Raw genomic sequence first — 287,714 nt, 5'->3', positions numbered from 1 at the left:
GATTCAATTCCCTCCCTACTCTATACTATTACTTTAAACCTTTTTGCAAATTTACACACTTCTCTCCCTCTACCGCATTTCCTCCTCTTCCAGCACCTTCCCCGGTAGAGGCAGCTGTGAGGCATTAATTGTCTCCTTGAGTCCTGTCAGGAAATGTCACACCGGCCAGATCCTCTCTCTGCCGAGGGACGGGGGTGGAGACAGGGATTCTGAGGAGGCTGTGCGCCAGAAACAACTGTCCCCCTCCCAACTCAGAGACGGACAGCGACATGGACAACAAACACCCCCGCCCTCCCCACCCCACCCCATCTGAAGAATTTAGGGCAGGCTCCCTCTGTCACTCTGCCACCCCATGGCTTGAGCTGGAGATGGGGGGAGTGTGGCAGGTGGGGTGGATTTATCTAGAGTGGGGAAGAGGGTCCACCGGAAGTCCCTACATTTGAGCAGAACGACCCTGTTCGCCAGTAGGGCCTCAAATGAGAGAGGGAGGAGATAAAAAACATGAGAATGGAGAGGGAGACAGCCAGAAAATACCAAGGGACCAGGAGAAAGGGCAAATGGAATAAAGATGGAATAAAGGAGAAGTAGAGAAGTCTAGGACAAGAGGTCATCATTTCTGCTTTCAGGATGGGTGGGCATCTCTTATGATCTGGGAGTCTCTGTTCCCTTACTCACTGCTTCCAAAGGTGCTGGCCTCCAGATAAGTGGGCACCTTCCTAGGGCATCCCCCAACTTTGTGTTAGGTGCTCCAGGTACACAGGGTCCAAATGAATAGCAGAGACCTTTCACCTGTGTATTGTGCTTCACAAAACACTTCACAATTGCCTGCTAGATTGTGGACCAGCTTTGGCTAGGCCTCTCCAAATAGGTGGCCTGGGGGAGAGGGTGCCACGGACTGAATTGTGGTCACCCAGGGCCACTTCCCTTGTCTGGGAATTGGTGGATGCAGAAGGGCTCTCCACAGGTGTTCCAGTCTTTGCCTTTAGACTTCAAGCTCTTTACACAAATGACACCCATTACTCCTGGAGAGAGTTTGAGGATGGCTATAACCAAGGTTTCCTAGAACATGTCCCTGGGAGCACTAATGGTGCTTGAACTATTTTGGGGGCTCTGCAGTTAAATAAATTTGGAAGGTTCTGGGCTAACAAAGTTAAACCATGTCATTTCCTCTGTTTTACATTTGTTATTTTTTGCTTTTTTTCTCTTCTCTACTCTGGATGATTTTTCTCCATTTCTTTCTGTTTTTTCCTCTTGCTCTCTATATTACAAAGCACTGATTGTGGGTTTGATGCATTCCCAGGGAAATTATAAATACTAACTCATTTTAGCTTCATGCTTTCCTTTTTAAAATACATGATTAAGTTCTGCATATATATTTTTTCAATTGACAATTATTATTTTAAAAGAGAAACAAATTAGTGACTCTGACCCTAGGGTCCTGAAAGCTCGGAGGTAATATCATTCCATTTCCATTTACTAATTTTAATAAAAATCACTGCAACATAAACTGTAAAGTAATGGTATGTAAATTATTTAGAGAAACCAACAAATCACTTAATTTTTATCCCCTTAAATGTCGTAATTAATACTGGATGAACATCTAAGGTTTGGAGGGTTAGTTTTAATAGGTATAAGTTTGGGTGATAAAATGAAATTTTTTACTTATTCTGTTTCTAAGAGTCCCAAAGTGCTTCAACCAATTAACTTATTACTGTCTAAAGAGGCAGATTTTGTGCCTTTTTAGTAGGGAAAACTGTTTCCTCATTCTGGCACTGTATTTTCATAAAGTGACAAACCCGAATCGGTCCTCCACATACTGTCCAAAGATCATGGCTGTATTTTTTTTTAATTGGCAAAACCCCACATTAGACATCCTTAGAAGGTACAGGAAAAGGGGGGACTTCTACTCTTGCCCTTAAAAAGACAACAGTGTAAGAAAACATGTCCCTCCTAAAGATGTCGTTAAGAACTTCACAAAAAAAGCCAGCTGGTTAAGGAAAAAAAATAAAAATAAAAAGGTGAAGTGAAAGAGCACTGGAGAATGAAGAACTGAGTTTTGTATGTGTCACGTCTCATGTTTGCTTACAATGTCCCCTTTATCTAGACTGCCTCTCCCACACTCTGTATACCTGCTTAAGTCCATTCCTGGCATCTCCTTCCCTCCACTAACTTGGTAGAATTGATTCCTCCTCTTTTGGGCCTTCACTGTATGTGGTCCATACTTATATTCACATTTTATTGAATTTTAATTTTATTCCATGTTGGCAGATTCAAGAGTCAAGAAGCTTAATAAACCCTAAATAGGCTAAACTCAAAGAAAACCACACCTAGACTCATCATAATAAAAATGGTGAAAATTAAAGCAAAGAAAAACCTTTAAAAGCATTTAGAGGAAAAATAACACTTTACATATAGGGGAACAAAAGTTCTAATGATTTGAGATTTCTCATTAGAAACCCTGAAGGTTAGAAGACAGTAATACCTCATCTTTCAAGGGCTGAAAGAAAAGAATTGTCAACACAGAATTCTATATCCAGTAAAAATATACTTCAGGTATGAAGTCAAAATTAAGCTATTCTCAGATGAAGGAAAATAAAAGAGATTTTGTCACTAGATTACCTGTTCTGTGAGAAGTGTTAAAGAAAATTTATCAGGTTGCAGAAAAATGATAACAAAAGAATATTTGGTCTTGAGGAATGAAGGGAACAAAGCATAAGTGGTAAAAATGAGACCATATTTCCCCCTAGTTCTTTAAAACACATGTGACTATAGTAAGCAGAGGTTATAACACTATCTGGTGGAATTTTCAATGTATAAGAATATAATACAAATGACAATGATAACATAAAGGTTAGCTGAGGAGAATAGTAAAGGAGTTGATATGATTACAAAGCTTCTACATTTTACTTGAATATGAAAGTGTATATACTGTAATCTCTACAGCAAACACTACAAAATAATACAAAGAGATTTATCCAAAAAAAACAATGCAAAATAAAAATAGAATATTAAAAATTATTTAAGTAATCCCAAAGAAGGCTGGAAAGGGGGATATAGGTACAAATATACAGGGGAAAAATAGAAAACAAATTGTAAGATGGTAGAACTAATTTCAACAATATTAATAATTACATTAAATGCTAATGGTCTAAACCCTTCAATTAAGACCTAGAGTTTGTCAAAGTGGATAAAAAAACAAGTTCCTACTTTGTTTCCTTCAACTGACAAACTTTAAATACAAAAACACAGATAGTTTTAAAGCAAATAGATACCATTCAACTAATAAGCAGAAGAAGCCTAGAATGGCTATTTCTAAATCAGATAAAATAGGCTTCAACATAAAGAGTATCACTTTTCAAGAAAAAGGTGGACAATTCAAATGATAAAAGGGACAATTCATCAGAAAGACATAACAATTATAAACATATATGAACCCAGTAACAGAGCCATTCCAGTTTTATGAATAAAAACAACAAAAAGGAATACACAACATTGATGAATCTCAAATTATTACACTTAGTGAAAGAAGCCTGGCTAAAACAGTACACATCATATACTCCTATTTATGTAAAGTTCCAGAAATTACATCCTAATCTATAATGACAGGAAAGAGATGGAGGATGGAGGTGGAAGGAGGGATGGATGTTAAGAGCAGAAAGAACCTTCTGGGAATGATGGAAATATTTGTCATCTTTATTGTAGTGATGGTTTTATTTGTGCATACATTTGTCATAACTGAACAAATTGCATACTTTATATATGTGTGGCTTCATGTCCTTCAGTTATATCTCAATAAGGCTGGAGAAAAGTGAATGCTTAAGAAAATCATGTATTAACACCTCTAATTCCAATCCAATACTACAGGATTCTTCCTCTCCTTTTCCCATTCTTTATTTGTATCTCATTCCTCCACAATGATTCTCTCAAATAGGTTCTTAACCTCCCTGGTTCTCAACAGCATCAATATATTTACTCATTTGCTCATTGCCATAACACATGCAAATAATTTTGAAATTGCTGTACCCATACCACTACCAAAACAATACTATACTATTAGAAAAGGTTAAAATTCCTTTACAGTTCTAATTTTTAGAATATGTCTCACTGAGAATGTACAGTCCAGATACTAACCAAAAGTTAGTTGGATTAAATTTTTTCCTTTCTATATAGTTATCTTACCAATTTAATATGTAGATATGTTCATTTGTTTCTATTTACATTCAGTTTTAGGGTCTTCCCCCACGTTTGATGATTTAATTTAATTTAATTAAAAAAAATTTTTTTTTATTTGCGGTACGCGGACCTCTCACTGCCGTGGCCTCTCCCACCGTGGAGCACAGGCTCCGGATGCGCAGGACCAGCGGCCATGGCTCACGGGCCCAGCCGCCCTGCGGCATGTGGGATCCTCCCGGACTGGGGCACGAACCCAATCCCCAGACCGGGGCACGAACCCACGTCCCCCTCATCGGCAGGCGGACTCCCAACCACCGTGCCACCAGGGAAGCCCCTAATTTTATTTTTTGTATGGTAAAATATTTACATGGGTCAAAAATTCAAAACTATACAAATAATACATTTGAGAGACATTTGTGTCTCTTTCTTAGCATTTCTTCCTTATTTCAACTCATTCCCTGTGGGTGACCAATTTCATTGGCTTCTTTTTTTTTGTTTTATCCAATGGCTTCTGATTTATCCTTCCTATGTTTCTTTTGCAAAATGGGTATATATTCTTTTTTTAAAAGAAATTTATTTATTTTATTTATTTATTTTTGGCTGCATTGGATCTTCGCTGCTGAGCGTGGGCTTTCTCTAGTTGTGGCCCGCAGGGGCTACTCTTCGTTGCAGTGCGCGGGCTTCTCATTGTGGTGGCTTCTCTTGTTGCAGAGCGCGGGCTCTAGGCACTCAGGCTTCAGTAGTTGTGGCACATGGGCTTAGTTGCTCCACAACATGCAGGATCTTCCCAGACCAGGGCTCGAACCCGTGTCCCCTGCGTTGGCAGGTGGATTCTTAACCACTGTGCCACCAGGGAAGTCCCCTGGGTATATATTCTTATTTCACCTTCTTTCTTACAAAAATATAGCATAGTATCTGTGTCTTCTACTTAAAAATACCCTGGAAATCACTTCATACCAATTTATAGAGATATTTCTCATTTTTATAGCTTCATAGTATGCCATTGTATGGATATACAATGACTTATTCTACCAATCTGCTCTGCATATATGCATGTAGATTGTTCTCAGTATTTTGCTATTATAAATAATACTACAATGAATAACCTTGTGCATATTTTATTTCATTTTTTTTTTTTTTTTTTGCGGTACGCGGGCCTCTCACTGTTGTGGCCTCTCCCGTTGTGGAGCACAGGCTCCGGACGCGCAGGCTCAGCGGCCATGGCTCACGGACTCAGCTGCTCCGTGGCACGTGGGATCTTCCCGGACCGGGGCACGAACCCGTATCCCCTGCATCGGCAGGCGGACTCTCAACCACTGCGCCACCAGGGAAGCCCTATTTCATATTTTTGAAGATGGATCTTCAAAGTAAATTAATATAAATAGGATTATTGGGTGAAAACTTATATGCATATGCAATTGTGTGAGATATGGCCAAATCCCTCTTGTGGGGTTGTACCATTTTGCATTTTCACCAGAATTGATTTTGAGTGCCTATTTCCCCATATCCTTGTCAACAGAATGCCTTATGAAGCTTTTGAAATTTTGCCTATTTTGTAGTTGCAAAATGGTATCAGTGCAGTTTTAATTGGCATTTCTCTTATTCTGATTATCTTTTTAATATCTCTCTCTCTTTGCTTTTTTCCCCATTAATCTCTATTTGGGCTTTTTCCTCTTCATTTTTTTGAGTTGTTTACATACTAGGAATATTAGCCCTTTATCTGTGATATGCATTGCAAATATTTTCCCAGTATATAATGTGCCTTTTGACTTTGTTTATGGTGATTTTAGCCCTGCAGAAGATATTTTCATGTAGTTGAATTATCTTTTATTGATTTTGGATTTTGAGTCATAATGAGAAAGCCTTTCATAATTCCAAATTATCAGGTACATCACCTGTTTTCCTCTAATACTTGTGTCGTTTCCTTGTTGTATCATATGTCTCTGATGCATTTGCAGTTTATTCTTGGGTAGGCTGAGAGGTATGAATCCAATTTTATCTTTTTCCAAATGGTTATTCAGTAGTCTCAACATCATTTATTTCAAATTCTATCTTTTCGTCAGTGATTTGAGATGTTGCCTTTATCATATAAAAAATTTCCTTATGCACTTGGGCCTGTTTCTGTACCTACTAATTTATTTTAATTGTCTGTCTACTAGTACAGCAATACCACACTGTTTTATTTTAGAGTGAGTCTCAGTGTTTTAATTGGTAAGCTAAATCACCTTATGTCTTGTAATATTACAAAATAAGGAGTTATTTCTGCCATATTATTTCATATTTTCCATTTACTATACATTCCTTTTGTTTTTATTTTGTCTTATTTTCATTGCATAGATAAATTGTCTTATGCTTATTCAAAAGTTATATCTTCTATTTTTATTATTATGGTGGTTTCCTTTAAGACCTATGCTTACATTTATTTGCTTGAGAGTGTCTAAAATCTTAGCTTTGAGAGCTATAAATATGTTTTTTCTTTTTAAATCCTTTATTTGATCCTTACTTTTTTAGAGAACAGCAAGATTTATTAGGGTATTTGATCATTCTTCCATTGAATTTCTCTTGAAGCACTTTCCTGGATTTATTTCTCTTTATTTGAGTGCTCTTCCAAGAGTTATCAAAATGGGATTTTGTGATGTAAACCTCATATGTCTGGAAATATATTATTTACACTCTTGCATATAAATGGCGATTTGTCTATATGTAAAATTCTAGGTTCAGTGTTCTTTTCTTTTAATATTTTAAAAATATTTCTCAGGGCTTCCCTGGTGGTGCAGTGGTTGAGAGTCCACCTGCCGATGCAGGGGACACAGGTTTGTGCCCTGGTCCGGGAGGATCCCACATGCTGCGGAGCGGCTAGGCCCGTGGGCCATGGCTGCTGAACCTGCGCGTCCGGAGCCTGTGCTCCGCAACGGGAGAGGCCACAACAGTGAGAGGCCCGCGTACTGCAAAAAATAAAAAATAAATTAAAAAAAAAATATATATATATATATATTTCTCTGCGTTTTCCTATACCCAATGTACCGTTAAGAAATCTGATAAAATCAGAGTCTTTACCTCTTTAGATGACTTGTTTTTCTTTCTGGAAACTTTTAGAATTTTTTTGCATCTTTGATTTCTGAATTTCACTAAAATATTTCTAGATGTGAGTTTCTCTTTATTATCCTACTTGGCACTCTATAAATCCTGTCAATCTGAGTCCTTTCATCTTTTAATTTCTTCAAATATTTTCTTCCCTCTGTTGTTTCCTTTCTTTCTTGTAATTCCATTATTTGAATATTAGTATCTCTATTTACTTACTGCATGTCTTAGTCTTTCTTTAATTTCTTTCTTTTTATCTTCTTTCACTGACTTCCAGGAGAATTTCTCAACATGATCTTCTTGTTTATATATTCTGTCTTCAGGGTTATCCATCCAGCCATTCATCTCTCTTATTTATTTCAATTACTATTCAAATACAAGATTTCTATTTGTTTTTTTAAAACTTATTTCATATTTATTTATTTAAGCATATTTATTATGCTTCTTTATAAATCTTGGTGCAGCTGTCCCAATTATCTTGCTTCATGGGATGCATGATGTTAAGTTTGTTATCTTTCTTTTAAAGTGGTTTTATTTCTCAAGGTCAAATTATTTTGACCTGTAAACATACTTTCCCTTGGGAATACAGTTATGCTGTCTGTAATGTGTAGTGGGAGAGGTTCTAAAATCCTAGTTTGTTACCTCTTGGTGAATTTAAAGAAGAGAGGTGAGGATGAGCTCCAAGGCAGAGAACCTTTGGCTCTGCAGAAACCCTATTGATTTGTCCCAGTAACCTGCTGCCCCTTCACAATTTAGGATCCCTTTTAGATACTGTTCCCTTACTGTGCAACTCCTCTCTGTCTGGCATTCTCCTTTGAAAGAAGCTGAACTTGAGAGGTAGCTATATCCTTAGTAGATACACCAACCTTGACCGTTGGGGGATGGGGAGGAGTGTTGGATGGATGCGTGAACATTCAAGGGCAGCTGGAAGCACACTTCTGGCCCCATTAGCTCTCATCTCAGCAGAGTTTCAGGATTTCTCTAATACTCTTGGAATTCTGAAGGTCTAGGTTGTGATGCTGCTTATTCTGCATAGACAACGGTCATCTCAGGGTAGCTCTGTATGTGTGTGTGTGTACATGTGTTGGGGGAGAGGAGGGTGGTACAAGATCAGACCTTCAGAGCCAACATGGTCTCCCACTAGGGCTTCTCCCCCTCTATTCCCATTCACCCACCAGCCATCCCCTTCACAAACACAACTATTCTCAGTTTTGGGGAGCCTTCTCTCTCCCAGGGGTTTCTCTTAGTTTTATGTTTAGATCCTCAGATCCATGACTTATTTTCTCGTCTGTAGTTTCTCCAAAATTAATTTTGGGGGAAGGTGCCAGCAGCTTATGCTAGCTTGCCATCTTGTTAGGAACTGGTGTTTCATTCCTTTTGGGTAAATGCTCAGTCTTATGGATGTCTTCTCCCTTTCTCTGGTCCCTGTCACTGTGGTAGAGGGTTTAAAAGACGTTATGCTGCTGTGGGGAGAAGGATGTCTTGGATTCACATGACATCATTTCAAGTTGCCTGGTCTCTCCTGCATATATGACTGATCTGGGCTGGTGCCTAACCTGGCGACCCCTGAGGTCCTGTCTGGCTGTTTGGAGCATTCACTCTGGCACCCACCTGTAGTGTCTATGGTCCAGTTCTGGGACTCTGATTGGAAAGGACCTGCAGCTTTTTCATCAAACCTCGAGCCTCTGCTGGTCCACTGGCCACCAGGCCATTCTGAGTTTCTTCACCAGGGCACAGGGAGGTCCTACATCATCCCTACAAGCCATTAGCAGACAGAGCAAGGACTCAAGGGCATTGCCTCAAGCTCACTGATGTAGCGAGCTCCCTCCCCAATGGCTGCTCTTATGCTCTGTGCCATGTTGGCTGCCTGTGTGCTGAGCATCTCTTAGACTGAGGCTTCCAGCCTTCCTAAACCTACTCCCTGAGAGGGTACTGCTGTCCTTCTAATGGTCTTGATCTCCCCTCATCTATCTAGATGTTTTCATAGTGCTTCCCTTAACCAAACTATAGAATTTTGTGTAAACTTCTGTTATGACCTCTTTCCCTTTGCATCATAAGTATTTATGTTTCTGTCTCTCCAGCGAGAGCATGAGCTCGCCTGGGGCAGGTACAGTCTAATATTTTTTCCTGCACTGCTCAGTGTCTGGCTTAGGGCTTGGCATAAAAGAAGCACTGGGTAAACATGTGTTGAATCAAATTGAATAATACAAGTTAAAATGAGATAAGTGCTTGAAAAGAGGTGTTTGGGTGAGAAAGACATTATTTATTGTTGGGGAATATGGGAAGGTTTCTTAAGAAGGTGACACCTGAGGGTTTTGACTGATGGAAGGAGAAGAATGCTTGGATTGCAGGTAACATCAGGAGGAAAGGCACAAAGATGGGAAAGCACAGGGTGTTTGCTCCTTTTCTTGAGCTTCTTTGTGAATCCCTTGCACAGTGCCTTGGACATAAGTGGTGCTGAGAATAAACTGCATTGAGTGGAATTAAATCCCCATCTTCTCCTGCCTCACTAGGAGGGGGAGTGAGGAGCTGGGGATGCCCTGTGGTCATAGAAGACTTTAGGTTAGAAAGAAAAGGACTTTTCTTTGGTGCAGACACATCCAGGTTTACAGTGTTTCACATACTGTATCAATCATGGTCCCTGCAGAAACGAAATGGCATACCCAGACAATGTGACTGAGGAGAATTTAAAGGAGGAGCTATTCACAGAGGTGTGGGCTGTTAAAGGAAACCAACAAGGGGGGCGGTCAGGCACCTTGGGGCCAAAAAAGATCATTCCGAGTCCTGAGGGGGTGTCCAAAAGCAGCTCTGTCTCCTCTAGAGGCACTGCCAAACTCTGGGGTGTACACGTGTGTCCCTGTCAGAGAGTGATGAGCCTTCCAACCTCTTTCTCCTCCTGCACTCTGGAGTTCCCCACCAGTGCCTCCCATTGGGCCAACTGGAAGCCTCCAAGGCCACAGAGCAGGGTGGGGGAAGGTGAGGGTGGGTCTGCAGATGGGGAATATCTAGTATCACCCATTGTCTCATTCGATACTCACAACAGCCCCATTAGGATGGTTGTAGCTATTGACATCTGTGTATTATTGTTGAAGAAAATAAAGCCTGAGAGTTTGACTTTTCCAGGATCAAAAAGGTACTCCAAGGAAGACTTGGGTCTTTACTGTCTATAGTAATTGTTGTGTGTGTGTGTGTGTTGTGTGTGTGAGTGTGTGAGCAGATACAGGTGCTGAGGACAGGGGACACATGGCAGGCTGGAGCCCTCATAGACCACCCTGAAATGGAATCCCTGGAAGGATCTGGAGAGGCATTATGGATCTGGGGTTGATGTTCTGAATTAGAAACTGGACCCTGGGTCTTGGATGCAGGAGGAACACCAGGGCCCCAGGTCCAAAGAGAGGTGTTATGGCGATGGGGACAGTGAGCTAGAGAGGGATTCTCAAACTTTTTGGTCTCAGGAGTCCTTTACACTCTTAACAATTATTGAGGGCTCCAAAGAGCATTTGTTTATGTGGGTTGTATTTCTAACACAATAGTTCCTGTATAAGACATTAAAATGGAAATTTAAAAAAAAACTTATTTTCAATTTATTTAAAAATAACAGTAGAACATAAAAATAATAGTAATAGAGCTATTCCATGTTAATATAGATAACATATTTTTATGAAAAATATTTTCCAAAACAAAAAATATTTGTGAGAAGAGCAGCATTGTTTTGCATTAAAAAAAATCTTTTTCGTGTTTGACTGGATCCCAGTGGCTTCTGCATCAATCTGTTGGGATTTGTTGTTTTGGTTGAAAATGTGAAGAAAATCCAGCCTCATCCAAATATGTAGTTAGAAAAGGTAGGAGTTTTTTGTAATTTCTTTAGATAATTGTGGCTAATCATCTTTGATCCTACACTAAAACTCAAAATATGACAGTTTCTTAAAGGTTATTTGCAATTGAGAATTTGAAACCCTATCAACGAACCTTTTATACCCTGTTGTATGTATTGTATAAAAATACATGGGTGATTCTTCTAATTCCAATGGCTCTTTTATCCAGGCATGGTCTTGTAGACTCATGCCTTGGGCATTTGGAAAATATTATTTCACTGAGTTATGTAGATTTCCAAAAGTTGACACATTTCATTACATAAGATAAAAAACAAAAACAAAAACAAAAAATAGATTTGTTGCTATCATCACTGACCTCATCAAGAAAGATTTTAAGTATTAGGAAGCTATCACTTCATGGTGGTGAATACAAGTTTTCCAAAATTTCCACATGAAAGTCAAATTTTATCATTAGCCACATATCTGTCAATTGTTTTCCTTAAAATGACAGGTTCACTTTGTTCATTTTCGAGAAAATTCTACCCAAAACATAAGTCTAAATTACCATAGCTTGTTAGTTGTTCTTTCAAATAAAAATGGTGTTCTGTGAAAGGAGTAACTTGTTCAGTTCACAGCTCACCCGCTTGAATGCTTTTCATTTGGGGCGGGGACTGGGTTTCAGTGTCTGCAGAGATGCTCTATGTGTACTTCTCATTTACTCACACGGAAATTTAAAAGATGTGACTCAAGGGTTGAGATTTAATATAATTAGTGATTTCTGCTGCTTCACGAAGAACATTCATAAAACTGTGGTATGAGATGAGGAAAACATAAAATGACTATTAGTTCAATCTGGTGCCATTACTGTGGTTCATGTGGGTGTCGGCAGTTTTACCCGCCGATGTCTTTGCACCATTGTGCAAATGTCAACATAGAGAAAAAAAGATAAATAATCTCTTAATATTATTATAAAATTTTTTGACTTTGTGGACCCCTGAAAGTGTCTTGGGGAACCCCAGGGCTCTGTGGACCATACTTTAAGAAGTGCTGAGCTACAGAACCAGGCATAGGTGGTACTGAGGAAGGGGAAGGCATGGCCCCACTTGTTGGAGAAGCAGCTTCTAGCCACTTCTGCACTCCCTTCACAGGGGCTGGGCCTTTGCCACCCACACAGACTGTGGCAGCCACAGATGGGGGAAATGTCTGGGGTGGGGGGTGTATGTGTCAGGGGTTGAGCCACTCCAATCTGAAGCTTAAGTAGCTTTTCCAGGTTAGACAATGCAGCCTTCGAGAGTGGATGCTGAAAATTAAGCAGAGGCTGTGTGGGCAGCAGCTTCTAAAACAGGAAGACCCATAAGGGCCATTGGGTGGGCTCTCCATTTAGGACACCCTCCAAGGAGACAGCTGGCTAGAGGGCTGAGATGGCTCTGGGCTCTGGTGCTGGTCCTTGCCTGCCCGGTCCCACACCCCATGGCCTTTTGGAGCCTTTTAATTTCAAAGTTTTTTCTCCTTTATGTACCTAGAAGGAGACAGTCGCCAAATGGAGGGAAAAAATCTCCCAGTCTAGGCTCACAGATCTGAAGAGGAGTCAGGAATTTGTTTTGAGGATCTGGATTTAGTTCTATTTTAATTTAAAATCCTACATATGTCTTATCCGTATATTAGGCAGAATCCTCCTGTGTGCAACCCTAACTGATTCTTAAGTCCTGTGACTCACAGTTCCCACCTCCAAACCTCCCACCAGAAACCCCTGACGCCCTCCTTCTCCATCCCCATGTCAATCCACTTCCCTCCTCTGCTTTAAACTTGGCTCGAAATTCACCTCCTCCAGAAGCTTTTCTCCATTACTCCTGCCCTCCTCTGTAGAAATGTCACTTGGATTCAGTTATTCTTGTTCCCTCAGTGCTCAGAATCCGTACAGCGCCAGTGTGTGCTAGGCACTCTGCCAAGTATCTGGTTGTTTCTAACTCTTATTACAGGAGTCACTCTCTTCTCCCCTATCTTTCTTCTGGTTCTACCATCTAACCTATCAGCAAGTCCTGTTAATTTTACCTCTAGCACTTAACTTGCATCCATTCTCTTCTCTCCGCCTCCACACCACCGCCCAATTCAAAGCTCTGTTGTCCCCTGGCTGCGCTACAGCAGAGCTTCTTTTTGGTCTCCATCCCAGACCTCACACCACCAGAACATAAGTTCCTTGAGGGCAGATGCTGTGTGTTCTGTTCTATCTCCAGTGCCTAGCACAATGCCTGACTCAGACTATCTGTTCAACATTTACTTTTGAATAAATGGATGTAGGAGTGAATAAATGAAGAAATGGTAGCCCTTGACTAGCGAAGATATTGATGCTTTTTAAGTAATGCACCCATGATCTCATGATCTCACGATCTCACCAAGGGAAGATGAGATTCCAGCCATGTGTCTGGGTCCCTAACGTTCATGCTCTCTCTACTCCCCCACCTGCCTTGCTATAAACTCATTTCACACTGGCGTCAGATATACGCTATCCTTTTTACCTACATGCATTTTTGATGAGCTGTAATTGATTGTAAACTTCTCAAGAGAAGGGAATGATGGCAAATGATCTCATAAGTCCCTGCACACAAGAGTTGCTCCAATTTTGAGTTAGGCGACCCAGGTTCCTGAATAGGATCCATCAATATAAGTTTTGCAGTTCTTTTAACAAGTAATTCCACCATACAGAATCTAGCTTCCTAATCGGTATATTGGGGTCAATATTATGTCTATGACTTAGCGAAGCCACAGGAAAGCAGACGGCGCTGCCTTGGACTGGGGTGGTGGCAAAAAAAAATGTTGGGGAGACGCAAATGGGATCTAGATTTGTATTGGATGTGGAATAGGCAAGGCTGGTAGCACCAGGGATGAGTATTACCATTCCTGAGTAGGGACTGCACTGCAGGCCAGGATGAAACGCACCTTCCGTCATTTACTCTCCTTCCCAAGTGGGCTGTGCTCCTCCTCGCAAGGCGTTAGGGTCCCTGATGCTGCCACACTCCTGTTTCTCCATCAGTAAAGCCAGAGGTCACCTTTCATCCACCTGTTTGTTCTCTCATGCAGTGCATCCCCCAAGGGCAGTGGCTTCTTCCTGGGTGAGGCTCTGTCTTCTCTCATTCGCTGCTTCTTAACTGTGTTTCTGACCATCTTCTCCTCCATCTCTGTCTGAATAATCTCTTCAAGCCCCAAGGTCCCCCTGCCATGCCCCCCTCAGCCCTCCCAAGGCTCCCCATTGTCGGGTGGACATTCAAACTCCTCTGCTCGGCCTCAGGCCCCCTGTCCGAGTCTCCTATCTGGTCCTAGAGGCCTCTTACCTCCTCAGGCCCCTACACTTCAGCCAGACTCATCTCCCATTCCCTTCTTTAGTGGGGACTTTGTTGTCCTTGGAAAGTTTAAAATCTTCACTCTGGAATCCAGAGTGCTGAATGGCATCCAATCCAACTGGCCGCTCAGGTATCCCTTCTAGAGTCATCTCTAATAAAATGGTTTCCTCTGCATTGAAGTGGTCTCCGCAGGTCTCCTCCTTCATGGAGTCACCAACTTCTCATGTGCATTTTGTCTGTTATTTTGCCAACTTTCACACCCTAACCCCTGCCATTCGAGTCCTCCCCTCCTTTCAAGGCCCCATTCAAATCTCACTCCTCCACACCCTTGCTCTGGCCACCAAGCCCACAGTGATCTTTCTTCCTTCTCTACTCCCTTGGCATGGTCCTTAACAATGCCAGTTGGTTTTGTTTTGTTTTTTAAATTGTGGTAAAAACATATAACATAAAATTTACCATCACAGCCATCTTTAAGTTTACGATTCAGTGGCGTTAAGTACTTTCACATTGTTGTACAACCATCACTACCATCCATCTCCAGAATGTTTTCGTCCTCCCCAAGTGAAACTCTGTACTCAGTAAACACCAATTCCCCATTCCCCCCTCTCCCAGCCCCTGGCAACCACCATTCTATTTTCTGTCTCTATGGATTTGACTACTCTAGGTCACTCATATAAGAATCATACAGTAGTTTTTTGTGAATGGCTTATTTCAATCAGCCGAATGTCCTCGAGGCTCATCCACGTTGTAGCATGTGTCAGAATCTCCCTTTTTAAGGCTGAATATATTCCATTGTATATATATTCCATAACGTTTATCCATTTATCCGTGGACCGACACTTGGGTGGCTTTGACCTTTCGGCTATTGTGAATAGGTCACATGAGTTTGACATCAGACAGAAGAGCTTAAATCTCAGCTTGGGTAAAATGCCTAACCTCCAGGAGTCTCAGATTTCTTGTATGTAAAATGCAATGCTGTCCTGTGTCTTTTATGATTTTTATAGGCAGTGAAGGAGAGAAGGGATGTGAAGCGGCTGGTGAGTGTACCTGACCACTAGCAAGTGCTCAGAGCAGGCTAGGGTGCCACTCATATCTCGCAAGTATTACTTACCAGTCATGGCTTTGTAGCGTACTTCCTTTTTTTGTTTTTAAATCCACAATTGTTCTACCTCCATAACTCATGCTGGAATCTCAGGGGGCAGGAACTTGAACATAATAAATGGTCACTAACTCTTTGCTGATTGTTTGACTTGGGAATGGTTGTGTGTGTGAGTATGTAAAAGCATGAATGTGAGTGTGTGTGTGTGTGTGTGTGTGTGTGTACACGTGTGTGGGCTCCCTGGGGAGCACCAGAGAGGATGTGAGGATGCGTGTCTGTGGTGGGCAGGGTTGACATATAAATAATGCCCCTGCGGGCAGCATATGAATCTGTGGGACTCGGGGGGGTGGGGTGGGCACAGATGAACGTTTTGTGCCCACTTCTGTATTTGTCCCCTCCCCACCTGTCATGTCACCCTCTCCGTGGGGAGGAAATGTGTGTGGAGTGAGCCAGGAGATGGGTACCAGAGGAGGAGAACAGCTCAAGAGTAGATGCAACTGGCGGATTCTTTGTTCTGCCCAGTGCTCCCCCTATAAACACCCGCCCCTCCATACACACCCGAAAGAGTTGTTTTCTGTGCCAGCTTGGCCTGCCCATTCCCGCAGCCCAACAGAAGGACTGTCCCCACTTGGCTTTTGCACACCCTGGCCTTGTGACAATACGGTCGCCTTCCCAGCCTCTCCCCCTCCCCTGGCCACGCCGCTTTGGCAGGTGTGAAATATTAATTGCCTCGCTGGGGACTGGGCTCTTTCTGTCTGTCGCATCTGACCAGAATATCATTCTCTCCCGCAGATATAATTACCGGGGTTGGGGAGGGGGTCGGCAAGGTAGGGAGGGAGAGCGAGTTGGGGAGGGGTGTGGAGAGGGGCTGTGGCTTTTTTTCTTAATCGCCTCTCGCCTGTCTGTTAATTAGGAGCCGTGCCTTGCTACATGCTGAGATATTTTGGTTAATTATGAAAGAGAAAAGGACAAATTTGTCACGTCTTTTGTTTTCGTTCCACCACGTCTGGTGGTGACAGCGGTGTGAAGGCTGATGGACTGCTCAGGCGGTGGCGCCAGATGCTCTCCCTGCCACCCCCCTCCTCTGGAGGCGGGGCCCGGGGGGGAGGCGGGCAGGGGGCGACCTGGCAGACCTGGGCCTGGGGCCTGGCTGGGTTGCATCCTCGGGGGGGTCAAATGGAGAGATTCACATTCTTGGATGAGAGCGCGAAGCAGATGCCAGGAGCGAGTGTTTCTGCAGGAGCCCGGAGCCTCCTGGAGGAGGGGGAGGGGAGACACTCATTCCTGAGCCGGCCAGTCTGGGTTATTGGCCTTAGGTGAACACCCACCTGGGCCAAGGTTGCCCTTGGCAACCCGAGCAGACAGAAGGCTGGCCACCCCCCTAGGGTGTTGAGGAAGTGCGGGCATGTGCATGTTGGAGGGTAGGGGTGCGCAGAAGGCAGTGTAATACTTTTGAGTCTGTCATGGAATAGACCACCCAGGGGGTGTGGAGGGATGCGTTGGTTCTCTCTGCCAAAGGTTCACCTGGCTAAGCCCTGTTTCAGGTCTCAGCTTGTACCTCCTCACCCTAGACTCAGATAGATAGGAGCAGTACCTTTGGGCGCTACGGCTCCCTGAGCTTTTACAGTGTGATGGTTCACCCTAGACTCAGATAGATAGGAGCAGTACCTTTGGGCGCTACGGCTCCCTGAGCTTTTACAGTGTGATGGTTCATTCTGTGTGTCGACTCAGTGAGGCTATGGTGGCCAGTTGTTTGCTCAAACACCAGTCTAGATGTTGCTGCAAAGACATATTTTAGATGCTCTCAACATTTACAACCAGACTTTGAATGAAGCAGATTGTCTGCCATAATTGGGGGCGTGGGGCTCCTCTGATCCCCTGAAGGCCTTAAGAGCAAAGACAGGTTTCCTGAATGAGAAGAAATTCGACCACAAGTCTTCAACATAGAACCCTCTCTTGAGTTTCTTGCCTTCTAGCTGCCCTACAAATTTCAGACTCAAGACTGTATCAACTTTTACCTGAATTTCCAGCCTGCCAGCATGCCCTACAGATTTCAGACTTCCCAGCCCCCATCATAACAGGAGCCAATTCCTTAAAATAAATCTCTCTCTTTATATGTATATGTTGCATATTGAATGAGTTCATTTGGGAAACAAGAAAGACCTATATCTCCCAAACCAATCAAATAACCATCCACTGCAGCCCAGGCAGTTCCTGACTTATGAATGGGTTGAGTTCCGAAAATTCCTTTGAGTTAGTTGTCTGAAGTTTTTTCCCACAACAACAAGGGTGTCGGTGCTGGCGAGGCTCCCGGGCTGGCTGCCAAAAACCTATTTAACCCATAGTACGGATTAAGTACTGTGCATTTGCCATGAAAAATAGCAGAAAGCAATACTCTTGCAAAGCTAGTAATTAAAAGAGAAATATGATAGCATCGAATAAAATAGGTAAACATTTTTTTTATTTTGAATATTGGAGTCTGAGGAAAAATGATTAGAAAGGGATGAGAAAGTAGAGAGAGACTTATGGAAAAACCTAAATGGACTTTTGGAGTATTTTCAAGGGTTTTAGAACTCGATGGGACTGAATCTTTAGTTCACCTAATTTCTGTGCAAAACTCAGGGTTGTCCCTCCCCCTCCCTGATTGCTGTATAATGAGGCCAGCTCTTTTACTGGTCTCAATTAAGGTCATTAGTTTGTTCACAAATGTAACAAAAAGAGGTAGTAAAGGAATCCTGGGGCGCTTCAGCAAGAGTTAGAGAGAGAGAAAGGGGAAAAAACCCAGCACAGAACCGGAAAAGCATGTGTGCCTACACGGGGAACGAGATTGCTTGTGCTGAAATGCACTGAGCCTGGAGAGGTGGTGAAAGAGAAAGAAGGCAGGATGGAGCAGTGGGTGCCCAAGCTCTGAAGAGCTGTAGGGATGTGGGGAAGTGGTGTGGAGTCAGCAGTTCCTCGTACCAGTCCCCAGGAGGCACTGTTGTCCTGTTCTCGAAAGGGCTGAGGGTCTGAGCCTTGAAGAGTCGGTAGGGAAAGTAGGGGGTGGGGAGGTGGCATTTCCGAGTTGGGTGTTACTCCTGGAAAGCTACTCTCTGCTTATAAGGAGCGAAACGAGTGATGTGGACAGCAAATACCCTAAGATCCAAAAGAGGGAGTGTGCCAGTGGGAGAGTCACAGAGAAGGTGAGCTTGGGGCTGACTCTTTAAGGCTGCTGTGGTGGGACCAGCAGGAAGGCAGGGGGCAGGCCAGTGTGAGCAAAGCTCATGAGGCAAGAGGGAGCTTCGTGTGTTCAGGGAAGTGAAATAACCCCAAGGTACTGACTTTGTGACATAAAGCAACACAAGTGGACTTTTTTTTTTAAGGGAACGCTATTTATTTATTTATTTATTTATTTATGGCTGTGTTGGGTCTCTGTTTCTGTGCGAGGGCTTTCTCTAGTTGCGGCGAGCGGGGGCCACTCTTCATCGCGGTGCGCGGGCCTCTCACTGTCGCGGCCTCTCTTGTTGCGGAGCACGGGCTCCAGATGTGCAGGCTCAGTAGTTGTGGCTCACGGGCCCAGCCGCTCCGCACCATGTGGGATCTTCCCAGACCAGGGCTCGAACCCGCGTCTCCTGCACTGGCAGGTGGATTCTCAACCACTGCGCCACCAGGGAAGCCCACACAAGTGGACTTTTAGGAATAATACCACCGAGGTGGAGTGCCTCTCTCATCCAGCGATATCACAAGGATCACGATCTTAACATGACTTAAACTGGGGAAGTAAGCCCTTCTAAGCACTCTCCAAAAGGGTAGCATCAGCCTGGTTTTCCAGAATAATCTAGCATTCCTGCCTATGTGTTCCTTATTATCCAGATGAGCTAGAAAAGGCTTCCTGCTCTGGAGAAGCTGCACACTTTACCTCCTCTGGGTAATTGCTCATCAGCATGCGCTACTGAAAATCACTATTTTTCCCTTCCTGTACTCTATTTCTTAGAAGGAACTCACTAAGTGCAACCCACAGTCAAGGGGATTTAAGTTAAGCTGCACCTTCTGGAGGACAGTAACAAAGAATTTATGGAGAGGTGCTAAAACCACCAGGTAGACAGTACATGTTTTGGGGAGATGCTTTGAAGCTATGCAGATATCCTGTTTCTGTGAGTTCATTAGTGGGTTAGTTGATTTTGCCAAAGCTATAGTGCAGAGGACATAGGAGGGAGATAGAGACACAGGACGAGAGATCGGAGGGTCCCTAGGACTCGGGATTTGTGTGTGGGAACCAGAGAGATTCATTCTTTTGCCTGTGGTCAGTCACCCAGCAACTTGTTGCCAGAACCAGGACTAGTTGAGTGTTGAGAACCAGGCCAGGACCTCTGCACACGTGGTCATGGTGGTAGAGGAAGTGATTGGGGGTGAGGTGTGGGAGGAGAAAGTGCAATTAGCATGGGTTCCTAGTAATGAATTCTTGGCCATCTTTTGCAGGAGAGGGCTCAGGGACTGAGCTGTAAGAATTCAGTCTGTCTTGTCTCCCTGCTTGGCTGCTTGGCCCTGGGACTGACAGGAGTGGAGGAGATGCCCTTCAGCTTCTTTGAGGGTCTTACTTCTGATCTGTGATAGCAGCCTGCTTCTCAGCCCACTAGGAACTGTCAGCAGCCTCCTTCGTAGGGCTGCAGCCTGACACAGCCCAGCTTGCTGGCCCACTGATTGGTGGTCTATTCTTGATCAACTTCATCTACCTCTCCTCCTCCCCAGATTCGGGGAGTCAGTCTACAGTGACTCACTAGCTCTGTTGGTGTGTAAGTTACACTGATGCACCATTATAGGAGCTGATGTCCCAGCATCAGGACCCTTGAGGTTTTGCCCCTTCTGTTTCCCCTCCACATCTCAGTTTTATAGAGAGTTGCCTGAGTTGGGAGCTGTCTGTTTCTGCAGAGCTGGGGTTTGTATTGGCTGCGGGGCTGCTTAGGACCTCCTTCCTCTACTCAGAGTTACCTCTGCCACTGTCCAGCCTTTGAAAGACAGACTGACTTGGTGGGATGCAAAGGGCGTTATCCCAAAATATCTCCTAGGGTTGACCAAGCCCGGTTCCTGATGTCCTGGCTTGAACCACAGCTGGTGCTTACTGTGTGCATGAGGGGACACACACACACACAGAGAAGTGCATTAAATACACTGTGCATTGTCTCTTTCAGCATCCTCAGCCTGTCTTTGATTTATTTGATTCCATCGATCTATGACTTGGCTCTGTTTCACTTCTTCCAAAAAACCTCCCTGATTTACTTCATGTCAACTGAATTTTACTTTAGCTGATTTAACCTCAGCTCTATGCTGTCTGTGTTACTGAGTAGTTTCAAATGTGAACATTCAGGCTCCCTATCCAGAGTGTAAGCTTCTTGAGGGGATCTCCTGCCTCCCTAAGTCTGTATTAATTGACAGGCAAACTGAAGGATGGAAACTGAAGGTTTTTTATCTTATATGGTCCCTAGTGACCTATAACTCAATTCGTCCTTTGGAGTGGTTCAAGATCTGGATCAAACTTCTAAGAACCTAGGGATGTCCTCCCTATGTATGTGTGTGTGGGAGTTGGGGGTGGGTGGGGAAAAGTGTTTCTTATTCTAACTGGATGGTCAGACCTCTGTACTACAGCTTCTCCATTTCTCAAAAGAAATTAGCAGGAGGCAGAATTACTTTTCCTCAAAGGGGTTCACAATTCCTCCCTTCCCTGAGGCTACACTCCCCTGCTCCCCAGTCCCTGCAGAGAGAAAGCCAGGTGCGTAGACTAATGGTACCCTGGACAGACATCTTCCGTCTGTCAGGAAGGGGGAAAAGTGCACTGGTTCTACTCAGGGCTTTAATTTTTTTTCCTTGCCTCCTTATTTGCATTCAGTAAGGAGGTGACATATTCTCGAACATAACCTCCCTTTTCCATTACAGGAATCTAATTGTTATTTCTGTGTTTGTGAAAGATAAAGGATTAGCAAGAATGCTTTGCATTAAGGTGCCATTTGTAAATGCTTTGTAATTATTTATGAAATCGTCCTGCATTTTATAGCATGGGAGATAATAACTTAAATTGATGTATTAAACATGCATAATCATTATTTTAACAATATTAAATGCACCTCTATAGAATAATCATTTCATAAATACGAAGAAAGCATTCAAAAGTGGCAGCTTAATTTAAGATATTACAGGATTCGTGACACCCAAACCCACGACCCTTTTTCTTGAAGACAGATGGAGTTTCTTATCAGGCTGCCGTGTTCCTCTTTCTTGAAGTGAAAATGAATTCTTAAATTTAAAAAAATATATCATCGAGGTAATTTTGGCAATGTGATGAAGCAATGGGAGGGGAGATAAGAAGCAGAATTTCCAGGGACCCGAACAAATTGGGCACACCTTACCTTTGCTCGTCTCCATCCCCATCCTTCCCACACCTTCCCACACTCGGAGAGTCATCTGGTCTCCTTCAGGGTTCTGGGGAGGAGGTAAGAACCGACTGATGGTGGAGGTCGGTACATTATTCTCTTCTAATGCCAGGGCTTTGGGGCTGTTTTGAGCAAGGGGAACCCGAAAATAGAAGATCCATTTCACACAGCAGTGGGTTTCTGTAATGAGGGGGAGAATCCGGGGAAATGTAAAATTTGGCAAAAAGGTGTAGGGAGAAAGAAGAGAGAAGAAAAATATAATCCCAATGTATTATTTATGCGGAGCTAGTTTGTTTATTTATTTATATTTACGTTTAGTTTATTTTTTCACCAGATTAGTGGACCCAAGGCAGGTATGCCAGTCTCCCTAGCAGCACAACCCCATCGTCTCCTGCTGGTGATGCCCTCTGCTGGTCACTGTCAGAATTTCAACACCGTTCAAAGAGTGTTCAACGTCTCTACCAGTAAAGAAGGACTTTCCGGGGTCTAGGTCCTGTGTTACGTATTTTATGAACATAATCTTACTCAATTCTCACAATAATCGTTGTGATGAGAAAATCGTTGGATGAGAAAACGTACCTCAGAGAGTTCAAGCGCAAATCTAACCTCTTAACCGCTGGACTATACTGAGTCAGCCAGTAGGCTAGAGAGCTGACCTTGGGTAGGTGGCCCTGTTATTTAGCCCCAGGCCCCGGGATGAATGTAATTCTATTCTGCATTAAAGACCATACTCCAGAGTCTTAATGATTCTATTTGGAAGTGCGTCTTAGTCTCTAACTTAAATCCAGCAATATCTCAAGTGCATGTTTTTGGGAGTAGCCTGTCTTTGAAATATGTATTATTTATTCTATGATCTAATATGGCCCCTGTGCATTTAAATACTGGAAGTCATGCTGATTCTTTTGCTTTCACACCTCATGCCCAATCTCCATCAGGAAACTCTATCAACTTCACCTTCAAAATATATCCAGAATCCAGCTCCTTTTTACCAAGTCCACTATTACCATCTTGGTCTAAGGCACAGTCATTGCTTGTTCATGTTACTGTGACAGCCTCCTAACTTGTCTTCCACGGTCTTCTGCAGCAGTCAGAGTGAGTCCATGAAAACATAAACCAAACTGTGTCCTTTCCTCCACCTCCTCCAGGTAAAAGCCAAACGGTCTCATCATGATCTATAGAACCCTACCAAGCCTGGCCCCTCTGGTCACATTCGCCACTTCTCTCTCCTTCCCTTTCCCTTTGCTCACTCTGCTCCAGCCCCAAGGGCCTCCATGGAATTCCTTGAAGATGGAAGTCAAGCTCTGCCTCTGATCCTCTGCACTGGCTTATCCCTCTGTCTGGAATGCCCTTCCCTCAGATATCTTTATAACTTGCTCCCTTACCTCCTTCAAACTTTTGCTCAAATGACACTTTCTTAATGAGTCCTACCCCGATCACCCTACTTACAATTACAACCCTCCGCCCCTCATTGTCAGTCTTCCTTTCCTGTTTTATTATTCTCCATGGCATTTTCTAGTACATTATGTCATGCACTTATTTATCATGTTTATTGTTTGTCTCCTTGACTAGGATGTAAACTCCCTGAGGGCAAGTTTTCATCGGCTTTGTACACTGCTTGCTTCCCAGCAATCTGGAAAAGTGGCTGGCACATTGTAAGTTCTTAACAAATACTTGTTAAATGCACAGTGCAGCTCCCTTGTCCCCAGGTGGAGGCAGGTAGGGTGACCAGCTGTCCTGATTTGCCCAGTACCGACCTGGTTTTGGTGCTGAAAGTCCAGCATCTTGGAAAACCCTTTAATCCTGGCAACTTGGGGATAGACAGTCATCTGAGTGATGGGTAAGAAGAGCATGGTGAAGTGGGGACAGCCATTCTAAGGAGCTGCTGAGACCTTTGCCCCAGCCTGGGAGTTTGGAGCAGGCACCTGTTTTTATATCACCGGAAGATGGAGAACGGCTCCATCTCAGAAAAAGCCTTTTGAGTTATTGAAATTGCAGTTTATTATGAAGAAGAAAGTGAGTTTCTATTTCCCCGTAAGTGGCACAGGAGTAGAAAAATGATGTAATGATGTTCCAGTGGAAAAAATTCTTTTCCTCAGGTGGACCAACATAAAGTATCGCTTTGATTACACTCTGCCTTCTTTTTCCACCCACTCCGGCTGAGCTTAGTGGCCAATAAATCTTCCTTGAGCCTCCCTGACCTGCGGCTGCTGCCTCTGCAGGTCCTCACTGGCTGGCTGAGCCCTGCTTCTCCTAACTGCCCTTCAGGTGGTTCATCGGGGGCAGAGGTGAAAGGAGACTGAGGCAGAGGGAGAGAAGGCCGCTTGGAGGCTCAGGGTGGGACCTTGAACCAGAGATGAAGGCCTGCACTGGGGCTGGGCAGGGGCTGTTAGTGGAGGGATGGAGAAGGAGGGCTCAGGAAGAGAGTTTAAAGGAAGTTCCATAGGGTTGTTTGGGAATGAAAGCAAAGGACAAGGATCACTCAGAAGGTGAGGATGGGTCTGAAACTGCAGAAGACCACAGACGGGTTCATCTGTGCTGCCAGCTGAGGGGGATACATGGAAAGCTTTCTCTCACTCTCTTTGATTAAATCTGCTGATATACTCAGGTTGTTTGGTCCCTGAGTCTGCCTTAAACTGCTTAGGCTGCCATAACAAACCACCACAGGCTGGGTGGCTTAAACAATAGCAATTTGTTTCTCACGGTTCTGGAGGCTGGAGGTCTAAGATCAAGGTGCTGGCTGATATGGTTTCTGGTGAGACCTCTCTTCCTGGCTTCTAGACGGCCTTCTTGCTGAGTCCTCACAAGGAAGAGAGAGAGAAAGCACTCTGGTGTCTCTTCCTCTTCTTATAAAGGTACGAGCTCTCTCAGATTTAAGGCCCCCCTCTGACCTTGTTTAACTTTTATCACTTCCTTATAGGTCCAATTTCCAAATACACTGGGCTTCAACATATGAATTTGGAAGGGGGAACACAAACATTCAGCCCATCACATTGCCTACCTGGAACTGGTGCTTCTTCTTGGGCCCTGGGATTGCCCCAGAGATACAGTCTTGGAAAAGCTCACTTCCAGCTGGAGGATTATATCCTGTCCCCAGGTATTTAAATCAGTGATTCTCAGAGTGTGGTCCCTGGACCAGCAGCAACAGCATCAGCTATGAACTAGTCAGAAATGCAAATTCTCAGGCCCCGCCCCATCTCCCTGAGTCAGGGACTCCAGCATTCTGTGTTTTAACAAACCTTCTAGGCAATTCCGATATACGGTAGAGTTTGAGAACAACTGTGAACAAATGAATGTCTTCCCTGAGAACCTTGCTTGGAGATTTTCAACCTTTAGAATTAGAATCATCGGGAGAGCTGATAAAAACAGAGATTGTCCAGCCCCACCGGCAGAGTTTTTGATACCGGGGAATGAGGTGAGGCTAGAGAGTCTGCATTTCTAGTGAGTTCCCAGGGAGACTGCTGCTCTTGGAACCACTGCCTTCAGTGAGCTCTTCGGGGCACTTTCCTGGAAAGTTACTCACTGTGAACCGAGTTCCAAAGCGTTCTCTGCCCCTTCCCTCCAGACCTGACTGGCCTCTGCTTCCCAAGGTCACATGCCCCTGGGCTGCTGCTCAGTCCCCCGTTGTTTTGTGGTGTTGGAGGTTGGGTGCCAGCCACTCCCAGGCCAGAGATCCACCAAAGCACCTTCTGCCTCTCAATTCAGGCTCAAACTGGAGGTGGGGAATAGGGCCACCTGACTGATGTCAGCAAGCTGGCTCTCTGTCCCTGACCAGGCCTCTTTTGCCATCTCTATTTCAGGACCTAAGTGGGACCCTGGTCAGGGTGTCCGAGCCCAGCATCTGATCTGGATCCCGTTTCCCCACTGCTGGTGGAGCCTGGCCTTAACTGTGCTTTGCTCTCCTTCCATAGCACCCAGCTCTTGTACATCACTGCATCCCTGTTCTTTTTGTTTTTTTTTTTTTGCGGTATGTGGGCCTCTCACTGTTGTGACCTCTCCCGTTGCGGAGCACAGGCTCCGGACGTGCAGGCCTAACGGCCATGGCTCACGGGCCCAGCCGCTCCATGGCACGTGGGATCTTCCCGGACCGGGGCATGAACCCGCGTCCCCTGCATCGGCAGGCGGACTCTCAACCACTGCGCCACCAGGGAAGCCCCATCCCTGTTTTAATTTCTGTTCCTGAACCTGGATGCCGGAGCCCGGGTCCTCCTACTGACTGCCAGACTTTACTGATCCCTTCCCCCTGCTTCCCCAATTTTCTGAATTTGACCTGCCGGGAGGTGATTCCCAGCCACTGGGTTGTCCACTTGTGCATCCTGAGGCTCCGGGCCACCCACTGCTGCCATTCCCTCCACACGCCCCTGTGTCCCCACCATCGCCAGCATCAGCAGCAGTCCTCACAGGTCTGGTCCACCACCATGGACAGTCGTGGCCTCAAGTCCTCCCACCTCTTAGCCTGTTCACCCAGCTGCAGTCCTTTTTCCAGGCTGGACCATGTCCAGGGATATGACAGATCCCAGTTGTCCTATGCCAGGACATGGTCCAGCCTGGAAGAAGTGATGCTGGCACTTGGAGATGCAGTATCGTTAAGTCCCATGTTGCTGTGGCCATAGAGGGCTGTGCTGTGCTGTTGGCTGGGCTCCCAAGTCCTTAGGATTAAGCACAGGTGGTGGGTTTTTATTTCATTGTTATCAATTATAGGGGTGCTTCAGCAATTGCTGGCTGGGAATGAGAGGAATGAAGAAGGCTATGGTTTTTGTCCTAATTTGTTTGGTTCGGGGCTGGACCCCAAGCTCGGGAACCACAGTAATTAGCCCAGCTGCGGAATTGGGCAAACATAGCACATGATGGCTGTCACTGCTCCAAGGGGCTGGGCTGGCACCAGAGCCACTGGATCTAATGAGGCCTTTTGTCAGCTGGGGGGTGGGTGTGATTGCAGCAGCAGATGTGGAGGGGACCAGGGTTTTCAGTTCCCAGCCTCCCCTCCCCATTCCCTCTCCCTCCCCTTTTTGGCTTTTTGAGCTGCCCCATTGCTGAGTCTGAGGGTGGGAGGATTAGGGAGGCAGGGAGCCCTGGGATTAGGAGGGCAAAGTAGAGGGAATGGCACAGTGTCTGATCCGCATGGAGGCTCGTTTGATGGAGAAGTTGGGGTCTGGCGTTCACTGAGCAGGGGAGAGCAGAGAGGAGCATCGCAGCTACATGCAAATGGAAGTTGTACATAGGCCCAGAGCTCTGGGGACAGAGCAGCTGCAATTTGCTAAACCAACCAGAAAATTAAAAAGATGGCTCAACATGCATGCTGGAGCTCTGGGTGGGAGAAGCGTAGGCAAGAGTCAGAGAAGTGAGGGGGCACTGGGCTACTGAGAAGGCCTATGTGTCAACCACTGACAGGGCCCAGGCTGGGGGGCATCTTCCCACGTGGGGCTTGTCTGTTTCGCCTGGAAGTGCATCCCAAGGCCTGTCACTGGAGCTACAAGCTGTGCCAGAGGTGGGCACTGGTGTACATCCCACAGCTTTCAGGGGGCTCCACGGCCTCTGGGGGAGCCTTCCCCACCCTGGCTTTCCTTCCGTCCTTCTCAAGCCCTATTTGAGACGCCCCGTCCTCAGCTTACCTGTGTGAACAGTTAAGCACCTTCAAGCACTTGACTTCTGTGTGCTGCAGTGTCCAGAATCTGACATTTTGCTGACTCTAACTCTTTGCTTTTAATTATAGAAGGAAATACTAACAGGAGAGATACAGGGCAGACATCAGGAAGAAATTCATACTCATAAAAGTAGGTGAAGAGTGGGAGAAAAAGGACTGAGGGTTACCCCAACAGTTCATTTCAGAACTCTGACTAGAGAGTCAAATGGGATCTAGCTGACCGCTGACCCCTGGAGGCTGGGGAGGAATCCACCAACCAGAGACTTTCAGGGTTCTCTGAGTAGACTGAGGCTGGTTACATACCTTGGAGCTAACATCTCGCCACCTATTATTTTCTTCCTTAGTTGAATTGTCTTCCTTGTAGTGTGCCCAGAGGGTCAGCCATCTTGATACCACAAGGGACACAGTGCCATTCAGAGAGGGATGCTGGGCCTCTGCCCCTTTCCCTCTGCCATGTGGAGTCTGTTGGACATCCTTCCTTTCTCTTCCTGTCAGCAAGACTGGAGGACGTGCTCTTTCCCAAACCCACGGCAAACGGCAGCCACTGGCTTTTTTTCTTGCCCTCGCCATTCCCAATGAGTCTGAATGGACAGAGGAAGAGGCAGGGAAAGGATAAAACCCCCAGATCCCGAGAGGTGGTCAAAGCCCTGAGACACCAAGAGAGAAGGGGGTGTGAGAGTTAAACACTGGACTCTTGGGCTGAGGTTTGGGGAGAAGAATGTTGGAAGGGTCATTTCCCTCAGGCTGGGTCCAAGCCAGAAGGATGCAGATTCTGCTGTGCTGGGGTGTGTATGTGTGGGGGGGTGTGGGTGCACAACATCTGTGGACATAACAGTTTCATCCTCATGTCCTGCCATCCCCCTCGTGAGCCTCATTGCACGGCCTCATTTCTGTCCCCACCTCTGATTGAATAGCAGTGATGTCTGTTTTGTTCATCCTTGTGTCCTCTGGGTCTAGAACGTAGTAGAAACTCACTAAAGTTGGTGAAATGAATTTACCCAAGAGGGAGATATGGCTGCCGGCCCCAGAGCTGGGCATGGGAGCCTCCTGCTGTTTCTACTGTGGGTTCTTCCATCTCGTTTCTTTCTCTTCTCATATCCCCTCCTTTCTCCATATGCTACTGCTGTCATTTTTGCTTTCCTCATTTTCCCCATTTCCTCTCCATAGACCTGGCCTGGTCCCTGGTTGTTCTGAAGCATACAGGCAGATGCATTTGTAGCGTGCTTTCTCAATGGGGTCCTCCCCAAACCCCCAGTCCCATTATGAAAATATGCAGCTGGGGTCCCACTGGGCACTCCCTTCGTGAACCTTCCTGGATTCCACCTGCTCACACCCCTCTCCAGGCATCTGAAAGGACCAAGCCAACCGGCATCCCGGCAGGTGGAGCTGGCCCCAGATGCGACTTGATCATGTCACTCTGACCACATATCACCCTGTCTTCTCACTCCACCTGCTGATGCTTGACACTCCTTTAAAAAAGTAGAGGCCTTGGGACTTCCCTGGTGGCACAGTGGTTAAGACTCTGCGCTCCCAATGCAGGGGGCCTGGGTTCGATCCCTGCTCAGGGAACTAGATGCCACATACATGCCACAACTAAGAGTTCGCATGCCGCAACTAAGGAGCCCACGAGCTGCAACTAAGACCAGGCACAACCCCCCCCCAAAAAAAATAGTAGAGTCCTGTCGTATACCATCACAAGAAAGAAATCGTATTTTCCTAATGTGACGGACTAGATATTGGAGCTCTGTTCCCAGAAGATTTATCAATCAAGGTAACATTGTGAGAAAAGTACAGGCAGAGCTTGGTGCCTTTTATTTAAGAGACTAATTTGTAACACAGAAAATAATTTCAGAGGAATTTTTGAGAAGGAGAGATCAGCGGGACGGAGGGAACAAACGTTAGGATGTCATCAGTGATTTGGTCAAAAAGTCAGCTTGTAGAAATTATCAGAAAATCAGTACATAGTTACTTGAGCTGTCTAAGCCTTCTATTTCAACGTCTGCTGCCATGGAAAATAATAACTAATGAAGACAACGAATGAGCCAGAAATTCCGCAAGATTCTCATCTGCCAAAGAACTTGTTTATCCCTCATGCTGGTTTCCAGCCTGTAATGGCCCTTTAAATGAACTTGGCTTGGCCACACATGCAGTCCCACCTTTGGAACTAAAAAAGCAACCGCAATGTGGTAGGTAGCCTTTAAGATGGCTTCCAGTGATCCCTGCTTCTTGGTATTCACTCACTTGTGTAATCCCTTCCCCTTTAAGGTGGGCTGGATTCACTGATTTGCTTCTAATGAATAGAATATGATAGAAGTGATGATATGTCACTTCCAAGATAGGGTTATAAAAAGACTGTGGCTTCCATCTTGGGTGTTACTCTCTCTCAGTTTCTCCCTCACTTTCTGTTCTTGTCTCTTTCTTTCTCCAATTACCAGCTGCCATGTTGTGAAGACCTTTAGATAGCCTATGGAGAGGCCCATGAGATGCCAGCAACCACATGAGTAAACTTAGAAGTGGATCCTTCCTCCTGCCTCACCCCTGAGTCAAGCCTTCAGAGGAGGCCTCAGCTCTGGCCTTCAGCTTGACTTCAGCCTCATGAGAGACTGAACCAGAGGCATTTGGCTAAGACATGCTCAGATTCTTGATCCACAGACACTGTGAGATAGTAAATATTTGTTTTAGGCCATTAAGTTTTGGAATAATTTGTTACACCCAGATGCCACCAATTCCTAACCTCTGGGACCCCTTCAGAACACTTCCATTCACCACTGTCCCTACTTACTGTTCTCCAGCTTCCCAATTCTATCTCCCAACCCCTAACCTTTGACTCCATCTTTATCTCCTTCTCCAGCTGCTTGGGTTGATGGTCAGGTCTTGGCCTTATCATGTGGCTTTGACCTTTCCAGACACAATGTTGGGAGTCTTCCTTCTGATTTCACACTTTATAATCTTGTGTAAGAAACTGCTACCTCTGGGACTCTACTGGTCAGGCTTGCCTCCCACCTACCCCAGGTCTACCCAAAAGCAGGATCAGAAAATCAGCTGACATACTAGAGCAGGAAAGCTTAACCAGACCCCTGGAAAGATTTTCAATGAAAGCTGAAACAACTTCCTTATTATGAGAAAATTCATTGCTTTGTAGCCCTTCACCATTCTCTTAGCATTCCTATCAATCTGGACTTTCCTGCATTTGTTAGCTGATGGATGGCAAATGGTTAGCCCATTACTTTGTAAAAACAAAGATGCTGTTTTCAGATATTTTTCTTCTTCCCTCTTCCCCCCACTCCTGCCTCACTTAAAAGCTTTCATTTTTTAAGTTTAGTCAGTATTTCATTCTTTATTATCATTATTTTTAGAATTTAGACATTAAAATGATTGGGTCTGGGTTCCATTATGGGGCTCTGGTGACTTAGAACAAATATTCTCTGAGACTGAGAGAGTGTTTGGCTACTTTTTCTCAGTCGTCCTGGTCTCATGATAGTTCTGGCCTCGGAGTGAATCAGAGGCCAACCTAAGGGGGGCATAGAATTGGAATTTGATTCATGGTCACCGGATTGCCAACAGATTCTGATGACTCAAATAAAATCTGATGTTTCTGTGTGGGTCTAGGGAAATTGCATATGACATTCCTCATCTCTTGTCACCAAGGAAATAATATCCTAATAGAAGAAATGCTTGGTAACAAGAGATGAGTGCCTTGCCTGTAGGAGATGCATGCTAAGTGTTTGCTGCAAAGATGAATAAAATTGTGGAGGTCCACTGAGGACCTGTCTGGCCACCCACCTGCCCTTGACCTCATCTGTGATCACACTGAAGTCATTGTCTATGACCTGGTCATTCCCAAAGCATTATCTCCAGGCCATTATCTCTCTTGAGCTCCAGACCCCTGTACCTAGCAGCTCACTAGACAACTGCCCTTGAATGTCCCTCAAGAACTGAAAGCTCTTTATGGCCCAAATTGAACTTGTTTTCTTTTTACTTAAGTAAAGTTGATTTACAATGTTGTGTTAGTTTCTGGTGTACAGCAAAGTGATTCAGTTATGCATATATATATTCATATATATTCTTTTTCAGATTCTTTTCCATTATTGGTTTTTACAAGGTATTGAATATCGTTCCTTTTGCTATACAGTAGGTCCTTGTTGTTTATCTACTTTATATATAGTAGTGTGTATCTGTTAATCCCAAACTCCTAATTAATCGCCCCCCGCCATATCTCCTGTGGTAACCATAAGTTTGTTTTCTATGTCGGTGAGTCTATTTCTATTTTTTAAATAAGTTAATTTGCATCTTTTGTTTTGAGTCCATGTATAGGTAATATCCTATGATATTTGTCTTTCTCTATCTGACTTCACTTAGTATGATAATCTCTGGGTCCATCCATGTTGCTACAAATGGTATTATTTCATTTTAATGGCTGAGCAATATTTCACTGTATATATGTACCACATCTTCTTTAGCTGTGCAACTGTCGATGGACATTTAGGTTGCTTCCATGTCTTGGCTATTGTAAATAGTGCTGCTATGGACATTGGGGTGCAGGTATCTTTTGAAATTAGAGTTTTCTCCAGATATATGCCCAGGAGTGGGATTGTAGAATCATATGGGAGCTTTATTTTTAGTTTTTAAAGGAAACTCCACACTGTTCTCCATAGTGACTACACCAATTCACATCCCCACCAACAGTGTGGGAGGGTTCCCTTTTCTCCACACCCTCTCCAGCATTTATTATTTGTAGCCCAAACTGAACTTCTTATCTTTCACCCAAAGCTGCTCCTCATCCATTCTCTCTTCCCCGTGTTCTGAAATCCCTTCATTTTTGTTCAAGCTAGAAACCTGGGATCAAATGTGACTCTTGTTTCTCTCTCACATGTGCCTGTTGCCAGTCACTGAGTTGGGTGGATTCTATGTCTTCTATGTCTCTTGAATGGGGCCACTTCTCTCCACCTCCATTGTCACCCTCATGTCTCCCCTGCATTACTCCTAACTGGTCCTCTGCTTCCAGTGGCCAGTTCATCCCCACATTCCTGCCACAGAGACAAGAACTTTAAAATCATTCAGACTTTTTATCACCCTTGGGTAAGCTGCCCAAGCTGTGAGTGTAGGCAGCAAGATCCCACCTGATGTGACCTGGCCATGCTTCCTTCTGCAGCCTTATAATTTTTTCCTAATGCACCTTGAATTTTATGTTTCAGGCACAGTGAACACTGTCCAGCTACTCTCTCAGGCCTTTGCACGCAGGGTTTCCTTGCCTGGGAATCTCCTCCCCACCATCTTGACCCACCATAGCGCCTGGGTTTCTTCTCTTCGCCCTTCCAAACTCAGCTTAGCTGCCACCTCCCCTGAGAAGTCTTCCCCATCGCCAGGTCTGTGTTGGCTATTTCCCAGCGGGCTCCGATGGTGCCCTGTGCTTGCTCTGCCATTGTAAATACCCGCTTGCCCCTTGAGAGTGGGGATGGCCATGTGTCCAGTGTCTCAGACAGTGCCTGGCCCACAGGAGGAGATTTGTAAATAAGTCACCGGGAACAAAGGAATGTACCAAATCCACTGAGGGGGAGTTTTCCACCTTCTAGGACCCGATACATAGTAAAACCCATACCTGCCCCACTCACCCAGTGAGGAAACCTTAGCTGATATAATGTGATAAGTCCTAGACTCAGGGTCTTGAGGCTGCAGGTTTGAACCCCACTTTCCCTCTTATTAGGGAACATGGAAGCCTCAGCTTGCTGAACCGCGAAGCAGGAACCGTAAGACATCCCAGACAGGGTTACTGTGAGGAACAGGCAAGGCAGCATAGGCAAAGGTGTCCATCTCTGTAAACTCCAGGCTAGGAGGGGGTCATTCCCTCTGCTCCCATAGAAGCCTGCACCCAGGGCAATGAACTTGTGCTTTCAAGAGCAAAGCTGACAGAGCAGACTTGATAAGGGCCCTGGTTGTCGGATATGATAATAATAGTCTCATTTATTAATATAAAGGCCCGCTAATAGAGGCGGCACTTTTAATTAGCCAACACGGCCACGATATTAATTTTTATCCAGAGTTATTTAAGCCCGAGAGCTTTCCTCCTCTCTTCTGTTAGCACTTAGCTGGAGGGCGATTGAGAACATCTGTAATTGGATTTCTGTGCAGGACTTAATTATAAGGAGACAATAAAGCCCCTGAAATGCGGCAGGTTCTACCCTGCTAACTATTATTTTCCAGAGACGCGCGCAGGCCAATGAATGCACAGATTTATCTAAATTATAATTTTTAAACTTAACAAAGCTTTCCTTCCCCCGCCCCCCAGGGCTGAGAGGAATCTGCCGGGAGGGTAGCTTTGCAGGGAGGAGGGCACAGAGGCGGAATGCTTCATTCCTGTAATCAAGTCTTTCGATCCACGGGCCACCAGGCAGCTTCCCCAGGCCCCTCAGGATCTCGGAAGAGTATTTTCTTCCCTTGGCCAAATGGCTTATTAATAGAATCGGCTTATTTATATCTCACCCAGAAAATCCCAAAGTGATACAGCAACAGGGAGGTATTGAGCCAATTAGTTGTTGGGCTTGTTGTCATGGGGGGAAATCTAGTTATTAATTTACTGCCCTTCACCAGTGGCAGAATCAATTCAGAGGAAACCAAAAGGAAAAGAAGAAGAAGAAGAAAGCCACGTGTTTCAGACCATCTGGGAAAACTCAGAGGCCAAGCTAAACCATTTATACCTTCAGCGAAGCTGCCTAACCGTAGGAGAGCAGGGAGGTAAAGGCCTCGTCGGTGGTCAGCTAGGTGTGGCATGGGCACCGGCATTCACTGAGCATCTACAATGGACCTGTTTGCGTACATGATTGCATTTGGTTTTCACAGCCACTCTGTCGAGTGGGCTTATTTCACCCACTTCACGGAAGAAGTGTTGTTCATTCATTCATTCAATATTTATTGAACCCCTTTGGGGAGACAATGGTGGCCATGACAGAGCCTGCCCTCCTGCAGCATACTTGGCTCAGATGGAGAGCTTCCCAAGGTCATTAGCCAGCATGCATACTTACTCGAGCAGGACTAAGATATAAACCCAGGAAGGGTGTACCAACACCAAAGCCTGGGGAATCGCTTTTTCTTCCTCCAGGGTGCTGGGTCCTGTGGGTGGTGTGGCCTTGACAAAGCATACTATGTGAGGGCCCACCTACTTCCCAACTGGGCAACCTCAGAGGAGTAAAAGAGGTCACCTATGGGGACAATTTAGTTTAGGACTGAGAAGAAGAGGGTCCACTGAGACAAGAGCATGGGAGAGTATTTTGGCTCTACCACAAGAGTGACTGTGGAAGAGAAGTTCAGGGGTACAAGTATTTTTAAAAATTACAATCATTATTACACTTGTAGAAATTGGGGGCTGGGGTGGGAAACAGAATAAGTACGAAATAAAATAAAATTCACCCATGGGGCTTCCCTGGTGGGGCAGTGGTTGAGAGTCCGCCTGCCGATGCAGGGGACCCGGGTTCGTGCCCCGGTCTGGGAAGATCCCACATGCCATGGAGCGGCTGGGCCCGTGAGCCATGGCCGCTGAGCCTGCACATCCGGAGCCTGTGCTTTGCAACGGGAGAGGCCACAACAGTGAGAGGCCCGCATACCACAAAAAAAAAAAAAAAAAAAAAATTCACCCATGATCCCACTGTCTTGTTCAGATCATGATGTCACACATTATGAACAGTTTTCCAAATTGTGAAAGATTCGATGTGGGCATAATTTTAAATGATAGTATAATAGTCCATCTTGTGGATATACTACAATTTATTTAACTTTCCAAAACTTGGTGGATGTTCAAAAACTTGGTGGATACTTATTTCTACTTATCATTATAAATAAAAGAGATGAATGTATGCTTGTCCTTATTTTTACTTGCTTGAAATCGAAGTGGGATTACTGCAACAAAGAGAATGAATATTTTAGAGACTCTGGAGGCTTGCTGCAGCATTGTATTCTAGAAATACTGTACAAATTTTATCATGCTAGCAGGGTGTGCTGTGCTAGCATCATTGCATCATACCTTCATCAATACTTTACATTGACTTTTACAAGTATTTGCTAATTTGATAGGCAAAAAATGTATTTCATTACTGTGTCTTGTTCACAGATATTGATTGCTAGTGGGGTTTAACAGTCCTTTGCCTGTTTAAACTGTTATTTGTATTTCTTCTGCAAATAGCCTCTTCTTGTTCTTTGCACATTTTTCTTTTGGGTTTGTGGTTTCTGTTACATATAAATGCCATTTTATATTTTAAGAACATTAATTTTTTTGATGTTTTTGTTGCAGATATTTTGCTGTTTATTTTTACTTTCAATGATTTTTTTCTAGAGATGGTTTGACTTTTTATGCAGCCAAATATACCTATTTTTTCTTTGTGATTTCTCCAGTTGCTTTTATGCTTAGAAATTCCATTTCCACACTGAGATAGAAATAATCTATATTTTATTTTAAGTATTTTATGGTTTCTTTTTTTTACATTTAACTCTTTAATTCATCTGAACTTTATTGTGTTCTCTGCTCTGTGGTAAGTATTTAAATAGATTTTTCCCCTAAATACTTAACATTTATCCCAGCATCATTTTTTAAAGAATGTTTTTTTCCCCCATTGGCTTGAACGCCACCTTTATCACATGCTAAATTTTTTTTAATATACAGTAGTCTATTCTGAGCTGTCTTATTCTGTTCAGTTAGTTCTTCTATTATCATCACACTGTTTTAATTATTGTATCTTTATACATTCACATATTTTAAAATGTGACATATTTGTGTATGAAATGTAGCATTTTGTTTTCTGGTAGAAAAAATCTCCCACAATTACCCAGTTTTACAAAAAAAAATTGGCTATTCCTGCTCTTTTTCCAGATGAATTTTAGAATCATGCTGTTTAGCTCCAGAAAAAAAAAAAATCCCATTTGTGACTTTGAAAGGGACTGGATTCAACATATATCTTAATTCATGAGCCAGTTGCATCTTTATACTGTTCAGTTTTACCATTTGGGAAAAATGACATGTTCTGTTTTTACCCCCCCTTTCTTTGTTTTTACAGGTTTAACCCTTTAATATAAGTAAAATTTTAGTGTAGACTGTGAGATGAGGACCAGAGTCGATTCCTTTTCAAATAGCCAATTTTTCCTGATTCCAGTTTTGGCATAACTCACACCTTCTCCAATAATTGATGATGCATCTTTTATCATTTATTAAGTCCTTAAATATACATTAGGGTCTGTTTTTAAGCTGTCTAGTCCCACTGATCTGTCTATTCTTGTGCTATTGCCACACTGCTCTGATCATTGTCTGGTCTTCCCCAGTACCAGTTGGAAACGCCACCCCTTCCAGATGGCTCTTGGCGTCACTGTCTGCTTTCTCCCAAACCGGGGTTCATTTCCTGAATAGAGTCAACCTTTTGGCCAGAGCTTTTCCGTGACACAAGAGATGATCCAATTGATCTAAGAGATGAAGCAGCTTGATGCCAGGTTTCAATTTTCAGTTAAGAAAACACCAAGGTGGGTGGAGGCTGAGACCCGTCCTGGTTCCTTCCCCTTCTCTCAACATCTCAGCACAACCAGGTGCCGAAGGAGGTGGTGCAAGATAGTTAACGCTAGACTAGAAAGTTCCTCACTTCTGAAGTGCCTGCTAGGTACCTGCCACGCCTGGGCTAAGGACATTACATTATGTTCGTCTAATTTTCCCCAGAGCCATCTGAGCTAATACCACATTTTACACATTAGAAGACCCGCTCAGAGAGAGAGTAAGAAACACCTAATATCGCCCAACTACTAAGAGGCAGAACCTGTTTTTCACCCCAGTTGCCTCTGATTCCAAATCCCATGCTTATCACTTCTGTGCCTGGGTGACTCAGACAGAACAGGAACTGCAGCCCCTCCCCCAAGGGCTCTTGTGACAGGGAATTTGTCATCTGGAGAAAATGCTTTCACCTCCTTGAGCTCTGAGGGGTCTCTCATTCCAGCCCCTATCCACCCAAGCTAGTGGGGTCACCTTAGAATCCACACCATCCTCAGCCCTGGTGGAAGCTCTGCCTGCAGGTCCTTCTCCCTCCCCCTCTCCCCAGCCTGCAGCTGCCCTGTCTTTCCAGCCTGCCAGGTAAGTTGGCCTTTTAGCTGCTGACTCGCAAGGTTGGGTGTGTGTGTGGTGGAGCCTGTGTGCCTGGTGAGGGTGGGAGCAAAGGTGCAGGACCTACAGGGAGAAGGAAGAGGAGGAAACCCATTGCTTGAAAAAGGATTCTGTGGACCTGGTCACATTCTGTCCCAAACAGTGGCTGAGATGGCTAAGACAGCCAGAATTTTAAAATAGGGCTTCCCTGGTGGCGCAGTGGTTGACAGTCCGCCTGCCGATGCAGGGGACGCGGGTTCGTGCCCTGGTCTGGGAAGATCCCACATGCTGCGGAGCGGCCGGGCCCGTGAGCCATGGCCGCTGAGCCTGCGCGTCTGGAGCCTGTGCTCCGCAATGGGAGAGGCCACAATGGTGAGAGGCCCGCGTACCGCAAAAAATAAATAAATAAATAAATAAATAAATAAATAAAATAATAATAATAAGCACACATTTATTTAATCTGGGCATATATCTGGAGAAAACTCTAATTCAAGAAGATACATGCACCCCAATGTTCATAGAAGCACTATTCTCAATAACTAAGACATGGAAGTAACCTAAGTGTCCATCAACAGATGAATAAAGAAGATGTGGTACATATATACAATAGAATATTACTCAGCCATACAAGAATGAAATATTGCCATTTGCAGCAACAAGGATGGACCTAGAGATTATCATACTAAGTGAAGTAAGTCAGACAGAGAAAGACAAATATCATATGATATCACTTATATGTGGAATCTAAAATGTGATACAAATGAATCTATATACAAAACAGAAATAGACTCACCAACATAGAAAACAAACCTATGGTTACCAAAGGGAAAGGGGGTGGGGGAGGGGTAAATTAGGAGTTTGGGATTAACAGATACAAACTACTATGTATAAAATAGATAAACAACAGGGTCCTACTGCATAGCACAGGGAACTACATTCAACATCCTGTAGTAAGTCATAATGGAAAAGAATATGAAAAAGAATATATATATACATATATAGATAACTGAATCCCTTTGCTGTACACCAGCAACTAACACAACATTGTAAATCAACTATACTTAAATAAAATAACTTAAAAAAAGGACACAATCGGGCTTCCCTGGTGGCGCAGTGGTTGAGAGTCCGCCTGCTGATGCAGGGGACACGGGTTCGTGCCCTGGTCTGGGAAGATCCCACGTGCCGCGGAGCGGCTGGGCCTGTGAGCCATGGCTGCTGAGCCTGCACATCCAGAACCTGTGCTCCACAATGGGAGAGGCCACAACAGTGAGAGGCCCGCGTACCAAAAAAAAAAAAAAAAAAAAGAAAAAAGGACACAATCTAAATTTGCATCTAATCTTGGTCAATAAACAAACGATGAGCACATGGTTACCTTCCCACCCATGTAATCAGCGTGTACTTGTCCCCGCAGTATACACTGTCCTCCTTTCCATGTGAAGTTAGTCCATGTTCACACATCCACATATTGACATAGTTCCCACGTTTAGTTTTTCGTGGTCTATAGCATTCCATCCTGTCAATAATCCATAATTAAAGAAAATATATTTCGAATGCTGTCTGGAAGAGGCAATGCATGGACAGTCTGATAACAAAGGATCTGGTCTGGGGAAGATAAAAGCTCATTTGCTTGGTGGGGAGATTTTACTTTTGGGAGGAGGAGGCATAGAAAATGTAATAGTGCAAATTGTTATTCTGAAGATATTCCACTGATGCAGGTAGAGCCCTAGGCTAGGAATCTAGGCACCTGGGTTTTGAGCTTGACTTTTTCTTTTATTTTCTTTGTGTGTCTTTGTAAGATACTTTCTTCCCTTGGTTCTCAGATTTTTCTTGTTTTGTTCTGATAGTCATAGAATTCATAACATCACAGGGATGGAGGGACGTCAGAGTTGACTTCATCTAACCCTCTTATTTTATAGATGAGAAAAAATGAGGCCTGGAGGTCAAATGACCGGCCCAAGGTCACATAGTCAGCCATTACCTTTGCAGATGGCTCCCCCAGCAGCCTTGTGGTTCTGGGAATCATGTCAGAGATGGAGGGCTTGGCATTCCCTTGAAGAAAGGTGTGGTGAGACCCTTCATTATTATTCATGCCAGCCCAGCTTTGAACCTTTGGAGTGTTTTTCCATCTAAGCCTCCTGGACTACTGCTTCTCCTTCTGGATTCCCAGTAGAGCTGATTTAACTAGGCTCTGTAGAAAGAAAGAAAAAAAGGCCAGAAGGTTTCCACCTGAGCCCTGAGGCCATCTTTTTTCTTTCCAGGATGCCTGCCCCACGTCTCTTGTCTTTTCCATTTGTATGAGCCATCTTTCAAGTTGCTCTTGGAACAGACCAAAGCAGCCACAGTGCTGTTATTCTGCGTTGGCAGAGTCTATGCACTGTTTGGCTTGTCATAATTATCTCACCATCTTGCTGTATTTCTGTCTTAGTTTGTAGAAAGCTCAAAGGGAACAAAGACATAGGCACAGGGTCTAGGATAACGGGGGCTGGGTGGGGCTTTGCATCCCCGGAGATCTGGTCTGGTCTGATCAGAGAATCTACAGCTAGGAAGTCCAGTGGAACCTCCCACAGGGAAACTGTCTTGCTGTGTGGTAGGGACTGGAATGAGACCCTGGGAGCAGGTTTTGTCCATTTAATGTTATCATAGAATGATAACAAGTCAGCAATGTCACTAACACAGAGGTGGAGGAGATTCAGAAAGGGATGAGACCAGCTCAGGGGCAAGGAGGAGGGATGTATGGCCATTTGTGTTATGTGGGTCCCTGTCCTTTCTCCTCCCCTACAAGGACCCGGGGAAGGAGCCTTGAAAGGAGAGGTGGGCAGCCTGGGGGGAGTGGGATGGAGCACAGAGAGAAGAGAGAATCACATCACAGTTTTTCCAAGTTCAAAATTTTCTAAAGACCAAGATCAGAGCACATCAGAGGAAGGTTTCTCAAAGCTGATGTTTTAGACCGGTGTGAGCTGCGTGCTTTGCTCGTGTCTCCCTGGCTCTTTCTTGTGTCTCTGATAAAATACAACTTTAATTCAGTGCAAAGAAGCAGAGAAGGAGGAGGAAAATGGTAATGGAAGTGTAGGGATAGGGAGAGGGCAGGCTGGGCTGGTGGGAAGGGGCTGGCCTCCAGCCTACCTAACATCCGGAGTCTAGGGCCGTGTTCTGAGTCCCTCCTGCCCAGGGCTTCTTGAGACAGTGAAGTGGAATCATTGCTCCTGGAAGTTTCTCCATGGCCTGCATGGACAGAGAGGGGGAAGGGGTAAAAAGAATAGGAAATGGGCCAAGTTTAGTCCCTTCTGTCCTCTTGCCATCCCCCGAAGTTCCTGTATGTCTCTTTCCCTTTCCTTTCTCTCTTCATTTTAGAGCAGGAGGTTGGCCTACTTACCTCTCTTCCTATCAGCTGCCCTGGGTCCAGGTCGCTCTTAAACAGGAGCCTGGTTCTTTTTTTTTTTTTTTTTGCCGTACGTGGGCCTCTCACTGTTGTGGCCTCTCCCGTTGCGGAGCACAGGCTCCGGACGCGCAGGCTCAGCGGCCATGGCTCACGGGCCCAGCCGCTCCGTGGCATGTGGGATCTTCCTGGACTGGGACATGAACCCGTGTCCCCTGCATCGGCAGGCGGACTCTCAACCACTGCGCCACCAAGGAAGCCCAGGAGCCTGGTTCTTGAGTCAGCACAATCCCTTTCCATTTTTGAGAGCCTCTCAACTGTTTACCACATGAAACCAGAGTTTACAATATAACCAATCCTGGGGCAGATAAAGGCTAAATAAATCTCAAATCCATAGGTATTGGGTAATCCTGGTCTCCGTTCAAGTATAAAAGGATCGGTTCACCAATCCCATATGGCGCTTTTCTCCCTCGTCCTCCTCGGGTGGTGCCTCGGGATCTCTTTCTCTTCACTCTGTCATATTCTACTCTGGGGTCGGGGCTCCGCAGCCCTCTCAACCTCTGGACATGCAGAACCACCTCCAGGCTCCCCCTTGTTCTGCTTCCTAGTCTAGCAAAAGTCTTGTTGGTTCTCTGTAGGTAGAAAAGCAAGCACCTCAAGACTCAGATGACCTTTGTTATGTTCCTTGGGAACGCTTCAGAAACTCTCTGCCCCCTGCTCTGTAGATCATTTCCTGATCCGAGAATATTAATGAGGAATTTAGAGAAAAAAGCTATGGCTAGGTCTGGGGGAACGGACGTTTGCCCATGGTGACCCCTTAAAGGAACCTAGAATGCCCTCTCCTGCTGGGCTGGACCTCTGTAAAAGCAGCTGCATCCTTCACTATCAACTCTGGAATTGCTCAGGCCCCTTGTACTGTTGCCTTTTTGCTACTCCAGCGTTACCCTCTCTGATTTCATTATTCTTAGGTTGGCTCCATATTTGGCCCTTGCTCTCTCCATAGTTCCTTGGATTTGAAGCTGAGTTTTTTTTTTTTTTTTTCTTAAGCAGTGTGGATCCGAGGGTATCATTAAACCATCCAATGGGTAATATGTAAAGGGCAGGGACTTAATCATGGCAAACTTATGACCTGCACTCACTGGGAATTCCTTGTTCGTGGGCAGTCATTGCAATCCCCGGTCCCCATCACGAATGGGGTTCCATGGGTTACCGGAGCCTGCTGGCGTATGGTAGGCACACGCTGAGCCCCCCAGTGTATCTTGCGTGCAGCCCCGAACAGCTAAGGGCATCACAGACCTGTTATTGCTCGATCTCGGGTGGCTGAATGCCACTTGTCCTTCTAAGAAGTTGGGGGTGAAGCTGAGTTTTGAACTTGGATTGCAATTTGACTTTTGGCACTTCTCTCTACCTGGTCTACAACACAGCTGTGGGCTGGAGGCACCCGTCTGATAGGAAGGGTGTCTTCTTGGTGGGACCATAGGGGATCATAGGTATTCCATGGAGCCCTAGGGGTGTACAGAGGTGCTTTAGGGGGCAACACAGAGGAGTGGTAGGGGAAGACCTGGAGTGGGAAGGCGGGACCGAGTGGGCTGGGGCTTGGCTTCCTGTCTCTGTCTCCACTGGGGCAACTTCACTTGGAGCTGGATTCTGTATGAGCCTTTCTCCGATAAGAAGTTGAAAACTATGGATCTTTTCTAAGCCCTTTCAATTCATAAGGGAGAAAGCTGAAATTGAACAAAGAGAAAAGGTTTGTCAAGGCCACCTAAGTGGTTTAGTGACAGATTAGGGCTTTAGGAAGAGACCGTCTCAATGGCTGGGGCAGATTCCTGAGGACACTGACCCAGTAGCATGACCCACCTCTCCAAGAGTCTTGTGGATTGCTATATCTTGCCCAAGCTCAGGCTGGGAGCGGCCTGAGGGTCCAGGAGCCTTGAGGGCTGCTGTCACAGACTGGCTCTGAGCAGTAAGGGCCATCTACCCCTCCTGCTATGAGCATTGTGTCCTGGAACAGGTGAGGCTCCTTCCTTGAGTCCTAAAGAGCAATGGGCCTTTCTCCATGGCCATTGATGTCACAGCTTGTGACTGTGTGTGATTTGTTATGTAATCCCTCTGAGCCTCAGTTTCCTTATCTCTAAAATGGGAGTAAATAGTATTTGCTTCTTCCGGCTTTTTTTTTTCCTTTTTTTTTTTTTCTTTTCCTTTCCTTTCCTTTTGGACACGCGGGCTTCTCACTGCCACGGCCTCCCCCGCCGCGGAGCACAGGCCCCGGACACGCAGGCTCAGCGGCCACGGCTCACGGGCCCAGCCGCTCCGCGGCATGCGGGATCCTCCCAGACCGGGGCACGAACCCGCGTCCCCTGCATCGGCAGGTGGACTCCCAACCACTGCGCCACCAGGGAAGCCCCCTTTTTCCGGCTTTTATAGGAGCCAATCAGATCATGTATGTGTAGCCCCCAATGACAGTAAGTGCACAGCGGACTCACAGAAATCATTGCTACCAGATGAACATAACAGCCAGGAAAACTCACAAGATTAGGTTGTCAGCTGCCAGGTCCTGGGCTTTCCTGGTGCTTAGCACAGAGCAGAGCATATAGATGGCTCTCAATAAATACCTGATTAAATAAACAAATGAACAGGGACTGGCTGTCCTAGAGAGGAATCCCTCTACGGCTTTCCCATGTCTGTGCACTCTCCCCACATCCTACCTTACTCCTCAAGTTTGAAGAAGAACTTGCGGGAGGAGGACGGAAAATGCCTGTTCCTGTTTCCTCGGCATCCTCACACTTCTAACAAGGAAATGGAGTTGAAATAAAAACTAAGGGCTGCCTCTAACACAGACAGAGGAGGTGGGCTCACTGCAATTACCCAGGACTTCACTCTGAAGACGGTTTTGTGGCTTTTAAATTCACCGAGGGTTGTCAGATGGAGGTGGAACGAGGCGCTGTGAGGATGGACTTGGGGCTCTTCTCCTGCGTGGCTGGGGGCAATTTGCGATGCTACATCGAATTCCAAGTTGAGATTTTCCAAAATGCGCATCATCAGAGTTAGAAATGGAGCCAAATGAAGATGGGAGAATGAAGGACGGGTGAGACTGGGGAGATGGATCAGGAATGTTGGAAATCTGCATGATTCTTGGAGACTAAACAACTAAACATGTTTTTGTTTGTTTTGAGCAGCTTCTAGTGTATGCTCCTTAGGTGGGGCTTTTATAAATGGGCTAGGACAATACAGACATCTATGAGTTCAGGAGAAAAACCAGAGGATGGGATGGTGTCCATTTCTTCCCACTCCCTCTTGTTTATGATGAGTCCAAGAATCAGTCCCTCTTCCCTGATCTGCAGCTGGAACCCTCTCCGCTTCTCTCTCATTTCCAGCATCAAGGGCTCCATACCTTGTTGATATTTGTCTCTTTTCTTCTCTAGTTAGCTAACAAAGGTTGGGATTTTTCAGAAGCATTTTCTACTAGGAAACTAAGGGTTTCTTGGTTAGTTTGTGGGGAGGGAAGAAAGGGGAGTTATTATTGTTTAATGGGTATAGAGTTTCAGTTTTACAAAATGAAAAGAGTTATGAGGATGGGTGGTGGTGACGGTTGCAAAACAATGTGAATGTACTGAATACAACTAAACTGTACATTTAAAAATGGATAAGATGGTAAATTTTATGTTATGTGTATTTTACTGCAGTAAAAAAAAAAAAACACATCGAAGTGGATGGATTTACAGATCATTTGCACTGAGTTTAGCTTCAGTGTTTGTTAGTAGGTGACTTGTCTTTTCTTCACTGTGATGGTAAATGTTTTGTGTCAGCTTAGCTAGGCTGTGGTGCCCAGGTGTTTGGTCAAACACCAGTCTGGATGTTGCTGCAAAGGTATATTTTAGGTGTGGTTAACATTTACAATCGCAGACTTTGAGAAAGCAGATTACCCTCCATGGGTGGGCCTCATCTAACAGCTGAAGAGCAACTCTGAGGTTTCCCAAAGAAGAAGAAATTCTGCCTCCTGACTGCCTTTGTACCCGAAACTGCACATCAGCTCTTGCTGGAGTTGCTAGCCTGCCAGCCTGCCCTGCAGATTTCAGACTTGGCAGCCTCCACAGTTGTGTGAGCTGGTTCCTTAAAATCTCTCCGTCTCTATCTACCACCCTATACACACACAGACACACACACTTCCTATCCGTCTTTTGGTTCTATTTCTCTGGAAAACCTTGAATAATATATTCACCTGAAATGAGTTAGAGATGGAGGTGCTCAGACTTCCCAGAGGGGAGACAGGAGAGGCCCCCTCCCAGGTCTGGTGAACACCCTGTTCCCTCTCCTCCTCTGCTTCCCTGGGGACTTGGCCCCTGGAGTCAGTGCCCTCTGCCTCCAGCCTACTTGCCTTTCTCTGTTGCCCCTGCCCTGGGCCTGAGGTCCTGCCCTGCCCCCTGGCTCTCTAAGCGAAGGAGTGTCTTTCCTATGAGGCCCCACCATGTTTTGGACCCAGGTCCTGGTCAGGCCTTCCGGAAGCCATCTCCTGACCTTGCGGCCAACCGGGCTGTGCCCGTGGTTTTAGCACATGCAGATTTGGCTTGCTCCACTCCCGTCTGCTCCTTTGCATTTACCTGTACCATATTTACCAGCTGGTTCATAGCTGGTTCTGCCATTGGGTAAAGCCTTGATTCACCTCCTGTTTTCCTTGGCCAGCATCCATGCCTAGTCTCCTAAGGGTTTAACTCTCAGGCACCAACTTTTTTTTTTTTTTACATCTTTATTGGAGTATAATTGCTTTACAATGGTGTGTTAGTTTCTGCTTTATAACAAAGTGAATCAGTTATACATATACATATAGCCCTATATCTCCTCCCTCTTGCATCTCCCTCCCTCCCGCCCTCCCTATCCCACCCCTCTAGGTGGTCACAAAGCACCAAGCTGATCTCCCTGTGCTATGCGGCTACTTTCCACTAGCTAACTATTTTACATGTGGTAGTGTATATATGTCCATGTCACTATCTCACTTTGTCACAGCTTACCCTTCCCCCTCCCCATATCCTCAAGTCCATTCTCTAGTAGGTCTGTGCCTTTATTCCTGTCTTACCCCTAGGTTCTTCATGACATTTTCTTTTCTTCAATTCCATATATATGTGTTAGCATACAGTATTTGTCTTTCTCTTTCTGACTTACTTCACTCTGTATGACAGACTCTAGGTCCATCCACCTCATTACAAATAGCTCAATTTCGTTTCTTTTTATGGCTGAGTAATATTCCATTGTATATATGTGCCACATTTTCTTTATCCATTCATCCAATGATGGACACTTAGGTTGCTTCCATCTCCTGGCTATTGTGAATAGAGCTGCAATGAATATTTTGGTACATGACTCTTTTTGAATTATGGTTTTCTCAGGGTATATGCCCATTAGTGGGATTACTGGGTCATATGGTAATTCTATTTGTAGTATTTTAAGGAACCTCCATACTGTTCTCCATAGTGGCTGTACCAATTCACATTCCCACCAGCAGTGCAAGAGTGTTCCCTTTTCTCCACACCCTCTCCAGCATTTATTGTTTCTAGATTTTTTGATGATGGCCATTCTGACTGAGGCACCAACTTTTATTGCTGAAATCTGTGGGCATTAATTCAGCTTCTTCCCACAGCCAGTTAGAGATCCTTATCTCCTCCTGTAGGTCCTGCCGGACTGCCTGTAAAAGGAGGATGTATGGTTAATTCCCTCTCTCTCTCATTTACCTATTGTAATATTTAGGGAGTTCATTATATACACTATCTTATTTAACCTCTACAAAACCCATTATTTAATATACAGTAAACCCATTTTATAGATTTGAAAATTGTTACACAGAGAGGTTATGGAACTTGCCCCAGGCCATACAGTTTGGGAATGGAATTTAACCCCAGGCAATCTGAATCCAAGGCCTGTGCTCTTAGCCAAGGATACATGAAAATTTGCAAATAGGAAAGAGGAGGGAGTGAGGAATAAAAGTAAATGAATTAGAGACATAAAGCGAAACCAGGAATAAGATAAATATTATAAGAGTAGACTGCAGAAAGTCCTGCACATGTGCTACTGGTGGGCCACAGATTTAGCTCCCAGTTCCTAGCAGCCGACACACACCCAGGCAGGGGCCTCCTCTGCCTTTCAGCTCACCTGCTGAGCAGGGAGGTTTGACAGTGCATGGTGTCATCGTGATCGAGCACAGATCACCAGCAGCACCCACTTCCCTAAAATCTCTTGTGTGGCTTATCATGCAGGTTTTCCCTCAAACTGAAGAGCCCAGCTCTCTGAGAATCCTACTGCTGCAGTTTGGCAAAATTATTTTGTACTTGGGCTTCCCTGGTGGCGCAGTGGTTGAGAATCTGCCTGCTAATGCAGGGGACACGGGTTCGAGCCCTGGTCTGGGAAGATCCGATCCCACATGCCCCGGAGCGGCTAGGCCCGTGAGCCATGGCCGCTGAGCCTGCGCGTCCAGAGTCTTTGCTCCACAATGGAAGAGGCCACAACAGTGAGAGGCCCGCGTACCGCGATGAAGAGTGGCCCCCGCTCGCCGCAACTAGGGAAAGCCCTTGCACAGAAACGAAGACCCAACACAGCCAAAAATAAATATAAATAAATAAATTTAAGAAAAACATTAAAAAAAATTATTTTGCACGTGTAGTAAAAATGATATCTAATTCCCACTAAGAAAAAGGTTGAGTCTTTCTCTCTTAGTATAATGAATAGTGTTGATATTAGATCATAAAGTCTGAGAAAGCTGCAACTTTAAGACTTATCTTTTTTCCCCTTTGTATGTCTAACAGTGCCTAGTCTAGTGTCATTCTCAGTGCAATTAATGGATTGACAGTGATTGTATTGAGAAAATGTGAATAGTAATGGATGCTGAAGAGTGCTCTCATAGCACTTGCTTTTTACAAGAGGAAGGATCACTTCCTGGGAAGACTTTCAAGTATTAAATTGTTCTAGAGCTAATGGAAGGCAGTGTTGTGCAGTGGAAAGAGCAGAGTATCTGTGTGACCTTAAGCAAATCCCTTAACCTCTCTGATCTCAGACTATAAAAATGGAACAGGTCTATCACATGAGACTGAGAGGCCTAAAAGAGAGGATGTTCCAGTGTTTTCAGTATGGAGGTGGTTCACAACATCCATTCATTCAATCATTCTTTCATTCTGAACATTCTCTTTGGCACCTGCTATAGGCCTGCCCAGTGCTCAGTGTGCTCTGTCTTGGGACTACAACAGTGACCAGGATAGACAGACACCTCCTCCCCAATTTCTTCCTTCCCTGAGGATAGTAGTTCCTGCAACAGATATTTAATAACAGAGGTGCCCCAAGATCAAGTTACTGAGGGGAGAGATGGTGGGGTGGGAAGAAAATTGGGGAAACTCTGGGGTACAAGGACTACATGCAGAGAAATGGCCTTTTCCATGCAGTCCATATGGCCCTGTGGGCCAGCCCAGCTGACCCCAGGGTCCCCAGCAGGCAGTGGCAGAGGCCGGTCTCATCTAACTGCTCCTGCCCCACACTGCCAACCCTCCAGGAGCTTGCCAGGGTCACGTTAGTGCTTCTGCTGAGGAATGATTATACCTTCATCACTGTGGTGGAACCGAGTGCCTCCAGTGCTCAAGGCCTGCATTTATAAGAGAAGCGGAGGATGGTTTAATGTTAGCAAAACAGCCCAGTGCACTCACAACAAAACCTCCGTGCAATGGAAAACGATGTACTAATTACACACAGGCCTCGGCAACATGCTCTTCTCCTGGCTCTTCAGGGTGTTGTGTTTGCATTTTTCTCACCCTCAAGACCAGCATTTGCATCTCTCCAGTCTCTCCGCAAATGAGTGTGTGTGTGTGTGTGTGTGTGTGTGTGTGTGTGTACGCACAAACACCATTAACTCAGAGGCTGCAGAATAGGCCCTGAAATATCTTCACAGGAATTATTTCTCTGAATCTACAATAATTCTACAACTCTAGTGTGCACTAGATTTATCAATATGCAGTTGTTTACATGACTGTGGTTTTCAAGTCCCAGGCCCCATTCTTACATGTGTTGGCTGCCTGTATAAGACATGTAAGATTGGGCTGTCCTTGAAAGCAGGGTCTGTGTCTCCCCTGTCGGGCTAGAGGCACCCTGAAGGCAGGGGCTATCTCTGCGTCAGATTGGAGGCCCTCTGAGGGTGAGGGCTGTACCTCATCCTTAAGGATCCTCCACTGAGTGCTGGGTCTGAGTCTGTGGGCCCAGACACAGTTCTGACGTCATGGAGGTAGATCGGTGGTTTTCTGGCACGCTCCTTTGAGACGTCAGATTGACAGGTTATCCTCAACTGCTCCTTTAGCGGCCGAGAGTGGAAGTGTCACCCACACACTTTGGGACATGGGAAAGAAAAATAGAAAAAAGGAGGTACAGCAAGGGGAAAGGGATATGGCATCCTCAGGACAAACATCAATTCCCTACCTCTAGGATGCAGTTGCCTCTGGACTCCATGTCAGCCCTGAACTGCTTTTATCCCCCAGGCCACAGCCCAACACTTTTTTCTCCCCTGGGCTGGATCTAAAAGCACACAGTATCTGGCATCTTTCCCTTGATTCACCCTTAATCCCTCAACTGAGAATAAAAGAAAAACAACCAAAAAACCCTTCCATGGCACAGCTGAGACATTCCTTTTTCAGAATCCTTATGATTTTCATACCCTAAAAGGCTGATGAGGGCAAAGTTTGTGTCTTTCTCATTTATTATTTCATCCCCCAGCACTTACCACAATGCCATTCCATGGTAGGTGCTTGAAATTTTTAATACAAATAAATGAATGTAATTTTCAGGAAGGACTGCAGGTGAATCTCCTCCTTCTGAGACCTAATTCACCCCTAGGAAAGCACCTCAACCCAAAGTCTGCACTATCAGCCTGTTGTTGGAGAAAAGCGATGTTCTGGGTCTTGGGGCCAGGGGGCAGTGTTCACCTATTGGTAGAGCCAGAGCATGTGCATGTGTGAGTGTGTGTGTGTGTGTGTGTGTGTGTGTGTGTGTGAGTGCTGGTGTGTTGACGCTGATAATTGGACACTAATAAGCTCCGGCTCCAGAGAGAATTCTAGAAGTCCTTCAAAACAACTTAGCTCATCTTCCCATGAGTACCCTCCTTCTTAAATATGCCCAGGAAATGTTTTTCTGCATATATGCTACTGAACAACCAGGTTTATTTGAAGATTTAAGGTTTTTTTAATCCAGTAAACTTTATTTATATATAACAACAGTACAAATTGTGTCCTTGGCTTGCAAAATAGGAGTGTTTCATATTTACAGTAGGTACACAATAATATATTAGAATGACCAAAAAAACCCAGTTTATTGGAACATTTTAAATACATAATTTTCTTACAGTTTTTATTCCACAACACCTGTAAAAACAACAAAACTGGACAGCTATCTTTCTATTTTCTTAAAAAAATATATAATACAGATTCCAGTGTGTCAAGAAGAGTGGGTTTGCGTAGGAGAAGTTGAGGGGAGAGGCAGGTGGGCTCAGGTCCTTAGTCTCGTGGTACAAAGAGCTTGTCCCTCCCTCCCTGACACACTTGGGAACAAATGCTCTGTAGGGGGAACTACATTCCATTATGTTCTCCACCTGTAATGCCAACGCAGGGAGCACACGAGGCCTGAGTCGGGGCCTTGACTGAAATCCAGACGATGCGTCCCATCTCCTTGAGGTGAGGACAGGAGGCACGGGCTGCACTGCAGAAAGGATAGAGGGGAGAGTCCCTTTAGGGTGAGGGGAATGCGATGGGCATGTCCATGAAAGGCCCAGAATCTCCAGTTTGCTGACAGGGCTGAGGCCCTGTCCCCCAGGTCCTCCCTAATACCAAGGGTGAAACTTTATCTTTTATCCCTGGCATCACGGAGCCCCCACATGCTAAAACTTCACTCTTGAGGAAACCAGAAGAATGGAAAGAGACAGGGAAGAGAGACTGGGGTGATGAAGAGGAGGCCGCCATCTTCTCAAAGCGTGTTCCTGAGACAAGGCACCAGAAGGCCCTGAACTTCACCTCCCCAGTCCCCCCAGAGGACCTGCTCCCACAGCCCTGTGTCCACTAAACTCCTCTGCGTTTTCTCACCCACAGAGCCCCCACCACTGAGGCTCAGTTCTTTCCTGCCCATGGCCAGGGCCCAGGAACCTCAGGCAGGACAGCATGGCCTCCCTGAGGGCAGCTGCCCGCTCAGTATCTACTGGCTGCAGGTTAATGGGGGCAGTGTGGCAACTGGGATGCACCTGGAGACTGATCAGCCAGAGGCTTTCAAACACTCTCCATTTGTGCTGCCCAGACCATCGTAGTCCAGCTCACCCATCCATCGCTTCTGCTTCATGCTCAGCAGGGCCAGGGGCCTCGACTGCTATTTCTTGTCCCCGTTTGGTAGAAATAAAGGAAGGCCAGGAGCTCAAGCAGCAGGGGACGTGCCACCAGAAGAGACAGCAGCAGTGGGAACGAGAAAGGCTCTCATGGCTCTCAGGACTGTCCCCAGAACAAGGTAAGGCAGCTGGGTTGGTCGGCTTTCTTCCTTCTTCTGGCTCCCTTTTCTACAAAACGTGTGCCCTCTGCAGGTCTGGGAGGTGAGCTATGCAGGCTAAGTTGGTAGCAGGAACCAGCAGCCTGAAGAATGTCAGTTTGCCAGAAGAAGGCCCTTCTTGGTCTCATTCGTTGCTGTTTCTTAGCACCTGGAGCAGGGCCTAGCAAGCAGTGTTAGCGCAGGAACGTTCTCTGAATGAATGAATACAGGAAACAGCTCCCTCCTGCGAGTGAGGTTCCCAGTGGATCCGTGCTTCTACTGACTGAACTTCTCAAGGAGGGGGAACTCTCTGTCAGTAGTGGATCAGGAATGGTTCTGAGAGATGGGCTGTGGAGAGCTGTAGGAGGGCAAGCACAGAAGCACCTGAGCCCCTGCTGGGGGGGAAGGCAGCAGCAGACCAGCCGGAAGGACTCACTCCACCAAGATGGACAGCTTGTCCATCTCCGTCTTGTGTATGAGCACCCTCTGTCTTGCCAAGCACATTTCTGGGGTGCTTTTCCTTTCCCTTTTCCAGAGGATTGTCTCTTGTGCAGACCAGTGAAACAAAACGGAGCTGGATCAACCTTCCAGAGAGAAGTCCCTCTCTGCCTCCCTCCAAGATAGATGACTTCATGTGGGGGAGGGAACGTGACTTTAATACTTATCCCTTACACAAGGTCAAAATATGTTCACATCACATCGGATAACAGTGAGGACAGAGGCCAATTAACTCCTTCTCCTCCCATCCCACAGGCCATGCACTCTTGGCGACCCAAAGCCAAGCAAGGCTCTCCATCCTTTCACCCTCACGGCCTGACTTGAGTCCAGTCGAGTTTTCCTTTATCTTAATTCGTTCCTTAGGGACACCCCTGTGCCACAGCCTTTGCCAGCCCACATTCCCCAGCTCTCTCATGGAATCCTGAGAAGCGTGGTCAAGCTTCTCAGGCCAGCTCTGGTACCTCTCTTCTCCACTGTCCAAGCGGCCATCCCCCCATCATTCTCCCACTCCTCCAAAACCTTCAAGGAAGCATCCCCAGGGGTGGTGAATGGTCACCCGAAGTAGCTGCTGGGAGACACCCGGGTAGATGCCTACAGGTCGCAGTTGAGATGTCTAACTTTTACTTCTTGGTGGGGCAAAGCCCAGGATGCCAGTCTGAGCAGAGGTGTGATCAGAAAACCTTCCTTCAGAGCTCAGAAGTAAAATGAGGGTGGGTTGCACTTCTCTGTGGGCAGCACAAAGTCCCCTGCTCACGTGCCTCTTGCCGTATCTCCTCGCCTTTCATCTCCATAAATCATGGGCTCTGAGCTGATCAGCTTTGGGTATATGAAGGGCAAACACTTTGGCTTAGTGCAGAAGGCCAGTCATTAGTATTTCTTTCAGGCTATTAATAAGGCCCAGAGAAACTTTAACAGAAGTGGATTATCAGAAGAAAGTGGCCTTCCCATGGCTGGTTGTGAATTATAATGAAAACAGCGAGTTTCCTGAGTATTTTGCTGAATGCTTTTCTCCTCCCATTTGTCGGCTGCATTCAGGCAAGAAACTGGAGCTGAGGCGACCAGGCAAGGTCTGCTGTGTGGTTAGCACAGTGATCCAAAGCCACACCCCAGCGATGGAAGCCAGCCCTCAGAGCTACCCCTCCCCCGGCCCTTTCCCGGCAATCCAATGTGGTCAGCAGAGCTTTTGCAAACTGGAAGTTTTGGAGGTAAATCAGGGCACAGAGAAGCCAGGGCCCAGAGTTAATTACAGAGGAAATGACCCTGGTCTGGTATCCGCTGGGGGTGGCTGGTCCCGATTCCCAGCCTCGCAGCCCCTTGTGAAGTAGAAGGTGGGAAGGGTAGGCGGGTCCTCTCCTGCTGCCCCTCTTCCCACCCCTTTGCCTTTCTCTTGTCCTCTTTCCCACTCACTCCGATGCTGCCTGCGGAGAAGTTGGAGCTGGCTGCTTGGATTCTTGCCAGGGTGGGAAGCCCGGAAACTCCGGTGGCTGTCCGGTCACTAGGGTCCTGCACCAGCGGAGGTGCCTTCCTCTGGATGCCTCCCACTGCCTTCCATGGGGCCTCAGGACCAGGGTGTGGAACTTTGGTCTCTTTATTTGGAAACTACACTTAGGACGGATGGTCATCCATGGATTTAGGTGTCAGCAGGAGAGAGAGAAGCCGCCCACTTGTCCTTCAAACTCATAAGGACGTGAGAGGCAGAAAGAGAGGCCGGAGAAGACATAACATGGGGATGCTACAGTCATCTCTACCGAGGACAGTGCTCAGACGACCAGGAGCTTCCACACACGAGCGAAGGGCTGTCTCCCCTTTCTAGGCATGAGAGAATAAAAGACAGAAAGCACAACAATAAATACTGCAGCTTCTTGAACCTATGCTCTTCAAGTATTGCTTGCTGTAAACAGTGTTTGATTTTTGTTTTAATTGCAAGAAACCACTGGCGGATTGGAGCAGAATCCAAAGCCAAACACCCATATCCCCAGGTCAGCTCCCAAATGGAATCTCCTGGAGGCCTGGCCCACGCACCTCCAAGGCCTTTCCCCAGGGTGCCTGGTTTATGACAGTGACGGACGTAAGGCAGAGCTGCCCAGCATCCTCGGGGAGGCCAGGCCTCTGGTCTCGGAGAGGCTCACCTCTCCCCCACTTCTGGTAGTAACTTCAGGGAAACCCAAAGGAAAAGTACCAAAATCAGCTCCTCATCTGTTGAGGTTTAGGATTAAATAAAACAAAACAACCAAACAGTAGCAAAAAGCATTGGTACTCTACAGACACACGTCCTCTGGAGATGAGAATACACAGGTGTGCGTATGTAAAGCTGTTTCCAGTCAGCCAGGTGGAGCCGCTCGATGGCTTTGCCATTTGTGCAAAGGCTGGTTAGTCCTTCCCCACCTCTTACGGCTGCCAGGATAATTTCAGGTTTCACTGGCCTCTCTTTTTGCGAAGTGTTTGGTGCCAACTTGTGCTATTCTTCAGCTCCTCACTTTAAAAAAAAAAAAAAACAATCCCAAAGGCAAGGAAACAATCCTTTTTCCCTCTGCTTTCTCTCAGCATCTCTCTGTAGGCGTTTTCCGGCATTGGGAACCAGGAATTATACGAGGAAGGAGGGACAGGGGTAAAAGAAGGAAAGGGGGACAGAAATCAGAATTAAACGAAAGTTGGACGGGATGAACAGGGAAGCTTTTTGTTTTGTTTTATTTCTGGTTTTCCTTTTTCTTAAAAAAAATTAAATAAAGTTCTCATTATTTCCCCAATATACACTGAATGAGTTTTCATGCAAAGCAGCAGTCACAGAGGCAGAACCGCGCCCAGTCGTGCCTCTCAGCTTGAAGAGCCACCTTCTCTGGGTCCTGGCGTCCCTCTCGTCCTCGCCGCGGGGGTATGGGGTGGATGACACCCCTGGTCTCTCCCTGCAGGAACAGGCTGTGACGCAACTTGGCTGGCGTGGGGAGAGGGGTCCTCCCCTCTCCCCGGGAGGGAGTCTCAGGGGACAGCAAGCGCTGGGGCCTGATCCCCGTCACTTGTCCTTCCTTCTGAGATGCCCAGTGTGACAGCTTTCACGGGTCCCTCTTCCCAGGAACAGGAGGCTCCATCTCTCAGCTCTCAATGGACATGGCGTTTATAAGCTGTTCCACCTTGTATGCCAGCCGCTGTCGCCGGGCCTGCTCGTCCTGCTCGAGTGCCCCAATGAGCTGAGGAACAGAAGCAAAGGGGGTGGGGGGGGGCAGACTTAGCACTCAGCATGGAAGAGGCCATTTTCCAGAATCCTATATCCTTCTATCTGCCTTTCCATTCTGCCTTAATGAATATAACCTTAAATAATGTAAATGATTCATTGAATATATGTATGACATACATATGTGTGTGTGTGTATGTATGTGTGTGTATGTACATATCTAAAGTATTTTAAATGACATTTAGCATATAGCAAGTGCTATGTGTTAGCTATTATTATTGCTACTACGATTACATTCAGGTACAATGCTAATGCGTGACTTGTGAATTCTCTGGAGCTGTCCTCTTCAGGATCCAGTCATGTCCACCTGTCTGTCTGAAATGTAACTGACAGCACCTGCCCAACTGCAAAGAATAGTCTGATTCATTGTTTAAGAATGGATGAAATTAATCGTACACTTTGAACTGGAAAACAATTACATTATTCAATAAAGGTGTTATGGATTGCATGAACAATGAGGGCAAGACAATGGAAGGCGTAAGAAAGCACTGAATGAATCAGGAGAGGATAGGCTGCTTCTAAAAGCATGGTGATGACTTTTTGACTCCGTGAATGTGTTTTCTGAATTACCCTCCGTTGCTCTTTTTAAAGGATGGAGCCCTGCTTTTTGTTTAACCTGCTTTGCCCCCTGAGTGCATTCTTCCCAGGGCCCTGACTCACCTCTTCACTGTACTTGCTGACGTAGGAGTAGATCTCATTGAGGGCACTCAGCATGTTGAACTCCACGGCGTGCAGGCGGGATTGCTCGGCGAGGTAGGCGTTCATGTCCTGGTCACTGATGGCGGGGAGCTTGGCGATGTCTGCGTAGTATCTGCCATAGAGAGGACAGGCTCCTTGGTGGGGACTCAGCAAATACTGCCTATACCTACCCTGGCCCCAGAACCCCTGAGACCACAGTTGTCCCCAGCTGCTCCTGCATCCCTATTTCTCTTCTGACGAAGCTTCCTCTGGCCTCTTCCCTCAAGCTGAGGTTGGGGCCTGGAGGCTGGTTTTCCCTAAGGTTGGGGCCTGGAGACTGGTTTTCCCTAACTACTAACTTTCCAGGGTAGTTAAAAGCCCAGACTCTGACCAGACTCCTTGTATTCAAATTCCAGCTCTGCTACCTGCTAGCTGTGTGACCTTGGGTAAGTTATTTTGCCTCTCTGTGCTTCAGTTTCCTCCTCAGTAAAATGGGGATGATAATAATACCTACTTCACAACTCTGCTGGATATTTTAGTGAGGTGATACATACAACATCTTTATCACAGTGCTGGGTGCTTAGCATGTGCTCAATAAATGGTAATTAGAATGCTAATGATCTGACTTGAAGGGTACAAAGCTTCCCTTTCTTCCCCCAGCAGGAACTTTGGACAAGAGAGAAAAAGGTGAGCATCAGGTCCCGAAGGCACCACAAACGTGGTTTTGAGTCCTTGGTCAGTGAAGCCCAGAGGAGGGAATGCAGCAGGCGTTCAGGGCCACGGGCCTGTCCTGAGGGCGCTACCGACCTTTCCACCCAGCTCTTGTAGCTGGGGATGTCCTTGGCATAGAGCAGCTTGTTGGAAGGGGAGTCCTTGCCCAGCCGGTGCTCCGATGTTGAACAAGAGTCCATGAAGGTCTGGGCCACCACAGAGAGGCAGGCGTCCGTGATGCTGCCCTTGTGGATGTCAAATACAAACTGGGGGTTCTTGATCACGTTCACCCAGAAGCGCAGAGGGAGGCTGTAGGAAACAGCAGAGCAGAGTCTGAGGGCCGTACCTTGGCCGTGCCCCATGCTGTTCACCAACATTCCTCCCTCCCCCACAAATGCCAAATTCTCTCAAACGAAGTCACAGAAAACGGGTCCGGCCAGGGCTGCCAATTTAGGCTAAGCTGTTACTGATGCTGGGAGAAAAGGAGAGGCACCATTGTGTCCTAATGGGGTGCTGACCCTGTTCTCTGACAACTGAGAGGTGGGTGTGGGTGGCTTCGTTCCCTCCTGGAGGTCTTTTCCAAACGCCTCTGTGTCCCCAGGGAAGCCCAAGTACAGAGGGCTGCACAGTCTTCTCAGAGCTTCAAACAAGGCCCCCAGGCTCCCCGAGCCCCTTCCCAATGCCCGTGGCCATTGTCCAGAAGGATGCAGTGGCAGCCCCAGCACGGGCTCCGAGTGGGCGCAAAGGGCGCCACCTTGCTCCCCACCCAGCCCGGCTGCCCAGCTGCTTCCCAGGGCTGGCCTGGCCTGGCTGGGCTGCGGAATGGGCTCCCCTGGGGGCAGCTCTTTCACGACTCTCCCCAGGGGCTTTCTCGGATCTGGTCGGGGGCAGAGGAAGAAGAGGAGGCCATTGCTGGCACGCTGGGAATGACTCACTACAGGACTCCGCGTTTCTCCCACCCCAAGAGGAACTGATCAGTCGTTAGGAGAGTTCTTTCTGCAACTTGGGAATTTATAATCGGAGGAGAATGCTTTTTCTCTGCTCCTTAGGCCATAAGGAGGATAAGCCCATTTACTCCCCTTCAAAACCAGAACAGCTGCTGTTTCTGCTGCCTTTTCCAACTTGGCCGTCTCCTCCAGCTGCCTGCAGGCCCTTAACTCTTTTGGATCCTCTGTGGAATGAGCCCTGTCCCCGGCTTGTCCTTCGGGCCTGAGATGTTTCAGCCATCCAAACTACCTCCCCCCCTCCTTCATTTTCTCTTGATTCTCCTGGACCCCAAACTTTCCCAAATGTCTCAGTTCATGCCAAGTTTTGCGAAAGATCAGCTGTGCCCACTCCAAGTCCTTCCATCATGATTTCGGCTTATCTTTCCAAATGCAACGGGATCACTCACTTTCCTTAACCTGGAGGGAGTGGCCTGGGCTGAGAGGTGACTCCTCTCTTCTACCTCCCCTTCCCCCGGCAGCTTTGGAAGCTTCTAATAGTCTTTCCTTGGACATTAGGGACCTGAGGTCTGGCTAAGGGGACTCTCCCCACCACAACTCCAGGGCAGAGTATTTCTATGACTTGGGCCTGGCCGGAAGCAGAGGGCACGGAGATGGGGATAATCCAGAACTTTCTCTTGATTCCCTTGAAATTGCCACTCCCGGCGCTGGACTGAGGATCCGCCAAAGCAAAGGGAACAGCCATGGCCCCGGCCCTGGGAATGCAGATGAATGAAAGGCCTGTCCCAGTGACGTGCACTGGAGCCTCCTCACCCCACGACCACCAGAGCCTCTTCATTTCACTCCACTGTGATCAAAGCTGCAGACTTCGGAGCGCTTGGCAGCCACGACACCCCGGAAAAGAAGGAATATATGGGGTTTGGGGGTGGGTTTTTCCAAAGTGTTTTGCTGGTTGCTAGGACTTTTGATTCCCAAATAACAGCCGGGACCCATCTGTGCCGGCTCTGTTTTCTGAGGAGATGGCTGACTCCAGACAGCTGTGTGGGCTGCCTGCCCAACCCAAATGCCTGGATCCCCTCTCTCCCCTCTCTGTGCTCTTTTCCTGAAGGAAGGCTTTTACTCCGGCTCTTGGCCAGGCCCTTTGTGACCTGAAAGTCAGTCTTCAGCGTGGTCTGTGGTCCAGGTTCAAAACCCAGGAGAGAAAAGTCTTGCGTAAAGAGCCCGCAGGAGCTGTTTCTCCCACTGCTGGGTTTGGCTGCGGAGGTTACCTTAGGGGAGACAGTCACGCCTGCAGGACGTCCTGCCTGCTGCTTCCTGAAAGCCATGGCGCCGGGGTAATCACTTGGCCTTAAGGGATCACGTTTGCAATGACAACCTCGTAGTTGGTGGGCTCAAGTCTACAGCAGGTGCAAGCTCTCTCCCAGCACGGGTCAACTTCCCCAGGGTCTAAGTTTAATTCAGGGCTTCCCCATTTCAGGAAGTGCCTTAGGTTCTGCTGTGCTCAGAATGCCCCACAATGCCTGTCTGTGAAGTTCTGCTGCTAGGTCTCAGACGTGGCTCTTTGTGTAGGTTCTTCCAGCCCCCTTTCCTAAGAACCAGAAGTTAGGGAGGACGAGGCACGTCCTGGAGAAGGCTCTGAGCCTGGAAGGACAGAGCTCAAGGGTGCGTCTGTCCTGGTGCCAGGCTCTATGCCGGGCAGGGCTCACTTGGCGCCTGGGGACCATGTTTGCTCTGCAGAGCATATGTTTGTCCCAGGAGCCTTGGATTACTCAGCCACAGCAGAGAACAGGCTCCGCCCATCTCCCTGGTCCCTGCTAGTCCTCATCCCCCGCAGCTTGCAGCCTCGCCAGGCTGCAGCTCTCCCTGGGCTCCCCAGGGGTTTACCAGTTGCTCTTCCAGGTGTGCCGCACATCTGTGTCGTGGATGCTGTGTCTGTCTGCCTGCTCATCCAGGAAATCAAACATGTACTTGATGGCCAGGGGGAGAGCGCTGCCCCGGTGCACGGTGCTGAACAAGGTCTCAAACAAGTCGTCCACGAACTTCTGCAGGGTGCCCTGGAGGAGGGGTGGTGGGAAAGTATGAGGTGGGGGAGGGGGACGGGCAGCAGGCGGGCAGACCAGATGGTGCCTTGGACCGATCCTGCCTTGGAAATGTGTCTGCAATGCCAGGCTGTGCACAGAGTGTGGTGGGAGTGGGGGTGGGGTGGGTGTTGGGGAGGTGGGAAGGACTGAATGGGCTGCAGATTCCTGGCAAGAACCTCCTCCAACCTGCGGCCACATGCCACATTTCTGCATGTGTCCATGGCAGGCGGGTGTGGGCGTGGGGAGTCTGACTGAAGACAGCAAGTGCTCCGAGCCCAGGCTTCCCACGGGGAATGACGGGCAGAGGCTGGTACGAGAGGGTGTCTAAAGAACAAGATGGAGGGCTGGACCTTTCCAGCGGGAGCAGGGCAGGACTGCAGAGGGTCTCACAGGAAGGTGTGAAAGGCTCACCATGTTAGTGGCCTGGGATAAGTGGTGTCTGGAGTGGGGACTGGGTGAAGGGTCCAGATCCAAGAACACTGAGACACAGCCCTGATCACAGGGCCTTGGAGGGTACCTGGGGCAGGGACAAGGCTGGGCCTGGGGCCCACAGTCTGCACGTTCGAAAAACCCCTCTGAAGGTCAGGAAAATGTCCAACCTTTTGGTGTCTCTTTGTTGGTCTCTTATTAGCATATTAGACAAAGCAAAATTTGAGACGCATGGTCTGATGGTGTATTTCTGAGGCACTTCAGGGGGCAAGTCTGAGATGCCACTGTATTAGAATTTCAGCCACATTTTTGTGGGGTCAGTGGGGGACAGTCCTGGCAAATAGGGGCTGGATGATTGCTATGCATATAGGCAAACTTTTCTCTGCTAGGGAGGCTAGAAGACAGCTTTAGAACATAGCTTCCAGCACGGCCGCTGCCTCGCTTCCATCAGCATTTGGGGGTAGATGAGATGGGACGGGGAAGGGGAAGCCTTCTCTTGGATACCAGAAGGACCAGGCCTTCACGCTTTTCCTCCCACTGTGGCCAGAAAGTGGGTAGAAAAGGCACTGATGGAGGAAGCTGGCATATCTGTCCATCTAATACCCATAAAAACCCCCAATGATTTCCTAAGGGGTGTAGGGGCCCGAGGTGAGAGCGTCAATCCTCTGAGGAGTAATGGCGGTCCTATAGGGTGAGCTAGGAGGAAAGATGCCATTGTGATTTTTGCCAAAGGGTAGAGAACAGCAGTGGCCTGATCTCCTGGGAAACCTGTCCCAGACCTGGACCTGCTTGTCCAAATGCGTTACCTTGAAGGACAGACTCCATGCTGTCCTTCCTATGCTGTGGGCTGGGTGGGAGGTAGGACACACCTCTCTGAGGAGCCTTCCCTGGGCTGGGCAGGGCAGGAATTACCTTGGTGGCCAATAGCCGGGTCAGGTAGATCTCGGAGACCATTTTGCTGCCCCGGTCACCCTCCTTCTGGTCCCCATGGTCGTGGTTCTTCACCAGATGCCACACCTTGACCCCACTCTCCAGGTCTGGGGTGATCATGGGGGCCCGAGACCGCAGGCTGTCGGGACTGCCTGTGTACCTGAAGGAGGAGTCTGAGGAGAAGGGGGCAGCGGAGGCCTGTGAGCGACTAATTGCATCATCCTGGCTTGTAGAATCCTTCTAGAATCCCTGCCCACCTGCTGCACTCACTCAGAACAAACCAATTTCAATTGGAAGGGGACCCTTGGGGTTTCATATTTGGTGGGTTATTTTATCGATCCTTGGTTGGCATGAGAACAGCCTGAAATCTTTTTGTAAAAAGAGGACCTAGAAATTCTGTGAGCTAGAGTGGCCCTTGGGAATTTGGGAGTCCCTCATTCCCTGATGCTTCCGGCAAAGAACAATCGATAGGTAAAATGTCAACCAGATATTCTCATAGGGGCTTTAATAAAAGTCTGGATACTAAGGGCTGTGAGTGGAAATGCTCCCTCTCGGGAGCTGATGAGTTCCTTCTTACTTGGGGCCCAGAACATAGAATTGTCTGAGCCCCTTTTGGAGCTGCCAGCTTCAGTCCTGAGGTGTCCTTTAGCTGGACAGCCCAAAGCCTAGTGCTATACAGAACCAGAGGAAACAGAGTCAGAGAGACTGAAACACCACAACCTCATTGCCCAGAGGGCACTGGGGGCCCTAGCACGCCTCAGGGGTGGAAGGGCTAGGATGGCCCATTGATTGCCCACATTGGGACACGACTGAGAGCTAAAGGGGGCACTGTTAATAATTCAGTCAGGACAATAAGCATAAACTGGGACTGGGTTATGTGAACCTCCCATCCAAGAGCCTCCTTGGGTCTGGGCCCTTCAAACTCCTTCATCAGACCTGGGCTATCAAAGGAAAGGTGCCGGGTACCACCTGCTGCCACAGCTCTGAGGAGACAGGCTGCTCCGAGGATGACTGGTCCAGGGAGAAAGGGAAGCCTTTGACGGCAGGCTGGCAGCAGCACAGGGCTCCTGCTGTCAGAAGGGATGGTGAGTAGCCCCTGGGGGTCACAGAAGACTCCACTGGCTGCCCAGGCTACCTTTCTGGTCCTCACCGTATCTGCTGATGGACGTCCGGGAGATGCTGGCAGAGGCAGGGATGTTGTAGGAGGAGGTCTGTTTGGGGACCAGAGCCACCACCGATCTGTCTGATACCTGAGAAGGGTATGAGAGATACAGTTCAGGTGAATGTTGGTATCTTGGGGACTAAAATTGTCAAGTACTTCTAGAAAGTTATGGAATAGGTTTAGGTAGAGCATAAGGAGATCAGGAATGCTAGAAATAACAATTCCTGCTTTTCAATATGGTAGCTACTTGCCACCTGTGGCTATTGGGCTCTTGCAATCCAATCAGTCCAAAGGGAGATGCCCTGTAAGTGTCTGAGCTCAGGTACGCTATAAATGTACAGTACACGCTGGATTTCAATGACTTAGGATGAATAAAAGTATACAAACGGTCTCATTGATCATGTTTATATTGATTACATATTCAAATGACAATTATTTTAGATCAGTTGTGTTAAATAAAACATTAGCATTACATTCATCTGCTTATTTTTACTTTTTAAATGTGACTAGTAAAAAATGTAAAGTTATACGTGTGGCTTGCATTGTATTTCTATTAGAGGGAGCTAGTGTAGCCCAGCCTGCCTTGAGCTTTGTGAGTTACAGACAACTATCCCCATTTTAGAGATGAGGAACTGAAGCACTGAGAAGCTAAACAACACCTTCAAGTTCGCACACCTAACACACGATAGAGCCAAAATTTGTCGCCCGGACTGTCAGGCTCCAGAGCACATGTTCTCCTCATTGCATCCTAATTTGGGATTTTATTTCAAGACACACTGGTCTGAAGCCCATTTTCCCTTTTGGTTCTGATTTCTTTCTGGCCTGGGTCCTATAATGGTCCAGTCACCTTGAGGAGCTTCACCACAAGGCTCTTGGGGAGTCAGCGAGAAAGAAGGTGTCTTGCCTGTCCTCTGTGAGGGTGCCCAGGCTCAGCACCCAGCCTGTAGGGAAAGGGCTGATAAATGAGGAGCCATACTGAAGACATTTGGGGCCATTTTGATTTAAGGTTACCCTCCATCCAATAAAAAACAGAGAATCCCCAGAATTGTGGCGATCCAATTAAACCCCTAACGCAGAGGGAATAAAACAGCTATAATAATGTTATGGGCCATAAAACATTCCTATTAAACCATTTTTTACTTTAACAATTTTTATGAACTTTATAAGTTTGATTTATGGCTGCACCAGTCGTAAAACCATCTTTCTGGGTCTTAAATTGTCAGTCCCTCTCTCCCACCAAAAAAAAAAAATTAAACGTTGGGAAGTCAAACTATAAGTGAACATTAGCGCTAACGAGATTCCCTGATAGCCAGTTTTAGTAGTGGTGTTTAATTTCACCCTCCCTATAAATCTGCGGGAACCCGGGAAGTTTTTAAAAATCTCTTTGTCAATTAAGATTATGCAGATTTTTCTCCTGTAGGGGCTCCAAGGACCTTTGACTCCTGGGAGGGTAACAAGAGGTCGATGCTTTGACTTGATGGCATAAAGGTGCAGGGTCCAGGGCCCTTCACAGTGGTCTGGAAGATGCCAATGCGTAGTTACTTCCCAGCTGGGGCGGCTCCCCAGACTGCAGGCAGCTTGTACAATCAGCACTAGGTCTGAAAAGGAGGGGGAACTCCCCACCTCGGACTTTCAGGAACTCTCTTTGCAACTGAAATGATACACAGAAGCCCGGCAGGAGCACGGGTTTATTCTCCCAGGGAGAACAGATTATGTTATCATTTATGGCTTGTTGTCACCTAAAGGGAGATTCACAAGGTGACTGGAATGACCACAGTTCAACTGAATTCCAGGTCTCATCACTAAATCTCCCTTGTCCTTAGTCTCCAGTCGTTCTCTTGACCAACAGGTGATACAAACCCATGGGCAAGATGCCTGGCTGGGTCTGACCTTGCCTCTGCACTTAGTAGCTACATGGTTTCGGGAAAGTCACTTAACCTCTCTGCGCCTCAGTTGTCTCATGTGTCAAAGGGGATAATAATCGTGTCTAGGTTTGTTGTGAGGATTAAAGGCGTTAGGACACGTAGAGGCTGGGGGCAGTGGTGCCTGGCACCCAGTGACACTCAGTAAATGCTGGTATTACTATTGCTATTATGAAGATCATCATCATCATTATCGTCTCCCAAAGGGAAGAAAATAATCCCTCTTGTCCCCTGTCACTCAGGGCTAGCGTGCGGGAAGAGCCTTGCACAAAGTAAAGCTCGGTAAATATTTGAGGAATGAATGAATACATGAATGATAAATGACATCGGGGAATTCAAAGTGCTTTGTAAGATGAGCACTGTTAGAACAGAATATTCCATTCTTCTGATTGGGAGTCATAGGACAGACAGACCAGTAACAAGCATTAGGGCACCAAAGACAGAGAAGAGCGGCCCCGTTCCTGCCCTGGAGAAACTTACAAGTTGAGGGCATAATGCTCATTTCTTTTGCACTTTCTTCTTCGATTCTAATTGGTTCATTAAAACTGCTCTACGAAGCCCAGTGTGAAGTGGGGTTGGGGGCTGGGGTGGAATCAACAGAGTGTTATAGCTACTATGGAGTGGTATATACATCTGGTATACCTCACCTGTGGTTTCTCATACTTCCCACCACCTTCACAATTTGGGGTCATATCTCCATTTACTGATGAGGATCCCAAGGTTTAGGGAGATTAAAGTCACATCACCCGTGAGTGGGGAAGCAGGGGTTTAAATAGAGCTCACAAATCCTTCTCTCTGCCCACTATACCACACTTACTCCATTTAGGGAGGGGCTCCAGGCAGAGTGTCAGCATGGGAAATGCAGGCCAGTAAGGGGGATGGAGCCTGGAAGGAAGCATTTTGGGGTTTCCCCAGTGCCCCTCTCTTTCCTCTGTGCCCCAAGAGGCTCCCAGCAGGTCCTGCTGGCTGTTAGGACCCCCAGCCTCCTGGTCATTGGCAACTCAGTGCTTAAGAATTCAGCCTGCCAGCCCCTCCACACCCTCCCCGTATGAGGCAGAGACAGAGGATGATGTTATTAAACAGGAAATCCCACAGGGTCCTGCTGCCCAAGGCACTTCCTCTGTTTGGTTTAATTTCCCTCACTGTCTCTCACCTCCAGCTTCTATTTTAGTATGTTTTTCAAATCCCAAGCAGCCTACCTGTGCTAAATCTTACAGAGACCCCCAGCTGTGAGTGGTTACCATGAGAAGCAAGGGGGGTGAGAGTAGATACCTCTCGGGATCTTTTGTTCTTTTGCTGAGATTTTTTTTTTTTTTTGACTGTTCCATTCAATGTGTCTGCCGGTGTGCTAAACACTCTACCTACTATATTCAATCTATGCCTCACAACTTTATGGGGCAGGGATCACCATTAACTCCATTTTACAGATGAGAAGAATGAGAGCTTAAGCAACTTCCCCAGGGACACCAGCTAGTAAGTGGCAGAATATAAGACCCAATTCCCTGCTTCGTTGCAGGTGGGACGTGGAAGCTGCATTAGTAAGAAAGCAAAGAGAAAGCAGCAGGAGACTATGCAGCTGTCTGTGAAAGATGCCATTTTTCTGCAGGCGAAGAGCTACACTCAGTACAGAATAGGAATGTCCAGCCCAACCCCACACCAGTTCAGTCAGTTTCTCAGGGTGAGTCTGGACACTCGTGTTTTCGACAGCTTCCCCCAGTTAATTCTAATCGGCAGCTGTGGCTGAGAATCACTGCTCTAGACTCAGGGAGGATGTGGAGAGGGGGGATAAGAGAACCCTTTTAGGGCTTTGAGGGCCTTAGAGCAAACCTTAGAAGGAGGGGGCATTCTGGGAGGGCAGGGGTCCCTGACGCAAAGCCCTGCCCTCACCTGATAGTGCATCAGTGTGTTGAGCCGCTTCCAGTCACCCTCGATCTTGGTGGTGATGTCCTCGTCCTGCAGCACGACCCGGGCAATCCGGCCTTGACGCCACTCTGGGTGGAGGGGTGGTGCAGGAGCAGTGTGAGGGGCGGGGGCCGGGACTGCCCAGTCGTGCCGTCCTCTAGGGGCCTGGCAACCCCGGCTCCCTCAAGCTGGTGCAATGACAGTGTTTCAGGCGTCTGGGGCTCCGGGGGGTCAATGCTGGCAAAAGCATGGGCCTCCCCAGAGGTGGCCACCTCTGAGCGGGCAGTGTTTCAGGCAAGCATTTCACCTGGCCCCTTACCTGGACGGGACCCAGTCATGCCCTGACGAGGGGCTGTCTGCGGGGCAGGGCTTCCCCCCACCAACCCCATAGCCCAAATGCCTTCTTGGAAGTTGCCCTCACACCTCAAGGCCAGGTTTCCTACCCAAGTCCATGTCAACAGCCCTCGGCCGCTGGGAGTAGGGCACGTTCTTGTAGACGGCATCGAGAATCTTCTCTTTGACCTGCGTGATGGTGTCACAGTTCAACACCTTCACTGGGATCTCCGGACTGTTCTCGTTGTCAGGGTTGACGCAGTTCAGGATCTACGGGTGGCGATAGAAGGGGGGCAGGATGCGAGTTGAAGGAGCCATTTGGGGGAGAGGGCGTGAGGCCCTGGAGCCTTCTCTTACCCAGGCTCCCCCTGCTCACAGGAGAAACAGGTGTCCCTCTGTCTGTGTCTCAGTTTCTCTCACCTTCCAGCCATCTGCCAATGGCAGCTTGAGTCCTTCTCCCCACCTCTCTTTCTCAGAGAACCAGGACTCTACTTTCTAGCCCGATGGCTTAGGGGAGGCTGTCATCCTGGGTGGAGACGTCCTGGGTGATTACGGGTGGCTCCAGGAGTTTCAAGGGCTGGCCTCCCACTTCCCCAAAGCCTCTGTATTAGAAATCAGCAGACTTCTTCCCCGTAATGCTAATTTCCCCATAGCTAATGCTGAGTGATCTAGGGTAAATGCAGGCAATGCAAGCTCCTTAGGCCCACCCAATGAGATAGGGGAGGAGGGGCCCAGGCCTGTGTGTCCGCCCTTGGGACACTTGGCATGCCCCCTGGACTGGCCCCCAGGCCGGCCTCCCAGCCTCTATATTGACCCCTCAAACTGGCTTTGTGGTGAGAAGGCAGAGCACGGATCAGAGGCAGGAGGTCCGTGCTGTCCCCTGGGCTTCCTGCCTCCTCACCAGGGTCTTGTACTCGATCTGCTGCCGGATGAGCTTGTCCTCGCTCAGGGAGTAGCGGGCCTCGCCTGTGATGGCATCGATGGGGCCCTTCTCCATCTGCTGCTTGATGGCGCAGTACAGCATGAAGAGCGGCTCCCCCGCACACTCCTGTGGGCAGAGGCAGGGCGTGGGGGGCGGGGTACCAGCCTCCTTCCCTCCCTCTCCTAACCCTATTTCTAGGCCCGCTTGGCTTTGGGGCACCCAGCCAGGTAGGTTTCTGTTCCTAAGGGAGGTCCCCATGCAGCCCTGATGGCCAGGCTCAGAGGGGCAGTCCCCCATCTTGCTCTCAACTCCCAGTTCCTGTCTCACTCCCAGTCTCACCTTCAGGAACTTGTGCAGGAGGAAGGCAAACCAATTGGTCAGCATCTTCTCAGCCACGGACTCTGTCCTGGGGAGGCAGAAGGGATGAAGGCTCCCCTTTATGGAGGGGTCTAAGGGCGGGGGTGTGCCTAGCTTGCTGTGTGGACCAGGGCTCAAGAGAACAAGGGCATGAAAGAAGCCAGGGCTGGGGGCCAGGACACTGTGTCCTGTCCCAACTCTACCAGTAATGAGAAGTGAGACCTTGGGCTAGAAGCTTCTTTCTGGACCTCAATTTCCAGCAAAAATGGAGCGGTACTATGGGTCTGCAGACACAGGGACCAAGAATACCATCCTCTTACCCTGTTCCAGCCTCAGGGTGATGGAGTTTCTATGTCCCTTTGGGATTTCCTGCATGTCTGAATATTTGCATGTCCACAAGGTCCCTGGTACCTTCCCCTCCAAACAGAGTCAGACTGCCTGGGTTCAAATCCTGACTCTTCTGCGTACTGGCCTGTGTGATCTTGAGTAAGTCATTTCCTCTCTCTGGGTTCAGTTTCCCCATCTCTCAGTGGGGATGATAATAATAATAATAATAACCATCATCATCATCATCATCTATCCTACAGGGTTTTTGTCAAGTTTGAATGAATTAATGTATGTAAAGTGCTAAGAATAGTGCATATACCTGCTCGCTGTCATCACTGCTGTCCTGCGGGGTCGTGGATCCCAGCCCCTCAGGTAAAGAGCAGTGTGTGCAAGTGTTTAGCTGACAGGGGATCTGCCTCTGTAAGCACTGTCCCTTTGCCCTGCCCCACCCCCATCATCCCAGGCTGCAGATCTGGGGACCTGCGAAGGAACGAAGTGGCTGTGACAGACCCTCAGTGATGGGGATGCTGGAGGGGTATTTTAACTCGCTGCACGTGGTGCAAATTATACCCTCTGGTTGCCGTAAATCCCGGGCATTTGCCAGGGCTGCTCAGCAATGCGGGCCTGGGAGAGAGTGACAATGGCAGGAGAGATTGTGGCTTTCTCCCTGGCCCCTCGCAGCACCCTCTCCCTGCGTTGTGCCTGAAATTAGCTCTAATTTAAATACAACAATTCTTAATGAGAGTTTCTAATGCTCAGATTGGCAGAATGGGGGCTCTGTACTCATAAAACAAAGCTATTCTTTCTCCCTCCTCACCCCACATGGGGTCTGGAAGCCTGAGACCTTGCAAGGAGAAGGCTGCCGAGAAGGCAGTGAAATGGAGGTGGCACATTCCAAGCCCTGCTGCCAGCTGAGCTCCAAAGCTGTGCTGGGGTCCCCAGGGCCCCCAGAGAGGAGGGGCTCGGGGATGGATGCCAAGGTCTCTGGCCCTCTTCCCTGCCAGGAAAATGGCAACCGAGGAGGGCGTGGTGGTGGATGCTGGTGATTCAGATCCAGGAAGCTGGGCACTGATGGGACAGGCCACACCGTATCTCCAGCCAGGTGCTGTCCAACAGAGCTCCTGCTATGATAGGAATGGCCTCTATCTGCGCGTCCAATATGGCGGCCACTGAGCACTTGGGATGCAGTTAGTGTAATGGAGGAACTGAATTTTACATTTTCTTTTTAATTAATGGTCACATGTGCTACTGTGTTGGACAGTGAAACTCAGGATGCACGGGGAGGGAGACTTCAAGACAGGTATTATTAGTGTCATTTTGTTCACGAGGAAACTAAACAGCAGAGAGGCCACATCACTGGCCCAAGATCACACGACTAGCAGGTAGCAGAGCTGGGGTTCAAGCTCAGATGCTCTGGGGTCTGTGCTCCTGCATCACGCTCAGCACCCACAGACATGGCACAGCCACCCGGAGTGAAGGAAGATGAGACTCTGCACTGGGAGCTGCGGGGACACAGGCCTTCCTGGGGAGGGGCGCCTTCTCGTGGGACCCACACTAACCAGCCCTGTCCCCCCCCGCCCCCCCCCCCCACCGCCCCGGACGTCCCTGTTCTGATGCCTCCCCGCCCCTGGCGCAGGTCAGACCTCCGGAGAAGCAGCTTGGGGTGGTTCTTGTTCTCCAGGTTCTTATCGATGAGGTCAGAGAGCAGCTGCTTGAGGACATCGGTGGCGTACTCCAGGCGGCCCTGCAGGCCGGTCATGATGAGCGAGGCCACGTTGCCGCGGTCCCGCATGGAGAAGCTGCGCTGCAGCTCCAGGGTGCGGATGAAGGTCAGCAGGAACACCTTGTTGTTGATGAGCTGGGCAAAGAGCTTCAGGGCCTTCTCCACGTGCTGCTGCCCATTGCCCTGCACCTGGGACGGGTGTGATGGGCGTGGCCTCAGAGGACGAGCTTCCGGCTCTCCGGGAGGGTGTTAGCTGATGACGATGCCAGCTATAGGACCCTCTCCATGACGCCTGTAACCGCCCCACCCTCGGTGATGTAGGAATACCTGGTCTCTGAGGTCTGCAGTCTGCTCTGACTTCCCCCTGGGTTGAGAGGGTTGGGCTCCAGGTAGAGACCTCAGAGAGGATGCTATTCATCTGATTTTCCCAAGGATGCAACACAATAGGAGATACCACAGCAGACTAGCTTGGTTTACTAGTCTCCCCTTAATCTCCTCTGCCCTGATTTATTATCTTTAGTAAAACAAACTGAGAAATGAACAAACAAACCTCACAGAATCATAGGTCTTTCCTTAAGCCAGCTTAAATCCATTCGGAAATGAGGCAGAATCTTAGTTAATTAATTCAGTCATTAATTAAAAATGACAAACAATCAGCCTTCCCCTGGAATCATCCCAAAGAGCCTGGGTGGCCCCCCTGGCTGTGATTTTCCTTGTTGGAAATATCCCCGTTGCGGTGATGCTTCTACAAGCTATTTCTCCTCCTCACTCCTGACCTTCTTCTGAGCACTGGGCCCCATTGGCATTTCCTAGGAAACCCAGGCCCCACGTCCCTGCTGGACAGCTGGGCGAGGGAGGCGGGTGTTACCTCCAGCTCACGCAGGACGGGATGGTCCTCAATGCCGGGGAACAGGACTCGCATAGCGTAGGTGCGATAGTCCAGGTAGGGGATTCCTGAGCGGTCCAGGTCACTGGTCAGCTCGTTGATGTCTGTCTGGAGCTCGGCAAAAGCTATGAAAGTGCAGTGGAGACAGGGAAGCTCAGGAGGGGAACGCAGGCCGGGGAGGGGAAAGGCGGGAGAAGTTTGTGGAGGAGGGAAGGTCCAGGTGTAGAAACAGGGAGGGTTATAGGGGTGCGTCTCCAGGGGCGGTGAGATATCTCCAGTCTTCCTTTCTTAGGTGGTGGGACTATGGGTGATTTTTATATTATTTCCTCCTCTATGCTTACCTATAATTTTGAATTTTCTTTCTATGTATTATACGTGTAGTTAAAACAAAGGAAGCACACAACTTGGGTCATGCAGGTGATACAGGTGCTAGAAGCAGGTGAGAGACAGTGGTCGAACAGATCAAACAAAGACCAGAATAGGTAGCTTTGCTCCCCTTTTCCAAGCAAGAGAATAAACCAAGATGCAAAAACCTTGGGGGAAAATGAAAATCAAAACCACCATGAGATACCACTTCATACCCATTAGGATGGCTATTATAAAAAAAGTGAAAACAACATGTGTTGGCTAGGATGTGGAAAAACTAGAACCCTCATATCTTTTTTTTTTCCTTCCTTTTTTTTTTTTTTTTTGCGGTACGCGGGCCTCTCACCGCTGTGGCCTCTTCCCGTTGCGGAGCACAGGCTCCGGACGCACAGGCTCAGCGGCCATGGCTCATGGGCCCAGCCACTCCACGGCATGTGGGATCCTCCCAGACTGGGGCACGAACCCACGTCCCCTGCATCGGCAGGCAGACTCTCAGCCACTGCGCCTCCAGGGAAGCCCAGAACCCTCATATCTTGCTGGAGGGAATGTAAATTGGTACAGCTGCTCTGGAAACCAATTTGGCGATTCCTCAAAAAATTAAACATAGAATTACCAAATGACCCAGCAATTCCTCTCTTACATATATACCCAAAAGAACTGAAAGCAGGGACTTGAACAGATACTTGTACCCTCACGTTCACAGCAGCATTATTCATGATACCAAAAGGTGGAAACAACCCAAATGTCTATTGACAGATAAATTGATAAGTAAAATGTGGTCTATATACCCAGTGGACTATTATTTAGCCTTAAAAGGGAATGAAGTTCTCTCAAATGCTACAACATGGATGAACCTTAAAGACATGATGCTAAGTGAAATAAACCAAACACAAAGGGACAAATACTGTGTGATGTCATTTATATGAGTTTCCTAGAGTAGTCAAATTCATAGAGACAGAAAGTGGGAGGGGAGGATGAGGGATTATTGTTTCACGAGTACAGAGTTTCAGTTGGGGAAAATGTGGAAGTTCTGGAGATGGATGGTGGTGATGGTCACACGGTATTGTGAATGTACTTAATGCCTCTGGACTGGAGGAGGGGAGAGCACTAGGGTGCAGAGATAAGAAAGTTAAAATGGTAAATTTTATGTTATATATATTTAACACTCACACTCACACACAGACGAAACTGAGAACACCACCAAATCCAGACTTAGGGAGCCCTGACCACCAGGCCCTTGGCCAAACAGGGGCTTCCCCTTGGTGGCAGTCCTGTCTCCTGACACCCCCCTTTCTCCTCCCCAGCCCTGGCACTGGGAGGAGCCTGGCCCACTGTGCCCCAGCCCAGCTCTTCCCTTTCATCTAGCAGAGGGCTTGTTCTGATCTTGAAGTTTGCAGCAAAAGGAGAAGTCTTTTGATTCCTAATTGAGATGTTTACCCGGGGAGTCTTCCAGGTCCTCAGCCCAAGGGGACACCAGGTAGCTGCAGTTGCTTGGGAGACAGAAGAAACACTGTCTCCACCACCACAGCCTGGGATGCCCTGCAAGTGGCCTTCAGAGGCTCAGCCTGCAGTGCTGGCTGAAGACACACGCTGAGGGAGGGGATGGAGTGGAAGGGAGGGCATGTGCTCTCACCTTTCCTGCTGCTCCAGACAGCCAGGCAAAAGGAGCTGTCACTCCTATGTGGGGATCTAGAGACTGAGGCAACAGGACCCAGGAGGCTCTGACTGTGGGGAGACTGAGGTCCCGGGAAGGAGAGTAGACTGGGCCAGACTGTGGGATGAGTCAGGGCACAAGGGTACAGAATACTGGGATCAGGTCTGGAGATTTACTGTGGGCATTTTAAGGGCAAGGGAAGTTTAAGAGAAAATAGAGGTCAAAGTGGAGCAGGATGGCTTGTGGTAGAAGAGATGGGAGCAAAGATGAGAGCTGTTTTAAGGAGGGGGGTAATAAGGCTGGTGAGGAAAGAGGGTCCCGGAAGTGAGGGAGTGCCTCCACTTACCTTCCTTACACTCCAAGGCCACACGGGACTCCAGGTTGTCCATCTGCATTTGGAGCCGCTTGAGAGTGAGGTCATTTTCTCGAGACTTGCGCTTGTAGGCGATGAGCACAATGATGACAATGATGAGCAGGAGGCTGCCACCCGCCGCGATGCTGACGATGGCCGGCAGGGTCAGCAAGCTGTCTGAGATGACACTCACCAAGCCGGGCGAGAATACCATGCCACCCACGTGGACCTGCGCATGGCACACACACAGTCGCTGTAGAGCCCTGGCATCCAATCCTTCTCGATTCAGAAAGGGCATGAGAGACCACAACCACACAGTGCAGTCTGGATACAAAATGACTTCCTGCTTATCATCTGCCTTTCTTTTCTTCTGTTCTTAGCTCCTACCCATTTTAATATAGGACTTTGTGATGAGGAGATATGGAGGAGGTTGAAGACCCTTTCTTTATGACAGATTATACATGAAAGGTGAGGAGGGGAGGAATAAGAAGAGGGTTCACTCACCATGACCTTGTGCTGCCCGGTGAGGTTGGGAGGCTCGCAGAGCAGTTGCGTCTCAGACACAGTGACAGCGCATGGGGTCTCTCCAATCAGCACGGTGTAGTTGAGTTTGGCACCTCCAGAAGCAGGAGGGCAGAGGTTTTTGCCCTGTAGGTAAGAGCAATCTTAATAGGAATAATTGACACGTGCACAGAAGTCAACTGGTTATTTAAAAAGAGATTAAAACCAGTCCCTCCCACCAGGAAACTTCCACAAGCCTCTTAGATAGCCTCATCCACCAGAAAGCAGACAGCAGAAGCAAGAAGAACAACAATCCTGCAGCCTGTGGAACAAAAACCACATTCACAGAAAAATAGACAAGATGAAAAGGCAGAGGCCTATGTACCAGATGAAGGAACAAGATAAAACCCCAGAAAAACAACTTAATTAAGTGGAAATAGGCAACCTTCCAGAAAAAGAACTCAGAATAATGATAGTGAAGATGATCCAGGACCTCGGAAAAAGAATGGAGGCAAAGATCGAGAAGATGCAAGAAATGTTTAACAAAGACCTAGAAGAAATAAAGAACAAACAAACAGAGATGAACAATACAATAACTGAAATGAAAACTACACTAGAAGGAATCAATAGCAGAATAACTGAGGCAGAAGAACAGATAAGTGACCTGGAAGACAGAATGGTGGAATTCACTGCTGTGGAACAATGAATGAAAAAGAAATGAAGAAGAATGAAAAGAATGAAGAATGAAAAGAAATGAAGACAGCCTAAGAGACCTCTGGGAAAACATTAAACGCAACAACATTCACATTATAAGGGTCGCAGAAGTAGAAGAGAGAGAGAAAGGACCCGAGAAAATATTTGAAGAGATTATAGTCAAGAACTTCCCTAACATGGGAAACGAAATAGCCACCCAAGTCCAGGAAGTGCAGAGAGTCCCATACAGGATAAACCCAAGGAGAAACATGCTGAGACACATAGTAATCAAATTGGCAAAAATTAAAGGCAAAGAAAAATTATTGAAAGCAGCAAGGGAAAAACGACAAATAACATACAAGGGAACTCCCATAAGGTTAACAGCTGATATCTCAGCAGAAACTCTACAAGCCAGAAGGGAGTGGCATGATATACTTAGAGTGATGAAAGGGAAGAACCTACAACCAAGATTACTCTACCCAGCAAGGATCTCATTCAGATTCAATGGAGAAATCAAAAGCTTTACAATGAGCAAAAGCTAAGAGAATTCAGCACCACCTAACCAACAAATGCTAAAGGAACTTCTCTAACTGGGAAACACAAGAGAAGAAAAGGACCTACATAAACAAACCCAGAACAATTAAGAAAATGGTAATAGGAACATACATATCGATAAATACCTTAAACATGAATGGATTAAATGCTCCAACCAAAACACACAGGCTTGCTGAATGGATACAGAAACAAGACCCATATATATGCTGTTTACAAGAGACCCACTGCAGACCTAGGGACACATACAGACTGAAAGTGAGGGGATGGAAAAAGATATTCCATGCAAATGGAAATCAAAAGAAAGCTGGCGTAGCAATAATAATATCAGATAAAATAGACTTTTAAATAAAGAATGTTACAAATGACAAGGAAGGACACTACATAATGATCAAGGGATCAATCCAAGAAGAAGATATAACAATTATATATGCACCCAACATAAGAGCACCTCAATACATAAGGCAACTGCTAACAGCTCTAAAAGAGGAAATCGACAGTAACACAATAATAGTGGGGGACATTAACACCTCACGTACACCAATGGACAGATCATCCAGACAGAAAATTAATAAGGAAACACAAGCTTTAAATGACACAATAGACCAGATAGATTTAATTGATATTTATAGGACATTCCATTCCAAAACAGCAGATTACACTTTCTTCTCAAGTGCACACAGATCATTCTCCAGGATAGATCACATCTTGGATCACAAATCAAGCCTCAGTAAATTTAAGAAAATTGAAATCATGTCAACCATCTTTTCTGACAATAACACTATGAGATTAGAAATCAATTACAGGGAAAAAAACGTAAAATACACAAAAACACGGAGGCTAGACAATACGTTACTAAATTACCAAGAGATCACTGAAGAAATCAAAGAGGAAATCAAAAAATACCTAGAGACAAATGACAATGAAAACACGATGATCCAAAACCTATGGGCTGCAGCAAAAGCCGTTCTAAGAGGGAAGTTTATGGCTATACAAGCCCACCTCAAGAAACAAGAAAAATCTCAAATAAACAATCTAACGTTACACCTAAAGGAACTAGAGAAAGAAGAACAAACAAAACCCAAAGTTAGCAGAAGGAAAGAAATCATCAAGATCAGAGCAGAAATAAATAGAAACAAAGAAAACAATAGCAAAGATCAATAAAAGTAAAATCTGGTTCTTTGAGAAGATAAAAAACATTGATAAACCATTAGCCAGACACATCAAGAAAAAGAGGGAGAGGACTCAAATCAATAAAATTAGAAATGAAAAAGAAGAAGTTACAACAGACACCACAGAAATACAAAGCATCCTGAGACTATTACAAGCAACTCTATGCCGATAAAACGGACAACCTGGAAGAAATGGACAAATTCTTAGAAAGGTATAACCTTCCAAGACTGAACCAGGAAGAAATAGAAAATATGAACAGACCAATCACAAGTAATGAAATTGAAACTGTGATTAAAAATTTTCCAACAAACAAAAGTCCAGGACCAGATGGCTTCACAGGTGAATTCTATCAAACATTTAGAGAAGAGCTAACACCCATCGTTCTCAAACTCTTCCAAAAAATTGCAGAGGAAGGAACACTCCCAAACTCATTCTATGAGGCCATCATCACCCTGATACCATAACCAGACAAAGATACTACAAAACAAAGAAAATTACAGACCAATATCACTGATAAATATAGATGCAAAAATCCTCAACAAAATACTAGCAAACAGAATCCAACAACACATTAAAAGGATCATAGACCATGATCAAGTGGGATTTATGCCAGAGATGCAAGGATTCTTCAATATACACAAATCAGTGAATGTGATACACCATATCAACAAATTGAAGAATAAAAACCATATGATCATCTCAAAAGATGCAGAAAAAGCTTTTGACAAAATTCAACACCGATTTATGGTAAAAAAACTCTCCAGAAAGTGGGCATAGAGGGAACCTACTTCAACATAATAAAGGCCATATACGACAAAGCCACAGCAAACATCATTCTCAATGGTGAAAAACTGAAAGCATTTCCTCTAAGATCAGGAACAAGACAAGGATGTCCACTCTCACCACTATTATTCAACATAGTTTTGGAAGTCCTAGCCACGGCAATCAGAGAAGAAAAATAAATAAAAGGAATACAAATTGGAAAAGAAGAAGTAAAACTGTCACTGTTTGCATATGACATGATAATATACATAGAGAATCCTAAAGATGCCACCAGAAAACTACTAGACCTAGTCAATGAATTTGGTAATATTGCAGGAAACAAAATTAATGCACAGAAATCTCTTGCATTCCTATACACTAATGATGAAAAATCTGAAAGAGAAATTAAGGAAAGTCTCCCATTTGCTATTGCAACAAAAAGAATAAAATAGCTAGGAATAAACCTACCTAGGAAGACAAAAGACCTGTATGCAGAAAACTATAAGACACTGATGAAAGAAATTAAAGATGATATCAACAGATGGAGAGATATACCATGTTCTTGGATTGGACGAATCAATATTGTGAAAATGACTATACTACCCAAAGCAATCTACAGATTCAATGCAATCCCTATCAAATTACCAATGGCATTTTTTACAGAAGTAGAACAAAATGTCTTAAAATTTGTATGGAGACACAGAAGACCCTGAATAGCCAAAGCAGTCTTGAGAGAAAAAAACGGAGCTGGAGGAATCAGACTCCCTGACTTCAGACTATACTACAAAGCTACAGTAATCAAGACAATATGGTACTGGCACAAAAACAGAAATATAGATCAATGGAACAGGATAGAAAGCCCAGAGATAAACCCACACACCTATGGTCTACTAATCTCTGACAATGGAGGCAAGGATATACAATGGAGAAAAGACAGTCTCTTCAATAAGTGGTGCTGGGAAAACTGGACAGCTATATGTAAAAGAATGATATTAGAACACTCCCTAACACCATACACAAAAATAAACTCAAAATGGATTACACATCTAAATGTAAGTCTGGGCACTATAAAACTCTTAGAGGAAAACATAGGAAGAACACTCTTTGACATAAATCACAGCAAGATATTTTTTGATCCACCTCCTAGAGTAATGGAAATAAAAACAAAAATAAACAAATCGGACCTAATGAAACTTAGAAGCTTTTGCACAGCAAAGGAAACCATAAAGAAGATGAAAAGACAACCCTCAGAATGGGAGAAAATATTTGCAAATGAATCATCGGACAAAGGATTAATCTCCAAAATATATAAACAGCTCATGCAGCTCAATATTAAAAAAACAAACAACCCAATCCAAAAATGGGCAGAAGACCTAAACAGACATTTCTCCAAAGAAGACACATAGATGGCCAAGAAGCACATGAAAAGCTGCTCAACATCACTAATTATTAGAGAAATGCAAATGAAAACTACAATGAGGTATCACTTCACACCAGTTAGAATGGGCAGCATCAGAAAATCTACAAACAACAAATGCTAGAGAGGGTGTGGAGAAAAGGGAACCCTCTTGCACTGTTGGTGGGAATGTAAATTGATACAGCCGCTATGGAGAACAATATGGAGGTTCCTTAGATAAGTAAAAATAGAATTACCATATGACCCAGCAATCCCACTAGTGGACATATACCCAGAGAAAACCATAGTTCAAAAAGACACATGCACCCCAATGTTTAATGAAACACTATTTACTATAGCCAGGTCATGGAAGCAACCTAAATGCCCATGAACAGATGAATGGATAAAGACGATGTGGCACATATATACAATGGAATATTACTCAGCCATAAAAAGGAACGAAATTGGGTCATTTGTAGAGACGTGGATGGATCTAGAGATTGTCATACAGAGTGAAGTAAGTCAGAAAGAGGAAAACAAATATTGTATATTAACGCATATATGTGGAACCTTGAAAGTGGTACAGATGAACCGGTTTGCCAAGCAGAAATTGAGACACAGAAGTAGAGAAAAAACAGATGGACACCAAGGGGGGAAAGCGGTGGGTGGTGGTGGTGGTGGTGTGCTGAATTGGGAGATTGGGATTGACATTTATTCACTGATGTGTATAAAATGGATGACTAATAGGAAAAAAAATTTGATAGTGGAATGGACTTGGAATCTTTGATCACCTAACATGGTTCCTTGAACTTTGTAGGTGTCTAAAATAATATTCAATAATTCTTTGCCAGCTGTTGATCTTAATGAACTAAATAAGGCTTTTGTCTTAGCTTTCTTAATAAGTTATAACACAGAGAAAAGTGCATAAGTCATAAGTTTAACTATAAACTTATGACTTGAGTTATCTGAACTCCCACTAGTATTACCACTACTCAGATCAAGAAACAGAATTTTCCCAGGACCTCGGAAGCCTTCCTTATACCATTTCCTCGTCATGACCCCTGCTTTCGGCCCCCAAAGTAACCATTATCTTCACCATAAATTTGTTTTGCCCAGTTTTGAATTTTTTAAAAAGAAACCATACAATGTATATCATTTTATGTCTGCATTGTTTTGCTGAATATTGCCCATGAGTTTTATTTCTGTTGTTGCGAAGCTCACTTATTTTTATTGTCTTCTATATTTTATTATATAAATGCAAAATATATTCTAATGTTGATGAACAAAATAAATAAATAAATAAATAAATAAAAATAAAAAGAGATTAAAGAGGTGGGTTAAGGGCAGGAATGCAAAAAACAATGAGTGACTCCATGGTAAGTTTTTGGATAGGACTTCTAACAGCCACAATTTAGACAGAAAAAGAGAAAACAAAGGAAGAGAGAATGAAAGGGAGAAAGAGAGTGGTAAAGAGAAAGGAAGGGGAGACCAAACAGTAAACAAGTGAAAGTTTGGGGGAGGATGCAGGGGATACAAGTGAAAGTGGTGGAGTAAAACACACACCTGGAAGGGTGGTACCAGGGGACCGTGACCTCTTCACATTTGAGGGCAGTTACTGTGGTCACGGATGGGGTCAACAAAGGACATGGTTGTTTCCAGTGCACTGCAGGACTTTTAGGTCCCAAAGCTCACAAGGACACACAGAAATACTCTACGGTGTTCCTTGAGAATCCCAAGTGCAAGATATGTCACTCAATGGGTCGATATCTATAACCAAGCTCCCTTCACAGGGAGATGACAGCCACGTGAGCCCGTGTGCATCGAAGGGAGGCCAAGCCAGGAGAGGGGTGCTCCGGCCACCCCTGCGCGTGGCAGGCAGCCACCCACCCTCCTACCTTCAGAATGATGGGGGATCCTGGCTTTTGATCCAAGACCCCAGTGGGGCTGAGCAGTTCAAAGGTCGGGTTGGGGTAGTAGATGAACTTGGTGTCGTTGTAAATCAGCAAGGACTGGACATTGTTAAAGACGAATCCAAACTCGTCCGGCCGTTCCACGGTGTCCAGGCCGGGCCGGTAGTCCGTGGTCAGGGAGGGTGCCAGGCAGGTCAGGGTGGTGGTGTTCACAACTTTGCACACCTAAAGGGTCCAAGAGCACGGCGTTCAAACACCCAGCAGGTGATGGTGGGGGTCACACTGCTGCCCTCCCACCCTTTGCTTATTTTGGCCGATCTCCAGTGGGCTATTTGCTTGAGGAAAAGGGCTGTGAAATTATTATTTTTTTCTTTTTTGGCAGGGAGGGGTGTGTTTTAACTGCATTTATTCATTCACCGACACTGTGCCAGGAATGGTGCCAGTAGTTGGGCCATCCGTGAAACAGTCACAGTCTACGGGGGAGACAAATGATTCGACAAGCATTTCAGTGCAGTCCTGGCAGAGGGCCTGGAGCACAGGAGGGCACCAGCACTGTTAAATGCATGGATGGAGGCGAGAAACACCCGGGTGGGGAAGTACCAGGCACTCTGCGGGTGTCCGTGTGTGTGCAAAAGCCTGTGTTTGTGCGTGAGCGTGCATGGCCTAAGGCAGGGTGAGGGTGGCTCATGGGAGCTTTCCTTTGGAAGAGATGAATGAAATTTAACCTGAAGAATGTGTAGGACTTATCCAGACAGGGGGGATGGTAAGGGAGCAAGTCCCTGACAGAGAGAACAGCAGCAAAGGTCTGGGGATGAGGGAGCATGGATGTTTGCGGAAAAAGTAGGACAGAAGCAGTCTCCCACGCGCGCACGCGCATGTGTGTGTGTGTGTGTGATAGAAAGAAGGAAGTTGTGTGAGATGAGCACATAGTAGGTGTTCAGTTAACGTTTATTGAAAACACTGATGGATGAAAAGCATCCTTCACCTCCTTAAATGTTCTAGTCAGGATCTCTCTCTTCTCCAACCGAGTGCCCCCTAACTCTCCATGGGGGGTATAACCTTGGTATTGAAATGTCCTTTCTTCCTTGGTGGACCCTCATCTCCCAAATAACATCCTAGCATGTGTTGTGCCATTCTCTCCTCTGGTGGTTTAGTTTGAGGGCATCCCAAGGCAGCAGCCAGATTGAAGAAAGTGCTCTAGGACCCACGTGTGGTCTGGGAAGAAAACCTGGACCCCTCCCCACCTCCTCCTGTCTCATGCTGCGCGGCTCAGTTTTGGCTCTGGGAGTCACGGTGTCCCAGCAACAGCCAAGGGCATCTGTGAGAACCCTGCTCAAGTACACGCTGTCCTGGCAGGTCCACACATGTTGCGTGTCTGGCCAACACACACATACCCAGGCTTCATGTTCGGAAAACAAGACCGTGTGTGAAATTGCAAAAAAAGCTGACGCTTGCATAGAAATTATGTCAGAGCTCCAAGTCTTAACCCTCCCTTTCCAGAGGGAGTTGAAGAGTTTAAACCAACAGCTCGCTGACGTGTTGGAGGTCAGTACCCATCCCCGCCCTTTTCACCTCACCCTTCAGTAGCCCCTTGTGAACCTAACGTCCCTTTCACGTTCCAGCTGGGGACACCCTGGCATGAGGAAAATGGTGGTGCGGTCAAACAGGTAGAGTTGAGCTGGGAGTCCCCTCCCTGGGCTCTGCAGGGCAGACCCCCAGCCCAAGAACCGCTTCTCTGCCCCCCGCCATCTTCCATCCTGCTCACTCCAGTGCCCCTGGATGGGACTCCTCTGTGAATGAGCAAATCACCCCCAGACAAATGGCCTCCGTTTGCTCTCTGCCTAGCGCTGCATCGGCACTTTGCCAAACATTCCTTTGGGTTTTGCGGCCTTCACTTTGGCCCTTCTCACTGGGGCTGCTTCCGAACCCAAAGGTAGTGGGTAGCCCCCGGGGACTGAGGATGACGTGGAGCCCAGGTAGGGCTTCAGGGGCAACATGGCTCTTTCTCACCACTCCAGAAAGAGAGGGCATCGGGCGGAGTTTACGGGCTTCCCATGCTGGGGCCCGGCTTGGTGGAAACCTGCACACCCAGGCCTTTCCTCCAGGCTGCCTGCCAGCCTGCAGACTCCAGGCAGGTCCCTGTTGGAGCTCAGGGCCCCCAAAGCTTGAGAGGCAGGAGCTGTCTCTTAACTCCTTGAAGCACTGAGGTCCTGGTGGGTGGGCTGGGAGAACTGCTGGGGAGATTCCTGCCTGGGGCTGCCAACGTGTCCTGGCGGGCGCACAGGACGCCCGGGACCCAAGCCTTCTCAGAAGGCTGCCAGGTGTGGGGAGGCCTGCCCAGCCCAGTCTTCTCTTCAAATAGCTTCCCAGGGACGAATGCTGCAGCCTTTGGAGGTTAATCTTATCAGTCATGCACTCATCCTCCAAAATTCCCTCTGTACTAGATTAACCATGTCTTTTATTTTCTGTGTTCTGAGGCTTTAACCTCTGGGGCCTTGCTGGTCCTGGAGGGCTGCCCCTCCCCAGGCTGGCCAACTCCTAGAGACAGCAAACAGATGGAGGCGGCCTGGGGACACTGAGCCTCTGTCTGGAAGTGGGGTGGGGGCACAGCTCTTTCACTCATGGATCAGGCTCTACGTTGGGATCTGGAGTTGCGTGCTCTTCTAGCCCAAAGAGCTGTGGACGCAATGGGTCACTGGAGGTGTGATACAGGTGTCTCCACGTCTCTGGCATGATGGAATGTCAAGCCCGCCATCATCTCACGTGGTCTAGTTAGAAAAGTCAGATGTTTGGGATCTAGCTTGGTCCTGCCACCAGCCACCTTCATGATTGGGGGCAAGTCATTACTCCTTCCTGGCCTTAGTTTTCTAAGCTATACAGTGAGAAGTTTGGACCAGATCATCCCTGAGACCTTTCCAGATCTAGCCTTCTGGCAGCCTGTCACTTTCTGTATTTCTCTGTTTCCTAGGGAAGCCTCAAGCATGCTGGGAACGTGTCAGGGATAAGAGGGTAGATCCAATACCATCCTGCCCAACTCCGTCTCCATCTCAGCCTCGTCAATCCCCAGAAGGTCAAAGCAGTAATTCATATGAAAAATAATGGCCATAATAGCATCTCCTGGACTATAATTTTGAATACAATAACGTTTCAGAAAATATTGACTGAAAAGAGTAAGATGGAGCCAGTAGAACGAACTAAAAAATTTATAACAACATAGCAGACATTCTGCTCTTATGACAGAGAACTTTTTTAACATCACAAAAATCCATAGTGGAAAAAAATTAAATTACATGGGTCTGCACAGAGGAATAAAGTGAAATGTTCAGCTTGATCATCTTAGCAACCAGGATGGAATTATCTGCATGCAGTGACTAATGTTTATCAGGTGCCAGCCTAGCTGCAGGTTACAAATCTGTGAAGCAAGTCTTATCATCAGCATTTCTAGCCAGGGAAGGGAGGATCAGAGACGTTAAATGACTTGATCTTGGTTGTAGAGCTAATAGATGGCAGTGTTTTGTTTCCAATTCACAGATGTCTGCATCTGGATCCAGAATTTCTTCCCCCTCTCACCCTACCTCTTATCAGATCTCAAAGTGAACATGGCAGAAAACTGGAGCCCTTTTGCACCATATCTTAAGCTCAGAAGCCAGTATGTTTATACACTCATGACATCACCTTCTGACAAGAAATGATTACACTGTAATTATAAAAATCATTGTGAGGCCCAGGTGTTTGGGGCCATGCTTCTGGACTCTTCTCTGGCGGTCGAATGTCCCAGTGCCTAACACAGACCTTATCATACTGCAAAACACAGACACAGCCGTGTTTCCTGCAGATCAGGGGGACCCATGGTTACTCACATTGACAGATTCTTTGCCATTAAACTTGACTCGGATCCTTGGCTCCTGAATGACATCCAGGTTGAAGCCTGTGACGGTCAGGGGTGTGTGGCCACTGGGAACAAGCAGAGTCTGGGTTAGGTGACAAACCCTCTCAAACGGCTCCCACGTGTCCCCCTAGGATCCTCACAGGAGCTGCGCTTTGGCAGAAGGGATTAGGGGTGTATCCCCGCCCACTCTGCCTCACCTGGCGATACTCCACTCAGGCTCAATGCGCTGCACCCGGGGGTCATCTATGTACTCGAACTGCAGGTTGTTGTCCACACGGGCTCGGTCGACACTCACAGAGACAGGGACGGGCCCCAGCCCATTGGATGACGGGGGTGAGACACACACGATCTCATTCATTGATCGCCTACGGGGAGACCGTAGGAGGGTTGTGAGCAAAGCCATGGGCAAGAGGGGCAGCCTCTGGCCTGAGAAGGGGTTTTCCCCGGTTGGGGGGTATGGTCCAGTAATGTTCTTCTGTCCTTTTATACTCTAGACTGGGGAACATCCCTTAGCAGTGTGTATCAGTGCTTCTTTTTACCTGAGATCCCACTCCAGTTGGATTAGGGAGGGAGCCAATTGGAGAAGGGGATTAGAGAAGGTGGGGCAGGGGCAGGGCTCCTTGGGCTTTGGGGGAACTCCTCCTTTCTGGATTTTTCTAGACCATGACTTTTTAGCCAGTGCTTAGTGTCTGGTCAGTCAGTTAATAAATTGAGCACCTACTATGCAGAGAAGCTAATATATGGTCCTTGCCCTCAGGCAGTTTATGGTCCAGGGAGATTTACTGGGCAAGTTGGGTTCTCATCCAGGGATCCTTTCAGAATTCTCTCTAGGTTCTCTACATCCCCAGGGCTTCATCGGAATATCTGACAAATAGTAGGTATTCAATGTTTAGCACATAAGAAATGCCCTGAGGATGAGTCTGTGCTTGCAGAGGACAGAGGCCATGCAATCTCCATGTTTCTCAAGTCACCATGGTGGGGACATAATGAATGCTTGATCCTGGTGGTGACTGAGAGCTCCTGGGAACCTCCCTCATCAGCAGTTCTTATGGTCCTCACTTCTAAATATATGTAGAAGTATTTAGCCCCTATGATACTCATGATACAAATTGACTAGTGGTATATATTTCTTACAGTGACTGGAATGGTGTTTGGGCCCAGGACATGACACATAACATGGAGATGATGGGGCAGGCACATATGTGAACACGCACAGGAACATGCGTGCACAGGCCTCACGTGTACAGTCTCCTAGGGAGAGCTCATCTCACCCATAGAACTCGCAGGTCTGGTTGCCCAGGTAAACGGCCACGCGGCTCCCAGCCCCGAGGTAATGGCCCGTGATGGTCACCATGGTGCCTCCGGACTCTGGCCCTCGGATGGGGTTGAGTGACAACACGGAAGGGTTCTTTGGGAGGAAGCAGAGAAATGATCACAGCTCAGGTTTTACCCAAAGGGAGAAACCCAGGCTAGACTTAAAGACAGAAGGAAGGACTGTGTCCACGCTCAGAGCAAACCATTTCTAATCACAAACACTCTTTGCCTACCCTGGAGCTGAGACCTTTTCTAAGAAGAGGCTCCAGGCATATCCAGGGAAGGCAGAAGGGCCGTGTTTTGCCATTAATTAACTCCCCTGGGAGTCTTATGCTCATAACACTGTTGGGAAGGCAGAGATGACATGGACTAATCTATCAATTAGTTTGCAAATTGAGAACAATTTGAAAATGCTTCTCTATCTGGAGCGCATACTGATTTTTTTGGCACAAAATCGATAGGGCTGAATAAAGGATCCCTGCCTGGATTGGGCCACCAAGAGGATCCATTAATGGCCCAGGCTCGTGTCCTTCCGTTCCTCCCTAAGCAAGAGAAGGGCACAACAGGGTGCCTGGTGCAGAGACCTGTCAGTAAATGTTAGATGTGTCTTCCCTGACCTTCAGCAGGAGGATGGCCCATCCGTGGCTGGGATTTTCTAGAAAGCTCACTAAATTGTAAAATTAAGCCTGAAGCCTAAAAGAAATGTCATCTGGCCTAAAATGCATCGGGAAGAAATTGCTCCTGCCTAGTGGGCAGTGGAGTGGGGTGGAAAGTGCATTTAACTGAGCACCTACACAGGCATGAACTCTAGTCCGCATTAGCCACTCACTAGTGATGGGCCTTGAAGCAAGTTTCTGGATCACTCTGGGCTTTTGTTCCCTCCTCTGTCAAGACAGGAGAGTGGGCTACATGATCTCTAAAGCCCTCCCAGCTCTGACACTCTACAGCTCTCTCCATCCAGTCTTTCTGGGTTTGCTTCTCACACAAGACCCTGTCTGTCCTGCACAGGAGATGGGGTAGGTGGGCTGCAGATATAGGCCATGGTACCCTCCCATCTGAGAGAAGACTGGTACAAGGAAAGGTGGAGATGCTGAGATAAGAAGGCAGAGACTGGAAAACCTAAAACAAGCAGCCAAGTGCTTTAGAGAGAAGAGAATTTTGTGGTCAAATAATTTTTCAATACTTTGAGCAAGGCTGGTTTGACCCCCTCCGCTGGTGTTAACACTTTTCAATGAAGAACTCGATGTGGCAATGTTGGCTAGGTGTCAGAAAAGGGACTTTGGAGCCCCAGAAGCAGGTTGTTCGGCATGAGAAAATAAAGCCTTTGTAATTCCACCATCTGTTGCTTGGGTGGGAAGAAGTGTTTCCAGGGCTGAGTGTGTGCATATGTGTGTGTAACCACACCAACACACAGAGCAGCTCACTCGTACATCCCACTCCCATGGTCCTGCACACAGACATGCGTTCCTGCAGGATTCCAAATGGCTCCTCTAAACTCCCACTTACAATATCCTTGGCAGAAAACAAAGCGTGTGGATAAATACAGACCTTTTTAATTAGGTCCCTCAGATGATCTGTCCTCATTAGGCTGGAATTAGACAGAGGTATCACATTGGCGGGACAAAAGGCAGCCCCTCCTCACCCTGCGTCTAGGATCCACTTTCTAAGAAAGGCCTGATTTTGCTTATTTAGAACTCTGACCTGTGGCTCTCTGGGACGCCAAAGTCTCCAAAGTGTTGTTGGTCATGCACTTGACCCACCCAGACCCTTTTCTGGTCTCCTACTCCATCTGCGAGAAGGCTGGAGGTGCCGGCTTGGGAGAGGGGTGGGTGGGACTTTCCTGGGAGAAGCCTGGAGCAGAAATGTGCCCTTGCTAGAAGCCTGTAGCTCAGCAGTAGACCCAATACTCACCACAAACGTGTACTGTTGATGGGATTTGGTCATGAACTCTGGCTTACACTCGCCAATGCACAGGCGCACGGGCCCAGAGGTGGTCCCCACAAGGGCATGGCCCATCTCACAAACGATCCTGAGGAGAGAGCAAACCTTTCCATGAGAGACTTGGGGAGAGCTGCATCCCTGCCCCAGCTTGCTCACGCCCGTCGTAGTCACAGTGAATGACTCATCACAGTCTTACAATAGTGCTGGACCAAGACTCAGCTTGCTCAACCATGTGGCTGTGTGACTTTGGGTAAAGTACCTTCCCTCTCTGGGCTTTAGTCTCTCATTGGTACAGTGAGAGGTTGGATGAGCTCAACTCTAAAGCCCTCGAAACGCTATGCTGCCTATTTCTATGAGCAAGCCTGTAGTCCCTGGCGCCTAGTGCAGGGCTTGGCATTGGGTATCAATCCAATATTTGTGGAATAAACCTAATGTTCAACAGAGACATCTAGGGGAAGCAATTTAGTGCTCTTCCCTGTGTGACAAGCCAACACTGCAACACTCCCGAGAAGAGGGAGTGAGGACTCATTTGCCAAGCTGATTCAATTGTGGTTTGTTTCCTGCAGTGAGGGAACAGATAATCTGGTGAGATAGTGAGTTCCCCAAACCAGAGCTCCCAGCTGAACGGGAGGAGCGGCATCCAGTGGCAGCAGGCAAGGGGGTGAGAGGTGGAAGAGTTCATTAGGACAGCAACCGACACTGGACTCCCACTTAATCAAGGGCTGAGCTCATGGAGCTGGTGGGGGAGGCAGTGAACCAGCCCTGGGGTTGGAAATCATGACTCACATCAACAGGAGAGCTGGAGAAAGGGGAGGGAGGGGTGAGGCACTCTCTCTCGTGATGTGCAGCTTGATACCCCCAGTGAGGGCTTCCCTGGTGCCTGAGATAAGTTAAAACATGCACATTTACAGACGGGTTGCCTTAGCCACAGCAGACTCTAGAAAGAGTGGGCAGTTGGAGGATAGGGGAGGAACTGAAGAAATCAGATTCTTGGGGGGAATCTCTTGCCTGGAATTTTAAGGCATGGGATGGGTGGGAAAGGGCTCCACCAGGCTCAGCAAAAAGGAACCCAGGGGACAGATGGAAGGCTTTTCTTTTCTTCCCAATGCCATTTAAGAGTTCAGTCTGAGCAGTCTGGTGCCCTTGGTAGGTTGGTTTAGTGGGGAGTCAGAAAAACAGACCCCTCTCAACTAATCCCCAGCATTATCCGGGCACGGTGGGGAAGATCCGTGTTTAACGGAGGATGCTTATCTCAACAGCTTCTCTAGGAAGGAAGGTAACTAAACAGAGATTTCATTTTGATGTAATAAGACTTGCATTAAACAAATACATGGCGTGCTCACACACACGGCATGCCACCGATCTCCAGCCCCTTCCTAACAGTTAATCCCAAAGAAGTACTTTCACTCCTGGTGAATATTTACTTAACATACAATGACTGTCTTATTACGTTTAGCATATTAGGTTCGACAAGAAAGTACTGAGTGCATGTCAAAGGATGTTCTCCTTTCCCTTTCTCTGTGAATAAATTAATTATGAACCCACAGTAAAGATGACAGTGATGATCAGTTAGTATTTTACACGTGAACCGTCTCCTTAAACCTCATTAGCGGAGCACTTGAGAAGCTTAATTTAAGGTACTACGTGGGGTTATTTCCATGCTGCTACCTGCTTGGAGTAACAACTCTCCCATCCTGCTTCCTGGGCCCCAGCGCCTGATCCCTGTCATCCTGTCACATTGCTCCGGGCTCTCAAGGAGCATCAGAGGATTATCGACTCTCTACTGGGGGTATGGGGAGTGAAGAAGAGGAGACAGCAGGTAAGTCTCTTTCTCTCTCTTCTAATCAGTGCTTTCTTGTCCCTCACTCACCCCCCTTGGCCACTGTGCTGGAGCCACCCTCGAGAAGAAAAGCAGGAGCAAATCATGGCAGGCTTGAAGTCATGGAAAGAGGAAACATGAGAACACGTGAAGGTCACAGGCATGTTTGCTCCTCCTGGGGCCTGTCTAGGAGAGGAGAAGGCTAGAATGGCCTGTTCAGCTGTCTGGGGCGTCTTGGCACACTGTCTTTTCTAGAACATTTTCTTGCTCAGGGTTTGTGGCCCAAAAGATGAGCTTTGCATGTCAAGCACATGGGAGAAGAGGGTGGATGGGAGATGGCACTGCCCAAGTGTTCAAGGCTGAATGCCTGCAGTTGGCTCTCAATGTCCCGCCTGGAAGGGTATGATACAGGGGCCCAGGAGCTAGGCTGCAGGGAGGGCCTAGAGCTGGACCATGGGTTCCCTTCCTTGGCACTGCAGCTGACTCCTTTCCCTGCTGGTGGAATGAGGCTCTACTTCATCCAGTGAGTGGGAGACGAGCAGCAGTCAGCAGTGGACTGTAGAATGGTCTGGGTTGCTAAGTCTAAGAGCTGGGTGAGAGTCCTGAGGACTCAGACCACATTGTGGAAGAACTCTAATGACCTCTAACTCTTCTTCCTTTTTATTCCTGGGACCCAGTGCTCGCAGCGAAGGATGGAGAGGCCTCCTTGAGTGTATTTGTTATTGGCGTTTGTTCTCTGAGCTCAAGGAGATAGAGGGTTAAAGGAAGAAGCAAGGGCAGCTGTAGGGAGTGGAGAGGGTTATACTGAGGAATGAGGGTCAGGCCAAAGCAGATTCTGTACCTCAACCATAACAAGAGCTACAATGTGTTGAGCTGTGTGTGGCAGGCCCTGGCCCAGATAGGATCTCGTGTCATCCTCAGGCATCCTACAGGGTGGGTCTTACTGTCTCCATTTTTATAGACAAGGAAGCCAAGGCTCAGAGGTGCTAAGGGACTCATCTGTGGCCATAGTGCTGGGAAGTGGCAGAGCCACGATTCAAATCCAGGTCGGCCTGGCTGCAACGCTCATGCCTTTGACCGTTCCACTCTACTGCCCCTAGAATCAGTGGAATCTTCTCTGTGTCTTTTGTGGAAGGGACAGGGTGGACATGGTGGCTGTGCTGGGGTGGAGGTGACGTGGCTGTTGGGGGGTTGGGGCTGGAGGAGGGGGAGGTGGGGTAGACCTGCCTGGCTGGGTTCCTAAGGCTCTGAGGAAACTGCGCCCCCTCCCTCCCTGGTTGGAGATGACCACAGGCAGCGGTGTGGCCACCACTTCCTCCTTCAGGCCTTACAGGTCAGCAAAGTTCCTGTGGTTTGACTTCTGGGGGCCTCCTGCCTCTTCTCGGTGTCCCTGGTAGCTTTAGGCTCCCTGTGTATTAACAGGAGACAACAGCTGGGGATGCCTAAAGTTCCTCCTTGTAAAATGAGAAGTTAGACTAAATAACTCCCTAATAGTTATTTAGCTTCAACATTGGGATGCTTCTGGTTTCATATTAGTGCCACCGATAAGCTTTCTAACGGTGGGAGTTGCAGATTCCATAGGGCATAGAAGTTATTGCTTCTGACATCCTAGGGCCACAGTAGTGATTGTAGAGGTCCATTTCTACATACCCATTTCCAGATGAGACATTTGAGGATCAGGGAGCAAAGAGACTTGCCCAAAGTCACATAGCTCATCAATAGCTGAGCTCCTGGCACCCAGCCCAGTGCCCTCACCTCACACCACACCACCTCCCATAGATTGGCAAAGATGGTGCCTTTCTCCCCATGAGTGTGCATCCTTGGGGTGGGGAGCACAAGCATTTAACATCCGTCAAGACGTGGCTGACTACGTAGGTGCAGCCGATGAGAGGGAGGGGGTCTGAGGACCCACGCTGAGTCCATCTCACACAGAGCCCCTGTCCCAGGCAGGGCTGAGCTGCAGCCTCAACCTGCATCTCATCACCCAGGAAACGCCCTGTGATGGAATCATCCGGCCCTCCACAGACCTGGGGGGCACTGATTGCAGGAGACTAAGCGGGGCCCTTTAACCAACATTAACCTAATTGCTGAGTGATAGACGGCACGGCACAAGCATATGGTGAGTCATTACTGTGCCCGCTAATCCTGCCCGTGCCCGGGACTCTGCACTGGGTCCATTTAGCCAAATTCATCTCTCACAGATATCTATAAGGATTGTGCCTGTTGCTCACTGCCCAGGATGGAGGCTTTAATGATGTTAACAAACTCTCGATAATGAGCCTGGCACGGCTGGAAACCAGGGCTCCGTGCAGGCAAGGTGAGGAATGTGCCTGCTGCTTCCTGCCTGCCCCGCGCCTGAGGAGATGATGGGGCTGGTTTTCTAGGGTGACCACTGGCTCTGGTAGGGACCCCTGGCAACCATTCACCTCCCCAGGCTCCTTTTGTATCCTTACTTCCAGTTTTTCTTGGAACTTTCTTCCCTAGGGCCCTGGGTGAGTGTGATGCATTTGATTTCTAAGATATTGAATTGAAGATATTCCTTACGTTCCTATGGCACGTTACAGTCTTCACGTTTTCATCTCACTGAATTCTCTCCCAAAACCCATGCAGTAGGAATCATGATTTCCATTGGGCCAATGAAGATTAGAGACCAAACAGTTTGCTAAGGTCTCCGGGCTGGCAGGTAGAGGAGGCAGGATTTAGAAGACCCTTGGATCCCAATTCTCATGCGATTTCCATGTCCAGCTGCCGAAGAATTTACACTTCTCTATTCAAAACCTTACCCTTCAGTCCCCCGCGAACCCTTTCCTTTGGAGTCCTGTGGCATCTCACCAAGTTGGAGACTTGACCTGTGTCCAGGGGCCCAAGGCAGCTCCTTGAGGCCAAGGTGGGTCTGGGGTCAGTGTGACTGAGAGTCTAGCTGGGTGTGGCAGGGTGCTGGGCTCTGTAAAGCCATCTGATCTTGACGAGCCCCACAGCTCTCCCCTTCTCTTCTGGCTCAGAAGCACTACTTATATCATTTCCCCCTTTCCTCTTCCTCATGTCTTTCCTGTAGACCCAGCCAGTCTTCCCTCCATGATTCACTCCCTGAAGGGACAAGGCTGTCAGTGAAGGGTCAGGTCTGCAGGATCTGAATGTCTGCAGGGTCAGGCAGCTCCTTCTTCTCCCCTGCTGGGTGTCCCCAAAGTTGGGGAACTCACCCCTCTGACTCCGACCCTGCCCTGGCCACACTGGAATCATGGCCCCTGACCCAGAAGGCCATAGGCTGATGGGTAATGGAATTTGCAGGCCACTCTTACCCAGAAGTCCTGCCCCATGGCTGTTAGGGAACGGAAAGAGGCCTGAACCAAAAGTTAGGAGACTTGAGTTCCAACTCTGCCATGGCCACTTACGCACTGAGTGAGCGGGGGAAGTCATTTCACTTCCCAAGTCTTTTACTCTCTCCTACTTTGTAAAACGGTGGTAACAATGTCTACCTCTCAGAGTCCTTACCAATTAAAAGCAAGAGAATGGATGAGAAAGAGTAAGTGCTGATGAAAGATGAAGTGTCATTTTTACGGTTGCCAGTGCCACTTTTCTGGTTGTTACTAAAGGCTGGCTCTGGGGAGGCTGCGAGGGGTGAAGCTAAAGGAGAGGAACCCTGCTCATGGGCACGCTCCCAGTACCCCCTGCAGAGCTGTGTGCCCAGTGGAACCAGGGTGACTTGACCCAACTTTACATGATAAACCATGCAGAAGGATCTGGCTGCTCTCCTCCCTTTCTCCATAGGAGGGGAAGCATCACTCCTTCTACCCTCCCACCCCCAGCATCCCCCTAGCTTCACGCCCACCTCCTGCCCACCAACTTCTCAGCAGCCGCCACTGCCAAATGAACGCCCCAAATTGGAACATATGTCACTTTTGGAGCCCCGTTCGCCCATCCACTGCTACTTGCCTATTTTCTAATTTCCAGTTGACATTTCCCTTAGTGAAATAAATGAATTTGCTCTGGTGGAGGCCCTGCTCAGATTAAGCTGCTGTCAGAGCCCCATGAGCCAAACAAATTGTTGCCTGCAGCCCACCGAGCAGGATGCATTCCAATGGGGGCTATGGGGGGAGGGGCGGGGGGAAGTGAGGAGGAGCAGAATGGACTGGCTGGGAAAGTGGCTCACTTAGCCAGTGGCAGAAGAAGACCAACTGCGGGGGAGCATTGCACCGGAAGCCCTGATGCCAGAGGAGCCAGGGAATCGGGAATCAAACAGAATAGGATATTCTAAGAGTGGAGGTGGGCTAGGAGAGGGCCCTGGGAAGGCTTCAGGGAGTGGGGTCCATGGGAGGAGGGACATAGGAGATGGATCCTGGAGAAGTCCCAGAGGAGGGAGAGGGGAGAGCCCCCCAACAAGCTCCGGGGGGAAGAGGGTGGGCCAGAGCGGACTGGACTCACTGCTCAGCGATGATATAATCCCCTGGCAGGGGCGTGCAGGGCACCCCAGCCACCTGCACGTGGTGGGCGATCTCGGAGAAGTCCAGGCCCAGGTTCACGCCATGGATAGTCACTCGGGTCCCTCCTTCAGGGGGTCCGGACACCGTCAAAATCTGCGGGAGGGAAATGGGATGAGCAAAGCTGGTCGGTCACAGGAGTTGGGGCAGTGGCGCCCATTTCCCTCCCCACGGGAAGGCTTTGGGACACCTGGAATGTGGGGGAACTGGGTGTGTTTTCTCCACTTTTCAACTTATCTAGGATCCTGACATTGTCCTGTTGTGCCTACTTCATGGGTTCTTAGGACATCCATCCAATGATTCATTCATTCATCCACTTATGAAAAAGAAATTATCAGAGAGTAACTGGCTCAAGGCAGTACTTTAATTCACTCGTTACCTGATTGTGATCAAGTCACAGAATCTCTCTGAACCTCATTTCTTCTTAGTTGGTAGAAAGGATAATCATCTTTAACCAACCTCTCCCTGGAAGCTCCCGAATGGAGGGTGTCTGGGAGCATTCTGTAAACTTGAAAGGGCTTTGTCATTGTGACCACGCTATGATTTGCTACTCCTGGGTGCTAGCCTCTGTAGAGTTTACAATGATGAATAGAACAGGAAATCTGCCCTCAGGGAACTTAGTGGTCAAGCAGGAGGAGATAAGGGAGCCATAAATAATGCTGATGCAGGGTACACAGTGATAAGGTAGATTAGAAGGAAGAGCTGTGGGAGCTCAGAGGAGTCCCAGATTAGGGACTGCTGTGGGGCATGACCAAAGATGGAAAGTATATTTGACATTGTTCTGTAAAAAAAAAAATCCTGTGACGCGTGCTGGTACCAAAGAGAAATAGCTTTCTGATTTTCCAAATTTTGCTGGCTTCCCAGCAGCAAGGGTCGTTTATTTGTTCATTTCTTAATTCAGTCACCAAATGCTGACTGCCTGATTTTGTTTTGACCCAACAGGAAAAGGAACTGCAGAATCAGGCAGCTCTAAGGTGTAAATTTCTGTCTGGGAATGGATCAGGCTCCAGGAAAAATGCAGCTCTTCAGGATCCAACAGATCCCAGGGGATAAGCTCCTACTTCGAGGTCCATAGTTATCCAAAGTAGGAGGAAATTAGACACGAACCCAACTGTAGGCAGGAGCATGGAATTTCAGAACTGGAAGGAGACGCGGGGTGTCTTATTCTAAGATCATCATACAACATGTATACATGGTTTTAAAAAAGTCCAGGACTCTTTTCACTACACCATTAGAAGGGCAAGAGGGAGGGAGAGAGGCAAGGAGCGCTGGTCAAGGCCAAGAGTCCACCAGAATCTTCCAGATGCGGCTTCTGGGCAGAGATTAGAGGTGAGTACAGGTGAAAATGCTATCGAAGGCTCTGGAAACTCTTCCCTGCTCCTGTCTCCACCAAAGCGGCACTGCTCTCTTCCAGTAACGTAAGCACCATGAATGCGGCTGCCAAATTGGCCACGAACGCCCAGGTGACAGCAGACACAGAAGAGATGATGGTGGGGATGAGGCCCCGGGACAGGCCTCCTTCCTCACTGCCCACTGACTCCTGGGCTCTTGTGCATTGGCTGCACAGCCAGGTCAGACTCCCACTCAGACCTCCTGATCTCCCACCCTCTTCTGCAGACCTTAGATGGTGCAGCCTCCTTCCCTCCTTCCGGCCCAGGCTGGGAACTCTCTTATCCGGGGGCCCATTTCACCCAAGTCACCTTGTCTGTGGCTCTGACTCCCTTCTCTGGGAATAAAATATCCCACCTTATGAATAAAAATAAACAAGATTCATGAGATGAATCAAGGGAGGGAACGGCGGTTCTCAGAGGCATCCTTGTACACTGGGCCTTGGCGGGTAGGGGGAGGCAGGACAATTTGGAGAGAAAGGAGCTGGCATGAGGAACCGGTAGCCCCATAGCTTTTCTGTCCCTGAGGGTTCTAAAAACAACTGACACTAGATCTTGGCTGTTCCACTCTCTCCTGGTGCCACTTCCTCAGGTCCCCAGGCCTCTTGGGCTCTGGGAGATGGATATTCGTAATGAGGAACAGGAAAGGGGTGGCCTCCACGCCCCTGCAGGAGAGATTCAGGAGGAAGGAAGTAGCTTTGAGCAAATCTAAGCCCCTGGTTCTCCTCTGATCACTTGGAATGAGCACCACTGGTCCCCCTCCCCTCCTCCAGCCACCTGGATGCCAGGAACCCACCTACTGAAAACCCTGACAGAACTGTGGTGATCAGTTTGCTCTCTTTCCTCCACTTTTATTTTTATTTTATTTTATTTTATTTTATTTTGCGGTATGCAGGCCTCTCACTGCTGTGGCCTCTCCCGTTGCAGAGCACAGGCTCCGGACGTGCAGGCTCAGCGGCCATGGCTCACGGGCCCAGCCGCTCTGCGGCATGTGGGATCCTCCCAGACCGGGGCACAAATCTGTGTCCCCTGCATTGGCAGGTGGACTCTCAACCACTGCGCCACCAGGGAAGCCCCTCCACTTCTATTTTTAAAAATACATTCTCTTGCTCACTGCGGTTAATTACAAGCTTTAAGAAAAACTGAAATGAGATTTTTCTGGAAAGCCTAAAAATATTCTGTCTTGCAGGTAGCATGTGGGGATTGTACTGGGGATATTCAGTGGAGTTGGCTGGCCCATGGGGCAGCCTCCTCCTGCTGGGAAGTCTCTGCAGTGTCCCCTTCTGACATTCGAGGGTGTGCGGCAGAGACACGGTCATGGCACTTGGGGGGCTGTAGCGTTCATTTGTTAGCACAGAGCTGCCCAGAAGCATAAACCAGCTTATACTGTTTAGAGAAGGAAGACTTACAAAAATATTAATATATGCAAGCATTATAATCTTGGCATGAAGACACATGTCAAAGAGATGGGTCCAGCTAACAGCCGGGAGAATTAGCATCCTCATGGGTCACTGGAAAGTGCCTGGGTAATACTGGGTCCATGTGGATCTTCCCCGTACAGCACACACTATATGCTGTGCCACCAGCACCTGGGGAGGTGGTGAAGGAGTTTGGGGGTCAAAGCACTCAGCAGCCACCATGCCCTGGGGCTTACATGGGATGTAGTTTCCTCTTTCTTGCTTAAGACAAAACTGATGTATAAAAGTCTGGATTTCCAAAACATAGATGAGGTGGTGAGCACTTGATTTGCAAGAGGATTCCCAAGGTCTCCATTACTGATGCCTTCTAAATCTATATCGCTGGCTCAGACCTCTCTCTTGAGCTCCATATCCATATATCTAATTGCTACCGGACATCTCGACTTCCACATGTATGTCCCTCAGGCACCTCAAATTTCACCATGTCTAGAAACGAACTCTTAATTTTCCCTCCTTCCACCCCCAACCTGATTATCCTCCCAGATCCTTTCTCAAGGTTAATGGAACCACCTTGTACCCAGCCAGGAATCTTGTAAGCATCTTCGACTGCTTCCTTTCCCTCCCCTACCATGTATAATAAATATAGGGACCATTGGTTCTTACTCCCAGGTGTCTTTTCTTTTTTTAAAGATTTAATTTAATTTTTCTTTTTTTTGGTTGCACTGGGTCTTTGTTGCTGTGTGTGGGCTTCCTCTAGTTGTGGTGAACAGGGGCTGCTCTTTGTTGTGGTGCACAGGCTTTTCATTGTGGTGGCTTCTCTTGTTGCGGAGCATGGGCTCTAGGTGCGTGGGCTTCAGTAGTTGTGGCACTCAGGCTCAGTAGTTGTGGCATGCAGGCTCAGTAGTTGTGGCACACGGGCTCAGTAGTTGTGGCTCATGGGCTCTAGAGTGCAGGCTCAGTAGGTGAGGTGCATGGGCTTAGCTGCTCCACAGCATATGGGATTGAACCCGTGTCCCTGGCATTGGCAGGTGGATTCTTATCCATTGTACCACAAGGGAAGTCTCCCAGGTGTCTTTTGAATCTGTGCCCCGCTCTGGTTCCAGCATAGGTGATAAGCAGGGCTGCATCACTTCTCACCCACACTAACTGCAAGGGCCTTTGTCTTCCTCCATGAGATCTGACTTCTTCACATTACCAGGTGGCCTTCATGAACACATACCTGCTCTGGTTACTAGTCACTTGCTCTAAAGGCCTTCAATGGCTCTGACCGCTGTCCAGGCCAAGTCCCTAATTCCTGGCCTGGTCCTCCACATTCTGATGTTTGTTACTTCTTCAGCCACATCTGCCATCTTATACTATATCTACCGTGTGCTACCCAGATCCCAGCAGTTCCTACATACACAACACACTTTAAAGATCTGTGCCTTTGCCCGTGTCATTTGTTCTCCCCCAGCTTAAAAATCAGTGAGAGTCAAGGTGGAGGTCTGGGCTCAGTGTGCAAAGGAACAGAGGGAGGAGTCCTGTGTGACACACCCCCTGCCACCTGAGGGCTTCCAGGTGACTGTGAGAATGAGTATCAGCGTCTACCAAAGCCCTGTCTGTGTGGTGGTAAAATCCAAGGCACACTGCTTTCCTCATTTCTCCCCAGGACCAAGAATTGAGGAGAGGCTCTAGAAGGGAGGCTTGAAGGAAAAGAATTTATCCTCCAGAGAGGGAGTGAATAGGATTCTTCAGATACCGCGTCATACCAGGCAGTGCTGTACCCTGGAGACAGCCTCCAAGGCTCTCTCTTCAAAGCAGTGTTAGATTGCAGGGCACCCAGCGTGGCACCCAGAAAACTTGGTTCTCTTGGGGGCCAAGTCTTTTCTCTCCACGTGGGTCTATAAGGAGGCAAGTCGGTGGAGTCCCATACCACTGCTTGCAGAACTCCCAGGAAGGCCTTTCAGCTCTGGAAGGAGTTGGGGGGCCATAGGGGAGGGGAGAGCTAACCTCCTGCAGAGATGGGGGTGAAAGGGCAGGCTGCAGTTATAGACATTCCCCCACAGACAGAGGGGAAACCAAGATACGGCCAGGATGGCAGCCAGATCCTCACGTCTCTGCTTCTAGTTTTCGATGGTCCTCGGGCTACTGGCTGCTCTGTGGTGTGGAAGGGAGACCTTCTGATGCTTGGGCAGTGTCTGTAGCAGGAAGAGAGTAAGCTCTCGAGTGAGACAGACATGAATTTAAATTCCAGCTCTGATACTTACGAGCTAGGTGACCTTCAGTCTCAGTGTCCTTATCAGAAAACAGATAACAATGCTTGCCTCACAGGGATGTTGTGAAGGTGAAATAAGATATTTGGAAAGTCCCTAATATGATGGTGGTTTCGAAGTAGGTCTTGATAATTGGCAGTTTCCTTCCTTGTGTTCCCCCTGCACCTGTTCTTTCCTAGATCACAAAAACATGGAATGATGGTGTGGGAGGGAGCTTAGAGGTGATGGGAATCTTCCTATTTATCTGAAAGGAGGACACCTGGTCCAGGGAACTCATAACATAGATGGTGGATGGTGGGGTGACCCAGGGCAGAGAGAGTTGCTTGTGGGTTGACTGGAGAAAACCTGAGCTTGGACGGGGAGTGGCCGTGATGCCCAGGGCAGGGTCTCAGCATTGGTGGCTTCTGGGCTCTGCACAGAAGCATATTCTGAACCAGACATTACCCTTTCACCCAGAATAAATTTGGGAAGACACTGGCTGTGTCTAAAATCATCTTCATTCCTCCCTCCCTCCCTTCTTGCTACTTCTTTGCCCCCAGCTATTAGCCATTCTGGGGTAAGGCGCAGCACTTCCCAGCGAACTCAATGGTTTCTTTCAGGAAAGTAATTCTGAATGAGATGCCCACGCAAACAAATGGTTTGACAGTTTGGGGTGAGTGTGAGTGTGTAGTAGGGGTGTGGAGAGATGGGGAAGGGAGCTGAAAACCTGTGAAATCAGCTGGGAAGATCTTTCAATATGGCCGAATTTCAGCCCCATGTTTTTCAGCACACACTGTGGACCTGAAATCTATTTACATTCTCCTCTGTAGACCTCAGAAGGGAGAGCCAGAGGTAGGGGATGAGCGAGAGAAGAGCCCAGAAGCAGCTGCTGAGTTGGGGTGCAGGGGGTGTCTGAGGGTCTCCCCTAGGCTCTGTGCTGACTCTCTCTGTGTGCTCCCCCTTGCCCCCTCCCAGACCTCCCGTTCCCCTCTCTTATGTACTATGCAGGCTCCCAGGGGGAGCTGGGGGTCCCCATGGCTATAGGGGGTAAAGCCCATGTGCATTTGACTTGTGGTTCCCTCTGCTGGTCAAGCATGACGCTGACAAAGGCTTACCCCTCCTGCAAGGCTCTGCTAATGACACGTCCTCAGAAAGTCTTTCTCTAGCCTCCTGAGGAAGATTTAGTAGCCCCTTTGCCTACACCCCAAGACGGCAACAGCCACCGGACTGTCATTGCGTCTTTTCTCAAGAAGGCAATAACTATCCGGGGACAGGAACCTTGCTTTCTCTTAGTAACCTGATACATAGCACACTGCCTGGGACACAGCAGCTGTCAAGAAATATCCCCAGTTCTCTATTCCTGGGAAAAGCTGGTCTCAAGAGGATTCTAGTACAAACTGTGTTCTTGAATGACTGCTGTAAGAATGGAGATGCCTACGTGTCGCTTGGGAGTGATGCAGTATTTTCACTTCGGAAGCATTAAGAAGTTCTTCCTGCAATCTCCCTTATTTTAATGTAAGCAAATTTCTGCTGTGATTCCTCATCGAATGGAGGACTCAACAGCTGCCTCCTCATGAAACCTCTTTCAGATACTGAAGACAGCAATTAAGTCGCCTCTGGTCTGTGCTTCTGCAATTCTGTTAGCCTTTTGTTGGAAGCTCTTGTTTTCCAGGTCCTTTGATCATTTCAGATGCTTTTCTTTGGACCCTTGGATATCCATGCATCCTCTGAGAGTGTAGGGACCCCAAGCAGGCTTGTGGCTTGAGCAAAGGTCTGAGGATTTGCAGCAAACGAGGTCTGAGCCAACCATTTCCCTTAGCGTGTCCCACACGCCATCAGCCAGGCTGGCCCCGGGCAAATCCCAGAAGGAGGGTAAGCCCTTATCTTTCCCAAGTGCTTTTTTTCACTACCTGGAGTTCCTTCCCCCATTTTAGTCACCTTACACTCTACTATTGTGTCTTCCCTAATGAACCCTTTATTTGCATCTTAATGGGACATTAAGTTGTTATTACCTTAAGAGTATTGGCTTTTTAACTGGTTGTAGAATTAAAAGTTTGTCTATTTGCAGGATTCAGACGGAAAATGTGGGAAACACATTAGCACAGAGGGCTCAGTCCAGCAGCCCCTAAGCCCTGTCCCAGAAGCAGTCACAGACCACGCCCGGGTAGAGGTGGCTGGTCCCAGTCCAGGCCATGTCCCTGATCCGGTCACCTTAAACTCGGGTGAATAGGCAAGTAGGATGTGGGATGAGCCTGGCACGTGCTGATGGGAGGGGACTAACCAGGAGACTCCTATCTCCTGCTGGGTCCTCTCAAAGACACCTGGAGCCCCTGATTTGGGGAGCCGCTTCCCCATCTCCTCAGACATCACCTGTCAGCAGCACAGCCCAACTGAGCCTGATGCATGCCTGAGCATCCCAGCCAAACCTGTATTCCTGCCAGACTGTGTGATGTTTGTTTTCCACCGTGGGTGCCTTGACCTGGAAAACAGCCGCCGTGATGCTGCACTCGCCCTGATTCTTGCAGCCGCTAATTGAACAGTTCGGAGGGAACTGTGCCACAAAGCTGTCCAAGGGCGAGAGCAGATTCAGCGATTAATTACAGCTGGGGAGCTCCAAAGGGCTGCACCAGGGAGCAGAGTGGGAGGTGCTGGAGCCCAGGGGCTTGGCAGCCTGGGGAGTGCCGGGTGGGCCATTCCTGAACTCAGGCAGAGCCTTGGAGAGATGGAGTTGGGGCCTCCTACAGGGTAGATGTTTAAGGGGTCAAAGGAGAACCCCTTCATGGTGGGAGCCTCAAGAAGCCCGGCTCCCATCCTAGAGACCCCGTCTTCCTCTGCTTATATCTCCTGCCTGATAGATGTGATGGCAGAGAAGACAGAAACGGGCATCGGCTCCAGGTTACTGAAGATTCTGATAATGATGCCTACCATTTTCTTTTTATTTATTAAGTACTTATCATGAGCCAGGTATTGTGCCAAGGGCCTTATATATTTTATCTCATTTAGGGCTCACAACGAACTATGAAGGGAGCACTAGTAGTATTCTCATTTTACAGATGGGGAATAGTGTCCCAGAGAGGTTAAGTAACTTGCTCAAGGTTACACTGTGAGTGGTCTATCTAACCTGTGCCTCAAGCCTCCATACCGCAATGCCTGAGTTACTATCCTTCTGCCTGGGACAGCCCCGAGATCATCAGCCACGAGAGCTCATGCTCCAGCCTGCCTCTGCATAGGTCCCGCAGCCCCGCTCCCATGGCTAAGGTCATGCTTGCTGCTTTCCAAGGAGCTCTGCAGTTGGCTTTGCTGGGACCACCATCTCTCCGAACTTCTCAGCTTCCACCCTCCCTCCTCTCTGGCCCTGCCCCTGTGAATGCCCACATTCCCCTTGGCCTTGCTGCTGGGTCATCTCTCCCTGTGCATTCCAGTCTCCCCAAATGATGCTTGGGGTGGGGATTATGGCTTGCTTCCCATCTCTGCAGCAGGCTTGATGAAGAGCTTGGTGCCTGCGCCATTTCCTCCTCCAGCCCTGTGGATTGAGAGTTCTATTTGTCTAAGTGAGCCCAGGAAAGAGATGAAGGATGCTATATGGGTCAAACATGGGAGTTCTAGAGTCAAGTAGCTGAAGGTTAACTCCTAGTTCTAAAAGTCACTAGCAGTGTGACATTAAGAAAGGCATCACACTTCATAGTGCCTTGGTTTCCTCGTCTGTAAAGTGGGACTAATGATAATAGCTTCCACCTCATAAAAGTTGTTGTAAAGTCTAAATGAGGTAATATACATGAGGTGCTAAGTTAGCAGTGCTAGGTGCCAGGTAAGCATTCAGTGAATGTTATCTATCATTTTTTCTCATTATTATTTTATGATTAAGAAATTTGGACAGAAGCCAGGTCAGTTGAGGTCCAGAGGAAAAGTGGCTTCATTTTTATAAGCATCCCAGGTGGGTGGAGCCTCTGGGTATTGTTCTTGGTGGGGCTCAGGGCAGGGGCAGAGAGCCGACCTGCGGAGGGGAAGTGCCGGGTGTGGAGGTTGCCCAGCACGGTGTTGGCTGCCTCTCTGACGGGCCTGTGCAGCTCTTGCCATGTCTCCAGCAGGCTGTCAGCACCCTAGACTGTGTTCTTAAGAGGAGATGGGAGAGACTGACGTCAGATCCTCCCAGAGCAGCCAAGGGCTGGGGGTCCCAGAGTAGTCGCCTCAGGGTGAAGTATCCCCAAATGATGGTCACGCTTTGTCTGAAAAGCTCCTGTGTCTGAGATTGGGATCAGGAGGGTTCTGCCCTGAGCATCCCCCTAATCAGGATAGGCCAGTGAGGACAATTGTGGGTATGTAGACAGCTAATCCTCTCCTGACTAATCCAGTTACGCCTTTCCTTTTGCTTAGAGTTTTCCTGACTTTAGAGCAGTGATGCCAACTTTGTGCCTGCAAATTTTTATCTCAGCCTGGCTCCCAAAGGCACCTGGATGCTGGATCCAAGATGGCAAACCGTCACATTCTTTTCCAACTTGGTGTGTGTGTGTGTGTGTGTGTGAGCGTGCAAGCACATGTGCATGAGAGCAAGTATGTGCACACTCTTCACGGCAGGCTAGAGCCCAGTCAACGAGCCCTGAAGGAATCTACAGCATCGGCCACACCAGCTCTCCTACCCGGCATGAATCCTTGCTGGCTCCGTCTTAGCTGATAGTACATTCAAAACCTAATTGTTATCTCAGCAGAGTAACTCCATTATTCATCCTGACACCATCCCCCGTTAGCTGTTTGTTGCAGTGATGTTATATTAATGAGCCCTGCAAATAAATGAACGGGAGATCAGAGGGCTGACTTGTTTCTCAGGAAAGCTGGCTGACTTATTTATTTATTTGTTGGGAACTTTGCAGTGAGTCGCTCTGGCCCTGGGCAGGTGGCTCCCGGCTTTTCCTGCCGAGATTCGGTGCAGTCTTATGGATAAATACTTGTAAGTGTCCAGCTTTCCAAAGAGTTTCACAAATCCATTTGCATCTGAGAGAATCCAGGGAAAAAAATCTACTTTAAAATATTTGGTATACACACTACTATATATAAAATAGATAACTAATAAGGACCTACTGCATAGCACAGGGAACACTACTCAATAATCTGTAATGGCCTATATGGGAAAAGAATCCAAAAAAAAGAGTGGATAGGGCTTCCCTGGTGGCGCAGGGGTTGAGAGCCCGCCTGCCGATGCACGGGACACGGGTTCGAGCCCTGGTCTGGGAAGATCCCACGTGCCGTGGAGCGGCTGGGCCCGTAAGCCATGGCCACTGAGTCTGTGCATCTGGAGCCTGTGCTCTGCAACGGGAGAGGCCACAACGGTGAGAGGCCCACGTACTGCAAAAAAAAAAAAAAAAAAAAAAAAAAAAAGAGTGGATATATGTATTGCTGTACACCTGAAATTAATACAATGCTGTAAATCAACTCTACCCCAGTAAAAATTAAAAAAAAAAATTGGGGCAAACGGAGAGCAGGAGGAAGCAGGAGCAATGGATCATCTCAAACTACCATCACATCAACAATTATTTATGCTTGGTTTTGGAGGGCAGTGTTGGCGGTTTTCTACAATTGGTTTTCTTTCCCGGTTACATGTAATTAAGAGAATGTTAAACAGAATCAATATTCCCTAAACATGGACAAGTGAGGTGTGGGGGAAGTTACTGAAGTTAACAAATTTATATAGTAAAAGCTACAAGGTGGTCCTGGGTCCCAGTACTGCTAGGACCTGGCAACAGTGTGTTCTTATTGCACATTGTGTTAGGGGATATCAGAAACACACAGGAGCGTTTCTTGGTAGCCAAAGGGTGTAGGTTCCTGGTCACTCCCTGAGGACCCCTACACTGGGATTCGTCCCTTGCATCCCAAGCCTGCTTTGCCTTTATTTCACCCTGATCTCCGTTCTTACCTGCAGGCATGAACCACCTGGGCCTCATCCTCTGGGCTCTCCCATCAGGCTGAGATGCTTGTGAGAGTAACTTTCACTGTAACCATCGCCCCATTGATAGACACACCCAGAAACCAACCAACCGAGTTTGACAGCTTTAAGAAACACATGTAATTAAAGTAACACAACCCCTGGACAGGCAAGAAGTGATTGCCCTAAGCTTAAAAGTGCCCCCAAATGCTCTTCCATTTTTCTCCCCCACTCATAGGAATAAGTGTGGACATCTTGCCTGGCATCTCACAGGCTTTCCAAAACTCTGCACGTCCTCTCCTCTACTGGGGGTTGAACAGGTGACAAGTGCACAGACACCCGGGATGACAGCTGGAATGGGAGCAGTCTGGGATGCCTCCCACAGGGGACAGCGTCATTATCACACCAAGGGCTGGCTGAGAAGGAGCAGACGGTGAGTCCTGAGGGGGTCCTAACCTGAAGTTGATGAAAACTGGGAAATTCAGTCGGCTGTAAGACTTGTCCTACATGGAGCTGCCATAAGAGATGGGTCTCTAGGGGAGGACTTGGTTGCCATGGAGACAGTTGGGTTAGGAGGGGTTAAGGTAGAACACAGCTGTTCATCCAACTGAGCTTGAGCTCACTCCTTTTCCTGAAGTAGAATTCCTTTGAGGTCATCTCATTGATTTCCCTGCCCCTGGGCAGGACAGCACCATTCCAGTCCCTACTGGTTTCTAGCACTGGACATTCTGCTGCTCCCAGTAGCTGTCATGGGCCATCAGAGAATCCTTCTCTTCTCCCTCAGGAAAGATCTTTGTAGTCAATGGCTTCTGTTTGCACGTGGGCATGCACTGAGGGGGCTACACATTTTGCAGGTAAGGAAGGGTCAGAGACAAGAGGGAGGTATGTATAAAAGGGCACAGAGCTCATAGAACTGCCTGCCCCCGGGCAGGACAGCACCATTCCAGAAAAATAAGATCTATGCCAACATTAAGGCATTAGCCAAGAAAGCTGAGGTAAAGAAAATGAGTTGATTCTTCTTAAAAGTTACTTTTAACAAATTATACATTTTTGGTAACAAATGCCATAGAAATGAGGTTGTGTTCTTCTCAGCGCATCCTACGGAGAGGTGCCTGAGGTTGATTCTTCCCATAACTGGTGGTTAACTTTGATCACTTGGTTAAGGAACCTTAACCCTTTAACCACTGTCTGCCAGGTTTCTTCACTGTAAAGGGTATATGAAAGTGTACTGAACTATTTTTCTTGTTGTAATTAATACATATTTTGTGGGGAGATAGCTTGAGGCTATATAAATATCCTATTTCTCATCATACTTTCACTTGCTAATTTTAGCATTCATTGGCCATTCTTGCCTGAAACAATTATTACTGTGAATTTTGCCAAATGGTGATTTTCTATTTCCCTAAGTCCTTCTACACTTATGAGTTGGAGTTCTAGTAATAAAGAGGAGCTTCCTCTCTCCCACATTAATTATTAATTTATTATATCAATAAGGACCATAGATTCTTATATTATTCTCTTGAGTATAGTCCATTAGTATTATAATTTATTTTCTTGCTTACATTGCCCCAGATTTGGCCACTAGGGCCAAATCAAGCTGGCTCCTGTGTCCTTTGGACATTCGCCCTACGGTTTTTTTAGTGTTCCTTGACAAAACTATATAACCTGAATTTAATCATGAGGAAGCATCAGACAAATCCCAGCTGAGGGACGTTCTACAAAGTAATGGTCCCGTGCTCTTCCACAGTATCAAGGTCATGAAAGAAAAAGACTGAGGATTATAGCACTGAGCAGCCATGACAATGGAATGCCACATGTGATCCTGGATTGGAGCCTGGACCAGAAAAAGGACATCAGCGGGACGACTGGCAAATGTGAATAAGACATGTATATTAGATGGCTTTATTCTATCACTGTTAATTTCCTGATTTTGATAATTGTACTGTGGTTATGTAAGATGTTAATTTTGGAGAATCTGGGTGAAGGGTATATGAAAGTTCTTTGTACTATTTTTGTACCTTTTTATAAGTCTGAAATTATTTCAAACATGAAATCAAGTTTAAAAAGTGAAAAATGACTTTTATAAGGAGAGGAGAATAGATTGGGGGTGGGAGGTGCAGGATGAAAGTGAATAAAACATTCCAGCCCCGCCTCCTCCAGCTCACATGTGCTGTCCACAATGCTGTCCCCCGAGTGTCTGGAGACACGGTGTGGGTCTGTCTCTCTCCCAAGATACTCCTTCTTTCTCCACAGCCTCTACTTGGAAAACACCAAGAGGAGACCCAACTGCTCAGGGCCTCCAACTCCTGCTGCTATGTTCCCTGGGAAAATCAATTACAGCCTAATTACCTCAGGGGGTTAATTAGCATCGTGTCGCCTGGGTGTCCTCTGCGAACAGAGCAGCCTGTCAGTCCTCGGTCAGTGAGCAGGGGTGACGGAGGCAGAGGTTTCTCAGGGAGAAGCCTGCCTTCTGGCTGGGCTGGGGCCCCTGCCAGTCAGAGAGGAGACAGGGCTGGGGCAGCAGCCGGTTGCTGGAAGTGAGAGGGGCTGATGGGAGCAAGTCCTTGCCTAAGCTCCCCTGTACCAGAGGTGCAGAGGCAGAGAGACGTACAACTGCAGCAGCAAGAAGAATTACAGAACAGAGCAAGTTCTCCAGGCAGCCAGTGCTGGAAATCACTAGAATTAGGGAGAAGGCATGGAGCCCTGAGCTGCTCAGGGAGCTAGCTGTCTGAGGGCAGAGGTTGGGGCACCTCCAGCAGCCCCAGAAAACACTTTCCCGGTGAGATAAAGACACAGGACTGTCAGTAGGCACCACCACTGGCGAGGGCCAAAAGAAAAATGGGATTGAAGAAGCTCAATCTTTGAGGGGCAGTGTCTGCACCCTCATAATATCTTCCTACCAGAATGAATGAGGACCTGGATGGCGGGAGATGCTCTTCTATAGCACTGCGCTATTCCTGGGATACACCGCCATGTGGATGGATGGCATCTGTCTGGTCCATATCCGCTAGGACGGTTGGATATAAAGGAAGGGGAAGCTCACTTCTTGTTTTGTGTTACTTGGGCAAATCATAGAGACTCTTAAAATGTTTTTATAATTAAATATATCTGAGTTGAAACACTGGCCCTGCCACTTAATAGCTGTGTGAACTTGGACGACTCCATTTTTCGGAGCCTTGTTCTCTTTATCTGTAAAATGGAGGTGAGAATACTTACTTCTCCTGGTGATTGTAAGGATTAAGTGAAACAGTGCCAAGCACACCAAACAAATATTTGCTCCCTCTTCAAATAACTCACCTGTAGGTTAACAACACTCGTTTGATCTTGAGGCTTTTTTTTTTTTTAACTGATCTGAAGCTTGAAAATGATCATAGGGATGCTCCAGAAGTTTCCCAATACTCTGCGACATAGATGAGAGCCAGACTTGGCTTTCTTTGGCCAGTAAGGAAAATGAGGCAGGGAAAGGGACAGTGCATCTGCTCAGGGAAGAGGTAAGAAAGGAGCAGCCCCTTCTGCTTTTTTTAAAAAAAATTTTGGCCAAACTGCACGGCTTGTGGGATCTTAGTTCCCTGACCAGGGATCGAACCCAGTCCACAGCAGTGAAAGCCCGAGTCTTAACCACTGAACCACCGGGGAATGACCTCCTCCTACTTTCTTAAACGTGCAAATCACAGTGGTACTTGCCCTGGCCGATATTCCTAGTCACCATAAGGAACATGCAATTAGTTTCAAAGCACAAGGACAGTCGGCGAATAGGCAGCAGCAGAGAGTGATGAGCACATATTGCAACCGAAGTTAAATACAACTATTCCTCTCCCCGGCCATTCAAACCCCAAGCAGCTGCATGTTCATTCACATTACCTATTCATTTTCCTTTGCAATTGACTATTCAGGAGACATCATTTTTTTTCCAGGGTAACTAACTACCTATTTCTTTCCATTAAAATGCACAAACAAATTGGGACAGAGAGTAAACCCGGGGAAATGGCACGGTGGCTAATGCAGTGCCTGCCTTCACTTTCTTCCTCCGTTTTCAGCTTTGCAACTCTGAGCTAACTGCAGCTCCTGAAAGCGCATTTCTGCTGAGAAAAGCTAAACGTGTTTTCTGAAACGTTCACCCCCCATGCAGCCGATTTCTCGTCCCCACCTGGCTCAGCCAGCCTGGCAAGGGGGGCTGCGCTGGCTGTGCCTCCTCGGTGCCCACCGATGGGCACGCACATTCGTGCACGGGCGTGAGGACACACTTCCATACGCTTGGCATTTACGCCTGGACACAGGCCATCGAGACACCTGTGAGAAGCTTTACACACCCTCACATTAAACTCACGCTATGCCAAGAATTCTTCCGTAAAGGCTCAACTCCCACTGCCCTGGGGTCAGCTCCCGGCCATCCCATCCCACTCTGGGAAACTGGGGGACTCACCTCGGTGATTTGGGGGTTGGAGCACTTAACATTTTGGCTGGACCAGTCAAGCCAGGGGCTGGAGGGGCTGCTACAGTGCTGCTGGAGGGTGCACCTGTGCTCACCGCTGCACCAGCCACACTCGAACTTCCGGTCGGCCTTGAGGCAGAGGCCACAGCTCTCCCGCTGGGCTGCACACTTGTAGAGGTGGACTGCAAAGAGAGGGGGGGCAGTCACAGATGGGGTTGGAGAGGACGCCTCACAATTTACCCCCTTTTTGCAGGCGTGATAGAAACCGCCCCCATCCATGGATAACACCCATGATCATCATTATCCTTGCAAGAGTAATTGATGGGGAATTAATAATAAATTGAGCCTCTTAGCAGTCGTTTAAAGGCACTACAAGAAAATATTATTTAAGAGTTCTGGCTCTAGATTAAATTGGATCAGGGCTTTAATTGTGGCTTCACCACTTCCTAGCAATGTGACAAAGAATTTAACTTCTTTGAACGTTCAGTACCTACTCTATAACATGGTGATAATCATTGGTTTTTTGTGAGGTTTGAATGAGATGTTGTATGTTCAGTGCTTAGCACAGTGCCTGTAACATAGCTGATGTTCTGTACATGCTTATTATCTTTTCTTTGAACTCAAACTACATTCTTATGCTGCTGCTTCTCTTTCTGCCACATACGGCCCTCGCTGAAAGAGGTAAGGACTGATTTCCCCATTTCAGGCAAAAAAGAAGCTCAAAGAGAGATGTAATGACTCTTGGAGTTTACTAAGGTTAGTGCCCCAAGCTGGGATTCTGCAGATCCAACTCGCTATGCTGCTAGCACGCAGGTCCTGAGAGGAGAGAGGCACACGGGGGACTGGGTGGGTCTGGGAGAGGCGTCAGCTGGGGCTTCAAGAAAGGCCATATGCCTGGCAGAGTGGAGGCAGAACTGATAAGGAAAGATGGTTGACACCATCCTGTTCATGGCCCTGTGGGTGGAGCAGATATCCCCAGAGAGGGCAAACTGGCTACTTAACAGGTCACTTTTGGAGTCTGCAAATGCTTTTGCTTTTGTCTCCTACCCACTTAGAAGCCCTAGACAGGCCAGTCGACGGAACTGTTTTGTGAGCCCGAGGCTTGGTAGTTGTCTGCTGGAGTTTTGAATTCAGAGTCCCAAGTAGGATTCTTCAGAAGCAGAATACTTAGAAAGTCATTTTTCAACTCTTCTGGTAAGCAGACGTAAGCTCTCAGGCCTGGGTGGCATGCCTCTGGAGGTCAGGTACATGCCCCAGGGTAGAGGTCTTTTTTTATTCTTCCATGCGTCCCCATTCTACTCTGCTCTGCCAAGCATTCCTCAGTCTCAGCTGCAGGGGCTATACTGAAACATCCTCATGCCTATGGCTTCTTACGGTAGAGGGCAGGAAATGGGAATCTTAAAATGAACAAATCCACATTATGCATTTATTAATATGCAAATGGTCCACATCTAATTTCTCATTTGATCCTCATGGTGACCCTGAGAGGTGGGCATCCTTTCCCCCATTTCCCAGATAATGAACTTGGGACATTGAGAGGAGCAGTAATTAGTCTGAGTTCACATAGCTATTGGTGAAAGAGCCAGGATTTGCATCCCAGTGTGTTGGACTCTAGAATCCGCATCCTTAAGCACTGTGACCTCCTCCACCCAACACAGTGCATAATCTCCAGGAACAGCTGGGCTCTGGGTGGGAGGTGAATGTGAGATCGCCATGGCCTGTGCATTCAAGGAGCTGCTTAAAAGTTGTCAGGCGCCACAAGGGACGGTTCCGATGCCACAGCTTGGATGTGGCTGTTTTTTCTCTAAGCTCCAGGTGCGAAGGCAACCTCTGGGAACTAAGCCCAGATCCTCAGCAGGGGAAATGTCTATCTCTTAGTACTGAGAAAATTTGGCCTGGGTATGAGGGGAAATAGAAAAAAATCTTCCAGCCTAAGTAGCACCGATTTTCATGGTAGCGTCCGGGACAGGGACCGTAGCATCTGGAAGAGATGCTGAAGCACTTTTCAGGTCCTCCTGTGGCTTCAGTCCCTCTTTCTGTGCCCATGGGGTGACCCTCGGGCTGAAGGACAGGCTTGTGACGACCCTAGCTACTTGAAATGTGGCTCATGGTGGGGGGCGGTGACAGGGTTCTAGGGGAGGAGGTTTCACATCCCACGGTAGCCGGAGCCACTGGGAGGAAAGACAGTGACGTGGTTAAGCATGTGAGCTCCAGAATTAGACTGGTTTTTTTTTTTTGTTTGTTTTTTTTAAAGAAGATGTTGGGGGTAGGAGTTTATTAATTAATTTATTAAATTTATTATTTATTTGGCTGTGTTGGGTCTTCGTTTCTGTGCGAGGGCTTTTCTAGTGGGGGCAAGCAGGGGCCACTCTTCATCGCGGTGCGCGGGCCTCTCACTGTCACGGCCTCTCTTGTTGTGGAGCATAGGCTCCAGACGCGCAGGCTCAGCGGCCATGGCCCACGGGCCCAGCCTCTCCGTGGCATGTGGGACCCTCCTGGACCAGGGTTCGAACCCATGTCCCCTGCATTGGCAGGCGGACTCTCAACCACTGCCCTACCAGGGAAGCCCCCAGAATTAGACTGTTTTGGTTCAAATCCTGCCTCTTACTATTTGACTCTTGGTCCATTTTTTTTTTCTTTTTTCAACTTCATTGAGATGCAACTGACAAAAAAATTGTACAATATTTGAAGTGTATATTGTGATGATTTGACATACATAAAAAGAGTGAAAAGATTCCTCCCATCTAGTTAATTAACACATCCATCACCCCCATATCTACATCTATATCTATATGTTTGTGTGTGTATATATATGTGTATATATATATACATATATATGTGTTAAGAACATTTAAGTTCTACTCTCTTAGCAAATTTCAATTATGTAATACAGTGTTACCAACTAGAGCCACCATGTTATACATTAGATACTCAGCCCTTGTTCATCTTATAGCTGGAAGTTTGTACCCTGTTACCAACCTCTCCCTATTTCTCCAACCCCCTCAAACCCCTGGCAACCACTTTTCTACTCTGTTTCTGTGAGTTGGACATTTTTTTTCAGGTTCCACATATAAGTTATACTACACAGTCTTTGTCTTAAAAACATGGAATGCTTTGTGAGTTTGCAGCATCTTTGTGCAGGGGTTATGCTGACCTCTGCATCATTCCAATTTTAGTGTATATATTGCCAAAGTGAACAGTCTTGGTCCATCTCTTAACTTCTTTGGGTCTCAGTTTCCTTACCTATAAAATGAGGATAATACTGGTACATACCCTTCAGAGTTGTTGTGATGATTAGGAAAATAATCTCAAATAAACCACTTAGTGAGTGCCTAGCCAGAGTGCTCATCAAACTGGAGTCACTTTTGTCATTCTTGAGATCTGGGAGGAATGCTGTACTGCGGGCAGCCTGCCTGCACCCAGGAGGACCTCCACATGGGTGTGTAGGACATGAATGAGGTGGCCTCATGGAACACCCCCTCCTGCATCAGCCCAGCTCCTTCCTGAGCTTTCTTGCAACAGCTGTGCCCTCGAGTCAGCAAGCTGGTCCCTCCCGTCCACCTCAGGACCGGAGAGCCGCCTTTCAAACCTTCCTTGTGCAGTGACTGGGGCCAAGGACAGGGGAACCAGAACCTGATTGGAAATAATATCTCCATTTCCAGGGAAACTGGCAGGACATTCCTGCCTGCTGCTCTCCTGGTCAGGTTCCACAGACACTTCAAAGTCTCTGGGAGCCAAAGGAAAACGTGATGAACCGGCAGCCGCCCGGCGGATGCTCTGGTTGTAATAAAAACAGGGTTCCCAACAGGACTCCTTTGATGGCGCCAAATGTTGCTTTAGGATCCTCTGAAGAATTACGCTGACAGAGGGAGTGTATTATTCATGACACAGCAGCTGGACGGCTCTGATCCTTCCAGCCCCAGTCTTTCCCAGGGTCACAGAAAGATCAAAATTCTACCTGGAAGTAGCTGCTTACCTTTCAGGTCCTGAGGGTTGTCAATGATGAAATTGCCATTCCACACCACAGCAAAGTCCACGGCCAGGTTGCTGATGTCCATCCCGTCGTACTGATACTGTGGGGAGAGGGGCAGAGGTACACGCTCAGGAGGCTTTCTATCACAGGGGGGCGGGGATGCTGCTGCTATCTCAGGGGACCAGGAAAGAAACCAGGGGCTCTGGTTCCCTCTGGGTTGAGAGAGGACCAGAGGGAGAAACAGGAACCCCGTGCGCCGTTCACATTATCCCTATGGTGTCTTGCCCCCGACTGCTAGTCATTAATGCCAACAGGATCCAGCTCAAACCCCTTAGTTGGCATTCAATACCCCCTATAATCCCATCCAAGCTTAGTTCTCCAAACTTCTCTTCCACTTCTCCTCCAGAATCTTTGAAGCACCTGTCTCCAAGCACACCCGCCCAAGCCCCTCTCTGTATGTGTTCACTTCATGTCTCCTAAGAATTCTTCCCTCCCCCGACAGCCTCCACCCTTGACCACCTTTACTCTCCTAGTGTAGCTCAGACTCACCTTCCCCAGGTGTCTTCTCTGCCATCCCTCCCAGCCCTCCCCATCCTCTCCGTCCCCTGGTGTTTCTGTCTTTAACCAGGCACTTCCCGGGAGCTGCTTTGCATCTTTTCACATGAAAGTCTAGTCTCTTTAGAAAGTCCACATGCCGCTCTGTAAATCCCACAGAACCCTGAGCTCAGCACGTGTGTAACACACAGCGGTGCCTCGGTTGGTTGGCCAGGCCCCGTGGTGGCCCTTTCTTTCTGCATGTGAGCCTTACTTTGGTCAACAGTTCACTAGGGAAAGTGCCCAGAGCTCTCAGGGCACAGATCTGATCGGCTCTGCCGTTTAAGGCCCCCAAGCTGCGGCTGGGAGTGGACTTTCTCCCATGCTGATCCCACCGAGGGACTCTCAAGCCCTCAGACACATCAGAAACAGCCCCACTGGTGGCCCAGCCCCTGAGCCTCTGTGGGAATCCCCTCTGTGGGGACTGCCCGGTCACTTAGCTCCCAGGGCCCATCACTCCGGCCCTTCCTCCCTTCGTTGTGCTCCATTGCTTTCTCATCTCCCACCTTCCCCGGGTGCTTGGCGGCCTTCTACCGATTACAGATTTCATCAAGTGCCCATGACCGGGAATCTGACAGCTCCCTGATTAGAGGCCCAGACTCTCTTTATCTCGCCCGGGCGAATTACCTTCCCTCAGCACCTCTGTCACCTTTATCACGTCCCCCCATCTCCCAGCTGACCCCCCAGAGCTGGTGGGAGACAGGGAGTTGGCAGATGAAAAGATCTTCTCTGGGCTAGTAGTGTAATTAAACACCTCGTGCTTTCTGTCTGGCATTCGGGATTGGTTTAACCCTTGCTGCTCTTGGCGTTCACGGCTTCCTCCTCCTCCCTTCCCCCCTCCCCTCGTGCCACTCTAGTTCCACTTGCGCTGATCTCTTCTGCAGCTCTCCTCCCGCGTGGTGCCCTGCCCTCCAGTGGATCCACTCCCTGAATGCGGATGGGGTTTGGGGTCAAGTTGACTGGCGTTGGCTGAAGTTTCACCAAAGGCCAAGAAGTACTCTTTCAACTCAGAAAGGGCACAAAGCTCTCAGCTTATGCCAGGAGGGTCCTCACAGCCCTCCACCACCTCCATCACTATCAACCTGCTTTGCTCTGTTGAGGGACCCTGGGGCCTGCACACTCCTCTGTCCCTGGAGACATGGGTCAGCCTGTGGACCCGGAGGGTTCTGGAAGCCGGGGCAGGCCAGGCTGAGGCTGTGGCTCAGGTGTGAGAGAAAGCCCTGCCCTGGTGCGCTTACCGAGCTGTTCTGGCACTGGACGCTGGAGCTGTTGAAGCGCAGGGCGGGGACCCGGTGGACGGCCCCCTGTATGTTGAGGACGCACTCATAGCCTCGCTGGCCGGACTGAGGCTGGGGCAGGTTTCGAGCCTTGAGGGTGATTGGTTTTACTTCCCCGACGGGTATCAGGATCTCCTCCGTGGGCACCAGCTGGGGACAGTCCTGGGGAACAAGCAGAGAGCCTCCATCTGGTCTGTCCTGGCTCATACCTCCCTGCTCCCCAAGCCCAGGCGGTGGACAGGCCTTCCATGCCAGGCCATACCCTCTTGCATCCAGGCGGGCTGCCCACAAGGATGTACCTCATTTAAGGGGCACATGGAGTCAGCAGGGAATAGGAAACCTATCTCTTAGCTCCCGGGCCTCGATATCATCATCCCCATCCCACAAGTTGTCCTGTATCTGGTGTGCGTGTTACAATTTAGGAATTAATTTTCAAGCCCCGGCATGGCAGGTTGTGGATTTTATCTCCTGAGACACAGGATAAAAGATGCTCCCCGCGTCCCTGTCCCCAGCCTGGACCCCCCACCTCTGGGTTTCATCTGTCCCCCAGCTCCGGCTCCCCACCCCTCTTGCACCGTCCCTGCCCAAGGTGATCTGTTATCGGAAGCCTCAGCTTCCCAGCGCCGACTGAGTGCCCTTTCCAGGAGGTGGATCAAGCCCTCCCAGCAACACTCTAAACACTTGCTCTGGCTTTTTATCTCACTTCATTACCAAGCCTTGCATGAAGACCATATTGCTTTGGAAAACAAAACAAAAAATACAGTCTTGGTGTGGAGGGTTTGTGGGAAGGACCATGAGAGAGGGAGGAAGAGAGGAGGAGAGTGATGTTCCTCAGTTCTTCTTCTAGAGGCTGCTTCTCCACCAGAGGTCAAATGACCACCTCTTGACAGTTCCACCCCCGGCCCATTTTCTCCCTCTCCAGGAAGACATTGCCCAGTGGCCTCTGGAAATGAGAACACACAGCCTCCTCCATGTGCAATCACTTCCTGTGTCCGGGGATCAACTGGGCAACGTCTTGAAGGCACCCCTTTCCCTGTCCCCTTCCCCTCCGTGGTGGTGGTGGTTCTCAGAGGGAGCCTATGGGAAGGTGGGTGTGTGTGTGTGTGTGTGTTGGTATGTTGCTACCCTGCAGAGGGCGCTACTGGCATTTAGTGCTGGGTGTGGGGCAGGATGCTGAACTTCCTCAAGGTGTGGGACAGTCTGGAACAATAAATGGTCCCTCTTCTAATGCCTGAGGCATACCTGGTAAGAAGCCTTTGGTGCCACAGGAATGTGAAACAATGGACTGCCTTAGCCATGGGCTTCTCGCTCAGTGTGGGCTTAGGCAGTGGCCGCAGGAGCAAGCCCTTCCCTTCATGATTTGGCCCCTGCCTCCTTCTTACCCTGTGATTCTTGGGCATCGTGGTCCAGCCATACCACGGAGGAATTTAAGGTTAGTCCTGAGGGACCATCTCCCTCACTTATCAACCTCTGATTCTTTGAAGATGCTTTTCTCTCCACCAGAAACACTCCCCTTCCACCCCCCGAAATCTTCCTCCTGGCCCCTGACTCAGCCCTCTTTAGCTGATTACCTCTTAATTAGCCTTCAAACTCAACCCTGCAGCTCCTTCTTTGTAAAGCCATCCCTGACTCTTTCCCTGCACTGGCCCTCAGGATGGGTTACGGATACTCTCCCCGATCGCATTTAGCCCTCAGAATTGCAGTTTCTCATTGACGTGTCTTCCTTATTGGTCTGTGAGCCTTGAGGATTAGGCTGCATCTTATTTGCCTCCGTATCCCCAGGCTTTATCTGAATTCCTGACATGTAGTCATTGCTTGTGGGAGGGTAAATGGAAAATAAGAAAATAAAGCAACAGACAAAACGATCTCAAACTTTCCATTTGGCTCCAATTTCCTAGATTTTTTAGAGATGAGGTAAAGTCCTGCTTTCTGGACATCTAGAGACTTGAGCAGGAGTTTGATTCCCGAAGCTGGGCTTGGAAATGGTCATTGTTTCTGGAGTCACAGGATTACTAAATTGGAACATCTATATCTATTAAGGAATCCTGAGGATTTATGAAAAGCTGGTCCAGGAGAAGTTTCCCACAGAAACCTATCTAGGAGGGTCAGGCGGAACCTCACGGGTCACGGTGCCATCTCTCAGTGACTGCATGTGAGGATATCAAGCAGGCAAGTTTTCCACAGGAGACAGGAGCATAAGGCAACCTCAGAACAGATGGGTCCCTGTTTAGAAGTCAGTCACTCAAGCTGCCAACTCATAAACTTGCTCTTTACTGCACTTTTACTTTCAATCCCCACGGACACTCTTGACAGTCTTTCATGTATTTATAGCCAAGAAAAAAAAAAAGAACACCACTTTAGGGAAACCCAGGCATCCCATTGAAAAGGAGATACTTGTTCCTGTTAGTGGCTAAAAAACTCCCATTGAGTCTAAAAAATTAGAATTTAAATTTAGACTAGAAATAAGACTGAGGTATAATGAGGGTGTGTCTGTGTGTGTGTGTGCATGTGTGTGTGTATACCCGTAAGAGAGAGAGGGAGAGAACAGGTATTCAGAATCAGAACTAGTTGATAGGGATCTGGGGATTAATGGAAAAGTTTTGGCAGGAGCCTGCAGGACGGCGGCGTTGGCGCGGAATGCAGCCAGGACAGCGTTGCGTGGGGTTTTGGGGTATGCACGTGGTACTCAGGCAGTGGCTTCTGTTCACCGACAGATGACGACAGATGCACCAAGGAGGGGACACAGGTTCGAGCCATGGTCCGGGAAGACGCCACATGCCGCAGAGCAACAAAGCCTGTGCGCCACGGCTGCTGGGCTTGTGCTCTAGAGCCCGAGAGCCACAACTACTGAGTCCGCACGCCTAGAGCCCATGTTCTGCAACGGGGGGGCGGGGAGGGGGCCACCGCAGTGAGAGGCCCGCGCACCGCAACGAAGAGTAGCCCCCGCTCGCCGCAACTAGAGAAAGCTCGCGCGCAGCAACGAAGACCCAACGCAGCCAAAAATAAATAAATAAAATAAACAGATTTGTTTAAAAAAACTAGTAAGAAAAAAATTGTTAAGGACCTCAAGAACTTTTGTTTACTGTATTAGAAATTAAAACTGAGGCAGTTTAAAAAAGAAAAGAAAAAAAAAGAATTAGTTGATATATTGTAAAGGGTGATCAGTTGTTTTTTCATCTCTAATGAGCTCAGAGAACAAATTCAAATTTCATGAGCGGAGTCTTAAAGATGTACTTTTGGGAGTACAATGTCTTAGGTTAGTAAACAAGATTGTAGAATCCTTTTAACTATGACATAAAATATATGTATGCATGTGTATATACACGAACACACAAATACACACCCCACACACACCCTCATCCTTTGGGCTGTGCCTGGAAGTTGGAGAATCATAAGGAGACTTTATGAGTACTTTTATGAGTTTTTTAAAGAGATTATACAATTTTAGAAAAAATTCCCCTGGTCAGACTTTCAGACTTTTTGGGACTAAATTGAAGGATGATGATTAGGGGCTTTCCAAACGCCTAAACAGGCTTCCAAGATTGCCCCAGGAGAAAAGAATGCCTTAGGCTTTGCTTGTTTTTTGTCTGTTTCTCTCAGGCCAGATGGAATAGCATCCTTCCTTCCCTTCTCTAGGGCAAAGGGAAGACATGGCTGGTGCCCAGGTACACTCTTCTTCCTAGGAAATACAGGGATATACAGACTCTTTGGGTTGTGAGATTGTTCTGGTGAATATCTTGAGGGAGCAGCGAGTCTTAGGTGGAAATGGCAGTGGTGAGGGCTGAAGGCAGGTGCAGGAGAGCCGGCAGCCTGAACATTGCCAAGTTGTTAGAACTTCAATACCTCTGGGGCTTTAGGAAGGTGATGGGTTTCATTAGATACAATAAGGCCACTTCCAAGCTGTTTGCTTCTGTGAGTACACACACATGCATGCACACAGTTCCTGTCCCAAGAACAAGAGAGCAAATAGTCATGGTAGGCTTTTTCTGCAGCATGTGAAGACTGTTGTGAGCATTGTTGGAATCCCCATTGCTTCTGCAGACCCGCCCAGTCTCCTGAATGACCTCTGTAGGTCATCTTACTCCTTCTGCCTCTAGGCTAACTGGCAGCAGGATAGCCCTCCTTGGCAGCAATCTGAGTTTCTATCAAGATGAGCAGATGTCCTGTTGGGGAACATCCCAGGGGAGGGGTGAGCTGTGGAGGAGGAGACACGACCAGAGGGAGGGCAGGACCCTGGCACAGCAGCCCTGTGTAAGAACCTTTGGGCCGCACGATCCACCCTGTTTAGCTGTGCTTCTCCAGCTTTCAGCGCTGGGGACCCTTCAGCCCTCAGAAACGACTTCTCCCATGTGGAAATGACATTATCTTCACCAGCTGGACTTCAAAGAGAGAGAACAGCCAGCATCCTGGGAAGCTAATCGGATTTATTTGGTTCTGTCTTTCCTCTGGGACAGGGCGTCAAGAAGATATGTGTATCTACATCTCACTAGGCCTGGTTTAGCCACGGAGGGAGATGAGCTTCTAAAGCTGAAAGCCATACATACTCCTGCGCACACCCACTTGCAAACACCACGTCACAGCTTGATCGGGTCCAGGGAGGCCCAGATTTCTGGGACCTCATCAGAGATCTGCTGTGCTCTGACTGGGGGAAAGCTTTGGCTCGTTACTTTAAAAGAGCTCAAGAGACGGTGCAATTGAAATTCAGCTTCCTCATCTATAAAATGGGGCCTGTGATACCTGACAACCCTAGACTGCAGGCAAGAGGGACAGGAAGGTCTGTTGTAAGTGGTGATAAACTGGGTCAACCATGTCAACGTTACTACTGCATATTTCTCGCATGTGTACGTGAACACAGCATCAGAGGACTTCAACCTCCTTAGAACCAGCTTGGGAACACTGAACCATGACTTCTGCATTTATGTGAGGATCATAGGAAACTTGTTTAAACTTATCAACTTATTCATCTATAATAGAATCCACTTCATAGAGTAGTTAAAATTAAATGAGATAAAAATGTACATGTATAATGTTGTATATATAATAGGCACTCAATAAATGTTAACTACAAATACTTTTAGTTTGAATTGCATTCACTCTAGCACAGTGGTTCTTGGTTATCGGGACTAAGTGTGGGATTGGTCCATCAGCCCTCTGGAAAGAAGTAGGCAGATTCATCTCATGTCCTGGTTGCCTTTGTATCTGGAAGTAGCACTACTGACCTGTATTCCATGGGCAATTTCTCCATCTGTGGGGATGGATTTGTGAGGGTCCCTCATGACCAACGGGGCAGGGCTAGGTTGGGGTTAGGCCCACAAGTGTGGCTGCGACCGTGGAAATAGACAAGCAGACCCGTTCTGATTTTCTGGAGAAAGCATCCTGTACTCTACTTTTTTGGATGCCTGAGTTCTCTGTAGCCTTGGGCAAAACCCCCAGTTTTTAGCATCTTGGTGACTACATCTGTCAAATATGAATTATGTGAAACTGCAGGTCTGTTGTGAGAATCAACTGAGATGCCATATGTCAGTGGTTCTCAATCTTCAGCCTAATCTGGGATGAGGCCCAAGAATTTGAATTTCTAACAAGTTCCCAAGTGATGCTGATGCCACTGGTCCCCCCATCCCCCACCCTCCTGTCACAAGTGAGAGAAATGCAAATGTGTGATACATTAATGTTACTATACACATCAATGGAGCTAATCAGTTATACATTGTTTCTAGGAAGAAGAGAGATGTAAAATTTTGATTAAAAGTTGGGGGGCCCTTGGGCTTCCCTGGTGGCGCAGTGGTTGAGAGTCCGCCTGCCGATGCAGGGGACACGGGTTCGTGCCCCGGTCCGGGAAGATCCCACATGCTGCAGAGCGGCTGGGCCCGTGAGCCATGGCCGCTGAGCCTGCGCGTCCGGAGCCTGTGCTCCGCAACGGAGAGGCCACAACAGTGAGAGGCCCGCATACCGCAACAACAACAACAACAAGTTGGGGGGCCATTACTGGAAGTGGAAAAGAGATATTCTAGGAGCCCCAAAGAGGCACCTAAGGGATTTCCAGTCCCCAGAAGAACCTGAGGACATAGGCAGGACTCTTAATTGAGTAAGGGGAACCTCACTCGAGCCGGCCACGTGCACCTTTGCTGTTCCCCACATGTTCAGGAACGGGGCTCCCCCCCAAAGCGGAGCTTTGGACAGGACAGAGCAGGGTCTGGGAGCTGTTTGCTGAGAAAGGACACGGGAGTGGCTGTGGCCCTGGCAACCTCCTCGGAACTTGCGCCCTATTTCCTTTCCTGAGTCAAGTCAGGAGCTCCGGAGCACCCTCACCCACACCCAGTCTCTGGGGTCCTGCTGGCTAGTGCATGTCAGCAGGGCGAGGGGGAGGTGACGGGAGACAAAGGCATCTCTCTCACCTCAAGGAACAGACATTAAGGGAGGAAATGAACAAGGAGATGGGAAGCCTCTGGCTTTTCCCCCCAGGGCTCTTTCGGTATTAATTTAATCCTGACTTGGGATGGCAACAGCTTCTCCCAGGCCCAGTCCTCTGGAATTCTTGAGTCACCCGTGGCTGAGAGGGAGCTGTGTTCCAGTGACTTCTAAAGGGCGAGAGGGAGGCAGCATGATTTCAATTAACCTCTGGGCCTCAGCCCTTCAGCCTCCACACGGGGCAGAGTCACTGGTCTCGCTCGGTCTGACACCTCTCCTGCCCTCACTCCAGCTGCCCGTTGGGTCCTGTCAGGCTTGGCTTCGGGTTTCTCTTTGCCCAGGGGAGCGCGGCAGCCAGATGAAAATGAAGCAGCTGCTCCTTCTTGTCTGGACCTGCACGTCACACTCTCTCTCTGCATTCTGTGGTCCTCTCGATTTATTTTATTAACAGACTTTGGAGGTTAGAAGTGGCCACTGTGAAGGTCAGTTTCTGAGACTGTTTCCCATGACCTTTCACTGCCCACCCTTCGTCTCTGCACAGCCCTGCCCTGGCCCCCTTGCCTCCCTAGGCCGTTCTTCTATTGACACCCAAGCTGGGCACACGCCCTCTCCCACCATACCCTTGGCTCATGGGTCCTTTCCTCTGGGTAAGAAGATTGGCCTGAAAGCAGTCTCATCCTCTTGCAGAATCCCAGGGCTGGGATTAATTTCCGGTGTCCACTAAGACCAGGGTGGAGCTTTCTGGTCAGCTACATCAAAGCATACAGACTGGCCAGAGGAGAAGCCTTCCTTGAAGAGTTTTCAGGGCACTAGGTAACTGGTTCCATCCTGCTGACGCACCTGTGGTTGGGTCTGCCTTAAATACCGCCTGTGGGCACCATCTGTGTGTCTTTTTTTCAAGCCAGGCAAACTCCACTTTTTTCTGGCTGAATATAACACATATTGTTTCAGGAGCTCAAAAGAATTCATGGTTGTGTGTGTGTGTGTGTGTGTGTGAGTGTCTGGGAAACCTTTCAAGGTCTACTTTCTTCTTAAATTAAAATTTTTTTTTAAAATGTAGCTTTACTGAGGTATAATTGACAAATAAAATGATAAGGTATTTAAATTGTACATCATGCTGACCTGTATATCAAGGCTTACTTACGAGAAAGTGTTTATGCATGGAAGCAACCAGTACTTCTACCCAGATTAGGAGACAGAAAAGACTCTATTTCTTGAAATCTTAGACAGGTAGCTCCAAGGAACACTTCCTATCAATGGCATTTGGATAAAGTGGTCATTGGTCCCTCTATGCTTTCATGCATGCATGCTACAGACGTCCACTGAAAAAGCCACTGAGGATTTAAAGATAATATGTAATCCTTGCCTTTAAGGAGCCTGTAGCCTAGTGCAAGAGGGAGACATATAAAGGCCATAGCAGTATTTGCAAATGCTACACTGTCGCTTATTTACATTTGCGGATTTTCTAAAAGGCGGAACGAGAGGTGAATGTATATTTATACATCTGTGCATTTGTGGGAATACATAAGGTCTCTATAGTTGTTCAAACTCACCTACTGGTCACTCTGGGGCATGAAAAACATTAGACACTGACCCAGCAGGCTTGGGCCTGCTATGAATTTGTAAGAAAGTCAACCTCAAGGAAATACCACTGGGTGGGATATACATTGGAAAGAGAAGAAATCTGATATGGCACTGTGTTGATGACAAAGGTGGGTCTGGCCTTAGGGATGGCACTTTGACTATATAAGAAAATGGGACTTTTAGCAAGGCCTGGTTCTTTTCACCAGTTGACTGCCTCTCTCATCTGTAAGGCCACCCACACAGTCATATACCAGAGTCAAAGAATCACTGAATTTTAGACTAGGAAGGGAGGTTGGCATGAAAGAGTGGCTGAGAGTGAATGTTCTATTGAACTAGACTATGTCTGTAGCCAAGCAAAGGGCTTAGAGTCAAAGAACAAACACCATCCACTACACTCTTCTGGACCATGGGGCCTGTTCGGTTGGATATATTTCCTCTAAACTTTCAGTCTCAACCCTCAGGTCCCCTCAAGCTTTTGAATGCACACAATCTTAGGAGTCTAGCAAATAGGGCACACTTCTCCTTCTCTGGGGTATTTGCTGCCACTTTTTTTAGCCTTATAATACCAGGGCTTTCTAACATCTCTGGGAAGAAGACCAACATGGACCAGGGCAAGGAGATGGCCAAGCTGTTGGACGGACCATCTGAAAAAGGAGGACCACTCAGATTCACTGGGGCTGCTGTTGTGCCAGGGTGAGCTATGCTTACCTCTGAAATGTTGATCCGGCCCTCCTGGAAGGAGCAGGTGGTGGGGTCATGAGTACAGAGGTTTCGGTATTTGCACCAATGGCAGCGGAAGGCGCTGTTGACACAAGACAGGCACCTGCAAGGATAGAGACAGTAAGAGGCAAAGAGAAGGGAGCAGACAGGGAAGGTAAGGGTGCCTGGTAGCCCATGTGTCATGAAGGAAGTCTGTTATCCTAGCTCACTCTCGGAGGGGTAGATTGGTGGGGCATCCCCAGCCCTGAGAATGGTGGCTTATCCCTCTAAGATGTTCACGGGACCAGAAAATTGAGAGAAAAATGTGTTCAGAGTGGGAATAATGTAACTTAGAAACCAGTGGTGTGCTAGAGCTGGTCTGCATCAGCTCATGACAGCCAATTATTCATATTTTCAGGAATTTTACAAGCGGTTGGCATCATGATAGCAGCTGGAAATTAGCCATGGAGGGAGTATTTATGCTATAGAAATTGGAAAATGCCATATAATAAGTTTTTCCCCTGATTTCTGATAGTTAAACATTTGCCAGCATACCACTACTTATAAGACAGAATCGCTGGGGTGGGATGAACTGGGAGATTGGGGTTGACATATATACACTAATATGTATAAAACAGATAACTAATAAGAACCTGCTGTATAAAAATAAGTAAAATTTAAAAAATAAAGACAGAATCGCCCAAAGAGCGCAGGGATAGAAATTGGGCAGATCTGGTTGCAGTTTTGTCTCTGTCACTGCCACTGGGGTCACCCTGAGTAAGTACTTTACCTTCTGACTCGGAATTTCTTCATCTGTCTGTACTAAGACTTTCCTGTCTACTCCATGGGGTGTTTCGTGTCAAACGAGATAATGTATAGGACATGATTGTGAAAACTATTTACAATGCTAAATGTATTATTTTTAAGTGCTTAAATCACCTGTTATTTCAAGCTCTTAAATCACATTGGAGTGTTAATGATTGGCTCATACCACCCGTGTTTCTGAGTTTTGGGGGAGTAAACGGTATTAAATGATAACTTTGTCCCACTCTCCAGGTAGCCAGGCATAGCTATGTGTGTGGCTTCTGTCTTTCTCCCCAGTGTGAGTGAGCACTTCTTTCCCTCTGGTTTCCCCTGGAGGCTGTGTGTATCATCTAGGTTCTCTGTGTGTGATCAGACCACTGTCAGGGAAACGGGTTTTGCAGGTAGGGTTGTTCTTCCTGCTTCTTGCCAGATCCTCTAGTCTAGCCTCTCACAACTAGACCAACCTGGAAGGGACACGGCCAGGTCTGCAATCTGGCGCCACCTGGTGGGAGCTCTGATGACATTTGGGTGGATGGGGCTTGATCCAGGGGTCACTGGCTAATACTCCACAGTGGATTGGGTGCGTTAGCCCATCTACACTTCTTCTCCATGCCAAATATTTTTATCCCCTTCTAGATATGCCCCTAGTTATTTTCTTCCTGAAACTAGCCCAGATGGATTGCTTCTTGCTAACATCTTATGATTCAGCAAGTAAATCATGAAAATGGATCAAGGATGACGAGATCAGGGTTTTAGAACACGTTCTTCCATTGGCTAATTTTGTGACTTTTGTTGCAGCACTTATACCCTATGGGCCTCAGTGTACCATAGTAAAAGGAAAGAATTGAACTTGACTCTGTGAGTTTTAACTGTGAATGCCAGGAGTAAAGAAGGGTAAGATAGTGTTTTGCAATAAAATGGAATCTTTAGTGTCAAGGATACCTGCTTTGTTTTTCTGCTAACACTTGTTGCCTGTGACAGCATCTCCATTGCCATGGCAATATGGTTGAAAGTGGTGACATCACACTGAGTTTCCATGGAGATGTGGATGCTCTCACAAACAATGTATTCCTTCACTGCTGTGTTGTGGGAAGTTCACTCTCCAAGATGCTTGCATTTCCCAACAAAATGGGATTGGAATGCAGTGGGTAGGGGGCAATTTTATTCATTTCAGCTTCAGCCACATACTGCCCTGCCTTGCTTCCTCCCGGGCTATTTTTACCACTTGTTCTGTCTTTCTCAGCACATCTATTGATTTGGCCAAATGGGGCTCAGGTACGTCTCTTTCCTTAGCTACTGTGGAGACCCTAGAACTCTAGAAGATGATTCTAATCATGAAAAATCAAGACCAGAAAAGAGGAGACTAAGGAGGCTCATTTGCCTATTTTGATGGCTAAATTCCGTTAGGGCTTAGCTGCAAACAGACCCTCTCCCCACATGGACTGCTGGGCCCATTGTGCCCACAGCCTAGACCCTCAGACTTGATACTGCTGGAGTCCTCAGGTTGTTCCTGCCCTGGGCAATGGGAAGGATGGGTCCACAGAATATTCTCAGGTACTGCTCCTTCTGTCATGGAGCTGTTGCTTGATCTCTCTCCTTGTTGATTGACCAGGGTCACATGGCCCTTATGTGGCCCTATTATAGAGGTGCGTTTCCCTCTTTCTAAATCAAATGGTGCATGAGTTTCCAGACGGTATGGAAGGAATCTCAGTTTCACTTCGAGAGAGGAACCAGCAGAAACTAAGTATGGGTCTCTCTCTCCTCCACTCCTGGCCCTGCTTTTTACTTATGAAATGTTCCCAGCTTCCTGCGCAGCTGTTGGATCTCACAGCCAAGGGCACTCAACTGATAGGCATTCTGCTGCTGGAGATGGCTGGTGAGGTCAGCTGGGCTGCACTTAAGCCCTTCTGAGGGCTGGTGGTTGGGTCTGGTTTTCCCCTCCTCCTTGAAAAGTTGAAGGCTCAGTTTGGACCACAGTATAGTTTAAAGCTTCCTCTCCCTCTCCCAGCCTGAGTCCTTTATTTGAGTGCTGGGTGAGGCTATTTCCTCATCTCTTAGTCCCTTCTTCATGTGGTCATGGATGATGTGTCCAAGCTCCACTGGTTGTCAGTCTCCATGTTCAAATCCACCACCAACTGGTATAAAATGGAGAACTTTTCTACTGGGTCCTGAGCCATGACCTTTGTTTTTACTTCAAACCCTCTTTTAACTCTTAGTTTGAGAGTTGAGGGTGGGGTGTGTTGCAAGGGAGACTGAATGAGATCAGAGGCTGTGGAGAGTGAAGCCATTCGGTTTAATATAACTGAATAAATGGAATATAACTGAAAAGTAATAGTTATGGAGAGCTTACTCTCTTCCAGACAATGTGCCAGGTCCAACTGGGAGACTGTGAGGTGAATACAATATGATTCTTGTTCTAAGGGAACTTAGAAAAACCCCACACTCATATCCAGACCCAGGGCAAGACTCCTCCTGGCCTGGCCCTGCCGTTACCCACTTACTCACTAATTTCTCCCGACCTCATCCCTATAGAAGGATGTTGGTCTAGGTGATCCTCTGGCTTTGATACTGAACAATTACTAGTGCTGCGAGGGGTGTGCTTACAGTTGGTGGGCGCTGCAGTTGTAGAACTTGAACTCGGTGCCCACGAATATCTTTCCTGTCTCCTTGGATCTCAGCTGCAGCTCTAGCCCAAACCAGTCTGGAAAAAGGAAAAAAAAAGGAGAAGGTTACAAATCTGGGGAACAGTGGAGAGACTGAGGGTGAATCATTCAGCTACTCCAGGGCTCCCCTGGGGCACCGATGGTAGATGGAACCTTCTTGAATCTTCTTTCAAGAGACTCCCTTTCATCCTGCTGATGACCAGCCCATCACTGAGACCCAGACACCCCCAGCCCCCTCTTAGGGAGGAGGTAATGGATCAGATCCCACAGAGTCCCCTGCTTGGTCAAATATGTTCAGTTACTGTCAGAAATATCAGGTCATCGATATAGAATAAAAATTAAAAAAAAAAGAAATAGCAGGACGAAATTGGGTCATTTGTAGAGATGTGGATGGATCCAGAGACTGTCATACAGAGTGAAGTAAGTCAGAAAAAGAAAAACAAATATCGTATATTAACGCATATATGTGGAACCTAGAAAAATGGTACAGATGAACTGGTTTGCAGGGCAGAAACTGAGACACAGATGTAGAGAACAAACATATGGAGACCAAAGGGGGAAAGTGGCGGGGGGGCGGGGTGGTGGTGTGATGAATTGGGAGATTGGGATTGACATGCATACACTGATGTGTATAAACTTGATAACTAACAAGAACCTGCTGTATAAAAAAATAAATAAAATTCAAAAATTCAAAAAAAAAAAAAGAAAAGAAATATCAGGTCAAAAGCCCTAAAAGCCCCCAGTTCTATGGAGAGAACCCGCTGAAAACCGCTGGCTGAAGCCACTGACATTCCTCGAAGGGAAGGGAAGTCTGGAAAAAATCTTTATGCACTGTGTGCAGGCTTAACCCAAATGGGAGCAAGGGATTTCCCTCTTCCTGAATTTTGCTTTGGGGCATGACAGTTTGCTTTCATACTCAAACAAGTTTATAAGCCCTGTTGGTGTCTGGCATAAGGAGACCTAGTCAGGCAGCTGTCAGTCAGTCTGTGCTGGTACTTGCCACCCTGTCCCCTGGGTCCTCTTCTCTTGGCCACCCTGGTAGGGCAGCCCCTAGCATATGACTCTCATGGCAGACACTTCTTACCTTGATCCAGAGGGATGACAGGGACAACCTTGGGCCCTGGTGAGATGCAGATGACCTGGCTCCCAGATACCTGTCCCTCTACCTCTGTCAGGTTCCCAAAGGCACAGGAGATGCCCGCAGACAGATCGGGAGCATCACTCACAACCAGGCTGAGCTGTGGGAGGAGCAAAGGGATGATGCTGTAGGAGGAGCCCTTGGGGCTCAGGAGACCTGGGCTCCGGGCCTGGCCCTGACATTGCCCACTTGCTCACTCATCTCCACTGACCTCATTGATAAAGAGGCTGTTGGTCCAGGTGATCTTCTAGCTTTGGCACTGAACAATTACAGTAGCACTGCGAGGGGTGTGCAGGGTCTTTATTATTAATACTATTAATGTTTCAGTCCTGTCCAGCAGCAGAAAGCACTGGGGGGAGGGGAAGGGAGGGATGCTAGGGGGCAAGGTCCCCAAACCCATCTCAGACCCAGCTCATTTTGACATGAAATCATGCAAACTTGAGAGCAAGTCATGAGCTGAGCCCTTCACAAATAAACCTTAGCCCTGGCTCGTGGGAGAACACGTATCACCAGTCTGCAGGTTTATAAGGAGTTTACCGGGTTGGCGCAAGACAGCTGGCTCCTCAGCCTGGCTGTCATTTAGGGTCTGCTTGCCAAGGTGGTGGGTTTCCTAGAGTTTCTATTCTCTGTTCCTCTCTGGCCCTCTGCCCCCCGACAGCTCCCCTAGAGTAGGGCAGTCGCCTCACAGGGAGCTTAGGGGATCAGAGGAAGGCAGGCAGTGGACACTAATGGCTCAGATGACGTCTGCTGTTTCTTGGGGTTCCAGTGATCTAGGTCAGTGGTTTGCAGGCCTTCCAAGTTTGAACACTTTCCTTTGAATGGTAAAAATATCACAGAGCGTCAGAAGAATCTGTTGATTGAGAAATCATTTAATGGTAAAACGCTGCTCTGAATTCAGTGTACTTGGAAATGGGGTTGTACTAAGTGACCACAATATAATATCTAAGTGGTATTTGGAACAATAGGTGAGAAATGTGACTCCCAGTGGGGAGTGCCCATGAGGGTTCATGGTGACAACACCCTGTGGCCTGCAAGTGGCCAGTCCTAACGGAGGGAGGTCTCCCTTTGTCATCCCACCTGGCAGGGATTTCTTAGTCACAATGGCTATCACCTAGCCTTTCTATACATTTGTTTGCTGCTGAATCTCTGCCCCAGTTTCGTTTCCATGGGGCTGAGAGACTTAGGTACAAACTCTGCTGTTTGTTCCCTCAGCTCCATGGGAGCCAAAACCTCCCGGTGGGGATGAATGAACGCAAGTCTTGGAAGGTTCATTAACTAATTAACATTTGTGAATGCTCATAAAACCTCCAGAATGAAATAATAGTGCAGGGCCTGAGGACACGAAGTATTTGGGGTTGCAACTCCACAGGTGGTTAAGGACCATTGTATTCTTTTTAATATTCTAAGCACATACTGTGAATTAAGTCTCAGTCTCTCTGTGTCTGCCTGTCTGTCTCTCTCACATATACAAGCACAAAGGCAACTCCAGGTTTCTGTGAGAGACTGTATCAAGTGGACGATTGAAATACACCATATACCAAAGAATGGCATTGGATTGCATTATGTTGTAGCTGTTTGTTACTAAATGCAAAATCTAGATTTACAAAACAGATCAATAGGTAATGCATTTGCAAGGGGCATGGCGAAAGACTAGGCCCTTTACAATAAGAGTTATCATAGTTTTCCTACAAATATTAAGTTTCCTCGGAGCATTTAAAGTGTGAGCCATTTACATTGTGCAAGTGTTAAAGGAACACACCCACACTTGTGCCGGTCCCACACCCCACCCCTCCAACCTTCCGGATGAGTTTACTCACCAGCCGGCTGTGCTCAGACACTGAGATGCTGCTGGGATGCACCTCGAGGCTCATGCACTGGCTGATGCTGGCAGCAAATCGATTAGGTTCCCAGGCCCGCTGGCACTTGTCCCTGCGGGAGCACCTGTCACAAACACAGATTCACAAGAGGTCAGGCCTCTGAGATCCATCTGTTTGAGGCTCCAGGGTCCCCTGAAGGTAAGTGAGAAGGCTTTGCTGCTCTGAGGCCTGTGTCCATCTTCTCATGACAACATTCACTTATCCCAGAGGGCCTGGTGACTCCCAGATGGTCTCTATTGCAGTTAAAGTCAGACTAAGAGAAGTGGGATCGACCGCCAACACAAGAGATGCGGTTAAGACATAAAAAATAGCTCTAGGGCTTCCCTGGTGACGCAGTGGTTGAGAGTCCGCCTGCTGAGGCAGGGGACACGGGTTCGTGCCCCAGGCTGGGAAGATCCCACATGCCGCAGAGCGGCTGGGCCCGTGAGCCATGGCCGCTGGGCCTGCGCGTCTGGAGCCTGTGCTCCGTAACGGGAGAGGCCACAAGAGTGAGATAGCTCTAGAGGGACAGCACCTTTACGGGAAGCTCAGTGAGAGAGGGAGGGAAGGTTGGGGACGTGAGAAGTAGCAGGCAAGAGGCTAAAAATGTGAACTCTGGAGCCATGATGCCTGGGCTCTAACCCCAGATCTACAGCCTACTAGCTGTGGCCCCTTGGACAAGTTCCTTAATCTCTCCACGCCTCAGTTCCCCCAACTGTAGAATGCCGAGGCCAATGATGATAATATACTACCTCATAGGCTTGCTGTAAGCGTTAAACGAGCTAGTGTTTAGAAAATGGCCCGTTCTTAGCCCTTCTAAGAACAATGTTAATGAAGATGATTCTGAATATTATTATTCTCCTCCAGGGATATTTAAAAACCTGGACAGGGTCTTAGCTGTGTGGGACAGCATGCACGTCATCTTGTGGCTGGTTTCATGACTCTCTGAAGGCAGGGACCATGTTTTATGCATTGAGCTATTCTACCTGTCCATGGTATATTTTCAATAAATGTTTGTGGTGAGAAAGAGAGAGACAGACAGGGAGTCGCAGGCAGGGTTGCCCCAGTCAGAAGGCATGTGTGGCCGCTTCTCCTCACATCTTCATCTCTGGTTCTTGGCTTCTCTGCCTACAGCAGCAGGTGGGCACTGTGACGCCTGCACACAGGGACATCTGGTGGCCACTTAAATCACGTGGGAACACGCTCCAGGGCTGGTGCTTCTCCAACCAAAGAGCCACTGGGGACACTACAAGATTCCACAACCAGGCTGAGATTCCCACCCGAGCTCCCCCCGAAGTCCCTACCCCTTCTTCCTTTCCAGGCACATAATGGATCTAAATATGAATGCTGTCAAAGAAAAGAATTATTGAGGTTTAAGTGAATCCTTAAGATAGCTCTAAAGTGAGCTCTTGACTGGAGCCTTTATCTCATTGACTCACTGAAATGGCTCTTTTTTATCATACTATTTATGGCAACAGCCCTAACAGAGATAAATAGCCTCTGAGACAATAACACACTTGCAAGAGCAAGGCGTACAGCAGAGACAGGAAGGTTTCAAATCCCCCCGGACCCAGAGGCTCTCGAGCAATTTCTCTCAGGCCTCTGCCTCCATTAACATCCAGTGTGTGGGCCTGGCAGCTGGGGTCGTCCATCCACTCATTCCTGTTACCTAGGCAGGCGGATGGCGACAGGTGGGAGGGCACTGCCGGAGGGGCTGGTGAAGATGAGAGGGACCGGAAGAAGAGAAACCTCTGGGTATAACCTGGAGGAAGCTTGCTCCCCATGTGCTCTTGGCAAACAGAGCTGCTGGAAGGAGAGGTGTGCCCTGGCAGGTGAGGACAGGGAAGGAGCTCAGACGGCAGAGGAAAGCTGAGACTATCTTCGTGTGGTCCGGTCATTCTAGGAGCCCCAGCTGACCTGGCCCAGGAGGATGACGGGGTGGTCTGGGGCCTCCGAGAGACTTGGACATCGAGGCTAGACTGGCAGGGAGAGCAGGGAGTGGGTAGTATGGCCGGATCTACCCACCGCACAGTGAGAGGGCAGGTAGCCCAGGACAAGGCATGAAGCTGGGAGTGGCTGTCAGATTCTGTGGAGAAAGAAATCCTCTTGAGGTGAGAGAGCCTTCTGGCTGTCAGGCCAGCCTCACTGAAGGGAACCCAAGTGTAGCCACCTTTGCCATTCTGGGGGCATAGTGGGAGCAGCGTCAGTTTCTTTACCACTGGTCTGACCTAAATGGCGCCTCACTGTCCGGGTTCTGGTGAGAGCATTTCTGGCAAAACTTTTGGGGGGAGGCCCTTACCTCCAAATCTAAGCAGGGAACTCAGTATCTGTGGGCTCCAATCCAGTCCGGATTTTGCATCTGTGAGGTGCCCGCTTCCCTCCCTCCCTCCATAGCCCTCCCAACACCTGCTGCAGAGGCTGGAAGCCAAGAGCTATTGTGCAGGACCCTGAACTCTGGCCCTCCGCCTCCGCCTCCACCCTAAACTCTGCACATTTTATGGGGATGCTTTGCCGGCTGGCACGGAGCCAAGGAGTTTCCAACTCCACTGGGGAAGAGAATTCCTAGCCAGCTCCTGCCTTTGGAGTTTTCACCCTCTCCTCTCCCGCTGGGGCACTTCGAATTAGGAAGTTTAAGTGCGATTTTGCATTTCTATTGAGCTGGTATTCAATGGCAGGGGATGTATCTGAATAGGGATGTGAGGCCAGTTGGAGTGAGATGCAGACTTCTTGGAATCAGGAATTAATGAGGCCAGAAGGGTCCTCCCAAGGCTTCTGCGTCCATAACTATTATTTTGACTTGTGTAGCTTATCCTGAGCTTCCTTATTGCCAAAGTATTTATTATTTCATTTAATCCTCACAGTTCACCTGCGAGGTAGGCATTACCCCTATTTAGCGATGGGGAAATGGAGGTCCACAGTTGTCAGTGGACCATCCTGGGTCACACAGCAGCTAACTGGAGTCCAAGCTTGCCAACTCTAGTGCAAACTCCAGGAAGGAGGCACCTCGTTCAGGCTACACTGAGGAGGTTCTTGGGAAACCTAGAGATTCTACAACTTCCCCTGTGAGCTCTTCCAACACCACTACCCTTCCCTGTAGAAAAGGTACAGACTTCAGAGCAGCTGGCCTGGGGGGAGGGGGTGGGGGATCAGATCTTGGAGGTGAAATGAAAAACAGAGAGGCAGAGGCACTGCACTTAGAAAGAAGGCCCACCCATGGCCTCTTTTCCTCTTCCTGTTCTCAGCACTCCAACCACGATGAGAATTACTGCTCAGAAGAGGGAAATTCCTCTCTCCCTACAAACTGATGTCACATCCTTCATCAACACCCCCAGGAAAGTACCTGGATTTCTGCATTCCAGGTTTTTTCCAGAATGTTCCAAACTTACATGTTGTGCAGGGCACACCAGCCACAGTGAGGGTCCCCCGAGCTCAGGCACTCCCCACAAGTTGTGTACTGTTCACAGGATTCCACAGGGACCCTGGTGATCTGGCCAAGAGGGAAAAGAGAGCAGGTTAGATCGGGGAGTAATGCCTCGAAGAGGTGTGCTCAGACTCAACTACACCTAACCACATTTGCACTGTCACCACCCCTAACAGGTGACAATGGGGGTGTGTGTGTGAATCGGTGGCCTCAGTGTTCTCATCTGATTGCCCCGCACGTGGCAGGTACAGCTAACAAGCCCCAGGCTTCTTGCATTTGCTGGAGGTGGAAGCAAATCCTCCAGTTTCTCTTTGCCTGCACTAAAGTCTTCTGGAGAGCTGGGCCTGCTCCTGGCAAAGGCTGAAAATGGTTAACTCTGTTGAAAGGCTATTGAGTGCCACCAACTCGTCTCTGAAGAGCTTTCAGCTGGGCTTGGGCTGAGACATCCTGCCTGCACAGAAAACCTTTAAAAAGGGAGAGAAGGAGAAACTTTTCCTATCAAATAATATTCATCTAATGGCATGGTCTTTTTACAGCCAACCAAACATACCACCTGGATCCAATTATCCCATTCTCTGATGCCTGCATTCAGTTTCTTTAGTAAATCTCCCATCCTTTGAAAAGTCTGGCTAAATGGGAACAGAGATGAGCTGCCTGTCTTGCTGGGGAAAGTGGGAATGTACAGATCAAGCCCCTGCCCCCCAGAGGATGTGGCCTCCTCCTGGCTTCCAGGTGGGGCCCTGCAGGGACACGAGCCGGGCCTGTTTGGTCATGACTCACCCTTACCTGCTCAGCGGGTGTGACATTAAGGCCAGGCAAAGGGTCAGAAGATTGAAGTCTTGCATTTGGTATGTCCTAGGTATCTGTTGCTGGCTGGGGCTGGAGGCTGTTGGCCTGGGAGTGGGATCTCATTTGTTAGGGCAGAGAGGTCCCCCACCTACTGGATGTGCGAACCCAAGTGGAAACACAACCTGTGGTCCAGCGGCACAGTGGTCTGCCTCTAGCAGGGGGACAAAGGATCTGATGGAGATGCCTTCACAGCATGCTCCTGAGAGGCTCGGGATGGAGTCTAACACTGCTCACCCGGCAACTGTTTATCAAATGTCACTATGAGAGGCTCCGGTGCTGCGTGATAGAGAAACAGCAGCGAACAGGACACAGATCCTGCCCCCCGGAAGAGCACGCAGCCCAGTAGGAGTTGATAATTACAAACAGAGACCTGCTCTACACTGTGCTCAACATCCATTGCAGGCAATAGGTATGTGCCCTGGGGGCCTTGGCAGCTTAAAGGAGGGCCGTCCAGCACAACCTGTCTGGAGGAAGGGGCCAGCCTGTCTGGAGGAAGGGACCAGCCGAGTAAGGGTGAATCAGGGTAACAGTGGGCCCAATGCAGATGCCTGGAAGGGCATTCCTAGCTGAGAGATTATCACGAACAAAAGTAATCATGGGGCTTCCCTGGTGGCGCAGTGGTTGAGAGTCCGCCTGCCGATGCAGGGGACACGGGTTCGTGTCCCAGTCTGGGAAGATCCCACATGCCGCGGGGCGGCTGGGCCCGTGAGCCATGGCCGCTGAGCCTGCGCGTCCGGAGCCTGTGCTCTGCAACGGGAGAGGCCACAACAGTGAGAGGCCCGCGTACCGCAAAAAAAAAAAAGTAATCATGGCTAAGTTCAGCCTAACTCAAGTGTGGAGTGTATACTGGATGGGCGGGCTGAGAGATGAGGCTGGTGGCGTGTAACCAGGGGCCAGACAACGAAAGGTCTTGGGTACCAGCCCCAGGAGCCTTCCTTCTCTCTGTTGGGTGCCCCCCACACCCGCTCATTCTCCCCACATCCTAAACACTTAACATTCTGAATTACAAAGCTTTTCTCTGAGTGATGTGATCAGCTTTAAGCATCCCTAACTTCCCTTTAATAATAAAAATACAAAATGCAGAAAGCATAAATATAAAATCTTGCAATTCAGTGAAAACATTGATATTCTAAATGGAGGTGGGGGAGTAGCTGATTTGAAATAGTTCATGCGGAATAGGTCCGAGGCTTGAATTGACTCTATGTCCAATATGACCTGACAGGGTGATGTCATAGCTAAAGGGGCTAATTCGATCATGGGCTGCATTCATGGACATGGTGTCAGGATGGAGATGACCTGAGTTCCCAGCTCAGGTCTTTGCAACCTGCTCTAAGAGGAGGGTTGCTCAACCAGAGAAACTTTCCAGAGGGTGGTCACGATGGGGTGGGACCCAGGTGTGGCATCGGAGGTACAGCCGATAGACCTGTATGTTTATTTAGGTCAAAGATGTTGAATGTCAAGGTGGCCGTGGAAGCTATCTGCCACTGTTTGAAGGGCGGCAGCGTGGCTGCAATAAGACTCATGGGTGAAAAGTTCCAGGAAATCTCGACAGAAGAAAGTCAAGGTTGTCCACCAGTGCAACAGACCTGGCTTCCAGCAGGGACTCCCTTCCGTGGGACGTGTAAGCAGAGTCAAGGTGACATGTGTCTGGGAGGCTGTGGAAGGTATTTCTGCCCCCAGAGGAAGGCTGTCCCTAGTCCTTCTAACTCTGACATATAGGATTCTATTTCCCACAGTTTGCCTGACTCCTTCCTGAGACTGTTCATTTCTGTCCTGAATGACTTGGACAGTTCAAAGATCCAGCCACGCCACTAGCCACTGATAGCACCCCACATCAAGGAGCAACCATTGACCCCTGACTCATGTCCTGTGATTCCTACCAGAAGCACCTTTCCAGCAGGTGCCTGCCAGACGCTCTCCCAGCATGCCTCTCCCGGGCCTGGGACTCTCAGCGCTTCAGGATATCTGTGACCCTAGCCACCTGGGGGGCTTCCGCCAGCCCCCTCCAACCCGCCCTCGGAAGGCCTGAGAGCCGCAGCCCAGTGCCCGGCCTCCCTTTCCTGGGTTTCGGGATCCGTGTGAGTGATGTCTGCATCTGGCTGGAAATTAAAACAACTGTCTGCATTGCATTCGGCCCGTCTGTCAAAACACAGCCCAGCTCTCAGCAGCTGGGGAAGGGGGCCCTGAATGGGAGCAGTGTCTCCAGCAACAAAGCCCACTTTCACGCCAAGTGCCGCAGAGATAGTGAGAAGCCTGTTCTTCTCCAAACGTGAAACCAACAGCACAACTATTTTTCCTGTTTCCTGAGCCCTCCTGGTGGGAATTTTTTTTTTTTTAATACACTGAGTTGAAGAGCAAAGTGAAACAGGAAACTTATAAGGAGGGTGGTTCCTAAAATTTGAATTATTCTCTTCTCAAAGATCTAACAGCCATATGCAAACCATAGGAAAGAAATGTCACAGGGACTGGAGGAAGGCCCTCAAAGTCAGGTGTTTCCATGGATGCTCTGTCTTTCCTATAATCATGTGTTTCTGTATTCATTCATCAACCCATATTCATAGATCGTGTCCTAGAGAAAGGCCAGTGCTAGGCACTTTAGGGGAATAAAATCAACAGCAGCATTAAAACACAGCCATCACCTTCAAGTTGCAAACAAACCAGCAATAAAAACAAGAAAAGTGATGTGTGTTCTAAGAGAGGTATTGAAACAGGGCTGAGGCAATTCAGAGCAAAGAAAATACTACTTCTACGTCTGTGCCGTCCAATGTATGGGCACGTGTGGTCACCGGCATCTGGAATGGGGTTAGTTCGAATTCTAGTCCTTAGAGATGTGCTCTAAGGACACCGGGGATGTTGATGGTTGAGCACGGAAAACAAGAATGTAAAATAGCACAGTAATAATTTTTTATTGACACGTGTTGAAAAGATAAAAATTTAGTAAATATTGAGTTAAATAAAATCTACTATTAATTTCAACTGTCTCTTCTTACTTTTTAAAATATGGCTGCTGGAAAAGTTAAAATTACATGTGTAGCTGTGTGGATGGTGCTCTAGATGGGAGTCCCAGGAAGGCTTTGTAAGGGATGTGGCCTGGGTCTGGGTCTTCAAGGGTGAACAATATTTATACAGATGAAAAGCATCCCAGGTGGAAAGAACCACATGAGCAAACATAGGAAAGCAGAGTTTCTTCAGAAAACGTTGCATGAGGGTGAAGAGTGATGGGTATAAATCTGGAAAGGCAGTTTTGGGTTAACTTGGGAAGGACGGAGAAGGCCACAGAGCTGGAATACATGATGTCTGTAAGCTCTCCAGCCTGCCACTCCTTGGCCAAAAGAATGTCCTCCATGAAGAGGTAGCCTGAGTTCTCAGACCAACATCCTTGGCATTACCTGTGAGCTTAAGGGGCATAAAAATCCAGAGTCCACTGGGTTAGAACTTCTGGGATGGGGCGGGGCCTGAGAAATGGTTCCAACAAGCTCTCCAGGTGATTCTTACGAGAACCACTGGTAAATGTGACCTCATGTCTTGGGAAAGCTTTTTAAGTGTCAGGCCCTGGGGCCATGAAGAAATAGAATCAAACTCTGCCTAGGGACTACGAAAGGAACTAGTGGAAGGAACTAGACTGACTCAGGGGGAGGAGAGATGGAGGTTAGCCTGGGGACTGCTTTATAGCCAGGGAGAAATTGGTTCTAATATCTCTGAGTCTATGGAGGCCCTGAAAGACCAAGTTCAAACTTCTGGGGTCAGGGGCCACTTCACCCTGCACCAGGCGAAGGCGGGCACTTGCTCTAGGACCTGGTGGGTGGGGGAGGATGGGGAGGGGATGGGCATTGTCCCGGGAAGCTGGAGAAGGCAAGGGAGCTTCTCCTGGAGAGTGTCCACCGTGTCAGGCCGCTTTGTCAGGGCTGACTCAGAGTCTAATGGGACACTCAGTGACACTTTAATTAGTGTTTGTTTATTATGACTGCGCTTTAATTATGCCTGAGGCTCCCCGCCCCCCCTGCTCCGAGTGCTGGGATCTGAGGGTGGCTGTGTCGGCAGAGGAGTGTGGTGGTGAGGTGCCTCCGATGGAGGACGCCCCTCTCCCGCCTGCCTCCACCGCCTTCTCCCCAGGACCAGGGGACCGCTCCGCACTGGATTCCCCCCACATGCTTGGCATTCTTCTCCGCTTGATCTTATGTCTTGTAATTACACCTCTAATGAATATAACTGTCCGATTAAGTCATTTACTGAAGAAACACTCTTCATGAAAGGTGACTCATACTGTGTTCTGGTCTCCTCTGACCCCAGGGTCCCTCATCTCCAGTGCCTCCCTTGGCCTCAGTCTGTGGGGTTGACGTACGTGGGAAGGGCTCAGCAGGGGTGCAGAGTTCGGAGTGGTTCTCTCCCCCACCCAACTCCCTCCCCTTTAAGCACACTGGTCAGCCCACAGGGTGCAGCGCCCTGCACAGCAAGGGATGTGATATCAGATTATCATCGGCTGTGGGGACGAATCACCAAGGGAACAGCTGGAACCATCCTCCTTCCTGAAGATGTTGAAGGACAGGGCACATCCATAGGGCTTGGACTACCCAGGGTGAGGCCCAGAAGGCCTCTGTGGCCCTGGTAGTTACTATCAGCCTGGAGAGTTACTACCATCAGGTGCAAACCCACCACTCTTCAGAGAAGAGTTCCCCAATGGTGGACGGAGGGACAGAAGCCCTTTGGTGCGTAAAGCTGGGGAAAGAGAATGAAGGTTGTATCTCTGCCACCCTGTGTGGATGCCTAGCAGGAGCCACCTTGGTTCTGAGAATCTGGGGGCAACTATCAGAGAAGCAGCTGAGTTGAAAGCAGAACAACACAGAGGATTCTGACCATGGGCTGTGACTGGGTGCCATGTGGTCCTTCAGTATTTACAGAGCATTTATGTTGTGTTAAGCTCTCCATTAGGCATCGGGAGACATTCTCTGTCCCCCCGGGGCCCATGGTTTGGCTGAGGACAAAGGAAACAGGATCATCTTAATACGGTAGAATAGATGCCGCAGTAGAGGTATAATCAAGGGACAGTCGTGGCTCAAAGGACAGAGCTTGGAGGTTCTCGTCAGGGAGCTTTGGCATGGGCTCTCTGTTCTAGAGGCTGAAGGATTCCTTTGCAGTCATGCAAGAGAGAGAGGGAGAGAGGGAAGGAATAAGGGAAAGCTGTTCCCCAGGCTGGTAGGGCCCCTTGAGGTCAGAGCATTTAATCCCCTGCTTCTCTGGAATCTGCTCCCCCCTGCCAGATGGTACACCTGTCCCCACATGTGTCCCCTGCCTCCTGACACAAGGAAAGAAACAGTGGCCTTCTCAGTGGCTGAGAGCCAGGTGGCAGGGGGTGGGAAGTGACGCAGCCTGGGTGGAAGCATGCAGTTGGCCTGAGCTACAGCCTCCTGGTCCCCAGGGCCTGGAGCAAAGTGCGCAGCAGCTGAAACGCAACTGGCTCCCCACACCTCTCTCCTTTCCTTTGTATCTTCTCTTGGTGGTCCCTCCCTGACAGCCCAGCCTCTCTCCCCTTGGAGTTTGTAGGGTCTTACACCCAGTTTCTCCTCTTTTTCCCAAACCAGATCTGTTTTCAAGAAGCAATCTGATGCTCATTTGCATTCACAGCTGAGGGCAGACTGACGGGAAGCCCCACCAGGGCTCGTGTGCGGGATGAGCTCCAAGGCACAATCACAACAGATGCCGATACCCAGAGAGGGTTTTCGCACTTTCTGAGTGCTTTCACACCCCTTATCTCATTTGATCTGCACAGCTCCCTGGGGAGGAAGGGAGGTTAGGGATCCATTTGTTCCACCAGGAAATAGAGGCACCCAAAGGGCTGGCTTAACCCTGGTCTCTGTCTCACAGTGAGTGGAGGTGGCGAGCTGCAGCGCATCCTCCGTGGCCCGTGGTGGTGACATGTCATAAGGGATCTTTCTGAGGAAAGGAGGGACAGGGGGTTCAGGGGTTCGTTCCAGGAGATGGAGCTGGGGCCAGAGCAGGATTCAGAAGGCTGGAAGCAACCAGAGGGCAGGTGAGGCTTTGGTTTCTCTGACTCCACTGCTCCTAGGAGCTGGCCAGCGCCCAGCAGTTGTTACCTATTCCCATGGGTGGTGGGAGGAGTCTCTCTCTTTTTTTTTTTTTTTTTTTTTTTTTGCGGTACGCGGGCCTCTCACTGCTGTGGCCTCTCCCTTTGCAGAGCACAGGCTCCGGACGCGCAGGCTCAGCGGCCATGGCTCACGGGCCCAGCCGCTCCGCAGCATGTGGAATCCTCCTGGACCGGGGCACGAACCCATGTCCCCTGCATCGGCAGGCAGACTCTTAACCACTGTGCCACCAGGGAAGCCCTGGGAGGAGTCTCTCTTCACCGCTTACCCCAAATCTTGTCAGCCCCGTGGCGAACAGGTACAACCAGCACTGGGAGGTCTGAGAGCTTAGGGTTCTGCCTTCCCTGTACACTCGATGGGGCCAGGGTTCACAGTCCTCACAGGGAGAGGAACATGGGCAGATGGTCAGGGAGGCCAGCCCAAGGCCCCAGCCCTGGTCAGCTTCTCTCAGGCACCCAAGCCAAAGTGGACCCTCCGGGAACAGGCCAGGCTCCCCTGGCTCTGGACGTGCCTCACACTATGGCCCCTTTGAGTCAGCAAGACTCCACAGAATAATACCTGCATCCTCTCTCCTATCCTTTACAGGCAAAGAGCTGACTGTCAACTGGATGCCTGAAACAGCATCTTAATCTAATTCTCCCCCGCTGGGTGTGCTTGGGGGCAGAAGTGAGATCGCGTCCTTGGATCTGCTCTTCAGGGATAGGGGGAGAAGCGAGGGGGACTGAGGCCTCCTGCCTGGCACCACCTCCCTCTGAGCCGGGCAGTTGACTGAGCTTGTTCAAGGGAATGAAGCAGCAGGAACGATGATGATAGTGGCCGTTTATCCTGCACCTACTGCACGCCAGGCACTTTCCCTATGTCACCTCACCTAATCCTTACATCATCAGCCTTGCAGGCGAGGGATTAGGCCCACCTTACTTATTAAAAACTGAGTCTTGGGTTAAACAAACTGCCCAAGTTGCATGCCTTGTAGGTGGCGGAAACAGAACTGGAGTCCAGGTTCATCCGACCCCCAGGTTGAGGTGGTGCGGTGGAGGCACAGGCAGCAGTAGGGAAAGGCCCCTCTCCTGGGGCTGCCCCCAAGGGTGGGCTGTCAGGGTCCCCTTGCTTTCTCCTGGACGTCAGGGCCCAGCCGCTGTAACTACGCTCCCTTCCTGACCACTGCGTGCCTCTTGCTCACTTTTCTCTGGTTGCTGACAGCGATTCAGCTGGCGCATCTGGAGCCAGACAACACAAGGGGTGATGTGAGAGGGTGAGGGAAGAGATGGGCTGGTGGGGGTGAGGATGCCCTGCTAGATTTTTTTAAAACCTGCCAGGACCATAACAGTAATGGACATGACTCTGAACGGGTTTCAGAGTCTCCATCCTGAGTCTGCTCTGAACTTCAGTCGGCACAGAGTGGGGGCAGTGGAGGTGGCAGGGGCCTCCTGTCCTGGTCTTGCTAGCTGTTCACGGTGAGGCCTTGGACAAGCTGCTTAACCTCCTCAAGCCTCCCTTCTTTATTTTTAAAATGGGGACAGCAATACCTGTCTCACCTGTCCTGCCTGTTCATCAGGGACCAGGGCACCTCTGAGCTCCTATTTTCAGCTTCAGTTTTCCCTAGGAATCAACTTCCCAGTAATTAATGTGAAGAACTTAGTATTGTTTGTTCCCAGGGTTAGGTCCAGTTCTTTAAAAATCAATAGTCATGTGTGAGATCACCTTAAATCTTCATAAAGTAAACACCAACCCAGCCCACTGCCCCCCCTGGGAGCTGTGAAAGTCACGTGATCAATATCATTAAGAAGAAGGAGACCCCCCGCCCCCCCGTCCCGCCCCCCCCCTCCCCGAAAACCAGCTGGAGGTTCTGGAGCCTGTGATTGCAACCAAAGCAACATGCAACCTTCTGACCAAAAGCTGACCCTGGGGCCGTCTCCTAAGAACTTCTGACTATCTGGAGACCCCAGGGCAGAGTGACGTCCAAAGAGAAAATCTATTTTTAATGACTTGGGGGAGAAGAGTGGGGTGGCTGAGTAATTTGGAGTAATTAAAGCTATCTATCACTCCCAGAGTGGGAGCCAAAATTGGTTGAACTTTTCAATCATATTTTTTCCTTCTCATTCATAAAACCCAGCAGAAGGTCATGCAGCAGTCAAAGGGGAAAGGATGATGGGGAAAGACATTTCTGGCCCCAAAGAGTGGAATTCATCCTATGGATGAGCGCTTGGGTAATGATGGCTCCTCCTCTACCCTTTTGGTAGAGGCCATATTTACTTTGTCCTTGTTAAGAAGCTGGACTTTGGGCTTCCCTGGTGGCGCAGTGGTTGAGAGTCTGCCTGCCGATGCAGGGGACACGGGTTCGTGCCCCGGTCCGGGAAGATCCCACATGCCGTGGAGTGGCTGGGCCCGTGAGCCGTGGCCGCTGAGCCTGCGCGTCCGGAGCCTGTGCTCCGCAAGGGGAGAGGCCACAACAGTGAGAGAGGCCCGCGTACCGCAAAAAAAAAAAAAAAAAAAAAGCTGGACTTTGAAGGAGACAGTCCTCAGTTTCAAATCCAGCTGCTATAATTAACGACTGTATGACATTAATAAATGGTCCTTATGGTCCTTGTTGCACCTCAGTTTCCTCCTCTGTGAAATGCTGACAATAATAGTATTAACTTCACCAGGTTGTTCTGAGGTTTAAGTGACATCTGTACACAAAGAGCCTTGCACGCAGTTGGTGCTTAACAGTGGTAGTTATCACGCTCAATCTGTCTGCGCAGACCCACCGAAGGCGGCAGTGTTTGCGCAGGACGCCGCAGAGGGCCCGCACCCAGACTCTGCACTCCTGTGCAGGCTGACCTTGAGTAAGCTACCTCGCCTCTTTGGGCTGAGACTGCTGATCTATCTATCATATGGGGAGAATTAGGTCTACACAGCCACTCAAACTGTTGTCTTTATTCATGACATAATCCCTACTGGAGGCTGAAGAACACTGAAATACAGGATCCTTAGCTGGAAAAAGTCAAACTGAGCTTAGTCTCCTAAGGAAGAAGGTGGAACTTGGGCAAACAAGAAGTACAAAGAGGGAAGAAAGTGAATGGGCAAAGCAGATATTCCAAATACCATACCATACTTTCTCACACAGGACTCCTGTGCCAGAAGGGGCCCTCTCTAGTGCTGTTTTTTTGGAAGGCTCTACAAAGAAGCAGAGAGGCTGATACTATGTTGTCTCCATGACAACCATGGATTTATTCAGTTAGGGAAAGCAGGTGGGGTAGGAATTAGGAGATGAGAGGATTTGGGAAATACAGGGTCTATGAAATTGCTAAATCAGATCTCTCACCTGGAAACCAGATGCCTGGGTTTAACCAGGGCCCACAAAGCTCCCTACAGGGCCTACATCAACTTGTCTGTCCCAGAGGGGAAAGTGATGATGGCAAAGGGATGGAGTAACGAAGCAGGGATGCCCCTTCACCTGTCCATTCCCATTCGTTCATTCACACTTCTATTCCTCCAGACTTTTCCAGTGGGGCCCCTGGATGCAGAGAGCCCACATGGAGCTTGATTTATCTGACAGCTGGCATCTGCCTAATACGTCCTGGTTTCTGGGCCCCACCGCTTCCACTTCTGGCTCCCCTGCCTTCCAGTCACCAGGAGAGCCAGACAAGAGGGTGTGGCCCTCCCGTTAATCCCAAATTCTCTTTGAAGCATGTACGGCTCTAAAGCATGTAAGCTCTAAAAGGTGAGGTTTGGGGAGGGAATCATCAGGGCCCCAGAAGAGGCTGGTCGGAGATCTGGGGTAAGAACACCTTTGCTGTTGCCTGGGTAGGGGATGGGGCTACCTTCAGTGTTGTTTGAGAAGAGGACTCAGGGAGTCCTCTAAGAGGGAAAGTGGGGCCTTCAGGACACCACAGCTCCTCAAGGGGGCCCTAACGAGCTCCCTTTAGCAGAGTTCCTGGCATCGTCTCCACACCAGGCTCCAGTTCCTGCCTCCCAGTGCCCAGCTGCATTTCTGCCTCTGATGTTGCCCCTCAGGGTTATTGATGGGGGCTGGTAAGGCCTTGGGGACTCCTTGTGTGCTGATTTTCCATCCTTGATATCTTCTGTGGAATTCTGGGGTATTGAAGGGACCCCAGGTTGAAGTTCCCAGCTCATCTTGATGTAGGGAGAGCAAAATCCTACCGGATGGTGAAAGCTGGACTGGGATCTGGTCAAAAGCTCAAGTGCCCCGGCCCCTCTTCCGTCCACCCCTGTCAACAGCTGTGCACATAAGAAAGCTCTACCCAGAGGCGCTGGATCTGAGATGGGCCTCCCCCTCTCTGCCTAAGCTATCGTCCAATTCTGAGTAGACAGGAAGCCATTGGACCCTCGTGCTCTGAATATTGGTCTCCAGTGGACCCATGGCGTGCATCTTCTCCATCATTTCTCAACTTGCCTTTCTAACCATCTGAGGCGAGGCCATCTTGTCCTCCCTGACACATCAAATCTGAAAATACTCTCTCTGATTTTTCTTAGTATGCTAAGTGACTAGCTCCCCAGGGAAGGACAGAGCAGTTTCTTGTCACTCACAGCTTCCTGGGACATGTTAATAGGTGAGTGGGCGAGTGTGCATGTGTGTGTAAGAAACAGAGAGAGAGGTGGAGGATATGAGTGTAAGTTAAATCTCTGCCTAAGGAAAAAAGTCTCCTACACTTACATTAAAACTTTTCAATTTCCTTTCTGTATAGTGCTCACGTATTCATTCCTGCCATTCGTTCATTTAACCTTGGCAAGGTGGTATGCGGCAGGGAGGGTCCCATGCTTTGCTGAATCCCGGGCCTCGGTGCTGCTTTGGGAACTGGTAGAGACTGGCCAATTGAATAAAGACCATTCCACCGAGGCAGCGATGACTACAGAGCCACAGTGCCCTGCCCCCTGGGGACGAGTCAGTACAGGTTGATTGGCCTGGCCTCAGGCATCTACTTCCATGTAGACTTGCTTTCTAACTGGGTGGACCTGCATGTGGTGGAAATACACTTGGTACTTATAATTTGTTCATTTGTCTATTCATTCATTAACTCATACATTAGTCCATCCGGCTACGGATCCTTCCTTCTTTCGTCTACTCATTTATTCAACACACCAGGTATCAAGTCCTGTGCTGTGGTATAGCAAATCCGAGTTTTAGTCATGGCCCTCCAGTGCCCTCCAGAAGCATCCTCTCTGGTGGGGAAGCTAGAACGTGAAAGATGTCATATAAGAGTTTCAATGGGGAACGATCACTTCGGGCTGAAGGGACCAGGAAGGTGTCATCCTGTGTAGCAGGCCTTGAAAACTTGGCGATATTTTGAGAGGCAGGAATGGAGGAAGGGCATTCTGTGAGGAGAGAAAAGCATGAATGGAGAACAAACATGAGAAGGTACAGGAAGAAGCCCAGGAATGGGCGTGTATCAGGACGAGATGGCTGGTGAGAAAAGTGATTGGGGGGTAAGTCACGGAGGGCCAGGGTGGTGGAAACAGAAGAGAAGGGAGGAAAAGGAGAAGTTCTGCATTTCTTCTCTCATGTGTCGTCCTAGGTCTGTCCCTATCATGGCACGCCTGCTGCGTCCCTCCTCTGGCCCCAGCTGCAGGCCCCCATCCTCACAGCGGGCTGGTGGTTGATGGCCCATCGGTCTCCCTCTTCTTCTCCCCACACTACGTGTGTTCTGCACACCCTCATTTTTTCTTTTCTTCAAAAAGGCGTAGTCGTTGAGGGCATGGGCCCTAGACTCAAGCTGCCTGGGTCCAAATCCCAGCCCCTTTGCTTATTAGCTGCGTGACCTTTGGCACGTTACTCAGCTCTGAGCCCCATTTGTTGATTTGCAAAATGGTGATAAGTAGAGCACGTACTTCTATAAGACTTGCTATCTGCAGATGAGGAGGAAACGGAGGCACAGGGAGTCTTAGTGAATTTGTTGATAGTCATATAGCCAGTAAGTTGTAGAGCTGGGATTCAAACCTAGGCAGGCTGGCTGCAGAACTCCTAACTAAATTGCCTCTTAGGTATAATGGGTGGCATGGGTTAGAAAACACTTAGCCCAGTGCGTGAGATATAGCTGTCAGTTATTATTAATACATTAGGGACTGGCTATGTATTCCGTGTAGGCATGAAGTTCCAAGATGGACAGACATGGCCCTGATCCTGAAATACTTATAGTGTTGTCAGGAAGACAGATGGACCCCCCAGATCATAACAAAACAGCACTATGACCAAGATGTGGTAAAACTCCAAGAGCAAAGAAGAAGGGCAAATCAAGGAAGCCTTCCCGGAGGCAGTGTTTTGCAATGATGGCCTCAGCTAAAAAACAATCAAAAACCAGTACCTTCCCCTACAAAAAACAAAATTCAAAAACAACACGAAAAAAATGCTTCTTGGATGAAGTTTAGAATCCAAATACCCCAGTCCAATGTTTCAGTCTTTTAACCTCTACTCCCCACCCAGGCTGAACTTCCCACTCTGGACTCTTCTGTCAGCATGAATCCCACCCCTGGCAGGCTGGCCTCCTCTCCTGCCCAGCGTGGTCCTGCCTCCTTAACTTTCTTCGCTCATGCATTCCTGCTAATCAGAATGTCCTTCCCTCCCCTACACGTGCAAATGACTGCTCCACACAGTCTTCTTCCATCAACCTCTGTGACCCCTCTCTCTGAATCTAGACTCTGACCCCCTGTCCAACTGGCAAGACGCAAACATACTTTTTAAGCTCTTCTGAGGTCTCTCTCTTTTTAGGTTATTCACAGGGCTCTGCTTTTTATTTCTTCATATGGGATATCCCTGTATGTTCCAACTCCAGTTTCCTACATAAAATACGTCTATAAATACCTGCTGAGAAGCTAATCACACTTGCTCAGTGATGCAGGTTTTAGTTTAAGCTCCTTAAGTAAATGTACTAAGAACTATGCAAAGACTCTCTAGGTGTGGCTGAGACTGCTGGCATTCTGCTGGGATCCATTAGGTGATGTGAAGCCTTTTTGTGGTTTGTTTAAATAGACAACGTTTCTAACTCAGCAGAGGTGCATGGTGTCATGGAAAGGACACGGCTGTTACTGTCAGAAGAACTTGGCTCAGCCACACTAGGTACTCAGCTGTGCTGGGTAAGCCATTGAACCTCTCTGAGCCTCACTTTCCACATCTCTAAGTATTAGCGGATGTCAAAATTAAAGCATCCACCAAGGCACCGAGATACAATGAATGCAGCTTGCTAAAGTACGGTGGCCGGCTGTCATGCAAGATTTCAGAGTAGATTCTTAAGATCCAAGTTCATGATTCTTCTACCCTTTATTCTGTATCCCCTGACCCAGATCAATGCAATGAAAGGGTCAAAGGAATGACGAAAGGATTTTGTGAGATGTTTGGAGGAGGACCTTGGGATGCTGTGACCTAGCCACCCTTCAGTAGGACCACTTAGAAAGCTTGATGCATCCTCTGGACTGTAGGGGTCAGAGTGGACAGGAAAAGCCAGGAGGCAGGAAATCCAGAGGGTAAGGTGGCGAGCTCTTAGGGGACAGAGTGCAGGCAGGACCCTGGGAGGTCACTGAGCTCCCCAGTGATGGTGTCAGGCCGAGGATGTGCAAGGGCTGCCTTGCATCAGATCTAGATGTGGACACCTCAGGAAGGAAAGCCGGCCTGGTAGCATTTTACTACTTGTCCAAGAGGACCCCTGGAGGTGGGGCTAAGTCACTAGTGTGAGCATCTTCACGTGAAGGGAACTGCTGGCTAATGGAGGCAGAGGGGAGAGTGGCAGGATAAGGGGAAGTACTGCCCGCCTGATGGGAGCAGCAGCCAAAGCAGCTTGGCAGAGAGGTGTCCACAGGCCCAGGGAGGACTCAGCCCCGAAAGAGTCAGAAATGCCAGCCTGCTCGGAGAGCATGAGGCTGTCTTGCGAAAATTCCAGTTCAAGAGAGAGGGACCTCCCTGACCCTTCCCCTCCTCCTCTTCTAAAGGAGTAACAACAGCTCGAGTGCAGGAAGGTAAGTGACAGAAAGAGAAGAAACACGCCTCCCCACCTCCCATACCCACAAGTGGGGAGTGTGCGCCAGCCCAGGCTGGGGGTCGGGGAGAGAAAGATCTGGGCATCAGTCAAGGCCAGAGTTTTTCTTCTGGTTTGGAACTGGGCATTATGCTTCTGAATGGAGACTGTGCTTGAGACGTGAAGGACTTTTTATTATCCAAGAGTGAGCTGATGAGCTATGCAGCCTGCCCCTGACATAAGTAAAGCCATGGTGGGAGACAGAATAAAGCTGCGATTTGATTCTATCTCGGCATACTGATTGGGTGTGCGAATGCTAACAACTGCCGTTCCTAACTCATTTGTTGTCACGAGGGTCATGTGAAGTGAGAGCCACAGCCGTGCATTGTTCAGGATCGAGTTTATCGCACAAACGCAGGGGAATTGGTGTTATTTCTGGGGATAGACCGATAACTTATGGATAACTTATGATTTTTTAAAAAAGAAAACTCTGCAGCTCAACTCTCAGATGACTCAGCAGACCATTCTTTCTGAAATTCTGGTGTCCTTGAACAGAGTGAAATGGTGTGAGGTCTCTTTTTTTTTTTTCCTCTGCCTGCCTCTTTTTTTGTTTTTTGAATTTTAATTAATTAATTAATTTATTTATTTATTTTTTGCGGTACGCGGGCCTCTCACTGCTGCGGCCTCTCCCGCTGCGGAGCACAGGCTCCAGACGCGCAGGCCCAGCGGCCATGGCCCACGGGCCTAGCCGCTCCGCGGCACGTGGGATCCTCCCGGACCAGGGCATGAACCCATGTCCCCTGCATCGGCAGACGGACCCCCAACCACTGCGCCACCAGGGAAGCCCTAATTTATTTTTTTGAGGTCTCTTTTTTAACTCAAGTGGCTCACGGGTCAGAAGAATTTGTGGACAGCCACAATGGGAACAATTGGACACAATTGGACACAATGTCCACAATGTGGACAGCCACAATGCCTCTGCCCTCCTAGAGATGCAAGTGCGATCATTAAATAAGGCATCCGAAGCTGGTCTAAGGAAGACAGCGATGTGGTGAGGAACGGGCTCTTGGTTAGAAGCCCTTTGGGTGCTCCCGCCTCCCCGCCCCTAGTGCCCAGCCCTGTCTGAGCCATCAGTGCAGATTGGAGCTTTGCAGCCTCCCCTTGCCTGAAGGGTGGTGAGAGGGACTGTTCAAATCTTTACCTTCCTCACTTCTTTCTGTTCGTGGCCTCCTTCAGTGGTGGCCTCTAATGTAACCAACGTCACAGAGCCTCTGGGGATACAAAGGGGTGGAGGGGGAGGTAGGGAGATGGAAGAGAGACAAAAGGTTCTTTTCCTTTTTAAAAAAAAAAACCAGGTGCTTAAGAAATTAATTACAGGCAGTAATCACCAAGTTGTCTGAGTCTCTATTTTATTTGGTGCATGCAGGGTCTGGTGGAAAAAAGGAATTTTAAATAATTTTGGAATTATAACTGATGTAATTAGGTGCTCAGCGAACACTTAGCATCGAGCTGTGCTTATTAAAATTACTGTTTTAATCAGAACATTGGAGGAAGATCATTAATAATACAATGGCTTGATTCCCTGGAACTCTAATTAGACCTGGACTTTTAACCACCTGAGCGTAATCTGGCTCTGTCTGGATACGCACCACGGGTGATGCATTATCATTTCAGGGCATGCGGGGATGGAGCATCAATACTGCTATTTAGTGACTTCCTGAATGCTTTATTTTGGAGTGTGAGGGTGGGTTGAGGGTGTACCAATGCTGAAAGGTGGAGATGGAAGTGGAGGGGGTCAGCCAGGGACCCGGGGTTGGAGGTCTTGAGGAAGAAAAGGCAACTTTTCCCACTGTTGCAGGTTAGACATGCCTCACACAGTTTTCTGCAGAGGCACAACCAAACCACGCCATAGACCCAGCTAAAGGCCATTTCCTGGGATGTTCTGCCTCCATGCGGGCCTGTCCCTCATCCAAACCAAACATGCATCTGAAGGGGTACAGCTTTAGTCCCTGCCGAGCCACTGCCCGTCAGAAACCTAATCGATGATTTACTAAGTGATAATTAAAGGTTAATCTGGTGAAGGGCTGGGGCCACTTCTTCATTTTCCTGTCCAGTACTTTGGGTCACCCTAGAGAGAAACCAGGAGATAGACTGAGTTGGTGCAGAACTTTCTAATCCTTAGGAACCTTTTGCAGGTAACTAGGACCAGAGCAGGAAGGAGGCTGAGTAGATGGGTTCTGTCCCCCAAGATGCCCGGCTGAGCTGGTGTTTCGGGAGATGGGTCGCTGCCCTGACTCATGGCTCTGAACACAGAACTTTGGTTTCTCTGCTCCTTCAGCTGGTGGCTCAGTGTGTCAACAACACTACCTTGGTCCCCAGTGGGACCGAGTCCTTGGATAGATGTCACAGGGGTGGCCGAAAGCCAATGGAATGCAAGCATGCTCTCCACCCTCCTAGAGCTTGGTAACTAGTTGGAAGGACATAACAAAGATGTGAAAAAAAGATTTAGGACTCTAAAAGGCAGATACTGAGAAGTGAAAATTAAGCTGGAGTCAGATGAGGGCATGTGGAGCTAAGTGGTGACCGGAGTGTGGTGGGATTACACAGAGGGGTCAAGGTCTTCTGAAGGAGGGCTGTGGGGGCCAGGTTCATCTGCCGAGGAGTGGGGAAGGAAGGCAGCACTCTCTGTGTCCCTCAATAAGCACTCCTCTGGCTGCTACTGGGGGCCTTGAGACAACAGGACTGAACTCTCTGAGGCTCCCTGACCACCTCTAGCCAATAAGAGTCCTTTTGTGCAGTTTGGGAAAGGTGCCCCCTCTAGGTGCATGGCTTGGTAAGATGAGTGAAAACCTGGTTTCAGCCTCACTTGGCCCTCAGCCAGATGCCTTTGTACAGTACACAACCTGAACCATCATATCTGGTGGCCCTGATGCCCAAACTCTCTAGGGAAATAGGTAGCTGAAATGTGTAGTGTGGGTCAACCAGAATTTTACCCAGATGACCCAGAGACAGAATATTTTTAGGTGCTAAGCATTGTACCTCTTATAAGCCCTTTGGGGGGGGGGGGTCCAGAGAAGGTGGGTGTCAAGTGTGAGTTGAAGAGCAGAGAAGGCTCCACGGAGGAGGTGGGACTTGAGGAGGGGGAGAGTATAGTGTCCTGGGCAGGAAAACATCACAAGCCAAAGCAGAGGGAATGAGCTTTGGTATGTGCTCTGGGGAGAGCAAAGGACACAAAAAAGGATGTCACTTTTAGATGTCTTTTCTTACTGGTTCCTTGGGAGTAGACTTTTTACATATGAATTAAACAAAGTAAAACAACTCTAGGCCTCCCTCACAAAGAATAGTCCAGTGGAAGAATTTTTCTATAAACCAACAAAATGGGGAGGAAGGGAGATTTCCATTACTGGGGAGCTCTAAGCAGGAGTTCAAGGTCCCTGATGAGTGACAGGCTGGACTCAAGACTCCCCTCCAACTCCAAGCTTGTCTTAGGGGAGACAGCCTGGCAGGCCATGGCGGGGGAGGGGAGAACGGCCCCCGTGCCTTGGAAACCAATGGTTAGGCCTCAACTCAAGAATGTGTGTGATTCTGAAAAAAAAGGATACAGTGAATGATAGCCCCCTGACATACACATACCCCCTCACTCCACAAACGCATACTCTTATGCAAACACACTCATGAGCACAAACACACATTCGTGCCATCCACTCACACTCCACACCAACACACTGACAGCATACACACTTCACACGTACTCCCATCACAGGCTCACACACATATTCACGTCACACACACTCATGACACACACACACCATGCCTGCCACCCCCTCCCACCCCCGGCTGCATGCAACTGCGAGAAGAAAAGAGCCATCGGGTTCTGTCTCCCTCCAGCTTGTAGTGAAGAAGGATTACGGCTGTCCCAAATTAAACAGAGGAGTTAAAAATGACAGACTTCTAAACAGGATTAGAGTCTTAATGAAAACCATAAAGAATGGAAGCGCCACATAGATATCACTCATAAATGGCCATAAATATCAGACCAACAGCTGAGATTGTTGATACTGCAGTTTTGTTTTGTTTTTTTTGTGTGTGTGGTACGTGGGCTTCTCACTGCTGTGGCCTCTCCCGTTGTGGAGCACAGGCTCCAGACACGCAGGCTCAGTGGCCATGGCTCACGGGCCCAGCCGCTCCATGGCATGTGGGATCATCCCAGACCGGGGCACGAACCCGTGTCCCCTGCATCGGCAGGCGGACTCTCAACCACTGCGCCATCAGGGAAGCCCGATACTGCAGTTTTGAACCCCGTCAAATGACTTCTATTATAATTCATCAAGAAATAACCAAGCCCAGACTCATATTTAAGGTCTTCTCATGCTTTGGAGACTAGGCTCTGCGGCGAGACAGGCCTGGATTTGAATTCTGGTTTTGCCCCTTGGTAAGCTTGGGTATGTTACTCTGCTTGCTTGAATCTTAGTTTCTTCACCTCTAAAATGTGGATAATTATCCCCTTAATGGGGATGTTGTGCAGATTAAATTAAGTCCTGGACAGCTGTAATAATTTATCATAATACAAATAATTTATTATTATAGTTATGATTAATTTTTCACTGTTCTCTCTTGTTCCCTCTCTTTAGTTTCCCGGGGTCAAGGAAAGCCCATTGGCTGGTGGAATCAGTAGGGAGAGAAGGAAAAAGAAGAAATAGGCAAGAGCAGGAGACCAAGGCAGGAGAAGAGCAGGGAGAAGAAGGGAAGGAAGAAAAAGCCAGAAGGACAGCACACCCTGCAGATGCCACCCACCGGCATCATCCATGGTGGGGCATCCATGCCTTCTTGGGTGGTGGTGACCAGAGAGGAGAGGTTATGGGGTAGCCACCAATTATGGCCCAGCCTTCCTATGATTTTTCTTTAAGTAACAGCTTTATTGAGATAAAATTCACATACCATAAAATTCACCCACGTAAAGTGTACACGTCAGTGGTTTTCAGTATATTCAGAGTTGTGCCACCATGACCACAATCCATTTTAGTACATTTTCCTCACCCCTCGAAAGGAACCCTGTATCTATTAGCATCGCCCTCCATTCTGCCTGCCCCTGAACCTCTCCAGCCCTAGGGAACCACCTATCAGTTCTTTGTGTCTATGGATTTGCTATTCTGGACATTTCATATAAATGGGAGCAAACAGTATGTGGCCTTTTGTGGCTGGCTTCTTTCACTAGTATTATGTTTTCAAGGTTTGTCCATATTGTAGCATGTAGCATTTGATAACTTCCTAAATTTCTCAATTCAAAGCCAAGAAGGTGGAAGAGCAGAGCTTCATATATTCCCACATAAGTGAGTGCCATATTGGAAACTGTCCAACTGTTCGTCCCATGAAATCTCACTGAATCAAGATTAGTCACTAGTTACAGACTTAGAGATCAGGCAGTTGGAGTTTTTATTTTTACCATTGAGGAGACCAAAGGGTGGTGAAATGATACCTTTTTTTGAGTGCATGTTTTTTGCACACTCCATACCCTTCTTACAAAGAAAGGAAAACAAAAGAGGCTCCAAATGTAAGAGTCTCTTGTCTGTGGTTTTATGATTTAGATTGAATGTTAAGAGACAAATGAGAGACTCTTGGTATTCTGTCCATATGTCTCTCTCTTACCTCTTAAAAGGGACAATTCCCAACTCAATTTTTACAGTGTAAAAGAATGACTCTCCTCTAATGGTTATCTGTCACTGTTTATGTTTCAAGTAATTTTATATGTTAAGACTGTAGCTTTAGGATGCAGGAAAGAGACACCTCTGGGCCAAACGCATCCCTGAAGTAGGAGGGGCTTATAAGTTGGATTGAAAGGACGAGGCTATTCACTGGACTCAGAAAATGTCAATCACCTTTGTTCTATAACTAATGTGTCCCTGAGGGGGTGTATCCTGAGAGATACAGGGCATCTATTGTATCCAGTTGACCCCAGAGACAGAAAATATTGAAAGACTAACTTATGTGTGCAGCTTCAGTCTCTGTACTGATGCCTATCATCATTACACCATGGCCACTAGATGTTAGTCTAGGGCCACAGGTAAAGAAATTGAACTGACACGCAAAATAGAACCAGACATACCATGGACTAATATCTACCCTCCTTCAGGAAAGCCCAACAAAAGAGGGTTATGTGAGGCCTTCTTTCTTTCCTATAAATTCCAATACTGATTTAGCTTGAGTTACAGGGAGAGGAAATTGTTCACAGCCAGGCCAAGATAGAGGTACAATCTACAGTGTCCTTAGGCACCAGACATGGTGGTTGTGATAGTAGCCACAGTCAGAGTAGTAGGGAAGAACTCAAATAATTAGGAGTGGCTGTGAAGTTCAGGTACAATTACCGGTCACTTCCTATCTGGGCTATTCAGTGACCAGTATCACTGGTGACCTCAATGGATACTGTGAGAGTCTCAAAACCAAATTCTGTTTTAGAACTACACTCATTTGAAAATGGAACAATAACTGTACCAAATGGCCTGTTGTGTAGGGGCTTATTTCATGAAATAAAATGATACAGTGTTGCTACTCTAAAAAGGTCAAGCATTGTTTATTAACAATGCTCAAAGAATCTCATTAAATCTGGGAGCATGAGGACAGTACCAACTAATGTCATACATGTGAAGTGATTTCCATGGCCGTAAGGACTGCCCTGGGGCAAGATTCACACTTTAGGTCTCCTGTGGCTGCTGCCCAGGAGCCCCGGGCTACTTGGAGGGCTGCTACCCAGGGCCCAGCGTCTCTCTTCATTCCATCTAGCATAGAGGAGGCACTGGTCACATTTACTCAGGCCAAGAGTTCCTTCCTCTATTGGAATTTACTCCCTAGCCCATCTTTGGCAAACAAATAGCTGATCCCAGGTAAGGGAAATAGGATTCTGGAAAAAGTGAGGGGACTAGACTTTTCTCCATTACTCTGGGCACACTCCAATTTGCACTAAGAGCATACATTTGCATGTTGGATTCCAGAAGCCCCAACTGTAAGAATATTAGATAAAATAAAATTAATTATTGTAATCCTCTGTGATCATATTCAAACCCAATATTCTCAGCTTGGCTTGCCTGCCTGCTTCCCTCCGTGCTTTCCTACTAAAATTATTTTCTCCAATGCTGATTGAGTTCTGGCTCTACCATCGCCCTGGGAGGGTACGGGGTACCTCTGACCTGCCTCGGGTCCCCTAGTAGCTTAGAGCCTAATGTGGGAGACACCAAATAGATATTCCCCAGGTATGTGGTTTTTACCATAAAGTTAGAGAAGCTCAGAGAGCTGAATTCATTCTGAGTGGGGTGAATTGGGACGGTCTTGAGTGCCTTTGGGAGCATGGGGATCAAGGACACAGGAAGGTGGCAGCAAGCAGATACTCTTGTCTTTCTACAAGCTCAAAATACCTGCATGGTTCTTTAGTCTATACTGTTTCCCCTCTTTCTAGGGAGGCTGTTAATGAAAGAGACAGCTCCTTGAGATGAGATGGCTGGAGGCCAAGCCCAGCAGGCTGCTGAGACTTGGGAAAGGCCCCTGACTATGGGTAATTGCTGGGTGGGCCTGAGATGGTGCGTGTGGCCAGGCTACGACAGACAGCAGGATGCCAGCTTAGCCCGACTTCCTGCAGAAGTCTGGTGGGCCTTGGCAAGCAATCTTGACATCGAGCAGTGGCTTGGTTCCTTCTGGCTTCTCCCTGAGCTGAGGCTTTTTTCTGTGGTTCTGGAGATGGGAAACAATCATAAAATATGGGGGCTTCCTTTTCTTGGAGAAATCAAACAGACTCCCTGTATACCAGTCTCTAGTGGTTAGTAAGCTGACGACTGCCCAACACTGCCAGGACCCATCCAGGACAATTCAAGATCTTTTTAAAAAGCTACTGTTTCTTGACTGCTGTGTGCCAGGCACTGTGCTCAGTGCTATACATACATCACCTTGTTTAACCCCTGCAGCACCTGATAAAGTAGAGTCTATCATTATAGACAACTTATCTAAGAGAAGACTGAAGGTTTAATAAGATTAGATAATTTGGTGAAGGTCAGTATAGTAAGGGATGGAGCCAGGATTCCAGATGTGCTTAACATGGAGCCCGCCCTTCCCCAAGCTGCTCAGTCTTTCAACAGCAAGCAGGTAGCATGGAGCGTGTTCAGAGGCTGCCACATCCACTTGCCTGTCTGGCCTTCTTGGGGAGCTGCAGGCTTTGCTTTCACTCTCTCCCCTGCTACTGCCCTCCCCTCCCTACCACCAGAGCACTCCTGGAAGGAAACTCATGAGAAGAGATGCAGGCACACTGTGTCCTGGGCCCAGGGACAGGTGACCTTTCCAATTCAGCACCTTTATAAATCTTACCTAATGAAGTTAAGGGGAAAAAAGAATTAATGAATAAATGAAGGTTAAATCACTCCCTGCAGAAAATTGATGCTGACAGCGAGGGCCAAGAAGAGAGCTTGGAAAGAAGGGCTCTAACTTGCACAAGAGTCCTTTAAAATTCCTTTCCCCCAGTGCAAGGGAGCTGTAAGTCTGGCCAGTTCTAAGCTGGACATTGAAGGCTTTGGGAAGTCCAAGGCAGATGGCCTGAAGGCGATGGAGTAAGAAAGCCATACTCTACCTTGGATCATTTTTTCCAGAAGCCAGTTTGCATATGATATACATAAGTGTGCATGTGCACACACTGTCTGTCTGTCTCTCTCTCTCTCTCTCTCTCTCTCTCACACACACACACACACAGGCACGCTGTATGAACAATTAACTCCTGCAGCCCGTGAAGACACAGGGAGTTTGGGTCTGCCTGACTCATGCCTGGCCTCCTGGGACCTCTGTGGTGTGTCTTCTTGTCAGCGCCCACTTGTTAGCAAACTCTGTCTGCTTGTCACCTCCACAGCTGTCACCGGCCCCAGTTACTGCTCCTAGGGCTGCACACCTCAGTCCAACTGGCTCAGAGGGGCCTTAGGTGAATGCATAGCTGGCTTCAGGGAGGAAGGAGACAGAAAAGCCAAAAGAGCTGTGGGCCATGGCATCCAGCCAGGCCAGGAACCAGTGCAGGGGGTGGCAGAGGTTGAGGGGAAATGGATGAAAAAGAGGAGATGCCTGGTAAAGCTCAAAGGGCAAAATCTGGGATGAGGAACTGGGAGAAACTTATGTTCTTCTAGGCAGCGCTGCTGACTTACTGAGATCTCTGGGGCGGGTCACTTACTGGCCGAAATCTCAGTTTAGCTCCCCGGTGAAACTGGGATGGAAGAGGAGGCCTGCAGAAGAGAATCAGCAGCAGAAATCTTCTCTGGTGGGAGCACCGAGCAGGAACCATCAATAATTCTGGTTCTTCCTCCTCCCTGTGCCCCACAGGTTTTTAGGCTCTGCTCATGAAGACAGGGAGGCTCAGAGGGCCCAGCGTAGCTTGCGCATCCTAAGTGTGATGGAGCACGAGAGGCAGGAAGCCATCACTGGGGATGGGGATGCTGAGGGTGGGCTGCAGGGTGGGGGTGGGGAGCGGGGAGGCAGAGAGACCTGGAGCCAAGAACTGACTAGATCCACCAGTAAATAAAAGGTCACAATGATTTTTCTAGGTACCCAGGGAGAAGCAGACAGAGAGCTCTGCTGACGGCAGGAGCTGACAATTAGTAAATGAGCCTCTGCAGTTATCTGTTTCCCTTCCTTCTTCTTGTTTTATAAGACAGAGGCTAGAAATAGATGTAACTGGCAGATGACTTAAGGGTGAAAAATGAGCAACCTGTTAGTTGGAGCCGGGGGAGGGGCACTCAGTGGCAGAGAAACAGGACACTCACGCCTGAACCAGAGGGTAGGAACAGGGCTTAGCTGGGGCCTTTTCCAGGGTTTGGCTCTTTCTCTGTCCCAAGCACTTTGCAGGGATTAGTCACTGAATCTTCTCAGCAACCTTACAAGGCAGGTATTATTGTTCTTCCCACTTTTCAGAAGGTAAAACCGAGGCTTAGAGAGGATAAGCCAGGCCCTACTGAAGAGTGGCGGAGCCAAGAATACAGGCCCAATAGCCTCCAAAGCTGAGCTCTTTATATTATCCTACAAGGCCTCCTTTCCATACACCCTTTTTCTCTCTTTTCTTGTCTCCCTTCTTCTCTTCCAAACCTTCAGCAAGTGTTTACTGAGTACCTACCAAGGGCCAAACCCTGTAATATCTCTTCGGGAGACAGAAACAGCCCAGACAGGCAAGGTCTCTGCCATCGAGGAATGCTGTTGGAATGGGCTCTGCCCAGCACTGGCCATCTGTTTTCTTGACTGTGCTGCTCAGCCCCACAGCCTGTCCAGGGGGCCTGCTGCTGGAGGAGGGACACCGAGAGCTGGGCGCAGGCTTGTTTCCTCCCAAGTTCTGTGGTGCAGCAGCAGGGCTGGGGGAGCTTTTGGTGCCTTCTCTTTGGGCTGAGTCTCCTTTTATCTTGGTGGTGGTAGGTGGGTTGAGTCCACATGAAGGCTGCTCGCCTGTGTGCTGTGGATATTCTGTGAGGACTGATGCTCCTGACCCTTGCCTTCAGCCCCAGCAATATCAAATTTGGGGGAACAGTCCCTGAAAAGGCTGAACTCTTTCATGCCTCCATGCTTTTCCTTTGCTTTTTTGTTTTCAATTGAAATCTAGTTGACTTACAATGTTATGTTAGTTTCAGGTATACAGCAAAGTGATTCAGTTAAATATCTATATCTATATCTATCTATCTATCTATCTATCTATCTATATATATATATATTCTTTTACAGATTCTTTTGCTTTTTTTTTTTTTTTTTTTTTTTGCAGTACGCGGGCCTCTCACTGTTGTGGCCTCTCCCGTTGCGGAGCGCAGGCTCAGCGGCCATGGCTCACGGGTCCAGCCGCTCCGCGGCACGTGGGATCTTCCCGGACCGGGGCACGAGCCCGTGTCCCCTGCATTGGCAGGCGGACTCTCAACCACTGCACCACCAGGGAAGCCCTCTTTTGCTTTTTATTCCACTCAGTGAGCCCCTCTCTTTTCATAATACACCTAGAGCATCACCCCCTCCAGGAAGCCTTCCTTGACTCTCAGGCTCTGTTGAGTAGCCCTGAGAGGTAACCCTCTCACACATTCCCAGCTCTCTGCATACTGTATTGTAAATCTGTCATTCTGTGTGCGTGTATGTGTCCTGTATCTACATATGTGATATTGTGAGCATGAGCTCTGCGTGCACAATAGGACCTCAAAGGTCATTGATGAATTACTTGGTGGCTGAGTGGCTAACTAAGACATCATTCTTGGCTGTGCCCATTTTTCTTTTTCCAATCTTCCTTCCGCCTGACTCTCATCTCTGACCATCTTCCCCTTCTCATCATTAAACATTACTTGAGGGATGGAGACTGAACCCAGACTGTCTGCTAAGCCACCAACCGCTGATGACACAGCGAGTTCTCCCTGCACCTGGTACAGATTTCAAACCTCAACCTGTTGGTGAAGGTGGGGAAGGGGGGTAACCAGGGGCGGGAGTGAGGAAGGTTACTCCAGGCAGAGTGGCGGAGGCCCGAGGAATTTAACTGTGCGGCATGCACACTATGAAGGAAGACTGTGGCTGAGACACTGGGTTCCTGAGCTGGGCAGGCTACAGCAAGATCAAAGGGCCAGCTGGGAAAATGTAAAACATTTTTCTGAAAACAGCAAGCCCCGAGGAGAAGGAGCACGGACCGGCTTCTCCCGCAGTGAGCACAGCCCTGCCCTGTTGCACGGAAGAGCTGTGTTAGTGTAGTAGTTACCCTTCCACACCCCAGAACACAGAGCAATGCTCATTCTCACTCACTCACACCCAGGCACCCCTGTCTCACAAGCACACACAGCCCCATATCCAGGTCAGCCTCCCAGGGCTGTGCACTTAGACGCTGCTTGAAACGTATTCAGGGCCACAAAGAATGCACCAAATGTCACGGCCGCAGGGGACATGCAAATACATTTTATCGATGGGGAAACTGAGGCTCCAGTTGGCCTTAACTCAGATGCAGTCGTGAGACACTTCGATGATTAACAGAAGGCAGGATCCGAACTTACCACTCTCCCGTCACTCTCCTATCATCCCTCTGACATCCCGCCACCCACTTCACCCCCTCCGACCCCCTGGCAGCTCAAAGTTGGATTCTAAATTTTGTCCCTTGGACCAGCTCCAGAGAGAAAACGTGTCTGACAGGCAGCATGTGTGAGCGGCTGGTCAGAAGTCACGGGCAGTGAGGAAACCCTCTCTCCAATATTTCTGTAAACCAGTATGGGGGTCCTTTCTGGCTGAGGAGCTCAGAGAATTTCCTCTGCAGAAATCCACTAGTGATCAGCTTTCCACGTCATGGGAACCCGGTGTTCAAGGGACCGCTCTGGATAAAAGGCCCTCTCGCATGGGCACCAGGAGCCCTGCCCTTGCAGGAAGGAGCCTCAAGTTGTCTAATGCCCAGCACCCACCTCCTTACTCTCTCTGGGGGAGACCCTGTAGTATGGGCCGTGAACCTCAGAACCTTAAATCACGCTTCCTTCCAAGGGTTCGCTGACTCCCCTCTCCTCCCCCCACCTTCCCTAACAGCCGGTGCATCTCTTGGCACCTCCAAAGCTGCATCTTCACATCACAGTAACTGTCCTAGTCATCAGTGGATGGAAATAACTTTTCACCATGGCTCCTCTGATGTTGCCATCTTTTGTGTTGATCAAAACAACAAAACGAATCAGTCTCTCGGCGTCTGACTCAAGCCTAATTGGAAATACAAAGTGGCACTAAATGTTACGGTCTAAATAAAACACATTCAATTACAGAAACTCAACTTGGGGAGCGTGAGGGAGAGCTCTGGTAAGGAGCTAAAAAGCAGGTTGCAGGATTCTGGGGCATCACTATGGGGACCCCCGCATTGGCTGGATGAGACTCAAGATGGCAACACAGAAGGCTTTCTAGAGCCCAAGAACCCCTGGGTAGGGCCAGCTAGGGAGCCTATACCCATTTGCCTGGTTCACACTTGAAGTTGCACTTAAGAGGCTGAATCGGCTTCATGCAATGCCTCTCACATGTCCTGCACCTGCCCTCCTTGCAAAGGTGTTCCTCTGCCAGACAGGCGGAGCTGCGGATGGTGGTAGAGAGTGCAGGGGAGTCCTGACATCACCCATTGGGCGCCTTGAACGGGCCTTCTTGGTTGGGGGGGTGTGGGGATGGCAGGCGGGGCAGGAGCTTTGCAAGCACAGGGACCTGCACCTCTGCTCTGGCTCTGCCTCCTAGGCTGTGACCAGCCTTGCTCTGGTCGCTAAACCTTGCCACCCTTGACTTCCTCTCGTGTCACACAGGGGTGATAATACCTGGCTTGCAAGGGTGTCGTAAGGAGCTGAGATCATGCTTGCGAGGGGCCTGACCTGCTGCACAGGACAAACCGCAGCTTCCTGGGGCGGGTGCCCTCTCGGCCTCCACTCTGACCATCAGAGACATGTCCTGTGACCGGACATGTCAGGCCTGGGCAGGGCTCACTTGCCTTTATTGATCTTCTAAACAAAACAGTGCACTACACCAGTGTCCTTGAGGGTGTGAAGTGAGGAGATGTGAGTCTGAACTGGTCTGAAGCCTTGAGAGCTCCAGGTAGAGAGGGAGCAGTGGGGTCGGGCCTTCTGCACTCACGCGGCCGCCAGGGGGCGCCGTCTCAGGAAGACACAAAACAAGGCTTGGGCTTCAGAAGTTGGGGGGAATCCTAGCCCTGCTGCTGGCCAGTTTGGTGGCCCCGGGCAAATTACTTAGCCAGATTGAATTTCAGTTTTATTATCTGTAAAAAAAAAAAAAAAAAAAAAAAGGCAAGGACAATACTACTTATCCCAGGAGATGTTGTATTAGCTGAGGTCATGTTTGCAAACTAAAAGAAGAAAAAAACGAGACCTAAATGTTAGTTAGATTTCAACACATCTTAAATTAGGTAGAGCTGAGAGGCAAGGCAGGGTGGTTAAGTTTCTCTTCTAGGTGTGGCTATACATGGAGTATGATTTGCATGGCTTGGCCTGGAGATTATGCATGGGGGCACAGCCATAAAAATATAATTACTACTGCTAACATTGATTAAGCAGGTAATATGTGCCAGGTAACTTTTCAGAGTGTTTTTTAATGTATTAATACATTTAATTTAATCTTCAAGCAGATGTCATAATTATTCCCATTTTAAAGGTGAGGAAAGTGAAGCACAGAGAGGTGAAACAACTTGCCTAAGGTCACACAGCAGTAAGTGGTGGAAACAGGACTTGAACCTAGGCAGGCTGGCAGGCAGCCTCTAGAGCCCATGCTATTCATGGTGGCCAGGAAACTGCCCATAGTCAACCACTATCTTCTTCACACTCTGGCTTGGTAGATACTCCCATCTCAAGGTCTCAAGTGTTACTTCCCCCTCAGGTCTCCTCTCCTCATCTATAAAAGGAAGGACTGCCTTTCACTAGACAGTCTCTGAAGCTCTACCAGCCCTGGATTGCTGTGTCAGAGAGAGGGTACATCCTCTGAGTGACCACAAGTATGGAGAGACAAGGACAGGGCTCTTCATGATTAGTATGAGTTACTTCTGTCACAGAGCACATTGTATATCTCTGCTATAGCACTGCTCACTCTATATTGTAATTTATCTATACATCGTTCTTCCCCACCAGAATGTGGCCTCCCTGAGGGCAGGGATTATATTTTATTTATCTCTCTATAAAAGCACATTTAAGAAGCACAGAGATTCCCATACAGGATAAATCCAAGGAGAAACACGCCTAGACACATATTAATCAAACTATCAAAAATTAAATACAAAGAAAACATATTAAAAGCAGCAAGGGAAAAACAACAAATAACACACAAGGGAATCCCCATAAGGTTAACAGCTGATCTTTCAGCAGAAACTCTGCAAGCCAGAAGGGAGTGGCAGGACATATTTAAAGTGATGAAGGAGAAAAAACTACAACCAAGTTAGCTCTACCCAGCAAGGAAATCATTCAGATTTCATGGAGAAATTAAAACATTAACAGACAAGCAAAAGCTGAGAGAGTTCAGCACCACCAAACCAGCTTTACAACAAATGCTAAAGGAACTTCTCTAGACAAGAAACACAACAGAAGGAAAAGACCTACAATAACGAACCCGAAACAATTAAGAAAATGGGAATAGGAACATACATATCGATAATTACCTTAAATGTAAATGGATTAAATGCTCCCACCAAAAGACACAGACTGCCTGAATGGATACAAAAACAAGACCCATATATATGCTGTCTACAAGAGACCCACTTCAGACCTAGGGACACATACAGACTGAAAGTGAGGGGATGGCAAAAGATATTCCATGCAAATGGAAATCAAAAGAAAGCTAGAGTAGCAATTCTCATATCAGACAAAATGGACTTTAAAATAAAGACTATTACAAGGGACAAAGAAGGACACTACATAATGATCAAGGGATTGATCCAAGAAGAAGATATAACAATTGTAAATATTTATGCACCCAGCATAGGAGCACCTCAATACATAAGGCAAATATTAACAGCCATAAAAGGGGAAATCGACAGTAACACAATCATAGTAGGGGACTTTAACACCCCACTTTCACCAATGGACAGATCATCCAAAATGAAAATAAATAAGGAAACACAAGCTTAAAGTGATACGTTAAACAAGATGGACTTAATTGATATTTATAGGACATTCCATCCAAAAACAACAGAATACACATTTTTCTCAAGTGCTCATGGAACATTCTCCAGGATAGATCATATCTTGGATCACAAATCAAGCCTTGGTAAACTTAAGAAAATTGAAATCGTATCAAGTATCTTTTCCGACAACAACGTTATGAGAATAGACATCAATTACAGGAAAAGATCTGTAAAAACTACAAACACGTGGAGGCTAAACAATACACTAATTAATAACCAAGTGATCACTGAAGAAATCAAAGAGGAAATAAAAAAATACCTAGAAACAAATGACAATGGAGACACGACGACCCAAAACCTATGGGATGCAGCAAAAGCAGAACTAAGAGGGAAGTTTGTAGCAATACAATCCTACCTTAAGAAACAGAAAACATCTCAAATAAACAACCTAACCTTGCACCTAAAGCAATTAGAGAAAGAAGAACAAAAAACCCCAAAGTTAGCAGAAGGAAAGAAATCATAAAGATCAGATCAGAAATAAATGAAAAAGAAATGAAGGAAACAATAGCAAAGATTAATAAAACTAAAAGCTGGTTCTTTGAGAAGATAACAAAATTGATAAACCATTAGATAGACTCATCAAGAAAAAAAGGGAGAAGACTCAAATAAATAGAATTAGAATTGAAAAAGGAGAAGTAACAACTGACACTGCAGAAACACAAAGGATCATAAGAGATTACTAAAAGCAACTCTATGCCAATAAAATGGACAAACTGGAAGAAATGGACAAATTCTTAGAAATGCACAACCTGCCGAGACTGAACCAGGAAGAAATAGAAAATATGAAGAGACCAATCACAAACACTGAAATTGAGACTTGAAAAGCACTGAAATTGTGATTAAAAATCTTCCAACAAACAAAAGCCCAGGACAAGATAGCTTCACAGGTGAATTCTATCAAACATTTAGAGAAGAGCTAACACCTATCCTTCTCAAACTCTTCCAAAATATAGCAGAGGGAGGAACACTCCCAAACTCATTCTACGAGACCACCATCACCCTGATACCAAAACCAGACAAAGACATCACAAAGAAAGACAACTACAGGCCAATATCACTGATGAACATGGATGCAAAAATCCTCAACAAAATACTAGCAAACAGAATCCAACACCACATTAAAAGGATCATACACCATGATCAAATGGGGTTTATTCCAGGAATGCAAGGATTCTTCAATATATGCAAATCAATCAACGTGATACACCATATTAACAAATTGAAGGAGAAAAACCATATGATCATCTCAATAGATGAAGAAAAAGCTTTTGACAAAATTCAGCACCCATTTATGATAAAAACCCTGCAGAAAGTAGGCATAGAGGGAACTTTCCTCAACATAATAAAGGCCATATATGACAAACCCACGGCCAACATTGTCCTCAATGGTGAAAAAGTGAAACCATTTCCTCTAAGATCAGGAACAAGACAAGGTTGTCCACTCTCACCACTATTATCCAACATAGTTTTGGAAGTTTTAGCCACAGCAATCAGAGAAGAAAAAGAAATAAATGGAATCCAAATCAGAAAAGAAGAAGTAAAGCTGTCACTGTTTGCAGATGACATGATACTCTACATAGAGAATCCTAAAGATGCGACCTGAAAACTACTAGAGCTAATCAATGAATTTGGTAAAGTTGCAGGATACACAATTAATGCACAGAAATCTCTGGCATTCCTCTACACTAATGATGAAAAATCTGAAAGTGAAATTAAGAAAACACTCCCATTTACCATTGCAACAAAAAGAATAAAATATCTAGGAATAAACCTACCTAAGGAGACAAAAGACCTGTATGCAGAAAATTATAAGACACTGATGAAAGAAATTAAAGATGATACAAATAGATGGAGAGATATACCATGTTGTTGGATTGGAAGAATGAACATTGTGAAGATGACTCTACTACCCAAAGCAATCTACAGATGCAATGCAATCTCTATCAAACTACCACTGGCATTTTTCACAGAACTAGAACAGAAAATGTTCACAATTTGTATGGAAACACAAGAGACCCTGAATAGCCAAAGCAATCTTGAGAACGAAAAATGGAGGAATGAGGCTCCCTGACTTCAGACTATACTACAAAGCTACAGTAATCAAGACAGTATGGAACTAGAACAAAAACAGAAATATGGATCAATGGAACAGGATAGAAAGCCCAGAGATAAACTCACGCACATATGGTCACCTTATCTTTGATAAAGGAGGCAAGAATATACAGTGGAGAAAAGACAGCCTCTTCAATAAGTGGTGCTGGGAAAACTGGACAGGTACATGTAAAAGTATGAAATTAGAATATTCCCTAACACCATACATAAAAATAAACTCAAAATGGACTAAAGACCTAAATGTAAGGCCAGACACTATCAAACACTAGAGGAAAACATAGGCAGAACACTCTATGACATAAATCACAGCAAGATCCTTTTTGACCCACCTCCTAGAGAAATGGAAATAAAAACAAAAATAAACAAATGGGACCTAATGAAACTTAAAAGCTTTAGCATAGCAAAGGAAACCATAAACAAGACCAAAAGACAACCCTCAGAAGAGGAGAAAATATTTGCAAATAAAGCAACTGACAAAGGATTAATCTCCAAGATTTACAAGCAGCTCATGCAGCTCAATAACAAAAAAACCAAACAACCCAATCCAAAAATGGGCAGAAGACCTAAATAGACATTTCTCCAAAGAAGATTTACAGATTGCCAACAAACACATGAAAGAATGCTCAACATCACTAATCATTAGAGAAATGCAAATCAAAAATACATTGAGGTATCACCTCACACCGTTCCGAATGGCCATGATCAGAAAATCTTCAAACAATAAATGCTGGAGAGGGTGTGGAGAAAAGTGAACCCTCTTGCACTGTTGGTGGGAATGTAAATTGATACAGCCACTATGGAGAACAGTATGGAGGTTCCTTAAAAACTAAAAATAGGGGCTTCCCTGGTGGCGCAGTGGTTGAGAGTCCGCCTGCCGATGCAGAAACTAACACACAATTGTAAAGCAATTATACTCCAATAAAGATGTTAAAAAAAAAAAAGCACATTTAACAGTGCTGTTGTTGCATTGAAAAGAGCAGAAAGAAATCAAGACAGTACCTATCTTCAGGGCAACCCTGTTTATAAGATTTATTGCTGGAATATTACTTAGAAAGACTGCCCTGTCTATATCTGCATATGCAAATAACTTGTCAGTGGACAGCTCTATGCATTATACATGGTAGACACTTAACGGTCTGTTGAATAAATGAGTCTGTGTATGCAAATGAGATGCAAATCTTTCCCTATTTTAATTTGACCCTTGGGAACATCTTCAGGGACTCCCTTGGGCTCGGGTTGTTTTAATGTTTTTTAATTGAAAATCTTTTAACACAACCAGTTTTGTATCTTGTCTGTGTTGAGTGAAGCTTTTGTCAAATTGGGAGAAGAATGCTGGGCTGGGCCAGGTTAATTAGGATTAATTCTGGCTCTTCTGGTAATTCAGAACATGATCTAGGAAGTGACTCCCCTCTCTGGGCATCATTTTTCTCATCTTTAAAATAAGTGGGGTTTCCTTCCAGTACTGAGGCATAGTGATTTCCCATCTTTTGGTCCTAGGCACGTCATTCTGGGCAATCAGAGTCTCAGCATTCAGCAATCCTATCTAGAAAGAGAAATCGCATCCCTTGCCAAGGATTAGAGAAAGAGTCTCCAGCCCCCCTGCCCATTTAGAGAAATGAGTTTTTTAGGCACCAGTTCTCCCAGCCTGGGCATTGTGTTCAATCATTTCTTTCCAAACCAAAGGATTTTAAAATAAGAGGCTGGAGTTTTCTCTCTTAAATACAACAAGCCAAGCGTCTGATTAATAGGATGGGCTTGGGGCTTCCCTGGTGGTGCAGTGGTTGAGAGTCCGCCTGCCGATGCAGGGGACACGGGTTCGTGTCCCGGTCTGGGAAGATCCCACATGCCGCGGAGCGGCTGGGCCCGTGAGCCATGGCCGCTGAGCCTGCGCGTCCGGAGCCTGTGCTCCACAATGGGAGAGGCCACAACAGTGAGAGGCCCGCGTACCGCAAAAAAAAAAAAAAAAAAAAAAAAAAAAAAAAAAAAAAAAAATAGGGTGGGCTTGCATTTCCTTTCCCTCATATGAAAATATGTATAAAAAATGCTCCAATGAGAATATTAATAGCCAGGGAATCAGCTCCGTGTCAGCTTCTTTGTTCCCTGATATTTGAAATGGGGGGAAAGAAAGAGGAAAAAAATCATATCCAGGCTTGGGGGGGTCACCAGTCCCTGAACCCCCTCCTCCACGAGGCAGGATTCCCCTCCTCCTTTGGGAAAGACACTGAGATGCGCACTCAGCTCCTGGGCCACACTGAGGTCCTTAACCAGAAACACATGTGCATCAAAGGCTTGGATTGAAAGTGACACATTTGCAAACAAAAGTACAGCAGAAATTCGCTTATCCTCACTTTCCTAATCCGCAAACTCTGTAATTCTCCCTAAAGTCCCTCAGTCTCTGCTCCAGCCCCTGCCTCCTCAAATTCTCTCCCCCCTGTGGCTCAGCCCAGGCCTCCCAGCTCAGGCAGAAGGGAGAGCTCCTGTTACTGAGACTTCAACCGCCTTGTAAAAATACACCTTGGCACGCTCTGCTTGCACCCTGGGAAGCCTTATCGCCAGGACTAAACAAATGTGCACAATCAAAATAATAGTCTGAGATGTCAAAATAAATGAGCAGGGGACATCTGGAAGTATGGCTCCCCTGAGTTTTTTCTTCCCCTTCCCCTTCCCCAAGTCTTTAGATGCCTAGGGGCTTGGCAGTTCAGTGGCTTTGGTCACAGGTGAGAGACTTAATGCCCTTATGTCACAATAGGCCCTTTGAAAATGCTTCATATTTTTGGCCCTAGGTCCAGGTTTATAGTTGACAGGCCCTCCCCCAAACTAAGGACACCAAAATTCGTTCTCTAGTGAAGCTGGCTGGACACTGCCAGGGTGGCATGCTAGAGGCATCTGGTCTGTGTCCTTCCAGCCCTCTCCCCACCCCAGGCAGGGTCTTAAACCAGTGCAAGGAGCTGGGGAGCAGGGGTGTCTCTCCTGCAGTTGAGACCTTCAGAGAAGGATAGCTTCATAATCTTTCCAAATAATTCTGATTGCGAATAACTCCAGGCCAAAGTTCTTCTTGCGTCAACTCTCTGAAATTACTTAAGATGGGGGTGATTAAAAAGTTACTTTCCTGTCATCCATGGGCGTAAAGTTCCATTGCCCTGCATGAGACGGTGGATCATCCAGCAGGACCATCTTCTGAGTGGACTGATGCAGCACTGCACAGGAAGACTGCCCGGGACAGCCCTTAAAATCACATGCCATGGGCTTCCCTGGTGGCGCAGTGGTTGAGAGTCCACCTGATGATGCAGGGGACACGGGTTCGTGCACCGGTCCGGGAAGATTCCACATGCCGTGGAGCGGCTGGGCCCGTGAGCCATGGCCGCTGAGCCTGCGCGTCCGGAGCCTGTGCTCCGCAATGGGAGAGGCCACAACAGTGAGAGGCCCGCGTCCAAAAAAAAAAGAAAAAGAAAAAAAAAATCACATGCCATCGTCTGGGCACTTTCCAGGCAGTGTGTCCCTGTTCCTGATGGATTTCCTCAAAGGCTTCCCAGAAGCACTTTCAGAGCCACCTTTGATGTGGGTCTTATTTAGGACTTAACACAACCTTCAGTCCATCAACAGCAAGCTTTAAAGCTACTGGCACTTCCCTGTGAGTTCAGGGAAATCAAACCAGTTCTGGCGACTCTGATCTTAGGTGTTGGGTGTTGTACAAGGCTGAAAGGGCAGCTAGCCTGCTCCATGTCCCATGGGCTTCATACTTCCCATCTGGGGTCAGTATGGGTGAGCTCTGAAGTCCTTACCAGCTCTGATGCTCTATGGTTCATAACTTGGGAGAAAGGAAACCATGTATTTACCTTCCCTGTGTCTTGTTTCTCGAAGCATGGTCATGGGCCACACCCATCAGAATCACCTGGGGTGATGGGTGGTAGAGAGGTGAAGAGTCAGGGAGAAGAGAGAACAAATATGACTTCTAAGGCTAAGTCGTAAAAAAAGGCAATAACATTTCTACCTTATTTGTGGGAATACTCACTCTTGGAGCCCTGAGCGGCCATGTCTGCCATGAGGTGCCATGCTCAGGATGTCTGACCATCTTGAGGCCACCATGCTGTGAGGAAGCCCAAGACACAGGGAGAGGCCTTGTCTAAGGTACCCTGGCTGACAGTCCCAGCTGATCCCAGCCTTCTAGTTCCCAGCTGCCAGACATGTGAGAGGACGTGCTTCCAGATCATTCTAGCCCTAATCATTCCAGTCACCGCAGCCCATTCACGTCATCCCAGCAGAGGCTCCAATCCAGAAGTTGCTGAGAAGAGAAAAGCCCTCTTCGGTGCACCCAATCTGAACTCCTGACTTACATAGTTTTGTGATCATGTGGAAGTGGTTGTTTTATGCCTCAGTTTGCAAGTGGTTTGTTACATAGCAATAAATAACCAGAATGTGTGCCAATAACTGACATACATATGGGCATTCAGAACTGGGGTCTGAGTGTCCACTGTTTGGAGAACGGCAGCCCCATCTACTGCAATGAGCTTGAGGCTTGCTTACTTACTTGGTGAGGCCAGACATGGAAAGCCCCAGGGATAGCCCCTTTTTGGCCCAGTGTCCACACATGCAGCCAGACAGGGGCCTGGAGGCTTGGGGGATGACCAGGGCTCAGGGTCCCCCTCCTTTCTCTCCACAGATGCCTGGAATACTGGCCTCCCAGGCCTCACACATGAGCCCAGGGCTGCCTTCGCCTGTATCAAGGGGACCAGGACTGTTTAGTCTGCTGGGCACATTCCTGGATTTTAAAAATAAATAGCAGATTATGAGCGACTTAGCCGGATGCTGTCATTAGGCCAGGCCAGAGGCTTCTGTGGTGTCCCTTGGGAGGGAGCAGCAGGAAAGTCAGGTTGGAGGTGTTTGCCTGAGACTGGGATCTCTCTCTCAGCCATAATTTATAGTGGAGATGCTTCTAGCCCTCTCTGGGGTCTCAGAAGTTCTAATAATCCTATGAATGACAATACGATAATGATAATAATCATTACCACTTATTGAAAGCACTGACTGTGTGTCAGACACAGTGCTAGGTAATTTATATATAGTCTCTCGATCCTCACAACAGTCACCATTATTAGGCCCACTATACAGATGAAGAAACCGAGGTGTAGAGAGGTAAAATAACATTCTCAAGGCCATATGCCTAATAAGTGGTGACAGATTGTGTGCAAGGCGGTCTGACTCCCATGCTCCCACTCTTAACCACTATGCTATCTTGACTCTCCAGGCCTCGAAATAGACAGCAGCATCCCGTGTCCTCACCCACCCTAAACACACACACACATACCCATCACCAGCCTTTCTGCTGTTCCCAAGGCCCTTTCCAGCCTACATGGAGCCATTCTCCACTGTGACTCCCTTTTTCCATTTCACCCTTCGCTAGATCATTTTATGCCTCTATTCCCTCTGCTAATTCAAACTAATTAAAGTATAAAATCAAATAATTGCTTCCATCCCCATACGTTTTTCCCCATCTACCCTGAGTACAGAGTTAGATTCCCTTTCTGGGAGTGGCCAGGCTGACATGTTGGGTGGAAACTGGGGCTATCAAGTTTCTTTTCATCTTGTGACTTGCTTTTTTACTTGGCTCGTCGCCTGATTTTCCCTGGTCCCACCGTCTGACTTCCATTAGACACTGAGAATATGGTAGCGACTTGAATTCCCTCCCGTAACATCTGCCGGTCGATTCGCTGTTGAGGAACCTGGGGTGGACTTTGTAGGGAAGAGTCAGGCATCCTATCCATGGAGCACCTGGGCAATTAGTAGGATCAGGGAATTGGTTCCCAAATGTTTCCCTGGGACTGGCCAGCATTGGATCTATTAACAGTACATTAACATCGACTTGTTAGGCAGTGGCACTAACGACTCAACACTTCTTACTAGTCCTATTTCTTAATTACATTTAATTAACTGAGAGAGAGCGAGAGAGAGAGAGCACATGAGCCTATATTGGATTGTTCTAGCTCTGTGGGGAGATGAAAACCTGTCTAGGTAAAACTGGAGGGTAGCGACTTGGTTCTACTCTCTTGTGGCATCAAGGGTACAACAGGTGCCATGATTTGGGGGAGGGGGAGCGGAACAGGGAGACAAGAGCTGGGGACATGGCGAAGGCAGGGGTGAGAGTAGTCTGCCCAGAGATTTACTGGAAAGTGAGGCGGTGGGAAATCCCATTCCCACGATGTCGTATAAGGTCTTAGGTCTTTTAGGGAACTCCAAATTGTTAAATGACTGCCTCAAAACAGGAATCTGCTTATGCATAGCCGCCAGCGTTTCTACCCTAATTGCAGTGTTTACCCTTCGGGGAAGGAGTTCATCTGGGCACGCATGGACTCATAAAACTCGTTCAGAAAGTTCTTTTGGTCTAACCTCAAGGCTGTTTCCTGTGCTTTTGGGGTTGTCTTCTGGAGACGGAGAAGAGCCCTGATCCCAAGACCTTAGACAAGTCTCTTAAGGTCTGAAAGAGCCTCTAGAGAGTTCGATTTGTTATCTCCATCCTTCAAGCTGAGGAAACTGAGTCCCTGAGAAGTTCAGGGTCTAGGTCAGCCAGCTGGTTAGAGGTAGGCCAGGACTAGAACATAGGCCTCCTGGCTCGGCCTGAGGCCTGCTGGGTGTGCCACCACTTAGCTTCCTCCTAATCACCACCCACGGTCACCACCCTCCTGAGTAATGGGATCATAAAGGCTGAAAGCTGGGACAGGCCATGAGGAATCTGAACGATGAGTGTTCTCGGTGCGTGAGGTAGAACTCCCCTCTTGCTGTCTCAGCCAAGCCTCACAGCGACCCCTGTGAGACATCCTGAGGTGACGTGACTTGTCTAAGGCCACCCGGTTATAAAATGTTGAGAGCTTCGGACCTCAGTTAGAGCAAAAGCTGAACTAGAACCCACATCATTTGACTTCATTTCCATTGACTGTTCTCTTGCCACACGTTCAACTGTTTCCTTTAAGAGGTCCGAGCTGTCTGTGAACACCCAGTGTATTCTTGGCTGCTTGGCCTCGGACAGATGGCCCTCCTGAGGTATTCTTGGCCTTCATCCCTGGACCCAGCCCCTGGTGAAATCACCAGGCTACCTACTGCCACATGGCCTGTGGCTCTCCAAGTGACGGGCCTCCGAGCTCCACCACCAGTCCCCCTCCGACTCTGCCCGCTGATCATGGCTCCACCTGGCATAGGGATCTCCCTTGACTAATATCTCACCTGATTCAAGATAGGCCCATGGCATTAAACCCAAATTCTTCCTATATCTGCTCAGCATGACTGGCTACTACTGAGCCCTTCTGTTTGGTGCCAACTGACAGGAACCAGGCAGCAGATGCAGAAGATGAGACCAAAGGAGAGATTATTTAGAAATAAGCTATGCCGACAGTTGGTTTAGCCAGAGCTAATGCTCTCAGAGACGGCATCAGATATGGTTTCAAGAGGTCATTGTATTCCCTGAAGGCCACTTATCAGCCTCCAGCCCTCCTCTTTGGCCACGTTTTGAATTCAATTTCAGAAAGCATCTCATTTGACTAAAAGACATGCAGCCCAAATATGTGCCTTGGCATCTTCTCAGTTCCACTGAGGTCTCACTGGTCACTTCTGTTTGCTGTTTCTGCTTTCCTACTTCATGGGGTTCAGAGAACCCAAGAAAGAATTTTTATCCAGAGTTACCAGCCTGGTCCTCGGCCATACATACGTCTTTTGAAAATATCATGTTAGCGTAGGTCTATTTGATCCCAGTGACCATCCTTTAATGCACCGGTCTAGGGGGCTATCGCTCCACCCACGCTTCTATCTGTAGATATTTCTGCAGAAGCATCTGGAATGGTGCTCACCAAATGTTAACATGGTGTTACATTTGGGGGTGTGGGGTTTGGGGACTTGTTATTTCCTTTTCTGTATGTACTGTTTGAATTTGTATGGTGCCCACCTATCAGTTTTGTTTAAGAAATAACCTTTTGTCTTATAAACAAAGAAAAATAGGAAGGAAAGGCAGAGCATTTATAGCCTCCAATCTGATGATAAAGATTTCCTTGTTAGACTGTAAGCAACTTAAGGGTAGTGACCAAGTCGCATTCATTTTGATGTTTTTCCAGCACATTGTTCCCCATAAATACATGCCCAGTAATTTTTCTTTTTTTAGGGTTACAAGTTTGCATCTGGACTTGTTTATGCCTCACCCACGGAGGGTTACATGAAAGAAGGTAAAAAGACAGGTGGGTTCAAGAGGATCTGGATGTAATTTGCATACAATTAGCATATGGTTTGTGTCATCTCTTCTCAGGAAGTAATTTTCAAGTTAAAGTTGCATCCCTGCTTCCCTTATGCCATCATGTGCCCATTCACCTCTTCCTTCCTCCACTCATCCCTTGTCCCTGATTCAGAATTCACACATACAAAAAGGGAGGAGGGAAAGAGAACTCTGGGCAGGGTGAACTTGGTGACAGACACCTGGAATCTTTGCAGAGTATTTTGAGAATGACATCTGAGTGGGGCGGTACCCTGAGAAAGCTCACTGGTCCTCCAGCGCCTCTTGTCTAGCCTCTAAGTCAGTGTCCTCAGCACCAAAACAGATTCACAGTCCTTTCCCTTTTTTTTGGCCTTTATCTTACTTACCATGTTCAGGTCAATGTCAAGATCACCAGTCCTGCTGACTAACTGTTGACCCGCTAACTGAATGAATGGAAGGTGCCAGGCTTTCCTAAGGTCTAAGCTTTGCTTTCTTCACTGCCACTGATTTGGGGAATCCCCTGTCCTTCTCTTGTCCTTCACCATGGCTCTCCCTGCATTTGCCTTCTTTCTGCTCCCACATATTCAGGTCCAATGTAACCCGAGGGAAAAACATTTCATCCAAGAAGGTGGGGAACCCACTCAGGTGTTACCCAGAAAAGGACAGAATTCTATTTCTCAGGCCTTCCCATCTCTGCAGAAAGAGCCGCAGCTTCCCAGAGCTGGCCAGCTTCTACCCTGCATCAGTCTAAGAGTCAGCCCAAGATTTTTATCTCCTTCTGGGGCCCTATCTTGGGTCTATCTCTCCCAGCCTGGAGGCCTGGATTATTTACACCTCTTTGGCTCCCTTGAGCAGCAGACTCTGTCGGCTCGGGAGCAGTAAATTACCTCCTAATCACACCAAGCTGCTTCGTGCAGTCTGGCCCGTTCTTGTGGGGCTGTTCATCACATGCTGAGACAGGGTCTGCGGCCTAAAGAGAGGCTCCAGGAAGTGGCTGGCCCCAACTGCTTCTCTCTGACTCCCTGCAAAAGCTTCCTAGGACCCCTGAGCAGCAGGCCCAGGCGTCTCTCTTGTTTGATGGAATGGCTTCTGAACAAAGGTCACTGGTTATCTGCTCCTCCTGGGCTCTGGAAAGGAGGGATGTGTGTCAGCACTTACTTGTCTCTCAGACATAATGTATAGGTAGCGCTGATCAATGGAGAAGGCCATGTCCCGGAGGATGGGACTTCCATCTTTGAGCACGGAGACCATCTCATATTGGACCCCACCATGGGGGGGACCATCGGCTCGAATCTGCAAAAGAAAAAAGGGCATCCTCAGCATCTGTACTCAGTGGTCCCCTGCGGGTTTACCTGCAGGTAGTTTATAGAAGATAATCCCTACATCCTGCCCCCAAGGGCTACCCTGAAGCAGGCTAGGTTACAGGGAAGACAGAGGTGCCTCTTAATTCAAACAGCCCAACTTCCACCAAGAGGAATCCTTTTCCAAGCAGTCTGAGTGTGCTGGTCTGGGACTTCTTATGGTGAGTTTATTTGTGTGCATGTATATATTTTTAGGTGTGATCTGACTATCCCTATATGGTTATTCTTCTGTGTGTGTACATATATTTATAGCACTGCATGATGAGGGTGTGGGGGAGTGTGTGCTTGTGCACACTTATTTGTGTTTGGGGTAGGAGAATCAACATCTGCACCGAGTGTTTTTGCCTCGGGCAAGTAAGAGAGGATGGTGGGACCAGCATACAAACCATCAGAGAGCTGGTCATCAAGAGATTCAAGATTTTAGGATCTCAGAAAGGTCTTTCTGACCCCAAACATATCCCCTGAATGTGTGCAAATCCACCAGGAGATTTTGGTGAGCTGGGAATCCCTGAGAACAAAAATCTGAGAATCAGTCTCGGAGCCCGTCCCAGGATAAGAAGTCAGAAAGGACTTGGAGGTCATTTAGTCTGGTGCTTCTCAGCCCTGGATATACATTAGAGTGATCTGGGGAGTTTTAAAAAAAATATGGCTGGGGCTTCCCTGGTGGTGCAGTGGTTGAGAGTCTGCCTGCCGATGCAGGGGACACGGGTTCGTGCCCCGGTCCGGGAGGATCCCACATGCCGCGGAGCGGCTGGGCCCGTGAGCCATGGCCACTGAGCCTGCGCGTCCGGAGCCTGTGCTCTGCAACGGGAGAGGCCACAGCAGTGAGAGGCCCGCGTACCACAAAAAAGAAAAAAAAAAAAAAATATATGGCTGGATCCATTCATCAGAACCTCTGTGCTTGGGGCCCTGGCATCTTCATTGGGTTTCAAAGCTTCCCAGGTGAATCTAGTGAGTGGCCAGGGTCTAAAAGCACCGACTGTAGCCCAGTGGTTTTCAAACCAGCATGCCCTGAGAACCACCTGGAGGGATTGGGAAAATGCACCCCTGGGCCCACCCCGGGGTTTCTGACTCAGTGGGAATGAGGCCTGAGAATTTTCATTTCTAACAAATTCCCAGCTGATGTGGATGCTGCTAGTCTGGGGGTTTGAGAAGGGTTCCTCTAGTCTAAGCTCTACACAGAATTTGGAAATTCGGCGGAGAGGGGTCCCTAAGGACCAGCACCTCATACAAAAAGGTGATGGCAGAGAGTCCACAGTTTGAATGTGCTCTCACCACTAGGTCTCCTGTTCCCAACACAGCAGCTGACTCTTGACCAATATTGCCAACCCCGGCTTGTTTCTTTGTCCTCCGTCCAACTAAACCCCTGCTAGCTCAAGCTCACTTTCCCCATGAAGACTTCCTCAATCTCTCCACCACACTAATTGCTCCTCACCCTGATGGCTTTTTAGCCACCAGACATTTTGTCCTGGGATTATAATCAATTGACTTGTTCATTGTATACGTACTAGCTAACGCGTATTGACTACCTACTTAAATTGTTCTCTAATTGCCTCGCATGTGCGTACGTCTGCCAACATTTTGAAGGCAGGAAGGCTTTCTGTTTCTCTGAGGACTAGCCTCTGAGGACTAGAATGGAGCTGGGAACACAGCTGGTGATGGATAAAAGGGAATGCTTGGAATGCTTGTTGAAAAGACATGAACTATGAACCAACTGATAAAGTATCGTGGGCTCTTTAGTGCTAAATCAAAGTGAGGTCAAAAGACAATTTTCTGTGGACAATTTTAAGCTGAAGTCTTTCCCTCCTATTCCCTTTGATTTCTCTCTTGGACTTCTAACCATCTTCTTCCCTCTGCCCATTTCTCCCACCCCACCGAGAGCTCCTGAGAGCAAGGACCATGACTTATTCATTGCAAGGGCTAAGCTTGGTGCCTGACGCCACAATAAACACACAAGGATGGATGAATGGATACATGTTCAGTTTTTATTGGCTGAGTAGAGAGGGTCAAGAGCATTATTTCTTGCAGAGTTGGGAGGGTAGGACCAGTGCTTCTATTCAAATTTTTCTACCCTCCTGAGAATCTGTATACTTGAGGGGCCTGAGCCAGGGTGTGGTCTGTGCCTGCAGAGTTGAGCTGGATTGGAGTGAGTGAGAAGCAGACCACGAGCCCATTGTGGGATGGGGCACAGTGGTTCTGGAGTTCTTAGTGGCAGAAACAGCACTTTCCTGCCTGAGGCCCTGGGCCTAGACCCCAGGGGTGGGAACACTGGAGCAGGGCCAAGAGTCAGAGGTACCAGGTTCTCCTTGTCTGCTTTGATGGGTGACTTGGGGAGCTCTGGGCTTAAAGATGAGAAGGTGACCTCAGTGGAACCGAAGAAACTCTGCTCTCAGCCATTCCTACCCCAGTAACTCCCCACTGTGGGTTGGACTCTCCTTCTCCCCTAAGCTCTTCTTTCGACCTTTTTTCTGCCTTGTTAGTGGCTTCCTGCTGTTCCAAGCTGTTGCCTTGGCAACTGTCACTAAAGCCCCTCCTTCCAGGGGAGGGGTCAGGGGGTCATTTAATTCATTCTCATAGGGCAGAGGAAGACACTGGGGTCAGGAATGATGGTGTGGGGCTGAGGCTACTGCCTTCCACCCTGGAGCAAATCTCATGATGGATTCAAGCAGAGGGAAGAAACAAGGGTCTCAGTCTGGGAAAATGCCCCACAATTAAAATAGTTCCCCTTAACCTTCAGAGCAGCATTCTCTCTCAGATGGACAAATCCAAAATTTCCATGAGATCCTTCTAGAAATATAGTAGCTTTTAATCACAAAAGTTCTCGGGCTATTGCAGGAGGGAGGGGGAGATGTGATAGTCATGACTTCTTGTTGGTTTAACCTCAATATTCCGTCTCCATAAAATGGGAGAGTTCAAGCTCTGCTTCCTCCTCCAAATGGAAAATGTCCCGGTGCTTCTCACCACCCTCCTTGTGACAGCTGCTCCTCTCCAGGGATGTTTCAGTCTCCTCCAGGCCCTGGCTCAGCCCCAGGAACTGAGGAACCATCCTCCCACGCCAGGGCCAGCCCAGGATCTCCCTGCCTGGGGAGGCCGGTTAACCCTCTGCCAGGTGAAGCAGCCTCGTCCCCAAGAGCCTGGGCACACAAAGTCAGAAGGAGGAAAGCCATGTCTGGCCCTTTGTGGTCCCCAGGACTAGATGGTACCCATGGCCAGGTTGGAGCTGAATTGAACCAAAGCCGATTTATCATCACATACTCTGCTGCATCACAGTTAGGACTAATCCCAGCCATTCACTTTTTTCTGAATAAGAGACCTAAACAGTTTTTTTTTTTTTTCTGTCTACAATCCCAATCTTTCAATAAAGCAGTTGAAGCCAGAATCAAACCTACATAACTCTCAGACATCAGAGCTGAAAGTAAACCAGAACAGAAGATGTTCTTGGTACTGAACCTGAACTAAGCTATCCTATTTCATTCAGTCTATATACACTACCAAACGTAAAATAGATAGCTAGTGGGAAGCAGCCACACAGCACAGGGAGATCAGCTCGGTGCTTTGTGACCACCTAGAGGGGTGGGATAGGGAGGGTGGGAGGGAGGGAGACGCAAGAGGGGAGAGATATGGCAACATATGTATATGTATAACTGATTCACTCTGTTATAAAGCAGAAACTAACACACCATTGTAAAGCAATTATAGTCCAATAAGATGTAAAAAAAAAAAAAAAAAAAAAAAGTCTAAATCCCTGGAATGAAGAGCGGTATTGCCTAAGGAGTCTGTGCACCCCTGCTTACTCCCTCATCCCACGCTATCTGCCTTGAGCTGGTGCAGCTCTCCAAGATACCAAAAGGAGGACAGAGAAGACGGAGAAGGGGGCCAGGAGGCTGGGGGTCAAAGGGAATGAGGTGGGGGCAGGGCTGGCAGGCAGAAGCCAGGGGAGGCCAACTGGGCGGCAGAGGTCTTTCCCTTCCTTAATTCCCTTTGCTCCCTCCGGGCAACACACCGAAGTGGGACTCAGGGTTCCTGGGTTTCTGCTCTGACTGTGTTCTTGTCTGGGCTTGATTTCTGCCTAATGGTACACTTTTAGGTCAGTTACCTCGTCTCCCCAAGGCTCAGTTTTCCTCTCTGAATAACACGAAGGAGCAATCTCCTCAGGGTCTATCACAGGAGAATCACAGACTTATGAAAACTGCCGGAGCTGTAGGGCTTTGGAGCCCACCTCATCCAAGCGCTTCCATTCATGGACATAGCTAGTCAGGGGTGGACCTGGGGCTCCCTCCAGCTCCAGCCGGTGTGGTCCAGAGGAAAGCACATGGCTGATGAAGAGAACACCCTGTGACTGAGGAGGGACAATGGTGGGCCCTACTGTAATTCAAGCACACGTGTCCCCATCTTTCTCTGTCTTGGATGGGAAGTTTTGAGGTTCAGTGTTGTCCTCCATCCTTGCCAGACACAGGGTGGAAATGCAACAGATTGAGTCTATTGTGTGGTGTCCCACAGAGTGGGTTCTCTTCAGCTTCTGAGCTTGTGTCTCCAGGGCCAGGTTTCAATGACCACAAGGACAACAATACACTGAAATAGGCCACGAATCCAATCCAAGAGAAGGGCACTATCAGACCAAGTTGCACAGGCCCCAGCCAGGCATCCAACCAGGCAGAGGAGGAGCACGGAGCAGGGTCAGAGGAGGGAGGTGATGCAGACAGGGGAAAGCCAGTCACTTCAACCCGCCTTTCTACTTGGGCTCCTCCTCTCCTGGGAGGGCTTGACCTCAGCAGACAGGGAGAGCTAGTGGTGTCAATTTGCTTGGACAAAGCTCAGAAGGTGGGATAAGAAGGGCAGTGTGCTACAATGGAGGGTGACAGTCTCTACAAAGATGAGCAAAAGACAGAATGTGCCTGAACCATTGTACAAGGAGATTTAGGCTAGCTCTAGTAAGAATTCCTGTCATGAGGAGCCCTGACTACAGAGTGGGTGACCACAGAAGACTGTATCTTCTTTCTCAGGAGAGTTCTGAACACGGGATGACTTCTTTTGCTTCATGGTTAAATGTGGCCCTGCCTGAAGATAGTGAGGATGATCTTGGTGGATTTTCAAAGGGCCGTGTTGGCCTAAAGAATTTAATAGCTACCACTTCTATTGCTTTTACAATGTGCTGGGTGCTGTTGAAAGTACTTAACAAAAATGAACTCATTTAACCTGTACAAGAACCCATGAGCTAAACATTATTATTATTCCCATTGTACAGATGGGAAATTGGAGGCATGGAGAGTTATGTGCCTTTCCCAAGATCACACAGCTAAAGGGTGGCAGTATTGGGTTTCCCACATAAAGCCTGATTCTCAGCCACTCTGTGACTCTCTTAAGAGATAATAATGTGCGAACACAGCCATTCACTGCAGCCGAGAACAGAGTAGATGGGCAGATGAGTCCAAATCCTCTCTTTAGCTGCTCCTCCTCTTTCAGACCCCAAAGAAAGAGGAAGTGGCCAAAGTAGGACAAACACCTACTTCCTAGAGGCAACAATAAACTCAGAGCCTAATTTGGGGAGACCTGCTGGGAGGCTAAAAGGCAGTTTATCAGGGCTGGCTCTGGGGCAGGAGGATGTGAGGTGAAAACCAGGGGAGATTTGCTGTCTGGTCCTCCTGGTGGGAGGGGCCTCTTTGAAATGAGAATGAAATAGTAATCCTATTAGTAGTAGCTTTCCTTTAAATCACAGCTAGGTCTGTACGGAAATTAATGACAGCCTCTTTATTTGACTATCCAATTTAAATCAGCATATCCAATTAACTAGCTTATCTGCAGTCCCCTCCAAACTCTTTTTCTTATGCATCAATTTCTTCCCTAGTTAGTCCTAAATTATGGAGCTTTTACTTGGGATTTGACACTCTAACATCACTTTATTAGTAGTAGTAGCAGTAGTAGCAGTAGTAGTATCTTTTTTTTGCAAGAGCTGCTGAGGAGCAATAGAATTGGGAATCTTCTTGGGCCTCTCAGTAGGAAATAGATTGGTTTGAGAGACATCACCACACAGAGGGAGGCACTGGTTTGCGTCTGCAGGGCTGGGATCTAATCCCAGCTTTCTCATTAATTGGCTATGTGACTTCAGGCAAGTCACTTCACTTGTTTGTGTGATAGTTTCCATAGCTGCAAATTTCGGTACTGTCCAATATTCATTGAATTTCGGTACTATCCAATATTCATTCAGGACATGCCTCCCGTTAGCCAGGCCTGTGCTAAGAGCCAGGGACACTTTGAGAAAGGATCCCCTTAGGAAGCCCCAGGAATGGGGAAACAGACAATCCAATCAGTCTCACACACACCTGGGCCACCCCGTGTGAGAGGAGGTTTGCATGGGGATCCCAGGGAGGCCGGCATGGAGGGCAGGGCAGCACCTCACCTGGACTGAGGGGAGGGCTTCCTGGAGGAGGTGATACCTAAACTGAAAAGCAGGAGGGGAAGGAAATGTGAGTTCTTTGGAAACTTTAGAGTGTGACATAAATATAAAAGTGTTATTGTTATGTCCAAGCCCAGATTTCTTGGAAACTTGGTTTGTCAGACCTGAGTATTTGGAGAGGATGACGTTTTTGACATGTAGTCATTGAGGGCTCAGCAACAATTTCAGCAGGTCTCGTCACCATGTGTCCCAAAATTCCCTTTGGAGGAGGCCTTTATTATTTGATTTTATCTCTGGCTTCAGGATTCTGGGCTTATGAGTGTTTGTGTGTGTGCGTGCGTGTGTATGTGTATATGTATGTGTGTGTGTGTATACTTTGAGACCTTTAAAGAGGGGAAAGGTGAGGAAGGCCTGGCGCTGCTCAGACTGAACTTGGGAATGAGTTAATGAGCAAGTGTATCTGCAGCTGTGCATTGAGTGCTGCGAGGGCGAGGATTCATGCTGAAGTTTATTTTTGTAGAGTTTCATGACCCGAATTATTTATAGATTGAAGTCTTTGGTAAAGTCTGTCTCTGAGATTCTTCCTCACTCTATCCTGCACGCACTACACATGCATGCATACATAGACACACACACACACAGAAGCAGCAGCAGTGACTTCCAGGGTGCCTCTGGCTCATGTCTCCTCTCTACCCCCGAGGTGTGCAAACATTAACTATCCATGCAGAGTCACAGTCCAGTGGGCTGAAGCTCCCTGGAGGACAACTGGGAGCCTGCCCCTAAATGCTTGGATGATTGGAGAGGAACACAGGAGCCTGGAAAACTTGGCCTGTGGGTTGTACGGATCCAGGAGAGATGAGGAAGAGGGGGGAAGCCAAGGGCCCCTCCTATCCACGAGAAAGAAGGAGGTCACCAAGGTGTGCTAAACTTTGAGAATTCTGGCTGCCCTCACCTTTGTGTGCATGGGCACACACATCCTCCCACACACATGCAGATACTTCCAGCACTGGTCCCCAGTGAGCTGTCGGCCAGTCACAGGGGCTTTGACACTGGAGATTGACATTTCCATGTACAATTATTACTATTTCTGTGCATGTCAGGAATCTGCCCTAGATATTAAGCTGGGGGTGGGTGAGATAGCAGAGGGGGGCACGGGGCTAGAGGCTCCTGGATTTCAGAAGGCCAGCCCATGGTGGGCTTTCTCCTGGAAGGGAAGGAGGGGGTCCCTAGAGGAACCACCTGTCTCTGGACTTCTGCATCTTGGGAGTGTCTGAGAATTCTGGCTTATGAGGACCGGGGATGTGGTGAATATTTATTGAGCATGTACTCTGAGCAAGGTAAGTGTTTGGGGGTTAGGTTGGGGAGGTTGGCTGGAGTGGGATTCCCTTCCAAATCATGGCGTCTTTGCTTCTCATCAGCCAGGGGTAGATGACCAAGCAATCACCATCCAGCGGCCCACAGAACCACGAGGAACAGCCTCCCTTCACACCTTCCTGGGGTGAAGGACAAACTGCACTTTACAAGGGCACCAGCTGCTGTCCCAGGGGCCTCTCCCTTTACGACTCAGGGGAGAGGGACATCAAGTCCCAGAAGCACCAGAATCAATCTCTTGGTTCTCGCTCTGTCAGGCAGGGCTTGGAGCTCCAAGGCCCAGGACAAGGGACTAGAGCTTATAGAGCTGAATGACATGGGGCAGCTCTGGAGCCCAGGGCTCTGACCCTAGATCAGTCCCACCTTTCAAGGCTGCTCCCAGTCAAGACTTGGGCAGGTCAGGAGGCTCCGGGAACGGGAACAAGATGAAGCTGCCAGGGGCAGAGGAAACACTTGATTGTTCTGGGAAACAATAAGATAAACACAGCGAGGGATGGAAGAAGCATTAAGCAGCCTCAGATGAAATCAAATCACGCAGCGGCAAAGCAATAATTCACCGGGAGTGCACAGAGTTGGGGGGAGCACAGAGGGGTAGCAGGAGGAATTCATAAAGAATAATGAGCGTCTCCTGCTAAATCGGAATCTCTGTTTATCCAAAACTCTAGCAATGTTGGACTCTCGGGATCTCCATTCAAGGCATCACACCCAGGTTACCGGCCTGGGGATGCCCTGGCTGTATCGGGATAGAATCTAACCTCTTAGGCTTTTTGAACTGGGAATGATTTAGAAGCAACCTTTAGGGTCCATGTGGAGGCAATGCAGCCTTCACCAAGCTCTGGAATAGGATGCAGTGAAGATGAGGCATATTGACATATGCCCAAGGTTAACTACCACCTTGGAAAATTTCCAGGGGGAGCTGGGGCGGGGCAAAGGAACCTAGCACTTCCTAGAACTGGACATATAGAGGGCTTTGAATCGCTTATCTCCCTTTATCAATTGGTTCAACATATTTATGGAAAATCTATTGAGCATGACAACCAGTGTGCAAAAAGTTGGAGACATAAACATGGCTAATCTTGAAAACTCTGTGCAGTAGGCCTTCCCATCTCACAGAATAAGAAACGTAAACTATCTAGAGCAGGATCACACAGGAAGGAGCCGAGCACAGCTCCAGGCTGCAGCTGCCTGACTGCAAAGCCTGTACTCGTCTCTTTCACTCTGGGGCCTCGGTTTTCCCTAAGTCAAACAAGAGGACAATGCCTGCACTGGGACTAAAAATTACATCTAAAAAGTGCTGGGTGTCCCTGGAGATAACTCCTAGGGAACAAAATAGATCATATAGCTGTCTCCTCCAGTGTGACAAAGAAGGCCACCTGCAGCTGGAAAAGGAGCAAAGGGCGGGGCTCCGGAGAGGGTTATTATTACCCTCTTTAATTAACTCATTCTTTTCAATGGCCTAAAATTGCGCCGCACTTTATAATCTGGAACAGTAATCACTTGCTTTCATTAACGCTGAGGATGGCATTTCGGGCTGGAAGGATGGGAAGGGAGGTATAGGTTTGTGAGCACGGCTATCTGACACTGGGCTTGTACCTGAATGCAGGAGACTCCCTGAGATTTTAAAAGGAAAAGTCATTTTAAAAAAACGCATGTGGCATGTGTCTACCATGGTGCAGAAAATGCGTGGTAACTGAGAGAAGCACATCCATGTCACTGTATTTCTCTTCCCATTGCTAATGGGCTAGGTCTGAGTCTTTATTGCCTCTTATCTGTGTTACTGCGATAACCTGAGAAATTTCCTTGCTTCCAGCATATTCCTGCTCTAATCTCTTCTACCAAACACTGCCAGATTAATCTTCTTAAAACACTTATTTGAGCCTGCCTTTTCTGTATGCAAAATCCTTAAATTTCAGGTGTTTGTAATTTTCTCTCTCGCTTATCTCGGTCTCCTATTTTTTTCTATGATGAACATACACTACTTTTGGAAGATGAACAAAAAAGGAAATCATTGCATGAATCCATGCACGCACACAAAATACCTTTAATTGTCCCTATTGATAATTTAGAAAAGTTCACATGCCTCAGTTTGTCACTCAGGGGTCTAGCTAACACGGCCTTCTCACCAATTTCCAATTATGTCCCCAGGTTCTTGGTCTTTACACCTTTGCTTAAGAATTTATTTTACTTCCTAGATCCTAATCATCCTTCAAGACCCAACCCAAATGCCACCTCCTCCATGAAGCCTGTATTGATCCCTCCTTTGAACTCCGACAGTATCTAGTGTGACTCTTGGCACAGTTACTTGGGAACACGTGCAGTTATCTTTCCTAAGATTGTAAGTCCCTAGAAAACAGATACAATGTTTTGTGCAGCTCCATATGCCTCACTGTACTGGGTACTACTGTGTACAGAGCAGGACCTCAATAACACAGGCTGATGGAATGGATGGATTCTTGCTGCTGAAACCAGGCAGGAGTGGAACAGAAGTCACAGCCCACATTTATTTAACCCCTATTATTGTTAGATACCATGCCAAGGGCTTTATACACTTCTTCTCATTTAATCCTCACAAGAACCCTATTATCCCATGTTATAGATGAGAAACTGAGGCACAGAGGGGTGAGGAAACTTCCTCAAGGTCACAGAGCTGGTAGGCAGAGAGTCAGAACTCAACTCTCTTGGGCCTCTGTTTTCCCATCTCTAGAAAAGAATGGGGAGAGGAGGGAATCTTGTTCCATGCATCCCCCTGCCCCCTGCAACCAAATCTTCTGGAACCTGGAGCACAAACCCACTATATGCATTAGTGTCTGTTGAAATGATCTTTTTGGCTCTCGTTGGACCGGTAAGAGCTCTTAGGAGGAAAGTACTATAAACACTCAAGGTGCTACTCTGAAAAGAACTCCAGGGCCACTAAGCTGGAGCTCTGCTGGCTCAAAGGCAGATGGAGAGCAAGAGTTAAGATCATGAAGATGGGGTCAGAGTTGGGGTCTGAGAAACAGGGTCAGAGAAGGGAAGGGAAGTGAGGCCAGAAAGCCTCCACCGCCTGAAATCTGGGGCGGCCAGTGCAGTGCAGGGCAGCCCTGTAGGCTTTGGTGTGTCTGACTTCCTGGCAGAGCCCAAGGGCAGAACAGACAGCTGAGGGAGGGTCTAGCTCTTTAAAAGATTCTGTTTGAATAGCTGTCATCTTCACACCTTTCCCCATCTCCCCTCCCAGGAGAGGGACTCTAATAATGAGCTGCTTCATGACAACAGACCCCTAATTAATTCAGTGCTACTCTTCTGGGGCCCGATCATTCTAATCAAGGTGGGATGGGGTGGGGCTGGTAAGCAAGGATTGTCTCAACTGCTCCATCTGCCATGGACTCTAGCTGCATGCCCTGGCATTGCTGCTCAGAGACCCTTCCCGGTCACCAACTTCTCTTTGGCCGGGCCCCTGTTTCTCCTCGATGCCCGCCCCCTCCTGTGCTGACGCCCCACAGCTGCTGGGCACAGTGCCAGCACGGAGCCCCTGCTGGTGCCTGGGTACAACAGTGAAGCAGGTGCCAGGAGCTCACTGGGGGCGGGTAGTGAAGGAGGGAAGCCTTGTACGGAGCAAACCTTGTACCGTCTTTTCTGTGAGCATTAGCAGAACATCCAGTGGGCTCAAGGGTCAGCAAAGTGCAGCCCCTGCTCTTCTCTTCCGGTCCCTGCCCATCCTCCCGACCCCTGAGAGGATCCCACGACCAGGGTGCTATGAACTCTTGGGCTCTGGGCAGCCACACGCCATGGCACCAAAGGTGTGGCTGCATTTTCGCAGCTGATAGAATTTTTGTATGAGGATGTGAACAGATGAGAGGTATCAAGATGGCAGGGAACTGTTCTAGGGACAATATGAATCAAAATAACTTAAAAAATACCCCCTGCCCCACCCAAAGGCAGATCACACTGCAGATGACGGAAATTAAAGGGCACGCAGGTCTCGTCTCTATGAAGAGGGCAGCCTCTACAGAGATTTTTCGGTTTCCTTTCTAGATCTTTCAAGCCCCACACTTCAATCTTCCCTTCTGAGAGGTGTTGACTGTCCAGTCAGGGCTGATGTCTTAACTCGCTGGGGGCGGAGGCCACACAGGGGCATTCAGCCAAGGGAGTTATTTCTCACTTTTTTCATCTGCAAAACTGGTAAAAAAACAGTACAGCCTACATGACAAGGCTGTGGTGAGAACAGATTAGATAAGGAATGTGAAAGCACTTGGAATGCTGGAAAGGGCTGCACGGAGATGAAGAAATTTTGGCTGGTTTGCTCTTGATCCATAGACTTGGGTGGGACCAGACTGAGGAGGAAAACCGGGCAGGGAGGGAATTCTTCAGGGGTCCACTGGGGCCATCGGTCACACCCTACTCTCAGTCCTTTCCAAGGGAGCAGCTGGGGAAGGAGGAGGGGTTGTGGAGGGAGCGGAGGAACGCAGGAACCTTTGCACTGTGGGAGCTTGCAGGCTGCTTTTGCAGGCAGCCCCCCTGAGTGCGAAGGAACGGTTTTGCTGGGGTGTCCTACGCTGGGGACACAGAGGGTGGAGGCCCCTGGGCCCGAAAAGATGGCAGCGTTCTGATTCAGACCCTTTCTACTCTGTGAAAAAAGAGAAAAGTGAGGGGGAGGCTCCAGGCCTTTCCCCACAGACAGAAGGCCGCTCAGGGCAAACCTCCCCACTTCTAACCTGTTCCTGAAAAAGAGCTAGAAGGAGCTGCAGCTTAGCTTTTGTTTAAAGTACTGAAGCATCCCCCTCTCTGCCCCTCGCACACCCCCAACTCCTCTCTATTTTTTTTCTCTTAAAAGAGCGTTCCACCTCTCCAGGGACTGGAATCATTAACTGAACAGCACTTTGCCTCTCATAGCTTTTGACAATTTGGCAGTGAGCTGGAAAGTACCAGAGAAACTGCAAAAAAAAAAAAAAAAAAGCAGAGGGAGAGAGGCTGGGCAAAAGGGATGTGTCCGAAGGAGCAGCCTGGTGTGTGCCTGGCCCCTGGCTCAACACCGTGATGCTCTGGATCTGCCTCTCTCTTCCTGCCCAGCTCTGTGGCTCAGGGGAGCTCTGGGTGCCCGGCTGTCAGGGAGGTGTGGTCAGGGTGGGCAGGGGAACATCATGTGGCTTCCCATTCCACCCCCCCTCCCTTTGCTGTCACTTAGAGGCTGCCTGGGACTGGTTGGCATCCAATCTAGACAAGGATGCCTCAAGGAGAAGCAGGAGGTGGTGCCCCTCACCCTACCTGACACCTGAACCTCGCCGTGATGAGCAGAGGAGGGGCCCCTGAGGGCTGAGGTACAGGGAGACCACGGGGCTGGACGGGGAAGGCTGGGCCTTCCTTACAAGGAGAGATGGGCCTTCCTTTGCTGAAAGGCTAAGTCCTGGGCATTTCTTTTTTTTTTTTTTTTTTTGCGGTACGCTGGCCTCTCACTGTTGTGGCCTCTCCTGTTGCGGAGCACAGGCTTCTGATGCGCAGGCTCAGCAGCCATGGCTCACAGGCCCAGCCGCTCTGCGGCATGTGGGATCTTTCCGGACTGGGGCACGAACCCGTGTCCCCTGCATCGGCAGGCGGACTCCCAACCACTGCGCCACCAGGGAAGCCCCTGGGCATTTATGAAGAGGAACGAAAACAGGCAAGGGAAAGGAGGGTCATGGGTTTCCCAGTCAAGTTGTGACAGAAACAGAGCAGAGAGGGAGAGAATTCTGGGGCTTCCTGGGAGACAACTTAGGGTGGAGCATCTGCAGAAGTGCTCTGGACAGTCCCAACCTTTAGGAAGCTGATGGCTTTGAGGGGATTTCTCAGAAGGGGCGATGGGGTCTCCAGCAACCCTGGTGAGGACCAGAGAACTCCTGAGGCTCCTCCCTCGCCCATGGCTCCTCTCCCCACGCTAGGAATGCCACCTTCTTCAGTAACCCTGGAATGGAGTGTAGTTGCCACTAATCGGGCACATGCTACATGTTGGATGGGGCACCAGGCACCTTACACAAAGTATCTACTTTAATCCCCCAAACCCATTTCACTGATGAAGAAACTGAGGCTCAGAGAGGTCAGGTAACTTGTCTCAGGTCACATAGCCAGTAAGTGGTAGACAGAGATTTTGGAACCTGGGTCAGTTTGATTCTACAATCTTTTATTAAGCTGCATGCCTCCCCAAAATGCGTTCACCTTTGCCTTGTGTATGACGTGAACATCTTACTGTCTACCATTTTAAGGCTCTTATTCTGCTATCTGAGCCTCTAGAGAAGTGTCCACAAAAATTATAAATTCCCAGATGTAGAAGCTGAATCTATATAATTCATTTTATTCAACTTTTAGCAGAGTGTCAAGCACAAAGGGGTTGTTTTAAAAATTGCATTCTATCCTTGAATCAAGTTAGAGCTCCAGAAAGCCGCAAACTTGGACCACAAAAGCTTAACCAGCAAATTTCACTTTCCTCAATGGCCTTATCTACTTGCTTTTTATTGTTGGTTACTCCATGAGAGTAATTCATTGAATGATAATTGTTACATGGATGTCACGGCTTGGCACTTTAGTGGAAGTTTATATAAGAAATTACCATATAAAAGAGCCTTCTGATTTTGATGTCAAATTTTGTCCTGGTTTCTGTACAAGTGCTCACATGATTAAATCACTTATGTAATGTCCAGGAATTGTCTCTCCTGAAAAAACAGGTATACTTCTATTGCAGACTAAGAATTCTAGTTCATCTCATTTCCCTTTTTGAGTCGGCTGCCAGGATACTCAGGCCAAATTTGAGGCTGGGTGCTGGTGCCTATATTGGCTTTATTCTTAGCATATTTATTTCTGCTCCCCTCTTATGGCTTGAACTTTCTAGTTCCATACTGGTTTTCACTACATGTTTGCCAAATCTTTTATAAGTCACCTAATTCCTTATTTGGAAAGAAGTTATGCTCATGCACTCATATACTCTGTACTGCACACATTTGCATTCTGTTGTCTGTTCCCTTGACGTATTCTCAGGTCTTTGCACTGTGTGCTCATATCTTTTGCCTCTGTGGGCAGGAGCTGGCCAGGGTGTGTTTCTGGACTATTCCCAGGATGGTTTAAGTGTATGTGAGGTTTTGGAAGAGGGGGACGAAATGAGGAGATTATCACTCACAACTTAGAGCCAGAGGTCAATTTGCATTCTTCTGGGCTAATGAAAACCCATAGATCACTGTGCATCTGGCCCATAATACCACTCCCTAACTATCTGTAAAACGGAAGAATGAATGAATTAGTTAATGAGTGAATGCTTCTCTGAGCCAGGAGGTTCTTCTCTTAGGAGAAGAAAGCAAGGACTGGCAGAAAGCCCCATCTTCAGGCCACAGAAGAGACTCAAGATCACTAGGAGGGCTTCCCCGGTGGCGCAGTGGTTGAGAGTCCGCCTGCCGATGCAGGGGACACGGGTTTGTGTCCTGGTCCGGGAAGATCCCACATGCCGCGGAGCGGCTGGGCCCATGAGCCATGGCCGCTGAGCCTGCGTGTCCGGAGCCTGTGCTCCGCAACGGGAGAGGCCCCAACAGTGAGAGGCCCGCGTGCCGCAAAAAAAAAAAAAAAAAAAAAAAAAAAAAAAAAAAAAAAAAAAAGATCACTAGGAGCCCAATGGAGTCCATGCTCCCTGCCCGACCCTCGTCCCCCTACACTCGTCACCTGTGCTGTGTGTGGCAACACTGGGCCAGCGTGCCGGGCACCGGAAGAAGGAGTGGGAAGACGGAAAGAAGGAAGGCAGGAGGGAGGCCTGCCTCTGCGGCCTTTCAGTTCTTCCCCCCTTGAAAGGGAACATGACAGAAATGCTAGCCCACAGCAACTGCGGGACAGAATGCTGGTCCCCAGAATGCCTGCTGCTCACCTGCCACTTGCCCATGTCTTTCTCCCTCTCTTGTGTTTCTCCTGTCAATTCCAGTTTCTCTGCACGTCTACCACCTCTGTCTTTCTCTGCTGTCTCTCTGCCTCTCTCCCTGTCTCTCTCTAACACACATATGCACCTCTCTCCCCGACCCCCAAGGGAGAATCTCTTGGAGCCCTCCTTCTCCCCTCATCTCAGGGACTCCAGAGACAGCCAAGAGCAGAAGACCCTGGGATGGAGCACGGGGTGCTCCCACCTTCCAAACTGACCTGCCTTCAAACCTGGACTTCAATTCTAATCCCAGTAGCTTTGCCCACATCAGTCGGTCTAATTTTTTCCTGTAATTAAATGGGAGCCCCCACCCCCCATTTCTAATCCCAGATAATTAGCTCTCTGATTGCCAGTGCTGGGCAGGAAACCTCGTGTTTGGAGAGGGATTTTGGACAGACGGATTAGGCAAACACTATGCAGGAAGCTGACATGGGAAAACAGGCTGTTCTCAAAGTTTGTTGTGAAAAGAGATTCGTGGTGGGCAAAGGGCCTGGTTGCCTCCAGGTGGTCTGAGCTGCCTCTGACCCCATTAGGTTCTCCAGCAAATGGATAGCTTTCCTCAGCTTGCAGGATCCTCCCTATGTGGGCTCTGTTTCTAGCCCACCAGGCAGAGGGTATTCTGGGGGTGGGGGGCATTCCTTCCTGCTCATGGAGAGGAGTGTGTGTCTCTGCATGAGAGAGGAGAGAGAGAGCCCCACAGGTGTCCATCCCCGCGTGCTGGACGGGTGTGATCAAAGGTTAATCAAATGTCGTGGGTGACAAGGCTGCCACGACTCCCACTGACCCAGGGGGTAGGGAAGATGCCAGGAAAATGGAGGAATAAATCTCCCTTCTACAGGCTTTGGGAGGCCACCTCGGAGAGGCAGAGGACAGGGGCCCTGCGGGTCAGAGTCGCCCAGCTGAGGCTGGCTGGCACTTTTGCTGAAACTGCCATTGTATTATCATCTGCTCTGCAGAGAGTGTGCTTGGTCGATGACATTTTGGTTTTGGTTTCTGTCATCCAAATTTTCCTCTAAGATATCCTCATGATCATCCTGCAGGGGTCGGTGTCCTATTAGAGAAGAGGAAACTGAGTCCCTCAGAAAGCAAATGATTCCCTCAGGGTCAAAAGCGAACCACCACAGCAGTGCTGAGGATAAAGTGCGAGGCTGTAGGCAGCCGGTTGTCCCTGCTCTGTGCTTAGTGCCATGTCTTCCAGCTCTGGGATCCCTACATTGGGAGAGTTTGGGCATTTAGAATATTGGAGTGATGATAGATTTGGGACACCAGACATCCAAGGAGATTCAGGACGCTGACAGCCAAGGGCTGGGAGGATTCTGAAAGCCCAGTGCTACCTGGATGCCCATCTGGACATCTTCCTGACGTGGAATGGAGCTGGCACTCTCAGGCCCCTGGAACGACCTCGGTATGGTCCAAATGCTGAGGTGCCTTCTTTCCTCTGCGCTACTGGGAGCTTTGAGGTTCGCTCACTCTGGTTCTGAGAGGAAGGGGCATGAACTGATGCCGGGGGCTGGTGCAGGGGGGACCTGTGCTTTCTGAGCTGGGAGGAGCAGCACAGGCCTGTGGGCTGGTACCTGGGGGATCTGCCCAGCCTGCTGGTTAAGGAGTCCGGCCCTGCTTCCGCACGGTGGCTCCTTCAATGAGCCCAGGGCGTGGGGGAGGGAGGGAGGGCAGGCAGGCCGTGGATGGATTCCAGATGGGCTATCAGGTTTGCCCACAGTCGGCTCTGAGGCTCCTCTGGTCTCCGTGGCTCCCTCAGCTCTGATTCAGCTACACAGCAAAAGCCTGCTCTGGAATGCCAGTGAAACCCAACCTGACTCTCCCCACAGCCTCCCCACCCCCCACCCCGCCCTCTCTCGGCACCAGAGACAGCACTTTCCTTCTCGGCCCCTTCTCTCCTTCCTTAGAACAAACCCCCTAGAAGTAGCAAGGGTTAGAGCTGGGAATTTGGCTGATGGCCGGCCCCCAGCTCTGGATCTCTGACCTATGTCCCCCCGGGAAGAAGTAGCTGTACAAGGTTCTGGGTTCAAATTCTGGATATTTGAGAACAAGGTGGCTGCATGGGGAGCCGGGGGGGTAGAGGGCAGAAGGTCCTTGTGTCTCTCTGACTGCCAGCTCTGTCTAGCTGGCTGCGACCCAGGCATGGGAGGGAAGAGCGGAGAAGCCAGAGCCAGGCAGAGCGAGGCAGTCAGACATCACCGTGCGGTTGACCAACAACAGCTCCACATTCAATCCACTCAACAGCCTGGAGGAAAGCGAAGCTCTCTTTATCTCCATCCTGCAGACAAATATACTGAGGGTCTGGGAGGTCTGGAGCAAAGATTGGACCACAGACATTTCTGAAGACCTTCTAGATGCCAAGGATAGTGTTTATGCTTCCGGGATAGAGAAACAAACGCGACAGAGATCATGCCATAGAAGCTGCTGTTTTCTTTATGTCACGTAATTAATAGATTAATTATTCTCATAGAGGGCCCATAGGGTCTCCTAATATAATAGACTTTCACACATCCTTACCCACCCACTGCTGTTTAAACAAGAAGATCAAGTTCATTTCTGTCTTGCAGAGAGAGGAAGGAAATATTATAAGTGGCATGAGGGGATCCCATTGGGACTTCCTGCCTGCCTCAGTTTCCCTTTTGGTGTTAAGGTTCTGCTCTATGGTGATATCATTTTGAAGTTTCCGGAACCTTCCATCGTGACCTCCTCCATCTGGGACTGGCACTCTTCATTTCTCAGGTCTGCCTTGGGTCGTTTGTTAATGACTGGCAGGCTCGAGGTGATGCTACCCTGTCAGGGTTGATTAGTTGGGCTGAAATTTGCATTTTGCTTCTGAAACCCAGTTTGGGATCCGCTGGCAGAAAGCAGCAGGGCTCCAGCTTCAGCAGAGAAAGCCCCGGAGGCCAGGCATTTGAATTAATCACAGAAGCCTTTTCTCCCCTTTCCCTCCACTTCCTCAAGCCCCTTCCTCACCTCTCCCCTCACACCACAAGGCTGGTTAACTGCAGCAAAGGGCTCTCTGAACATGCTGGCAGAAGAAAAGGCCTTTTTTTTTTTTTTTTTTTTTTGCTTCTTCAAAGAAGACACGAAGCTCCCTCCAGCCTCTCTGGAGAACTGGCGAGGGAACAGGCTGTCTCAAAATGACATTAAAACATCTCTCAAATTAAAAACAGCCTTGGAATGTGCAACCTCATGAGAGTGGTTCAGTGATACACAAAAGGTGGTCTTTTACCAAGGCTCTGGCCCACACTCAGGTCCCTGGTTCTATCCTGGGAGACACGCAACTATCCCCGGGCAAGACATTTTGCCTGCTCAAGGTCCGGTCTCACCCTTATTAATAAAAATATTACAATTGTTCTCTTTCTCCTCCCTCCTTAATTTCAGAGAGAAGTGACCCTGTTATTTGCAGAGACAATGGTCTTGGTTCTCATCACATGCCATCTTCTGAGCCTCCCTCCCTTGCCCTTGTTCACCCCACAGCCATGGTGCTATTTTAGGTTGAGGCTTCCAGCCAAAATCTGTACTTTATTAATTACGCGTCAACTACTCTGTGTAATGTTTAATGTGTTTTCCGGATTGTATCAAATCCACAGTGAAGGGAGGAGTGTGAATGCGGCCTGGGTGCCTGGCAGGGTGGGTGCCGGCAGGGGCTGGGATCGGGGGCTGGACTGTGTCCGCTTGACCTGGTCTCCCTCTCCTCTCCTCTCCACCCCTGCAGTCTCCGTTAAGGCCAAGCCCCAACCTGGCTCGCCGCTCCCTATTTAAAGCACACGCAGCACCCTGACTGGAGAGTAGGAAAAACCCTGCCTCATTAGGAAGGGCCAAAGGGCTTAGGACAACAGAGATCCATTAGCGGGGAGGGTACAAGGCTGAGGGGCCATCTGAAAGGGTGGCTCAGTGATATGCCAAGAGAAGGCTGGAGATGACACTGACCATCTGTTCTCCAAAGAGGAGATAGAAATAGCATTTGTGTTGGCGCAGGAAAAGCCTGAGTTAGACCCGGATCTCACACTCCTGACCGCTAGGTTCCTTCGGCTGCTGCTCACCGGCGGTAGGATTCGAGCAGGGCCTTCAGTTCATCTGGGCCTCAGCTTATTGATAAGGAAAACTAGCATTTACTCTAAATGATCTCTGCAGTCCTTTCTGGCTTGAGCCTTTTGTGTGTCTTTCTATGAGAAGTTATTAAGAGACTATGGGAGAAGAGGAATCTCTTTGGAGGAATACAAAGATGAATTCTGTGTGCGTCTCGACCTCCAGGAATTCACAGTCAGGTGAGAAGGGCAGATAACGATAACAGAGGAAATAGAAATAATAGCAAGCAGGCCCCTTTCTGTGTGCTTTACCCATGACCACGATTAAATGCCCACAACAACCCCAGTGAGACAGGTACCACTATTCACCTGTATGGCTGATGAGAAAAATAAGGCACAGAGAGGTTAAGTTACTTGGCCAAAGTCACACCAGCAAGTGGACAGACCACATTTTGAACCCAGATAGTCCCATCCCAAAGTCTGTGACACCTGTCACCGTGCACACTGCCTCCGAGAAAGGAATATAAATAACTCACCTAGAAAGCCGCCTTTGCTACGTGTTGTCACCAATAGCAAGGACTCGACTGAATGGGAAAATCCGGGAAGGCTTCACAGAGGTGAAGTCTGAGTTGTGGACCAAGAAGGGCACTGAGGAAAGAGCAAGGGGACTCTGGCAAAACCAGAACCAAGGGGTGTGAGTGTGGCAGAGGTGGGGAAGGGATGTGCGTAGAGATGAAGCGTTCCCGGTGGCCGGATGCCCGGATCTTGCTCAGGTGTCTAAGCTACATCCTAAAAGCTGCGGGGAGCTGTGAAAAGGGTGAAAGAATGTGGCCACTAACTTAAGGGAGGGGGTCCAGGAGCCAGCACAACTTCAAGAGCAGATAGAAAAGCCTCAGCCGGGCTGGGGTAGGGAGGGGGAGAGGAGGGCAGGAGGGGCACCTGGAGAAGGCAGACGGACTAACCGAACGTGGGCAGCACGGAGAGCACGCCTATGCCTGGAACGGCTGGTGAGGAACGCGGACGGTGGACGGGGATGGCTCTGAACTGCGCCCAGGGCTGAAGCAGAGAGGCTGATGAAGCATTACCAGTTCAGCTTACGTCTTGCTGCCCCAGGGAAGCCTCTTCTGATCCCCACCCGTACCCCCAATAACCCTGGCTCCCTAGTTACAGGTTCTCACCTGCTTAAGGGACCTCATACATCCCTTTAACACACGGGTCACCACCGTAACAAGCAGTAATTCTGCAGTTACTTGCTGGTATCCTTTTCCCCATCGACTGTGCTTTGTTCAGTCCTGTGCCAAACACAGCACCACGACTGGCGATGCTCAGTCAATACTAGCTCAGTGAATCGAGTTTTGCCTCTGGGCTGGATGCCCTTCTCCCACCCTGGACCTCAGCATCGCGGCCTCTCATCACCATTTCCCCAGGGTCTGAGCCTCCGGCAGAGCGCAGGGCGGGGGATGTATTCATGTGTTCACCTGTCCACTCTCCCTACACTGATGGGTTCTGACACCTCTATACAATGTTGCCGGGTGGCCGTAATGAACAGTTTAGCATGGAAATTGGCCGTAGCAGGAGGGGCTGGGTGTGTGTGTGAATGGTTAGAGAGGAGTTGGCTAGGGGACACCTTCAGCCCCATTGAAGAGATCTTCCCTTCCCCGGCCAGCCCCTCCCGGCCAATCCGCCTCCGCCCCTTCTGTGCTCCCCCAAACTCCCCTGCTCCATCAGTACCAACTTCTACCTGAGAAGGGTCGAGGGAAGAGCCACGAGTTCTGCCCTCCCTTCCCGTGAATCCTTTTCCGGACTCTGGAGTTAGTTCCTTGTTCCCCTGCTCCAACCAAAGGTAAGGAGTAAGTGGCTCTTCCTCCCCCGCCTCCATCCCAGGGGTTTAACACCAGTTACCCCTTGGTGGTGTCTTCCTTTGAGGGCCAGTCCCAGACATCTTCTAAGAAATGCTTTCTTCCCAAATCCCTATGGGATTTTGAGAGGAAAGGGAAAACAAGGGCATCTGATCCACTCTTAGAAGTGGGATAATTTGGCTCCTGTATACACATGGAAAGGAACCATCCCTGAAAACTCCTAAGAAGGGGGAACACAATCTCCTTCTGGGGCCCCGCTGGAGCTTCCTTCGCCTGGGCCCAGAGCCAGCCTGCCTCGCCCTCAGAGTGTCCATCATCTGGAAGGGGTGGCTGGGGAGGCCGCTCCTCAGGGCATACTTAGCAGGCACTGCCTGACGCTAGCGGCACTAATGGATTCTGTTATCTTGCTGGGACCCTTGTCTGCAGATCGGCAAAGCGGAAGGAGGTGGCAGGTTAAAAATACTCTGTTAGCAAAGAGGCTTAGGTGGGGGCCAGCCATGGGAATTACAGTCATGAGAGGTCTCGGGGACAGGAAGTCAGGAATGGAACCAGCCGTGCTGGACCTCAGCCTCTCTTTTGCCTCCAGTTTGAATTTACAAAGGAGCGTGGAGATCGAGGGATTCCTTTTGCCTCTTTTATGAGGTCTGGGCAGCCAGGTATTGGTGGGTCTATTGCAGTCACCTGGCCCTCTCTGCTCGAGGTGATGGGTGCCCAGGCTCTGATTCATTTTATAGTGCACATTCTCTTACCCAGGAGAAGTAACCAAGTCCTGGATAGGAGAGCATAATAATACCCTACATGTATAGAATGTTTTTATTGCTTATGAAGTATTTCCATATACAGTACCTCATGGCAGCCTCACAACAGGTCTGCGAGGTGAGAATTATTATCCCAGTTTTATATATGGGGAAACAAAGCTCTGTGAGTTTCTGAGACTTGCCCAAGGTTACGTATCTAGAAAGTGGCAGAGCGTGCACTTGAATGAGGGTTTTCTGATTTCCAGTCCTGGGCTCATTTTGCATCCTTTATTCTCTCAACTGTTTTGCTCCCATAATCCTCCTATCAGGTGAGAACCCACTGGGCTCTCCCCATCAGACCAAGGCAAGCCCTCATTTAATTTCATTTGTCTAAGAAGCCCACAGGCCTGGGCGCTTCTACTAGGTTAAGGGCCGTTCTAGCGCTAGGCTGGTCTTGAGGGATTTGTCTCACTCCTGTGGGACCCAGAGGCAAGCTTGTGGCTGGGGCATCCCTCCTTCAGCTCAGGACTGCAGAGTCCCAGCACTACGTGGACCCCCAAGCTTCCAGGCGACTTCATCCTCTACGTGGGCCAGGGCACCTGGGTCTCATTTTTTGACCAAAGAGAACAAATGTTCCACAGCTTCCGTTGGCAAACTGATTCAGTGCTTACTGTTCTCCTCCCTCCTGCTCAGAAACTTCCCGGCTAAGGGCTCACTTCCTGCTACCGCTGAGGGCTATTTATGCTGTACAGATAAACCGAGGGTCACTTCCCACAAGAGGGCAGGGCCCACCTCCAGTGGTCCAAGGAGACAGGACTCTGAAAAGGCACCCCATCTCCACCACCCCAGGGAAGGGCATTTTTCACATTTAACACATGGTGCAGAAAGAAATCAACCCCAAATAAGGCACCCCATCTCCACCACCCCAGGGAAGGGCATTTTTCACATTTAACACATGGTGCAGAAAGAAATCAACCCCAAATAGCGAGATTTTGCAAGAGAGAGAAAAAAGAAATCTCAACTGATTGGGAACTCCCATGGAGACGCCAGCAGCGGGTCACCTGAGTGCCAACCCAGGTGCACCTTCTCTGGGTGAGGCCTTTGGCTTGGGTAGCTATGCTAAGAGCTGATACTAGGTTGGCTGGAAGTAAAGCCACCAGCTGGTCACCAGGCTCTGGCCACTCAGATGGGAGCAGGGACTCCAGAGACAAAGGAGACAGGCTCACAGACCTGCTGGGACTTCCTGAAGATCTGATGAGCACAGAATGCATCAATTCAAGTATTGCTCGAATGCCTGCTATGAAAAGCACAGTGCTAGGCACAGAAAGCTGACTGTGATTTGGGCTTTGCCCCCCCAGCAGCTTGCACTGGGAGGGAGACATACAGATGACTTTGAAGCTTAATGACAAATGCAGGTGGAGTGCTTTGGAAAATGTTCCAGAAGTTCAAAAGAATGAGAGGTAAAGTCCATAGGGTAGGGGGCAAGGAAAGTGAAATCGACAAACATGCAAAATGGTACAATAATGAAATTTTCAAAGAACACAAAATAAGGATTTCATGCACTGACATAATAATTCACCAAAGGTAGGAAGAAGCACAGATTTGGAGGAGGGTGAAGGATACACACTGGCAGGAACTTAGGAGAAAGGGTCTTTGCTCTTTCTGTTTCCAAGTGGATGGATTCCTAACCTGTGGCTTCAGTTCCTCACACCTTACCTGGCTCAATCCCAGAGCTCCTCCTCCTCGCCCCCAAACCACTCAGTTCCTAGCTCGATGGGATTCTGTGCAACTCAGCACCTGAGTGAGTCTGCACCTGGGGCTACAGAACGGGGGAGGGAGTTCCCAAAATAGAGAGCAGAGCTTGGGGCTACGTTGGAATGTCAGTTCGCTGGTTCCCGGAGTCTCTAGGTCGCTGGGGACTGGCATCAACTAGACAAAGGAAATCCACACATAATTTCCAGGCTTCACTTACATCTGTCGGTGTCGAGCTTTAACCCTCTTTGCTCTCTGACTCTTTGACCAGAGCTCTTGATGGAGGCTGCCCTGTTGAGAATGTCCTAGAGCTTCTGGAAGAAAAGGGCTCAGAGGAAGAAAGGAACAAGAAGGGAGAGGAAGCAGGAAAGGCACCAGGAAAATAGCTGGTGTCCTCTCCCCCCGCGTCCCCCAACACAGCAAGGTGAGCAGCTAATGCATTAATTAACTAAGTAGTTTTGAACGTACTCCATTGCACCTCGTTGTCTGCAGCTGCCATTCCCTGGAGGAGCCATAATATACTCAGCACACTATATAATTAAGTATCAACACATGTGTCCCCTGCCCAGTGCTGGGATGCATATTTACTTGTGTTAATGAGAACTGGAATGGCCCTACTGATGAAGAGCCCATAGAGGTAGGAGGGGGTGAGGCACATGTCCTCTGGAGCTGAGGGGCATACGCCCCCATCCCCCTCTCTTCTCGCTTCCCCCCAACTGCTCCCCACATCTTGCCCCCAGAAGGGCATCTCAGGACCCCAGGTGGAAAATTCTCACTGGATCACAGGCCAAAGCACCATCAGTTTCCCACTTCTCCACTGTGAGGCAGCCCAGGCAGCCCGCACGTGGAACATAATGACTATGTTTTTGCTTAATACAAATTGTGGCTATTCAGCATCCCAAATACCAATTTCCTGCTGAGATCCCTGTCGTGGACACTCCACACACATACACAGACTCGGCAGATACAAACACCAGCACCTGCATGTCGCCCTGGCCCCCTCTTGCCCCCCACAATCCATAGCAGAACTACTCTCTGGCTTTGGGGACCCAGTGTAATTCGTACTTATTCGGGGGACAGAGTGAACTTGCTAAATGGATGCAGCTTGGTGAAACCAACAGGGCAGGGCTTTAGAGACAGAAGGCCTGGGTTCATATCCTGGTGTTGCTATCCTTGAGCAAGTGACCTAAACCTTTGGAGCCTTGGTTTTCTTAAATGGAAAATGGGCACAGTGACACCTACATTGCAGGTGAGGATTAAAAGGTATAATTTATAAGAAATGTCAGTGCTTCTCTTTCTCTCCTTTCCCCTCTTCATACATAGCCATGCCTGGATGGGCTGTGGAGGCATCTGTCCAGAGGAGAGGAATGGACCACGTGGATGGAGAGATGCCTTACACTCAGACTTTTGATTTTAAAACAGGTCACTAGAATCCAACAGGCTCTTCACTCTTTTGTTCACTAATGTATCCCCAACCCCTAGAACAGTGACCAACATACAGTAGGTGTGTTCAGGAAATACTTGGTAAATAAATGAATGATATGCTTTCTCTTATTTAATACTCATAACAACCCCATGTTGGGGGTTGTTAAATAAATAAATTCAACCTCAGAGAGGTTGAATGCCTTGTCCAAGGCACGACAGCTAGCCTAGGAAAATAACCTCGAGTGTCTGATTCAAGTGCTCTTTCTGGTGCTTTCAGCAGGCTCTAAATGCTTGGGGAATTTCTGTTTTATGGAAAAGGGAAAATAAAGACAGAAAGAAGATTAAGTGTGTGTGGTTTTAAAGAATGACAGGCACTGCTCCTGAGAGGCTAATGGGCCCCAGCGCAGTTCTTAATTGGCCATCTGTGGCCAGGTTCTGGCATCTGAGTAAGTCCCAGTTTCAACCAGGACTGGGGCCAGGGAAAGGGGACCTCTCGGCAGGCGCAAGAGGCGGGATGTCTGTGAAGCAGAGGCTGGACCCCTCCAGGATTATGGACTCTAGACTCCACCCCCGTATTCATTCTAAAAGATACTAAGCCCCTTCAGCAGTTTTCGATTAGGCTAAACTGATCCTCAGCCCATCTTGCACTCCTTAGAGCGAACTCCCTGAAGAGGGTCCTGACTGTCCTCACTCGGGCCAAGTTATTAGACATGGAACAGCTGGGCTGGGTAGAGGCAGGCCCCTCCCTGCATCGCGCTCCCCTGTGTGCTGTAGAGAGAGTCGGAGGAAAGAAGAGGCTGACCTCTGGGAGTCACAGGCAGAAGGGGGTGACAGGCCACACGCTCCAGAACCAGACATGACACATACTAAAAAACCGATAAACAAGTGCAGATTAATGGAGTGACGACAAGACACAGGGAGAGTTCCCATGGGTTATATATGATCAGCAAAATCTTAGACCATCAGCCTTGTGTGCTGATAAAACTGAAACTCATCATGAATATTTCTCTGTCACTTACAGGGGACTGGATATTGCACGGCCCCAGTACCAGGGCAGATTGGTGCTCCATCCAAAAGGATATTTTGGGTGCATCTGGCCCTGTCTGGAAACAAGCCAGAGCCCCTCTCCTAGAAACTTTGCTCTAGAGCAACCCCCAACTTGTGGGCAAGGGGGTAGGGGCTTGGGGCAACAAGGAGTCAGAGAGACTTGGACTTGGAGGTAACACTGGAGGGGCAGAATCAGGGTGATGGGTGAGGAAGAAGAACTGAAGGAGCATGCTCAACAGGTGAGAAAGGGGACTTAGGTCAGCAGGGAAGGGACTGAAACCCACAGTGCCACGAAAACTGGATTCTAGCCTTGGTTTTGGCACTTGCTTTGAGTAAGTCACCTTCCCTTTACAGACTTGAGTTTCTTTACCCCCCCAAAATGAAGGGCTAGGCTAGATGAACTCTAAAATCTTTACTACTTAAAAAAATTCTAAAATTCCAGACTTATTACTCCCTCCCCAGATGTCTGGATTTTTCTGTTCATAGCCAATCACAGAAACCAGGATGTGCAAGGACTTCTCCAGCTGGGTGTGGGGTGCCTCATGCATCCCTTATTAGCTATTCACCACCTCTTCTCACTCCCCAGCCCCCCTTCATTTCCCCATATGCAGATGGCTTTGTTTTCCAAACCTGATAGATGCTGACAGGTATATTGTCTCAGCATCACCAAACTGCCAGAGGCTGCTTAAGTCAAATGATTTTCTTTCCCCTAATAACTTAGAGGATTTTTTTTCCCACTAAAAGGCAATATATATATATATATATATATATATATATATATATATATATAGTCTTTTTAAAATGCCTCTTTTTTACCGTAAAGAGACAGAGTGTCATTTATCTTCCTCTTTAGTCCAAAGTCAAATGAAAGGAACGTTAAACAAAGACCAGCCTGCCTTGGAGCAGTCATTTGTGACTGGAGGCTGGGGAGAAGGAGGGTGGGCCTTGGGGACCATCTCCAGAGAGTGGTGATTGACAGGCTGAGGTGAAGCGGGGGTGGGTGGGATCTGAAGTGCCTCCTGGAGGAGGCTCACAGCCACCCACAGAGGCAGATAAGCAGGAGGCCTTGTGGAGTTGGATGCCTGCCAGATGGGGGTAAGGGGCTGGCTAGTAGGCAACAGCTATCCGTAAGGGTGCTTATAACGGGGCTAGCTGAGCCAAGGACAAGAAGATGGAATGATTCTGGTGCAGCCAAAGTCAAATAGGCTTCATGATGTGATTCCATGACCCCCAAGTTATTTTGGCCTTTGTCATAGGCCTAGATACTGCCGAAAATTGCCTACAATTTGTACTGTTTTTAATGAACAATTAACCATGATTGGTGATCCTCCAAGCAACAAGTTCTTTAAGCCCCTCCTGAGTGATAAATATCCTGCAGTATGAAGCTAAACAAAATATAGTCCTTGCTCTCAAAAATCCCAGGAGCTGGGCTCCCCTGGTGGTGCAGTGGTTAAGAGTCCGCCTGCCAATGCAGGGGACACGGGTTCGTGCCCCGGTCCGGGAGGATCCCACATGCCGCGGAGCGGCTGGGCCCGTGAGCCATGGTCAATGGGCCTGCGCGTCCGGAGCCTGTGCTCTGCGGCGGGAGAGACCCGCGTACCGCAAAAAAAAAAAAAAAAAAAAAAAAAAAAAAAAAAAAAAAAATCCCAGGATCTGATGAAGAGGACAAGACAGGGAAAGGAAAGTAACAATGAGCAATGCCAGTGAGCAAATGCCTGATACTGACGATAATCGTGCCAGGAGCTCAGAGATCAGTTAGGGCTGAGGAGGGAAGGTTTCCTGGAGGGGATGTCATTCCCAGGGACACTGTAGTGGGTGCTACTATCTCAGAATGGGGTGCAATCTGGCTGCAAGGTGGAACAAAGGGACACGGGTGTAAGGAAACTAGGTAAATTTGCTTCACACTTGACAAACCTGGAAAGAGGCAAATTGTCCATATCAAAAAGGAGTGGTGATGGTGGTGGAAGCAGGTAGGCTGCCATGCGCTGGTATTGCCACCGTTTGACCCTAAAGGACTATGAAGAATTAAGGATGCTGGGAACGGGGTGGGGTGCTGTCAGTCAGACTTCACGGTAACCATAGTCATAATCATAGCTCACTTTTATCAAATGCTTACCACAGCCGAACATTATTTTAAATGCTTTGTATGCACCATCTCATTTACTCTTCAAAATAAAATTAGAAGGTAGTTCCCCCTTTGAGAGGTGAGAAAACTGAGGCACTGAGCATTTAAGGAACTTGCCTAAGTTAACTAATCTGCTCTCTAAACTTTAATGTCTTAAACTAAATGACGATAATCATAGTTCCCACTTAATAGAATTAGGCTGTGAGGATTAGAAAAGAAAATGCATGGGAAGCACTTAGCACAGTACCTGGCAGAGAGTAGGTACTCAGTCAGTATCAGCATTAGCATCGTGATCACGGCTCTGAGCGAGAGATGCACGTTATGTTCACAGACGTATGTGGAAGCCACTGTTTTGGGCCTCTGTTAACTCACAGAGTAATATTTTTTAGCTGGGGGAAGTTGTAATTGGAAAGGTGGGAGGGATCATATTATGAAAGGCCTGGGATGCCTCTGTGAAAGGGTATGCTCTGTTCTTCCCTCTATTTCTAGCTCTCTACTTTGCTACCAGCTTGAAAAAAACCTCCTAAGTACTTGCAACTTAGGGCTGCCCCTCTTTTTCCATTTCTGATGCCTCTGCCTGCTAGATGCCCACAGCACTGCCCTCAGCTGCAGGTGACACCCGGGGCTCACAAGGGTCTGATCTCAGCCTGGGCAGGCTGAGCAGAGCACATGCCCTGACACTTATCTCACCATTGGGGAGCTGGGGTTCTGAGTTCTTGGGTGGCAACTATCCCAAGGAAGCTGCCTTCTCTTTCTAAAAGATCCTGGTGGGCAGAGGGTGCTGAGCTCATCGTGGCCTTGTGGAGTACTGAGTCCACTGCCTCTTTGTGCAGAAGGGAGGACTGGGTGGGCTCCCTGGAGTCCCCTTAGGAGCTGCACAAAGCTGCTCTTTGTGTTCAGGGGACACTGTCTCCAGTAGCAGGGAAGAAGGGGTAACTGAGTTGCTCTGGGGCTGTCTGGCTGTAGAAGATGGGTCCCTCCAGCACCTTCTAAAAAATGTGGCCGATTAGCTTGAGGCCATGGAAAGAGCTCAGGCCTAGGAAGGAGAAGATTAACAGCTGGGTGGCCCCGAGCAAGTCCCTGCCCTCTCTGGGCTGCAGCTGCCTCCTGGGGCACATCCGAGGGCAGTGGAGGGCAGTGGTGGAGAGTGAAGCTTGGAGCCCTTCTCATTCGGTTTGACTCCAGTCTGTACCAGTCTGTACCACGAAGAGGCTGCATGACCTGGGGCAAGGTACTTAACTCTGATGAGGTGAATTTCCTCATTTGCAAAAGGGGTTGGTGCAGGATTATGAATTAATGCATACACAGCACTCAGAACACAACCCCGTACAGGAAACACGAGGTGTTTACTAGGACTGCTGACGTCCCACTACTGCACTGAGGCTGCTGGATGAGTGAGTCTTTTCAAGGGCTCTAAAAAGTCTGTGGTTCTCTTTCCCTGCACTGTGCGCTCCATTTAGATTCAGACTTTAGCATTTGCTGAGCGTTTACTACATGCGAATATATTATCGTACTTAATCCTCACAACAAGTCCTGTGAGTCCCGTGTTATTATGCTCATTAAGAAATGAGGAAACCAGGGCTTCCTTGGTGGTGCAGTGGTTGGGAATCCGCCTGCCAATGCAGGGGACACGGGTTTGAGCCCTGGTCCGGGAAGATCCCACATGCCACAGAGCAACTAAGCCCCTGCGCCACAACTACTGAGCCTGCGCTCTAGAGCCCACGAGCCACAACTACTGAGCCCATGTGCCACAACTACTGAAGGCCGCATGCCTAGAGCCCGTGCTCCTCAACAAGAGAAGCCACCGCAATGAGAAGCCCACGCACCACAATGGAGAGTAGCTCCCGCTTGCCGCAACTAGAGAAAGCCCGCGCCCAGCAACGAAGACCCAAAGCAGCCAATAGATAAATTAATTAAATAAATAAATTTATTTTAAAAAAAGAAAAAGAAATGAGGAAACCAAAGCTCAGAGAACTTAAGCGAAGTTCTCAAGGCCACACAGCTAGCACATGGCAGAGCCAGAATTCACCTGTGGCCCCACCAAGTCCTCTTTCCAGTCTACCTGCAGTGGGACAAAGGATCTATCCTCTGGTATCAAGCTGTCACATATGGCCAAGATTTGAGGCCAAGGCTCTGGTTCCAGGCAGATCCAGTTTGGGGCCTAAGTGTGTATGATGAGCCCATCTCAAGGGTGGGTAGGGGGAGTGCCAATGAAAGTGTTATCAGCTGAAGCAGCATTAGTCAGCCACACTGGGACTGAGATTGAGGGGAACTACAATGAATCCTCTCGTTACAGGCCTGACCTGCAGAGGGATGGGCAGCACTGAGCCAGGAAGAAGAACTCTCAGCAACACCTGCTGCTATAATCTTGACTTTCATTTCCTCTGTCCCACCTGGGGATGCTACACAGGACTGCACCGGGATGCCAAGATGTGATGGGTGTACGGACACACACACGCAGGCACACACTCACACCAGGGACAGAATGAGGAGCCCGAGGAGGGAAATCCTTGGAGAGAAGAGACGGTAGTGAAATACTGGCTTATGTCAAACCCTCTCTGAGGAGGATATTGGGGTCAGAGGCCAGAGTCTTGGAGTCATGATGAGATTGGTCTCTGCAAATGCATCCAGGGTTTGCCTGGTAATGGAGGGGCCCTGCCTGCTGACTGTACTCAGCTCCTGTGAGTGAGAGGGGCTTCCAAATGTAGGAAGGAGGGGAGTGGGGACTTGATAAGGCCTGGTGGCCTGGGGGTGTGTGTGGGGCTGGGGGGGGGTGGGGAAAAAAGGGCAAATGCTTCAGAGAGCCTGTGTTCTTGTTCTATTCTTGCAGGGCAGCTGGGGGAGGCAGGGAGGAACACAGAAGGTAGAGTCATAAGGAGACCCAGCGGGTGGGAGTGGGAGGAGGTAAGGGCTGCTGAGGGCGGGAAGAAGGCACCGTCAAACTCTCTGGTTGGTCATCAGCCAGATGTGGAGACCATATGGAGGAGATGGGCTGGAGGCGGGAGGGCGAGGAGAAGGGGACAAAATGCGGGGCGGCGGGTGGCTGAGAAGAGGAGAGGAGGCAGGTGAGAATGCAGCTCACCTAGATTGCCCGCTCAGCTATGCCATAGGAGTGAGAAGTAGGGGTGTTGCCATGCCTCCTGCTAAGCTGGTTAGTATGTCAGGACCGCATTGGCTGCCAGGCACTCCAGCCAAAGGCTCTGCCTGCTTCCTCTGCTTTACGTTTCCACGACGACTCAAACCCCACAGTACACCCCTTACTCTGCACTAGATTCTATGCCTCCTCTCCTTTTTTACACCCTCAAGTTCACTGCTGCAAAGTGACAACATTGCCAAGGCTTCAGCAGTGCACCCAGGAGAAATCCCCTCAAGGAAATGAGTTGGTGCTTCCTGGTCTCCTTCAACATCCCTGGGATGCAGGAAAAATTGGATTTGGCCCCTGTTGATCTGACACCTCCCTGATGCCGGGAACTCTGGCCTGGGCCTGGCCAATTGCTGTTCTGGGGGGAGCTGGGTCAGCTGGGAGCCAGCTTTGCATACTGGCAACTCTGTGGGAGCTCCCAGAGCCCTTAGAAAACAGAATTCAATAGCATATCCACCAGCCCTCCAGCAGTGAGCAGCCTGGCTGACCCTGCAGCAATCTTTGGGAGGAGGTGTAGAGGACCGGAAGAGGACTCAGAAACTAGACTGAGGGATGATGGGAAAGAAGGCTAAGGGGAGAACGTGGTGGGGAGGACGGGGATGTGCTAGGTGACGAACAAATGTGGGTCTTCCACCCAGGTCCACTCATCCCAGAGCAGCAGCTGATGGTGAACACGGACTCAACTGTGGAATATGGCCAGTTCCTGGGCAAGTAGAGCCATTCCTTCTCGGGGAAAGTGCCTCCTTCTTTTCCCATTGGATGCCCCCAGGGCTGGTGTGTCTGCCACCCCAGGATTCTCTGAATGGGAGATTCAAAGGCTCCAGCATCCAAGTCGGAAAGGATAGAGGCCACCTAGCCTGAAGGAAGAGAAAGACGTAAGATTATCTCTGAAAGATCCTATCAGGGTGGACAAGGCCTAACTTTGCTTGTGTCCCTTAAAATTCTAGGCAGCCTGGTAAGGACTCTCTCCTCCTGCTGGAGTCTGTTCTCTGCTGGGAGGTCTTGGGCCAGGTGGCTCCACCCCAGTAGTCACTGCTCTCCTGGGAAATGGGCTGAAAATCTGGAAAGGTTATCCACAGTCCTAGCGGGGGATGGGAGCTACAACTTGAAGCCCTGGGGATTAGAGGTCAGGCTGGAGAAAGGCAGTCTTCCTAAGAAAGAGCCTAAGAAAACCTGACAGCCCGAGACAGAGGACCCTACAGTTCAAAAGATAGTTAAAAGGTACCTAGGGACTCAGTGGGACAGTTATAGGGTTGGACACGGGTTGGCCTCCCATTGTGTGGTATCTCCGGGTGTTGTTTGAAGTGAATTGATGGATGGCTCAATTCTATTCCTGTCTGAAGCAACCAGCCTTATGTACCCTCCTTCTATCTCATATTTTTCTGGTGCTTTCCAGTTTACAAAATGCTTCCAAAGTCAGGTTGGATTTCAGGTCACAACAACTCTGTTGAATAAATGGGTAAGGAATTATTACCATTTCACAGGTGAGAAAATGGAGGTCGAAGGATGTTGCCTCTGGTATTAGTTCCCATCAGCATTTCCAATCAGATGATAAGAGGCAGTTTAGTTAGACCTCACAAAGCCTTTTTTAAAATGCAGTGGAGGTGAGCACTGCAGAGGGAGTCCAAATGGCTTGCAGTTAACTCTGGGGCCCATCTATCTCCATGGGTGTGAGTAGGAGGAAGGGCTGTGACATCTATAGTCCTTGAATTATGTATGTATCCAAGGGTACCCTTACCTGCCCGAGCAGGAGCCTCGGTCAACCTAAGCATAGGCTTTGAGGCTATACAAGGGCATGACTTGGAGTCATGGAGAATAACACCCACCGATGATTGGTGACAAGGTCAGAATTAGGTTGAAACCAGCTGGAAAAGCCTTGAGAAGAAAGGAAAAGATCAACTAGAAAACCCCCCAAAGCACTAAATAGACAAAGGTTGTTGTCCAGGTAGGTAGAAAGCGCTAGGGCAAGCGATTTTGTTCAGGGAAATGGAAGTGACCGAGGAAGCAGGGGGAGGTTAGCTCTTTCTGTGTCTGGAATGTAGCCCATGGTGGATCCAAGGCTGAAACCTGGAGTTATCTTTCACAACAATACATCTGATTATGTCCCTGACTTGCTCAAAGACGTTATATGGTTCCCCCTTCATTATCAGGGTCCCACCTCCGAGCGTGCCATTCAAGATGGCACACCACCTGTCCTTAGCCTGCTTCTGCAGTGGCTCGCCCTCTCCTTCTTCCCCCTTCTTCCTTGAGCCCCTAGAGCATCGAGCCACTCATAGCCCCTGGACTGTTCTGGTTGCTGCTAGGGAGTGGCCTTTAGCCTTTTCTCCAGCTCAAAACTCCTTCTTATATTTGTAGGCTGAGCTCGAATGCCCACTCTTCTTTGATGCCTTCCTCAGGCCAAGCCATTCATGCTCTCTGCTTCAGGTACTCAGCACTTGGTACATATTTCTGTCTTGGTAAATACTATCCTGTGCCATCCCTTCCATCTGGTGATACAAGACAAAATGTGGCATTCATCTTTGTATTCTCCCTACCTAACCCATTCGGAAGTCATCATGGTGCCTACCTTATAACAGATAGATAGTCAGGAGTTGAAGATTGGTTAGGAGTACAGATTCCAGACATGTACTGCCTGGATTGAATCCCTGCTCTGTCTCTGATGAAACTTAATGCAACTCATAACCTTAACTTCTCTGTGCCTCAGTTACTCGGTTGTAAAATGGGGCTAATAATTACAGATACCTCATAGGACCATTATGAGGATTAAAAGAGTTAAGATATGCAAAGCTCTAAGACAGTGACACTTAGTAAGCACTGTGTAAGAGTTTGCTATAATGATTACCATCTTTTGAATGAATGAAGAAACAGCATGGAATTAGCAAGCTGGTCGCACTTTTCCTTAGTGACAGAAGAACTTAGAAAGAGTATATAATCTAATGTAGTGGTAGAAATAAAGTTCTGATGAAGTGAAACATGGAATTGCAATCAGCAAAAGCCTAATCAGTGGGCAGCAGAACTGGACCAGTGGTACTCAAAGTGCAGTCCCCACACCAGTGGCATCAGCCCCACCTGGAACTTGTTAGAAATGTAGATTCTCAGGCCCCACCCCGGCCCAGAGATTCTGAATCAGAGGCCCTGGGGGTGGCATGCAGCAGTGGGGATTGTGATGCCTGCTCGAGTCTGAGAACAACTGGGTTAGACTTTGCCCACCTCTTACGATCCAGGTATACTGTGTGCCCTGAGATTTCAAACCTGCTGTTGCAAAACAAGCTTGGGGCCTTATCCTGAGGACCAGAGCACATATCAGGGAGCAGACGCTCCTGCTGATGGTAGACCATGTGAAATGAATCCAGCCTGGTCTCTGCCTGGCAGGGGAAGCCCACCCAGTGTCAACTCCCACCTTCTTTCCTCCTTTTCCTACAGAGAAGTGGTCCTAAAGGGGTGAAAGAGAAACAGCCCTGCTCCCAGGACGCAGCTTCTGGAGAATCCCTGAGCTCTGTAGTGGAGGGGAGGGGAAAGCTATGGCACAGAATTGCGGGAGCCTTGCTTCGAGAATGTGTGCAGACGGTGGGCACTCCGGGTGCCTGTTTCTCATGGGTGTGGGGACAGTGTGCACAGGGACCCAGTCACTCTCTGCTGAGCCTGAAGCTCAGCTAGAGGAACAGGTGGGAAAGAATGAGGGAGGACAGCTTGGCTGAGGCCCAGCGTTTCCAACAAAGTTTTACGCAGTGAGTCAGGCTGGCCCTGGCCTCCCTCGGAGAAAGGCCCGAAATGCCAAATGAAGGAATAAATCTTCAGTGGGTGGGGACGGGGGTGTTGCCTGCCTCTGCCTTTTCTCTGAGGGGTCCTTATGTGTGAGAGATAGCAGTGCTCCCTTACCTCACACTGCACCTGGGCCCTTGGCCCCCGGGCTGGGAACCCACTTTGAGGGTACTGGATGAGGCACAATGTAAACACCTGTCTCCATGAGGATGGGAAGAGAAAACAGTTCAAGTGACGCACCCCTTAAATATACACAATTTAGGTTGATTTAAGGCCGTGGTTTGCAAAGTGTGGTCCCCATGAGAGCATCAGCATCATCTGGGAACTTGGCAAAATCAGCATCTGGGAAATGCACATTCTCAGGCCCCGTCTCCTATCCATGAAATCTGAAACTCTGGGGATGGGGCTTAGCAATCTGGACTCCTATCAGCTCTCCAGGTGATACGGATGTGTGTTCAAGTCTGAGAATCACTGGTTTAGGGCCTGGATTGAATCTTGTTCTTGTTTGGAAGGAGAGACACATATACCACCCTACAGCACAGGGATCTTCCCCTTACCCTGGCAGCTAACCCTGCCATGCAGTGTCCCCACAAGGATGAAGGCCCACTGGACCGGGGCCAGGGAGAGTCTCAGGTGACAGGACAGGAGAGAGGCCCTGTGGGTGGTAAGGAGGGAGGAGAGAGGCGGGGAGGCTGCCACAACTCATTTTCTCTTAACATAAAAGCCCAGAGGAGGCCTAAGCCTCCCTGCCATTGAAATTGGTAAATTACAGGATGATGATGGTGATATTACCAATAATGATGATAATAGCACCAATAACGTGAGGTCAGACAGGCACTTTGCCGTCTTCGGTCAAGGGGTAAGTTTGCAGTGTTGGTGCATTTGCTTCTGATTTAGAGGAAAACCTGGATTCCAGCCAGCCCCATTTCCATGCCAGGGGGTGCAGTGGAGCTCCTAGCCCTGTCTCTTCTCTCCCTTCTGCTGGATCCTCCCTCCTGCCGGTCAACTCCTGCCCCTGGTACGGGAGTCTGGCCCTGTGTGGGTAGGTGCGGGGCTCGGGACACGACCAAGAGGCAGGCGGTACCTGCCTTCCATCTCCAGCAGACCATCCCCTGGGTATCATTCCAAGACAAGATGTCGGTGCTGGAGGTCAGGGGACAGCCCTGAGGATGGCAGCGGGAGAGGCTCACCCTGGATGCTGCCTGCATTGGGAAGATGAGGGCCCTGGGCTCTGCTGGTCCACGGAGAGGCCAGGCAAACCACAGAGAAACTGGAGGCAGAAACCATGCATGTCGGTTGGGGTAGGTAGGAGGCTTCAGCAAATCCATAACTACTCTGAGCTAGAGTCTCCCCTTAGAGGCTGTCCCCTCCCTCCCTGGCCCAGAGAAACAAGACAGCAGAGATTCAGAATCTCAAAGAGAGAAAAGGTCATCTGGTAACAATCTCCTTCCATCATAGTCCCCGACACCCGCCCAACCCATCTTTCTTATTCTCCAAGATCTCTCAGGATGAAATATTTCCCTAAATGCTACAGCGTTTCTAGGAGGATCAAAGGGAACAACCAAATGCCCAAGCCCTCCATCTCTTCCCTCTTGCTGCCTGCCGCCCCACCCCCATGCTCAGGCTTCAAACACAGGAGGAAATTAGCGCGAGGACCCCTGTCAACGCAAGCAGTGACTTGTGAACATGTGCTCGGGTTATTTCTCCTCCACTACAACGGGTCCGGGGCAGCTCACAGGGGGCTTGTATTTTTTTTTTTTAAACTGTGTGTATGTTAAAGTCATTAAGGTTTGAAAAGGGGTGGTGGGTAGGGGAGTAAAGGCCATTATATGGGAAGAGAAGAAAAATGACCTGTCTTCAGGCTGTCAGCAGAGGAAACGCCTCTGCTTCATGGAGGGGGAGAGGGGCTTGGTTAGGGGGTCTGAGTGGGCACCTCTGCACCTGGGGAAGAGGGGTCATCGCTCGGTCCATGCCTTGGCTACGGCAGTGGCCGTGGCTGCCTGGGAGTGGACGGTCACCATGTATGTGTCAAAGAGCCACCCACAAAGAAGACAGCTAGGAGACAAGACAGAACCAGAAGAGCCGACACTGACCCAGTCCTTCCTATGCGTCCAGTGCTGCGTTGTGCACTCTGCATCTACCTTCACAGGGCATCCATGTGCATGTGGAGAGGCGCTAGTAATATCCCCATGTCACAGAGGAGGAACCTGAGAGTCACAGTGGTTGGGGACCTTGCCCAAAGTCACACAGTTAGCCAGTGGTGGACAAAGCAATGAAGACACAGGCCACGCGACACCATGGCCCAGTCTTTGGAGACTTGGCTCCAGTTAAGACCAGCTCGTGGTAGGGAGTTCTTGCCCCTCAGGAGTATTTGTTGCCACTGCCCTGAATTCTGAAGCAGCCAAGGGGAGTTGGGGGTAGAAGACATCTAAGCTGGGGGAAAGAATCATAAAGGCTATGGCCGTGGTCAGGTCAAGTGTTTGGTGTCTCCCTTCTGCCCAGGTTTGAGGAGGGCTGCTAGGGGCTGACTCCTCTGGCCTCCCAAGCCCCCAGCCTTCCAAGTCCCCCCAGCACTCACTCGGCAGGAAAACTCTAGCCCCCAGGCCCTGAGCCTACCACCTCTTCCTTCCTTTCAGACCGTATTTTGTCCGCACAGGAGACAGATTTGCAGGGTGGTGGTCTGGAGTGACACGGCGATGTTGAAACCTACCAGGAGAATCACAGAAGCAGCGTCCTGGCTGGGGCTCTGAGGATTCCCCCCACCGACCCGCTCGACTGAGCCTTTCTCATCCTGAGCAGCCCCTTCACAGAGAGGCTGTGGCCTTCCCAGGCACTTGTGTTACCTCCCCAGGCTGAGGAGGGTAGGGGCAGGAGAGGTGCCGGGGAGGGCCGTGACTGTTATCTAATCCTTACCCCAGGTAGCTGGGCCCTGAGGGGTGAGTCCCAGTTCCCCAGAGCACAGTGCTCCAAACCACCACTCAAGTGACAGCTTTTGTTTTCCTTGCGAGGGAAGCTCTGGAAGGATGAAAGTCCGATCCCACTGGTTGCTCCACAGGCCTCCTTTGCCAAAACATACTGTGAAACGACCCCTGACCTCCCCCTCATACTTTCTCTCCTCTACCTCCCATCAGCCCTGTTTGCCTGCCTCCTCTCTGGGGAGGGTTAGACAGCTCAGTAATTTAGGGGTCACTAGCAAGAAAGGTGCAGAGGTCAGAAGTCAGTGAGAAGCTGGGAGGGGCATTTCACCCCTGCTCTCTGGCCAGACCCCCTTCTCCTAGAACCACCCCCTACCCCCATCTGCAGACCAGCCCCCATGGACCCGGGCAGGAAAGGACAGGGTCTGGGCATGGGAGGTGGTGGTGTATCAATAGATAGGAAGAGAATGTGTACTTTTAAATCATGTCCTGAAACACAACTTTCAAGATGCAAACTTGAACTTTCTTATTTGGAAACTTAGCTAGGAAAGGAAATGCTACACTCCCCGGAGAATGCACCGATTTAGGAAGTTCTATTACCTCACTCCGTCTCTTCCCTGCTCTAGCTGCTACGCAAACAAAAGTGAATTTACTAATATCTGTGCTCTCTCCCCCCAACCAAGGCCTGTTCAGTCTAGCTCAGTGCTCAGCGCAGCTCCAAAGCACAGAACTGGAGAGGCAGTGAGTGACTCAAAGTCAAAGGAAGAGCTGGCTCATCTCTCTTCATTGAGAAATCAGAGCCACCAAAAGAGCTGCAAGAGAATGTTACTGCACTTCCATAGCTATTAAAAGCCCCTTGCTTGGCCCACCGGAGTGGAGTTTTTGGGAAATGACATTCAGGGAAGGTTAGTCCAAGAAAGGCCTTCCCATGCAATCTCTTTATTTTGCAGAGAAAGAAACGGAGGGGTATCGGCCATTGTTCTGCTGGTAGCAGCAAAACGAGGGCTCTTCTGCTGTCCTCTGCAGGGGCAAGAAAGGGAAGGGGCTTGCACAGCTGCCTTCCAGCTGAGCCGAGCTGTGCGGAGGTCTGCGTCTTGGACTCCTGGGTTGCCACCCACCCTGGGCTGCCTCTCTCCAAGGAGAATCCACTGCTGGGCGATGAATGAAAGCAACTTCACAGGATGCTCAGCTCTCTGGCTGGGACAGCCAACAGAGGCTGGGATCAGAAGAAGGAAGGCTTCCCACCCGCCGGGCTTTCTCCACATGTGGGATCCAGCTGGGGCTGCCAACCTCCTGGCCCAGAAAGAGGGCTTTTCCCCTCTTCCTGTTGTGTACCCGGAGGAAGTGGGAAGGGAGGATGGTGGAATTTATTCAGTCTGCGATGGGGAGTGAAGGCTCTTCTGGGGCTTCCTCCCCTTCCAGGGGTGAGGTCAGAAGAATAAAGGTCACAGATGGACCGGCCACATGTGTTCTTGTATGTGTGGGAGGGAGGGAGGGGATGGGGGCACCAGGATTTGACGACTCGGACAGGAGAGAAGTTGCCGATGGCTTATAAACCAGACAAGGTTCATCCTGAATCCGGAGGGAGGGCAGTGAGCGGCCTATGAAGTCACTTTCTTGAATGTCACTAACATTTCATTTCACCCACACTCTGCCTTCCCGTCTCCTTTTCTCCTCTTTCCCTTTTAACCTTCCTCAGCAGGGGATGGGGAGCAGAGAAGGCCGGAAAACAGGTCTGCAGGGCCTCTCTGCCTCTGCTGACCATCAGCGGCCAAGAGCTGCTGCTGACAGAAAAGAAATGAAGGGGCAGAGATGGAGGGCGAGCAGATGTCTGCAGCTGCGGCATCGCTCTGCGTGGTGCCCCCAGCCCCCCAGCCTCTGAGGGTCTCACTCTGTGGATGGGGAGCCGGGCCAGGTGCAGTGGAGGACCAGGGTGGTTCCCGGTGGGGGCGGGGGTGCGGGCTGCGGGGAAGGGCTGGGCCCGTCCTGCTTATTCCATCCCTCCATTTCTTTTGCCTGGGGAATAGATCATAGAAAGAAGTGTATCTAGTACTTTAGGCTGAAAATGTGGCTCACTCTGGGGCTGATGGTAAATACACCGCACTGTGGCATCTTACAGAACTGCCCCCTCTTTAATTGGGACTGAGAGACGGAGGATTCTCTTTTAGGCTTGAAAGGTATCCCAGACTTTGGAGTTGTTTCTACTTCATATTCTAAAACTGTGCCATCTGGTAGAATAGCCACTAGCCACACGGAGCCATTTCAATTGAAATTAATTAAAATTCAGGAAAACCAGAAATGCAGTTTTTCAGGTGCACGAATGCATTTCAGTCTCTCAATAGGCACTTGAGGCTAGTGGCTACTGTACTGGACGACAGAGATATAAAAACGTCCCTTATCACAGAAAGTTCTTTTGGACAATGCCATTCTAGAAAGTCTCTGACTTGAGTCTGACTTTCATTCGTGGTTTCTCCAGATGTTCGCATGCTGTCCTGCTCCTTAGGAATGCAGACTGACTGGCCTTGAGGGTGGGTGTTGGTAGGGTGAGACACGGAGGAGGAAAGGGAAGTGTAAGAGTGTCACAACTATTATGTTCTTTTCACCAACCTGTATGCCTTCTTTAGACCTTGAGTCTCTTTGCTAGTATAAGCTACTCAATTTGCCTGGGGAGGAGCGGCGCTGGGTGTCTGCTGTGGAGGAGGAATTCAGGTGGCAGCTACAGCCAAACGGGTTTTGCAATAATATCCTGCCTCCCATCCCCACCCGCTGCTTCAGAAACATATCGAGGAAGGTATACCAAGGGCAATGCTAGATAAAGTGGGTGCAGTGTCATTGGCCTGACTTACTCATTATACCCCCAGGCCTCCAATGGGGCGGGTATGAGCAGAGATGGGGACGGGGGACACAGGCTGGGGATGAGGCAAGTGGTCATGCTTCGGTCAATTTTGAAAGTTGTTGACATGATGGAGATGGGCTGAGAGATGCAGAAGCAGATACTGGGCCGCCCAGCTAGTCCTCCCACCCAATTCACTCATGGCCCTGGATGCCTCACCCGCCCTGGGAGGTCCCTTGATGGAGAGAAGTCAGGAAGAGTGCATGCACACACACACACACACCACACATCTCTCACCACCACACATGCGCAGACACATACACACACAAACACATACATGCACACATACCACCTCCCACACCACACAGGCATGCATGCTCACACACACATATACTCACAAACCACACACACCACGTGTGCACACACACTCATAAACACATATTCACACCACACACACATAAACACACGTACACGTACAAACACACACATACACACACACATACCACACACATACCACACATACATCGTGTAGTTCCAGGGAGATTCTGGAAAGAATCTTTAGCCCAACATCTCAGTAAGCCTCAGCCGTTCCTCCAGGCTCCAAGGGGGCCAGCAGATGGTCCCAGCCAAGAAGGCAAGCCTCCCAATGCCTCTAAAATCAGGGTCTCGGTCCCTCCAAGGCCAACAGTCCAATTAAGCTTTGTTCCCACAGGTGAAAAACAAATGAATTCAGAGCATTCCATCCCTTCTTTGGAGCATCAGCCCTCAGCCCCCCACCCCACCCTGCACTGCTGCATTTTCCCATATGGCCGCCTTGCCTCTCACACTCTGCTCTGAAGATTAGGTTACTCAGGGATCACAGGGCCCAGAAGGATCTCCTTCCAAGACGTCCTCTAGATGGCAGGGACCTGCCTAAATAGTTCAAAGGAAAACTCTGGGCTCAGAGGCTTGGCCTCCATTAGGAAGCCTCTCTTGGTCTAGGAGGTGGGTCCCTGGGGATTAAGCCCAAAGATCCCAGTACCTCCCATGATGCTCATGTTTCCTTCTCCCAGGGTCCAGAAGAGCTGTAGGGAGATCCTCGTGTTCTCCTCTTTTGCCAGGGCACCTCCTCCTGCCTGCAGAGCTAACTGGCATGACTGGCATAAATATATCCATATATCTCTCTATAAATACACTCATCTTTAGCTATATATATCTTTTCCTCTAAAGACTTGGCAAGAATTCCCTAGAAGCCTTTTCCATGACACAATAGAAAACCATCAGAGTCATCAGTTTGATTGTTCCCACAAATACAGCTTCGGGTTGACCTCTGCAAAGCTCCCTTGGACCCTGATTCCAGTAACTCAACCCCTCCAGCCCTTACCAGCCCCCAAACCCCTGGCAACCACAAGATACAACTCAGTTTTCTGAAGCTGCCATTTACTTCCTCGTTGCCCTCTGTCTGAAAGCAAAAATAAAAATCCATTGCTTTTGACCTATCATCTTAAAAAAAAATAATAGGCTTTGTATCTGAGCTCCAGCTGGCAGCAGGAGGAAATGAGCCAGGCAGCAGGATCCCATGGCACTTAGGGACAGTGTGGTTAAGAATGGGTTGCTGGTGGTTTCCAAGTGGGCTAGACCTCTGTGGGCAGGATGGTGGGAGCCACTGAGTAGGCATCTACCCAGGCTTAACAACCACTGGGGCAGTGAGCAAAGTTGTCAGGGGTCTCCCTATTTGGCTCCTTGGATAAACACGAGAAACTCCATGGCAGAAGCACAGAGCAGGAAAAGCCGCCCAGGTAATGACTTTCGAGGGAGTTATCCTTAGGCAAGATTCTGAGAACCCCATCTTTATCACCCTGCATCAGCATTTGCTGGAAGGAGGTGGGAGGGAGTGATGGTGGGGAGGAGGGAACAGCTGGCTCTTCCGTCTTCTTTTACCCCTCCACTGTTAAAGGCTTTGCTGGGTGGAGGTAGCCCCTGTGATAGGGAGGGTGGGAGGGACACGCAACAGGGAGAGGATATGGGGATATATGTATATGTATAGCTGATTCACTTTGTTATATAGCAGAAACTAACACACCATTGTAAAGCAATTATACTCCAATAAAGATGTTAAAAAAACAAAAATCTTCATTTACAGAATAAGAGAATCAACAGAGAAGTGCAGGAAAGGTAATCTGGCAAAAATGCAAAACACAAAAAGCCCCGGAACCCACGACTACACCTCCTATAACCTTTCTTGTTTAGTATTCTTTCTTTTTAAAGTTGGGTTGTTATCCTTGCACCAGAGAATGCCAGCAGGTGTTGCTGGCAGCTGTTTAATGACAGTGTCAAGAATGTCTTTCAGGGAGGTAGGCTTGGAGGCAGGAGGCAGTGATAGAGAAAATGGGATGGTGGGGAGGAGAAGGGGGCCCCACATCTGTGGAGAGGTAGCTAAGCAATGGAGCGCTGCTCTGGGAATTGCAATGTTATTTTGTACAAAATTCTTCCTGTAGGGAGGAAGGGGGAGGGACCAGAGACACATTTCAGTGTTTTGCGGACCTAAGAATTTTGAGCTGGAATTACGAGCAGCTCACCCTGTCTTTGGGCAAATACTTGAGCTCCTCTCCTCTGCATCTCCCACTTTCTTTATTGTTACTGACTCTCCTGAGGATTAAATAAAAGGACCTGGAGTCCCTTGGAGAGGGATCCCAGCAGCGCCCTCCCCCTCCCGGGGTGATGAGCCCTGCAATTATTCCACATCTGGAAAAGGTAATGGCTCCCATCCTGGCAGGGGCGTGTCACAGACCAGCAAGAGGAAGATGTTTCTGTTACCTAGCTGATCTCAGCTCTGCAATGAGCCAGAGAGACTGTGGGAGGCTGGATGTGGGAGGGATTGGGCAGCAGCCTTCGCAACGAATGCATTCCTCGTGAACACTCGAAATCTGAAATTCCTTCCTGCTCCGTGCTCAGGCTTAGCTCCCTACAACCGACCTCGTGAAGGCAAACCTGAAAACCTCTCCAGTCAAAAATCTTCCCTGGAGAGACCACAACAGCCAGAGCTGTGGAAAGATATCCTCAGGGGCTTGGTCCTCCCTAAACTGTTGCTCCCCTTCCTGCTGGGACAGTGACCAAGATCTGGTGAAAGTTTCTGGCATTTTTGTTCTCCACCTGCAGGACATGAACAGGCCACGTATTCCTGGGGCATAATCTGCAGAGGTCAGCTTCTCTCTCTAGGGCTTAGCTCATTCCATATTCTTGTTTTTAATGGGGAGGAGGGCATGGCTTTGGGGTAGCAGTTGAAACACCCAACTGTCATTGCCCTGGTCACAAGACATATGGTCAGGCTTCAATGGTGACTAGCAATAGAAATGTCTCAGAGTGTCTGAGGCTGCTAATAAGAGGTAGGGGTTGGGGAGGGGGAACGATGAGAGCACTGACCCTAACATTTGCTTTCCAAAGGCTTTCACACATATTATTTCACTAAATCTCCTCCTTAGTCCTTCGAGCTAGGAACCAGAATCATCAATGTCTCCATTGTAGATATAAGGGAACAAGGTAACTTCCCCAAGGGCAATGGCTATAGAGCCAGGGCTGGAGCCCAGGCTACTTGATGTCTGGGCTCCCTTTCTCTAGCTCCATACCACCCCATGCCGGAGCTGCACTGCCAGAACCTCTGTGAGAGGGAGCACAGTATCCTGTCTTCAGGGGAAGTGAGAAGCTAGCAAACACATCCCACGCCTTCAAATAGACTGTAGGTACCTGAGGAAAGGCCCGTTGTTGTGTTGTCCTTTACATCTCCCATGCCCCATAGCCTACAGTGTTCCAAGTACAATTTGTAAATGGTTACTTTAGGTAAGATATAAGGAAGAATCCAGCAAGGAAACTGAGGCATCTCGGGGGTTGTGAGCTTCGAACCACAAAAGTAGGACTTATGTCAAGGCTCCAGGGCTCACTGACTGAATAATCTACCCCATCTTCCAAATGGAGATAAGAATATCCACCCCTCGAGGTGCTACATCTTCCAAATGGAGATAAGAATATCCACCCCTCAAGGTGCTAGCAGAACTAAATGAGCTGGGAAATGAAAAAGTACACCGAATACTGTAATTCCTGACATTGGGTCTTCCTGACCCTGAGGTTCAGGAGGTCACCAAAGAAAAGACAGCAGAGAGATAAGGAAGGTCATCTTCTGAGGGTCTTTAGAGCAGTGCTCATGCCCTCCTGCTCTAGGGGGGTTGGGTATAGTGAGCCCAGGAGGGGAGGGTGGGCTACGTTCAGGTGGCAAACGGTCTAGGGCATGGTAGGCGCTCAATGAATGGGTTTCCCTTCCGTAGCTGCCCATTCTAGTAAATCCTCCATTGTGAGAAGCTGGAGGAGAAGGACAAAAGGATGGTGGTGAGGACCATCATTAGGACAAGGTGTCTTGAGGATCCCTCCTAGCCTCGGGGTCTGAAATGACGTCAGAATACATCTTTAAATAGGGTCAACTGGCACCACTGCTTACTCTTCCGTGCCATTCTTTGGGCCTCTGCTGAGTTGAGGGGTAAATAGGAAACACGGATGACTGTCACTCACATGATGTGCCGGGGAGGAAGTAGTGGGTGTGGTCTAAGTAGCCCGACTCACTGCGGGGCCAGGGCAAGATGGAGGTCTTGTGGTCAATTTGGGGGCCTGGGCTGACCTATACACGTGGGCCCCAGAGAAGGCCCAGAGCAGGTAGGGAGGCCCACCAGGAGGATGGGAGGGTGCACTGACTACACCTCCCCATCTGTCTGAGCCCCTGGGAAAAGCCAACCTGGGGCTGAGGTGGAAGATGCGAATACTGGCTTGCATTTCCCGAGGGCTCACTCTTTGCCAAGCACTGGGCCAAAAGCTGAACACGCCTGACCTCATTTAATTTTGAAAGCACCCTTCAAGGTAGGTATCATCATTCTCACTTCGCAGAGGAAGAAACCAGAGCTCAGTAGGGATAATTTTCCCAATATCGCCTACCTAGTAGGTGGCAAAGATTTGAACCAAGATGGTCTGATTCCAAAGTCCACATTCTTCCCACGACACATGCTGGCCCCATCCAAACAGCCCACCAGTCAGGAGCTACAGATAAAATACCACACCTCCTACAGCATGCACTAAATCAGCAAAAGGAGAAGCTGGAGGCTGGCAGAGAGCAGATCTTTATCAAGACACTTCAGGAGCAGGAGAAATATTTCCACCCTTCTCCCAGCCAAAGAACTGGCTGTGTTTATAAGATGAGACACATTTTGAGGGGAGAGGAAGGAGGGTGCAATCTCAAGCTAAAATCACCGCCCACACCAAAATAAACTTGAAGGCAAACCGGGCTCAAGGATTTTGTTCAATTGCTCATGTGTGTGTCTGGGAGCACGTGAGTAGGTGTGGGGAATGAAGGACAGGAGAAGGCAGGTAAGGAAAAGAAGCATCTTTGTCACACCCAGTGGCATTTATCAACTCTGCTTTCCTCCCCAAACTTACACTTCTCCCCCACTTACTTATTTCCTGTTTCTCTTTCCTGCTCTGGAGCAGAGAGCTAACAGGGTTTAGTGCATGAGCAGACTTTGGGAGGGTTTGTTCTCCAAATCCCCCACCTACTGAGCTGTCCAATAAATACATATGACATGAATGAATGGGGAAATAATTTCACCTCCCTGAGCCTTGGTTTTCTCATCTGGAAAGATACATAGTTCTAGTCCCTGTGTTGCAGGGCTGTTGGGGGGATTAAATAAAGCCAAGTGCTTAGCACGGTGGCTGGCACAATAAATGATGTGATGACCGATAAATGTTGGTTGCTTTGCTCAGTTTCTCAACCTCAGCACTACGACATTAGGGGCAGGATCATTCTTTCTTGTGGGGGCTGTTCTGTGCGTTATAGGATGTTTATCAGCATCCCTGGCCTTTATCCACCAGATGCCAGTAGCACCTCCTGGCCCCAGACATAACAATCAAAAATGTCTCCAGATTTGACCAAATGTCCATAGAATCACCCCAGTTGAGAAATACTGGCTTAATGTAATTAACGATGATAGTAGCAACAAGTAATATATTTGAAAGCACATAGTAGGCACTGATAGTAATGTTCATTATTTTGAATGAGCGAATGTATGAATGAACACGCTAAGTAATCATGGGTGTAGTTCTGCATCTTCAAACCCTTGGTGGCAGGAGGTGTACAGTCTACTACGTTCTGGACTCCGAAAGGTTGATGGAATCACAGAGGGGGGTGGGCAGGACACCACCCGGACCACCTTGGTGTCTCCGCTGCCAGCTCTCTTTTGGCATCGAACTAGTACCTACTGGGATTTGCAGACGGAGCACTGACAGGTGGGTGAGGCTGTGAGCTAAGTGAGGCTGAAGGAATTTTCCCCTCTGGGAAAGGGCAGTCCCAAAGGGATCTGTCTGCAGCAACTGATGGCTTGAATTTCTGTGTATGAGATGTGATTGCTTGAATCATGTGCACTCCCCGAAGAATCTCATCCTTTGCCCATGGCCAGCCGTAGACATTGCTAGGAACTTCTGAAGTCCTACCTTACCTGGAGGACACACATGCAAGCCCCTTTTGACTCCCATCAAGAAGATGTCTTACTACTGGGGCAGAAGGATGACTCCTGCCCTAGGAGTTTTTCCCTCCTCCCCCCTCCCCACTTTCCCCCTCTCCTTTCTTTCTTTTTAAACATGTATTGAATCTCTGCTACATTAGTTGGTCCTACAGACACAGAGATGATAAATGCAGCCCCTATCCCAAACTGCTGAGTGTACTGAGGGCAGAGAAAAGAAAAAGGGTGATGACAATACATACAATGATAATAGGTAACATTTACTGAGCCCTTATCCTATTTTGGACGCTGCTCTCTGTGCTTTACCTGTATTGGCTCATTTACATGTAGCTCCACAACAAGCCTGTGAGGCAGAAACTATTATTATTTCTAGTTTGCACATGAGGAGACAGGCACAGAGAGGCGGGGTGATTCTTACTATGCCACCCAGTACTAAGGGGCAGAGTCGGGAGTGGAATCCAGGACACCTTGGGCCTGGACTCTTCTTAACCGCTATGCTCCCTGCTCTGATAGCCATGTGACGGGGTGCTATGAAGCACACAAAGGGGGGCCTTCCTGGAGGAGGTGATGCCATAGTACCTTGAAGATGAGAAGGTGTTAGGTGGGTAGGACAACACACGCAAAGTCTCGAGGTGAGAAGGCCATGGAGATGCATCAACGTTCTAAAAGCAAGTCTTAGCCCCGCTGTGTGCATCCCCGCCCCTGACCTCATGGCTGGGTTAGAGCCGTGAACTCAGCTATCAGGACTCCTGCCTCTGGCCTGGGCTGGTTCTCTGGACACTCACTCTGAGCCACCCATTTGGCCTCCTGTCCTAGCCTGTGCTGTCTGATTTGGCTTTACAACCGAGACCCGGGCTGATATTCTGTCCCCTGCCTGTGAGGTCTTCAACGATCCACTCCTCCCTTAGGCCGGATCTAGTCTCCATGCTTCAGCCCTCACTCACCTCTTGGTCTTGATCTGGGTTCTTTCTGTCTCACCTTGTTCTGCTGCTACTTACACCAAGTTTGGGAGTGGGAGTGTGTGTGTGTGTGTGTGTGCATGCATGTGAATGTGTACTTGTACCTGTGTACATGCGTGCATATGTGTATCCGTGCGTGTGTCTAATACGTGCATGTGTACGTACGTGTGTGTGCATGGTAGGTGGTGAGTATGGCGTATGCATGCCTGTTACAAGGGGTACACGCCACTCGATGGTCAGGTAGGCCCAACATTTCATCTTCTGTCATTTAAATCTGATACATATAAAATAGATGAGAGCAAGATGCTTGACTGAAGGAGGATGGAACGGGGGGACTAGAGTGGTCACCTTAGAGCTCAAAGGCACACTGTCTAAAAACCATTAGACAGACTCAACATTTTAGGGTCAAAGACTGCTTTGAGAATCTGATGAAAGCAATGGGCCCTCTACACAAAAAGTATAGACATACAAATGTTTGCATAACATTTTGGGGGGTAGATCATGAGCCCCCCTGAATCCAGGAACACTGGTTAAAAGTCCTGTGCATTCAACGTCTGCCACATCCTCCTACTGGGTCTCCCTGCCCCTCTGACTTTGCGGGGGAGAGTTATAAGAGGTTGGCAGCTGCAGCACAGGAATGATGAAACCCAGACAAGTCCTGCCATGGCTTCGTTTGCTCAAGGAGAGGAGAGGCCCAGGATTTGGAAAGCACAACCTTCTCGTACTCAAATTCCTATGACAAGGGCATGTGTTAACATTGCTCCCACACGGCCAGCCCTAGGTGGCTTGGGTGTCAGAGATGATTGTTGCCTCAGTTTCCACACTAGCTTAAAGCCCGTGAGCTCCTATATCTGGAATGGACAAAGGATGGGCATCCAGGGTCCAACCACAGTGTCATTGCTGGGTGATGCTGGGCAAGTCTCTTGACTCCTCTGGGCCAGTTTCCTCATCCATAAGATCACAGCCCATGGGGTTGTCAGGATAACTAGATGAGCTCAAAATGAGCGCTATATACATGAAAGCTCTTTACAGACCTCAAACCATTAAGTCAGTTTAAGGGGGTTCTTAGTATCTTGGCATTCAGAGAATGACTGGGAGATTTATACCAAGAGAGTTGTCTTCTTCCAGACTGGGAACCAGGGAGGAGGATGGAGATCACTTTTACTTCAAAGGAGCAAATTGAGGCCCAAGATACAAAATGATTTGTCCAGGGTCATCTCTCGATAAGTCCTGGGGTAGTGGGGGGAGCTCACAGCTTAGGGCACTTAGCTCCGGACAATCCCAGCAACATCCAGGGGTCCTGGAGTCATCTGCTTCCTCTTTCAAGGCTCCCATCCCTCAGCCCAGGACAGTGACTCTAGAACAGCCTCTTGCTACAGCACCCCTGGTCCTCTGTGCTCAGGTTGGGACTCTGGTCTACTACGAGATGCAAATCCACTTCCAAGTTCACAGTGAGGGAAAAATGAGAAGGTTCTTCATTGGGTCTGTCTGCTGTTAATGAGCTGATCTGGGGGAAAAGACTGAGTGAAAATGAACAGTCACTACCCAGAGTCACTGGAGTGCTCCTTGCAGCTGGCCCCGATGTATGTGTTTTATGTGGTGCTCAGGCTGCCGGTGCCTGGGGCCCACAAGCAGGTTTATGAGATTAAAGCCCACTGCCCAATAAATAATTTAGCAGCTTACTGCAAAAATACAGACACGCAGTATAATAGCTACTATCTCCCTCAGCCTGATGTGTACGGACATTTTAAATGCACGTCACTTTCATCTACTTGCTTCCATTTGATGTGGGGTCCAAAACCAAAGAAGGAAGAGAGAAAGAACATCACCTCCACCCACTGTCCATGTCCTGCCACTAAGATGGGGTTGATGAGAAAGAAAACTCTTCAACACACTAATTATTCAGGGCTTTGCTGGCTGTCCTTCCCCACCACCCACCTCCTTCTATCTCTGCTCTATTCTTTGCTTGCGGTTCCTGTTTGTGTGTGCAGAAAGAGTCTGAAATCTCCACTAGACTAATTATTCATTCAGAATTTGGTTTTCTTCTCCCAGGGGTGCCTTTTATCGAGCAAAGCTGGCTCCAGGTGCTGGCTCCAGGTGCTGGCTCCTGCAGAGTCACAAGTGACTTGCTTGTGGATGCAGCTCAAAGCTGAAATAAATAAATATCAGCGCCATGACCACCAGAATCCTGGCTGAAGTTCTAATGAGGCAGAAGTTAGTGGTGACTGATTGGTAAGACTTGGTCTTGGGCATGAGGTAGGGGAAGAGGATTGGAGAGGGAAGAAGGAAGAGGTTGGGGTGGGCGTCACAGGGAGAGAGGGTGGGAAAAGGCAGAGACACTTGCAGGCAGTGGCTCCAAGATCTAGAAGCATCAATGGGACATGAGTGGCACAGAGTAATCTATGTAGCAACATGAGCTAACAGCAGAAAGTGATGCCAAAGGGAACCACCCTTTTCTTATTGGAAAGTTTACTGGTTCTGATCACAGTTCAGGGACAAGTGGCTTCAGTGGGAATGAGGGAGAGTGGTAGGATTTCCCTCTAGCTCTCGCAGAAATCTGGGAGGGTGGCATCCACTTCTGTACCAACCGCTTGATTCTCCTTCTGTGGGTAGCATCTACTCCAGACCCACTGGCCACTGGGCTTGTACAGACACCACCAAGCTTACCCAAGCCCCCCTACTTTTTGTGCCTCCTTGGCCTTGGATGCATTTACTGCCAGTGGCTGTGGTTTATCTCCCGTTGTTTATGGCCTGGGACAGGCTGCCTACAAATAGGTCCCCAAAGAGTGGGGAAACGCAGGCACCTGCCATTCTTTGAAGCTCTTTCCAGAAATGAAAAGGACAGTCATAAAATGTGGCATGCGGGGGAGGAGGTGGGGTGGGGGTGACATGCATCATAAAAAGCGTAATGGACTAATGCTAATACACAGACTGGCTGCAGCCCAGGGGTGTCTGCTGGGTTCAGACATAAATATTGGGGAGGCACCAAGGAGACAGATTTTTTTTATTTCTTTGATTTGATGGGGAGAGGTTGGGCATATTTTTTCCTCTATTTCTCTGACTGTGGCCATTCCTCTGGCGAGACCACCAATCTGTTTGAGACTGAAGCCACTCAGTGTTTTATGGCTTCCAGAGCAGTTAGACTCTTGGAAAGACTGGAGGTGCAGAAGCATTTGTGGGTGCATCACATTGCCTCACAGGGTCAGTCCACTTGGGGGTTTTGTTGGCATCATCCAAGATCTTGCAAGTGACAAGAGATCAGAATGGGGTGAGTGTAACCGTGTTGGATGTATGCTTGAATGCATGTATGAGTAACTAGGTACCTGCCCAACATCAGGCAAATTTTGAAAATTAAAGGGACTGATTTATGTCCTCTGCTTCGCGGGAACCAAAAGAACAGCAACCCCAGCAATAACCCAACACGAATCTCCATCCCCTCTTAACTTCAGGCATGAAGAGTAAAACAGCTGTTTGTTAACTAGTGGCAAATTTAGGTACTTCAAGACTGAACCAAGCACACTGTTTTCGAGGGTTTTCTACATTCTCTGGCTAATGTTGGCCATTGGCCCACTGCTGTCTATCCACACACTTGTCTTGAAGTATGTCCATACATAGAAAGGGTAAATGTACAGTGGAGGTATGGGCAGAAGGCAGAAGCGAGTAAGACTCCTGTATGAAAAGGGCCTCCCTTCCAGGTGAGGCTACGGTGCCCTTGCCCTTTTCTTCGTACGTTGAAGCACTCAGCGCCTAGGAGTTGTGCTCAAGCTCTGGGCCCTGAACTCAAGGACGGATTCAGTCCAGCATAGAACCCTGGGCTACTTGAGAATAAAGAGAAACAGCAGAAATTGTGGTGCCTATGGTGGGGTGAGAAGCCCCGGTTCAGCCTTTCAGTGTGTGTGTGAGAAAAAGACCGAAGGCGTTTGGAATTCATGTTGCAGTTCACCATTTGTTTGGAAGAGTTAATTTGCCATGTGCTGTCCCCGAGAAGAGGTGGGAACTAAAGCGGCAGTCTTCCAAACGCCGTGGGTACCGAGAGCTAGAGCCTTTTGTCCTCTGCATCTGGGTATATGTGAGAGGAGAAAGAGAAAAGGGGAGTGAGGAATCTTATTAGGTGTGGAAGGCCCATGATAAGCAGTTGAGAGACTTCTTTAACCTCAGGATAACCCTTATGAAGTAGATACTATTATTCCTGTTTTAAAGATGAGAACCCTCAAATCTGAGTTTCCAAGAGGTTACATAACTTAGCTAAGATCACAAACTTAATACATAGTAGGGTTAGGACTTGAACTCAAACCACTGTCTTCTCACAATGACATAAAAATACGAAAGGAAAAAAAATCAATAAATGATGATTTGGAGGAAAAATTATTTTCAGTCTGACAGTCAAAAGAGCAGGGACAAGTGCATCTCTTATGCCAAGTGGTGCATATTATTCCCAGTGATGGGGGGGGGGGATGTCACCACGCGTGCTATTGTTAGAAAAGGATTAGAGGACCCTTGTGTGCATGATGACGTGTGATTACTCAGAGGGTGAGTGGGGCATTGAGTCACCAGCGCTGACCTGGGTGCCTGATGATAATAAATGACTGGGCTCCCCAGTAAATAAATATGCTGCAGATTTACCTGGGAAAGCACCTCATCCTGAGAGAGAGCTCATCCTTTCCCACCAGGGTAGCCGTGGGCCCTTTTATGTGTGAGGTTAACCGGCGCTCTCTGGATGGGGACCCTTGGAATCAGTTGTGAGTGGGGGTCTTGCCCAATCATCTACCTAAAAATGAGGCCCATTGGGCCTATCGATAGAGGTTTGGTTCAGCCCCTTCCAACTAAGCTTGGGGCATACCAAGACGTTCCTCTTCCCTCAGTTGGCTCATAGCCACCTGAAAGTCTGAGAAAGGAATCACCAGAGTACCTAGTCTTTTAGCCTAAGGTTGAAGTTAGACTTAAAGAAGACCTTCCTGACTCTGAGCTGTCGGACCCTGGACCATAAGCAACCAAATTGGCTCTGGAATATCCTTTTCTAAAGATTTCAAAGAGAGGGAGAGATACCTAATTGCTGCCCACAGCTCTGGGCAAGGGGGAACCTTCCCTCCAGCCTCACCTTTGCTTGCTGATATTTTAGTAAAGGCCCAATACAAATATAGAATGTATAATTTTCACATCATTCTTGGCAAATCCCAGGTGCGCCCCATTAGCAGAGTTCCAAGGATGCCATTTTCTATCAAGAAAAAGATATGCCGCATCGTAGTGCTTAGCTAAGGGCCCTATTAATAGCGATCCTAATTATATGGCTGCAAATTTAATTCATAGCAATGATTAGTGTCAGAATCAAAGGCATCAGGCATCAATATTGATGGAATTGCATAAGCTCCATAAACAAGAGAACAAGCATTCGCGTCCATCCCCCCAGCAGTGGTTTCCTGTTAACTATTACATTAAATGTCTCTTCCAATTTTGCCAGATCAAAATGAGTCCATTTCTCAGTGTCCTCCTCCCCCACCCGAAACCTTTGCCCGGCCGGCTCTGAATGGGTATGACTGGCACACAAAAGATCCCAGACAGCGTCTTTGAAGGAAAGCCCGGGGCCTCCAAGGGATGCACGGGTGATGGGCCCAGGCCCCACGCTTTACACGGCAGCTCTTGGCCTTGTCAGTAACACTCCTTTGTCTCCCCTTCAGAAAGCTCACAGCAAACAATGATGCCTGGAGAAAGGGGAGTCAGCTGGGGACTGTGTGTGGCACAAAGGCTGCCACTCCATCCATTGAGGCCTGGGCTGAGATGGGTGGGAAGGGGAGGAGGAGGCCTGAGGGGAGTGACACAAGGCAGCGTGTGCCGAGGTGACAGCTGCCACGTCCCGGTTTTCCAGGGGATCTTGGCTGGAAAAAGTGCGAAGTTAGTCCTTCCACTCTCCTCTCCTGCATCTTCTTGCAGCTCTCTGTAGGGCAGGTGGTGGGTTAGAGAGGGACCAACAGAATCTTAGAGAAGGGCGATAGAGTGCTCAAAGTTAGTGGTTCACAAAGCCCAGGTCTGGAGTCAGGGAGACCTAGATTCCAATCCCAGCTCTCCAATTAGTAGCAATGTGACTCGGCAAGTTACCTAACTTTGTTGAGCCTCAGTTTGCTCATATGGAAAATGGATGTAATATTAATCCTTACCTTACAAAGGTATTGTGAGGTTTAACTAAAAAAATACGTAGCTCAGGGCTTAGCACATAGTGAGTGTCTAAGTTACAATAGGCCCACTCCCTGCAAAACAAACAAACAAACAAACAAATAAAGCAGCATGCCTAGAAAAAGGACTCATATGTAAAACTTGAGGTTCCCAATTCAGTGTCCTTCTGACTTGTCAGAACTTCTTATCCCCAAGGCAAGCATTTTGTGGGTAAGCAGGCCTCCTTGCTGGCCAGGCTCTAGAAAGATCCTCAAGTCACATACAGTGAGGGCTCGGCGATGCTGGGCACCCCAGTGCAAGGCTGTATGGCCAGGCCTGGGATAGGAAGTTCAGCTAGACTCTTGCCCTGGAGAGAACGATCCCCAGACTAATTTTAGGTTCTGCTTAGGGAATGCTTGCATGCTAGGGAAAGGCAGAGGTCAGCCTGAGGTTTTGTGCAGAGGGAACGTTCTTCCATATGATACAGAGAGAAGGGCCCCAAAAGTAAAGTCTAAAAACCTGGATTTTATCTTGCTTCTGTTGCTAAGGACCTGGGTGATTTTGTGCAGATCACTTAACCTTTCTAGGCCTCAGCTGTCTTATCCACAAAATAGAACAATAAACATCTCACCTGCCCAAAGTCTGTTGGCTGGACTAGTTTTCTGAGGGCCTTTCCAGTTATAAAATCAGGGGAACATTCCTGACCTTGTGTGATGGAGTCCACCTTCCCCCTGGGGTGTGGGACTGACCCCTTTGCAGGGTCCAGGCTCCATGGCCTCTCCTCCTTCCTTGGCTGCACTCTCATCCACCCCTGAACACAGAAGTGTGAGAATTCTTTGGAGGGTGATGGCTGATTGGAACAATCCCAGAGGCACCAGCTCCTCAACTTGTGCCCCATCCTGAAGCCTAGAAACCTTTCTGGAGGCTGAGGCCAGGAGAGGGACAGAATCCCAGGAAGAAACTTCAAGGACAGAACCTCAGGGTGACCTTCAGCACCTTGCATCTCCACATATGTCCTGCTTCTCTGGACAGAAGGACACATGATAACAGGAAGGAAAGAGAAGTTCAAGGAGCTGCAAGCTTTTAGCTTCATCATTGTTGGACTATACAGGTGACTGAGGTGTGTGCTGAACCATCTCCACATGAAACATTTGTAGCTCTGATTCCAATCTTCCCTTGATTTACCCTGTGACCCTAAGCAATCCATAATCATCCATAATCTCTGTGAATTTCAGTATCACCATCTGCCACGGAGCAGAGAAATATCTCAATCCTTCCTGTTTATCCTAAAATGCTATGGGATTAGGGAGCTAATGGAAACCAAGGGAATCAGGGTCCTTAGAAAAGGATGGTAACGGTATAGGAGTGGTGGTAGTAACACTAGTAGAATCGCACTTACAGTAATAATGGTAATAGCAGCAATAGCTGCCATTTATTAAGCATTTGCTACACACTGGGCTCTATATTAGGTACTTCATATCCCCCAAGTCTGACATGCATAGCAATCTCGCAAGGTAGCATCAGTGGACCAGCTGATGACACTAAGGTCTGCCCAAGATCACACAGTTCATTGAAGGTGGAGTTGTGTAGCCCTAGGACATCATGGTTGGCTTGGGAACATGCAAAGGGCAGAGACTGGTCCCGTTTTGGTTAATTCTGCAAAGCCATAAGAGCCGAACCACCGCTTCCCCCAGCCCGGCCCTGAGGAGCGGTCAGTACCTATTGTTTGGTGATATGGGACTCGGAAAGCTCTCACTGGTGACTAATGCAGCTGGATGCCGGTGTCCAGCAGGATTAGATTAGTTCGGCCCAGCTGGTCTAGCCTTCTAAGTATTTTTTTTCCCATGACACAGGGCTGGGGGCAAGGGGCAGGATTCTCTTCCTCCATCTGACCTTGCAAACATGTCACTAAAAAAGAGGCTGATCTGAAAGCTCCACTCCCCCAGGGAGCCAGAGGAGAAGCGGGCTTCGGGGGAAGCCTCAAAGATGTTGGTAAGAATAATGGAAAGCACTTCAGTTGCCAAGCACCATAGTAAGAACTTTTCATACATGATTTCACTTAGTCCTTCCAACAACTATGCAAAGTGTTTATTACTACCCATTCCACAGAAGGAAAAAATTGAGGCTCACAAGTTAAGTAACAATAGTAGTGATATTTAAATGCATATAAGCTCAGCACCCCACTTTACATAAATGATTTCATTATGCTCTATTTTTTTCATTAGCACTTATTATCTTCTAAATAGACTGTATATTGTGAATTCCCATTATTTTCTTCCCACATTAGGGTATAATCTTCACTAGGGCAGGCGATGTTGACAGTTTTGTTTACTACTGTATACCGAGCAGATGGCGCATAGTAGGTATTCAATACATTTTCGTTCAAGAATGAATGATTTCATTTAATCCTCATTACAATCTCATGCGGCAGGTATTATAACTGTCTTCATTTTACACATGAGGAAACTGAAGCTCAGAGCTCACACAGCTAATAGGCTGGAGTCAGAACTGCATCCTGTAAGCTCATATGCTCTTCGCTATGCAAACAGGTTCCTACCTGAAGACAAGAGGACAGCACCAGCTGATCTTTGGAGGTCCTGTCCAACCACAAGATACATGTCCATGCTCTGTATCCACAAGCAGGCAAGGCTCAATGACCTAAAAGGATGTGCATCTATGTGGTCTGTATTTTCCTAAAGATGACCGCTCTGTAAACATTAGCACCTTGGCTTCTTAAACATTCTACAGAGCCTATTTGGGTCACCTGGATTCTGTGAGCTTGAATCATTACGCTTGTGCTTCACCTGCCCTGAGATAAAGCCCCGAGCTCCAAAGGGCTCCCTCTTGGAGTGCAAAGCACCATGCTGAGTACACAGCCTGACTCCTCACACAGGGATTATCCAAGACTGAAGCACACAGGAGCCACACAAAAGGTGCAAAAAATAAATGCATCTTTAGTTTCTCCCTTTCAGAATGACTCTGGGAGACCAGGGGCTCTTCCCTGGGGTCAGCTGGGGCTCTGGATAGAAACCCACACCCTCTCTCTCCACCTGTCATGGTCAAACAGGGGGATGTGGTGGTCAGGGGAGGGGGTTTCGAAGGATTCTGTAAATATGCCCCCTTCCCTGTGCCAACCAAATGCTGCCTTTCCCAGGTTCCAGAAGACCAGTTCTTGGGACCCAAGAGGCCTATAAAACAACAAAACAAACAGCGAGTTTGGCGGCAGGAGCCTGGGCAGGGAGCCAAAGTCATTACTAGGGATGTGGTGGTGAGTTCTGAGCCACCAGCCCACCTCCTCTGCACAGGCTCTTGGGTAGGGGGAGAGGGCATCTGCTGCCCACTACCCCAGCCCCCAGAGCTGCTGAGATGCGTCAGGGACACAGAGCGTTAGCTCAGCGGTCACAGGTTCCCAAGAAATCCGCTAGGTCTCCTAGAATGAGACCCGCAGCCCTGGCTGTTTACTCAATCCAGGGTTCACAATGAGAGACGAGTGAATCATTTCCACTCCAAGGAATGAGTGGCTATTGTTCAGTGGTGTTGGCACGGCGAGAAAGGTATGTTTCTCAGCTTTTCATCCAACTTGGCTTTCTGTCCGCCAAGACAACTCCACCCCACAAGGAAGCCAAGTAGCAGGTTAGGAACTTCCGTGCATGTTTTGGGAGGAAGTATAAATGCCAATGTCAATTTTGCCAATGGATTGGCCATGTAACCTTGGACAAGATATTTCATTTAACATCCCGGTGGCTCAGTTTTCCACATCTGTAAAATGGACTGGAGATGCAGGGAACCACCGCCACACTTAGCTGAAGTATTTGTGGAGGATGGAAAGGACCGTGGAAAGATATCTCATAAATCATCAGTGTTATCAAGTAATGGAGCAATAACCCCAGGGCCTGGGAGAGTTAATACTTTGGTGCTCCCAGTGGATTCTTTCCAGTGCCTAAGCTGCTACTGCGAGGAGCTCACAGTTTTCCTGGCCTGGCTCAGTAAACCGTTCGTGAGCTTACAAAGAGAAGAATAAGAATGGGAAGGGACGTCGGCAGGGTTTCCTGTGAGCTGCGGACTGGAGACCTTGGGTTGGTATGTCCCATAGGGAAAGGCAGAAAGGATTTTCCTCAAGCATTTCACAGGCACTTTGGTGGCTGCCTTAGCTAATGGGAAAGAAGGTGGTGGCAAAAGAGGCCCCGGCCCTCCCCAGACCTTGAAAAGGCTAAGTCTCTGTGGATTTGCAAAAATGTCCAGGAGTCCAATACTCCTGGCGGGGGTGGCAGGGAAGGGGTTGCCTGGGCCTCTGTACCTGCCTCCCGGCTGAAGGCACAACTGCCTCTGATGCAGGTGAGGCAGATAGCGGGCCATGCTCTCCTGGGATCTACGGGCAACAGTGTAAACGCGGCTCCCTCCTCCCAGCTTGGTCAGCATTGCTGAGAGCACTACCCCACCCTCTTCCAAACACTGTTAACCAGAAAACAGGCTCTTTTCCTGTCACAGCAGTTCTCTTGTTTCCTAGACCCCCATCCCACGGCCACCCTCCAACCCTCCCCCTCCCCTGCAGACCTATCCACCACATCCTAACTTCCTTCCTTTGCAAACCAGCCACGTCAACAGGAGTCACTCTTGGTGTCTGGTTCTCTGCCAACGTGTGCAACTGAGGTCTCTGGCCTGGAGGAGGTACATTTGAGATACATTTCATGAGCAACTGATGTGTGAGAGACACTGGATCTGGCTGTGGGGATGGGTGACATATATGGAAAAGAGGGCCCTTGTCCTCCAGGACCTGTGAATCTCAAGAGAAGTGGACACGTTATTCAGCAGCTGCTCCTGCACCAGATGCTATTGGAGCACAGCGGCAGGGGGTCTGAGGAGGGCGCTAGTCACAGTGCTGGAAGGGGCGAGGTGAGGGACATGTCACCAGGCCTTGAGCATCAGGAGAGGCTTCCGGTGGCAGGGCTGCGGGAGAGAATGGAGAGCCAGCACCTCCTGCTGCTGTGAGGCCCTGGGGTCGAGGGGCCAGAGGAGGCCTGAAGAAATGGGAAGCCAGGGCTGAGGCAGCGGTTTTAGCAGCTGCAAACGGAGGGGAGGAACCAATGGGACTTTGTCCCAAATCCTAGAGAGTCCTGCTTCCCGGTCCCAGTGTCTTCTGCCCTCTCAGCTCGGCTCCTTCCCACGCCCCACGACCTGCCTCCTGGACCCCTCCCTTCAACCTGGGAAGTCGTGTTAAATGAGTCTGTAGTCCCTGCTGCCACTACTCTTCCTCGTGTGCTTTGGTATTAGCTCCGGGCATCTCTTATGTGGACTCCCACCGCCTGCCCTTGGCCAGGAGGGATGTCGGCTCGATCAGCCGTGCCCAGCCCCAGGAGGCCCTGCTTTCCCTCCCCTGCCTCTTGCCCCAGGCCTCCCTGCCCTCATCCTCTGGGTCCTGCCTTGCCCTGTCTGGGCCAAGCACCTCCCCGCTGACCCTCAGGGGCTTTCTGCTACACACCCAGGGCCAGCGTGAACCTGGCCCCGTGACTTCAAAGCCCACCCCCAAGGGGGCCTTGGCCTTCCCCCTCTCTGCACCCCTTCTCTGCCCTCCCTTATCTCCCACCCCTACTGAGGGAGTCAGAGAAATAGGGGCGGCCTAAGGGGGAAGGTCATGTGCTCGGTGCAGGTGCCTCTCCACAGCTTCCCTGATCGGTGCCCACCCAGTCTCTGCTTCAGTATTTCCACTGACTGGGAGCTCATTCCCTCTTGAGTCAACTCTTTCCGTTATGGGACAGTTCGGCTGCAAGAAGCTTCTTCCTCCTATTAAGTGGAAAACTATTTTACCGGAACTCCTACCTGTTGGCCCTCTTCTGCCCTCTGGGGCCACACTGGATAAGTTTAATTCATCTTGCACAGCTTAGTGGAGAAGCATGATTTCGAAACCAGACGATCAAGGTTCAAACCCTGGCTCTGCCATTTACTTGTCATGTGGCTCTTGGACGCATTTCTTTACCTTTTCTGGCCTCTAGTTCCTCATCAGTAAAATGGAAGTGATAATAGCACCTACCCCATCGCGTTGTATAGAGATTAGTTAGTAGATATAAAGCTCTTAGAATATCACCTGACACATGATAAGTGCTCAGTAAATCACAGTCTGTGAAGAAAGCTGGTTCGTCTCCTCCTTTCCTCTTCTTCCCTTGGGTTAACATCCTTTTAAAAGTATTCTCCCTAGAGCATGGCTCCCACATCCTTGCAGCCCTTGTTGACCTGGTTGGCTTAAGCCCTCTTACAATGTTATCTCCCGTGGGAAGCGGAGCCTCCACTTTTCATGACCTTCTGTTAGTGTGGTGAAGACTAATTAACTTTGCCATCAGCGGATCGCACAGTTGGCTCACAGGGTCAGCGAAAATCCCAAGATCCTTTTCACTTGATCCCCTAGGGCTTGAGCCTCACAGTACTCTACGCCTTGGATTCCACTTCGCCAAGTCCTCCAAGCCCCTCTGTGCACTCTAGACCTTGCTGGCACGTGCTTTGTATCTTCTCAGTGCCGCACCCAAGGTCTAGAGGGCCCTTCTCTCCCATCCCCAACTCATCACTTTGTCTGTCTCATTCAGTCTCAGAGCAAATCCTAGTAAGCTTCCTCCTCCATGAAGCCCTCCAGGTTAATCACACCGTGGCAGCTGATTTCTCTGGAATTGTTCCATCCCTGTGGTGAATCCTGGCCTGTCTTCTTATCACCTCTGAGGCACTGGCCCTTAGTCTAGGCAAGTGTTACACCTCTTGGTTCTGAGATCTCGTCCTTATTCTGCCGGTTCCCTATGCACGTTTGTGGCTCAGAAGGCGGTGCCCTCGTCTGCACTGTTCTCTGCCCGGAGAGCAGAGGGCAGGTATGAGCAAGTATGTGACACAGCACAGAACAACACCTCGTGGTCCTGCCACTTCTAGGGAGTCTCTGCTTCCTCTAATCGTCCCCACTCGGGGACATCCTGTCCTATGGGCTGCCATGGACGGAGGCTGCATAGTTTGACAGATGCCTGGTTAGGCAGGGAAGAAGTGAGTGGTTCTGACGCACCCTGCTTCCCTCCCCTCTCCAAACTCTTGGCTAGTTTTTTTTTTTTTTTTTTTTTTTTTCCTTCCTGTGTTGAAAGAGCTATGCGGCCTGGACCATGGCAGGGTTTCCTGGGGACATTCCATAAATTCCTCATGGGCCGTTTCTCTGGGTAAATGGGAGACCAGTGGGAGCCCGGCTTTAGTATCAGGTGCCTCAAAGGCATGTGGGTGGAAAGGAAGGGTGAGTCGCCCAGAGGAGAAGGAGGGGTATTATGAGCTCATAGAAACAACTAAAGAACATCGTGAAGAGTGAGAAGGAGCAGACAACTGCAGGTCGGAACAAGCTGTGGGCAGCCATGCCCCCAGCCTTGCCCTTGAGCCCTCTGACGTGCCTCCCTAGCAACTTGTCTGCTGGGGTTCCAACAGGGCTAAGAGAACTTGGCTACCTTGAGTGTGTGGCTTGAAAAGAGAAATATGGGAAGGTCAGCCCAGGGCCCTTTGAGCCTGGCTGGGTGGTTCTTCCTTTATTCAGCCCTCATCCATCCATTCAGCAAACATTAATTCCCTAACTCAGATCCAGGGCTGAAGAGAATGGAGGCCCTAGCCCCTGGCTGAACCCTGCAGCAAGCCTGAACCCGAAGGCTGTTCTCAGCCTCCACCCCCGGGGTTCCGTGGCTGCTTCTTTAAGTAAAACAGGTGTCAACTTGGATGTCAGGACAAGAGGCAACTTGTCCTCATCTCTAAGCTTGGACGAGTCACTTTTCTTCTCTGGGCCTCAATTTTCCTGCCAAATAACACTGGTATTGGGCTAGATGGTCTCTAAGGTTCCTTAGAGAATGGTTTTATTTTTCGAGACAGTTTTGAGGCCCATCCCAGGTGGGAACACTTGGTGAAAGGATGAGGCAGAAAGAAGGAAATAAATATGAACAAGGCATGACCCCTGCCTTTAACAGAACTTTCAAGAGAATAAAGGAGACAGAATCACAGGAATGATCCAGAACAGTGACTGAAGGTGCAGGAAGGATAGGAGAAAATGCTGAGCAACAGCTTAGTTGTGGCTCCTGCTGGCCTTACAGAGCCTTTGGGCAATTGAGAAACAGGTGGTATTTATGGGCAGATGAGTCAGCTCCAGGAGCTCCTCTGGGAGTATGTTTATATCCTAGGGCATATGGCTTGACAAGGAGAGTTCAGGATGGATTTCAACTCCCATAGGGCCCTCGGCCCAAAGTCCCTGGGCAAGTCACAATCTACCCAGCTTATAGATAAACCTGCAGGAAAGTAGTCAGCCTCAGGGGTCCAAGTTTAACCCTGTCTTGATAGAATATACCACTTTTTTTTTTTTTTTTTTTTTTTTTTGCGGTACGCGGGCCTCTCACTGTTGTGGCCTCTCCCGTTGTGGAGCACAGGCTTCAGACGCGCAGGCTCAGCGGCCATGCTTCATGGGCCCAGCCGCTCCGCGGCACGTGGGATCTTCCCGGACCGGGGCACGAACCCGCGTCCCCTGCATCGGCAGGCGGACTCTCAACCACCGCGCCACCAGGGAAGCCCCAGAATATACCACTTTTTAAAAATTGAAGTAGAGTCGATTTACAATGTTGCGTCAGTTTCAGGTGTACAGCAAAGTGATTCAGTTTTAAATATATATATATCCTATTTCAGACTCTTTTCTAGAGTACACCACTTAAATCTTAGTGGAATCTCAGAAGGCCAGCTCCTTCCCTCTCCACTTCTGGGAAGGCAAACGCCGGGACCACACTCATCCTCACTCTCCTGTACCTGAAACCAAGCCAGGGCCCACAGTCCCAGGCCAAGTGGAGGGCACAGGACAGGTACAGGTAGGCACCTCTCCACAGAGTGAGGAAGGGGTTAAAGGGCTTTGGTATCATGAGAAAGAAGGTATCTCCACATCAACCCAGACCAGTTCTTCTCACCTCCTTTGGCAGCAACTCAGAACAAGCAGAACACGGAAATTCTTCCTCAGGCTCCCTCCCTGCCAGCCTCCTTCTACATTCCCCAACAACATCTCTCCTGAGGCTCTAACTGGATTCGGAGCAAAGAGCCACAGGGCTGATGTCAACATCAAAGGGTGAGATACGGTGAGGTCTGGCCTGTGCCTTGATCCACAGGTGCTGGGACTGGGGAAAGGTGGCAGGAGGGTGAGCTTGGGAAAAAGGGATCAGCAGGGACTGGAAAGAACGTGGCTGTGGTCATCCCACATAATAAACCAGACTGTGCTCCGTCTCTACACCTTAAGCGCTAGACAAGCAGGTACAAGCTGCCAGCTTCAGCCTGCCACGCAGGAGGCTTCCCGTGCTGCCAGCCCCAGACGGCCCGTGCCCTCCCATGGGCAGAGGTGCTCAGAGCAGCCACAGGATAAGATGCCTACTTCCTCCTGTCAGATCAGGTCTTGGGGGTGAGGGAGGAGGGGTGGGGAAGAGACTGCGATTGCAGGAAGAGGAAAGACAGGAGAACGGCCCCTTATCCAGGCACCATATACCATCCCAGAGAGGCACCACGACTGGCTGAGAAGTGACACCCAGACTGTGCTTCAAGCAGCTGCTCTGGACTCAGCAAAGACTTTTGATCAGTACAATCACCTTTAGAGACTGTGGGGAGGGATTTGTGATGTGGGTGATTCATAATATAGATAATCAAAAAATCAGTTCTATTTGATTTGGAGATTTTTTTTTTCTCCTCTAGACAGATGCACCTTCCTAATTCCTTGGAGTTTGGTCAATATTGAAATATGTTTACATTACCAAGACACTCACTGACCAGTGGGTAGAGGAAGCATCTGGAAGATAAGCCACAAATGAACCCCTACCAACCCTCCCCACTCTCACTGTTCCTGCCCCAAGAAAACTGAGTTGCCTCTAGTTATACCTCCATCAACAGCAACCTTCCAGAAGACGCTCTCAGCCGAAGAGCTGACCAGCATCGGGGCGTCCAGGCTCTGGACTCTTACCTTTTTCAGCTTGCCATTCTTTGTGCCCACAAACACCACGCTGTAGCCATTGTAAACATAGGACGCCACCGAGGTCATGCGGTCCCGGCTGGTGGTGTACAGGGTCAGGCCCTCCACTGGAATGGAGCCTCCAAGTGGCTGGTTGATGTCCAGTCCACAGAAGTTGTCATCGATGGGCACCGGCTGGAGAGAAGGGGAGGGACCTGGGGTGAGTAGCAGCGGAGGCAGGGCCGAGTTGATCCACACCAGCCCACCCACCGTGGCCACCAGCCCCAGGACACCAGGCCTCAGAGAAGTTCAGGCATGGAGTTCAGGGGCCTAACACATACTGCACACACAAACATCTCACGGCTGACCCATGAACCCCGCACTGACTCCTGTGAAACCAGACAGCTTTCTTCTCCCTCGCCTGCGATCACCCACTCACTTTTCTGCCAAGACAACCAGCGAGAGTTTGCAAAGCTGATTGCTCAAACTCATTTCCTGGTCATTTACATGTCCCTGTGGACCATGCCATTTGTGGTGGTCTTTCTATTTAGACAGTGGAGATTCAGTCTAGAGGCAACATCACAGGATTCCTACCAGCCTGGTGGCGTTCCTTATTTGTTTCCTGGACTGCAAAGGCCTGCCTTTGGGCATAAGGAATTTTCAGTCATTCCATTATTCACCACATCCCATACTGGGGATAGATTAAAAAGGGTTATCTTAATATTGAACAGTGCCTTATACTCTGGAAAAGTTACTTCATCTACATGAATCTCAGTTTCTTCAGGTGTCATACTACCTGCCCACCTTTGTGAGAGAATCACTGGGGAGAAAAGGAAATAACGCATGCAAAGAGATTTGTTAGGTTGTACAACGATTTTCATCATTGTCTGTTAGAGGTCTTCAATGATGTTTGGGTAGATTCTGGGGGAGATGGCCTTCTTGTTAGCAGCCTTTTGCAGGGAGTGGGTGTATGCTTGCATAAAGAATATCTGTCATTGAATAAAAATTTTTTAAAAAATTAAAGTCTCTTCTGTGTCAGAAGAGACTAGGGCACCTTGAAAGGACATTGCACCTTGCACCTTGAGCACGTGGAAAAATAGCTGGACAGAAATTCCAGTCTCTGCTCTTCTTCTATGTGGCTATGTGAACTTTGATCAGTAACAGCCTCTTTAGGGAATGTTAAATTGATGATTTCTAAGATCTCATTCAGTTAAAAAAAAAAAAAGACTGCATGCTTCCTGAGGACAGGGGCTGCGAGGGGGCTGCATTCTCTGCACACTGTCTAGCCTGCGGCTGGGCTATGACGCATCCTCTGAAACATCCCAGTTCATTGCACAACAGGGAATCCTGTGGGCAAAGGTTGCAGACTCTGGGCCAGAAAGAGCCCTGAGCCCTGTGGCAGCTGTTCCTCCTGGGTCTGGAAAGGCATCCTCGAGGAGGAAGGAAGTGACGGTCGTGGGAAGCACAGAAAGCATCACGGAGAGACCTGTTCCCATCACCCTTCTCCTCTCACACACACCAGGAAAGAGCAGGCTGATGTGTCATTCCCTGACAGCTTCATTTCCTTGGAAGAACTGATTTATAAGCTAAATGTGATTTTTTTGGGTAAACCAGGGACTTCTCTTCCATTCCCTGTTCAAATCCAAAGAGAACAGAGGCTCATGTCTTGTGATTCCTTGGTGTTTTGTAGAGAGCTACTGCTCCTACAGCTGAGTGGTGGTGCTACCCTTGTGTGTGTGTGTGTGTGTGTGTGTGTGTGTGTTTATTCTTTAGGAAAGAAAACTAACTTTTGGGTTAAGGATGACCTTGAACTCTGTATTATATGGCACTCCACATGGCAGAAGGGATAAGCTTCTCAGGAAGGGAGTGAAGCAATGGTATAATAGAGCCAGCTTATGAGGAATGCCTGTACATCTATCTCTGCATTCAGTGACATCACACTGGTGGCTTGAAATTATCCATGGTGGGAGTATTTACACCACGGAAATTGGCAAATGCTTCTAATCAAGATCCTCCCACCCCAATCCCTTCCCTACTACTACCATTGCCTGCATACAGCCATCCATTTAAGATTCACCAGTACATCCCTAGAGCCAATGATGGAAATTTCAGGCTCCCTAGAAAGGTAGGTCAGAGGAATCAGCTACCACTTTTTACATTTTCTACTTCTCTTTCTCATCCCTACACCAGAGGCACAAGTGTCCTGATAAAGAATCGGGAAATCTAGATTGTAGTCCTGTCTCTACCACTAGCCAGCTCTGTTATCTTGATATACCACATACCCACTTTGAGTCTGAATGCTCTCATCTGTAAAGGAAAAGGATTAGACCAGGTAATCGTCAAGCTGCCTTTCAGCTCTGAAAGTTCTTGATTTCATGGCTTCAGTTTCTTTCCCACTCTCTCCAGGGACCGCTAAGGTTGCAGAGCCTGGGCTCAGGCATAACCCAAGCCAGCTTCTGAGAAATGATGACAGAAGCCAAAAACTTGCCAGTGATTTTGAATTTCCCTACATCCCTCCTGACTCTAGAATCACCAGACTGTGACGGAAACGGTTTGTTCTGAGCCTAAGCCCCTGGGATTGGCTGGCATTTCCTTCTCTCATCTCTAAATTGTCAGATACTCCCAAACACCTGCTGCCCCTTTACTTTTGCTCTGAAAGGGAGAGCCTGGTGTATGGCTTTCCTTAGAAGCAGCACGGCTAAATGCAAAGAGTTTGGACTCAGAGGTCATATGGGCTAAACTGAATTCAAATCCCTGCTGTGTCATTTATGGTTGTATGGGTGCAACCAATGTACTTAGTTTTTGTGAGTCTTTGTTTTTCCATCTGTCAAATGGGGGATGATAATCCTTGCTTTATAGGGTCATATTGAGGATCAAGTGAGATAACCCTTAAATTGCCCAGCACAGCCTTTAGGACAATAGCTGTTCTTCAATGAGTGATGCTCCCCTTCCTCATTTCTCCTCTGGTAACAGAGCTCAAATCCTTCATCTGAGAGTTCCATGTTAGTCCAGAGATCACGTTAAAATTAAGCCCCGGGACGTCAGCTACCCTCACTCCTCCTTAACAGCCTCTGAGGCCACCTAAACGTCTCTGGGTCCCCAGGTCTGGGACTCCTTAGGTTATAAGGATTTTAAGGGGCCCCTCCTGTTGCAGCCCCACCTCCACCTCCACTATCAAGGCTGCAGCAGAAGAGTGATGATGAAGGGAGGGGGTGGTGAGTGAGGGGCTGTTCTCTCTGAGGTCCTGATCTCACCTGCTGTCACCTCTCTCCCAGTGCCTTTGCTGCTCTTTGGTTACTAGCCCGGGCTTGTCTCTCTGCAAGCCAATGGAGCCCCACAAGGGTGTCGGCTCTTCCTCTTCCCTCTGGCTCAGCAGCAGGCAGGAATCAGCAGTTTCCTTCTGACAAGGTCCCCTCTGGGCAGTGGGAACCAGGCTGGACTCTGCAAGGAGTTAACCCTTGCATTTCCTCTCCACTTCTCTTGATTGGTTGGGGCCATAGGTTAGAGAATTTCAGGACTGTAAAGAACTTTGGAGAATATCTAGCTCAACCTCCTCATTTTATAAAGGTAAAATAACAGCAAATAACTGGTTCTTTAATAATTCATATTAATAATTATAGCTGTCATTTATTGCATGCTTATTATGGGCCAGGTATTGTGCTCATACATACTTGTTCCATTTGATCCTCATAATAACCATAAAAAGAGATGACTATTATTCCTATTTTAAAAATGAAAAAAAAAATACAGCTCAGATCAGGTATATAACTTGCCGAAAGTCACACAGTTTTAAGTGGTAGGACTGATTTTTAAATACAAATCTGTTGGAATTCCAAGCCTATGGCCTTAACTACTATCCTATTGTACCAAGCGACTGATAGTAGGAACAGAAGCATACCCTAGGCATGATTTGTTTTTTGCTTTAAGAAGAGGTTTTTGGTCCCAGTAGCAGACACCCTCCAGTTAGGGTGCTCAGAAGGCAGCCGTGTGGGTCACTTGGTCTCAGATTGTTCCCCAGGCTGCCGATCCAGTGTCCACAGCACTCTGCACAGAAATCTATCTTAGCACGTGTCACATGCATAACAGTTAACTAATAATGCTCAACCTAACACGCCAGGCATGGTGTTAACCTTGCCACGTACTATCTGATCATCCAATGCGGTAGGCATTATGATTCCCATTTCACAGATGATAATGGAGAGATATTAAGTTACTCCTGAAGCCAGGATGTAGCGCAGATAGAACTTGAACTCTGAATCCCAAACTCTTAGGTACTATATTACACTGCCAGCTATTTTTTCTTTCACTCTTTCTCCCATTAGATTATGAGATATCTGAAAGCTGTGATCGTGACTTTTTATGTTTATATCCCCAGCTGGGCACTTGGGAGATCTTCAATACCTTCTTGTTAAGTGGATGGCTGGAGGGAGGGATGAATGGATGGATAAGAGGGATGGGTAGATGGATGGAGTGATGGATGGATGGATGAATGGGTGGATCATGGTAACAACCTAGATGGCAGCATCTTGACACTCTGACAGGACAGTGCTTGCCACTGACTTTCTTGTCTCTGCCATCCTCAGGCCTGGACCCCAAGCTCCCTTTCTTCTCCTTTTTCCCCTCTGCCCAATTCTTTTTCCCCAGTTTTCAAATTATCAGTCAAGCTCAACTCCCTTCTCTCTCCTCCAGCTTACATATCTACCTGCCTACTTTACCCCTTCACTTGGCTGTACAGTGGCCTACAGGGCCCTGTACGTACAGGATCTGGTGCGTGTTACCTCTGACTGGCTCATCTCCAACCACTCTTTCTGCCACATGCTCGGGTCCAGCTGTAGTGGCCTCCTCGCTCTTCTTCACACACTCCAGGCATGCCCTGCGTTCTCTGCAAGAGCTACTCCCTCCCTCTCTCTGGAATGCTTTCCCAGATACCTGCATAGCTTACTTTCCTCATTCTTTGCTCAAATGCTGCTTTCTCAATGAAGCAATCCTCGTGGGTACTGCCTCTCCCCACTTCTGTGCTTTATTCTTCCCTACAGCAGTTGTCACCCTTTGAGAGACTACATATTTTATGCATTAATTTGTCTTGCCTCACGAATGAAAGCTCCATGAGGGCAAGTAACTGTGCTGTATGGTTCACCTCTGAAGCCCGTGGTGCTTACAACAGTGGCCGGTGGTGCAGAGGCCCTTGATTATACATCGGGAATGACTCCGCGGATCAACAGACATGCCTCAAGTGTCTGGTATCATCAGACTCTGTATTATGGGGACCACCTGGTAACGTGAGCCTGAGCCTGAGCACCTCTCTCATTTCAGGCCGTGGTGGTCTGCGGGCAGGGTGTGCAAAGGGGTGTGCAATGCCAGATGCCGCATCAGGGGTAGAGCAGGTGGGCCCTCCTTACCGCCTTGGTGCACTGCACGTCCTTCCCCAGCAGCCAGTTGAGCTCCAGGTTGCCCTCGCCCTGGTAGCAGGACTGCAAGCGCTCTTTGATCTGCAAGTTGATGGCCCGGATGGGGAAGGCACAGAGGGCGGAGTCATCCGGCGGGTGGTGATACTGCTTCTGCCCTTTGGAGAAGATGGCGAAGAGCACGTCGTCCTGGCTGCTGATGTTGAAGGCCTGGGCCAGCGAGTCCCCGGGCTTGGCGAGGTAAGCAGCCTGCAGGAGGCGATATTCCACCCCGGCCCGCGTGCAGCCGAAGGGCAGGGACACGTAGGAGTGGAACTTGGGGTCGTCTTTGCAGAGCCTGACGATGCGCGAGGTGTAGAAGAGGTCTCCGGCCGAGTTGATGGCCACGCCCTCGGGGGTCTCAGGCTGGACGGTGAGGAAGTAGACGAAGCCCCCGCTGGCGAAGCCATAGATGTAGAAGATGTCAAAGTGGGCGACCAGGGCCAGGGTGTCAGAAGGGATCTTGATGAGTGAGGAGACGAAGTCGCTGTGGAGCTCGTAGTCGAGCATGGCGGAGGACTCGGGGTCGCGGGGCAGCTTGCGGCTGGACAGGGTGGGAAAATAGTCCTGCTTGCCGTCCACAGCGGTGCCGATGAAGAGCTTGCCGTCCTCGCCCTCGGAGCGCACAATCACCCCGTACATCGTCCCCGTCTTGTTGACGCTGGACAGGTAGTGCTCCTTCTTGTGGGACGGCTCCACCAGGATGAAGAGGTCGTCCAGCCGCAGCAGCTTGCAGACCCCCTGGTACAGGCTGCCGCAGGCCAGCAGCCGGTTCTCGGAGTAGTCGATGATGAGCAGCTTGTTGACGTTGTTGGTGAGCGTGAGCACCTCGCTGCAGGGCTGAACGATGAGCGGCGGGTAGCAGGACTTGTTGTCCTCCTCCGGCCCCGTCTTGTGAGCCACCTGGATGGTCAGGTTGCCCGTCAGCTTGTACACGCGGTTGATGGCCCCCACGTACACTGCCCCCGTCCCGCGGTGCACCGTCAAATGGTTGAAGGTCCAGTCCCGGTTCTCGGAGTGGAAGGTGCTGAACTGGGGCATGCCGGCCGCCGGGGGTGCCAGCAGCACGCAGACGGCGGAGAGCAGGACCACAGGCCAGCCGTCCACCTCTGCAGCCCGCGGCCAGGGCCTCCTCTGTTCCATTCTGAGCCGGGCGGGGACCAGGAGACAGAGCCTCTGAGCGCTCGCGTACTCCGCCTTCCTGGCTCGGGCCTTACATGGTTCTGGAAAACACAAGGCAGAGGGGTCAGATGGAAAATAAATCCCTGGAGGAGTGAACTGGGCTGCTTGACCCAGGTCCCAGTGCCGACTAGCTCTGTGAGCCTCTTTCTTCTGTATTTCAGTTTTTTTCTATTTTTAACATACTTTCTCCCTCTTCGGGATGTTCAGGGAATCCTATTATCTATTTTGGTCTCCAGCCTTGACGATGTAAAAATGCATTTTTTGAATAACTTTACAAAGCATCTCTATTTCTGTCCTCTCAGACATCGTTTTTATCTCTCCGAGAGGTTAAACGGCTGAGTTCACCCAGCCAGTTGATCCTGGTGTCGGAACTAAAGCCAGACTTCCCCACCCAGTCGCTGGGTCTGTCTTCCTGCTCTCTCCCAGTCCAGTGGAAATCTCTCCTGTCTTGTGAAAGCTGGTTAGCAAGGCCCTCTCCCAGGCTCTCCCAGGCAGCTATTCCGAGTCTGATATCACAAAAAAATTCCTTCTTATTTCAGACTTCCAGCCCCTCGCACTGCTGGCTTCCTTACTCTTTCATGCTCTGTCCCCTGTAGGGAAGGAGGGGAGCTGGTCATCCTGAATCACAGTGCCTCTCGCTGCCCCTCGGCCTCGTCCTCTCTAGAAAGGAGAATCCCTGATCATTAGCGGTTAAAACTTGTTCGGAGTGTGAGGTGGGACTGGGATCCCCACAGGTGCTGTTCAGGAGCCTGCAGAGCCCCAGGGAGAAGGGCGGACAACCCCCCCACCCCTCCTCCTTGGGACAGGAGGGCATCCGCCACTGCCTCCCCAGTAAGTGGGGTGCCAGGTCCTGGGGAACTTGCTTCCACTTCTGCTTCTCTGCGGGTGGAGCACAGGGGGAGTTGGCCTCCTTACTCACGGGGACTGGCTGGCTGAGTCCAGTCTCAGCCACCTGGGCAAGGGTTCCGGGTTTGGGAGATGTGGAGAGGAGCAAAGGGAGGCAAGTTGAAGGTCAGGCTCATTGTAGCCACTGCTGGGGCCTTGTGGTTGTTTAAGGCTCCGTGTGGCCGACCCCAGGCTGCCTGCCCCAGCCTCATCAGTCCCCTGCCCCGACTTCCTTCCTCCCTCTCTGCCCTCCCAGGCCCCAGGCTCCAGGGCTTTTCCTCCTTATTCCAAGGAAGCTGCCCAGAGGGGCAAGGTGGTGTTCCTGCGACGGCTTCTCTAGACTCCTAGGCGGAGGGTAGAGAGTGGAGCCTGTCCCATCACTCTGCCAGCGCTGCTCCTGACTTCTATGCAGACGGAGGGACAGCGGTGGCAGTGGCGGCAGCAGGGGGCAGCAGGCTGTCTAGCAGAGAGATCTTTCCTGCAGCTGGATGGAGGGTCTGACAACTTCCTCGGACAAGTCCAGATAGAACTCTGGGCGATGAGGCAGCAGGAGTGGAAACACTCAAGCCGAGGGTTAAGAATGAGCTCCAAGGGGGCCTAGGAGAGTCCTGTGTCCCTTCGCCCCCAACCTGGCTAGACTGGGTTGGAATTAAAACAGATGCCATCTGCAGGATCCACATGGCTTTGGCTCTGTGTCTTTAGAAACTCTCCCTCGTCCTCCTCAACTGCGCCTCCCATGCCTGACAGCCACCATGGTGCCAGAGGGAGGCCCCACCTGACGGCTCTCCTCCAACCGGGCTCCACCGGGGTGTGGTTCTGGTGTGACTCGTCAGGCCCCGGGCTTCCTTGGAAAGAGGGAGGCGACAGCGGCAGGAGGCCCAGGCTGACCTCAGCGACGCTGACCCAGCCCTTCCGGCCCCACGTGCTCACCGGCAAAGCCTCCCGGCAGACAGAGCTTTCGGTTTGAAAATCGGAGGTTATTTTTAGCTATGTCCTGGGGCCAGTAGCAGGACGTGAATTCCTCAAGAGGAGCTGTGGAAAGGAAATAACAGAATCCTCACGTTCTCCAGCTGGACAGGGAACGGCAGGAGGCCGGGCTGTACGTGCCCCTGTCTCTGGGTAGGAGAGCTCCTTTGCCTACAGGTGGAGGGCTGTGCGTCCCCGAGGAGCCGTGAGGATTATAATCATCACCATGATGCGCTTGGGCTGTGCCTTTTAGACAGTGCTCTGTGAGACACGCTGGCATCGAGTCTGTGGGCAGTGCACCCCGCCTCCCCCAGAACGTACATGTACATACATGCTTAGCCCATGGGTGGAGGGAAAAGGTCCCAGTAGAAGAGGTAACACCAAAGGACACGATTGTGAGGTTAAGATCAACTGTCTCACCTCCCTGCCCGATATCCTCCAGAGACACAGTTTCAATAAACAGTGAGTGGCTTTTGTTCTTAGGCAGAATTGGGGAAGAAATTTGGGGGCCTTGGCCAAGTCCAGTCTCATCCCCCTTTTCTGGTAGGATGGGATAATTACAGCACCAACCCCTCGAGTTGTCATCAGAGTAAATGAGATAACACGGGGAAACCTCTTAGCATGGGAGCTGGCACTCAGTGAATGCTTAACTTACGGAGTTATTACTATCACTGAAGCCTCCCCAGGAGACTGCATTTCAGGAATCCCGCCAGGCCTCCTGACTTCTCCTTTTGCTCATATTCTTCCTTTCCATGGGAATGAACACTGTGGGCAGACCTTCGATCCCCTCCCTGGCCCAGTGAAGGGGCACAAACTGGGAAGCATGAGTCAGAGGAAGGGGGATCGATCCAAGGTGATCGTCTCTAGCACGCTACTGCACAAGTCCCAACACAGCCTCTCTGCAGCCTGCAGGGAGCCCGGCGGAGGTCCAGGATCCTGAGAGTTGACGTATGAATGGCCAATTTGGCCTGGTGGCTAGAAGGCATGGAGTCATGGGGCAGGAGGAAGAGTGAGGGACTCGGGGAGCCCCGGATTCAAATCCTGCCTGTGTCACCCATGAGTTGTATAGCTTTAGACCGGTCTAGCATCAACCTGAGCCTATTTCTTGATCTTAAAATAAAGGATGTTTGAATTAACCACTTCTTAAGATTTCTTCATTCAGACACAATGATACCTTGAGGCTTTGCCTGCTTCAGCTTCTAGAGTCTATGAGTGCAATGGCAGCTGAGGTTCTTTTGTCCTACTGGGTAAGGCCGGTTAAGTTCAGAGTTCTCAGCAGACCAATCATTGGGCTATTTTCCTCTCACCCCTCCGTCAGCATCTACCCCGGGACACACGGCTCCTGGTGACCAGCCACGCAGATTCATTCCGTGACACTCAAAGATCACCCACTTGGGAGCAGTAGGCACTAGTCCACCAGGGTCAAGAGGAGACATGGTCTCTTGCAGTGCAGGGGTGGCAGGGGAGGCTTGCATTCCGCCTTGGAATTCACAAAGACAACTGACTTCAACAGCCAGTTGACAGCCCCCGTCTTTCCATGCCAAGGCTGATGCTCTCACGTAGCTCTTCCAAAGCAGGGCCCAGCTGGCAAGGATCAAGCCTCCTGTCTGAATTTAGAGTAAGGGGGAAGGGCACCCACCTCTGTACCTCTGACGAGAGGCCATGTGGTGTAATGGTTAGACTCATGAACTCTGAACTTAGATGCTTGGATTCAGAGGCAATAACAGCCGTGTAAACTTGGTCAAGGTACTTAGCCATTCTCTGATACTATCTCACTATTTATATGTAATGAGATTGGCACTAGCATCTACCTCACAGGATTATTATGATGAAGTCATTTAATACATATAAAGCACTTAGAACAATGCCTGGCCTGTTACAAGTGTTCAAGATACATTAGCCTTTATTCGTAATAATTTATTTCTCAATATTCCCAGCTCTTGATCTCCATCCATTCCATGGTCGGTCTTAGAATGACTTTGGTAGAAGCCAGTGAACACATACCTATGACTTTGTAGACCTAGCATTTCCTCCTAACCCCAATTTGCTGCTAGTGTCAACCTCGGGGGTTTTCTCAACGATGCCTCCTTCCTGTCCCTTCTCCTCTCTCCGTCTAGTTCATGAAGTCACTGTGTCACATGCATGCTCAAGAGCCAAACTTGCCAAGTGGCTGTCCTCCTACCAGTTTCCCTCTCCCCCACCCCAAGTCTCAAACCAGGACGTGCTGCCCCGGGATGCTTGCCCTATCAGCGAAGCACGCAAAGCATTCCTGATGCCAAGGAGAGGCCACGCTTTCCTCTTTGGGAAGCAAGTTTCACTAAATATTTTATTTGGAGGGCCTGGTGACACCATCTCCCCGATCAGGATTCAGGGGGCAGGTGTTGGTGACAGCTCGTGAAGGCATCTAATACCTTCCTGATCAGCTGCTGCAGGCATCAGGGGCAGAGCAGGGAAGAAACGACAATTAGGCATTTCCAGCTCTGCTCAGTGCGGGAGTCTTTCCTTCCTGTGACCCGCTCTGTTGCCTTTCTTAGGAGATCTGGGGGGAATATGCCTCTACGCTTACTTGGCCTCCCTTACTGCAAACGGAAGGAGGAGGAGGTAGGAAGAGGAGTGAGGATCAGGATACAATTTTGCTAAACTGAGTAAAAGTTCATGATGGGAGAGCTCCCACTCTTGGACCCATCTGTAGCTCTTCCATCATCAGTATCCTCCATCATTCTATCATCACTGTCACCATCATTATCACCACCACCTGCACTGTCGTCACCAGCACCATCTTGCCTGTGACAGTTTTCATAACAATAACAGTAAAACATGCCTATTAATACAACTGTACCTACTAGGTGGCTCACATAGCCAGGATCCATATGGTAAGTATGAGAATGAGGGCTGTGTACCATTTACAATAGCCAAGACATGGAAGCAACCCAAGTGTCCATCAACAGATGAATGGATAAAGAAGATGTGGTACATATATACAATGGAATATTACTCAGCCATAAAGAAGAATGAAATATTGCCACTTGCAGCAATGTGAGTGGACCTAGGGAATATCACACTAAGTGAAGTAAGTCACACAGAGAAAGACAAATAGTACATGATATCACTTATATGTGGAATCTAAAAAATAAATCAATCCATATACAAAACAGACACATACTCACAGACATAGAAAACATATTTATGGTTACTAAAGGGAAAAGGGAGGGGAAGAAGGACAAATTAGGAGTATGGGATTAACAGATACACAGTAATATATATAAAATAGGATCTACTGTAAAACACAGGGAACAATATTCAATATCTTGTAATAACCTATAATGGAAAGGAATCTGAAAAAGTATATATATATATATATATATATATATATATATATATATATATATATATATATATATATATATATATTTAACTGAGTCTCTTTGCTGTACACCTGAAACTAACACAATATTGTAAATCAACTATACTTCAGTAAAACAAACAAACAAAAAATGAGGGCTGTGAAGTCAGAGGAGTTACCGCCTTTTCCTGGGCTTCACCTCAACCTCTTCCCTCTCCCAGGGCAGGGAAAGGTCCATCTTCTCCCCCAGCTCTCCCTTCTAATTAGTGGCACCTTTAAAGCAGGAATTCAAGGCCAGCGCTGAAGCAGACTGCAAAATTACTCCAGTCCACTTCTTTTTTTTTTTTAAATGAAGAAACTGAGGCCCATGGAAAGAAAACAGATTGTCCAAGGTGACCCAACATGACTCGGGGACAGGCTTCCATCAGAACCTAGATCTTGTGACCAAAGGTCCATTGCTTCCTCTGCTGTAGGCGAAAGAGTCCACGGAGTTAGTTATGTTCTGCTGCCCTGTTTTGGGGAAAGAAGGTGCCTTTTGATCGTGGCGGCCCCCTGATGGGCAGAAGTGAGCCTGGCACTGGGCCTGGACAGGGAGGTGGTGTGCAGGGCAGACTCAAGGATGCACAGATTAAGGGGCAGGGGAGTGAAAGGGACACCAGAATGGCTCCCTTCTGTGTTGGGGGGATGACCTCCTCCAGGCCAGGCAGGTCCAGGCAGTTGTCACACACAAGAATGGCACCTATACTGTGACTTGGGGGCTAAAATGTCCTGTACCATATGCCTTTGGGTTGTAGACAACCCCATAGACAGGTCAGATGTTATCCAAGCACAGGCAGCTTCTTTTTCTCAAAGACTTAGAAATGAAGCAGAAGGGACTATAGTGAGATATCCAGGGGGACATCCTATCTAGAGAGGATCCCCGGGGCATCCTGCCAAGGAGATTATGGAATTTTCTGACACTGAATTTTCCTTACAGCTATTGAGGAATATATTTACTGAGAGGCAGGGGATTGGTTCCAATGACCCAAGGAGGCTGCCTTTGGTATAGGATGTCTGTGAGGATAAAATGTCTAAATGCACAGTGCTGGGGCCTCGGCTCATCCCCTGTGGATGGAACGATCTTGAAGGACCCGTCCTTGTGTCATTTCTGGGGTTGTACATGCAAACATTCCAAGTGTCACTCTGTCGAACAGCGACCTCAGAGGTAGTCCAGGCACGTTGGGTAGCACAAGGTGAGTGCCAGGGCAAGCGCAGAGGCCGCGGGTAACACCGGCAGCTGGAAGGCCTCAATTAGAGTGAAAGGAGTTATCTGGTATTTAAATAATTATTAGATGGAAGGAGTAATCATGGGTTTGAGCTGATTTTTTCCCCCACTGTCACCCTGATGGCGTCTATAATATATTATTCAAATGCCCATGATGCTCACTGAGAAGAGACCACAAGAGAGGGGAGAGATTGGGAGAGAGAAGTGGTGGTGGGGAGGGAGGGGCTGGGAGAGAGACTCATTTAATCTCCATGTGACAGGGCTGCAGGAGGTACGATTAGTCTTTTTCTTATTTCAGCTGTCACTCAGGCACAGACACCAAGATTGTTATTAGCGTATTTTATGCTCGCGATTTAAAGGGAAAAGGGGAGGGTGGGTGGGCAGAGGGAGAATTTCCTACAGAAAATAACGGGACCAAAGGAACAATTTAGATGTCACTGCTATCCCAGCTGCGTGTGTTTCATTAATCGAATGTCATTTTTTTCCCCAGACTCCGTGCTGTTATGTGAAGCTAAGTGGCTATACCTCGCCCCAGAGCGAGAGAGAAGGGAGGTGAGGGGCGACAGAGGAGGAAAACGGGCCTCTGCCTACATGGCCTCTTGGCATCTTTTCTGAGAAAGTGAAATAGACGATACGATGCTCCCCACCCCTCCCGCATCCCCCCGCGGTATGTCCAGGCAACTTTTGGTAACAACATCTATACAGTCACTTCCCTCACTATGAGAAGGGAGATCCCCTGCTTGTCCTTCCATGCAATTTTTTTCCCACAGGTGGGTAAATCAGATCCAATCTCCAATAACCAAGGACTAAGTGAAGGGAATTTGGGGAGGCCCTAACATGGATCAGAAGTAAGGGAAGAACCCATATTCCAGGCGGTGAGAGGGCTGCTGACCGAGCCACTGTGTGTGGCTTTCTGCTCAGGCAGACGGTGGGAGCAAGGCCCTTGTCTTGCATCCACGTGAGTGCATGACAGAGATGGGGTCTCTGCATCTCAGATGGCACGGTGGGCAAGGCAGGGGGCAGGGGAAGTCAGAGGTTGGGTCCTGGCACGAAAGGCAGGATCACAGGTGTACCCCTGCTCTCATGCACCCTCCAAATTCATATGTTGAGGTCTTAAGCCTCGCAACCTCAGAGCATGGCTGTATTTGGAGACAGGGTCTTTATAGAGGTAATTAAATTAATATGAGCTAATTAGGGTGGGCCCTAATCCAAATGTACCAGTGTCTTTATAAAAAGGGGACATTTGGACACAGAGACAGATAGGTATGGAGGGAAGACGTGTGAAGAGACACAAGGAGAAGACGGCCATCTGCAAGCCAAGGAGAGAGGCCTGGGACAGACCCTTCCCTCACAACCAGGAGAAGGAACCACACCTGGACTTCTGGCCTCCAGACTGTGAGGCAATTAACTCCTGGTGTTTAAGCCACCCAGTTGGTGGCACTTAGTAACAGCAGCCCTAGCAAACTAATGTAGTTGGGAGGAGTGATGCATTCCATCATCTTGGCTTGGGAATTGTTCCTTGAAAGAAACGGGTGTTTGCGGCGAGGGGGTGGGTAGAAGCCATCACACAGCCAACAGACTTCGAGATGTAGATCTCTCAACATCTCTGTGAGAACCGAAGGCAGCAAAACATGCTTCCCCTTTCACCCAGCTAAACACAGTGGCCCCGAGAATGCACTTGTTCTGCCTCTCTCAGCTCTGGCCCCGGTGGGATTAGAGCTGGCATTTGCCAGCCTCTCACCCCTCGTGCTTGGCCTGCAGAGAGTTCCTATCCATTTTGCCTCCCTGCCCCCTCCTCCTCCTGCCCAGAAGAGTCCATGTGTCACCTGCCAGACCCCAAGGACATCGGGGATATTTTGTGACTCCCAGGGAGCCATCGCCCTCCATTCCCACCCCAGCTCCTTCCCTGGCCTGTCCAGGGACCACTGCCTCTTCACATCAGGGAGGGTTTTCCGGTGGCTTTTTTTCCCGCAGGTCTCCCAGTGGGCTCTGCTCAAGCCCTGGAAACCACACCAGCTCTCCCAGGGCCTTAGCAAAACATCCAGTGTTTGTCCTCTCCTCTCACAGGCTATAAAAGTTTGGAGTTGTCTCCCTGAATTATGAAGGGTTCCAAAGACAGGCGCTTATTTGAAGGGTTGCAGAGGGGAGGGGCTGGGCTCCTTTCTGGGGTGCTGGCTGGGTTGGCTTGGCCGAGTCAAAACAAGATTCATTACCCTGGGGCCGGGAGCAGGGAGATACACCGCCTGACCCCGCAGACCTGCCCCATATGTCACGGGCCTGTCAGAAATCTCCCAGAATTCCCTTTATTATCTAAAGGTCGCCACCCGGGCAGCGCGGAGAGGGCCCATGGTATAAACTAAACTACAAGAGCAATCAATTTCAAGCAGCTGCCGGCCCGCCACCCCTCCCCCCTCCTCCTTCCGTGGGCTCTGCCCTCTTCGACCCCCTCTAGGGGATGGTGCAGCCCGGCCTTGCCGTGACTACCTCACCCCTGGGGCAGAAAGAATTTCTGCGACTTAGCAGGGCTCTGAGGCTCCAAGCTGTGGGCACTGGGGGCGCACCTGCCCTCTGCACTATGGGGCCCCTAGAAAGGTCACCCCACTGGTCCCCTGACTCTAGCCAGACCATACGCATACCATCCTCGTGATGGGGTTGCTCTGCTGGTAGGCATTATAGGATTAAAGGACAGGAAGGGGAGTTTTCAGGCTCCTTCCAAAGTCTGGCAAAGGAATAAAAGTGGGGATCTAGCTTTGCTAAATCAAGTCCAAATTTATGTTAGAAGACCTCATACCAGAAGGGTCATGAATAGCATAATGATAGCAATTTCCATTTGTGTGCCATGACAAAAATAATAAAGAGGAGCAGCTCTCATTATTATTAATTATTAACCACCTGCTCTATGGCACACTGCTAGATTCTTTGCATACGCAACGGGTAATTTTGTGATTATTCCGCAAGATGGGTATTATTCTCCCCATTTCACAGATGAAACAATGGAATCTCAGGGAGGTTGAGTAACTAGCAGCATTCTGCTAGGAAGCAGAACTTTCTGACACCCGTGCTTTCCCCACTCTTCCACTATCACCTAGATATTTAGAATTTATTTTTCAACAAAACCCTCTTGTCCCTGATCTGGGAAGAGTCATGAGAACGTTAAGTAAGACTTGGCAAGTACTTTAGTTTAAAGGTCAAGACTTGAGGCTCCCATTTTATTTTGGTAAAGAAGCAGGGCTGAGGGTGGAGGTGGCCAGGGCTGAGTTATCCATTACAAGGTGGAGTCCATGGGTGTTTTGTGGCAAGAGGTTTGCTGGCTGGCAGTCACCTTTCAGGGAAATTCCACATGATCTTTCCGAGGAGCCTGGAAGTATCTCTCCTGCCTTCTCACCCATGCTTACTTACTGTGCAAGGAAGAGCTAAGGACTCTGAGATAGAAATGGGGCAGGAGAGCAGGAAACAGGGTAGAAAGTACCCAAGTAAGGGGTTAAATAAATTACAGTTACTCCAAATAACGGCATATTATGCTGTCATTAACTGCAATGTTTTCAAAGAATAGTGACACGGCTCCAATTCTCACCAGTAGGGGGGAAGGGGGAGGAAGAAAAAGAGAGGGGGGGAGTAGAAAAAACAAAGCCGTAGACATTTATCCCAGCTCTCAGGCTGTGGGATGGCCCTAAATGCCACTTACTTTCCAGGAAGCTGCCCTATCTTTCTCCTCTTGAAGAAGAATTTTAACGGCCCCCAGGAGTCCCCAGGTGAGAGCGCTTCCTGTTTCTCTTGCAGACCCTCCTGCTTTCTGCCCCATGGCAGCCACTGAAAGGCTCTAGGGACAAGGGGCACTCCCCATTGCTGCTGCCTTGTCCTTGCGTCAGGGAAAGCAGCCATTAGCTCCAGATCAAGGTGCATTTTTTAACGCTGTCTGTTTCCAGAAGCTGGGATTCCCCGAAGTTCAAGAGTGGTCCTCTTTACCAGCAAGCCTGGTGCTGCCTCCCTGAAAATGTGCATGTAAGACAGTCACAGTCACCATCCAGGTCTTCCACTGTGATGGACCCCAGTGAAGGCCATTGGCAGCTAAGATTCAGCCACAGATTTCCTGCAAGGTGTGCCTTGTACTGCTTCATTTCTTGTGTGTCAGAGGACTAACTTTGACTAACTTTGCCAGGCATAGGGCCAAAGTATGGTATCCACCTAGAAAACACCTTCCTTGGCTCCCTGGTGTTGCCCAGACAGACTCAGGACTGCCAAGTGCCCAAGTTCAAGCCCTCCCAAGCTGGCTCTTGTGTCTTTCTCTGGCGTCCCTTCCTACTTCTTCCCGGGTGACTCCACTCCTAACAAACTGGTTCATTTGCCGAGTCCCCGAAACACCTCACACAGTTTTATCTCTGTGGTCCCCTCTCCCTGGAATGCCCATCTCCACTTTCTTCTTTGCCTGTCTAAACCCTGTCCATTCTTCAAAACCTCAGGAAGCCTCTAGGCCCCCTGTCCCCAACCCCCGTCTTTCCTCCAAAGTCAAAAATTGCTGTTTCCAGCACACATTGCATGGGAGCGTAGGCTCTTTTTTCATGTGACTATCCTATCTTCCCATTGCAGTAGAGGCTCTTTGAGGGCATCTTTGGCATCCTGTACAGGGGTAGCATGATGCCTTTTACTCAGTACTGCACTCGGTCTGAATCATGGAGAGCAGGGGAGAGGGAAGGGGGGATGCTCATATGTTTTTCTCACCTGCTAGGCTGCTCTAAGCCATGGCTGAACTAATACACTTGGCTCAATGATTTGTCATAACTGATCGTTGGGAGGTGGTGAAGAAGGGAGTGAACCATTTGGGAAGGATCCTGGCTGTTGTTCTTCACCTTGAGCCCACTGGGCGAAGAGCAAATGTCATTGGCTAGGTGGATAAGGTGGGGAGAAGGATGGAGAAGAGTGGGAAGATGCCAGCTCTCCTTTGAAGAATGCCCCATGCAGACAGGGTTGGTGCAGGAAATGTCTTGGCAAGAAGCCGTGAAGCATACACTATCATCGATCACATGAAAAGCACGTAATCATAAATGGTCAACTGACAACATAAAGTGATCAAGAGCAGAGTGGGTGGGGTGAGATCCCTCCAGGAAGGTTTCGGAGCAGGGCTGTCCTATGAGGAGGTCAAACTCACCGTGACACATGTTGCCGGGCAGCGGATGCAGAGGAAAGGCTATGGGCTTTGGAGGTAGACCTGGGCCCAAGTCTTGCTCTACCAGTTACTAGTTCCCTGACCTTGAACATGTTATTTAACCTTTCGGAGTCTTAGTTTCCTCAACTGTAAAAGGCCACCACACAGGGCTGTGGTGAGAATCGATGAGAAAAGAGATGTGAAAGTGTTTTGTAAACTCCACAGTTTTGAATAAACACCAGTTACTCTTATTTCTGTTTTTGGAGAAACACTGTACAAGGGCATCATCTCCTTGGCAACAGTGTCTGCCCTGGATGGTGGCGACAACAAGTGAGGCTCTGTTTCAGCCAGGTGACGGGGTGGTTCTTGTGCGTGGAGCTTGGGGACCCAGCTCCCAGCTCCCCAGACTCAGGCTTCTGGGGAGAAACTGGGTGCTGCTGGTCCCGAGCAGCCATTCCTCCAGTCCCCGGGGCCCCATGCTACCCAGGGCACACCCCCTCCTCTCAGGGCCCTGAGAGTGATTTAAGGCCACTTCTGCCACTCTGGGTGATTTATCCAGGTGCCCCTGGCAGGAAAGAGGAAGGAAAGGAGAAGAGAGAAAAGCTGGCCCATAGGACGAGGAGACGCTGAGAACTGTTCGTACGGGCTGAGCTCCACATTTTGGGGGGCTCTTCGTCTGGGTTTGGTCAGCACGTCAGATGAAATCCCTTTCCGGTATCTTCCTTGCCTCTCCTTCTTTCTGGGGCTTTTCTTTTTTTTTAATTAATTAATTAATTTTTTGGTTGCGTTAGCTCTTCATTGCTGCACGTGGGCTTTCTCTAGTTGCGGCGAGCGGGGGCTACTGTTCGTTGTGGTGCGCGGGCTTTTCATTGTGGTGGCTTCTTTTGCTGTGGAGCACGGGCTCTAGGTGCGTGGGCTTCAGTAGTTGTGGCACATGGGCTCAGTAGTTGTGGCTCATGGGCTCTAGAGCGCAGGCTCAGTAGCTGTGGTGCACGGGCTTAGTTGCTCCGTGGCACGTGGGATCTTCCCAGACCAGGGATTGAACCCGTGTTCCCTGCACTGGCAGGCAGATTCTTAACCACTACACCACCATGGAAGTCTCTTTCTGGGGCTTTTCAGAATCAATAGCCTGCCTTCGAATAAAAAGTTGTAACTCCTTTTTATGAGGAAGCTTCTTAAGCAGGCTGTGTCCCCACCCTGTACCTTCCCACCTTCAGTTTCTATTATTTTTCTCTCTTTGTCTGAGACTCTGAGCTTTTGCAGAAAAGATCCTGAGCTGTCAAGCAGCCTCTCTTTAAGTAACAGGCGCATTCACACTCGCACACACTCAACGGAGCAAGGGAACTGCGGGTGGCGCTTGTTAAAAGAGACACGTGGAGACTTTGGGGAGGCTGGCACTCTGGGCAGAGGTGTGTCCACTTATGGGGCTTGTCTGTGCCAAAATGCACGTGCATCAGCCTGAAGGACCCTTAGCACCTGGGTGAGCAGGGAGGCAAGAAAAGACTTTTCAGGCCCTTGCGGCTTTACTGGGGGAGAAGCGGAGGGCACAATTATCGGGGAGGCTGACCCCAGGAGAAGAATGTGCTGGTGGGGGAGAGGGGGAGACGCAGGCCGAGGGGGAGCGTGCGGCCACCTGGGTAGGAGATGAGAGACTTTTCGAGTGAGGATCTGGCCCCCGATGATGAATGGGGTGTGAGAGAGGAGCCTGGAAAAGGGTAAACAGCCAGGAGGGAAGCAGGAGGCTGGGAGGCGGGAGGAGAAAGAATGTTGAGGTCAAAGAGCAAAGAAAATGCTCCTGGAGTGATTGATTCAAGATCCAACTTGCTGCCCAGCCTGGCAGGAGCACAAGTGCTCAGGGACATGCTTGGCCCGGCCTCCCCTCCCGTGGCTCCGCCCAGGTACGAGCAAGTCTGCTTCTCCCAGACCCCTGTCACGCCCTCTGGGAAGTCTTTTTGATGTTTTGTCCTGAGTCTCCAAGGGACCCCGCTGTAGTATAAACTAGCATTTGTGCAGCGACCTTACAGTTGACTAAGAATTTCATGTATGTTATCCCTTTAATGTACCCCATATGCAAGCCTGTGAGGGAGAGAACAGGGTCAGCATCACCACTTCACCGGTGAGACTTAGGTAGACCTGAGGTGAAATATTTTGGAGAAGGTACCTGATGTGGAAGTGGGCCTTGGACCTGGGGCTCCTGGAGTTACACCTGTCTCCCTGCTGCCCTGCTGGCTGGAGTCCAAGTAACATCACCGAGGACAGACCCCTGACTCCAGAGATCAGCCTCCCCACAGGCAGGCCAGGCTCTGGCCATACCTGGGATATGCCGTCCCCACTCTTTTGGAATGGGGGTGCAGTGCAAGGAGCTCAACTCAGGCTTGAGTTCTTGGGGACACCCTGCGAGAGAGGAAAAAGACTGGCTGGGGGTTTGTGGCCCTCCACCAAATGCCACTTGGCTCCTGCCCAGCCCTGGGGAGGAGCTGAGGACTGGAGATGCCCCAAGGGCTGGCGTGGGTGGTGGCAGATGGAAAGAAATCAGAAGCAGGGCTTTGTAGGGGGAGAGGCTGGGGTACCAAAATCCCCTCCCCACCCAACCTGCTCTTATCAGTGGCACAGAAAACTATTTGCCGACTCCCCTTCTGAAGACCTTGCTTCCACAATCCCTGCAGCCTGGCCTGAGACCGTAGGCAGCTCCTACCTGCCTCTGACTTGCTTTCCCCCATCTTCTCCCAGCTCTCTACCCTGGCTCTGCGGCGCTCTGATTCCCAACCCTGGCAGATCACTGATTAATTTAGGGCTGTTTAATAACCCTTCTATTTCGATGAAACAAGCTGTCTCGTTTTCTTTATTTTTAACACCGACTTTTTGTTGCTCTGCTAAGCATCTCGCTGCCATTTAAATTTCTCTGTCTCCAACCAAGCTGATAATAGACTGGAGTGAGCAGCTGCTTCCGTCCTGTTTATGACAATGATTAGAAGTTAGAGCTTTGCAGGCAGAGAGCTGACCAAGTCTCAGCACACGCGGGTCTGCGCCCTGCTTGTAGACTGAGTGCTCATTTTAACACGATTAGAACAATTCTGGCTCCAGGGGAGGCCAGGGCTTATCCCAGCCCAGCCTTCCTGGCACCCCGCTCTGAGGGGAGTCATGGGGATGAAGGTGTGAGAACGAGCTCTGTTTACTGTGGAATTTAGGCCTGCAGCTGCGGGTCCTTCTCACGGACCTGACACATCCTCACTTCTCAAAAGAGCCTTTTCCTCCACTGAATTCACTGAGCCACAAACAGAAAGACTCAAGGGTAGAGGACTGGGACGTGGGTGGGGACCTCAGCCACCCCTCTTATACCTTCCTGCTCCACACAGGAAACCCTTCTTGAGACCTGGTCATCATCTTCCAATCTCTGCTTGAATTCCCCAAATGATGTAGAGCCCATTCCCTGCCTAGACGGCCCCTTCTGGGTTGCATGGCCCTGGTTAATCTCTCTCTCCTGTGTTCCTGCAACACTTAACTTGCATGACCATTATTTGTGTGTATCCCCTTTTTCCCTTGCCACACCGGAAGCTCTCAAGAGCCACGCCAGCCACTTGCCTCCCTCCCATAATACTCGCCACATAGTAGATATTCAATAAACATTTGTTCAAAGTAAATCATGTTATGCCAACTCCAGTCTCCTTGCAAGTAATGTACAGTACGTTTCTTCTGCCTGGGCAGGCTCCTGGTGAAGTGGCCTGTTTGTCTCTACCTGGACAAGTGTTCCGCCTCTTCCTGTCCTCAGGCCACAAATGGCCCTAATGAGCCAGGGCCCTGCTATTTCCTCCAGGCCTGGAGTGACTACACAGCTGGCGGAAACCTTGGCCGAGGCTGGGGGCTTGTGGTAGAAGCCAATCAGGTGGCCTGGACCAGGTTCCTCTGGATCCCAGTTCCGCCTCGCATCTCCTCTGGGTCAGCCACGGCTGCCTGAGAAAGCTCGCAGGTGCGTGGTAGACAAACCCTGGCCGGCCCAGGCTCCCACCTCCCGCTCTGGCAGCCTCCCAGCCAGCACAGTCTGCAGGCGGCTGCTCGGGTCATTGTCTCACCCCCTTCAAGTTGTGAATGCAGAGCCTATAGAGACCTCCACGCAAGCAGGACCCATGCTGCCTCTGGGGAGGGAGGGGTGGCTGGGCTTTGCCAGGGCCATTGACTCTGAAAATAGCAAGGCCTGCGGTGGATGGAGGAAAGCTGGCTGGAGCTACTTAAGGGAGGGGGGCCTTTCTACTCACTGCCCAGTGCCACAGAGAGGGATCGGGGTGTCCTAGGGCCGGCGGACTGGCAGAGCAGGGGAGAGGTCACTTCTCGGGGACTCCCGCTCAAACCCAAGGGAGAGCACAGGGTCGGGGAATGAGAGAATGGAAAGAGAAGGTGGCTACATGGGCAGGTGGAGAGAGTGTGCTGGGCCAGGCCGGGGCAAACAGACCTCCTCACAGGTGGACACCGTGACTGGCCACTCACTGTGTGACGCAGGGAAATCCACTCTCCCAGGCTGGACTTGGCTGCTGCATCTATGATGTGGGCCTGGGTAAAGCTGTTATCAAATCCCCAGAAACATTTCTCAAGTATTCTACATGTAACACCCGTTCTTTTGTAATTCAAACTGTTTTCTTCATAATATTCTAGAAAAGAAACTCAAGGCATCTTGTCACACTCCTTTTCCACCGCTGGCTCTTGCAGTGCTGTCGAAGGCACGGGGCTCCCCTCCTCTCATAGCCCCCTTCCCACGCTCTGTGCGTCCAACAAGGGACAAGGCTCTGTGCTGCAGCAGGGAGGGCCCGGGGGCGTTTCTTGGGCTAGCACAAGATAGCTGATGCTTCTCCCCAGACATCTTGCTATGTTCTGCCCAGGGGTCAGCGCTGGCCAAGGATCTAATCCCTGAGCTCCAGGGTCCAGCTTGGGCTCTGGCCCCAGCTCCTGCTGATGCTTTTCATGCTGTGTCCATCCCATTGATATCCATACTCCTAGGAGCTCTCTCTGTAGAGAGATGTAAGCCGTTTGCAGGCAGGCAGCTAGGGGCCCGTGAGCTCCGCCCCTTGCCCTGCCATGGGAGGCTGACTCCCAGAAAAATGCCAGCTTACCAGTTCTGTGACAGTATCATTCATCTCTCCTCTTAGACTTGAAGGCATCAAAGCCCCAAGGGTAGCAAATTCAGAATTCAAACTCCAGCCCCACTGGTTAGTGCTAACCCCACACCATGCATGTGGCCCCAGTGCCAGGATCACCATTTGTTCTCCTCTCTGTTTCCAGTCTTCACTGAATCTTTAGCCCTTCATCTATTTTTACATATCAAAACCTTTAGCACACAGATTTTCTTTAAATAAAAATCTTATTTTTTCTCAGAAAATTCCAAACAAATTCAGACACACACACACAGAGAGAGAGAGAGAGAGAGAGAGAGAGGAGAAAAACATCCCTAGCTTGGCTGTATTCCTGCTCTAAATTTTAGAATAATTTTACACATTTGCAACAACTGTCATTTTTCCAAATGCCCAAACACTATCTTCCCATGCCCGGCTTCAGAAACAAAGGCAACTGAGGGTGCCTGGGGAGTCACGGAAAGCATTCATTCCCACTGTACAGATGAAGAAACTGAGGTGCTGGGTGCGGGGCAGGCAGCAGTTCTCCCTGAGTGTCTTGTGGCTCCCTCTTATCTCCCTCCCGGACCCGGGAGCAAATGGAGGATGAGCACTGGTCAACAGGTGAGAAAGCTTTTGGGAAGAGGGAAGAGCTACAAGTGTGAAGGAAGGCCCTTTGCTCCCACGCATTAGGACCTTAACCCGACACCAGACTCTTCCTGACCATCTGTTCTGACCCCTCTTGGTTGGACTAAGCCTCCTGCGGGAGGGTGCCGGGCGTGACTTCCCAGCTTCACAAGTGGCTCAGATGGTTTTCTCTAAGTCTCTCACAGCTGGGTTCTTGGGCCCAGAACCTGAAGGGCTTCACACCCCGGGGGGTCACTCGGAGGGGGGCATTAGACTTGAATTTTGTTAATTTCCGGATAAACCTCAGGGGGTGTTTGCCTAGCAGAAACCCTAGTGGTGTCGGTTTTAATTTCACAGAGAATCAAGGGACTTGCCAGCAAGGTCTGGGCCGCTGAAGTGAGGGCAAAGGGCTAGTCTTGTCAGGGGACTGACCGCCTCTCTCCTGAAAAACATCACCACCCACGAGCGTGGAGCGGGGACCCAGACCTGGTAGCGCTGGCTGACCCAGAAGGCTCTCAGGTCTGGGCACAGGGGAGGAGCCTTGTCCTCCCGTCTGGCTTTGGCCAGGGCTCCCGCTGAGAACACCCAAGTCCAGAGAACAGGCTCTTCTCCCTCAGGTATGTTTGTAGCTCAGGAGAAAAAAATGGGAAGTTGGGGGAGCAATCTGGGGAGGTGGGAGGTCAGAGGCCAACGTAATATTTACCCAGCCCAGCTGAGGCCTTTCGCTTTTATGAAGCAGGAAACCACTTCAAAGCGGCAACATCCCCTCTTGTCCCTTCTGTCTGCCCGCTGGTCCTCCTGCCTCTACAGGGCAGGCAGGGCTTTCTCACCCACCTCTTCCTCTCCTCCTGAACTTTCCCACCCTCCAGTCCTTAAAGGGAGGAGTCCTCTGCCCTGCTTCCTGCTCAGAGAAGTGCCATGACCTGTCCATATTTGCAGAGCAATTATGACACCTGGGTTCCCTGACATTCTGAGCCATTTTGTCCCTGGATTTCTCTTGTCTACTCTAAGAGTCAGTCATCTACCACTTGGGGACATGGGGAAGGCACTGGGGTTACAGTTCCTCAGCCAAAGCCCTCATTGCACCACCAGAACAGAAAGCAGAAACTGAGGCTAGGAAAAGGCCCTGGAGACTAGACTCTAGTGGTTCTTTACTTTTGCGGGGGGGGGGGGGTGCGCGGATCACAAACTCCTTCTCTTCAGAAATACACACACACACACACACACACACACACTCATATTTCTTAAAAAGCACAGACTTTCAAAGGTTTCAAAGGCCTCTTAAAGCCCAAGCATGCACCCTGGTCCTGTCCACCCCAGTGCCAGGTCTCCCCCGCCCCAAATTTAATTTGGGGTGGCTCGTGGAGGGCGTTCTCCTGCTCAGCCATGGTGGGGAGGAAAATCCGAATATTTTTTTCCCTCTCGGGTTTGTTCCCTTTAACGGGTTCCTTCAGATAAATGTGGTGCTCTAACGGCAGGATTCCAGACACTTCAATGTGAATACAGATGAGTAATAACAACGTTTCCTGATGAAGCACAGTGGCGTCCATGCGGCCAGCTCCCGCGGAGCGGAAAGGGATGCAATTTACATAGAATACACGGTGAAAACCCCTTGGGAGGGTGCTACACGGAGATCTTGCTCTAGGATGTTGACTAATAGAAAACAACTCCAGTGGTGTCATTTTGAAATCCGCGGAGGAGGAGGAGGAAAAAAAAATAGGGGTAGTTCTGAGAGGGTGAGGAATGGGAGAGCGTTAGACAGTCATTCTTGACAGGGAACTATGAAGTTCTCAGACACCCGAGCCTCTCTCCTGGAAACCTACACCTTCCATTGACTAGAGCAGAAGCTTCCAGGAGCTCCACTTCCTCTGACACCCCCCGACATATTGTTAACTCCATTCTGCCTTATATTAAACTTCTGTGAGGGTACATGGCTTACGTAATTCTCCCTCCCCCCCCCCCCAGGATGTTCTTAAGAGTCTTAAAGGTAGGATCTGTTACCTTTTCATCTTGGTACCAAGTGTTACACATTCCTCGCACTGCATAAGTGATGGATTTCTACTTGATTAAACCCAAATGGATTGCAATGCCTGCTTTCAGTACAAGGGCAACAATTCATATATGAAGATTAAACTCGGAGGAGTTGTTTAGCTGCTCTATACCTCTTTTTTCAATCCCTCCATAGCCAAACAAGAAACTAAGGTGGGAAGGGAGGCTTGTACATACAAAAATACAAAAAGTTTAACTCCCCAGACAGCGCAGAGAAGCAGTGGAGGTGCCTTAGTCAGGGCCTCCATCTTCACGCTCAAAGCTTCAGAGAGAACTTGTGCTGGGGGGGTCACAGAGGAGAAGGGTTCATTCATCGGCTACTCACTCTGAGCCCCAGGATTCCTCCGCCTCTTCCTTCTCAAAGACAAGTTGAACTTTGCAAGGGCACCTCCACTTTATCTCTCACACCAAAAGTAATTTTAGCCAAGGAAAAGCAGGATTAGACTTTCATAACGTGATACATTTATCTTGTTTTTCTTTTTTCTTTGCTCTCTCCTCCCTCCCCTCCCGCTTTGACCCCAGGTAAATGTGAGCCAAAGGGAAGCCAAGATTAAATATCAGAGGATGGTATCAGATCTGAAGAGATGCTTCTTTCTGGCCCACTGCCTATCCCCAAGCTTCAATATTTTTCCCTACCCCTGTTAGACAGTTATTATCTCCTCAGATGAGAAAAGCCTCTGGATTCTGTTCTCTCCATATTGTCCTCTGCTGAAATGAAAGGGGGAATTATAATTCAGAGAAAGGCTCCCACAGAGAGTATGAAGACAAAGATTAAATCAGTGATACAGCGTTGACATGTTCAGTTCCTGAAAGGTCTCTTTTAAAAAGTCTCCTCAGGAGCAGTTTTGCCACCACCTGAGAGTGTTTTGAAAATTCGCATTTAGGGAGCTGGGAGAAGGGAAGGCCTGTGAAGGCACCTTGGGGTTGCGCCAAAACTTCTACTGCTGATAAAGAAAGGCAGAGCCTCCTGGTGGGCCAGGACGTCTTGAGAATGCCTGCCCCCTCCTGTCTCCCACCCCCAGATGCATCCTGCCTGCCATGCAGCCTCTCCCTGAGCTGCTCACCATGCTGGACCCCAACTCCTAATGCTGCAGGCGCCTTTCCCACTCCCCTGCAACCAGACGGGCCCAGAGGTCCCACCGGAGAAAGGACCCTACCAGTTGTGGTCTCTGCGTAGTGACAGCTGGGAGTTTCTAATATATCTTAACTATTTTTTTCTTCTTAAAAAAAAAAAAAAACCCAAATAAGCACAAAAGCCACTGTTTAGGGCCAAGCCTGGTTTTCACGAGTCCCCTCTAGTGGAGATAACCTGCTACTTCAGCTTCCCAATTCAGCCCAGAGGAGCCTCCCCTTAGGGCCTGGGAAGACCCAGAAGAGCTCCCCAGGCCTGGACTGTTCCTTCCCACTTGCTTCCCACGTCTGTTCTCAGCTCTTCTCGCCCCATTCACACTGTCAGCCTTTCCGTCTTTATCTTCCTTTTCTGTCGCCTTGCCTCTCTCCGCCTAATCTGTGACTGTTTCTACATCTTGTCTTGGGTCTTGCCACGTGTGCCTTGTTCCTGTACCTTGGTCCGCATCTCTGGTCCGTCTGCTGGGTTTTTTTTTTTTTTTCCCCCGAAGTTCAGGGCTCCAGGTCTGTGGAGCTGGAAATGCTTTGACAAGGCCTTGGAGAAAATGGCCTATCTCAGAGGGCCAAGGCAGGGACCCTCGCGGAAATCAGGCATTCCCGGAGGAAGGGGAACTTTGGCCAAAAGCCCCTCCTCGCCTCCATCCCCCAAGCAAACTTGGGCCTCGTGCGGTGATGGGTAGGTTTGAAGCAGTCTATCAGCTGAGCTCAGAGATCTGGCTCTGGAGTCCTGTGTGAGCCCAGCTCAGCCCGTCCATCCACTTTCCTCGCTATCCTGCCTGTCTCCCCGTGGGACATGCATGCTGTCAGGCAAACAACTGGCAAAGCCTGGGTGAAGGGACAGCTGGCAGGGTTTGGGAGGAGGATGCCGGTGCCAGGGGAGAGGGAGAGAAAAGGGGGAGTGGGGGCCAGGACTGAGCTGGGGGCCGAAGGGGAGAGGGGAGGCACGGCGAATGTCCTGTGGCAGGGAGACGTGGGCATGGGGATCACCCGCTGCTCCTCTGGGTTTCTGAGCATATCCTTCCACACAAGCAGGAGACAGGGCCAGGCCAGGGCAGGGGTTAATGGTTAACCAACTGTGGGAGCAGCAGCCTGTGCACTGCTGGGGCCTTTTCTTTCCTCTCTCCCCCGTCCCTTCCTCCTCTCTCCCTTTACACTTGCCCTGTAGGGACACTGCTCCCCAACAAAGAACTTTCTCGCCTCTATTTCTGCCCTTGAATCCCAGATGGAACAGTAGAGATTCCATATGCCCAAAGCCCAGGAACAGGGCCCCGGAGAGCCTGGGGGCGAAGGCAGGGAGAAAGGGGGTGTCCTGTTCTTACCATCCATCCCTCCTGGTCCTTAGGACCAGCTGTTTGACCCCCCCGGGAAGAACTGCCTTTCTCTGTCTCCACAGGGCTCACCTTTAGAAACGACCAGACAAGAAGGGGACACACCCCCAGCCCTCATTTACTCTAATCAGGCATGAAATCTTTGTAACTAAGTGAAAAACACTGTTTCCCATAAGGGAATCAGTTCCATTCACTATTGTTGGAACAGAGCATCTGTGAAGGGGAGAAATATTCACTTATAATGAATTGATAACAGACTGGTCCTGGGTGAGGGTGGCAGTGCTGGGGGGAGGGGTGTGTGCACAAGCTGTAAAACTACAGCACCTCAAAGCCTGCTTCTGCCACTTTCCCTGTGGACAATCCTGACTTATCCGTAGTTAACAGACTGTAGTTAACACAATGCTCCGGTCTCTTTATGATCAGAACGGGAGTGGGGTGGGGGCTTGGCTTGGAGTTCCTCGCCTCTCGCTGTGCCATGATGGACAGAGTATACTGGGCCCCAGTCTGCGTGTGTGGAGACAGCTGTGTGGCAATGCAGGGAGACAGCTGAGGGGGGGTCGCTGCTGGAGATGGAAATCGTCTCCACCCCTGCCCCCCCGGCACCAAACCCCTTATCTTGGAGAGGCAGCCATAGCAAAGGAGGCAGAATAGAGACTATAAAACCCCCAAACAGTGACAACTCCAGAGCCATAAATATATCATGGTACCTGAACTGGTGAGTTTAGGCTGCTTCCAGCTGCTGCCTTGTATATTTAACTGTGTCACTGGTTTCCCACCCTGCTTGTGTGTTTCCTTGTAACATGCCCATGAAATAAAGATGAACAAAATCACCAGAAGTATTTGGAAACGGGAAAGGGGCCTGGTAGAGAAGTAGCTGTTCTTCGAAGGGTTTCTCTTTAACCTCACGTTAAGCACAGACTCCACTACAACAGATGGTGAACTTTTACATCCATCACACCTGCAGCTTTTGATGGTCAAAAGGTTGGAGAGGGAATGTTCTCTGGTGCTTTGGGGACAGGGGTAGCTATTCAGGGCAGCTCTGAAAGCAGGGCCACCAACCTTGTAATGACATGGTTGCTTTGGGTTGATGGACATGGGACACTACCATTTACTCATTTAGACTGGGGCTGAAAGGCCAACCAGCTGCCCTCTGTCCTGCTCCAGGCTATGAGGGACCCAGGTCCTGGTCCTTACATCCTGTCAAAGAGAAGGGCCAAGTGGAAACCCCTTGCCAGACTCGTGGTCCTGGTCAGAGGGGACCTTCCTGCGCTCCACCGCCTCACATCCTGCTGTTCTTCAGCAGCATATCCACTGCACAGCGCTCCAAATGTCATTTCCATGTAACTGCTTTGCAAGCCAATTTGCCCCCATCCTAATGCAATTTGTTGAGGACAGTGAGGGAACGGAGAGGGCAGTCTGCACTGCCCTTCCTTTATCAGCGGGTCCCTGAAGAGGGTTGGCTAGAGGGCTGAGGGGAACCACTCTTTCAGGTAATGCTGGCAGTGAGGGCAGTTTCCGGGATGAGGAAGGGTTGGGCGTAAGCGGAGATGCCAGGTGGAAGAAGGGAAAAGCAAAACAACCTCACTAGGGTATCTTGACAGATTGCTCTCAGTTTTCCTGGTTCCCTACCTTCTCACCTGACCCCGCCCCCACCCCCAGGCCAAGGAGGGGAGATCATAGGTAATTAGTTCAAAAGGTGCTAGATGAGGGGAGGGGGAAATGAATGAATTCTTCTCTCTTCTTGCCAGGGGGTCAGAGGAGAGAGGGCTGCTAGCAGTTCCTGGAGTGTTCTGGGGTGTCTGCGCAAAAGCTGTGCATTTCAGTTAGGAATAGCTGAATTCCTCCAACCAGAGCTATCTCTTCCCCGGGCTCTGACGCTCTGTTGAAGGCCCCAGAATCCAAAGCCTGCCCAGAGGGAAGAGTGAAGTTTCAAGGTCTGGGAAAGAAGCCCAGAAAGACAGGAGCCTGCTATTGTGTGGGGACTGGTGTGCGGGGCAACTGAATCTGACTCCCAGCTCCCAGGACGTCCAGCTCTGCCCAGCCCAGATACTCATCTTGATCTGATGCTTATGAACCCCGTCCACTGTGCTCATGGATAGAAGGAAGGGGATGAATGGCTCCCCAAATTTCTGTAGGTTCCTCCAAGCTACTGGGTCCGCAAGCCACTGCCTCAAGCTGGTCCTGTCTTATATCCCTTGTATAGCCACTACCAGAAATGCCACTGTTACCCTAGGATCTTAGAACCCTATAGGAGACCTGATCATATTTCCATTGCCCACTTCATGGGGCTCTCATTTCTAGAGACAACTGACTTTGAACCCCAACTCTTTTACTTCCACCTCCCCCATTATCTCTATCCCTCCGAGCTGAGTTTCAGTAGGTAGCTCCGTCTAGGGCAAAGGTCATGCCAAACAGGTGGACATTCGTCAGGGACCTGGGATGGCAGTTTCTGGATGACTTTCTCTCTTTGGCCATCAAGACCATGATTAACATATTTACAGAGACTACCTGTGGGATGGATAAAAAGGGCTAGAGTTTTCTAAAATCCCTACATCACTTATGGGTTGGGGCAACAAGAAGCCCAAGAAATAAAATATTCGAAAATGGCTTATAAGGAGCCTCTCGGACCCTGGATAAGCTCGTCCTTCAACCCCCAACCCTCTCCTGAGGCTCAGACCAGGGGATGGTGCTTATGGGTGCTTCACCACGAGGGCGCACAGAAGGGGGCATGGGGCACTTATCCCATTCGATGCCTTGGTGTCGTTCCCTGAGCCTCTGGAAGCCGCGCATATGAGGCATTCCCCTTTGATTCCCAAGTCCCCTGCTCCGAAGGAACAGCCAGCGGCCTCCAGGGACACCGGCACCAGAGTGAACGTCCCCAAATTGAGCGCCGGCCACAGTGGCCCAGGCCCTCCTGCCGGTGGAGTGCCTCGGAGGCCCGCTTTGGGCTGCAGCTCTCGGGACAGTTCCGCTGCCCCCGCGCTCCCCGAGCCTCAGCTTGCAGGCAGGTGCGCGGTGGAAGCGCGCCGTGGAGCGCCGCCCGCCAGCAGCCCAGCGGGGAAGCGGGGCGCCGGCGGGGAAGCCTGGGCTGGAGGCGGCGGCACGGAGTCAGCCGGCACACGCGCGCGCGCCGCGCTCCGGCCCGCGAAAGTGGCCGACCCCGCGCGGGGACTCGCCGGCCGCAGCCGAGCCCAGGCGTTCGGGGCCGGGACGCCGCGGAGGAGGGCGCGGGGGGAGCCGCGGCGGGGCGAGCGCGCTTCGGGAGACAGGGCGGAGGGCGCCGCTTACCCAGCTCGGAGACGTCGGTCTGTCCTTCCGTCCCCGATCCGGCCGCTTCGGCCGCCGGCTGCCGAGGCCGGCGCGCTGCCCCTCTCGCTGCCAGCAGCTCGCGATCACGGGGACGACCAAATCCACATGGAGTCCAAATTCATTAAAATCCACGTCAAGCCCCCAGCCACTTATCTGTATTCCTGAAGTGGCCCCTCGGTCTCCTGTCCGCGCGCCGCTCCGTCCTCCGCCGCCCCGTAACAGCCCTGCCGGGCTCTGACGCCGGCTCGCTGGGGGAACCGGGAGGCGCCGAGGGGGCGTGGGGTGGGTGGCTGGCGGTGTCTCTCCTTGGGAAGCGGCAGAGCCCCGGCTGTCTTCAGATTTTTCCAGCGCGACTTTCCGGGCTCCTCTGACATCAGCAATCGCGGCGCTTCCTTCCCTTCTTGCTCCCGGGTTCATTCACAGTCCCATTTCCTCCGGGAACCTGGCTCTCCAGATCTATTTCGAGGTTCGCTTCGCTCGCTCCGGCGTCCGCGCTCCCCACCGCTCCCGAGCTCGCGGGGTCTCTCTCTGGATCGCCTGCCCTCTCGGCTGAAAAATTCCCAGCAACTGCGCTCAGCCGCCCTCCCGCTCCAGTCTGGCGCGGACGCTCCGCCCGGCAGCTCCGGCTCCCGCGGTGGTGGCGGCGGCGGAGCCCTGAGAGCCGGCCTCCCTATATTACCATGCAGCTCATTATCATAGAGGCCGCGCGCGTTAACCCCCTCCCTGCCGGCCGCGCCCGCCCGGGCTGGGGCCGCGCCCGCCACTGGCACCGCGCGCCGCAGCCAGCCCCCTGCCCCCTCCCCCGCCCGCCCGGTCTTCCTCCTCCGCCAGCTGTCAACAAAGGAGAATCAGGTTGGGCATAGGGAGGCCGCCCCCTGCCTCCCTGTGCGCGGCTCAGCCCGGACCCACCCGCCACCTTAAGTGGCAAAGGGGGCAACGCAAATCCTGCTGGGGCCTGGGGATTGGGGTGGAGGCCTGGAGAGCCCGGCCGGCTGAACCCCCGGTGCGGGGAGCTCAGGACGCCGGCAGAGTGGGAGAGGTCAGTGGGGACGTGGGCTCCCCCTCCCTGAGCATCACCTGTCACCGCGCACATCCTGCACATCTCTCTCTTCGTCTTTAATCTGAGGGGTGAGTGGGGAGGAACCGGCCTTGGCTGATGAGGTTAAGAAGGGGCTCTCAGAATTTGCCCAAGCAAATTTCCTCTGCTTGTGAATCTCAAAAAGCCAACAGGCTGTCAAATGAGGTTTGAAGTTGTTGTTATTAATTATAATTTTTATAATACGAAGATGAGCCTTGCTCTGAGTCGCAAGCTTCCATCTCTGTTAGGGATCCTGGGCATCAGGCAAGCGGGGGAGGTGGGGACCAGTGGGGAGCTTTCTATATCCAGATCTAGGGGGCCTATCTGGCAGGGGAATCAGAGAGGCGGCGGTAAAAAACTTATTTTAATAACCTAAGGTGAGAGGTGCCTGGATTCCGGATGGCAATGCCTCGGTGTCTTTATGACCAGTACTTCCATGTCCTATAGAATCTCAGTATCCCCGTAGCCTCTGGACGCGGCTTTGAGAAACAGGCCTGCAAGCTAGATCCCAGCGAGTTCGCAGGATCTGCGCAGTCCCTGCTCCCGATTAGAGCACAGGCGAGTTTACTCAAAACGTCGAAGTATTCTGATGAGCTCCCTCTACTGCCCTCTCGTGGCCACAGTCCTCAGTGGTATAAATAGAAAAAAAAAAAAAAAAAAAAAACCCACTCCGGAAACCCTAAAGGGAGTCGCAGGGAATTCTCAGAGCGGAAGGGGCCTTAAAAAAAAAGGAGGGGGGAAATAAATGTAGACTCACCGGTTGTCTTGCGCAATCACCCATTCAATACAGTACTGGGGGGAAATGTAAGATTTACTTCAGTCACAGAAATTAGCTAATTCTTCAAAAGTTCCTTCCTCATTGTTAATTAGCTGACATTTGTCTTACTGTGACTTTCACTGGTTATTCGTTGTTGTGCCCTGTGCAGCCACAAAGAATCTAAGCTGTCTTTCCTGATCTATACCTACTCTTTTCTTTGAACTTCTTTAGCATTTATCGTTGGCACCCCTCCAGGCAATTATCAAAAGTTACCCTATATTATTATTTATTTCTGTTTATAAGTTGATCTTGTCTCCTCATCCAGACAGTCTTGTCTACCATCCTATCTTTGGTTAGACCGAATATAAACCACAATTTATTAAGGCATATAATTTGAAGAAGATGCTAGAAGATTTTGGAACATTTCTCTTATTTGTTTGATACATGGAGCATTGGTCTGGTCAGCTCCACCCAGGACAGGCAGTGGTAGGGCTGGAAATACCTAACCGATAAAGCTTGAAGCTGAAAATTAGGACCTTCTGGTTCTCAATCAAGTGCTACGTGACCCTGGAAGAGGTTACGTCTCTTCCCTTTGCCACAATTTAATCATATCTTGGGACTATTTTAATACAATACAATTTAAGTAATTTTCTAATACTACCTCCCTACATGTGGTCCAGAAATCAACCCTAGAATGAAGAGCAAGGAAGGTAAAATTAAACAGACTCCTCTACTGACCACATCCTTCAACCCAGCCTCCCTTCCCCTTTTCAAATAAATAGTGAAGAGGAAGAGAGGGAGGGAGAGAGAGAGAAGACAGGTAGGAGAACATGTTGCAGGCAGCATGACACAATGTCACCCAGTTTGTACATTGCCACTGAACTCAGGCCTGAGGTCTGAGTCCTATGAGATTATGGGGGTTCCTGCGGTCAGCATGACAATGTCAAGAACACTACCAGGTCTACTGGGAGGCACCCTGTTAAGTACCCTTCACATCTCTGGACCTCGGTTTGTCCATCTTCAAAATGGGGATTTCTACCTTCAATCTGCAGAGAGTTGTGGGAGTTAAAATAGAAATATGTAGAAATGTTAGAAGAATTACTAGTATCATTAAAATGGAAAGATTTGTTCATATTTTTAGTCCTAATAGGCTAAAACAAATATGGATCTTATTAGTCGCACACATAATTATAACAATATATCTTGGGAATAAAAAAAGAACAACTCAGTTTCATGGTGTGTATTTAGATATAACATCCTCTGAGGCAATGGCAATATACATGAGCCTTTGATCTTCAAAGGTGCTCTAATAACCACATCTTTTTGATCACTGGGTATCCATTCATTCATTCATTCCACAAACATTATTTATTAAGAGCAACTTTATTAGATTTTTTAAAAAATGGAATTGTACATAGTACATGATTATCTCTTCCACACATATTTTTAGAGAAATTATGCTAATAATCATGCTAATAGGCTCTATGCCCTCAGACCTGTCTATGTCTTTCTGGGACCTGAGTTTTCTGGTATCTATCTGGTCTTTGATGTCTTCTTTCTCATCCTGTCCAGCTGGTAGCAAACTCATGGCCCCTGGGGACTCATCAAGACCCTGCCAGTGCCTTGAAGTTCACCCTCACTTCCATCAGGGGGAATGGTCACAGCCCAGCACCGTTCTGCAAACGTGGTGGGTGTTTAGTAAGTGTTTATCAAATGAATGGATGGATGGGGAGATGTTTGTCTTATGCCAAACCCTCATCTTTGGAAAACTGTAGCAAGCTCAACAGGGATCTCGTCCATCCCAACCCACCCACCTCTGAAGTCATGGTACTCCTGGAACCTCACCCCTGCAAAGTCATCTGTGGCTGCTGCATGGTTCTCCTGAGCCCCAGGCCCCCTCTTTGCTTGTAACTAGATGGGTAACTTGGGAAAGAGGATAAGAAAAGTGGGAGAGAACAGGGCAACGGCACACTCTGGAATGGAGCTGAATTTTTCCTGGGAGAAATAAGTATTTCTCCTGCAGAGGCAGGTCTGGCTGAGCAGGCGTCCTCAGGCCTTTAAAGGAAGCCTGAGACTCTGGGGAGAATAGCCCCAAATGGGCACCCAGCCGACCCCCAGGGGAAGTCCTCTCTCTGTCACAGCAGCAGCTCCAGCTCCACAAATAGATGCCAGTACAGTAGCTCCTCGGATCACGGGAGGTATTTTTGGTGCTGGAAGGCAGCCACACTTTGTCAGGCTTTCAGCATTAATTCTGCTCCCTTTCGGAGGTTGGGAGGGTGGCGAGCCAGCAGTGTTTAGCATGGGGATGCTGCCTGCGAGTGTGCTCGAGCATACATTTAGGGTGCCTTGAGTGGCATGGGGGCTGGGCTGGGGGCTGTGTGCCTGGAGCTGTGGGCAGGAGGCCAGCGTCAGTGGGTGATCTTTGGGTGGTGTGCGGTTGTTACCAGCCTTGCATCTAGCTCCCAAAGCTGAGACCACTGATCTACTTCTGCTCTCAGAGGCATGTCCTCTTTCATTTGCCCTGACCCCTAGCCTTCCACATTTCAAGGCAAGGGACACGTTCCCCCGTGGGTGGGCCCTTCCGTCTCTCATCCCCTGCCTCACCTTTACCCAGCAGATGCGACCAGGCAGGCACAGTGTAGAAACAGCAGCCTCCTTCCCCCACCCACACGGTGGGAAACAAAGGGATTGGTCGGACAGGCCAGCCCTGAGTGTGTGGGCCAAGCCCCATGAAAGGAGGGAGGGGTGACTGGGTTGCCAGAGGGCGGGCCTCTGGCTGGGCGGTGGGGACGGCGGTCCAGGACACAGCCGCAGGGCACCTGCTCCAGGATTGTCAGCGCCGTACATACAGATGTCACCCTTGTCCCTCCTCCCCTCTCATCCCTTCACAAAGCCCACGTTCCTGTGTACTGTAAACAGTGCAAGCCTGTTAAGTAGCAAACTTAACAAACTTTTTGTAGCAAACTTGCTACAAACAGTAGCAAGCCTGTTAAGGCTCCAAATCAAACAAGGTGGGATTTCACTCCTTTCTCACTAAACCTCCCACAAGTGGGGCTTCTGTGCCTGTATCCTTCGCCCTCTTTCCCTAATCCTCCCTCCCTCTCTCCATCCATCTAGAATGTCGCTCTGGGAGGAGAATATTCTCTGGGACGGTCAGCCAACTACAGCCCTAAACCTATGTGAACAGGTCTCTGGAACCATCTAAAAGACTCCTGCGTGTCCCGGGTGAGAAGGCTGCAGGATGCAGGGGGTGAGTGTGGACCACCGGGCTTCAGGCGTGAAATGTGAGGACTGGGTGAAGGTCTCAGTTCAGGGGCATGACGTTTGCTGCTGCTCTGTGCCTGGCACTGAAGGTCTGAGAAAGGGCCTTCCTCCCTTATTTTTTCTAAGAGATTCCAAAAAAGGAAACACGCTACCCATTAGGTCGTGTAATCCCTGGCTAAGCCTCTCAGTGCCTCCATTTCCTCATCTGTGAAGTGGAAATAATATCCCTGGTTCCCGCATACACTGCTTCACAAGAGTCAAACAAGAGACTGGCTGTGAATCGGAAACCATGACACATTTGTATAATGGGGATGTTGTCTTAAGGTTCCAGAAGTTCCTTCCAAAGCCAGACCTTCTTCTTGACTCAGCAATTCATTCTCTTGTTCGGTTTTTGAGGGAATCAGCCGGGTTCCTGAGAGACACCCCTCTGCTTATTGGGTGGCTGCATTGTCTCCCCATCACTTTGGGGTCCCTCCTCCTCTGCCACGCCTCTACTGGAAAGTGTGGCAGACCAAAAGATTCTGCCTAGTTACCTTCGACGTGGAACCACAGGGAACATCCAGGCTGGAACTGACCCCATAACTGCTTGGCAGTCCCCATAAGCCTGCTCTTCCCAGGCAGGCAGAGAGGAGCTGAGATGCCTGGGGGAACACCCTCAATTGTACGGGAATCAGAATGGCACGGACTCTCACTGCCTGAGATGCATTATGAAGATGCACTTTTGAGGTCCTTCTCTGCTCAGCAGCTCAATGGTGCCCTCCCTGGCTCTGATGGCCCAGCCTGATTCAGATGACAGTGCTCTCAGACCTCTAGCTGGAGCTGGGCTGCCCAGCTTTCTGAGGATGCAGTGTCTCATGGTGCAGGCACAGCCAGGGCCTTCTGGAGTGGGAGTAAGACAGACTGGAGGAAGCCAGTACAGTTTGTTCCTTCAAGATCAGAACCTATAGGAAGCACCCACTTTCATCATATAGTGGTAAGTGCTGACATGTATTGGGTGCTCACCCTGCTTCGGTCACAGTGCTTGGCAGTGTGCCTACATGATGCTGAATCTTCACAAGTCCAGTCTTAGTAGGTGTTATCACCCATTTTACAGATGCAGAAACTGATGATCAGAAAGTCAAGCCATTGGTCCCAAGGTCACCCAGGTAGTATGTGGCATAGTCAAAATTTGAACCTAGGCATATCTGACATCCATTTTCTCCAGTTTTGTCCTCTTCTGAGGAGGAAAAAGTGGTGAAAGTGTGGGAGTCCATTCTACACATGCCAGGACACGGGAGGCACCGGGCCTCATCCCTCTTCCTAGCACTGAACTGGCAGTGACCCTGAGCTCCTACAGACTCATCACAAGTCCAGCAAAGCGTTGCTCAGCATTGCCGAGCTTCAGTTCTACTGAAGGTCAGGAGCGTCATTTTCTCTTACAAAGGAGAGCATGTTGCAATTGTTATCATGATTATTATAAACAATCATACTAATGAGCTCAATTCTCCTCTACTTTGCAGGGTGTGTGTGTTTAACAACGAGACTTGGCCCAGAGGAAAGAAGTTGCCAACACAAGCAGATCTCCACCAGCTTATGTCACCTCTGCCCTGCACAACAGCACATGCATGGCCGCGCCTGCCTTGCAAAATAATGGGATAATGGGTGCAACGTGCGTCACCCCACCCCTTAGAGAGAGCATGCCAGTCGGTCTTTGTGGACTCCACGGAGAGCAGGGCAAGCCAGACACCGGTGTCTGCCTCTCCTTGATTGCATCTGTGCCCTACAAACCCCAGCAGAATTGAATTTACATCTCCTCCTAATTAGGGGAGAAAGGAAGACAAGAATCATAGTAGAAGAATTTCTTCCTACCTCTGACTGCAAGCTCTTCAGGGAGAGAACATTAAGCTCTCCCTCTGTCTGCTCCCACCCTGCTCTCTCCTGACTGATACCTGGAGTACCTAACACAGTGCCAGGCCCTCCCTGGGACCGGAGCCTGTGTGTGATGAGAGTGATGAAGGGGGGGGCTGATTGGAAAAGCTAGACCGCGCCAGGACGCTTGTCTCCGGTGTGCTGGTCTGCTGTGAGGCAGTGCAGAGCAGTGGATGGGGGTGTGGGTAATCTGGGATGCCTCAAGCCAGACGCGTGGGAGCCGGTCCAGGGCCCTTTGGAGGGGAGGGTTGGGGGTGGAGGGATGGGGCGTTGCCCGGAGGAGGCTGGTAGAGAGTAAAGTCCGTTGCCCACACTGCTTAAATAAATCAAATGTCCTGGCATCCAGATGCAAACGCCAGCGCCTGCTTCAGTGCTGTAAATTTAGAGCAGGGTATGAACTGCTAGGGTCTAAATAGAAAAAGTCAGAAACGGCATAAGTCTTGGCAGGCAGGAATCAACGGCGTCATCACCAACATCATGAACCAGTTAATAATCACCAGGAAAAAAAAGACTTCAACGTTGTTTCCTATATTCTGAGTTTTGAATTCCTAGAAAGTAAGATCCACACATTTCCCTCATAGTCAGTTTAACGTTAAGTTCATTTTTATTCCTTTTGTGAAATACACTCTTGCGGGTTATTCTGGGTGGTGTATGAGATGGAAAGGAAGATCGAGGACAAAAGTAATTCTGGGGCTTCCCTGGTGGCGCAGCGGTTGAGAGTCCGCCTGCCGATGCAGGGGACACGGGTTCGTGCCCCGGTCCGGGAAGATCCCACATGCCGCGGAGCGGCTAGGCCCGTGAGCCATGGCCGCTGAGCCTGCGCGTCCAGAGCCTGTGGTCCGCAAGGGGAGAGGCCACAACAGTGAGAGGCCCGCGTACCACAGACACACACACACAAAAGTAATTCTGTTTCTGTCCTTCTCCTCTGACTCTCCTCCTCTTTCTCTCTGGGGTCACAACACTGATTTTTGTGTATTTGTTTTTGTGGGTTTTTTTTTTTTTTTCTCGCATGGCTTCTATTCACTCAGAATCAGTATCTGAATGGCAAGACTATTATTTCCATAAAAAAAACAGAGGTTGGACCCCCTCCCCCTTGGGTGACAGGCAACCTGGATTCTAACCCTGCCTCTGCTCTTTCCTGACCTCCCACAAGTCCTCTCCCTCCTTTTGGCCCTGGTTTCTGCATCTGTAAGAAGCAGGAATCAGGCTCCACGCTCCCCTCTCTCCCCGCACTGCCGCCCTGTCCTGTCATCACTCCGACTCTCTTCTTGAAGAATGGAGCAAGGACATTGGACCCTAAGAAGCCTTCTTGTAATGGCTCAGAAAGCCCAATGCCTAAGACATCACCGAGGGTGTATGATACAGGAACAGATTTGAGAAAAAGGATTTTGCCTTTGAATTGTTTCGAGTTGGATGATTTCTCTCTCTGCCTGCCTTGATAAACTCGTCTGTTCAGGACGCTGCTGTTATGAATCTGAGTCATGGGTGGCTCCAGCCCCTTTGATCCATTCAGCTGATAATATTTCCTGATGTTTCCAAGGCCAAGAGTATGGGATGATCAGGTATCGTAGATTTACTTTACCTCCTCTCCCCTTCCCCCCACCCACCTTGCTCTCCAGCCCCTTCTCCTCCTTGTGGAATTCCTATCTTGTGTCGTTCCACAACGTCCTGGGATGACAGCAAATCCCAGCCCTGGCTACCACCCAGGCCTCCTGGAGAAGCTGGAGAGACCAGTCTTCTGTGGTCTCTTGGGGACATCGCCCCCCCTGGTGGAATGACGGGGAACTTCCCTGGCTTGGGAAAAGCCGGGCAGCCTGGCAGCCTTACCTCTGCTCCGCAGTTTTCCGTGTGGCTAATAATTATTACCCTGTGTTAATCATGACAGTGGAAGAATTGCAGGCCATTATTTTGAAATGATCGGCTCCAGTCAATGACTACTTATGACAGCAAAGGGGAAACATCAGCTCTAGGGAGCCCCCATGTAAATGGGGAGTTGAATGAAAGATCAGGAATAATGGAGCATGTATTTAGTTCCATTTTCTTCCCTAAAAGGGCCTGTCAGAGTAATTTCCCCTTCCGTGCATTATACCTCGCCATTATTTACAGTATCTTCTTGGGAGAATAAAGCAACACCGGCCCCCTCCTCCTCATCTCCCCTTCCCTGCCTGGCCCTCCCCCTCTCAGACCCACATCAATTGTGTCTCTTTCTGGAGTTTGGCAAACACAGCGACTTCTTCCTGCTGTGCTTTCAGTGGAGCTGAAATGAATGTGGCTCTGGTTATTTTTTTTTCCCCCCTTAATCATTCTTTTTCCTTTTTTGCTGGAGAGCATTTTCACGAAGCACAATTACAGAGGAACAGAATGTCCTGATGTTTGGGTGAACAGCATGCATTGCTTTGCTTTTTCCTTCCCTTGAATAAAAATAACACCCCATACCCATAGCATCAAAGGACTTACAGGCCATCTTTCAAGGTTCTCCATAACCTTGCCCTACCCTCTATGCTCAGTCTAATTTCTAATAACCGCTGTCCACCCACCCAGGCATACGGGTTCCCTCTGGGTTCCTTGAAATTGCTAAGCTCGTTTTCTCCCCGCACTTCTGCTCATGTTCTTCCAGCTGTCTAGAATGTATTGTTTCCCTTCCTAACTTCCCAGAGCCTGAACAATCTTTAAGACCTTCTCAAGACCCAACTTTTTAAAGATATCTTTTCCAATCTATACTAAGGGCACTTTATGCCCACAAAAGGTTAATAATTTGTAAACTTGTTTCTATACATTGTGAGCTTGGCCTAGAGAAGTCCCTGGGTCCATGTTTGCTGAATTACTTTCACTAGTGGTTTTTGCCATTTATACCCATTTCACAGAGGGTAAATGTAAAGATGTTCAGAAAGCTTAAGTCCCTTGTAGATCACACGTCCAGTTACATGGCAGAGAAGATACTGGAACCTGGGTTTTCATTTCAAGCCCAGGGTCCTTTCCATTTTGCTATGCTACATTCCTGCTGCCATCTCCTCTGACCTCTCCTGTTACTTGCCAGTGTGCTTAACTTCAGAACTTCATTTTTTTCATCAGGTTGCAAAGTCCTCGTGGGCAGGCGCCAGGCTTTCTCTTGTACCTTACCTTGGAAGTGGAAGTTCCTGATCAATCTCCTGTAACCACTTCACCTCAACTTTTCTCCAGTCTGTCAAAACTGGCTAAATAAACATAACGGAGCCAAGCTTTGGAAGGCCTTGGTTCTGATGCCGGGGTCTTCTGTGGACCTGGCTTGGCAAACACCTGTGATCTGTGTTCCTCTGTCCAGCCCTGCTCCACTGATCTGGGTCTCTCTTTCCTACATGGGACATGATGACACAAGGAATGTCAGGAGGCCAAACAGCTCCTCCTTTGAGACATTAGAGATGCCTTCAGATTCACTACTACTGGTTCTACCAGCAGGGACAGTCCTCTCTACCCTGTTGACTGATGAGCTTAGGAGAGACCCTTTGACGGAAGAACATGCCAAATGGCTTTGCAATTTCTGTAGCCGCCTCAGCCCAGGACCTGTGTGACTCACCTCTGTGCTTTTCAGGAGTTTCAAAGTCAAACGAGTGCTTACTTCTCTTAATGCAATAATATTTAACAGTTACTGTTAATAATTAATGTAATAATGTGTACAGCAAGTCACCATTGGCAAAGTTTTCAAGTACATTAGAAGCAGGTGGACATATACTAGAAAGATGGTGGGGTTCAACTACAGTTGCTCAGAGCATAGACTTCAGGGTGGGCTTGGTTTCTGGCTCTGCCACTGATTCCTCTGTGGTCTTAGCAAAGTTACTTAACCTCTTGCTAATTTCAATCCCCTCAATGGTAAAACAGGAAAAGAATGTGGACCTCATAGAGCTGTTATGAGAATTAAATGAGTCTTGTAAACCGCAGTGTCTGGCTCAAGAAAAGCTGCTACTTACAGGGCAGTTACTCCGTATCAGCCCCTGTCACTAATGGGTGGTGTGGACTTGGGGAAGTCAGGTAGCCTCATTTTTCTCCTCTGTAGAGTGAGAAGCATTGGATCCTGATACATTTCGGCCTTCAGAACAACACAGAAAGATAGGAAGGAAGACAAGCAACATCCCTGTTTTCCAATGAGGCAACTGAGGTTTAGGAGATCAAATGCTTTGTCCAAGGGGTGTAGCTGATAAATGGAGAAGCCGGGATGAAAGCAAGGTCTCTGAGTGCAGCTCTGTGCACTGTTCACGGAGATGCATGGGCTCCCCTAAGAGTCTTTGGGAGACGCCTTAGCCTTTGAGCATATACCATCTTTATTTTTGGCCGTGGTCTCCCTAGAGGAGGACACCAACGTCTGCCTCTAAGAATTCTGGCATTGCTTCGGAACCATCTGTCCCAAGTAACTCAGTTTAGGTTAGGAGATCACAGTGACCTTGAGGCTGAGCTCACTATGCTTTGTCTCCCCTTTTCTCCTCCCCCCAGTGCCTGGGGAGATTCTGCTTCTAATGGCATTAGTTTGTGCTGGCTGCAATGTTGATTGGATTATCTTAATTGTTTGAGATTAAACGCGCTCCTGAGTCAGGAATCCCACTTGACAGCCCTAGGGTCTGGTTCCTGTCCCCAAGAGCCAGCACAAAGTATGCAGCTGTTATGCATGTGAGGGGCAGGGAGGGAGCGCATGTGTGAGAGAACTTCACAGCACAACAAAGTCCAAACTTTTCTTGAGGAAACGGGAGTCTAAGTGAGGCTCTCTCGACAGGATCTACAATGGCTTTCACATTTCCTTCCTTCTCATTTACAGCCATGCTTCCTTTTTGCTCAGGATAGGACTATTTGGAAATCCGTTCAGAGAGATGTTTCTGTATAAATTCCCAACAATGAAAACCCCACAAAATTAGGTCTATAGCCTATTGCAGCTGGAAGAGAGCCTCCAGGCTATTTAGTCTTACCCTGTATGAGTTTCCTAAGGCTGCCACAACAAAGGACCACAAACTGGATGGTTTAAAACAACAGTTTCTCCTCTCACTGTGGCTGGAGTCCAGAAGTTGGAAATCAAGGTTTCAAAAGGGTCATGGCTCCCTCTGAAGCCTCTAGGGAAGAATCCTTCCTTGCCTCTTCCAGCTTCTGGTTGTTGTCCACAGTCCCTGGCATTCCTTAGTTTGTAGCTACATCACTCTGTTTTATGCCTCTGTCTTCACACGGCCATCTTCCCTCTCCATGTGTGTGTTCGTATGGCCTTCTTATAAGGACACCAGTCATTGGACTTGGGCCTACCCTAATCCAGTATGACTTCATCTTAACTTGAATACATCTTCAAAGACCTTATTTCTAAATAAGATCACATTTAGAGATACTAGGGGTTAGGACTTGAACATATCTTTTTGGGACACACAATTAAACTCCACTACACCCTCTATAAAAATATCTCCTACATCAACTCAGTAAGTGGTCATTCTTTATCTCTTTGTGTACATCCAATGATAAGGCATTTACCACTTTATAACTTTAAAGAGGGCTAGAATATATTACTAATACTCTTGGTACCTGTTACAGTTTTACAGTACTTTTAGCCTGGAAGATTCTTAAATTCTAGTCTAAATTTTCCTTTTGAACCTTAATCCAGTGAAAACAATGATTTTTCCAAAAGCCTTGGGCAGAAGGCTTTTCTTCCACCACTGACCTCTATTCCAAAGGCGCCATAGGGAGCAGCTGGGAGGCTCCTATCCCACAGCACAGTTTTGTGTGCATCCCAGTGAAAGAAAGAGACCCAGAATCATGACAATGAAATACTCACGATTAGCATCCCTATAGGACTCTTGTCCTCAAAGCTCCCTTTCCTGGCACACATCCAAGTTCACCAGCATGCTTGCCCACCCCCTCTGGTTTCCTTCATCTCTCATAACCTCAACCTTGTGACCTGAATAGATTTTTTGCCTTGCCTCACACTGTGGAAGCCACGGAGGCCAGAGTGAGCCCTGTAGAGTACACTAAGACAGGCGATTGTGTCTGTGTGTGTGTGCTTGTGCATGTGTGTGTGTGCATATGTTCCCTGTGATTGAAAAGGATCTGTTGGGTTTAATTGATGCATTCGATTACTGTGATGACTCCCTCCCCGGAGCTTTCCAAATAGCCACATGTACCAAGTGGACCACCTCCAGGTTTTGCCTTTGGTTCAAACTGTGGGCGGGGGACAGGGAATGGTGAGGATTATGGAGACTGGCACAATGGAAGAAAAACCTAAGCCCTGTTTCTATAGTGCTCAGCCGCCATCCCTTTCCACCAGGACACCAATTAGACTATCTCTGGCCTATAGAGCCCTGGGGATAAAAGTGAAAAGGCAGACTTGGAAGAAGCCAACTGTGCTGCTACTTCTGGGGGCCCCCTGCCCCCAGCCATCCCACACACCCACTGCCTCTTTTCACTGCTAGATGATTAAGAAAAATCACATGAGAGAGCTAATTTAAAGCTATTGTAAAAGGAGGAGATAATCCTTTCTCTACCCGCTCCCTCTCTTCCTCTCAGCTCATGTTGGGTGTGACTTCCTGGACACAGGTCCGGCAATGGCTTTGTCACTAAAGCTTAGACAAATAAAGGAGGGTCTGAGTCTTGCCTTCTACATAGTTGCAGAAATGTGACATCAGCCCGTTTGGCTGAGACTAGATGTCAACACCCTAACTTAGCTTCTTTCTTACCCTAAAGCATTAATGCATGGATAGCATAAGAATAGGCAGGACTGTGGATGCAGCGAGGAAAGTAAAAAGCCTGATCAACCAGGAAGGGCAGGACACTTGGCTTCTAGTCCAAGCGCTGCCTTAAACTGTCTTTCTGACTCAGGCCACAGCTTTCTCACCTTAGGGATTGGATTAGATCCCTAAAAGCCCTTCTGGCTCTCAAGTCCTGCCTTGGGATGGAAGTGCCCTTGGAGGGGTGAGAAGACCTGTGTCATCTATGCCCTTGGTAATACTGGGCTTGGGAAAGGGAAGCTAATGATGACAGAGCTCTGGGCCAGAAGATCAGGAAGCCAGTTTCGTCCTAGGTGTTGACAAACTGTGTGACCTTAAAAAGTAATTAACCTTTATATGCAACAAATTCTCTTTCAAAGACATAAACCCACCCTCCACAGTTCTTTAAATTTTCTCTGGAGGAAATCACCAGGGTAAATGAAACGACTAACTAAGTTTCCTCTTGGTTTTGCTGACACAGAATTGCACCGCCTTAAACAGGCGAGGGGAGAATCTCTTAAGAAATGCCCACTGCAGGTGCTCGTATGTGCTCCACTGGGGCATTTATGCAGAGTGGCTGTTGGTCAATGGCTCTCAAACTGGCTGTATAATAGAATCATACTTTATTATTTAATTCACATTCTTGGTGATCATTTTTGGAGATTCTGATTCAGTGGGTCTTGGGTAGAACTTGGCAACCTGTACTTATAAAAAAGCTGAAAAAACTATATGGATAATTTGGATGCTTATCCAGGGCTAAGAGGCACTGATTTATGCATTCAATTCAATGAATTTTCATTGAGGCTGTGGCTGTATGGAATATAAAAAAAAGGATGTAAGGGCTGGGCTGGTCTTGGCTTTCTAGGAAATCCTAGCAACTTTTTGCTACTAAGAGAGGCAGATGTGAATGCAATGAACTGTAATCAGGTAAAACTCAGGCACCAATCGATTAGAATAGAGAAGTGAACCATCAGAATGGAGGCTAGCTGTAAACAGTGTGACCATATTGTTAGGCAGGTGACACTTCTGTCTGTAATTGATTATGAGTTCTCAGTTTTTGGTGGTGAGGCCTCAGAGGAGTACAATTGGAGCTAAGCCTTGAAGAATGAGGAGGATACAGATATATCTTTATATTTGTTTAGATTAAAGTAATTATAGAAGGATAAATCAATGAAGGATAAATTGTAAAAATAACGTGTTTACCTTTAGAAGGAGGAAGAGAATAGAGTGGAGGAGACCAGAATAAGAATAGATTTCTTTGAATATCACCATGTTTTACAGATTTGTCTTTGGAACTATGTAAATATTTTTACATAATTTAAAACTGCAACACAAAAGAGGAATTCCTAAAAATTTAGAAAGTAAAATGAAATTTAAAAAAGAGAACTTAAATATATACCTAGTTGGAGCATAACCACACTAAGAAAGTATTTCAAGTAATTTAAAAATATAAGTATATATTTTTTATATCCCTAGTGGAATATGCCTTAAGAATAAAAATAACTACAAAAGGAAACAAAACCTTAAGCAATGTTTACCAGTCATATTGTTAGTGGTAGTGTTGGTATTGTTATTACTAAGTTGTAGTGTAAGTGAAGTTGTATGTTGTATGTATACATTGTTTTATGTGTATGTGGTGTGTGTGAGTAATTATGTGAATGTCATTGAGAATAGGGATTTTTATGATGGGACAAAAGAGATACAGATGTGAGACCAATGAAGCGAAGAAAAACATGTGGTTTTGCATTTGTATTGGAAATATTACAAACTCATGAGCTTTATTATCTTTTAAAAATACATGGTTACTGGCTCTATTGAAAAGACCTAAAAATAACAATTCAGTAGCACAGAGCAGATTATGTTTTCTAAGTACCATTAGAAAACCAGATTATGTTT

At 48.8% G+C, this 287,714-nt stretch overlaps 1 protein-coding gene and 1 non-coding gene across 5 annotated transcripts; both read right to left on the bottom strand.

Annotated features, from left to right (window-relative positions):
- Nucleotides 1-54,727: 54,727 nt before the first annotated feature.
- Nucleotides 54,728-272,212, bottom strand: PLXNA2 (plexin A2). 4 transcript variants are annotated; one of them, XM_060090971.1, is made up of 32 exons: nucleotides 272,087-272,212; nucleotides 245,740-247,007; nucleotides 240,353-240,535; nucleotides 175,242-175,376; nucleotides 133,159-133,259; nucleotides 129,734-129,857; nucleotides 127,863-128,016; nucleotides 126,720-126,816; nucleotides 123,321-123,435; nucleotides 114,582-114,782; nucleotides 112,753-112,849; nucleotides 108,768-108,958; nucleotides 93,335-93,486; nucleotides 87,064-87,181; nucleotides 85,110-85,246; nucleotides 84,036-84,203; nucleotides 83,810-83,903; nucleotides 79,935-80,174; nucleotides 73,467-73,610; nucleotides 72,957-73,191; nucleotides 70,573-70,715; nucleotides 69,625-69,893; nucleotides 67,637-67,703; nucleotides 67,277-67,423; nucleotides 66,486-66,645; nucleotides 66,028-66,131; nucleotides 62,207-62,306; nucleotides 61,039-61,229; nucleotides 59,501-59,670; nucleotides 56,769-56,981; nucleotides 55,944-56,094; nucleotides 54,728-55,239 (listed from the first exon to the last, which is right to left on the bottom strand). In XM_060090971.1, exons 2-32 carry the CDS (start codon nucleotides 246,925-246,927, stop codon nucleotides 55,144-55,146), a joined length of 5,685 nt encoding a protein of 1,894 aa, XP_059946954.1. In that variant the 5' UTR covers nucleotides 246,928-247,007; nucleotides 272,087-272,212; the 3' UTR covers nucleotides 54,728-55,143. The 4 variants fall into 4 exon arrangements, with proteins under 4 accessions (XP_059946954.1, XP_059946955.1, XP_059946956.1 ...); XM_060090972.1 differs by lacking the exons at nucleotides 54,728-55,239; nucleotides 55,944-56,094; nucleotides 56,769-56,981; ... (8 more) ...; nucleotides 70,573-70,715; nucleotides 272,087-272,212 and adding an exon at nucleotides 71,915-72,063 and having other exon boundaries at nucleotides 245,740-247,004; XM_060090973.1 differs by lacking the exons at nucleotides 54,728-55,239; nucleotides 55,944-56,094; nucleotides 56,769-56,981; ... (16 more) ...; nucleotides 93,335-93,486; nucleotides 272,087-272,212 and adding an exon at nucleotides 103,254-103,767 and having other exon boundaries at nucleotides 245,740-247,004.
- On the bottom strand, nucleotides 111,875-111,976 carry LOC132484745 (U6 spliceosomal RNA). The gene has a single exon (XR_009531298.1). It is a non-coding gene; the product is annotated as a U6 spliceosomal RNA (small nuclear RNA).
- Nucleotides 272,213-287,714: the final 15,502 nt, after the last annotated feature.

This window comes from Mesoplodon densirostris, chromosome 2, assembly GCF_025265405.1.
Source record: "Mesoplodon densirostris isolate mMesDen1 chromosome 2, mMesDen1 primary haplotype, whole genome shotgun sequence".
Classification (NCBI taxonomy): Eukaryota; Metazoa; Chordata; class Mammalia; order Artiodactyla; family Ziphiidae; genus Mesoplodon; species Mesoplodon densirostris.
Note: the sequence above shows the minus strand (reverse complement) of the source record. Positions and strands in the feature narration are given on the sequence as shown.

Coding starts and splice junctions, on each gene's coding strand:
- PLXNA2 (XM_060090971.1), bottom strand. CDS start 246,927: ATGGAACAGAGGAGGCCCTGGCCGCGGGCTGCAGAGGTGGACGGCTGG. Junction 84,204..85,109: donor CAGACCTGCGAGTTCTATGG/GTGAGATGAGCT, acceptor GTCTCCCCGTAG/GCGATCAATGAATGAGATCG. Junction 62,307..66,027: donor ACACACTGATGCACTATCAG/GTGAGGGCAGGG, acceptor TACCCTTCTCAG/GTATCAGACAGATCGGTGGT.